General features: G+C 47.9%; 74 protein-coding genes and 1 pseudogene across 75 annotated transcripts; 36 read left to right on the top strand and 39 right to left on the bottom strand.

Annotated features, from left to right (window-relative positions):
* Window positions 1-5272: 5272 nt before the first annotated feature.
* Window positions 5273-5518, top strand: N7498_001669 (uncharacterized protein; the record flags this gene model as incomplete). Its single annotated transcript, XM_058448731.1, has 2 exons — window positions 5273-5401; window positions 5450-5518. The coding sequence occupies 2 exons, from the start codon at window positions 5273-5275 to the stop codon at window positions 5516-5518; spliced, it is 198 nt and encodes a 65-aa protein (XP_058311075.1).
* A 3679-nt stretch (window positions 5519-9197) lies between these two features.
* Window positions 9198-11952, bottom strand: N7498_001668 (uncharacterized protein; the record flags this gene model as incomplete). The annotated part of the gene is made up of 9 exons (XM_058448730.1): window positions 9198-9560; window positions 9624-9863; window positions 10032-10145; window positions 10196-10308; window positions 10462-10630; window positions 10697-10885; window positions 11084-11216; window positions 11264-11390; window positions 11622-11952. The coding sequence occupies 9 exons, from the start codon at window positions 11950-11952 to the stop codon at window positions 9198-9200; spliced, it is 1779 nt and encodes a 592-aa protein (XP_058311074.1).
* A 5490-nt stretch (window positions 11953-17442) lies between these two features.
* On the bottom strand, window positions 17443-18315 carry N7498_001667 (uncharacterized protein; the record flags this gene model as incomplete). The annotated part of the gene is made up of 2 exons (XM_058448729.1): window positions 17443-17571; window positions 17950-18315. Coding segments are annotated over 2 exons (495 nt in total), but the record flags the coding sequence as incomplete, so codon positions are not given.
* Window positions 18316-18645: 330 nt separating this feature from the next.
* Window positions 18646-19166, bottom strand: N7498_001666 (uncharacterized protein; the record flags this gene model as incomplete). The annotated part of the gene is made up of 3 exons (XM_058448728.1): window positions 18646-18848; window positions 18913-18949; window positions 19019-19166. The coding sequence occupies 2 exons, from the start codon at window positions 19164-19166 to the stop codon at window positions 18945-18947; spliced, it is 153 nt and encodes a 50-aa protein (XP_058311072.1). The 3' UTR covers window positions 18646-18848; window positions 18913-18944.
* A 3492-nt stretch (window positions 19167-22658) lies between these two features.
* N7498_001665 (uncharacterized protein) lies at window positions 22659-22976 on the bottom strand (the record flags this gene model as incomplete). Its single annotated transcript, XM_058448727.1, has 1 exon — window positions 22659-22976. One exon carries the CDS (start codon window positions 22974-22976, stop codon window positions 22659-22661), a length of 318 nt encoding a protein of 105 aa, XP_058311071.1.
* Window positions 22977-26631: 3655 nt separating this feature from the next.
* N7498_001664 (uncharacterized protein) lies at window positions 26632-26931 on the bottom strand (the record flags this gene model as incomplete). Its single annotated transcript, XM_058448726.1, has 2 exons — window positions 26632-26871; window positions 26929-26931. The coding sequence occupies 2 exons, from the start codon at window positions 26929-26931 to the stop codon at window positions 26632-26634; spliced, it is 243 nt and encodes an 80-aa protein (XP_058311070.1).
* A 755-nt stretch (window positions 26932-27686) lies between these two features.
* Window positions 27687-29082, top strand: N7498_001663 (BCS1 and AAA domain-containing protein; the record flags this gene model as incomplete). The annotated part of the gene is made up of 4 exons (XM_058448725.1): window positions 27687-27765; window positions 27789-27890; window positions 27953-28442; window positions 28521-29082. 4 exons carry the CDS (start codon window positions 27687-27689, stop codon window positions 29080-29082), a joined length of 1233 nt encoding a protein of 410 aa, XP_058311069.1.
* A 301-nt stretch (window positions 29083-29383) lies between these two features.
* Window positions 29384-29704, bottom strand: N7498_001662 (uncharacterized protein; the record flags this gene model as incomplete). Its single annotated transcript, XM_058448724.1, has 1 exon — window positions 29384-29704. One exon carries the CDS (start codon window positions 29702-29704, stop codon window positions 29384-29386), a length of 321 nt encoding a protein of 106 aa, XP_058311068.1.
* A 1398-nt stretch (window positions 29705-31102) lies between these two features.
* N7498_001661 (uncharacterized protein) lies at window positions 31103-31731 on the bottom strand (the record flags this gene model as incomplete). The annotated part of the gene is made up of 3 exons (XM_058448723.1): window positions 31103-31255; window positions 31303-31617; window positions 31705-31731. The coding sequence occupies 3 exons, from the start codon at window positions 31729-31731 to the stop codon at window positions 31103-31105; spliced, it is 495 nt and encodes a 164-aa protein (XP_058311067.1).
* An 8198-nt stretch (window positions 31732-39929) lies between these two features.
* Window positions 39930-40541, bottom strand: N7498_001660 (uncharacterized protein; the record flags this gene model as incomplete). Its single annotated transcript, XM_058448722.1, has 1 exon — window positions 39930-40541. One exon carries the CDS (start codon window positions 40539-40541, stop codon window positions 39930-39932), a length of 612 nt encoding a protein of 203 aa, XP_058311066.1.
* A 4047-nt stretch (window positions 40542-44588) lies between these two features.
* On the bottom strand, window positions 44589-44836 carry N7498_001659 (uncharacterized protein; the record flags this gene model as incomplete). The annotated part of the gene is made up of 2 exons (XM_058448721.1): window positions 44589-44678; window positions 44729-44836. 2 exons carry the CDS (start codon window positions 44834-44836, stop codon window positions 44589-44591), a joined length of 198 nt encoding a protein of 65 aa, XP_058311065.1.
* A 1598-nt stretch (window positions 44837-46434) lies between these two features.
* On the top strand, window positions 46435-47567 carry N7498_001658 (NADPH oxidase family protein; the record flags this gene model as incomplete). Its single annotated transcript, XM_058448720.1, has 3 exons — window positions 46435-46648; window positions 46700-47426; window positions 47482-47567. The coding sequence occupies exons 2-3, from the start codon at window positions 47123-47125 to the stop codon at window positions 47565-47567; spliced, it is 390 nt and encodes a 129-aa protein (XP_058311064.1). The 5' UTR covers window positions 46435-46648; window positions 46700-47122.
* Window positions 47568-47609: 42 nt separating this feature from the next.
* N7498_001657 (uncharacterized protein) lies at window positions 47610-47938 on the top strand (the record flags this gene model as incomplete). Its single annotated transcript, XM_058448719.1, has 2 exons — window positions 47610-47793; window positions 47838-47938. The coding sequence occupies 2 exons, from the start codon at window positions 47610-47612 to the stop codon at window positions 47936-47938; spliced, it is 285 nt and encodes a 94-aa protein (XP_058311063.1).
* A 706-nt stretch (window positions 47939-48644) lies between these two features.
* On the top strand, window positions 48645-49127 carry N7498_001656 (uncharacterized protein; the record flags this gene model as incomplete). The annotated part of the gene is given in 2 exon segments (XM_058448718.1): window positions 48645-48716; window positions 48735-49127. 2 exon segments carry the CDS (start codon window positions 48645-48647, stop codon window positions 49125-49127), a joined length of 465 nt encoding a protein of 154 aa, XP_058311062.1.
* Window positions 49128-49658: 531 nt separating this feature from the next.
* N7498_001655 (uncharacterized protein) lies at window positions 49659-50024 on the top strand (the record flags this gene model as incomplete). The annotated part of the gene is made up of 2 exons (XM_058448717.1): window positions 49659-49893; window positions 49918-50024. 2 exons carry the CDS (start codon window positions 49659-49661, stop codon window positions 50022-50024), a joined length of 342 nt encoding a protein of 113 aa, XP_058311061.1.
* Window positions 50025-54625: 4601 nt separating this feature from the next.
* Window positions 54626-55168, top strand: N7498_001654 (uncharacterized protein; the record flags this gene model as incomplete). Its single annotated transcript, XM_058448716.1, has 2 exons — window positions 54626-54675; window positions 54766-55168. 2 exons carry the CDS (start codon window positions 54626-54628, stop codon window positions 55166-55168), a joined length of 453 nt encoding a protein of 150 aa, XP_058311060.1.
* A 2529-nt stretch (window positions 55169-57697) lies between these two features.
* N7498_001653 (uncharacterized protein) lies at window positions 57698-58498 on the top strand (the record flags this gene model as incomplete). The annotated part of the gene is made up of 2 exons (XM_058448715.1): window positions 57698-57755; window positions 57808-58498. The coding sequence occupies exons 1-2, from the start codon at window positions 57721-57723 to the stop codon at window positions 58496-58498; spliced, it is 726 nt and encodes a 241-aa protein (XP_058311059.1). The 5' UTR covers window positions 57698-57720.
* Window positions 58499-58892: 394 nt separating this feature from the next.
* N7498_001652 (uncharacterized protein) lies at window positions 58893-59275 on the bottom strand (the record flags this gene model as incomplete). Its single annotated transcript, XM_058448714.1, has 2 exons — window positions 58893-59078; window positions 59141-59275. Coding segments are annotated over 2 exons (321 nt in total), but the record flags the coding sequence as incomplete, so codon positions are not given.
* A 3060-nt stretch (window positions 59276-62335) lies between these two features.
* On the top strand, window positions 62336-62764 carry N7498_001651 (uncharacterized protein; the record flags this gene model as incomplete). The annotated part of the gene is made up of 1 exon (XM_058448713.1): window positions 62336-62764. The coding sequence occupies one exon, from the start codon at window positions 62336-62338 to the stop codon at window positions 62762-62764; it is 429 nt and encodes a 142-aa protein (XP_058311057.1).
* Window positions 62765-64280: 1516 nt separating this feature from the next.
* N7498_001650 (uncharacterized protein) lies at window positions 64281-65173 on the bottom strand (the record flags this gene model as incomplete). The annotated part of the gene is made up of 2 exons (XM_058448712.1): window positions 64281-64681; window positions 64736-65173. The coding sequence occupies 2 exons, from the start codon at window positions 65171-65173 to the stop codon at window positions 64364-64366; spliced, it is 756 nt and encodes a 251-aa protein (XP_058311056.1). The 3' UTR covers window positions 64281-64363.
* A 1192-nt stretch (window positions 65174-66365) lies between these two features.
* N7498_001649 (uncharacterized protein) lies at window positions 66366-68317 on the bottom strand (the record flags this gene model as incomplete). Its single annotated transcript, XM_058448711.1, has 5 exons — window positions 66366-66877; window positions 66964-67322; window positions 67392-67822; window positions 67873-68080; window positions 68139-68317. The coding sequence occupies 5 exons, from the start codon at window positions 68315-68317 to the stop codon at window positions 66366-66368; spliced, it is 1689 nt and encodes a 562-aa protein (XP_058311055.1).
* A 12709-nt stretch (window positions 68318-81026) lies between these two features.
* N7498_001648 (RlpA-like double-psi beta-barrel domain-containing protein) lies at window positions 81027-81564 on the bottom strand (the record flags this gene model as incomplete). The annotated part of the gene is made up of 2 exons (XM_058448710.1): window positions 81027-81467; window positions 81553-81564. 2 exons carry the CDS (start codon window positions 81562-81564, stop codon window positions 81027-81029), a joined length of 453 nt encoding a protein of 150 aa, XP_058311054.1.
* A 216-nt stretch (window positions 81565-81780) lies between these two features.
* On the bottom strand, window positions 81781-82267 carry N7498_001647 (uncharacterized protein; the record flags this gene model as incomplete). Its single annotated transcript, XM_058448709.1, has 2 exons — window positions 81781-82038; window positions 82085-82267. 2 exons carry the CDS (start codon window positions 82265-82267, stop codon window positions 81781-81783), a joined length of 441 nt encoding a protein of 146 aa, XP_058311053.1.
* Window positions 82268-83068: 801 nt separating this feature from the next.
* Window positions 83069-84700, bottom strand: N7498_001646 (RNA-directed DNA polymerase; the record flags this gene model as incomplete). Its single annotated transcript, XM_058448708.1, has 4 exons — window positions 83069-83602; window positions 83762-83789; window positions 83862-84430; window positions 84680-84700. The coding sequence occupies 4 exons, from the start codon at window positions 84698-84700 to the stop codon at window positions 83069-83071; spliced, it is 1152 nt and encodes a 383-aa protein (XP_058311052.1).
* A 747-nt stretch (window positions 84701-85447) lies between these two features.
* Window positions 85448-85951, bottom strand: N7498_001645 (uncharacterized protein; the record flags this gene model as incomplete). The annotated part of the gene is made up of 2 exons (XM_058448707.1): window positions 85774-85951; window positions 85448-85712 (listed from the first exon to the last, which is right to left on the bottom strand). Exons 1-2 carry the CDS (start codon window positions 85869-85871, stop codon window positions 85448-85450), a joined length of 363 nt encoding a protein of 120 aa, XP_058311051.1. The 5' UTR covers window positions 85872-85951.
* A 3917-nt stretch (window positions 85952-89868) lies between these two features.
* Window positions 89869-90054, bottom strand: N7498_001644 (uncharacterized protein; the record flags this gene model as incomplete). Its single annotated transcript, XM_058448706.1, has 1 exon — window positions 89869-90054. The coding sequence occupies one exon, from the start codon at window positions 90052-90054 to the stop codon at window positions 89869-89871; it is 186 nt and encodes a 61-aa protein (XP_058311050.1).
* Window positions 90055-91957: 1903 nt separating this feature from the next.
* Window positions 91958-92754, top strand: N7498_001643 (uncharacterized protein; the record flags this gene model as incomplete). Its single annotated transcript, XM_058448705.1, has 3 exons — window positions 91958-92315; window positions 92403-92600; window positions 92655-92754. Exons 1-3 carry the CDS (start codon window positions 92017-92019, stop codon window positions 92752-92754), a joined length of 597 nt encoding a protein of 198 aa, XP_058311049.1. The 5' UTR covers window positions 91958-92016.
* Window positions 92755-92830: 76 nt separating this feature from the next.
* On the top strand, window positions 92831-95682 carry N7498_001642 (uncharacterized protein; the record flags this gene model as incomplete). The annotated part of the gene is given in 8 exon segments (XM_058448704.1): window positions 92831-92857; window positions 92893-92949; window positions 92977-93500; window positions 93519-93627; window positions 93670-93783; window positions 93799-94014; window positions 94126-94205; window positions 94983-95682. 8 exon segments carry the CDS (start codon window positions 92831-92833, stop codon window positions 95680-95682), a joined length of 1827 nt encoding a protein of 608 aa, XP_058311048.1.
* Window positions 95683-97474: 1792 nt separating this feature from the next.
* N7498_001641 (uncharacterized protein) lies at window positions 97475-98389 on the top strand (the record flags this gene model as incomplete). Its single annotated transcript, XM_058448703.1, is given in 2 exon segments — window positions 97475-98131; window positions 98147-98389. The coding sequence occupies 2 exon segments, from the start codon at window positions 97475-97477 to the stop codon at window positions 98387-98389; spliced, it is 900 nt and encodes a 299-aa protein (XP_058311047.1).
* Window positions 98390-101345: 2956 nt separating this feature from the next.
* N7498_001640 (purine and uridine phosphorylase) lies at window positions 101346-102434 on the top strand (the record flags this gene model as incomplete). The annotated part of the gene is made up of 1 exon (XM_058448702.1): window positions 101346-102434. One exon carries the CDS (start codon window positions 101346-101348, stop codon window positions 102432-102434), a length of 1089 nt encoding a protein of 362 aa, XP_058311046.1.
* A 3250-nt stretch (window positions 102435-105684) lies between these two features.
* N7498_001639 (uncharacterized protein) lies at window positions 105685-106383 on the bottom strand (the record flags this gene model as incomplete). Its single annotated transcript, XM_058448701.1, has 2 exons — window positions 105685-106240; window positions 106289-106383. 2 exons carry the CDS (start codon window positions 106381-106383, stop codon window positions 105685-105687), a joined length of 651 nt encoding a protein of 216 aa, XP_058311045.1.
* Window positions 106384-106628: 245 nt separating this feature from the next.
* N7498_001638 (GAG-pre-integrase domain-containing protein) lies at window positions 106629-109668 on the bottom strand (the record flags this gene model as incomplete). The annotated part of the gene is made up of 6 exons (XM_058448700.1): window positions 106629-106718; window positions 106767-107591; window positions 107745-108402; window positions 108460-108522; window positions 108572-109170; window positions 109432-109668. The coding sequence occupies 6 exons, from the start codon at window positions 109666-109668 to the stop codon at window positions 106629-106631; spliced, it is 2472 nt and encodes an 823-aa protein (XP_058311044.1).
* Window positions 109669-110688: 1020 nt separating this feature from the next.
* On the bottom strand, window positions 110689-111578 carry N7498_001637 (uncharacterized protein; the record flags this gene model as incomplete). The annotated part of the gene is made up of 2 exons (XM_058448699.1): window positions 110689-110864; window positions 111233-111578. The coding sequence occupies 2 exons, from the start codon at window positions 111576-111578 to the stop codon at window positions 110689-110691; spliced, it is 522 nt and encodes a 173-aa protein (XP_058311043.1).
* Window positions 111579-111911: 333 nt separating this feature from the next.
* On the bottom strand, window positions 111912-112955 carry N7498_001636 (uncharacterized protein; the record flags this gene model as incomplete). The annotated part of the gene is made up of 2 exons (XM_058448698.1): window positions 111912-111977; window positions 112809-112955. 2 exons carry the CDS (start codon window positions 112953-112955, stop codon window positions 111912-111914), a joined length of 213 nt encoding a protein of 70 aa, XP_058311042.1.
* A 6133-nt stretch (window positions 112956-119088) lies between these two features.
* On the top strand, window positions 119089-119630 carry N7498_001635 (uncharacterized protein; the record flags this gene model as incomplete). The annotated part of the gene is made up of 2 exons (XM_058448697.1): window positions 119089-119311; window positions 119380-119630. 2 exons carry the CDS (start codon window positions 119089-119091, stop codon window positions 119628-119630), a joined length of 474 nt encoding a protein of 157 aa, XP_058311041.1.
* A 1401-nt stretch (window positions 119631-121031) lies between these two features.
* On the top strand, window positions 121032-121669 carry N7498_001634 (uncharacterized protein; the record flags this gene model as incomplete). Its single annotated transcript, XM_058448696.1, has 2 exons — window positions 121032-121363; window positions 121426-121669. The coding sequence occupies 2 exons, from the start codon at window positions 121032-121034 to the stop codon at window positions 121667-121669; spliced, it is 576 nt and encodes a 191-aa protein (XP_058311040.1).
* Window positions 121670-122817: 1148 nt separating this feature from the next.
* On the top strand, window positions 122818-123450 carry N7498_001633 (uncharacterized protein; the record flags this gene model as incomplete). Its single annotated transcript, XM_058448695.1, has 1 exon — window positions 122818-123450. The coding sequence occupies one exon, from the start codon at window positions 122818-122820 to the stop codon at window positions 123448-123450; it is 633 nt and encodes a 210-aa protein (XP_058311039.1).
* Window positions 123451-123461: 11 nt separating this feature from the next.
* N7498_001632 (uncharacterized protein) lies at window positions 123462-123764 on the top strand (the record flags this gene model as incomplete). The annotated part of the gene is made up of 1 exon (XM_058448694.1): window positions 123462-123764. The coding sequence occupies one exon, from the start codon at window positions 123462-123464 to the stop codon at window positions 123762-123764; it is 303 nt and encodes a 100-aa protein (XP_058311038.1).
* A 2190-nt stretch (window positions 123765-125954) lies between these two features.
* Window positions 125955-127917, top strand: N7498_001631 (HECT-type E3 ubiquitin transferase; the record flags this gene model as incomplete). Its single annotated transcript, XM_058448693.1, has 3 exons — window positions 125955-126716; window positions 127265-127540; window positions 127591-127917. 3 exons carry the CDS (start codon window positions 125955-125957, stop codon window positions 127915-127917), a joined length of 1365 nt encoding a protein of 454 aa, XP_058311037.1.
* Window positions 127918-128078: 161 nt separating this feature from the next.
* N7498_001630 (TauD/TfdA dioxygenase family protein) lies at window positions 128079-129353 on the bottom strand (the record flags this gene model as incomplete). The annotated part of the gene is made up of 3 exons (XM_058448692.1): window positions 128079-128326; window positions 128383-129131; window positions 129187-129353. Coding segments are annotated over 3 exons (1164 nt in total), but the record flags the coding sequence as incomplete, so codon positions are not given.
* A 1338-nt stretch (window positions 129354-130691) lies between these two features.
* N7498_001629 (uncharacterized protein) lies at window positions 130692-132552 on the top strand (the record flags this gene model as incomplete). The annotated part of the gene is made up of 5 exons (XM_058448691.1): window positions 130692-130946; window positions 130996-131324; window positions 131379-132219; window positions 132269-132471; window positions 132528-132552. The coding sequence occupies 5 exons, from the start codon at window positions 130692-130694 to the stop codon at window positions 132550-132552; spliced, it is 1653 nt and encodes a 550-aa protein (XP_058311035.1).
* Window positions 132553-134193: 1641 nt separating this feature from the next.
* Window positions 134194-134418, bottom strand: N7498_001628 (uncharacterized protein; the record flags this gene model as incomplete). The annotated part of the gene is made up of 1 exon (XM_058448690.1): window positions 134194-134418. One exon carries the CDS (start codon window positions 134416-134418, stop codon window positions 134194-134196), a length of 225 nt encoding a protein of 74 aa, XP_058311034.1.
* A 1004-nt stretch (window positions 134419-135422) lies between these two features.
* Window positions 135423-136898, top strand: N7498_001627 (uncharacterized protein; the record flags this gene model as incomplete). Its single annotated transcript, XM_058448689.1, has 1 exon — window positions 135423-136898. One exon carries the CDS (start codon window positions 135423-135425, stop codon window positions 136896-136898), a length of 1476 nt encoding a protein of 491 aa, XP_058311033.1.
* Window positions 136899-139002: 2104 nt separating this feature from the next.
* N7498_001626 (uncharacterized protein) lies at window positions 139003-139782 on the top strand (the record flags this gene model as incomplete). Its single annotated transcript, XM_058448688.1, has 1 exon — window positions 139003-139782. The coding sequence occupies one exon, from the start codon at window positions 139003-139005 to the stop codon at window positions 139780-139782; it is 780 nt and encodes a 259-aa protein (XP_058311032.1).
* A 117-nt stretch (window positions 139783-139899) lies between these two features.
* On the bottom strand, window positions 139900-140124 carry N7498_001625 (uncharacterized protein; the record flags this gene model as incomplete). Its single annotated transcript, XM_058448687.1, has 1 exon — window positions 139900-140124. The coding sequence occupies one exon, from the start codon at window positions 140122-140124 to the stop codon at window positions 139900-139902; it is 225 nt and encodes a 74-aa protein (XP_058311031.1).
* Window positions 140125-141665: 1541 nt separating this feature from the next.
* Window positions 141666-142419, top strand: N7498_001624 (Guanine-nucleotide dissociation stimulator CDC25; the record flags this gene model as incomplete). The annotated part of the gene is made up of 4 exons (XM_058448686.1): window positions 141666-141681; window positions 141736-141902; window positions 141951-142193; window positions 142267-142419. 4 exons carry the CDS (start codon window positions 141666-141668, stop codon window positions 142417-142419), a joined length of 579 nt encoding a protein of 192 aa, XP_058311030.1.
* A 64-nt stretch (window positions 142420-142483) lies between these two features.
* N7498_001623 (uncharacterized protein) lies at window positions 142484-143110 on the top strand (the record flags this gene model as incomplete). The annotated part of the gene is made up of 3 exons (XM_058448685.1): window positions 142484-142492; window positions 142623-142752; window positions 142851-143110. 3 exons carry the CDS (start codon window positions 142484-142486, stop codon window positions 143108-143110), a joined length of 399 nt encoding a protein of 132 aa, XP_058311029.1.
* A 3902-nt stretch (window positions 143111-147012) lies between these two features.
* Window positions 147013-148132, top strand: N7498_001622 (uncharacterized protein; the record flags this gene model as incomplete). Its single annotated transcript, XM_058448684.1, has 5 exons — window positions 147013-147027; window positions 147096-147294; window positions 147325-147476; window positions 147575-147697; window positions 147767-148132. 5 exons carry the CDS (start codon window positions 147013-147015, stop codon window positions 148130-148132), a joined length of 855 nt encoding a protein of 284 aa, XP_058311028.1.
* Window positions 148133-154808: 6676 nt separating this feature from the next.
* Window positions 154809-155147, top strand: N7498_001621 (uncharacterized protein; the record flags this gene model as incomplete). Its single annotated transcript, XM_058448683.1, has 1 exon — window positions 154809-155147. The coding sequence occupies one exon, from the start codon at window positions 154809-154811 to the stop codon at window positions 155145-155147; it is 339 nt and encodes a 112-aa protein (XP_058311027.1).
* A 1753-nt stretch (window positions 155148-156900) lies between these two features.
* On the bottom strand, window positions 156901-157253 carry N7498_001620 (uncharacterized protein; the record flags this gene model as incomplete). Its single annotated transcript, XM_058448682.1, has 2 exons — window positions 156901-157158; window positions 157191-157253. The coding sequence occupies 2 exons, from the start codon at window positions 157251-157253 to the stop codon at window positions 156901-156903; spliced, it is 321 nt and encodes a 106-aa protein (XP_058311026.1).
* A 52-nt stretch (window positions 157254-157305) lies between these two features.
* On the bottom strand, window positions 157306-158213 carry N7498_001619 (uncharacterized protein; the record flags this gene model as incomplete). Its single annotated transcript, XM_058448681.1, has 3 exons — window positions 157306-157487; window positions 157537-157894; window positions 158076-158213. 3 exons carry the CDS (start codon window positions 158211-158213, stop codon window positions 157306-157308), a joined length of 678 nt encoding a protein of 225 aa, XP_058311025.1.
* Window positions 158214-158337: 124 nt separating this feature from the next.
* N7498_001618 (uncharacterized protein) lies at window positions 158338-158799 on the bottom strand (the record flags this gene model as incomplete). The annotated part of the gene is given in 4 exon segments (XM_058448680.1): window positions 158338-158376; window positions 158467-158519; window positions 158536-158583; window positions 158721-158799. 4 exon segments carry the CDS (start codon window positions 158797-158799, stop codon window positions 158338-158340), a joined length of 219 nt encoding a protein of 72 aa, XP_058311024.1.
* A 4045-nt stretch (window positions 158800-162844) lies between these two features.
* On the top strand, window positions 162845-163582 carry N7498_001617 (uncharacterized protein; the record flags this gene model as incomplete). Its single annotated transcript, XM_058448679.1, has 1 exon — window positions 162845-163582. The coding sequence occupies one exon, from the start codon at window positions 162845-162847 to the stop codon at window positions 163580-163582; it is 738 nt and encodes a 245-aa protein (XP_058311023.1).
* A 540-nt stretch (window positions 163583-164122) lies between these two features.
* N7498_001616 (uncharacterized protein) lies at window positions 164123-165487 on the top strand (the record flags this gene model as incomplete). The annotated part of the gene is made up of 1 exon (XM_058448678.1): window positions 164123-165487. One exon carries the CDS (start codon window positions 164123-164125, stop codon window positions 165485-165487), a length of 1365 nt encoding a protein of 454 aa, XP_058311022.1.
* Window positions 165488-168919: 3432 nt separating this feature from the next.
* Window positions 168920-170629, top strand: N7498_001615 (alpha/beta-hydrolase; the record flags this gene model as incomplete). The annotated part of the gene is made up of 2 exons (XM_058448677.1): window positions 168920-169426; window positions 169502-170629. The coding sequence occupies 2 exons, from the start codon at window positions 168920-168922 to the stop codon at window positions 170627-170629; spliced, it is 1635 nt and encodes a 544-aa protein (XP_058311021.1).
* Window positions 170630-170666: 37 nt separating this feature from the next.
* Window positions 170667-171693, bottom strand: N7498_001614 (uncharacterized protein; the record flags this gene model as incomplete). Its single annotated transcript, XM_058448676.1, has 5 exons — window positions 170667-170728; window positions 170777-170811; window positions 171049-171181; window positions 171241-171505; window positions 171607-171693. The coding sequence occupies 5 exons, from the start codon at window positions 171691-171693 to the stop codon at window positions 170667-170669; spliced, it is 582 nt and encodes a 193-aa protein (XP_058311020.1).
* A 1594-nt stretch (window positions 171694-173287) lies between these two features.
* N7498_001613 (SLC26/SulP family anion transporter) lies at window positions 173288-175694 on the bottom strand (the record flags this gene model as incomplete). Its single annotated transcript, XM_058448675.1, has 3 exons — window positions 173288-175168; window positions 175227-175372; window positions 175433-175694. The coding sequence occupies 3 exons, from the start codon at window positions 175692-175694 to the stop codon at window positions 173288-173290; spliced, it is 2289 nt and encodes a 762-aa protein (XP_058311019.1).
* Window positions 175695-177664: 1970 nt separating this feature from the next.
* Window positions 177665-179527, bottom strand: N7498_001612 (permease of the major facilitator superfamily; the record flags this gene model as incomplete). Its single annotated transcript, XM_058448674.1, has 6 exons — window positions 177665-177689; window positions 177736-177819; window positions 177874-177992; window positions 178065-178899; window positions 178948-179276; window positions 179324-179527. 6 exons carry the CDS (start codon window positions 179525-179527, stop codon window positions 177665-177667), a joined length of 1596 nt encoding a protein of 531 aa, XP_058311018.1.
* A 13945-nt stretch (window positions 179528-193472) lies between these two features.
* On the top strand, window positions 193473-197867 carry N7498_001611 (uncharacterized protein; the record flags this gene model as incomplete). Its single annotated transcript, XM_058448673.1, has 2 exons — window positions 193473-193902; window positions 196869-197867. 2 exons carry the CDS (start codon window positions 193473-193475, stop codon window positions 197057-197059), a joined length of 621 nt encoding a protein of 206 aa, XP_058311017.1. The 3' UTR covers window positions 197060-197867.
* A 5779-nt stretch (window positions 197868-203646) lies between these two features.
* Window positions 203647-204271, bottom strand: N7498_001610 (FPP/GGPP synthase family protein; the record flags this gene model as incomplete). The annotated part of the gene is made up of 2 exons (XM_058448672.1): window positions 203647-203696; window positions 203749-204271. The coding sequence occupies 2 exons, from the start codon at window positions 204269-204271 to the stop codon at window positions 203647-203649; spliced, it is 573 nt and encodes a 190-aa protein (XP_058311016.1).
* A 2384-nt stretch (window positions 204272-206655) lies between these two features.
* N7498_001609 (VPS9 domain-containing protein) lies at window positions 206656-207966 on the top strand (the record flags this gene model as incomplete). The annotated part of the gene is made up of 1 exon (XM_058448671.1): window positions 206656-207966. One exon carries the CDS (start codon window positions 206656-206658, stop codon window positions 207964-207966), a length of 1311 nt encoding a protein of 436 aa, XP_058311015.1.
* Window positions 207967-208494: 528 nt separating this feature from the next.
* On the bottom strand, window positions 208495-210075 carry N7498_001608 (uncharacterized protein; the record flags this gene model as incomplete). The annotated part of the gene is made up of 1 exon (XM_058448670.1): window positions 208495-210075. The coding sequence occupies one exon, from the start codon at window positions 210073-210075 to the stop codon at window positions 208495-208497; it is 1581 nt and encodes a 526-aa protein (XP_058311014.1).
* A 728-nt stretch (window positions 210076-210803) lies between these two features.
* Window positions 210804-213231, bottom strand: N7498_001607 (protein kinase family protein; the record flags this gene model as incomplete). The annotated part of the gene is made up of 4 exons (XM_058448669.1): window positions 210804-210994; window positions 211043-212569; window positions 212603-213019; window positions 213096-213231. 4 exons carry the CDS (start codon window positions 213229-213231, stop codon window positions 210804-210806), a joined length of 2271 nt encoding a protein of 756 aa, XP_058311013.1.
* Window positions 213232-213285: 54 nt separating this feature from the next.
* Window positions 213286-214222, top strand: N7498_001606 (uncharacterized protein; the record flags this gene model as incomplete). Its single annotated transcript, XM_058448668.1, has 2 exons — window positions 213286-213308; window positions 213529-214222. The coding sequence occupies 2 exons, from the start codon at window positions 213286-213288 to the stop codon at window positions 214220-214222; spliced, it is 717 nt and encodes a 238-aa protein (XP_058311012.1).
* A 1071-nt stretch (window positions 214223-215293) lies between these two features.
* N7498_001605 (uncharacterized protein) lies at window positions 215294-215594 on the bottom strand (the record flags this gene model as incomplete). The annotated part of the gene is made up of 2 exons (XM_058448667.1): window positions 215294-215475; window positions 215546-215594. The coding sequence occupies 2 exons, from the start codon at window positions 215592-215594 to the stop codon at window positions 215294-215296; spliced, it is 231 nt and encodes a 76-aa protein (XP_058311011.1).
* Window positions 215595-216420: 826 nt separating this feature from the next.
* On the bottom strand, window positions 216421-217709 carry N7498_001604 (uncharacterized protein; the record flags this gene model as incomplete). The annotated part of the gene is made up of 2 exons (XM_058448666.1): window positions 216421-217335; window positions 217374-217709. 2 exons carry the CDS (start codon window positions 217707-217709, stop codon window positions 216421-216423), a joined length of 1251 nt encoding a protein of 416 aa, XP_058311010.1.
* A 799-nt stretch (window positions 217710-218508) lies between these two features.
* On the top strand, window positions 218509-221158 carry N7498_001603 (RING-H2 finger protein; the record flags this gene model as incomplete). Its single annotated transcript, XM_058448665.1, has 4 exons — window positions 218509-220286; window positions 220330-220636; window positions 220699-220974; window positions 221033-221158. 4 exons carry the CDS (start codon window positions 218509-218511, stop codon window positions 221156-221158), a joined length of 2487 nt encoding a protein of 828 aa, XP_058311009.1.
* Window positions 221159-221992: 834 nt separating this feature from the next.
* On the top strand, window positions 221993-222767 carry N7498_001602 (uncharacterized protein; the record flags this gene model as incomplete). The annotated part of the gene is made up of 2 exons (XM_058448664.1): window positions 221993-222403; window positions 222519-222767. The coding sequence occupies 2 exons, from the start codon at window positions 221993-221995 to the stop codon at window positions 222765-222767; spliced, it is 660 nt and encodes a 219-aa protein (XP_058311008.1).
* A 2129-nt stretch (window positions 222768-224896) lies between these two features.
* On the bottom strand, window positions 224897-225130 carry N7498_001601 (uncharacterized protein; the record flags this gene model as incomplete). Its single annotated transcript, XM_058448663.1, has 1 exon — window positions 224897-225130. The coding sequence occupies one exon, from the start codon at window positions 225128-225130 to the stop codon at window positions 224897-224899; it is 234 nt and encodes a 77-aa protein (XP_058311007.1).
* Window positions 225131-225954: 824 nt separating this feature from the next.
* On the top strand, window positions 225955-226346 carry N7498_001600 (uncharacterized protein; the record flags this gene model as incomplete). The annotated part of the gene is given in 2 exon segments (XM_058448662.1): window positions 225955-226069; window positions 226084-226346. 2 exon segments carry the CDS (start codon window positions 225955-225957, stop codon window positions 226344-226346), a joined length of 378 nt encoding a protein of 125 aa, XP_058311006.1.
* A 1097-nt stretch (window positions 226347-227443) lies between these two features.
* N7498_001599 (Zn(II)2Cys6 transcription factor) lies at window positions 227444-229712 on the top strand (the record flags this gene model as incomplete). Its single annotated transcript, XM_058448661.1, has 3 exons — window positions 227444-228496; window positions 228573-229369; window positions 229451-229712. 3 exons carry the CDS (start codon window positions 227444-227446, stop codon window positions 229710-229712), a joined length of 2112 nt encoding a protein of 703 aa, XP_058311005.1.
* Window positions 229713-230649: 937 nt separating this feature from the next.
* On the bottom strand, window positions 230650-234202 carry N7498_001598 (DEAD/DEAH box helicase; the record flags this gene model as incomplete). The annotated part of the gene is made up of 3 exons (XM_058448660.1): window positions 230650-231165; window positions 231228-233813; window positions 233885-234202. 3 exons carry the CDS (start codon window positions 234200-234202, stop codon window positions 230650-230652), a joined length of 3420 nt encoding a protein of 1139 aa, XP_058311004.1.
* Window positions 234203-235012: 810 nt separating this feature from the next.
* N7498_001597 (Trans-aconitate 2-methyltransferase) lies at window positions 235013-235807 on the top strand (the record flags this gene model as incomplete). Its single annotated transcript, XM_058448659.1, has 1 exon — window positions 235013-235807. The coding sequence occupies one exon, from the start codon at window positions 235013-235015 to the stop codon at window positions 235805-235807; it is 795 nt and encodes a 264-aa protein (XP_058311003.1).
* Window positions 235808-236313: 506 nt separating this feature from the next.
* Window positions 236314-238961, bottom strand: N7498_001596 (Ran-binding domain-containing protein; the record flags this gene model as incomplete). The annotated part of the gene is made up of 6 exons (XM_058448658.1): window positions 236314-236379; window positions 236446-236747; window positions 236801-237284; window positions 237344-237532; window positions 238369-238904; window positions 238925-238961. 6 exons carry the CDS (start codon window positions 238959-238961, stop codon window positions 236314-236316), a joined length of 1614 nt encoding a protein of 537 aa, XP_058311002.1.
* Window positions 238962-239988: 1027 nt separating this feature from the next.
* Window positions 239989-241128, bottom strand: N7498_001595 (annotated as a pseudogene). The gene is made up of 4 exons: window positions 241026-241128; window positions 240527-240856; window positions 240308-240457; window positions 239989-240238 (listed from the first exon to the last, which is right to left on the bottom strand). Coding segments are annotated over exons 1-4 (833 nt in total).
* Between the last annotated feature and the right edge of the window lies 1 nt (window position 241129).

Below are 241129 nucleotides of genomic sequence, written 5' to 3'. Positions count from 1 at the left end.
AGCACTCCGAGCGACCCTTTAACCCGAAACGATGCTGGAAACTAGGTCCTAGACAAAATCAGCGTCGACCTTTAGTGGGATCCCACTCCTTTTCAACTTACGTGCCCGTGGGCTCTGCCGTGTCAGTTGCTGAATATTTACTTAACGGAATTTTTATATAGCGCTTAATTCCACTGATAAAAGCAATTTAACGAAAGTGAAATCTCAAATAATTGTTTCAATTGTCTCATTGCTGCTTCGCTCGGAGTCTATTATATCAGTTCAACATAATATTACGACCCTGACTGATCCGAATGGGAACCTACACTACTCGTTAGAGCCGATTCTTTCTCCGGCCAGACCCCCTTTTTGCAGGTACCAGCCCACGAGGAGGCCTAGGGCGCAGCTATAGAAGCCAGTCTTCGCGATCCTTCCAAACGGTATCGCCTAGGTCTACGTAACCAACCGGATTCACCAGTAGCGTAGGAGCGGTCTGTCGCCCCTCCGCGTGACGGGAGTCTTGGTACCGCCAATGTGTCAATCGAAAGGTGACCCGGCCTCCTAAGCCCGATGGTATCGTCCGAGTGCGCTCTAAGGGCCCCGGAGGCTGCCGCGGGTGGAACATAGTCTTTTCTCTCCTCGGGACAGCAGGCAGCGTATAGGAGGGGTGGTCCAAAAGGCGACGTATGTCTAGGGTCTTGCGCTGGCGCTTCCCTCTATAGGATAGTTGGGCCATTTAGGAATGGAGGATCAAGGCGAGATAGATAAGAGCAATCGAGCGGATCATCTAGAGCTATTTATCCGCCAGGCCGTTGCCGCCTAGGTTCTCCTGACCGGCTATAGCTGAGTCCGACGGAAGATGCCCTTAGCTTCGATGGAACGTTCCGGTGGGAGGGCGGTGTAGGTTATATAGATGATGCTTTACGGGGCCTAATGGAGTCGATGTGAGGTACCATCAGGTTTTGAAGTAGAACTCCAGACAGCCTCACATTCTACTACGGTTCGGCCTCTATGTCACCTGCAGCATTTTGTGTTCTCCTGTACAGCGTCGAATGAACAGCAAAATTCCCATTAGGTTCCCCCCGGTCCTGAAAAGTGCTGGACACCCATCCATCAAGGCAAAGAGGCCGGTGGGAGATATACTTATTCAGCAGACACACAAAACTGTGGTAGAGCTAGCGCGACAATAGCCATCGGGTCCTCAATCGGTCGACAACGTTTAACGTTCGAAGCACTACAGTCGCAGTTGTCCCGGCTCTGCGAGTGCCAAAGTAACTTATTACAATGCTTAAGCAATTGCTACGAGCTCCTGTTGAGTAATACGACGTATTGATTAAGTAGGGGTGGACCCCCTTCGTATAGAAACATACTCTACGGGTTAGTGGTTTTCATCACTCACACTATGCCATCAGTCTTGTGTCTAGGTCACTAGGTAGTCATTTTATATAGTACGTAATTCACATCTCTAGAATAAGCGCACGTATTTGTTGGAATAACTCTGTCGAGCAACCAGAAGCGCGCGTAGGTGCGGCAGCAATGTCGCGAGGCTCTAGTAGTGTATATTCGTAAGAGCCCACCGAAGAGATTCCGCACGCGGTTGCCTACTAAACAAGCTACTTAGATGAACAACTAGGTCTGGCCGTTGCCCCTCAACGCGTGCGCTTATAGCCCTCCCTGGAAGACGGCTACGCATAGTCTGTGCTGGAAGGGAAGGAATATCTACTAGCGACTAATCTTGGTAACGGTACAGTCGGTCGCTGCCAAGACATTCAACAATCACTTAGTTCATCGCTTAAAGCGGTGGCCCCTCCAGGACTATAGCCAACAGGTGCAGACACAACATCGAATGTAGAGGTAAGTGCCTATAGTATCTTTCGTTTTGACTGGTAAGGCCATACAACAGCCCTCCTAACACGAGCAGCCCAAATCTCCGAACGCCGGCTTCACATCTTTTATAGAAACGATTCGGCAATTAGAACATGAAAAGCAAGGCCTTACGGTCGAGCTTAAACGCGAGTGGGCCCGCTCGAAGGAGCTGCTGAGTATAGACCGAGAACGGCAGGCAAAGACCTACCGTCTGGAAGAGGAGCTAGCAGAATATAAGTCCTTGACCGAGCAGCTCGAGAAAGAGATAAGCTAGGCGAGGGATGGAATCATTATAGCCGTGAAGGTCTTGCAGAACTCCCAATTGTTAAACGAGGATCAAGTTTTCTTACAAGCGGATAAAGAGGATTCTGGCACGCCGTTATGTAGATAGCAGTCCGATGCCTATACATAGTGGAGCAATTTGTCTCACTAGACGTTTCTAAAAAAGTCCAGAGCTATAGAGCGATCGCTAGTCACAGGAAAAATCAGATGCCCTAGGCGTAAAAGGCACCCGTTGCCCGCGTTTTCTGTAAGGGTACGGGATTCTGTATCCTAGATGGCCTGAACTTTAGCTAATATTTGATTTCTAAGTAATGCCTAATCCTACGGAGATACAAATTCTGGTGCAAGTTTTTAGCCAGCGCGGCTGCCCTGATACCCCGACTCTATCGTATATTGAAGATTGGAGCCTTCATCCTAAAGCACCCAAACCAGTCGGCTTCTCTCTAAATCAGTGGCTGCCGATTGGTCAGCTAAGCCCATAAAGCTATTCAGAACCAGGCTGCTGCTTAGCGCCCATTTATGCAGTTTGCTCGTCCAATTCACATTCTCCTCGGGTTCCTACCTGATTCTTTCATGGACCACCGAGTAGCGGTGTGAAAGAACAGTTTTATATGAATTTCCCTTTAAAAATGGTTCTCGAGAAAAGGGGTATAAATATCCCCTGGGGAACAACTAGAAAAAACCATCGCATTACTTTTTCAATTCTAGATCCATCCTCTTCCGTCTGATATTATACCATCCTAAGTCCCCGGGCAGCCATCGAAGCCGGCCACGACCAGAATCGCTCTAGAAACCTTACCATAAGTCAACTATCCGACCATTTTGAAGTTTCCTTACCTGCCACCATTGGCGAGCCCTAGCTTCGACCTTAATGCGTTGCAATCCGAGCCAGGTACTAATGCCAAAACGAAGTTTCAAGTAACAGTCGCTTAATCGCAAGTATTGAGCTAGTTTTGGCCCAAATCTCCAATTCTCCCCGATTGCCAAGGGGTCTTTTAAAACTGTTGATATATCCCGAATGTGAGGCTCAAGTCTGCACTCGGGGAGGCACCTAGACATTTAGGATACAAAAGCTACTGCCACCGCCGATCGTCTTTTATGACAAACGCGTCTTTGACCTCTACCGAGAGGACCAGGCGTGGCTTTGTTCGACTTTTCATCAGATGAGCATAAGGCACACACTGGACAGGAACGAGCCACACGTTTAATGTTTGTTTCCTTTTCTGTACAAATCCATTGCGATGAAGCCAAAGAAAGTACGGAAACTCTAAGAGGAAACGGTACTAATAAGCCCGTTTTAGTATCTAAGATAGCCTTTGTTTGTTCCATAAAGTTCTAAGTTATTTTGGTGTGAACATCGTCCACGACATTGGCTCGCGACTGTAACCGCTCTTCTCACCTAAGCTATCGAGCAGTTTTCATTCGCGATAGCAAAATAGCTTAGAAACCCTCTTTTGTGCACGTCTTAGGAAATCAGAAACCTTTTTCGCAACTCTTTTAGCTCTATGGTGGCTTTGTGATACCTCGTTAGACTGTGACGTAGAACTAACTCGATGGGAGGACTGACTAGGCGAGCATTGGATTGCGAGTCAAGTAGCTTTACAGGACACATTTCTTCCGGCGAGGGCGCTCGGGATCTTCTCGTACGGTCTTCCTCCGCAATAGGTTCTTCCATGGCGGAGGGAAGTAAACCAACGTATAAGGCAAGGCTCTTCTACTCCAACGACACAGACCGGTCGATGGACAATGCTAACTGCAACTTACGTGTAAGGCTCTGCGCTCGAAGGATTCTAGGACTTACTATATCGGAGTGTCCGATGATAATCGCGCGTATTGGATTTGGATCGAGATTTACGTACGAGGTAAGGCCCCTATTAAAGATGGCAAGCTTTTGTAATCCGTGAGAGTACACCGCAAACAAATTCAAAGTGAGCCTACTAACAGAGTGGTCAGGGGCCTCATACCTTTTCGAATAGTCTACGCTGAGGATTAAGCGGTATTACGCGAATTCTACAGTTTATGATTCCCCAGATAGAATTAAGTGAGATACAATTCGTCATTCTCCCTTCTCATTGTTGACTACTGAGCCCACTCCAGCTACATAGAACTAATCCCGCAACACGCCTCTTCATTGCGACATGATCCGACCTCCCAGCTCAGGGGACCGAGCGGTGTCATTTGCAACAATGCTGCCGCTCCTATCCTCAAGGTTGGGTGGCTTGTCTGCTTCGGCTTGCCTTACCACTAAGTTAATCAATACTTCGACGGATTTAGGCTCCTCGTCACCCAATGCCATTCCATGCTATCTAAGGAGGTAGTCCGTGACGGTCCCAAGCCTTCGATTAACATCGTAGAGAAGTTCGGCCACTTTGACAGTCTCGTCGAGCTCGTTGCTGGTCTACGCTAGCGACTGTCGTACTGCAGCCAGGTCATATTCATATTTTGCAATAATCTTTTCCGCTCGAACACTCCGCGTGTTGAGCGTCGCAATCGTACGGAGTACTTCCTAAGAACGGTCAGACGAGCCCCAAATGCATCGGCGGAGAGGAACATACCGAGGCATCTATGTCGATAAAGCTTGGAGACGGAGTAGGGGGTCGAAAGCCGGCCATGAAATCACCGCAAGATATAAGTGTATTGAGTGTGCTGCTTCTAAAGAACTCCTGTTGATGCAAAATTAGAAGATACTTATAGACAGTTCGGATAGGTGTACTGACTTTCTTGACCATCAAGACATTACTTTTATCCGTCCTTCCCTGAGGGTTGTGATGTGAATACAGAAAATAGTACCACGATGCTATGCCACCAACTTTCATGATTTCCTAGCAGCCAAATGATTGCTTCGTGCTTGATGTTCTGTTTCAATTCAACCATATGAAGTCGGGGATGCGTAACGTGATGCTCAATATGATTATGATAATTGCTTATCATTTAATCGTACCGTCCACCGACACATTTCATCACACTTTCCCCTTAATAGGATTGTGTCGGCGACAATTGCTGACTGACATTATATGACTGCGACGGTACAGTTATAAAACCTAGTACCAGTCATTTGCCTGATGTCTGGGTCTTCCCGTCGGATCCTCGTGTTGTCCATCAACACATCTTGTGACCACAGCCAGCACACTATCCTGTCAAAACCATGCCAAAGATTCTCTCACGGTTGACCAAGTGGTTTGGCTTGGAGGTGGTGCACGTTATCGTTATTCGCTGCTCGCGTCGTGGGGACCTCCGCTTTCTCCAGTCGACCTTTCCTCCAGATCATCCTACGGTAAGTGGGAGCCGCCGACTTTCTTTACCAAGCTAAGCATGGGAATAGGAAGTGACGTTGATGCTCGAAGAAGAGGAGACAAAAGCAATGAAGGAAGCTACTTTCTGTTACAACTAGTCTCAGAGTTGAGACAACTAGGTTCCGGGTCGATGTGGAGGCCGATGAAGTTCGTTTAACATTTCCAGCGCTTTAGGAACTGTAGTATTCTCGCCGTGCCTGTAGATGGAATACTGGGCTAGAATGTTATATATATTTAGCCTGGAAGTGCTTTTGGTCTCTATTAGAACTGGCCTCTGCTAGGACGAGAGATTTGAATTTCGGGCGGGCAAACGCAAGTCTGCTTTGCTTCTCGATTGTACTGTAGTGAGAATGTGGTAGACTCTAGTCTATCCTTTCTTCGAAAGAGGTTGCGACAGGCACCGGTACGTATTGGGCAAAGCGCCTGGAATTTCCTGACTATTTGATCAAGTAGTGATGCGTTGATTAAATGCCTGTCCCCGTTCAACTCGTTAAATGTTTGAGACATAGTAGTGAGGCGGAGTTGTCAATGCTGGGTATAGGAGAATGCGAAATGAACAGGCACTATTGCAATTGATTGCATCTCCCCACGCCGAGACTTTAAATATGCGGTCCTATGATCTACACCCGGGCATTTTGAATGACACTGTCGCATTGTTGATGATATATTTACGGCGAGGAATTGGCAGCGAGGAATTGAGGAATTCGTCATGGTGTAACCGCAATGTTGAACCCTGGGTGTTCAACCTGCATGAAATCGGCGTAGACTAATTGGAAGTACCGAAGTGCTTTTGAGAGCTTCCAATTTTCACAATCAATCCGACGAGATCGGAAAGGCTCTACTTCAAACGTAGAAGCCCATCAAAATCTTGACATGTATTCTAGCTAAACACTTCAGCAGCAGCCGCTCATCGGTGCTTGTTTTCGTCTTATCGGAGCATGTGGGCTACAATGGTCGTTTCGTTTCCTGACGAGTATACCATTTCGTTCTCCGGGCAAATGCGGGTCGGCGTGATCGTTGCTACGAGCGTCCTATCCTGATACAGAGACATTCGAATTGGCTTCCATGTTTTACACAGCGAAACTATCTCAAACCCTAACGCCAAGGCTGTGGTGAAACCACCTAGTTCTGATTTAGCTAGCCTATAGATCGCCCCTGCGGGTCATTTAGAAACCGTAAAATATCTGACAAGATCAATACGCCAAGTTTCCTGTACTCATGTGTCTCATTAATACGCTTCAACCACTTCGCATCTCAGAGTGCCTCCTGAGACGCTAGTCGATCAGCATGTTCTTCGTCAAGCGTTCTCCCTTCCACTGCGACCACGTGCTCAAGTAGCTCCATGGCCAACTTGATCTGCCCGTCATATTGATACATTAAGATGGCTTTTTTCAAGCACAATGCTCAGGCAGTAAATATATGTAGAAGAAGAGACAATAAAACATTGCTTTGCATTGTTGCTACAGTATCGCAATTCATGATGTGTCGGGATTAAAACTAGCGATCTAGTCAACATAATATATAGTCACGAAAAACGATCGTGCTACAGTATGTAACAAAGTCAGCTCTCTTTCTGCAGCAACTTAAAGGTTGAGGAAACTGATCAAGGCACAGTCGGTTACTAACAAGAAATATTCAACAAGCGCTTCAATGACAACCGAGCGTGGAAAAATCTAACTAACCACCATTGACAAGAGAAAAAGGATTTGTGCAAGAGAGACATTTCAGAATAGTAAATACCGGATGGACTATCGCGTGCCTCAACGTGGGGTCATCACTGTCACTTCAACCGTTTAAATATTGAAGGATAAGATGTCATTCCAAGTCAGCTATTTTCATATGTGGGAAAGGCACCAGTTCAGCGCTGTCAAAATTCCGAGAGAAAGAAAATTGCGGCGCCGCAATTTCGTGAGGCGTTACATGGCTCACAGTAGTAATATGTAGCTTAAATAGTGGAGATGATTATATATAAATAAAATGGATCTAGCAAGAGCCAGTGCTAGTATCAAGTCATTCTGGAATATACCATACAAAAACCTCTTTAAGATGTCAAACCTTCCACGTGAGATCCTGAACATAATCATTAACCTTGTGAAGCCCGATCCCTTTCAGGCAAAGGCAATAGCAAACTCAATGCACTTCATTGAAAATAATACATCAAGTCGACTTTGGCGATCGATATTCAAGGATGAGGCATGGTTCAAAGCAGCAACTGACCTTGGCGCTGAGCCAGTTCTGATTGGGGCTGACCTAGATAATGTTGTCGCGAACCGGCCTGGAAAGAAAAAGTCCGCCTATATCATTCTCTATGCAAATGATTTCTCGGGTGACCTATTCCATGATGGAATAGACTTTTTACGCGAAAGCCTACGTACCGATCACCGCTATAACAAGGAGCGCCATGAAGTGATTCTGCCCGCTAAAGGATGGAGAGATTCCACAAGGGAGAAAATCAAACTGCCAAAAATCATTCTCAATGTACGAGATATCATCAAAGGAAATGCATTCTTATATCTTGAAGGGAGAAAATCTCGAAGATTGAATGGTAATGGTCTTCTCCAAACAAAGTTTTGCTTTTTGACGGATTCAAGAATTCAAAGCTTGGACAGCTACGATATTATTGGCATTGGAGGAGCCATATCCAAGAAAGACAGTCTAACACCGGTCTATACAATGAATCTCCGGGGAAAAACCAAGAAATGGCAAGTGTCGATTCTCGAGCCTAAGCATGAATTCCGTCGAGGCCGCCAAAACCTGGTTCCATTGTACGAAGGAGGAAAGTCCTATGTGCCACACAAAATAATCGCATGGGAGTATCGTTGGATTGGATAGATATTTAGAATATTTGACATATATCCTCTCTTCGATAAAATTCTACCCCAGAACCTGTCTAATACAGTAGTAGTAGTACAGTGATTCTCCTTGACCACTACAAACAGAGAGACTCTTTCCAGGCCCCACTGCCAAGACCTGGCGAAGATAATTAATTGGGCTAGCCACCCCGCCACTGTAATATGCTCCGTTTCTAGTAAGGTAGGAGGAACAACGTGGTCGGAAGTGCAAGCCGCCTAGGCCCCGGAGGGGGGAGACAATATTGGCAGAAAGCGTATTTATAAGACACATAAGTACAGGAAACTTGGCGTATTGATCTTGTCAGATATTTTACGGTTTCTAAATGACCCGCAGGGGCGATCTATAGGCTAGCTAAATCAGAACTAGGTGGTTTCACCACAGCCTTGGCGTTAGGGTTTGAGATAGTTTCGCTGTGTAAAACATGGAAGCCAATTTCGAATGTCCCTGTATTTATGAGAACGGAGCGAAGGACTCAGCAACCGTCCGGCGCTGAAATCGTCGTTGAAGGAGATCCTAAATCACCCAGGGCGGACCGCAATGCCAAGAGATCAGTCGCTACATTCACCGCAGGCATATCAATGTCCGCTTATTGGCAAAAGGTCTAGATATTCCGTAGCATCGGCCTCGTACATCCACAAAGCAGCCCTCTCAAGTCAATGTCTATTTTTGATGCTATTCTCAAAACCAGTACCTCTCGACAAATCCATTGTCATCGCTTCACACGACCGCCCACCGCGCCAACCACATTTGAGCATAGCGCCTCAGGATGCCATCTTCGACAAGATTTACGCAACCATCTCGCAGGGTCCGGCTGTCCCTTTCTGCCTGACTAGTCAAGAATCGCTTCCGGCACAGGCGACCGCAGGACACGTTGGCACCAAATAACAGCTCATAATAATAGATCAGCTTGATAGCGGGGTTAGTCTATTCCTCGCCTCGCGCCTCACTCCCACGAAGCAAATTCATCCACTCCTCGAACGGCACGATCTCGAAATCATACCCACTCTGCTTGAGACTGTCCAGCAACGCAGTCCAAGAGAACTCGCAAGGGTTGCACACATTGTAAATCGAATCATCTATCAGGGTCACTATCGAGCGATCGTATGCACAATCCGCTCCATAGTCGCGGCTAGGCATAGAACACGCCCTAGCGATCTCGAGGATGACCGTGGCAAGCGTGTTCACGGGGAGCCACGAATATATATGGGGCAGCTCAGGGAGGGCTTTCAGGGTTATCGCGGAACGGATCATGAGGGGTAGCGCCTCACTCTCCTTCCACCAGCCCGTCTCTAAATGCCTAGAGACTTATCCAATCCGGAGAGAAAAGGCCTTTGCTCCCGACCGACATACGTTGCTCACCATATGCTCCCCCACGAGTTTCGATTGCCCATAGCCTAGCAGCGCGCTGTCTAGGCGCAGAGGCTCCTCGGTGACCTTCACGGAGGACGCCCCCAGAGCCATAGACACGGAGGAGCAAAAGATCATAACCGCAGGCTCGGGCCTCCTCACCGACAGGGAGAATTCGATCAGGTTATAGAGGCCCCGAACGTGCGGTTCGAAGAAGGAGAGAGGCAGGTGGAAGTTGACCGGCTATACGGCGTGAATGATGAGAGAGACCGATTCGTGCATATATCCAAGGATGTCTTCCTCTGTATCCAGGCCAAAGCCCTATTAGTCGAGCGCGCCGTTCAAGGCCACGATCTTGGTGGTTTATTCACGGGAAACATAGAGGCCTCTCTCGGCCAGGCCGCCTAGTACGGCATCGAAGGGCGAGTGCCGTCGCGTTAGATAGAAGATCGTCGTAATCGTTTCGTTATTTAGCAACTCGAACAGAACGTACGCGCCAATCGAGCCAGTCGCTCCTATCAAAAGCTATATACCGTTAGACGTATGCCATGAGACACCCAGTCGGCTTCACATACCACGTTCTTTAACTCGGGCAGGACCTCCCGGTGCGGGAGATGCTTTCCAAACCGCGAGTACTTCTCAATCCATTCCGCCATGACTAATGTACCATTGTCGCGCGCCGCAGAACCTAGGCCCACTTATAAGGAGCAGATGGTTTGGGCGAGCTGTGATATGCTGCCGCTTTCCCACACCACATTATCACTAGGCACTCGATGCCGATCGAACCGGAACTGCTTGATAATCAAACGCCGTAGCTAGATCGATTTAAGACTATCCACACCCTCGACGTATATATTAGTAGCAGCGGAAGAGACGGGGATCCCCAACGCATCCCGACACAGTCGGAGGAGGCAAGTTTCCGTCGCCGCCAGGTCAAGGCGGTAACCGCCATGAGGAACGGCGTCCCTAGCAAAGAGATATTCTATCCGCTCGGCATACGTACGATAGATCTAGGCTCGGATGATAGAACCTTTATCAGTCCGAGGCAGCTCGGCGCTATGTGGGAGGATAGCCACCGTATCACGTGATATCTGAGAAAAGGCCTCTGCCCAAGCATTGGCCTCCACGATGTGAGGCCAGATTGTCTCGAGGAACTCGGCGTCCGGAAGCCGCGGTGCGTTAGGGGCCTCCTTGGCGCGCCAGATCAAGAGGCCCAGGAGGGCCTTACCGATCCCCACGACGACCGCTTCGCCGACCCAGAGATACTAGTTAATATAGCCTTCTGTCGGAAGTGGCCACACTTTTTCGCCGTTGACGAGGGTGATGCGGTCGTCCAACCTAGCGACATACTTCTAGCGGCCTGGGATCGTGGGGTAAGGGCTAAAGACGTCCTAGGAATGGAACGATCTATAGGGCTCATCTAAGTTGGATGTCGTCAAGGCCAAATGACCGGCCAGATAGACGCATTCGTAGAGGCGCTCACTACGAGGCTTCATCCAAACATAGGACCGGAGGTTGGCGAAAAACCTTAAATAGTTCCAGAAGGGGTCGCCCAGGGGCCGTGAGATTGACTCCGCCACTAAGCCCGCCTCGGTCCTAACCGTTAGTTAGCAGGCGATTCGCTCGCATCACCGTTCACTCACAGGCTAAATAAACCTCCTAGATAGACACCCTCGAGAACGAGACGGTCCCCCAGACTGTCAGGGCAAGGTGCGCCTCCGTACGCGACTAGCTTATATACCTTCAATACCGAAATCCCGCCCGGGTGGTCTGCCAGCAACTAGAGCATATATAGCATTGCTGCTACGAGCTCCAGTTGGGCCTCTCTGATCGCGGAGATAACACTCGCCGCTGTGAGTGGTAGCGCAGCATTCCACATATACGCGGTCTTGCGCATATATATAGCCTGCAAAGCGGTGGACAAGCCGTGAAGATAGCACCAAGGCAGAGGACTGAACGTGGTGAGTCCGGGACCTCTGGGGGGATGGGTTATAAGCGCACGATGCGAAAGGAAAATCGGCTTGGGACTACCAGTGGATCCCGAGGAATAGAGAATCAGGGCGATGTCCTCGGGGTTATATTGTCGGGGGAGGGCCACGGGGTGTATCTTAGCCATATTGCTCGCGGAGCACGAGCGTATCGGAGAACATTTTAGGAGCTTCTGCCGCAGGATGTCGCCCACTATTGCGCGGATCGCAGGCGTTCGCCCATATATGATCGTCTCACAGCCGACGGTCTCCAACAGGGCAACGCTCGCCGAACTAGACAGTCTAGACGAGATCATCATAACCGTATAGCCCAGTCGACTCAGAGCCAAGAATGTGACGACCATATCGAGATCTAACCTCGTCAGGAGTGCTACAATTGGACGAGAGTCATAGACCTATATAGCATACCACACTATTAGCATCACCGCGTAAAAGGACGTTTACATACATACCGCTTGCACGCCATCGCTATCTAGTCTCGCAATCGTTTGATTGATTATAGTATCTAAGTCCTATCCGGTGTAAGACCGGTAGGATGCCGGGCCATCTTCGGACTGGGGATACGCGAGGATGGGATGCTAGATAGCGTCTGCTGCACGCAGGCGGATCAAGTCATCAAGGATTTTCAATTCCCCAAACTCTGACGCCAAGAGTGTCGTGTAGGTAGGAAGAGTGGATTGCCCCATAGTATCGCTCTAGCCGTCCATCATGAAGGCCGCGGGACGTTTGTATTTACTATACGGCGAAGAAAGGAGGAGCTTGGCGGAAGAATAAATCCTACTAAGCAACGAAGAGGCTCGTACCCTGCCATACTTATAGCGTGACCCCTATAAACCACCGTCATTGGACTTGGTTGCTAACTAGGTCCTTTTCTCGTGTCCAAGCCTCTTCTGGTGAACTGACCCTGTTGAGCCGTTGCCTCGCTCGCTTGGAATAAAAAACAATGAAGTTATAACTCATATAGTCCAATGTCCAGTTAAACGTAAAGCCAACTCAATGGAATAAGGAATGACCTTTATAATAATAAAAGGTCTATGCATTTCGTCATTTGAGCATATTGATTTTCTGGCCCAGGAAGATTATCACACATCTATTTGATTAGTCCAATTTCTTTAGTCAATTGACTCGTTTCGTCTACTTCACCCTTCCCTGCCATCAATACTCCAAAGAATAAGCTCATGTTATCGTCTTAATTGTGCCGCTGCACAGAGACAGCTTTCGTAGAGGGTTTGCTATATGACCGAAGCTAACTGGGCTCTCACCGGAGTAGAACTTAAGTAATTGCAAGGCCTTTTATCCTATCTTCGCTTCTGTTGTCCCACACTGGACTCAGGCTGCTCTTCAAGAATAATTCCGTACCCATGACTTAAGCTAACTCTTCTATACCGATGGCGAAGCACGTCAGGCAAGATACTACCGATGTTCCATATATATACGTATAGACTACTTGTGACTTTTTCAAAGACGCATGGGTTCTACGAGCCTTGTCTCAGGACAACGGCATATAACCAGCGACCAGCCGTTTTACCTGTATTAGACATTCATACATAGTTGCGAGTTTGGAAATGGCATAAAGTCTTATAAGCACTTAAAGTACAAAAGTCAAATGTAGATCTTAGCTTCCTCGAAACGGTCGTTTGAGTACTAGTCTCCAGCACCACGAAGAGGTGTCTAACTTTTCGCTAGAGGGAGCTAACGTTACAAGGCCACGCGGGGGCACTACAACACCCGGGTTTCTCACGCCCGAGCAGGGGAGATCTGACGTTACAAGGCCACGCGGAGGCACTACAACACCTGGGTTTCTCATGTCCGAGCAGGGGAGATCTAACGTTACAAGGCCACGCGGGGGCACTACAACACCCGGGTTTCTTATGTCCGAGCAGGGGAGGACAGAAAGTGTTCTGAATCCTAGCCTATAAACCACCGCGAAAGGCTGGGCTTTTATGGGAAAAACTAGGGCGGCCGAGAGAGACCATTTACACGGACCCCAACTTCACATTTCCCATTCCAACTCGCCCCATGCTCACCATTCCCTTCAATTCGACCTCGTACAATTCGGCTTCATGACAATAGAAGGCAGCCGGAATGATCAGTTCACGTCGACAAGAATTCAGTTGAAGCCAACAGGAACCTACGGCCCGAAGCCATAAATTCCCCATTGGTTCTCGATAGCAATAGCTACCCACGAGCAAAACACTAAGAAAGTGTATGCTTATTGTATAGCTGCGGAGAGGGACATTAATGAATAAATTGACTCTTTCGCAAACTCGGTGTAACTATCGCGTCGTCTAGATGAATCCAAACTATGTGTTCTTGCGTTTTTGGGGAGCAACTCCAATTGCTCATATTGAATTGCCCATATTGAATTTATTTAGATCCAATTACTCAAATCCAATTGCTCAGATCCAATTACTCAAATCCAATTGCTCAAATCCAATTACTCAAATCCAATTGCTCAGATTCAACTAATTCGTTTCAGAGCTTGCAGATTCTATCATCCGCCTAATATTGATTTTTTCGAAGTGTTGGAGTGTGTTCATTCAGCCAGAAACTGCGCCTTGGCGTGGAAAAGACGGACTTGCCCTTGGAACGACTTATCAGTGGGTAGGCCGGACCCATAAGCATGTAGAAGATGTATTTTCCATCACGGAGTCGACCTAGATCCTACTGGTTGTCCAAGCTACGATCTGCTCAGGGAAGTGCGGATTCTCTGGCCCCCCAAGAACCGAGCAGTCTTGTTCGTTCAGAAAAATGATGTACATCTATTACCTCCAGCACACAGCATGGACTGTGTAATATTGGGACCTGTGAATTACTAGATCCGGTTAGTTTTGCCGTTTCAGGACTAGCGCCCCAATACACCGTCTTGTCACCTCTCCCTCTGTCGCCTCGACATAAAAGACCCAACCTGCCCCCTCGTCCCCGGCTCTCCTTCTTTTCCCTCCCCTTAACTCCTCTATCTTGCACTCATCGCCGCCCCCTTTTTTTGCACTCTGGCCCCCACTGACCGCTGCGCCTTGGCCTTCAGCCCGACCCACTGCCCCTTTCATCTTACTGGAGATGCCGCTCGATCCGACTCGTTCTCGCTCCTTGACCTGGAGTGGCACCCGCACAGGAGCAGAACCACCGGGATAATCCAGCCTATAGGTGGCATCGTGTTACTTTGGGTCGATACCCCTTCTCCTTCTCCAAGGGAGTGACTATACGCCATACTACGAAGCTATCTAAGTCACGTCTGCCAGTGTGCCTTGTTCGTCTCTGATTCCGCCGGCCTCCTTCGCATCTAAAAATTGCCGTCATACTATTGACGCTATATGCCCCGCCCCATCCGCCCCATCTAAGGTTGCACTGCACAGCCCCGGCGTCACAGAATAGCTCTCCGTTACCTAGCCACGAATACCGTGGCGCTCAATTGTCGTTATCGTCGGTCTCTCCGATTCATCCACATCCAGTCGATAAATATTTAAAAGCAGAGCCCGGTGATATAGGCTAATAGCGAAAATACCGCACACCACTAACCTCAATCAATGTTGCATCTTATGGCCAATGCCGGCATTACGCTTAAGATGACGTATTTTGGCCCCCGGCCCGCCGCCTCGCACATTAATCAGTCGGCCGATCGTCGAGCTTATGCGCGTTGAGCGGCATTCGCGCATCCATGTTTCTAGGCAATCGCCCGTGTGGAGCGGTGGCCCAAGTCTGCCTTGGGGTCGCGGATCGAGGGCAAAGGCGTTGGCAACCCTAACTAGTGGCGTCCGTACCACTTCGGACCCAGTGAGCACCGGGATCAAACTAGTCAGCGCATATAAACGACCGGACTGTCTCGGACGCTATATATATCAGCCAGTGAATGCTAAGTCTACGAAAAATAACGAGAAAACTATAGGACACCGTTCTTTCACGATAATCTAATAGCTTCACGGTGGCCGTGTCGAAACCCAGGGATAATCTCCGAATCTAAAGATCTCACTAGGTAATCTCCTCAGACCGTGTGCAAACATCCATTCCCGTCCACCTATACAGTTCCTGCCGTCGTTCGCTTTCTGGAGCCCACTAGCCCCTAATGAATACGTTCTGTCGCCGAAGTCCCGTTGACTTAATGATCGATTGGCCGAGAAGATTGGGTTAGTCGATGTGGAGACCGGGATAAGTCCTCGAGCACGAAGTCATGCGGATTGGAAATAAAGAGGGAACTACTGTCTCTATGTCGGTGCATCCTATATTTTATCTTTGGTCCTAGGCCACAGAACGACTGGCAGGTAGAGCTCTATCGACCTAGCGGGGACAACCAGATGCAGACGATGCGTAGATATATCCCCCAGAAATAGCAATAGGGATTTGCAGTGTGTCTAATAGATCAAAGATCAGTGGCCGAGTCATTCGTGAGGTAGTATTCTAAACGATGCATCGGTCGCGGAATCGATTAGTAGACGGGTCTCATCTAGATGTCATTCTGCCGGAGCTTTTGCCCTTCCCCGAGCGATTCCGCTTCGAACACAAGTTTAGTAGATAATTAAGAGGCAGGAAATTTAATGTTAGTAAAGCAGAGGATCCGCTACCTACGCGGGGAACAAGCCATTACGACCGGGATGTTTACTAGCCTACTCGGAAGGATACTGTCAATCCCCCCCCCCCCCCCCCCCCAGGAATTGGGCGGCTATTCAAATCTATTCAGCGGATCGCGGCTTAGGCAATAATTGGCGTAATCTGAGCCACGGCTCTCGCAATTGCCAAAGCCAAAGCAGGGATTGAGTCGCCCTATATACGATTATATACACTAATCATGAAGTATTAGGTTACTTGCCACACATTGCCGAAGGACCATCCCTTCTGGCCATTTCAAGCGACTGAAGTTGCACAGGAGGGCAGATACCCATCACCTTTCAAGATAGTGGCGATCTACGCCCGCGGTGCTTATCGGACATAGAGGTGATTCGGCCCTTTCCACTAGACCCGTGGCAACAGTCTCTATAAGTTGATTATATCGGCTGGAACTAGTCTAGACGATCCACACGAGACTAGCTTCGCCCGCCTTTGGTAAGTTACTAGTGTCAGCGTCCGTAATGGTCTAGTCGGAACTAGCCTAGTCATCTACGTTAACCAAGTCGACAGTGCCACGTTAAACCGGACTAGTAGCGACGACGTGCTTAACACCCACTACGCCTAGCTTAGGGCAGTGTTAGAGGCAAGCTTGTATATCTAGATGATGCTCCCCCGTATTTAGATTTCTCCGTTAAAAAACGCTTGATTATTGTCGTGAGCAACCCTACTATTTTGCAATCGCTCGCGAAACCACATCTCCAAGGGGGCCAGTCTCTTATCACCTAGGTCACCGATGCAGTTATTCAATTATCTGAAATTAGTGCTAAGGGCTAGGAGGGGACAGTTGGTATTAATTGAACATACATAGTTATACAACATCAATATCCATTCTCGAGGACAACAAGCATAATGGGATAATGTCACGGGCCTGCTCCAAATCTATCCAGAATGTGCTTAAGCCGTTCATCTTGATTGTGTTTTTCCAGTATATCCATCTTCCACGTTCTCCATTCTGTGTCCTGTTTAACGCCAAATGCAGCCCAGATACCCCGGACTAGTAGCAGTGTCTCTTCCCAAGAGAGATCAACGTCAAGACCAAAGAAAAATCTTCGTAGTCTTTCATCCCCGCTCATTATATTAGCTAAACCAGCTGCCCCCTTAGCTTTTAGGAAACGAGCTAATACGCGATCATGAACAGTCAAGGACGACATACCATTATAAATGTCGGCCATTTCTGCTGTCGCCAAAGACGGCCTAAATACTTCATCAGCTAGGACGACTCGAGCCATTTGCTAATCTATGATTCTAATGATGTTCAACTCGTCGTCCACCATCAAGTGATCTCCCTTATCGTCCACGTGCTTGAGGTAGAATTGCTCTGTAGCTTCCACTAAATTGTGTTTTGGGTTCGCTGCCAGAGTCTAGAGCTGAGATTTCAAGTATACAAATACTAAATAGGCATTTGCAGGAAAAGGTGCGAAAAGCTAGCCGTCGGAGATCAGGGCCATGTTTTGCTCCACGAATGAAGTGTAATAGTCTATGGATATATGAAACGGCCCTGAAGGACTCAGAACAAGAAATCGCTCACTAGCAATAGCAGAGACTATTGGCTCGGAAGGCGAAAGGCCCGGGAGGAGAGACCTAGCCTCGGAGAATGGATAACATTTGAGCTCAATCAGAATATCTACTAAGCCGTTCCAAATTCTTTCCTTATCTTTATCGTCTGCAAAGCGCTTCCCGCGTGGGCCTTACAGGTTCTAAGTTTTGCCAGGCAGTTCTTCCATGAGTATATAGCTCACGCCCACTTGGTTTTTGTTGTCGCCAACAATCCTATAATCGAAGGCCCAAGGAGCAGGTACTTTGGTCGTTTCGAGAAATTTGAGAGTTACGTACTCGCTACGAATTAGGTAGTTGACGAGTGATTGGGGGATACTGCTATTTATTCGAGGCACTCGAATAAGCCAAACAGAACTATTCTCGGTGAAGCGAATCCGAGCATAATAGTTAGCATAGCCCATAAGGGATCCGCGTCCCCAAGCTAGTGGGTGCTCAATCTTGTATGTGACACCGCTATTAAGTTCCGATGCACGCTCGCAAACAGCCCTGTCATTGATTTTCGCGCGAATGTTTTCCACTTCATCATACACCTTGGCTTCGAATAAATCATCTAGCAGGGGCTAAGTGTTGTTAGTCCCAATCCAAGCATCTGGTTATTGATGGGACGTACTATATCATCGCACGTATGGAATGGCGGGTAGCGATGGGTGAGGCAGAAATGATGACTGCATCGCTCACAGGGACCAAGCCCCCGGATACTTAGTAGCATATAGCCCGCAAAATCACAAGTAAAAAATCTGTCAAGCATCGAGGTCATACGGAGTTGGGTGGGTGAATTGTACGGTGCGGGGGGCGTAGCTAGCTTTAAATAATTTAGTGAGTGGGTCGTGGGCGGCTAGAACTTCGTACAGCTACCATCGCCCATGACTAATTAGTGCACACAATATATAATTCGATCTCAATGTCTAGAAGCTGCATATAGGAAGAAAAGAGTGTATATATATGGATTCTGTACGAATACATTTCCAAAATCTCTATGCCGTCGATCAATCTTCACGCATTCCCGTGGCGGTATTCGTAGTTTCCTAGAAAAACCTATTGCCTGCACAATCCAATACGAGTCTTCAAGCTTATCGGCCTACTTAAAGTTTTGGGAACTAGTATAGGGTTAGAGACGAGAAAAAAAAAATAACTAGGGCACAAACATATCAGTGAAGACAATTTGTTGCATTTATTGCTAGTCTAAGCATTCGAATTAGTACTTAACACTGCCTCGGAACGTTTTTGAAATCAAGCCCTTTAAGTACTTACGGATTGTATAGAAGCGAGAGCCAGCTAGGGCCCAGTCGCCACATTTCTGGCAGCGGATACTGCGAGAGCTCTCATCGAAAGGCGCTGCAGGACCAGGATGATGAGCGAACTCTAAGCATTCCGGTTGGTCGTACTTAGTGTCGCACATTTTCACGTGGGTGGTAAGGTAGAATATTTTCGGTAACGAAAGAATTTTAAAGATTCGTGGGCAGGAATAGATGATTTCGGTTATGTTAGAAAATATATGTTTTACCCTGGGAATATCCCCTATATTTATACCCTCGTCCGCAGGGTTAGCAAACAACCGCTCGTGCCTCTCACGGGGACGGGCGGCAACCGAGCTTAGGATAGATGAAACTCAAGAGTAAATAACTAATATAAGTACACGTTCCCTATTAGCTACACAGCAAAATTAGTCACACTAGGGATAAGATAGTACAGCGTCTATTGACGTGGAAATCAACCCAACCCCTCTTGGTGACAGACGGCACAATCGCTGTGGCACGGACCACATTTTTTGCTTATAGCATCAAAGCTTCCAAGAACCCCGCAAACCCACAGTATACGGCGAACCTACGGTTTGCGGAGCAGGCACTTACCAATCAATCAATCATTACTGAGGGTCAAAGACCTAGATCATTATTATGAGTTACCCTTTTCCCCACATGATATTATTCGGCCAATGATATGAGGTTTGCAAGCGCCGGTGTGATTCAAGGCGCTTGGGGTCTCTTATGATTAGCACCAGAATTAAAAGCAATGGAAACGTTTCTGCCTTTACCTGCAATTCGTGACTTTCATATAAAAAATCTATCTTTGGTCAAGTTGTGAGGTCGGTCAGGTTCCAGCCTTTGTCGCGGCCTAATTAGTCTTATGTGTGTTATTAGCTTGCAACCCGCAGCAGTGGAAGTGATGTGCTTTATATATTGCTGGCATACGGAGTGGTCTAGGCTCCGGGTTATAGCAAGTTGAGCATGCCGATTTTTTGGCCTTGGTAGACGAATAGCGTGGCTAAGAGAGTAGGTAGAGGCATGGCGAGGAGTTTCCCCACCTGGAGCCAGTATTTAGGGTCTGTGGTAGTGCTGAAACGAGGGATGCTGCGTAGGACTACATACACAGAGCCACTACAGTACTACTTCCGTAGATCACTTTAAGGTGGGCAAGGGCTAGAGCAGAGAGACTTCCTCCAACCTCATATATAGTCGGGCTACGGTTTGAGAGCTCAAAATCTAATAAATTAGGACGTTATTAGCTATAAGGGGCAATTCGGAAATTAGTCTAGCCAAGAGCTAGCGTGACTTTGAACTCCGTACGTTGGACCTGGATGGCCTTGAATCGATGCCTCATAGGCTCTCACGGCTTAAAGGTCAGATAGGCTCTTTATACATACAAGATTTACTGTCCACAGAGTGAGATAGATTTCTTTGTCACCTACATTTCCGTCACAGTTAAAGTGGTGGAGAGAGGCGAAGGGGGAAAGCGGGTGGCTCCGTGTTTCAGGTTGAAACAACGTCGCCTACTTGTAGGAAGAGTCTGTGAATAACCCGCCAAGAGCACCTCCTACGTATGAGCCTTCGGCCCTACGCACTACCCCTTTCATTTCGTCGGAGATGTCGGTCGATCGTTCTCGCCCCCTAGGCTAGAATGGCAATAGCCCAGGAGCATAATCTCTAGGATGATCTAGCCCGCAGTTGCATCGTGTGGTTTCGTGCCGATACTTCTTCTCCTTTCCCAAGGAAGTGACTGTGCATCATGCTACGAAGTCATCTTGGTCTCCCTCTGCTAGTGCGACGCTATCGTCTCTGATTCCGCCGGCCTCCTTTACATCTGCAAAGTGCCGGTATACCCTCGGCGCGGCAAATCCCGCTCCGTCCGCCCCTTCTGAGGTTGTATTGCACAACCCCGGCGTTACAGAATGGTTCTCGGTTGCCTAACCACGAATACCGTGGCGCCCAGTTGTCGTCATCGTCGGTCTCTCTGGTTCCTCTACACCCAGTCGATGAATGTTGCCCAATAGCGAAAATACCGCACACCCCCTAACCTCGGTGGATGCTGCATCTTATGGCCAATGCCAGACTGCGACTGCGAAAACCATAATCCCCCCTATCACCTACCAAATGGCGAACGGGCTAATAACGAGCTGATGACTAGTGTGGGTATATATCGCAAGGATCATCCGCGTAGGTTATTAGGAATTGTTGCAGTGAATTACAGCCCGTGATTATGGGCTGTGAAACTAGCGTGGTCTCGCGCCCTTATAATGCAATGGCCTGGATTGCAGAAGCTAGTCGGAATCGTCTGTAATGGATAGAAGGTGAATCCGTCATCTAGAAAAAATACTGCAATCCCGCTCGGATAGCGAAACTAGAATTCAAATTCTCTTTAAATCCTCTTGCCCTTGGATCGTGCGACAACTTCCACCGTGCGTTAGTAGGCAAGCTGGATTCTAGGTAGGGAATTCATAGAGCGTGTGTTTGGCTGTCAATATATTGTCGATCTGACGCAGGTGACCGCCGGTCTTCGCCTCTTTCCATTCCTTCTCCCATTGAGCGTGGATTCCTTACCTAATATATCCCTCGCTTTCCGAGTCCAGATCTTTCCCTCCAATTCACGTGTCATACATACAAAGCCGGTTCTCTCAACCAAAAAATGTTTCAAGTGCTGGGAAAAGACATTCAGAAAATAGTGCTGGCCGGCCTAATAAAGGCCTAGTTATCACAAGAGCGTTTCGTTTCCTACCGTTCGTGCTCAATTCTCGGCCCTTCTAGTCGAAGACGGCTATAGTTCCTGTTCTGGTTGTTTAGTGCCACCACCGCAGATGTACCACCTTCGCTCTTTGATTCTAAGCCTAAACCGTTACCGCCAAAGCAACACTTACCTTACGATCCCAATTCAAACGTCATGAAGAGGGAAATAATCTAAAGACTGATTGCGTTTACACGTTATGAGGAAAGTCCCTGAGAGTAACTCCCAGTATGATCGATTCGATTGGACTTGGCAGTTCTCGAGGCCAAAATTACTAGACCTAGCCAATATAACAGAGATTTCCTGGGAGCGCGTGATTTCACTAGTTCAAGATTGTCGAGGACAATCTCTCTAAGGTTTCCTGACCTTTCTCGTCCAGATTTAGGTACTGTCTAAGATTACACATATCCGTCCAAAATGCCTTGGCATTTTCGTGCGCCTCGCCATATACATCTAAGCGCTCCCGGAGCAACTTTTTCCATTCCACGTCTATATCTATAAATCTAAATAAGGCCGAAACATACTCATACTAAATAGGGAAGAAGGCAGCGTATTCCCAGTTAAGGATACCGACAACCTTTCCGTCTTAGACCATAATGTTTCCTAGATTGAGATCGCAATGGGTAAGTATATAGGGTTCGCACTTTGGTAGGCGCTTCTTTAAGTTTACTAAAACTTATTGAGGGAGGTGGCGAAGGTTAAGGGCCAGAGCATCCCAAAGCTCTTAGTCAGAGTGAAACGGTCCACGGGGCTCAAGATCGAAAAATAATAAGCCTGGATAGCATAGACTTTGATCGACACACTGAATAGAGGTTGACGTAACGGGTCGAAGCTACTTTCTCACTTTCACGACTTGGTCCGCGATATTTATTTTCTGGGGCTCTGACAAAGAACTCTATGCCTCCTCGAGCGTCTGACCAACGATGCGTTCGTTCAAAACGAAGTATCGCTCATCTCGATCGACCCAGTCAAGCAAAACCTTCGGGATGGGAATGTCGGTATGGGTCGCTAAATATTTCAATGTTTTGACTTCAACTTTTGCTTTGGGACCCTCGTCGGGCCGGTCTTTCAGAATAAGATCTGATCCGATGGACCACACACCCCGTGTAGATGCACCGTAGAAGAGTTTAAGGTGGCTTATATAATGGCACCTTTTTTCTTTGTCAAGTGTCCACCCGCATGCGATATAACTTTTCTTGAGCGGTTCACCCATTGTGGATAGTTTGTAGGAGGTCAATTTATTGCAAGAGACAAGTTTCGACTAACGATTGAAAGTGAAAGTGGAAAAGATTTTTCCAAGCGGAAAAGCCCCTTGCTTATATTTCAAGAGACTGACCGCCATTAACTAGCGTCACCTCCCCCCCGCCCTTCCTTCTCTGGGGCCTATAGCTTTTTTTACCTTGCGAACTGCAGTTGACTCTATATAGTATACATGAGTTTATAGGTATTAATATCAGACAGGCTCTTTTATGCCAGACTCGTTCGGTCGCCAAAGACCCTTGGAAGGCAGGCCATCCAGAATACGAAGGAAGCAGCTAGGAGGTCGAAAGCGCCGCTTGGAGCCTACACAGAAGTTATTTATATATACATATAGAGGAATCAGAGTGGCGTGTGATAAACCTGCAAGAGGTGCATAATATCACAAAAGTTTACGAAGCTTCTATCATCGGATCATACTCTAGATTGAGGCTCATATAGAACTTACCCCGCATCTATCTTCTATAAGTTAGCATCATTGGCACTCAAATTTTTCTCCTATTTCCTCAAGATCACAACCTACCAATCGTCACCAAATCAGAAAGCCACAGAAAGCTATCTTATTTGCCAAGATGAATTATCCACAGTGCGGATACAACCATCTCTAAGCCTTTTCCATTCACGTGTCACTGTGGTGCACAAGTCCCAGGCTCTCAATATCGGGTTTTCTCAATAGAAATTCTCAAAAACTAAACTAACTACTGATATAGACCTCCCATCGTCCCCCTATCAATGTCAATGCCACGAACCTCTCACCCTCCGCTAGATTTCACATGTACGGATATTGGGTCGTTTTAATAAGCTGTGGTGGTGCTGGGGAGTGCAGAATGGGTCAAATTTATTTCAGAATCTAACAGCATAGGTTAGTTATATACAACGAGATATTCAATTTCAGGGCCTAGCAAAAATATAACAGACCCTTTTAATAATGATATTGTTATTCCTGATGCTATTGAGAGCATTCATTTAGCATGATTGGACGAATCAAACTGCATATTTGCTTAAGTATCTCTCTGCATTCGTGCACTTTTTTGTGAGTGGCCGCGCCGCCATATTGGCAAACAAGTGCTGTTGGTTATAAACCACTTCTGTCTCATTTCCGAGTAACCCTTCGTATTGTACAGCTCCTAGAGTTATGATTATCCCACAGCATCTCGGAATTCTATTCTTATTGCGGAGAGTGTTCGTGCGAGAGCAACACATTTATGTTGTTTTGTTGAGTTTAGAGAAGGCAAAATGACACGACCGTCTTCCTTAGGCTTATAAGGGCGATTTGAAGCTATTAAGCACGTCAGCAACTTATAATGATGGCTAAGTTCCAAGGTACGTACCGTCATAATTTGAGTCTGCAAGTTGTAGTGTACGCAGGCAAGTATCGTAAAGCCTAACGAAATAAGAAACATCCATATTGAGCCAATGGACGCTATCCATAAGGCTCGGTGGTGCCTAGCAGCAGCGAGGGACGGGTACTGCCAAAATAATTTGAATATGCTTGATTCCATATGCCATTGTCTCATACATATTACCCAGGCTCTAATAAATTAGGTGTGGACGAAACCGAGCCCAGCAAAAGCGAGAATCATGAATGAAGAAAGCAAAGCTCTGCGATGATCCTATCATTTATTAGTCAAAAATTTATACAGGAAGGCAGCTAGTTGAACGTACCGAAAAATTCATAGAAAATAAGAGAATAGTAATTATTCCTATAAAAAATAAGGCAGATACGATATAGGCTAACCAGTGTTGCAAAGTAGAAACACTTAGATACTAACTGAGGTCAGTGTTGCTCTTCTTCTGTTTTCACTGTTCTCACCTCATTTAAAATAAGCAAAAGAAGCATACTGTTAACTTCCAGCTATAGCTTCCGCTGAGACAGATCTAGAATGTGGTTAGCGAGGAAATTGATCTCAGCGAAGTAAGCAACTTACGGTCTTTTAGGTTTGCTCCCAACAATGCCACCAAAATAGAAGCGATTAATCCCAGGAATACGAAACCACCTATCATAGCTTAACTAGAGATAAGTGGTTCCTTGCTCAGCCTTTACAAGTTCATAGCGTCAATCGACAAGAGCCAGAAGGCAAGACTTGCTCCGGAGAAAATTGATGCTATTGTCGACGCAGTCAGTTGGAATACCACCTCAAGGTCCATTTTTCCAAATATTAATATTTTTATTGAGCTCGATCTACAAGGTCCATACCGCTATTTAAATAGAGAGCCCATGCATTTACTTTCCCTTATTCTCGCTTAATACGACAAGGGGCGCGCGCATCTACAGCTCGTTATTCTTATGAGAGACATCCCTATTACCATTCCGGGTTACGATATTGTGATGGGGACACGTGAAATAATAGCTTGGGGGCGATATTTCCTGGTGATCCGCTACTGAGTTCCTAAAATGTCACCTTACACAACCCCACCTTCATCTCATTGGCGGTACACGTCAGCAAACTTAGGCAGGCATAAACTTAGACATCCTCTAAAACTATGGCCCATAATACTTTTAATCTCCCAACTTTCCAACGTTCAAACTACTGAATCTCGACATCCGTATCACAAATTAGCCATAGCCCCCATCATCAACCAATTGAATTCCGTCGCTAAAGATCTGGATGCCTTGAACTTAGCGATGCGTAACATTTCTTTATCCGGGACCGACCTACAAACATTGGAAACGGTCGCTGCGAACCTCAAAGACATCATTGTGATTATCGAATCAAAGACAGGACTACGGAAGCGCCCATAGACGGAGCAAGGGTAGAAAGACAGTGAGCCTCATAGACTCAAGGCGCAATCTATAATTGCCACAGTGCTCAGTAAAGGACGGCTACACAATCCAGCGGTATTCCGCAGGAACATCAAGTTAATATACTACGGGTCACTGCAACAATCTGAGTTCGATTCCAAGGATACCAAATAGAGGAGAGGTGTGGTCCAGAAGAGATGTTCTAGGATTCAACAACTTAGCCCAGATGGAATTGTCTCGTGGGCTATTGCTTATCCTCCAACCACATAGGGACCGTGCTTTATATCAAATGAGATTTTTGACTGCCTAATAGAGGATATTGAGCCAAGAGACAGGAAGAAGTAGCCTAATGCAGTATGTCAAACACTTTCCAGACTAAAAGATAGGGAAGTTCAGGGATGCTACGGTCTTGAGCAGCTTATATATGGTAAGGAGACCCTTCGAGGAGGCTTTTCTGTAACTAACACTCCGCTAGGCCTAGAGATTCCGTCCGAGCAAGATGAGTGCAGTAATCACCACATACCTATCCAGACGGTTCAAACAGCGCCTCGGAACCCCGACAATAAAAACCGAGGTAAGACATATCGCCTGTGTTGCCGAATATTTTTTGATTCTCTACAGAGATGAAGCACATGTTCACAAACGCCCCAAACACGATGGTGATGCAACTACCGCAACCATTCCGGGCTGCAGTTCAGAACAGTGCGCTATAGAAGTGGGAAAGGTCTCAGGGGTACGGGACAACAGCTTGCGTGGCTACACTTTTCCCGAAGGATGAAACACAGGATGTATCGTTCACTATTTGGGTTGGTCACAATGATAGGTATAGGCTGAATGACATATATGGCGTGAAGCATGCGCTCTCCTCCTAAATTACCCAGCAAACAATTTCAACTCCCCTCACATACGTCGTGTAGCCCTTCGGAACTGCGAAATCTTTGTACTCGGCGACGTTCTCCTCGAGTGTTTTTCGATCCTGCGTGTCTTCGTTGAATACTGATATATATAGTCCTTGAAATTTGATTGTTCTGTCATGTTCCGGGTCCGGAGGAAATCGATGGCTAGCAATGTTCCGTTCCTCGCGTCCGGCGAGGGCTTCGTCACCCTTCTGGAAAACGTATCAGTTAAGAACGAAGAATAAGGATTTAATAGTGAGCCTAACTACCATAGTGCAACTGTAGAATATCGAGCAAATAATCACCGTTGATCAATTTAGCAATGGTCTTATTTTTCCGCCGGTGCGACCTTTCGTTCTGGTATTTGAAGAGAGCGGGGTATAACACCTAGATTGGGCAGCAAGTCAACGGTGGCCAACGCAACGCATCGCGTATTTATACGCCAATAGTTGTTGTTGTAGTATCCCGGAGATACCCAAATTGAGGTATCGATAGCCCAAACGTAGGGTTGGTAGGCTTGATGATTTTCTTGGGAGCAGGTGTTGGTTCGAGATCCTTGCGTGTCAAGTCAGAGGAGACCCCACGTCAGTCGGATTAACTTAGGTGATAGATGCCGAGTTAGTTACACAAAGCCATTACATAATCTTCCACTCACCTAGTAGACTACTAACTTGGCTACCTACCATTTTTATAAGGTCCTAAAGCTATCACTTCCTAAGAACGAGGCTTGCTTTTGTCTATTCAGGTCCAAAAGCGACGCCACTAACTGAGCGATCTCTAATCTATCCAATTGGGGATGGCATTCACTTCATACTATGCACCATGAAGCACACTCCCATACAGCTAAACACCAAATACGTAGAGGGAAGCAATATCTTACTCGAGCAGCGACTATAGACTCAGCATCCAATTAACCAAGCATATAAGGGCCTGCGAATGCCTATGTCCTCAACCCTTGGAAGACGCGTCAATTCTCTCTTCATTATCCTCACAGCTACAAACATCATCTTTCGATTCTCTTATCGTAATGAACGCCATCAGCGGAGGTGGTCCCTACCAGAGCCTTTCCCAGATATCTCTGTTAGATATCTTCTTCCCTGGTCTCAGTATGGCCTCTGCCTCCGCATAGCAGTTGCTTGCCGGGAACCTAGACAGCTACACTCGACTGTTTTGCACTTTGGGAATATTTGTCCTCTTCGCCCGTTATGCAATTCGCTATGTCTAGGAGCTAGTGAAAAGTTACTTTAGTTCGTATGCCTCCCGTTATGATAGGATGAATCTGACACTCTGAAGCCTCGACGATTTATGTCTCATATTACGACGAAGCATACGATATACTAGTTGATTGGATAGCTGATCAACCATTTGTCCACAATGCCCATTCATTGATTGCTCGTGTGAGATCCACACAGCGGACAAACAACCTCTATTCAACAAAGAAAAAGCCTTTGGCTTTTTCTCCTTGGGATGGATCATTTCTTTTTTGGTATAAGGGACATTTGCTCGTTCTTCACTACAATGTCAAAGAGCATCGAGAGGATCTCCGTATCTCCTCCATTGGTCTTAATGCCAACATCCTAAAAAGTTTGATCGAAGAGTGCCGAGAAAAGTATCTCAAGGACACCCAGAGAAAGGTCTCTGTCTTTGAACACCGCGAAGGGGAGTGGAAGAAAGCCAGATTGAGACCAGTTCGACCTATCTCCACAGTAATCATGGACAACGAGGTAAAGGATGACATATTAAGAGATGTGGACGACTTTCTCGACCAAGATATGCAAGACTAGTACGCAGAACGGGGTATTCCGTACAAACGAGGCTACCTTCTTTTTGGGCCCCCTAGAACCAGAAAGTCCAGCTTCAGTCTATCACTCGCGGGGAAGCACGAACTAGATATCTATACGCTTCAATTGTCGAATATTTCAGACAGCAAGCTAATGAGGCTTTTTGCTGAGCTTCCGCCGCGTTGTATTGTTCTCTTAGAGGACGTGGATACCGCTAGGGTGGGGCGCAGGGACAGCGTCGACGCAGACCAAGAAACCGAGTTAAAGTCAGCAGTCACCCTATCCGGGCTTTTGAATGTTCTTGATGGTGTCTCATCTCAAGAAGGCCGGATACTCATCATGACGACCAATCATATTAAGCATCTAGACGAAGCACTTATTCGGCCTGGGCGCTCAGACAAGAAAGTGCATTTCAAGCTTGCCGATCAGAACATCTCAACTCAGCTCTTCCACACGGTCTTCAAGCAGTCGCCGAACCAAAAGCAATGCAGCGAGGAATATAATGACGAGACGATCGAGAGGCTTGCTCGTGATTTTGCCAGTAAGATGCCGGAGCAAGTATTTAGCCCTGCAGAAGTTCTATCGTATCTTTTGGAGCGAAAGAAGTCACCTTTAGATGCTGTTTCTTGCATGGAGAGCTAGGTGACGAAAGCGAAGTATTAAGGGGAGGGGAGGGAAGAAGCAGGTCGGGAACAACTGAAAAGAGAACATCAGAGAAGATTAGTCAAGAAGGTCGTGTTAAGGGAACGTATATTCGACGGCGCCAATTAATTAGTCTTTTCAGAACTTTCATTACACACACATCTTGGGAATACACGACTGCCTCAGATCTCCACGAATTAATTTCATGATCAATAGCAGAGCGTGCGATCGTTCATCTGCAAGGGATCTCGTTTTTACACACGTAAGGGATATGTTTGGTAGTCCATAGGCTTGGGCGGTGTCATGTGCAGACAGTAGTTGAGCTGGCCAGAAGCCTTTGTCGGGGTTTCCCCGCCCCAACACAATCATCACGACGTGTATTGCCAGACGTTGGTTCAAGGGCCCGAGGGCGCTTAAGCCATTTCACTTCCTCTAGGTCAATGACAATTAAACGGCCATCTAGATCATCCCACAACATATTGCGCCACTCGTTATCGCCATAGACAACTCCGTGGGACCGAAGCACGGTCAGAGCTTGGTCGCGCTTCTGATGAAAGAAGGCGGAATTCTCATCATTGATGACATGTTGAAGCCGCGTTCCAGACCAGCTCAGGATCATCATCTTTGCCATTAGTTCTCCATGGTACCAATATGCAACGCATAGAGTAAAGGCCCCAAGACAAACGGGGATTTCTTGTCCCTGCAAGCTCCTGAGGTGGCGATAATTGTCCATTTCCGCTTGAAGGTGATGCTGCTTCTCCAGCGTGGTAGCTTTAATAATCACAGTGTATCCGTGACTTAGAAGGGTCGCTTTCACGAGGTAGCCCGTTCGCCCACAGACGTGCAGTGGTTCAAACCCATAGTTGCGATTATAGGCAAGTTGACGGTGAAGCTAGCGCGTGAACTCCTATAGCCCCAATAAATATCTCTGGCCACCATAGTGTTTCAAGTTGGGGCACTTCTTATCCAGAAAGTCTCGATTGACCATACCACGGATGCAGGAAATGGTGCAGTAAGGACGTGTAGACTGCCTGTCATTTCGTGAAGTTTGTTTAATGTTTCGATCGGCTCGCGTCTTGTCGTTTCCATTACTCGATTAACGGTTTTTACCTCGGCTGCGATTCGATCGACTGCGAGCCGCTGCTACGGTGGACGGCGAATGCATTTCCTCTTCACTGCCGCTGCCTTCATTCGACGAGTGCTTTGGAGTGGACCTTCCCAGTTGACAGCGAGCGCGGGAGCGTATATTGTGTTTCTTTGGGTCTATCTTCCAGTGCGAAGGTCGATAATTCGAGGCTCGTGGGTCTTTACGAATAGTTTCGGGAATTTTCCGCAAGACGTCTAAATATTCAACCTTCCATATCAAGAGCTTTTCGTGTGCTGTATTATGCCACTCTTGAGACGGAGCTTTCACGGCTAGCGCTTAAAGGGTGAACGCAAGTACCTAACCGACGGCGGTTCGGTGTAGGCGCACCTCATCGTCTACCTACACGTCTTGATTTGGGACACACAAGAAGTATTGGATAACTATAGGGTCCTCCGGAATATAGAGAAAAACAAAAGCCTCCCCCGTACATATATACCCGTATTGAATTCCGCTGTCAATCATATATAAGAAGATTTAAGTGACCACGGCGGCAACGAGGCGGGTGGCGTGAAACTCAAACGTATCGCCATCTTGATTAATAACATCGCGAGCCAGATCCATCTAGTGTAGACCCGCCACCAGTTTGGGTACTGTCACCTTGTGCGGCGCTTTGAACTCCACTGTATACACTGGTTTCTGCCGCTCCTCGGCCACAATATACACGCAGAACTAATCGGCGCGACGGTTACGTCTTCGTGCAGTGCCAACTTTCTTCTGTCCCTTTACTGTCCCTCCCCCAGTCCCTCTGCCTTTCCCGTGTCTTATATTCGGTACTCGCTGGGCCGATCGCACGTCCTGGAGATTCATCTGCTCCAAGCTCCCCTCCAGCAAGGTTTCTGCTGGGTTCGCGCGGTCATAGAAGGCGACTCGACCCTAGATGCCAAACTCGTGTCGAAGAGTTTCATCGTCTCGTAACTTCTCAATTACCATCTCGACAAAGTTGTCGACCGTGTCGCGCTCAAAGTTCCGTAGAGACGCTTCCGAATAAATCGGCTTATTCTGGATATTCGTAGCGACATAGTCCAACTAGGTGTCAGAAGGGAAGAGTGGACGCGAGGTAAAGGCGGCTATACGGTTGAGTTTCTTCCAGACTTACTCTTAGAGTCGGGGGAAGTCAAGCCAAGGGACAACACGTTTAGGATAGAGTCGGTTGACAGGGTCAGTCGCGTCGCCTTGGGTCGTGAGAGTCGCATCGGTCTCAACTCGAATCGCTTAAGATAAAGAGTTGTGGCAGCAATCGAGAAGGCGAAACAGTGTGTTCGGCTGCACTCGCAGTTCTGCGTCTCCCTGGCGCCGCTCTGCCTCTTCTCGCGCTCTCCTCTCTTCTTCTCGCGCTTCTTTCTCTTCTTCAAGCTAACGTCGTAGTTCGGCGATTGTTTCTTCCATCCCTCGTTGAAACCAGTGTTAGCTAATAATTGGGACAAGGAAATCTGAAGTTAACGCAGGGGCTACCTGCGCGGGGAACAAGCCATTACGGTCGGGATGTTTACTAGATTACTCATCCCGTGGTGCTAGTCTGCTAAAGCCTCAGGCAGAAATCATCTTTGGCCTTGCTCGAGGATTATTGTCTCACTCGCAAGGTCCCGCTTTCCACCTATCAATCGAAATGCCCGCTGCACAGTGCTCTGTGATCTCACTTGGATAAAGCATATATGAAGCTGGTAGTCAGCAAAATTACTTCGTGTCAGGATTTTAGGTGTAGGCATTCATACATGCAGATTTCCAGAGCTTCCAATTCAACATGGAAGATTCCAGTGGATGTTCCCGTCCCTCACCGCCTTCGTCTAATCTTCCAATTATCTCTCACTTTACCATCACTTCTATATTTACTATGCTTTCCATCTACGTCAGCCTATTAAAGGTTATAAGGCCTACCCCTCACTTCATGACGTCTATATCCTCACTCCATGATATCTCTTACCTTGGGCAAACAGCACACTCTTTTCATGTGAAACTGAATATTTCTGTCTATAAATATGGCTCAGATTCCAGACTGAATAAAACAAGAGCTTTCATCTCAACTTGTCTCCTACTACCCTTTCTCTCTCCTAAAGGGCAGACCAAGGAGATTCTCTCCATTATTTCTCTCTTATATCCATCTCCCAGGGGTGAGTTACTACGCTGCAGTAGTAGCCTACCTCTACGGAAGGGTAGTATTTCTCTCTACAAATATTTGTTCTGTGGACAGCCCTGCCGCATAGGGACCCATAGGCATTTATTTATCTCTTTTATCTTATATACTACCACTTCCGACACTTCGAATTCAGAAGCAATAGGACTTACTCATTTTTCTCCCTATCTACAGGTTAAGTGTATGCCGAAGGCTTTTGCGATTAGAGGTCACGCAGTCCTTCAGATGATCATTCAGGTGATCTCAAAGCAGATAAAGAAACATACCTGCAGTCTGGGTAGTTGAATCCCTCGTCGAGAATAGGCAGTGTGGGTAATAAAATCAGAACTACCTGCGCTAACAGGAACTGCGATGGCCATTTGTTTAGGCAATGCCAGAAAACCCAATGTCACGCGAGGTATTTATAGGCAAAGGGCTTGCGCGATCGTGGTAGTCTTTGATTGAGGCCCTAGGTTTAGGCGGGTGTTGATAGCAAAGCTGATGGGCACGATCAAGCTTCCCAATAGGAAAAATAAAAGAAAGTTGATGGAACGATTCTTCGGATCAAAAAATGACTTTGCTCACTATCAATCGAAACTTGATGGAACACCAAAAGTTAAAGCAGCCGCACTGCATGCCTCATTTTCAATACCCCTGCCTAAATGCTTGAGCGTTCTGCTCTCACGACAAGTTAATGTATAAACAGCTAAGAATGTACAACCCAATTCGTCACTACTGCTAAAGCTTGGAAACCGTCCAGTTTATTATTATCATTCTTGGGTGGCCTCCCTTGTCCGGAATCCTGTATCATGGAGTGGCACAGGATTGAAAGTGGCAGGAGCTATCACGACTCATGAAATACACTTTTTCCAACAAACCGTAAAGGTACGCGATTTGCTCTCTAACAAATCAGTACTAGCGCCTCGCCTCCTCAGAGTGTCACAGGGACACAAAGACAGCAATCATATAGCGACCGTCAAAACGGATGTCACTGGCTAGGCCTAGGCGGGCGGTCAGGTTCGGATAATCAATTTTCCTATGCGCTACTAAAAATTAGGAAAAGAATATAGCGTCTCTTATAAATAACTCTCTCCAACCCAGGACCTATTATCCCCGTTGCAAACGAGGGACGTGACCAAATGAAGTCGACACTATCATTTTTCCGACCTGATTTTACTTGGCCTCAGCGAATGAAGCCTTCAATTTCCAAGATCGCTCCTCCCATCCCCCCTTTGTCCTGGAAAGCTTCGACGAAGAGCATAGGGTCTAGTGCACAAAGCTCTATATTACATATCTGAATGGTACTCTAAATGGTATAGCATAAGCTTTGGTGCCCAGATCATGGAGCTTCCCTTTAGACTTATATTGAAGTGGTCCGATCGAACAAGCATAGAGGAGGTTGCTGCAATGCGAATGGCACGAGCTGCTGGGATGCCTGTTCCCAAAGTACTTTCTTGCGGAGAGCATTCTGGTGGGCCTTTCAATCGCTCTTTTTCAATATTGATAACAAGACTACCTAGTATTCCGCTTGAGAACTCGACTGACTCTCTACGTGTTGAATTGGAAGACCCATAGCTGTTTGAGCTAAAGGAATGCGTTATGTCTATGCGAGAGTGGGAATCGCCCCATTCTAGGCGCATATGCTCTGCCATTGGCACGTCCTTGCGAAGCGCTCGCGTACCAAACCATGCTATGGGCCCCTTTGCCAGCGAAAGCGAATTCCACGACTTTCTACTAAGCCCAGCTTCAGGGCATGGCTTTAATACAACCTCAGAATATATCTAGGCCCTAGCCCAAGCGAACGAAATCCGCAAACATCTACACCGAATTTCTTTCACCCACGGTGACTTCAAGGCTCACAATATCCTCGTTGGAGATGACGGACATTTATCAGGTTTTCTTGACTGGGAATCAGCTAGCTGGTTGCCTGACTACTGGGAATTCACTACAGCAATAAGGTTTAGAGCGAAAAGTTGGTGGTTCCAAGTGGCCTCTTGGATCGGAGGAGATCAGTACAGTCAAGAATTACTATATGACGTTGCGTTGAATTCATTGACCGTTGACTCTTACATAGCCTTCTAGTACTTAGTGTTTCAAGGCATCATTAATTAGAATTAATTACTCCTTCATATCTCGGGTGCTTGACGTATGAGCTCTTGAACCTACAAAAAATTAACAATAAATGAAAGACACAGAAAGTAGGAAGCAAGCTAATCGTTCCACTCCTATCTTGCAAGTCGGATGCCAGCATCGACATATCTCACTCAAAATAAGGACCATCTCAAAAGCAAAGTCTGGATCTAACAATAGGGCGCGGCTGCTGGTTGATAGCAGCGCCTAAACTATATTAATTCCCGAACGATATACACTCTTGCTGTAGTGCGTCGGGATTGCTGCATCGAACAAGGCCGTGTTATATAAGTTTTTGAAGAATTTTCATTAGCTATATTCGGCAGGTTACTCCAGGTATGTTGTTTACATCTCCATCGTAAGACCGCATAAGCTAATCGAGGGTATTGCGTGCCGTTTCTGGAATCGTTGCGACTTAGATGAGAACACACAGAAAGTTCGATTTAAAAACCCCTCCAGTTGGACTATAGTCGGGTATCCATCCACCGCCAATATTTTTTATGTGGTATTTGGAGCCACCCTAAGGGCTAGCGTGGAAGTAATAACCCTAGTGAAAGTCATTCTGCCGTGGCGGATCAGACCGGATCTAGAGAACGATGAATAAAGCGTTTGGGGGCAGCCTAGCTAATGCATCTTCCTGCTGTTTCTTGATGTTGGCCGCTCGTTCTCTAGCAGTGGTCGGTACAGACATTATCTGTAGCTTGAAGATTTCTTAAAGAGCTTGGTATAAATGATAGCGGAGTGAGGCGATGCGAGATATTTGCTTGATCAAACACAAGGCAAAGGAGGCATCGCGGAGCTTAAATAGACGATTCGCTCTTTTGCCCAGGCAAAGCAGGGCAAGCGTTTCCTGAAGTTGACACCTTCAGGCGCTTAAACTAAAACATCCTACGTTTCTCGTGTTCTATATCTAGAATACCACGGAGGACAAGTATTCGATATACACCTAGGCGCCTATTTGCAACGTATTACAGGCTCCTTCCCCGACCCATGACGCTTCTGGAAGAGCTAAATTAGGAAGCTACTTTCTCAGGCGCAGACTTGATTGAATCTTCACCTATCAAGCTCGGGCGAATCGCTCGAAACAGGCTCGGCGTCAGCTGGCGCGTAACCACCTAACCAAAGAGGCGGCGGAGCACTTTGCCGCCGACTAGGGAGCCAATAGCGTACGTACCTACCACTCCCGGAGAACCAGGGGTTAAAAGCGACTAAGAAAAACAAATAATTTCGGATTGACTTATATCCCACCTTTAGGTAATTCGTTGTTGCATAGGTCGTACGATCACGCTTACCATAGAAACGCCTAGAGGAGAAACGATATACGAAACCCATAGGGTGCTAAACGAATATATCTAATCTTGTATAGGTTAGTGAACGTTCCTAGATGGCTACTAAGGATGGAAAATAAACACGCATAAACCTCAACCCCGCCAATCATTGAGTTCGCAAACGCTTTGCGTGACGGAGGCTTTATAGCGGCGGCTTCCGATTCTCCTAATCGTTCCTTCTTCCGCTGCTTCCACCCGCAAAGATAATCTTCCAGTACACAAGGTGTCAGCCTTAGCAAGTCCCTATCTTAGACACGTCTATTCGATCCACCAGCATAGTGACGAAATAACATCACCCCCACCGTAGCCACAAGCCCTAGCAACAAATTCAAACTCATGATCGTTTCTGCAAATTAGAAGGTCTAACCATTCCTTCTTTAGTATACGCTAACACTCTCCATTGCCTGCTTTCTTATCCTCTTCCTTAGGGGCATCGAACATATACCGAAGCACTGCCCGACAGCCCATCTGCGTCCCAGCACATCGCAGGTAGTTTTTGGTATCCAGTGGCCACTCGCTCCGATTGTTACGGCACCACTCGAGATTTTCTGCGGTGAGAACTCTTTTCGCCTCAAGGCACTCCACGGCAACTTGGAAGATTTTCACAAAGCCTTTTCGAAGTGATTTGCTGGTTTCGAGGTTATGTCGCACATCGGGATCGAGGTGCTCGAGCTTGAAAATCGTTAAGCTCTACCCAAAGGCCGCCATCGCCAATATCATTCTATATAAGGTCGTATATAGTCCCGCCCTGAAAGAGCAGGGAGCTCCTCATTCGAGCGGATAGAAGTCCTTCCACGCACTCTCCGCATATACACCCATATCGGAGGCATACTTTTTTCAGCCCCAAAGTATCTTGTCCGTACAGTAGCAAGGAGAGAGAGAACACTACAGTCTCAGGTTTCCTTTAAAGTGATCTTCCAACAGTACTAGATATGGAAGCATCAATCACAAAACGTATCCGTAGATCCCGGGAGCGGCGCAAAGTTCCCAGAAGCAGCGTGGCGTGATCCTAGAAGCAAATGGTCAAGCTCCCCGGAGTGACTACACTCCTAGGAGAGTCTACAGTCGCTCCCGGGAACGGTATGATATATGCCTGGGAGAGGAGGTCCGCTCCTGGGAGCAAAGTCTACATTCCCAGGGGCCCTACAGCCGACATAAAAATAGACTGAGATACATAGCCTAGGCAGGCTTTGTACCCCGCAGAAGAGCTCCGCCTCCCCGATGAACTACGTATAGCTCTCCCGCAGGAGCTTTTCTCTACTAAATCCAAGCCTTTTGATTTCCCAGATAAAAGCCACCATTACATCATCGGCCCGAAGCCACCGGTCAAACCCACTAGAGACAGACCCTCCTCCAAGATATGCGAGAGGCGGAAGTGAGCTAACAAGGAGAAGCCTATATTAGAGACAAGAGGCCAAGAAGGAGACTGCACGAGGGCGGAGGAATACTTTATTCATATAGGTCCATATTAATCAAATTGAATAGGACGACATTAACGCGTGAACATCGGGTCTAGGCAGTTATTCGGGACATCTCATTATCTAAATACTATAGTGATGCTCTTTACCCCCGTAGGGGTTGACGAGATCTCCTTAACCACAATTTCAGGAATCAAATTATAAACCAACGGTGATTTTGCATCGAAACATAGGCTCCTATCTGGCAGGAATCCTCGACATCTCGTTTATATTTACACCTAGACATGGAGACACGGGGAGTCAATCAACGTTGTGGCATTTAACGAAGTAGCTAAGCGTGAGGCGAGAACCTTGAAAGTCATAACAAGTCTTGTGTGGAGACAAGGAAATAAGCAGCACGTAGGATCTATTTGCTCACGTGATGATAGCCCCGTTCTTACTCGCGCACGCCTCTATGCTTTCGCCTCACTTTAATATCATCAAGACTGCTACTTAACGCAGGTGGGTTTGGAGATATCGCAAAGACTACTCTTTTAAGCCATTGAACCAATCGTCCTCAATCGTCCTCAATCGTCCTCAATCGTCCTCAATCGTCCTCAATCGTCCCCAATCGTCCCCAATCGTCCCCAATCGTCCCCAATCGTCCTCAATCGTCCCCAATCGTCCTCAGTCGTCCCCAATCGTCCCCAATCGTCCTCAATCGTCCCCAATCGTCCTCAGTCGTCCCCAATCGTCCTCAGTCGTCCCCAATCCCCAATTATATTAAGTCACCCCTAATAATCCACGCATTAAACTGGCAACTATATAGCAAACACCCCGGATATACACCCTAGGTGCGACTGCGTTGCACATCAGAAGCGCTACCAGTATTGGCCCAGAGAAAATGCAGAGATCAGAATCTCTTCTTGTATGCGAATATGTCCTTATTGTGGGAAGAGGCATTCAAATGCTAGTCGGCTCAGAAAGCATCTGCGTCAGCGCAAATACCAGGAGAGGAATATTTTTATCGCACCAGAGCGTCCTGGAGCTGCCGGCGTCGGGTACTTTTTTTTACCCCTACATCCCTTGGTGAGGAGCTCTGACAGTGTCTAGGAACCCAGACTGTATCGGTAATTATTTGAAAAACTACGGCTCAATTATGTCGACACAGGCTATCTCTAAGGAAGACCCAACATCCATCTTGTATAAGATTCAAGCCGACTTCGGCCCTAAGTTTGGAGTTCTCACGAAATGCCATCTTTCATATTAGAACCGCATGTCAGAGCAAAATCAAGATCTCTGGTTCAGTTATACATCTTCGATTCCTTATCTGCTTAATGGCTCTCGCTGCTGGCGTGGTCGGGCTCCTCTCGCCCGCGAGCTATTTATAGACACAATACGGGGAATATCGACCGAAAATTCAACGACTTAGAGGAGCTCCGAGGCTCGATTCCGGGTCAACTTCCAAGGTGAAGTGGATAAGGCATTTAACCCTTATCTTGTTCTCTCACAGCTTATAGACCCTAACCCAAATAAACCTGCGTTTCTCACTAGTTTACGGCTGCCATCGGTAGACAGTCTCGGGTTTCGCTTACCCTACGACATCTCTAGTGTTGTGGAGCCGTTTGATGAGATAAACAATCAGGTCAATCTAACTCCAAAATACTCCTTCGTAGACTTGCATACTAGTGAGCAATTACCTCCATCAACAACTCCTTTGCTAATTCTTGTAAAGACTATGGCGTGGATGGATTATCAACCGTGATTGGTGATTGCCGAAAAATCTGGCTACTATATCCGCCTACAGATAAGAATTTAAATACTATAAAATCCGTTGACGGCCAGCGTGCAAAGTTACTTCGCTTAGCGCATCAACTGGAAGGCGGCGTTGTTATGGAGACGACATCACAACATACGATATTCATCCCGGCAGGTTGTGCTCATGCCACATTCACCCTTCAAGGTGGTTATTTGATTACCAAGGATTTTACGACTACAAAGTCCCTGAATGCGATTGCAAGCTTCATTGTCTATGGACTCGATGAAAATTTGCCCACAGATGCTCGAGAGGCTTACTTTAATTAGTTTGAACACTATTTAGATGTCACCTTTGCCCAAAAACAGGTGACTACCGCGATCTCCGCATAGTTGAAGGCGGAAACAAAGTTAGCGGTTTAGGCATCTACCCATCGGAGGTGGCGAGTCAACGTTCGGCGCTTATAGGAGCATCACTCTCAAGGCTTTATTGCCAACTGCCCATATAGTCTTCAGGAGGTAACTTCGTCTTTCTTCCAGCACTTCTCTTCCGTCCACATACGTTCATTACTATCGTCTTCTTACCTACGATATCGACGGTGATAACAATCATGATTCGGCGAAGATAAACGCACAAAGTTTCAAACATATTTTGTATTTATCTCTACTTACAAATTCACATATACCATGCCGCGCTAGCAGCCTTCTCACGACGCCATCGCTTCGGGCTCATGATAGAGAATCTTCTTCGTCCACCGAAACCGTTTATTTTCTATGCTCTAGATACGACGCGATATAGGGGTCATACTATAGATTGCGCTATAGCAGATACTGAAGGACACTTCATATAGTGCTCGCTCAATGGCAGTATCCTAGATGGTTATAGTTCGGTTAGTACTCAGCATATATTTATAGGGAACGCTAGGCGGCCACATTTGATCCAGATTCGCTAGTGCAGACGAAGGAATAGCACCATCTATCTAGAGCTCATCGAGTATTTCCTTCCTCGTATATAGCCAACAGTAGACCACAACAAACCGGCCATCATCAAGCAATCGAACGTCAGAAACCTTAGCAGGGGCGGCACTATATCCAGTGTCTACGTTGACAATGTCTCCCCGACGTAGAGTCCACGAACCAAGGGGGGCCATATTGACCTTCTCGAGACACTTCCAGGGTTTGGCGCCATTTATTGGGAGCGGTTGGAAGTTCTCGACCCCCTCTCGCGACACGATGTAGAGTTCCTGGGCTAGGGCAGCCAACCAAGTTCGGCGAATGACAATCCCAAAACGTGTGTGGCACAAAGTCTCCAATAGCACCCATTCACAGCAAACCCGAGCCAGATTCAGCGCTGCCATAGCTTCAACAGTCTTGGTAGTAAGTAAGGATAAAAACAGACTCAGCTTCTTACAAACAACGGCAAAGAATCTCGACACTGGATCCGTATTGGGAGATGCCGGGCTTTTCTCCTCCCTCTCCCAGAAGCTTGGCGGATTGTCGAATATGCACGCGAAGGCTTTACCAAGAGGAGAGTCCATATCGCCAGTTTCGACGAGCTTTGAATGCATATCCTCAAGACAATCTTCAAGCATTTTCTTCACGCCGTCAATGTCCGGGTGTTACTTCGCAAATTCTGGCGTTTTTGAGCTGGCGAAGGTTTCATTCTTGTTGTCAGTGACTTATGAAGAAGTGATATTTTGACGGTCGAGGTCGGTAAGAGGCGCAGAATCAGCATTAGTGACGACAATGTCTTCGTTCTTGTCTATGTCCACGTCCATTTATTCGCCAACTTGATCATCAAAATGTAGCCACTAAGTAAAATCCACATCGTAGGGGAAATTGGCCCCCAGGGGAGATAAAGGAAGCGAGCCTTGCAGCAAACGTTAGTAACATTCAACTTTGATCAATTGTCAATGCGGCGTGTCATCTATAGGAGTCTGCTTATTGGAAAAGGTGAACTTCTGTTACCATCGGATCGTTGCTCATCAATATTTCTCGAACACACATCAGTCAAGTGGGCACCCGTCGAGGCTAGCGGATTTGGCTGAGTTATCCAACTTGAATTGTTCACACTGCAAGAGAGAATAGCTAGAGCATATTCTATAACTTTATCCCTTGCTGGCTAATCGAGGCTCGCAAATGCGGCAAGGTGTATTGCAAAAGACTGCGCGAACTAGGTTTGTCAGTCTCCAATCCAACATGACTAGATAATTGTTGACAAACATTAGGAGAGGCTACCCATCGACGGTATATATGGGCTTGATCAGTATGTAGCTATAAGAGACAGAGCAGTGAGCACTGATCTTCCGCATTTTGAACCTTCTCTCACCAGAATATTTGCGTGCAAGTGAGCTGGAGAGGCAGGCATTGTATTGCGAGACGAGGACGCTTGAAGGAACCGAGTAGAATGGGCGAGAGGCAAGAGGGGCGGCAAGGGTATAAGGAAACGCACGTGATATGCGTTTGGCTTTGCCGGATAGAGCATCACGTGGCTGACTTGTAATGTTTAAACGAAGATATCGACTGAGTTCTCACTGTTCGCTAAACAGTTCCATCCATCACCGCCTGGTTATGAAAACTGTCAACAGCGCATTGCACGGTCCTTTCGAACTCAGGGATCTATAGCTGGTGTAATGTTCAACGCAAATCCAAAAATAACCCATTCTATCGATTCCAGACATTGGTTCCTAGGCTACTGGGAACTGTGCGTCGCTCCTGGGATCTATGGATACGTTTTGTGATTGATGCTTCTATATCTAGTACTGTTGGAAGACTACGTAGCTTGAAACAAGCCCTGGCTATATAATCTAAGTGAGTACGTTGGCGCTGTTTTCACTTTCCATGTACGTTAAGGAGCTTTGCAGAGTCTATGCTCACGTCTTTCTCCCGTTCAGTATGGCTTGCACGCAACGATTCGTGTGCAACTGCCAAAACGGCGTTTGATCGCTAAGGAAAGCGTAGAGTCCAAGGAACAGGGGTGTTGACAGGGAAGGATGCAAATCGGCGAATTGCATAGAGTATAGATCCAGAAAATAAGAAGGGTCTACGGAAACTACAGCGGGCGGCGAAGAAAAATGGCATTTCCACACCAGAAGGGGGTCTAGAGGGCAGTCTGCTGGTAGATACTCCTAGTAAACTACCTGCAGCATCAGTAGCCGAACTCTTTTTTATTGATTCCACTGGCGATCGCGTGTAAATAGTATAAATAATGGTGAAAGTTACGTTGGGCTGAAAATTAACGTTAGGTGAAGCGCACCCACTAGCGGAAGCGGTGTGGGTGAGCGAAGGCACGGATAGCTATTTTGAGGACTAGCTATTTTCAGGACCAACTAGCCACTTCGAGAAATGGTATCGCTGCACCCTCACCATTATTCCGTTTTAAATTCGTCCTCATGCCTGAGGCACCTATGTCCAAGCAAACATCCGAATTCGCAATGAAAAGTTGCATCCGGATCACGTGATGTATATTGAGGCATCCCGTTCAACAGTTGGTTCCTTGTAAACAGATGAAAGCCGAGGGAAGAAACAGAGGGACAAACAAGAGTCCGCAAAAACAAAGGGGCCCAGACCTATTGCTTAAACACTGCCTTCTGAAAGGAGAGGACGAGCCCTCGGAAAATTGCAATCGACTGGCAAAACGTCGTCACATCCTTGCACACCCTCCCGGTGAGTCATAATATCTTAGCGACCAAAGGAGTGTCTAAAAATACCTCGCAAGGAATCCACGTAGTCTTGAGATCGCTGAGATCTTAGGTCCCAAGTCTCAAGACTTTCAGTGGTCTTAAAAACTAGCAAGTGATTTCAAGACTCAAGACCTAGCGAGAGGTTCTAAGGCCTAGCAAGTGGTTTTCAGACCTATAAAGAGGTCAGCAACTAGGGCCGTAGGCTATGTAGGTACCTCTTAAATGAGGCCTCTGCCTCAGGCTTGAAACGATCCAGAGGCGGTTAGCGTTTCTCTTCACGTTTGCTCGGAGTGACGCTTGGCCCAATTAAGACACAACTAACCAGATTTTACCATCGACGCAAGAATAGCAGGCTATGCGAGATTTGTTTCTACAGAAAAGAGTCTAGGCTTAAGAAGTACGATTAGCTGCCGCCGCATTTACGTACAATCCTTCGCTGCTAATGCTAATATCCTGAATAGGGAGGCTTAATCTCGACGCGCATTGAGACAATCAATGCTCTTAGGATTGTAGAGGAACAGCTATGTGTGGTAGCTTGAGCAAGTAATTAAAGCGCTCCATAGCAAGACTTGAGGGAACTTACAGTATGCGGTGGCCAAATACGGAGAAGAGTGAAAAGAGCAGCAGGAGATGGCACGCACAAAGAAACGTTGAGCAACTATAGAACCAGGCTCTTGAGTCTTCGGGATAGTAGAGATTCATGCACCCCGGTCCCGGTACCTTCTCTGCCGAGTGGCATGGCCGAATACTGGTTGCCAGGGAAACATGGCAAGGGGGCTCCGTAGTAACGTCATATTGGAAATCAACTGAGAAGAATTCTGTAGGAGCGGGTGAAAAAATTATCGCTGGTAGACTTGGGGGGTGGCAGGGTATTAGGGAATGCACGGACATCAGAGCAAGTGGAGACAAATAAGCCAATAAAATCCAATAAACGCCATCCTTCCTTTGCTGGTGATCAGTTAGATGATTAGACATGATTTCCTCGAAGTTAAATCGTTTCTCAATTACTGCTTTGAAAAACGAGGCAACAAGATCAACACTATCCGTCAACAACTGTTGACTTTCGTTTTACTCAACGTTTACCGAGTTCGTCGTGTGCAATGGTCAACACACGTCGGATTAATCAATCCACCCGATTTCCACAATAACATTTCTTGAAGGGCATCCGTTTCCTCACCTTTACTAACACGAGCTTGCACACATTGAACAGACTCGAAGGCCATTGAAAATAAGCGGCCCCTCAATTTCTCAACCCTGCTCCATTTAAGTGCGTTTACCAATCCAGTCAGATCAAAACCCAGCTATTTTTCTGGTCGACACGCAATCTGTTGATCGAGTGAGACTTCTCCCAAAGTACTGTATACATACACCAGGAAGACCTCAACGTCTGAGGCTCAGCTTTTTCATCTAGGACCACGGGAGCCTTTAGTCCTCTGAGAACTGTAATCACATTTCCTAGGATGCACAGAGATCTTGCGGGAGAACTCTACAGTGGCGAAATAAACCAAGAACCGCTATAGCATTACTTCCGTAGAATACCGAAAGATGGGTAGAGATTGGAACAGATAGACTCGCTCTAACCTCGCGTATAGAAGTTTAGTCGACTTACAACTTTATGGCGCGTCCTGATAATCTAAGAGGTTATCGTACCCTTTTTAAGCCAACAGGGAGTGACTCGGAAATTAATTAACCGGAAGTTGGCTGACGTGATGTGACTAGCTTCTTCCTACCAAGTGATTACTAACTAGTTAATCGGTCCTGATTCCGGACGTATTAGCTAAGAAATCTACTCGTGATCAGACTAGATGTCTTCATACTGTAACCTAGTAGAAAGGTTGCCTTCCGCCTAATTTTCTGCTGCTACGTTCAATTAAAAGAAACCATGATCAATGGACATCTTCTTATGGTAAATATAGATTTGAACCCGTGTCTGACTGCGGTCCCTATGAGGAGCTTTCATTGAACTGCTTCCAAGGTGCCCATCGTGTCTTCGGTTTTCTGCAAATCAACCTCTGTGATCAACCTTGGTTTTGGGTAGTAGGAGCTCTAGAAAATCAGATTCTGTTCTTCGCATTAAAGCCAACTTTGCAACATACCAACTGTGAAGCAAGGAAAGCCCAAAACCCCGAAGTGTCCGCGGACAAAATATGTATCTGGCCAGTCTCTCGAATGCGAATGCCGAGGCATACATCCGCGTCGCACATTTTGCTGTATTCACATGCCTTTTTCATCAAGCTATGCTTGCGGCGGCATCGTTTCTGGCGCATCGACTTTCTCCTTGCCAAGGTAGTAGACCGAGTAGAACTTAAAACAGCCATTGTTATTGGTTGCCTTGCTCCTTAAGGGTGCTGTAATAAGTGCAACTAGAGGCACATATAGTAATGAGCGCTCTCAAAGGGCATTTACAGAATTTAAGATGGTATAAATATGCAAAAAGGTATTTTCCATTTTTGAACACGCAGAGGGCCACGCTTTTTCTGTTAAAAAAATCATAGTCTTTTAAATGTTGAGCTAAATTTGATTACTGAAACTGTTTGAGTGCTCCAGGATTGTAGTCGCTCCAAATTGTGGTGGGGCAGGCGGTTAAAGTGCAGCGACGCAGTTTCAGATCAATTCCTGCCCAGAATCTGATGATCGGGTCTGTGCAATCCAAAACGGTGACCGCACAATTCTGTTACAGGCCGTCACAACGCCGCACGCTGATTGTTTACCCACAGGTAGATCAACGGCCGAGAGGTGTCGTTTTCCATACACGTGTGTGGATACGTTACTCCTTACCCGCAATGACGTATTTCCGCCCATAGATACAAGGGTTTATAAACAGTTCGCTCACACCTGAGGTAGGGGCGAGAATTGGAGAAACGGATCTTTTTTGGTGCCTACTTCACCATCACCAGAAGGAGGGTGTTTAATCACCATTATTGGCCCATGACTACACTAGTGTAGAAGTCCGTGCATGTTCTGGTACTCTGCGATCCCCCATGAATTCTCTCAATTTTGTTCACAATCTTTGTCAGAATACTGCGAGGTAATATCTTCAATCCGTGCTTAGCTGTACTGTATCGCGTCTCTCAACGGCCTATCTCTATATTTCTCGTGGGCTTCTTTCGCCTGCGCTCGTTGATGTATTAGACCGTGGCGACCAATCGCGAGCTTGGGAAGAGTCGAATTAGCATGACTGGAAGTCATAGCTTGGGACCCATAAATTGGAGGAAAGATAGAGGCCTGCCTTGTAATGGACTCTTTCGGGTGGTATGGTCCTTTGAGTACTGCAACGATGGCAGCTTTGGCCAGCGAGATTGGTGCCTGAGGAATAACCATGGTAGCGCTGACAGCTATATACCTACCTCAAGAAGGTAAGAGTGATACGCAGCTGAGTCATACTCCTGGTGGAGGATCCTTTTGGAAGCCATAATCTATATTATGTCAGCCTACTGATTATCCTAACATGGAGGAAATTCAATATAAAGTAGCATGGTTTTCCTGCAATAGTTGGAGATTTCTGTTACTGTAAACGTCGCTTAACAATGGAATTCACAATATTCTATGCCATTACAGCGGGCTCCTTACTGGCAACGCTTTTTCTCATTCGCATCGCTCCTTCCTTTCTGAACTTATTCGGAGTTCTTTCATTCCTCATAACAAAACACTTAACATATCCATACCTATGGGGTCGCCACAAGCTGGTTGCTCCGTGCACTCGAGCCAATGCCTTATTGTACATTGTCTACGCCGTAACAAACCTGTTTTTTATTGCTTTTGATACCCCATCAACAACAATGGCTAGAAGCCGCGCTGGAACGCTTTCAGTGATCAACATAAGCTTCCTCTTCTTAGCACACCATCTAGGCTTCCTTGCAAATGCTATTGGTGTTTCTTTGAAGACGTGCAAGCAGATCCATCAGGCCGTGGGCTGGATAACCGGCGTTCTTCTTATTTTACACATCATCATGGCCATGATAGATGAACAGAAGGGCTGGAGCCTTCGTAAGAAAGCCAATCTCTTCGCGTTTATTGTTTGTCCTCCTTATCCCCTCTATTGAGCTTTTAAGGCTGATCTTCCTTAGGGTGCTATGATGATGGCCGTGCTTCTATTGTTATCCTTCCCTGTCGCGCGTCGATTCCTCTACGAGCCATTTCTTCGACTACACCAAGCCTTAGCCACAGCTTGCATATATTTTGTGTGGCATCATCTACCATCCGATAATCTACTGCCTCGGCTATATGTTTACATTCCGTTAGGCCTAGTGCTACTTACATTCCTAGTCGAAGTCTATCTTTTTGTCGTTAGGAATGATGTCTTCCCCTCACGTCCTTATTCTCGTGCCTCCATTAGATGTGGCTAGATGCAGGATACATTGATTCAAGATATAACCCCGCTGAAAGTAAGGGTTACACTTCCACGGCCTTTATATATCCAGGCGGGTCAATACATAAACCTCTAGGTACCTACGGCAAGCCTCTTCTCCTGGGTTCAGACACACCCATTCATGGTGACATCTTGGTCACCAGAAAAACAAGATGCCCTAGAGCTTTTTGTTCAACCTCGGAAAGGGCTCACAGAGACCATTTACCACCGTACAGCCCTGGATGGCTATACATCCTTGACAGCATTTATTACCGGGCCGTATAGAGTCAGCAAATCCGTGGACCATTACGAATGTATCCTAGCAATTGCGACCGATTTTGGTATAGCAGGAGTTATCTCTTACCTGAAAAAGCTTCTCTACGGATATAACACTTATACCTCACAAGTGCGTCGGGTACATTTCGTGTGGGAAATCCAAACTTTGGGTAAGTTCAACCTACATATTCACGGCGCAAACCAACGCGATACTGATTCTACCAGATATTGCGGTTGCAGCGCAACCACTTCTAAACAGCTTGCTAAGCGATGATGTCTTAGATGATGGCTATATTAGTTGGGTCTTTTGATTTGAACTCCCTCGTGCTGATTATGTAACAAAGATACTCGAAATGTCCTTTTACGTGTCATCAAACCAGATGATAGAATATAGCAAGCCCTTTAGCCAACATCACCGTGCCACAGTTTTCAATGGAAAACCTCAATATAATGAGATAATTTCAGAAGAGGCTTCCGGGCGTAACATCAAACGACTAGCAAACACGCATGAAGCCCGCGGTGAGGTTTTAGTGATGGGTAAGTTCTTCGTCCTGAATACAGAATAAAAGCTTACTTCCTAGTGTCCGCATCTCATAAGGTACGGGATCTCTCGAGGAAAATAGTTTGTAAACACCTCGAGCAGAGAGTAAGATTGTATGAGACGGAATTTCAACCTTCGTAACCACAGAGGTGGGGAGGGAGGTTGGCGGGTGGGCCCTGCAAATGGTCCGCCATTAAATCAATTCACCGACCTCCAGAGCATGTTGAACGCCGTCACCGTACATGACTTTCAAATCATCAGTGCATTCAGTGGTCCTTGGAATAGCGTGTAACCTATAGATGTGTGGTCAGTTACTGTTTATTCCAGTGCCGTGCCCACCTCACGTTTTCTAACCTATGTACTTCAATTGCCTAATCAGCTTCTGTTTTCAGTCTTGGTTCATGTCACAGTTTCGAAAGCGTGGATTCCATTCTGACCTGAGGAGTTTTATTTAAATATTGTAACCGGTGAAATTTATTTCAACGATGCAAATTTTGGCGGGTTCGAAAAACCGTGGACATGCGAGGAAAACCGTGTCAAATTGATCGTCGTTTTAGTTGCCGTTTTTATTGCGACACCCGAAACGGCGCAGAGTTGTCGCCTTTCAAGATGCTCTTTTTGAGAGCGCTTAAAACCCCTCTGTGCCATTTTTAATTTCATTTTAAAGTCTAACAATCTATGTCTTTTATTTTTGAGCTATCTAGCTTTCAGTGTATGTCCCTCTTCACACTTTAGTTGACTACACCTAAGATAATTCCTTATTTATCTATAAGGTCCCCCCCCTCGAAGCCGCCGGTGCTAGAACTTGACTTTTACCTTTTTATTGTCGCTAGCAAACATACGAATAATGTTATCATTTGACCCAGACGCTATACCCTCCCACGACGCCCTTGGACTCGATATTCCCGAGAACGACCCTGTTGATTAGGATGCTTAGCTCACACCAGAGGCATTCCATAATGAAAAGTGTCCGGCTACCTCACAATGGAGCTTTATTAGTCTCGAAAATTCAAAACTGCCAGAAGTTTCTCCGTCGTCGGATGAGAATTCAAAAGTGACGCAGCCTATAGATAGCAAAAATAATCCTATAATAACAGATCTTCGAACGTCGATTCCAGGCGAACGTGCCTCTGCGACGAGTGAAACCACAGAAAACCTTCCCTTCGTAATTAAAGAAAAAGAACATCTCAAATCCTCAAAGCCTAAGGCTACTCCCGGCTTCGAAAATCACAATCAGAGAAGAGGTCTCACTTCACCAGAATTCAAGTTTCTAGAAGTACAAGATATCAAAAGGGAAGCCCTTCAAAAATACAAGCGAATCAATAACTAGCCTTAGGTAGATAGGTATATTGAGCGCATTTAAGCAACATGTTAGGTTGCAACTGGCGAGACATTGAGCGAAAAACAAGCTCAAAAGGTCAAAAACTGCGGTGATAGTTTAATCGCCAATATACAACCCAAAGGCCCCACTTCCGCGTTGAAGACTCTTTTAGTCAATTGTCACCTACATACGTTACTAAGTGTTGAAGTTAATGGCCCGAATTCGTCTCTAACGGCATACGTGACCTATTTGAGTTATCTAAACTCAATCACCGGTTCGCGTTCGAAGTCAAACGACGTGAATCGTCGCCTTGCCCAGATTTGGATTCACGTTCATTTCGAAAATTATGTCAATGATTTGATGGAAAGTGAAAAAAATGGCCTTCCGCTAAACCGAAAAGGTCGGACAATTTCCACGATAGCTAGAGATTCTATCTTACAGGCTTTTTATGGGGCCCAATACGTGCCCCGAAAAGCAGGCCACGACTTTTTGAGCAATCAATGCCGCTAGGGTGAGCGTTGGTGGAAAGTTGCTGCTTGCATGGGACTTAGCGTAATTTTGCTAGCCAACGATGACTTTGCAAATCAAATGTATGCTTATTCATGCTATAAGCTACGGTATTATTTGCTGACTGTGAATAGAGGTAGAAGTACAGCCTTTCAGAATAAAATAGTAGATATACTAGCCATTTATGTTCTCAATCGTTACCTAGATATAATAACACTTTGCCGATCTCTTGAGCCTATGGTTGCAGGCCTTATGCTTGGAGGTGACAGTGTGTCTTCCCGGGGCTAATTAGACATCTCGCTAGAGGCTCTAGGGGAGGAAAAAGCTCTTATGTCATGCAACCAAGAGAGATGGCTGATTCCGAATCTTGTGTCTCTATCTAGGCTTGCTGCTTCGTAATTGATCTCTATCTAGCGAGTCTAGACTATGTTGAGTCAAATATATTTTTACGATCCTATTGATTTTCCTTTTTTTCTTAGAAAGTAAGGAATTATATCATACAGTATTTTTCTGAACACGATTAATATATTTATTGATACCTATTCCGAGAATGAAATAAACTAAAAATCATAATGAAGTCAATACTCGTAACTTCTTGAAAGGGCTCGTCCCATCTACTTCTCGTAGGAATAGAACATTCTTGCAGAGACTAAAATAGACCGAGCAAGAAGCACCAATTCTCCTACCAATTGACTTTTTTTGCGGACGAGTGGTTGCTGACCAAGGTTAGCCGTCTTTTTATATATTCATTGATCTAGTAACTTGGGTACCTCTTTTAAGAATTCAATGGACTTTGCTATCGACAGGGCGGAAAGAAAGCTAAAAGCATCGGAGTCGACGGGCCAACGTTCCATATCATCTATTCCCACCATTCCATTATCTTTCACGTACTTCTACATAATTTCCATGGTGATAGAAGCGAGTGGTTTAGTGTACATGTTCTATAACTAACCTAGCTGATGTTCTATGCACATCTCCAAGCTAGCTATATAGTGTTAGAAGAATCACGACGAACGAAGAAATTGTCACTCACCGATCTTGATGATGCCATCGAGGCCGAGAAGAATATTTCGGTATATCAGAGACTGATGTTCTAATCCGATATCGTAGAGGTAATATAAGCTATCCAAAATCTGCACTCTTATGAGCCCTGGATAGCTACAGTGTCAAGAGCTCTATACCTACCAAATCATTGAAGCCAATTCCGTCTCCGTAGGATAGAGAGACCGATATCCCACAAGTTGCTCTAAGGTGAGAGGGAGATCGTTGACGAGAGCATACATAAACCCTTTATTGACGAAGCACTCTTAGGCTATCAATACATTATCGTGATCAAGGATATCATACAGTCGTCGCATTTTATCCCCGTCCCCTCTAGTGTACTCCCGAATGGCTACTACCTAGCATAGATAGGAGCGGCGAGCTACGATGAATATATTGCCTACCAGATTACACCTAAGTGTCCGACGGTAAGTATCCCAAGGTGACTCTTCCCTCACGATCAACTAGCGAGATATACTTTCCTCACACACCTAAGGTAAGCCAAAAGATTTTGGGCCTCCAGTCACGATTTTTCGAGTATAGTCTCTCTAGGGAGATAGCGCTCTTTTTTTCAAATTAGAAGTACTGTGCAATTAGGTAGATACTCGTAGCTAGTGTGGTTGTTTGCTCGAAAATACCTCTAGTGATGAACTATTCGCTGATAGTCCTTTGTAGCTCGTGAAGTCGATCTTTGTACAGTGCTTATCTTGTTTTGACATATTTGGATCAAGTTAAAATGCCTAGGAAGATAAAAGGTAGAAAGAGAAAAACAGCACTTAAAGACAAAGGGGTGCTATTTATAATTCGATTATAATTATAGCATAGATTATGTTTTGAGTGACCCTCTTAGCTTGCGGTCGTATTAGTCACTAAGACGATAAGTTAGCAGAGAGTAGGTGGCCCTTTTCTTTCGTTAGGCCAAGACCTTAAATATAAAACCATCCTACTTTACACATACCTAATTCTGCTTCATTAATAACTATGGACGAGTTTACATACCGAGATCCCAAGCTGCACATTCTAACCGAAAGGTGTTGGAAATACTAAGGGACAGCCAAGATTAGCATCAATCAAATCACCCCCCATCCGTCTATCTCGCAATAAATAAATAAGAAGAATGTGGAGAGATTGTGTGAAGTATTCGACAAAGAAGGTTGTCGGAGACTCGATATCTACAACCACGTAAGTGCTATTATATCAATGCAGCATCTCCACGAGGCTCTTCAAGCAGCAGAAGTAAACACCACTAACTTGCTGACTAATCAACCGAGTCGCTTCCCACATCTCCATTTCCTTGCTAGGTCCATAAAGTGCCTTCATAGACAACATCGATTAAAGGCTGCAGAACACTATTTGCCATTGATTAACCAATGGTGGACTGTTGACCTATATTTGGATGGTAAGCCAGAAATCTACTACGTTCATCTCACACAAAGCTCATCTTGACAACCCCAAGACATCAGTCCGAATCTTCAAACTAGTCTCGTTGACGAATATTCCAACGAAAGGGTTCCAAGCGATGGCGAAATTTACGTGAAAGTTCGCCAGTACCGAAATCAAGCAAATACACATTTCGAGAATCGATGGTTAGCGCGGCTATTAGACAACAAAGCAAGGCGCCTTCGCGGACTCGAGTCACATCCGAGCGTTCGAGCTACTTTTGATTCACTACTCACCCTGCCCTCGTTGCTAATACACGGACTGTAAATCGGATCTCTTCCCTAGGCACTAGCTATCTATTGCGACGAGGTAAGATCATCTGACTTTAAAGCAGAAGAGAGGCTAATCCTGTTCGTAGGAAATAGTTCATGCTTTAAGTAGGCTACTGCAATACTGGTCTTCCCTCGTGGGACACGATCGTGATAAAATGCTTAAAATTGACACTCATACCATAGAAACGCTTCAACTCCTAGCACCTAGAGTCTCCTCGGAAGATAGAACCACTATAAAAGGCTTTATATATAGTGGCGTAGTCTTTTCAAATTTCACGAACTCAGAACGGTCCTCGATTTGGAAGCGATTGAAGAGAACCGATAGCATCATTCTATCTCTGCATACGTTCTTTAAAGATCTCTAGTACCTAGAATCATACGCGAACTGCATCAAACGACTTATCACACCTTCTAGATCTTTCCCAACGATCAGAAGCGCGATGCGAGCGGCCTTTGTAACTTTCGATCCTACCCATACACCGTTCTTGATACAAACATCCGAAACTAGGTTTCGGTATTATTCGCACGCGCAGGGAGACCCTGCAGAACTTGGTTATCGACAGCTCTAGCTTTATGCGATGCGTCATTACCCAAATTTGTCCAAAATGCCACAGAAGAAAGACCCTACGGCGAAGCCAACTCGCGAGGTGGTAGAGCCTATGATACTATATGATATGGCTATGCTCGCGAAGAGACTTGGTTTTCAATCACCCCAAATTAAGTAGCTCATCCAGCAGTCGCCAGATCGGACAATCGCGCGAGAGGCTCTTTTGAGAGCGCGTCGACTAGATCGTTATCGGTATAGCGAGGAAGAAGTCGAGCCTCTAATCAATAAAGTCACTGAATGCTTCTTAAGGGCCATCCCACTTGACTATCAGCTTCCAGTGCAAAGCGTTAGTGGAAGGGAAATCAAAAAAGAATACTAGTGTGGACATCCGCAAACCCAAGCACAACTGCGAGATTGTCAGTTCCTTTTTATTGACTAACTGCATAGCGATTCCTTCAAAAGGGAACAGAAGGCTACCTCCACTTTAGTGAGGAGAAGTGTCTATTTTACCTTCTTTGGCAAGGTATCGATGCCCAATATAAATAGCGACACGACAAACGTATCTCCAGAGCGCGATTTACCAATGTCTCCGCTTTTTGTCCCAAATAATCGTTCGCCGCAAGATGAAGGGGTGGAAGAGACTAGGGTTGTGGGCACAAGAGCCGAACAGGAATGTAGCTCAGAGCGGCAACGCTCGAGGGATGCATATCAAGAACGACGCTAGCAGAAGCGAGCGAAGAAGTTACGGGGACGACAGCGACGAGAACAACGATAGCGGCAACGAGAGCAACGAACGTACCAATCCCCGCGTGCCGACTATCCTTCGACATCTTCCAGAAACTCTTCTAGCATAGAAATCGAGCGTAATTATCCAGAAGGGAGCGTCCTAGAGATAGTGGAGCCAAGAGCCAAGAGCGAGTCCAGATCATCTGGAAGTAGGGTTATAATAGGCGGACATAAGGGTGGTCTTCCTGATATGGAACCGATGGGAGCTAATGAACTCGAGCCCGTTTAGCCTATTGGGGAGGAGCAAAGTTTCAGCGACCGTGAAGAATCGGAAGAAAGTCATACCGAGTTCAGAGTTGGGGACGAACAACCACGAGGAAGTAGTGGAGAGAGCACCACTAGAGTGGAGGACTTAGAAGATGCCAATATGGAAGAGCATTTGAGCGAATAAGAGGACGAAATGATGGAAACAGCAGCGCAATCTTCTCCGGCGGAAGTTCAAAAGGCACTAGATATATTAGAAGGACGTGGGCCATCAAAGACCGAATCGGGGCCCTCTAGGGCCATAGACAGAAAAAAGCGTGGCGTTACGAGAGAGGGCCAAGTTTAAACCATACGACCGAACACAGCGGCGCCAGCGAACCACGAAACTGTCCACCCCGCCCTAGGAGACCCTAGAGCAGGATATAAACGAACTTTTACAAATGGCTGCTCGGGAACAGATAGCAAGACCTATTACTTAGATCAATTTCCTCGAGGCACAGCATCGTCCCTTGCCAAGAATAAACGAAGAGCTAAGCTCACGGCTTGTGGCCAGTCAAGTTGGCCTAACTCAGGACCACTAATAGGCCTCGGAAGAAACGTTAGAGCCAGTCGCACCGTAGCCAGGATCTCCGAGCCATAACAGTCAGGACTTTAGAGGCCTCGGGATAGCGAATATCCACTCGGAACTGGATACATTATAGTCAGAGTCTATGCCGCCGGACGCATCCCTGAACGGCCACGGCGTAGCAGACGCGACCCAGTAGGACACCACGGCGGAGCGTCCCTCGTTGTCACCACCACGAGAGTCCTCCACGCAAAATGATGTGCGCGCACGAATAGACATAGCCAGTTCCGAGAAACTGCCCGGGGAACAAGACCACTCTCCAAAACGGGGAGAAGGAGCGAGCGATGTAGCCAAGCGTTCTGCGGTAACAATCATATTCCGTGCACGTGATCAACACGGCGAGTGGAGTCGTTTAGTCGACAAAATAGTGGTCGACCCATCGGACCCGTCTCCTGTGGAGCGCATGGCAGCTAAGCAGGCGCGTGCACAGAAGGCAACATATTATGACCAAAACCTACGGCAGGTGCCCCCCGGGCAGTGCTTCGATGCGGCAATTGAGGATGGCACGAACACGATTTTTATGACGTTGGGCGAGGATCTGGCTGTAAGTGAGGAGGCGGTGGACTCGATCACACGGGCACTCCAAGCCGACCCCGATGATGATCGGCCAACAAAACGCAAGCAGTAGTAATGCATTATCTTGACTGAAGATTTGTGTCCCATCTAGACTGTAGTCAGCAGACTCGTGGCCCGTGTGGTTACCCAGCCATGCAGGCCGCCAGTTGACAGATTGAAGGCCTTTTTAGACCCCGAGCTGTGGACGTACGTCCACAGTGGATCCACGTCCGCAGCCCCCAGACTGTAGCCTCGGATCAACTGTTCTGGATCACGGGGCCCAAGGCCATAGCCTTACCACCACAGCTGTCCAACTAAGGACCCACATCTCCAGACACGAAGCTCCCCTGGACACAATTCCACTGATTCATTACATGACGGGCCTTCAGGCACTGGATATGGGTATCACCTAGCCCCTTGACCACTCAGGCCAGACAGCATTTTCTCTAGGTCTTGAGTGGCCTCACCAAAAGCCTGAGTCTACTAACTTCTATTTTCTTGCCTCCCAATTCTCACCCAGCAGCGTTGTGTAGGCTATGGCTTGAAATCGTCACCCGTCATTGCCCCTTCCATCCACCCACACATTAAGATCGATCGAACATAATCATCAGCACCTCCATTCACCCTATGTGGAAATAGCCAAGCTGGAAAAGGAGCTTTGGTCGTCAGATGCTTTGGTGAAAGGATAGACTAAAAGAAGTGGGCCAGATCATTATGCAGAGCGATTAGGACGCAATCCCCCGACAACTCCAGCGCAACTTGATTGATTGATACGAAGTGCTCGTCGAATTCGCGGGCGGACAAACTTTCCGAAACGATGTTTTGCTGGCAACACCGACATACTGTTTGGAAGAGCCATTGACCCTCTTTGTATCGATTGTGTGATGTGGGTTCCAGAAAAGTGAATTGTGATCTCCGCAGAAACTTGACAAGTACAATGTTGGAGCAAGACTGACATTGTAGGAAGAATCGGAACGGGAGTGGTTGTTTTTGTTGTCTCATCTTCCTGAATTGCCTTGAGGACGCAGGTTTGATGTCCTAGAGATAAAAGAAATTAATGCGACAAAGGGAAGAGCTCAACATGAAATCTGTTCTTTAAGCAGGGGTGCATCTAAAACCTAAGCTGGGTAGTCATTCCATTCCTTGATGGCTTGCATGCACAAAATAGATTGAAGCAATATTCAGGGCAGTGAAACAGGGGGGGGGGGGGGGGGGGGGGGGCAAAAGGGAAATGTTTAATTTCGTGCACAGAGCGTGAGATATGTGATGACTATGCATTTTTGCTTGTTTTCAATCTCCTTGCTGCTACTGGATATTAATTGGTTGCAACGGTGTGGGTAGACAAAGGCATGGACAAGTTCCCCTGCGTATGTCGATCAATCCTCCAAAATTCCGAAATTATGATTTGTTATGGCTTGCTATTCCAGCTTGGAAAGAATAATAGACGCAAACTTCAAGACTTTTAATTTCACTAGTTTACATCCTTCGAGCATCTTGTCAGTAAGAATTTGTGCTGACAATGGAGTGTTGGCGTAGTATATGTCAATGCTTAACCGGGCTGATCTTCCGAGAAAAGAGACCTGCTCCGCAGATTGTGAGTTCTATCTAACCCTCCACGAAGAGCAATATTTACGAATATTTCCCTTTAGGGCTCCCCATTTGACGTGCGAAAAGAAGCCGGATTCATGTCAGTGGGCAGAACAAAGTCAGCGCAACACTTCGATCCTACAGTATATCAAAGAATCTAACGACTTCCGCCATAGTGATCGCCTGCATGAGAATTCGAATATAAACAAGACGGAGATGGAAGTCAGAATCACAACGGAATTTCCATCAACGACTTCTGGATCAGATCTCTCCGTTGGATCTATCGAAATAGACGGCCCCAGACCCACCGAAAGTCCGATGCCTATGCAAATGACACATCTCCCTGGACAAGCAAAGAAAGACCTCAAGAGATACGAGAACCTCTTTGACAAAGCCCGCTGCAAGAAGCGAGCACGCTCATTTCCTGGATGCATTCAAAGTGAGAGCGTTATCATCCTTTCAAGTCCGTGAAACCTGTTCTTGGGATAATAGGTGTACCACAGCACTATAGTTAAAGTGAAATTGATTGGATAAGCAATACTGTATGGAATTGCTTCCTAACTCTCCTTTGGTAGGATATGTCTCTTTGCGCCCGCGGACCACTCAGGCCAGCAAATGCCGCCTAGTTTGGGAGGCCCCAGGTACCCAGTACCCACGCATCCCTTGGGGCTCTTAAAACCTCCATATTGAGATGGGCTTGAAGATCGTCTACGCGATATATTGAAATGAAATACTGTGTTGGGGAGCCTCTCACATCAATATCAATCTCAGTCTCTACTGCTTGCATGGACCCTAGGTGCCCTTTGGCTTGCTAACCGGCATAACGACGGTAGCTGAGCCGGCTGTTCCAGGCGATGATCAACTTGATGGAAATTGGTTCAGTATGCTGAGTCAGCATCCTGAACCAATCACACTGAAGCAACACCAAGATGGGGACACTCCTTTGGTTAGCGACTGATCACTTATTTAAACCCATGCAGCCCACTTCTTCTGACGCTCCGGTATATAATGGTACCTTAAGTTTAAGTGATAAGACTGATGAACCATTTCATTATGATTCAAGTACGGCCAGAGTAAGTACCTTCCCCTTTACTCTGGAGGCGTTCGTTGTCTGAAATCAACCAGAGATTATATCTCCCCCCTGGCATGCCTGGAGGTGGGCCCAAACGGGACAAAATTCACTGCGCCTAGCGGGATAATACAAAGCCTCCGATGCCGTTACAAAGATTCACCCGAAATGATTTACGTTGTTGACGACGATGTTGAGGATATTTTTGGCCATATCCTTCAGTACCTTCACAGTGGAGACTACTCTGTCCTTGTTCCAGCAGCCCATGAACCGAGTCATATTGCATGTGAAGATGTAATCGACGCTGCAACGCGAGATCTGCTTCCCTTGAAAGAAAATTTCTTTACGAGTCATAAAGATGTCCAGGAGAAGCCTGAAAATTCGATAACTGTATCTTTGCCGCGATGTGGAGATGGAGACTACCTGTGCAAACATCCCCAGACACTCCTCATACATGCTCGTTTGTATGTCTTCGCTACTAGACATGGGTTGTATCGACTTCAAAATGTGAGTTTGCAGAAGCTTTACTGGGCTCTCTCAGAAATTCCATTGGATTTAGAAGAACTGGACGCAATCGTCGAGCTTTTACGGATTTCCAATGGAATAGGTGCCATCAATGAGCTCATGATTCATTATGTGTCATTGCACCTGAAAACTCTCATACGTTGTTCTAGTTTTGTTTCGTTCTTGGAGGAAGATCATAATCTCAGTTACCGCCTGTTTGCCCATCTATGTGATTCCTTGTGAGCGTTGATCCTGTTCTTCTTTAGATTCTTCCTTCTCCCGCAAACTAATTTTATTACGTGGCAGTGTAGGAGTTCTCATGATGGGCCACACTGTGAACCAATCATCAACCAGATGGCGAAGGTTTGCCAACATGACAGCGCGATAGAGAATGTCGATCTGAGGGGCGGTACGTTACCGCTAGTATCAGATGTATAAAGCGCCCACTCGGTTTGTCTAGGACTTGTCAGGATGACGATATTATATATGAGACGCTTTTAACAGCGATATGAAGATAGTTGGATCAATGAGCAACGTGCATTTCTCAAGACGGGACGGAAAACTATAATTGAGCTAAACCACTAGTGCATGTTTCCCATGGCCTGCCCCTGGTTGCTATTGCAAAGCCCACGATTAACTAGTATATCACGCGTAATAGCGCCTTCAGAAAGCCGTCTTCTTTTGCAGCTGATCTAGGGAAAATCTTGTTCATTTCCCTTGTATATTTCCTAAGCGCTGCGACACTTGGGAATTGTTCGACCTTTTGACCGGTTCGCCGAGAATCAACTAGGTTAACCAAGTTGACGTGGACACTGCCAAGTGCCTATGAGGTCAGTTTTTGAAGCGCGAAACAATGGGCGGGATGCATATAGCTAGACTTAATACCTTGCGGCACTTAGAAATGCTCTCAATCGAATGACAAATGCCCAGTTCGAAGCACAGTACCTGCCAATTTTCTAACTTTGTGGCGTTGGAACCATAATGGATGTTGAATTCAGAAGCAAAAATAATGACTTTTCCCTTTTAAACTTTTCGAGTCCGTCTTCCAATTCATTTGACGTGCGAGATGATTAAATTCGGAACTCAAAGACGCCATAGGGGTTCTCTTGAAGGTAGGAAAACGGACGAAGTAATCGTTTTTTCCATACTGAGAACAGCGATTTGTATCGTATATTTGAAACTAAGAGAGGTACTGTATAAAATTCAGGGGGAGATTCCGAGAAAATTCAATATAGGCAATTTAAATGACGGTGTACCCAGCTTGCATCATTCGGATGCATGAATGACCAAGAAATTCAAGTCCCAATAAGAGCAGAATATTTCAGCCTCAACAATGCAACCATTGTTCATAGCCGCATTTGCCGGGTGACATAGACCTCCAACAAATTAGGTAAGGATTTATCCATGATCACTCGGAGCTGAAGCGAGACATTGCCCTTTGAATTATCAAACTGGATATAAATTGGAATGGTTTCTAGAATTAATATACGTTCGGACTGCTCAAGAACAGTTTTCACTACTTCGATAGATCCTTGCTCCCTCTTTGCTTTGCTGGGTAGCGCGAAGGCAAATATGTAGCAGCTGGGCGAATTGAATAGTCTGGGAGCCTTACGTTGCATCACATGCTTCATGCAAGTTGATCTGAATCGGGCTAGACTGGGTGGTGATATTCCCTTCTTATACCTAAGGGCTCCCACCCGTCGAAAAGTCTTCCAAACATGCCTTACATCGAAGAACCGAGCCATGCCACGTAAAAACAAGGAATACTATGCGATCTATACCGGGCGTGTCAAGGAGCCGACAATATTTTCATCGTGGTTAGCTCCCTTTCATTGGCAGTACATTGGAGCTTAATCTGATCGACATTGCAGGGGCGATGCCCATCCTCGCATGACCGGGTGTGAATCGATATCTAAATGCTGCTCCACCCTCCAAGAAGCACGCACCTTTATGGAACTTAAGGGTGCAAAGAATGTGAAGGAGGTTATTAAGAGCGGAGCGGGAGAAACGACACCTTTGGGTGCAGACGGATATTATGCGGTTGCGAATGGAAAATAACCCGGTATTTATCCGCGTTATTAGTAGGCATTACCAAAGGTTCCGGATTTGAATGTTCATGGCAGCTTATGAGATTCAGCGGCGAAAACGGTGCTAAGAAAGAAGTCGCGGGAGAGAAGGGTTCATGCCATAAACGATTTAAAACCATCGCTCAAGCCGAAGCTTTCATTGAAGATTGGAAAGAAACATACGCAGAAATCTGGCGCGAAATGATAAAGGAGGCATTGGATCAAGGCTATAGACCTCTCAAAAGTGACGCTTTCAGACCTCACAAGATGAGGTCGATGATTAAGGTACTCTTTTGCAATGCCAGTGAATGCTCTGAAGTTGACGACCTCACTGAGAAGACTAAGAGTCAGCTTTCTTTGCAAGACAACAGAAAAAACGACAAGAAAACCGTTTAAATCAACAAGTCAATACTCCAGAGGTTCATTGGATCAATGTTAAAACTATTCTATTGAGCTTTCTATACGTAGATTTTTTCCAAGTTATTTCTGATTATCAAAGGATCCCATAAGTTGAATAGAATTTGAATGGGGAGTATTGCTCACCACTCGATTGAGATGCTCGTTCGAAGAGCAATCATTTTCGTGTCGACAACAAGGACAGGCAATATGTAGACGGAGATGACCACGTGAGACAGATGATCAACTTGATGTGATTGGTTCAGTATGCTGAGTCAACATCCTGAACCAATCAAATTCCGAACTCATGATTTGTTGTTGGTTTTGCTTTCTCAGATTGGATAGAATAAAATATGCCCTTTTTAAGTACATGTCCTCGGAGCAGCGAGACGCGTCGCGGTGAGGGTGTGTACGTACTTTCCATAGGAGTGAAGAAGCCAGTTGCCTTAAGAGTAACACGATATCATTAGTCATCCATGTCGGGCACCTAATCACAGGCCTGCCTATAAATACAAAATGTACCTAGCACGACCCCTCTGCCAGTTGTCTGACCCCCCTTTGGTCTATCTACTCACCTAATTAGTCCTCTGGGATATGTGGGTACGCTTCCCAGGATGCACATAGATCGTGCGGGGGAACTCTACAGGCGCAAGATGATTTAAGAATCACTATAGCATTACTTCTATAGACTACTAGAAGGCGGGCAAGGGCTGGACCAGATAAACTCCCTCTAACCTCATGACAGTAAGGCCACAGTTTTAATGGGCGTATCTTGGTAAGGGGCGCATCCTGATAATCCAGGAGGTTATAGTGCCCGCCCTTAGCCAAAAGAGACTACTCGGAAATTAGTTAAGCCGACAGTTGGCTGACGTGATGTAATAGCTTCTCTGGCAGCATCGTTCAGAGTGCCACTAGTCCGAATTAGGGCACTGTAGAATGATGTTATTGGGGAGAGGTAACACTGAACTGGATGTGTTCACCAGCTTTGCCATCAACGCCCTCCCAAACCTGGGAACTCAAGGTTAGATATTGTATCCAATTCAGCATCCTCAGTTCTGGGCATTGCAAGAAAAGCCCGTGCACAAAGGACGCTTGCACATATCCTCGATCAGTTAATGAAAGCGATCAAAAAGTCTCGACGGTTATATGATGCACCGTGATTCTGCGATCGGTCTCAGTGCGTAGGCCAAGATGCTGACGATAAAAGGTTGTTTGCGGGTATTGTGTCGAACCAAGCATTCCTGGAGTTCCAAACACGGAAGAACATTATTAAGACAGCCCTAAGATCAAGTGAACCCCCCCCAAAAAGCACAGCAGACAATTCAGTTTTGAGGAAAAGGTCGCAGTTCAAAGGAGCTTCGAAATCAGTGAAAAGATTTATCTTTTCTCCCCTCAGAATTGGATTATGGCCGCCAGTCCTAGTGAAATGAAGATCAGCATTATAACACTGGTTGAAGAGGCGAAGGTGCCTACAAGGTTACAAGTTCAGGTGTATTCCACTAATTGGCAACGCTGCTTGCGTCCACATCACAGAAATTCCAGCAAACTGCTGTTTATAAATATTCGCTAATTGGCACGTAAGGCAAAGATGTAGGACACAACAAGCTTCTGCTACGTCATGGCAGAAAATGACCCTGATGAGAGGTTGGTTTACCTCGCATGCCAGCACATCTTTCGTGGCTCGAACTCCCAGGTACGAAAATTGAAGACAGTCAAAGGATTGATTGAACAGAACAAAATCGCATTGGCAGATATTCTGCGGGAGTACAACGTCGAACGCACCAGCAACGTTGCCAAGAAGCTCTTAGAGAATCGGGTGTTTGACTCTACACTGAAAGCCAAAATTCGCTTCCCAGAGTTGTTCGATGTTTCGCCTACTCAAAGCGCCGAAAGGGAAGCTTCGGAGGCGGAAGCAGCGAGAGATGAGGCAAACACAGTTCAAAAAATCTCCCAGAGAGAGACAACAGGAGAAGATGAAATTATCCCTCGGGCTACTCATCAACGGGAAACAGACGTGGAAACTAAAGGTGAGCTTTCGTTGTCGTGAGTCCTCTGCATCGAGTGCTGACCTAATCCAGTATATTCTGCGAGCCTAAATTCGGAAATAACTCCTGCAGTTCCATCGCTCTACCCAGTGTACATACACTACCGAGGTCAACATGTTGCCCTGACAGCCATTCAAAGACTTTTGGAGGAAGGTTGCTTCGACTTCGCTCAGCAGCACTTTCCCCAAATCTTGAAAGAACACGGCTGGGACTGTACAGAGGCTGTAGAGCTTACCGAATGGACCAAGTTATTTTGTTAGCATTCCACATAGCTGAAGGAAAATTTGTCGAGGCCATTAGATGAGGTCATCAGCCTCCTTCGGGAGCTGAGGCACTCGGCCGTCCACAGACTTCGAAAGACTGCGGCTGGAATTGAGCGACTTGCCGAAAATGCTCAGATTTTTCTTGAAGCTCTGAATGATTCACTCCGATCTAAAAAAGTTATGCTACTCCGAAGAGAGATCCGATCAACAATTGAAGAGCTCAAACGCAGCAAAGATCTCCTAGAAGGCAGGTTGCTCGTGCAACTCAAAGAAATACGCACCAAAAGAATTGAGCTGGATAAATGGGAGAAAAAAGCAAAAGAGACTATAGTGTTCGAGGACCTGCAAAATCTAAGGGATATAGGAGAGGGTCTCGAAAAATTGGTTGAAAAACTTAATTCAAGACAAACAGCAGACTCAAACGAGTCAATAGAATGCAAGGGAAAGGAAAAAATGGTGACTGTATATCAAGAATTACTGGACTCAGAAGAAGAGTTCCTTGAGGCTGTTGTGCAAGGAAATAGCTTTGAAATTGATTGAATAAATGCGCAATTACACACTCGTTCACGGGACTAATATGTTTATTTACTCTGACCATTGGAATTCGGCTAAGAACACTTTTGTTGGAGCGGGGTTAAAAAAGTATCACTGGAAGACTTTGGGGGTGGCAGGGTATTAGGGAATGTACGTATCAGCGCGAACCACCCTTCCTTTGTTGCTACAGTAAGGTGGTGATCAACCACTCAGCCAATAATTCAATATATGACTTCCTCGAACAAGTAAACATTCACCAATAACTTCCTTCACGTTTATCTTGTACAAACCGACCCCTTTGTTTTAATTCTTCGCATGCCTCCTTTGTGCTTAAAGAGAAGTGATTGATAGTAGTTTCGTCCGCAGTCATTTGCATCAAGGGTTTCGGTGGACGTCTATCGCGTGTTGAAAGTGGGCGAAGGGCCATCTACAAAAACAGCCCATTGTTCACGGCCAATTGTTTTGGATATCTGTCGACAAATGTCAAAGAATTGTTTGAGTCGAAGCTTCTCTTTTAACAGTCATTCCAATTCCTCTTTTTTATTGAAGTTGGTTTGTAAGGGTAGCAAAACTGTAGGTGATCATTAAGAGACTGCGGTGACGAATAGGCTCTGAGGTTTACTTCTATAACTAGCTCAAGCACTAAACCCAATGAAGGAGAAACAACTCTTAGAGGAATAGGCTTTTACTATGCCGGTTTGGATGGGATTCCGAACCGATGCCTATAGCTTCTTCCCATGATGATAGTATTTGGCTATCCCGCCGAATGTCATTAAACTGGACCTGTGGCACAATATACATGCTTCATCCTGCAAAAGGGTAGCATTCGACATAACCTGTGAATGGCGCCCGACAGATAGGACATCTTCTCGGCGTTCCAAGATTCCCCGCGCACGACTTGCAAACCATGTGTCCACATAGAATAGTCACCCAGCGATCTGGCTGTATGTAGTAGATCCTGCAGTCTAAAACACGCCTTTCTCTTTGCTGGGAAAGCTCCTCTTGCGTTTTTTGGTGCCCTTCCCTCTCCAGGCAAAGTTCATCTCGAAGCATTTGATTTTTCTCTTGTAACAGCTGGATTTCACGGTCTAGTGCTTTTCGGAGTTCCCCCAAAGCGTCATCCTGGTCAATTATTAGCTAAGAATGAAAAAGGTAGGTCTTGCGAGGAACTGGTACCAAAGCAGACGACTCCTTCGTTTCGGTTCTTCGGCGTTTGCGCGATGGTGTCGTATTCGCCTCCGCATTAACAGATTCAATGATCATGTTTTCAAAGTGTCGGTAAGTGTAATCACGGCGAGGGACCCTCTGAGGTCGTGAGCTACCTGGCTCGAGCCTTGGAAATTCCTCGTCGTCGGCAATAACAATAGTGTTGGAAGGGTTTGCCATCGTGATCTTAGTCGCCACGCTCAGGGGAGGAAGGCACCGGGTACAAGCCGGCTTCGGAGAAGGAAAAGTGAATATCAGAGCATGTAACCGGCTGGGGGAAGAAGGCCCTTTATATACTTGAGAAGCAACGGTGGCGGAGTCAGCCCCGGCAAGTAACTGGACACCAAGCTGCATTGCACGGTTGGACGTCAAGCCGAGATGGGGTGAGAATAGGCTATAGCGTTGCATGCGCTGCTCCGACGAGGCAGACAGTGCATGCCCATATCTATTCTAAGAATAACCCCCCGCGTGACTGCCGTTCAGTGGATCATGGCCTGCTCATCCTTGTCTCTGAGGTTCCTGCACCGGATTCGGACAACTAGCAGGGAAATCTATAAGCTGTTGAGACATTCTGGCTTGCAATCGAATACCAGGGAAGAATCACCGAGCTCGTAATCGCTTTGACCGACGAGGCGTAGGTTTAATAGTAGACGCTTTCATTTTGCCTGGTCGTGGTTTCCCCTTCTGCTCCCCGCTAGGCTGCTCTTCGGGACGCCCGCGTTTTCGAGACGAGTGCGTCGCATGCTGTGGTGGAGACTCTAGCCTAGGAACAGGCTCTAGATTTGCCGGCTTTGCCCCTCCCCTTGTCACTCGCCGTTCAAAAGTCTCCACTAAGTTTGAGTCGGTGCTAGTCATTGGATATCCTCCTGAAGCAGATGTTTCGATGCTTAGAGGGGAGTTTGATGGCTCCATGACTGTGATAGGACCAGATTTCATCAATCGAGGGTCAATATTTGCTATGTCAAAATCGAGAGAGGAAGCGGGTGTTTCGGTGCCTTGCCGAGTCTCTGATTCCGTAGACGCGTCCCTGGAAGGGCCATCGCTAGGGCTAAACTGTGACAATTTGGGGAGATGACACAATTTAATCTTAAGATCGTATTTGTGTTCATCACTGGCGTGAGCCAGAAATGCGGTGATACTGGCAAATCTGGGAAGATTGCGGCAAGCCTCCCAGTTGCAACTGATTCCATCGTACGCATAACACAGATGACAGTCGATGAGATGACGACGAAGAGAGTCTGGACGGTTGGCAGGAAATCTATGCGGAGGAGGGTTTGACGTCGAGCGACGGGATATACCATAGCAAATAATGTAGACATCTGTTGGGCATCTCTGACTGTCTTCTTCAGGAGGTGAGGATTCCTGTGGCTGCCCTGACGGTTCATCACTCTCGTCGTCGAATTTCCAATCAATGCGATTGCCCCGCCTGCTCGGCTCGCAGAGCCCAAGGAGCGCAACCATGTCCTGGGTAACCTGGATGCGACGCGCGAGCAGTTTGTCCTCACCATAATTCTCCGCTTCGGGGCCGTAAAAGTTCTCCACGAGGCGCGCGCGTTCAAAAAAAAAGTATTCCGGGGTGGGCAGTTTATAGTCCTCATCTTCAGAACTGTCCCCCCCCGCATGTTTCAATGTCAGGCTCGCCAAGAAGCTGCTTGATCTGTCGGTCGACCTCGAGTATAGGCGCGTTACGGAAATAGTCCTTTCTGGCTGTTTCTCGAGTATTGGTTGCCAAGGCTTTGCGAAGTTTGGCCATTTCTCTGCTGATAGCTTCGTGCCTTTGATAAAGGCGTGGAAAGGAATCTCGGGCATTCTTTACGGTACCGGCCAAAGATCGCATCTCCGCCATAAGCTCTCTCTTCTCTCGTTTCAAGTCCAGGATTTCCGGATGACGGCAAATAGCACGTTTATGTGTATCGGTAAGCTCGGACGGCGCTAACGGATCCCTCTTTCTGAGCATACTGCTAGCGAAGCGCAATAAACCCTCCTGGGGTGGTCGGAGGAGAACAACATGTTGGAGATCGCGTGCAATGAATTGTGACTGGTAATGTTTTTCGAAAACCGCGTCACCCGACTGACCAAGCACCCTCTGCCGTTCCTGGCTAGTGAAATTCCCTGTCCGCTCCTAGTCAGATCCAATATGACAAGAACCCCGTAGAATGGCAGTAAAGCTTGCAGAATTTTGGCACTGGGTGACTCACGATTGACTTCATTTGCGGCCCAACGACGAAAATTGTAATGTCCGATATCGTCTTCGAATCGAGCATCTCGACCTAATTCCTTAAGTGCCCGTCGACTTGACTCATAAGTCATCGGCAACGACGGATGAAGCTTATAGCCATACGTTGTGCGATCAAGCCGCCGAAGGAGGGGCGTGTTAAGAACCTCGGGCTTCCAGCGGAGCGGAAGTGAGGAACTGCGCTTTGGAACTCGGAGCCGCCAAATGAGCTCCGGTGTTAGTTCGGTATTAACAAACGCTCCATCTCGAAAAGCGAAAGAAATGATTTGAGTGATCGGACAATATGCCAGTTGATAATCACCGTGCATGAAAAATTTGGTTCTGGTAGTAAGTAGTGATTGTTAGTAGTGAATCCGGTACTCGAGCATCTAAAACTATGACCACACTTACCCATCAGCACCTTCCGGCCGACCTTTTAAGTTACGAAACTCTATCACCGCACAGAGAACGTCACGTTTGTTCTGAGGGTCGCGCAGGTAGAAGAGTTCAATGTCGCGGTAGCAGACCGAGTCCGGAAGGTCTGTTACGGGGATGTGCTTCGGAAGATCACTCTGAAAAGTGGGATTTTGTTTGCGCTTGCTCAGAGAGGAGTCGTCAGGTAGAGAGGTGTTCTGTGGAAGCAAGACGCTAGGTCGGGTCCCGGTAATGGCTGACCAGAGTTGGATGGTAGCAAATTGGACAATCATACTTCCATGACGAAAAAACCGCGAATGTACCCAGTGATGCCGATAGATCACACAAAAGACGTCCACATCTAGAGTATTCTTATCCTTCGTTCGTCTGGAAATTTTCCGCTCAGCCGGGAATTTGCCATTGAGAAACTATGGTCCAATTAGCTCAATCCCCTTCAGAACAGAAGAAGCAACCGTACGCGTCGCATCTGTTTATGAACATCGTCATTAACACTGCGGCGGGCGAATAGCTCGAAGTATTGACAAAGGCGGCGCCAGTATTCGTCGTACGATTGAAGTGCTTTCTTTCGTGATGTCTTAAACATCCAGTCGAAAAAGTTCATGTAAATCGCTTGGTCTTCCAGCAGAAGATAGTCCACGTAGTCATGGTTCGATTGAATGCAATATCTATTCCGGGTGTTAGTGCCCAACCCCAAGGCTTTCATTTCATCAAGAGTAAACCCACTTCCGCCAGTACCGTTCGACCACGGCGATTCCTATCAGCGTTCTTGGCTTGAAGTTTGGAGGGAGCCATCCGAGACTGCGGAAATGCTGCAATCTGGCTCGCGTTTCCTCGCAAAGGATTGGATCGGCCCAGAACTGGTGGTGATCAACTTGAGCTGGAGGGGCGGATACAGTTGACATAGGGAGAATTAAGAGACAAAGGTCAAGGGTTGGATTCTGTGATAGGAGTCTTGAGAATCAGGTGTGTAGAGATCGATCGAGGTAGCGGAGGTGGGATGAGAAGGTTATTGAAAGAGGCACCGGGGGGAGGGCAAACGAAGCGTCTTATAGCCGCTCGACCAGGCTGGGCAAAAACGGAGGCGGCCTGGATGTGGATGCAGAGGGGAGCCATTTTCGGCGTCGTTTTGGTCGCCAGTGGAAACAGGGGGAATAACCGTTGAAGTCGAGCGTCAACAAAAGCGCGAGTGTATGATGACTAACAGTCCTGGTTGGGTGCAAAATAGAGGGCAGCGGGCGGTCAGGCGGCGACTCGCCGTCTAAGTTATGGGTGGAAAGGAGGCCGTTTTTGGCGCCAAAGGCTGTCATTTTCGGCGTCGTTTTCACAGGTCCCTATATTCTAGTTGTAAATTCAGCGGACTCGGGCCCCCACTTAGAGCATGAGCCTCTGGGCCAGAACTCGGTCGATTCCAACGGTCATAAAAAGCTAATGGCTGATCAGTACCGTCTATTTGACCTGGCATGGCTTGACTGTTCGAGGAAGGCTCAGTGGGTAAGTCCGAAAATTTCCAGGATTGGGTAGGATTATCAACATCTGTTTAATTCAGTCCCTGAATTCATGCCCTCACGGACTGGACCCCACTATTGCGCGGATTAATAGACCGGCCGCTTCTTTTCACCATAAAGATTAGTTTAGTCCCTGGATTTTCCATGCCCGAAAGCATTTTCGAATAGCAGCTTCCTCAATATCGTTTGCTAGCTGCTACATCTCACTTGAACTCAATCGCATCTTTTCATGCCCAAAAGACATGCCGAGGGACGCCACGCTCTCTCGAACCCAGGCTGGAGCCCCTCCCCTCCGAGCGGCCCCAAGAACACGGGCCGGCGTATCTACTGCCCAAGTAGGTCAGCCTTATCCCACGAGCGCCGGCAATTCACTTCGTCCCTCCAACCAGGGCACCTGGCGGCAACCACTGGTATACTATTGTCACGATGTGGAGATTATCTAGGAGCCTCGCTAATCTTTGGATCTATTACTAGCAGGCACTACTAGAGGGCATCCCAGAAAACGAAGTGTAGGAAAGCGCCAGAGACGATCCCGATCATGCCGATTGCAGAGTTGTCTTCAAGAGGGCCAATAGAGATCGCGCGCAACTGATCGCGCAGCTCAATAGGCAACGTTAGGTAGCCGCCGAGACTGTATAGTAGTTTAGCGTCGAGAGAACCAGGCTTAATGGACAATCACGAAAGCTCAATTTGGACCTATAGGCAGCTAAGGAAGAGGTCCGCTAGCTAAAACAGGAGAATCTAGATCTACAGAAGCGCTTTGACGAGTCAACACCAGACTAGGCGATCTATATGCGACGGGACGAATACGAAAATACTTTAGACGAGTTAAGCAAGCTCTCTTCATCCGTGACAAGGGCAATTGGATCGAAAAAGGACAAGTCCATAAGCGAGGTCGAGAATATTTATATAACCAAAGACATACCCCCTTCCGATGTTCTACAGAGCCCTTAGGTACAGCCCGAGCAGTTCAATATACTCGACAATAACGCCGTTGCGGATAACATAGCATCGATGCTGTCTACATCCGAAGCTCTAGCGCTACTAGACTTTGATACGTACGGAGAAATATCCTAAGGGGTGACATCGTCGAAGCTAGATAGTATTTTGCGAGATCTATGTTAATCTAATCTTCTTTTCTTTTGCATTATACGCTCAGCGGCTATCGGTCCAGTATCGGCAAGGGTATATCTCTCAACATAACCGACGACTACTACTAGATAGAATTAGAGCACATCCCCTTCGACTAGTGAATTGAGATTACCTTGAGCCTCGGCTTCTAGCGAAGACGCTCGGGGAAAAAAAACTTAATTTCCGTAGATAGATCACCATCGTATAAACTTCCTGGTCTAGACTAGCCGGCTTAGTCGTCAAAGCTGCCCACATCAGAATGAACACGGCGTTGATGACTCATATGTCTTAGAACTAGGGCAAAGAAATGATCTCCATAGATGATCGTCGATTGACGGAACAAGCTAGTCATAAAAGCTGTTAATAATAGAGTTTAACCAGTCATATCTCCACCACCGTATGCCCCACTCCGTACAGCGCGCAGCGTCCTGTATATGATTTACCCCTCCCGCATATCAGCCGCAATCTTAAATGGACTGCACACTTATTCACGTTTATACCAAGGCCGAGAAACTGCGCTTAGGAGATAACGACGAGACAATTGTCCCTGGGGATGTGATATAGTATACCGTAGCTCTAATGGGGGCCAAGGAGACCCAGATTTGTGTGGGTCAGCCGAGATTCGAGCTAGCCCGACGAGAGGAACGGATCGATACGCCATGGGATAAAGAAAAATAAGTTACATCTATTTCGAGAACGACGCAGGGGCAGGACGATCAGATTTCGTCAGGCGGTGTTTTTCTATAGCCATGATCTTATGCGCAATGGTGTCTTAGCCACAACATAAACTATAGATTGATCGTCTGAAAGGGGATAAAGCCTTCGATCCTATAGATCGCAAGGTCAGTCTATACCTAATGCGGTAGGAGTCTCTTGCGCACGGTGCTCGTCTAGGACGACCAAGCCAAACCTTCCGAGGCGGATAGTAAGACATTTGAGAGGATCACCCTGTCGTGATCTTTGCCCACCCAAAAACACTAGTACCGAATAAACGAGAAGAGCTATAGATCGAGGCCAGTAGGTCAAAGCCTTGCGGCAGAGGGTGGTCTCCTAATATTGATTACAGTCTGTCATCGTTGGCGCTCTATGCGGGTAACAAGGCCTGAGCTCTAGGCGATGACGGAATGGTTATCGAAAGGATCGTCGAGGCTCGGCGGGTGTTCGAGACTTTCCCCAAGCGGGGCTACAAGGCTAGCATGATTGGGTTACTTAATGGATCTTCGCACAAGTCCAAACCGTGGAGCTTACGGGAACAACGGCTGCTTATAGAAAATGGTAGCGATCCGCCCGATCGACGTTGGTGGGTCGCTTATATACAAGACACCGTTAGTGATCTGTTAGCTCGGGGATCAGCGGCGCTAATTTGAGATTCCTGCGTGTAACGAACCTTCTCAAAGGCAATTTAGTCGAACTTAGGCCAAAGCAGCGATCGGTGACATATACATAGAGCAACGGTGGCGCATAAGTCTTTCCCATCATAAACCCAAGTTGTCCACTTCCCGCGGCCACTTTCCCCCGAATTGGAAACAGGAATTCACCGTCCCAAAAGGCCGAGCTAAGTCTTGTACCTATACATCTCTCGGCATTGAGCAGGACGGGTAGTGGCTTAAACAGGCTTAGAGATAAACGGGGGACGCTACAAGCTCCGAGGATGCCTTGTCATTACTGTGCTTGCAGTGCCTCCCTGCCGGGGAACACAAGTATAGCGACGCTCTGGTTGTCCTCATTCGACTACTATAATTCCAAGGAAATGCGTAGTCGAGGATCGGGACATAGTGAAGAAGCTATACTTCATCTAGCGTGACCGGACATATGCGCGAAATGGCCGGATCTAAATCAAGAAGACGGCTTTCAGGTGGACCCTCATCTCGGATATAGGCGCTAGATATCCGCCCGAGCTCAGACAAGAGCGAGGGCTGCTCCAGATGATTTACCACGGACCCAGGGGACATAGCCCGCCCTGGATCTCCATCATGAAACGAGCTCGCGTGAGGAGATGCTTAGAGAGAGATACCTTATGTGCTGCGACGCCATCCAAGAATATACAAAATGTAGGCTCATCCGGAGAGGGAGATCGAGTCTAGCTAGAGCAAGAGCGGCCTTCTTGATTAGTGCATCAATCAAATATTAAAATACACTTCACGTCTCTCGGCTAGCAAGCCCCTGCCCCCGAGGTGATAACGAGACGTTCGTTGAAGGATCGTCGAGGCCGCTGGTACGTTGGAGGCATGCCTCCTATAGATAGGGCCAATTGGACGGTATGATTGGCTACAATATACTCAAATACTGATGTAGTGGGCCCATAAGGATAGAGCTCGCCCCTGCCAAGACTGACTACACTATTCCCAAATAGGAACAGACTAAACTGTAAATTTGACGACCTAGCTTTGGCGTGGGTATGATCTGGCTATGTGTGATATAAATATAGTAGCTAAGAAATTATTTTATTAAAGCAGAGGGTCTAGATCTCCCTCTTCTCCACGTCGAGTCTCTCCTCGATTCATTTAACTCCTGACCTTATCCTTTTTGGCCTACTGCGGCTAACGCTTAGGCCTACCCGGTTTGGCTTTACATAGATCGTTGATCTTTGCCTCCAATATAGCCACGGTTTTTTGGAGGGCAGAGATCTCATCATATTGCTAGGCCACTGTCTCTATCCCTTGCTACGTATTTTAGTTCCAGTCGTGCTATCGTAGGAACTGTTGCTCTAGACCACTGTCCCATCAAGTTAGCATAACCAATTCAAATCAAGTTGCAGCGATTCATAAAAATCAAACTAGCTAAGGCTATACTCACTCTACACGGTTATATAGGCTAGAAGAAGTGTCAGCTAGGGCTAGGGCTGGGGCTGTTTGGAGGGTCAACCAGAGACATACTGGGTGCAAAGGTCAAGGATATTGTTTCCAGGAGGCTTGAAAGCTCTATCCTAAGCCAATCCGTCGCCGTAGTGGGCTCCCGAGGCGTAATATCCATTCTGTGCTAGCTTATGGCTGGCACCGTCTAGCGGTGGCTGATTCTCATATATATAAGATTGTTCCTCCTCGTAATCACAATCTGGATCCTCTGAAACAGCACGAGATTCGGGAACACTCCAAAGGTCGGAGGCTCGGGATAATCTAGTGTTACGCCTTGTGAACCATTGATTCTCGTAACCCGAGTGCTGGTCAAGAGTATCGTACGATATGATCACTCAAATCGTTCGGCAGATCACGTCGTAGGCTAGGAACTAGGCAAGGGTTTAGTACGTAGAGGAACCGAGACAGAATATATACCCCAAGAAATTGGGGGCCATACCAGGACCCACTAAACACTCGGAGTGCTATTGGTCTAGCCCTTTTTGCACGCCCTCTGGTTTTCCGAGCGGCCTACGCCGAACAACAAACGCAGGGCATAGGGGTCTCGGGTCTTCGATTTACATGCCTGCAAGCCGTGACCTCAGTTAGAACGCAGAGATACCGCGCAAAATTAAGCCCAATCATATCGCTATCAGTGTCGAGCACCTTTGAGACCACGAGGGGATATAGGTAACTACTACAGGAGTATGATTTATGCCCCTCTCTAATCTGCGGGAGATATGTATGCGCTTGATTATCTACTGCTGCTGAACTAGGAACGAGACGGGGGCCGGTGTGGATGTGCAATTTGAGCTAAAATCATGGGCATCTTTTCCACAATCGCGTAAAACAGCGTCTTGAACCACCTAGCGACCCGACGTGGGCATTTTCTGGTGTTCCTCAGCTAATTGACCAATCCGCTAATGATAGAAAAGAGGCAGCAAATCTATTTAATTGCTCGTTGTTGCGATAATACCATTTACTACCATTATAGCTAGACCGTGTAACATAATACTGTACGAAATCCCCACTTAACCACCTCAATTTACTAGGAGCGGGCTGTTGGTGGGTAACTGTCGTGGGCCCATGACACTCCCGAGATGCCCTGCTTTGATCTAGTTCGTAGGCATCGGCTAATATATTGATGGAAGGCAATTTTTGCGTGGATTAAATTCACGATTTGCCCACTTCTTCTAAAAACATCTTTACGCACCGGGTGCAGTTGAATCTCCCACCGATCCATCTTGAGGGTCTATCGTGCACTCCGATTGATTACTGCTTAGGCGAATACAATGTCCCGAGGTCGGTACATACCTTAGACCTCCGAAGAGGAAAAGCGGCTTCCGGCGTGGCTATCACGTCTTCAGCATCTACCTTAGTGGAAGATAAGCTAGGAGTATTTTCGAGAGTTTGGAATCCCACGAACAATTCATTCCTTGCGAGGGAAATTGGACCAGCTACAGAAGGGCCATAAACGCTAGCGTCCCATCTCCTAGAGGGCGTCTGAGTTTCATCATTTAGCAGCACGCCGGGCACGTCGACGGGAGTAGAGGCTTATAGCAATATTCCCAGTGTCTCCTCCACCGCTTATTCTTAAGAAATCCGATCCTCGATTTCGTCGACTACTACAACAGATGCAGCAGCTTAACATTTGTCGAGAGGACGTATCAGCGGATACTCCTCCCGTCGCGGAGAATCACCTATCTCCCCTCCCACAGGCCCGGAGCAAGCCAGGTGAGCCCTAAATATACGAGTATCAATTTGCAGACACACCACTTACGGCTCTTGTGATCAAACAGAGAACTCTCCCACCTACCAACCGTCCGGCCACTCGCCCTACTCGTCGCAAAGTTTCTGGAAGATTTACAATTATATCATTGGAGGAACCGACAGGAAAAGGTGAAGAATGAATTGCAGGAGCACGAAGATGTACAATATGAATACAGTCAAGTAATTGTCTTTCTAGCATTCGTCCTAATAGCAGGCTTCAATATTCCATCTCTATATACAATGGCACATATGCAGTATCTATTTCCAGCGATTTCTATCCGTGCGTACTGCCATTGGTCAACAGAGGCGAGAGCTGCCACGGAGAATAACTTACACTGTTAATGGATAGGTTGGCTTCCGTGGCTCTTTTTGCAAGCAAACTCGGCAGGAGAAGTTTGAGTCTCGCTAGGGACATCCCTGGTAAGGTACGACGATCAGACAAACGCACGCGATTGAGCACAACACTCACTTTGTCGAGCCCCTTGCGGCTTGTTGAGATCCGAGCCTTTCTGTTCCGGCCTGAGGTTGACGTAATGGCTCAGGGTTATAGAGTGTGTTTGACTAATTCAGGAACTGCTAGCAAGGTTTCAAAGTTTGTTACCCACGCACATCATGCAACTAGTTGAATGGGGTAGTGTGGATCCTTTGGGGCGTATAACGGCTCTGTCGGTTGCAAACAGTAACGCCCACGAGATCATGGACCATCTTCAACATTGAAGAGACTGAGGAGCGCCGGATCTAATTGCTTTTCCTTTCTCAAGGATTGTGCCAAAGCAGGCATTATCCTACTTGCCACTCCAGCAGCTCGTATATAATAGGCTATGTTTAGAGCAAGCACCGGATAAATCTTGATTTTTAAACTTTTGCTGGTAGGCTACCTGGGAAAATCACTCTCTTCCTTGCCCTAGACAGAGTCTTCTTATAGCATACGTTCGCACTAGTTCGCTTCCCGCTCGCCAACAGGACAAGCGGCCTTTGCTGATCTCTGGTAAGATGTGCACTCGCTTTCTTCCGCTCGGGTGTTGAGACCACAGTGTCAATAGGAACATTTTCTGTTGTTTCTCCGAAAAGACACACGAGCTCCATGGATTACCGAGGCTCAGTGTGGGTATCCTACAGCCGTTTCAAAGTCTCCAGAACTAGTAACGGAAAGGTCCGGTATAATATTGGTACGGCGAGGTCCAGAACCCCGTCGGGAGACGACCCATAGTTTGGGACGAAAAGCCCCGCAGTAATCTCGAATGCAAAGGCATGGTCGGCTTGCTGGCCAATCGCAGCCCTCTTTGACTACACTCCTTGCATTTGTTGAACTAATGTAGCTCGCAAGAGGATTGTAGGGGATCGCTTGAGACCGGACCTCAATAGTACCCCCAGCGTACTTGGGACGAAGAGCGCTCTCAAAGCGGACCCATCGTGGTTTTTCGTGATCGCCGGCCCAATCATGTTCCGTAAAGGAGTCGATTAACGGTGGCAAAGTCTATCTTATTCTTACAAAGAGGACCTACTGAAAGCATGCATCTTTCACAATTGAATTTCTTCTCTAGCGACGTAAGATCTCAAGCTCATTTCGCTTGCGTGGCGTGAATGGCATTCTCATTTCTCTTCCAACACATGATGTCGTTCAATGGACAGGTATCCTGAAGTTCATGCCGCCAACAAAGGAAACGCGACAGTTCGCACTGTATCATTTCAGTAAAAGAAACGTATTTTCTCAAGGTGTGGCCACTTCTCAATCCCGCGCGTTAAATTGCTACAGTACTACAACGTTAGTCTTTACTAAAAACGGCACCTCAATAAAAAGTATGTGTGAGTGAAGAGCACTAGGAGTTAAGATCCAGAAATGATGATATACTGAAATGATCGCTAACGAAAGGAGTCTAAAGCTTCAGTACCCGGTTCAGCATCGTTTACGAGTAACCGGGCCGGCTAAAGGAACGGCATAGAGGGAGTGGTTTTATTGGGGTTGCCTCACAATGCCTGTAGCCTCACCATGTCCGTAGTTATCCTCACGTGATATCTACACCGACATTTCTGAGGGCCCCTTCCTCCTACGGCTGCCTCACGAGAGTCAGTTGCTGGCCTCTGCGGGTAGCTCATCATCTCTCACGCAGTCAAGTGTCAATTTTGTCCCTACCACCTTGCCTCTGTATATAGAATCCACTACAATACAGACACATTGCCTCCCTACAAGGGAGCGCGGATGGGGCCTATCTGACGCTACGGTCTACGACCGCAGCGACGGGTGACCTGTTACGGCCAAACTAAACTCTTCTTGCTCTCCTTGACTGCGTGAGGTCACCAATAAAGGATTCTTTCATCGAGCTAAGATGCACCAGATCTCGGTAAGACGACTGCTCAGCAATATTACTGGATGACAGGCAACAATTTATTCTCTCTTTGAGGAGCTTAGACATTATAGTACAGGTTTTCTGCCACTCAGCTTAAAGTGGAGCTAAACCAAGCAAAACGGGAAATTATTCCTTTCATAAATGCCCTACAGTGCTCTCGGATATCAAAAGAGAGGAAGAATCATTTTTCATTGCGAGTGTGTGAAAGAGAATCAGAGCCATAATGCAGACAGTTAAAAGACAAACTTTCGGGTGGATGGAAGTGAAAAAAGCAAACTGATTGCATTTTAGAGGTTACATAAATGCACAATGTTGAAAGCATTCATCGTTAACACTCGAGGGCAATTAATCCAAAGTGGTTAGTCGTAATCTTGCGGTTTTATACAACGGAATATCATGAGTAATTTTGACCAAGCAATTTATCCCAGTGATCAATTCATCAATTGATTATTCCAGTTAGGCTCGGGTATGATCTCATCTAATCTGGACGGCACTATTTAGCTGGAGGAATTTCTTGCTATATTTTATTATCGGAAGAATTGACATCTGAACCATCAACCCAATCTTCCCTTTTGGTCTGCTCTTTTGTTAGAGTTCCATTAGAATGCATCTCATACCCTGCGGGTCCTACCAAGCCCATTACCTCGGACAACCAGGCTTGGGAGTACCTCAATACGTCGTTCTTCCTACCTCCTCCGAGATAACACAACAAACAAGCCACAGTCAAATACCGCAAGCTAATGGCGGTGCATGCCGGAGCTTTAGTGATCAAAAGCAACGGCAGGGCCGAAAATTTATGGCCGCGGACTGGACAGTGGAAGAAGACAACACACTCGTGGCACTTCGAAGCAAGGGTCTTGCATGGACAGCCATCAGTAAGAGACTTCCTGGCCGGACATATTTTGCCTGTCGGCTGCGGTTCCAAAACTTTCTATCGCGCCCATACCAGTGGAATGGCGACAGACAGGCCCCTGTAGCGGGACACTATGAGAAGTATTTCCCCCTAGATCAAATTGGATAATCTTCATACTCATTATTGCGTCGCTGAACAGGCAAAGACAACGATTGTGGTCAACGGTGCCTAGGCAGTCTGCTATTCCATGGCAAGCAACAGATACTCTACCATGGCGGAACGTGGAACAACAGGTGGTCGATCAAACTACAGCCTCGAGATCTCCTAGGGCCAGCGCCGAGAGAGATATAATCCGCTGTCAGACTTCACAAACTATGACAACCTTAGGAGTGCCTCTGCCAGGTATTGATGGAGGCCAAGGTCCACCACGAAAGCAAAAAATCAGCCTGCCACCCATCCGAGACATATTCCCCAGCTTAAGTGACTTTCAGTGGCTCAGCCAGCAGCGCCCACAGACAGACCAAGAGCCTAGAGAAGATCACTTGTGAAGTTATTTGAAATATCATTAGATCAGCGCATCAATTATTCTTGTTTCTTTATTGAAAGCTAAGGGGAATGAATGCCAATCGTAGCTTGTATTGCAACCAAGGGGAAGATGAGATACTTCTTGGCATTTGTATCTAAACCAGCTTGCTTGAGATTGCATGCCGGTCCTTGCATAAAATTAACCTTTTTCACTGAATATATGCCTGTGTAATACTTGAAGAATAATTGGACTAAACTGCTACAACAAACGCGACGAATATAACCGTTCTTACAGTATCAATTGAAAGCATTTGTGGCTATTTCCATTGAAAAACCGAAGAGCTCACTCATAAAACATTTTGATTCACTTATTTTCACATCACAGGAATGCAACTGATACAGCATCATTAGGATCCCACCTACATAATATGAGCTTCGTCTCTATGCATGATCTTAAACCTACAAATCGGTAAACAAGTCGAAACTCTTCGAATGATGTAAACTCAATGTTTGTCATCGTTTTTGCTGTTAGAAGGTTTGAACTTCAATTAATTTCAATTTCATGCTGGAAGCACAAGCAATTATTGGCTTAATACTTAAAACGAATGTGTTATATGAGATTAGTTGTCCGCTTCAGATTGATGGATTCGGGACTAATGAGGTGTAATTCGCCGTTGATGCAATTTCTAGATTCTCATCGTCCATGAATCCCAGATTAATGTCTTTTACAAAGAGATATAGGAAATGAGACTAAAAGTATTGGCGTTTGCTAAGCCATAGGTGAGAGCCTTACCACCAACATTTATTTATTTGAGGACAAGACCCACGGAACATTGCCTTTCAGAAACACTTTCATGCTACGGGTTTCCTAATACTTATCGGTGGCTGCTTATGAACAATGAATCCTCGCTTTGTGACCTCTTTATTCATTCGATCTTTCCGCGGTTACCACTGTTCAGCAGAGACATACCGAGCGAACCCATCTCCTGCTGGAAGTGCTCAAGTACTTAAGCCTTCTCTAGTGAGTTTCACCACCAAGAACCTGTAACGCATGGTGCTGACTGTTAAAGCCTTACAACAAACCATGTTTTACCAATGCTTCAGATGAGATGATGTGTTCTCTACTCGAGGGCTATAGTCCTATATTCAAAGCCCACCATCTGGGATGGGAGGTAGAATCTCTTTTGAGCCTTGGCCCCGCACAGCGTATGTGTTATTATGAGGGCAAGTTGTTTGGCGGATACGCTACCTTTTTGATGGACCGTATTCTTGCAGATTGCTGCAAACCACCTACCTGGGTTCTCCCTGATGGCTGCGAGCCAGCCTTTACGGCCAGCCTTAACACGTCATTTTTGCTTCCTGTGCCGCCAACTGTTCCCATATTGCTACGCGCGTGGCCGGATAAAATTGAAGGGCGGAAGATATTTTTGAAGGGTTGTATTCAAATCCCTGGACAAGTGCCTAATGAGTGGTTGGATGCTATTCAGGCTGAAGCCCTGTTTATTCGACCAAAGGCCTAGAGATTGGCATCCAAAATGGACACTCCTCCTTTTTCCCATTTGTGTTCGAATTCGATTTCCGCTTGACATCGGCGGAATACTATATCGTCAAAAGACCTTGTCCAAAAATCACGTCATGAGTAGCTATTGGAGCCTTTTAGAATACGTGACGTATGCATTTATTAGATTTATGTGCCAAATGATGTGAATATGGCTCGGTCTACTGCATTGGTTAATATATGTTGAGATAGTGTAGTTCATAGGGAATCGGACAACTAAAGTGGATTTGATCACAGTACGGTATTGCCCTGCATAGTAATTAAAAGAAATTCAAACTTCGGTTGATTATTTTGGGTTCAATAGGCGCACTGAATCGCTTGTGAAGTGCCACCAAGTTTTTTTGAAAGTGAGATAACGGGCTGGTATAATCTTTAATAATGTATAGGAACCGTAAGAATGCTTCTGCAAAATTTTAGGTCTATTACAGAGTTGTTATAAGATGATCCAGGACTCTTTCAAAAAATAGTATTTGACCAGTGGCCAAACAGAGGGATATGTCCCCCACCCACAAGCGCCGCCAAAGTTGCACCGAGAATGAAGACACCCAACGAAACTGCCCTGAGACAAACTTGCCAAGGATGTGTGGGAGCACTGGATCCCTGAGAAACTGGGTGATTTCCGTGTAACTGACGTACTCGGTATTCCATTTGGTTTCAGATATTGAGGTCGAAGCGCTTGCTTGATATTGGAAGTTGGAGATATTTTGCTCGCAATTCACGCAGATTGACAGTCGACCTCCAAAGTGCATACAACGGGTAATAGACAGTACTCCGTGTAGTCGGTGGACCAATCCGGAGTGACAGCGCAAAGTGTGGCTTTGAGAACGAGGGTAGGGGTAATATATAAAATTATCAATATAAACACAAATCCAAGACAGTTCGGTGCAGTTACCGGTCCCAGTTATAAAGAAATGAAAACAAAGATAGAAAAACAGCGGATGTGAATGCTTATCACCAAAAAGACGTATAATATATCGTGTCGAAGACAGTCCCAAAAATTAAATAATATATTCAAACCAATCCAGCAGAGGGAACAAGATTAACCTACAAGCATACCAATGGTTCGACTTAATTACTTCTCAATAAATCAATGGGCCCCAGAAAGACGGCCTGCTTCTAATTCAGAAAATTTCTGAAATAGGGCCCGAGACAGATCGATTGATTGATCAGTACACCCCATACACTTGTCGACCACCTTTCCAAATTCTGTCTTCCCACTAAACTCTATACGGACAGTCTTTCCACAATAAGAAGCGTCCATAATACCATGAGGCAATGCAAGGACAAGATCTACTTCTCCATCATTTGTTGTGCCACAAGCGCCCGGCGAAGATGAATCTGTTGCAGTATCGAAGTAAGTGAGGTCGCCGGTGCAAGGATTGTTCAGCGAGCATAGAGAATTCCCAGCTGGAGAATGTTTTGAGCCTCCAGTAAGTTTTGAAGTACCTAAAATAGTGCTTTGTTGGGCTGTAAGGTCATCGTTAGATTTGGACGTGCCTGTAAACAAGGCTATTGGCGCGAGGGCAGTCTGCGAGCCAACGGTACACACACACACACACACAATTCATTAACGCCCGGCGGCTGAGCCGAGAGGGCAACTATCACTAATCTACCAGTACATGCATGTTTGGGTATACGCCGTGTCTCCTTGGAGCCCATACAGTATTTCCTTCCGCATTGACTTCTCAGCTTTCACTCTCATAGTTGGTCCCTGTGGTTAGTATTGGTTAGTAGACTGGCTTGAAGGCGCTTCTTCAAGTGTTCAACATCCTATCCTCGGCAGTTGAAGCGCATCTACTGTCTGTCACAAGGTAATGGGGGTAGGTAGGGGGGAAGGTATTTTATGCGCGTTCGTTGGCTAGGTCAAGTGGCCTCAAGTCGGCCCGTAGCGATCGCAAATCGTATTGAGGCTCGCACTGCTTCCAAATTCGGCTTCCACTTTTGATCATCAGAGGGTGACTTCCCTCCCAAGAAGAAGGGCATGTTACATCGGTGAGTGTGAGTGCATTACAGTATTTCCGTCCGGTGCGCGGTCCACTTCCGGCATCGAAACAGAAAGTGGTCCACGGTCTCTCTTGCTTGTCCATATGCACATTGATCTGTCTCGGCGGCATTGATTCGAAAGAGATATCCATTGAGTCTTACTATACCCGTGCGGAGCTGGGCCAGTACGCTCGCCTCTTTCCACGATAATCGGTCATATAGCTGTCGCGTGTGTTTCCCTGGGAGTGCTGTGTCCACTCGTCGGGAGTGTCTCCCTACGTTCTCGGGCAGTTTACTGCTGGGGATTGCTTGGGCACGTGCAATCTTTAGAGTCGTCGATTTCATTCTGGGGACCTGTCCTTGCAGGATGGCATCTTCTTGCGTCGCGGCTCTCGCCTACTCTTTCGCCAGCCCTAGTAGTTTGTTGTCTTCGCTAATGGGGATCCACCGGACGCTGATCTAATTTCCATGCCTCTGCAGTTTGCTCATAAGCTTGTAGATTTGATAGACAAATTCCTGGCCCGACTGTTGTCGCGGGTTCTTCAACGTGAGAGCCGCCGCTTTGTTAGTCGTAATCAGTGTGATCCTATAGTCTTTCAATCCCACGAGTGTCTTGAGTGTATGCGCCATTGCCGCCAGCTCCGCGGAAAATAGATTTTGCTCTGTTCTCGCGCTCAACGTGACGGACAAGGTCTTCAGTCTCACTTTCCGATAGCGGGGTGGTTATTTCTCGACCGCCACTCCAAACCCGACTAGCTCATTCCGCGCCGAGCTACTAAACGCGATTTACATTGATCCGCCTGGTACATTCGATCCCTCGGTAATGGGCTCATCAGTCTACATGCGTGCTTCCTATGGTGCCAGTGTAAACGGGTTGATGGTTTCCAGTGATTCCATGTCGATATTCTTAAGCGCGTCCGCTACTTGATATAGTGGCGAGCGGTGGTATCTCCTAAACTTCCGGATTCGATCTGTGTTTCTGCGAAGAGGATTGGTTTCTGGTAGTGTATAGAGGTCTGCCCACGTCTTCACGGCTCGTCTCCAGAATCGGTGTTATGCCGTAGCAATGTGGGCCTCGGCCTCCGCTACGCTGGTCGCAACTGTGAGGAATGTCCCCACAATTGCTTGAGCTCCTACCCTTTGCACTCAGTTGATCGGTCCGATGTTCTTATTCTTGAATGCGTGCATCCAAATATTAGACGCATAGTCGACCACCGGAGCCACGGTCGCTGTGAAGAGCTGTCGTGCGGTCGCTGGGGAGAGGCCTCGGAGCCGTCGTAGCTCCATCGCGGCCTCTAGGCCCTTAGATGCTGCCCTCGCAATATGCTCCTTGTACTTTAGTCGCGTGTCCATCAGGACCCCTAGGATTTTGACCTTGCTTTTAGGCTCGACCGTCTGTCCCTTGACAGTGAACGGCTCTTGATCCACTTTGCGAGCCTTGGGTGCGAAATGTATAATCGCCGTTTTGTCTGCTTCAAAAGTCGCTCCGCTCCTCCTCTCCCAGTCGAGGGCTTCATTGATAATGGTTGTGATACCTTCCCGATTACTCTGCACGGTTAGCCCTGTAACCCATGCGGTAAAGTCATCCACGAAGGCAATTACTCCTCCTTGGCCGTCGATCGGTCTCTGCACAAGGTCTGCGTTGAAGAAGAGAAAGAGGATTGGAGATAGGGGTGAGCCCTAAGGCAGTCCAGCCTGTGGTAGGTTCTGGATCTTAGATATTTGCCCATTGATCTGGATGGTCGCCGTTCGTCCTGAGCAGAACGCCTCAACCCATCGAAGCAGAATCTCCGGTATACCTCGCGCCTTCATCCTCTAGATCAATCGTTCTTTACAGACCCCATTGTAGGCCCCCTTGACATCGAAGCTGATCAGGCTCAGCACCTATCGTCCTCGCCACGCTGCGTAGATTTGCTCCTGTAGGAGTAAGAGTGCTTACTCCGCGGACCGCTGCTTTCGGGCCCCAAAGTGGCTAGTCGGGAGCAGGCCGTGGGTCTCCACTGCGTGCGAGATCCTTTCTGCCACCACGGACTCCAGGATCTTGCCTAGCGTCGCGAGCAGTGAAATTGGCCTCCATGCCTTGGCAATGGTGTAGTCTTCCTTGTTCGGTTTTCTCAGCGGAATAATCTTTGCGTGTCTCCACTGTTTCAGCACCGTGCCTTCTTCCAGTGACGCCTGGAAGAGATCGAGGACCCAGTGTTTGACTATAGGCCAGGTCATCTTCCACACTATGGCCGGCAGGCCATCCTCACCTGGCGCCTTCCATGACTTCGTTGCGAGCAACTGCCGCTCTACCTCTTCCATAGTGATGGTCGGCATCTCTACCGGCGCTCTTTGTGGCCTGGTTCCCTCATCGTTAATGTTGTCCGGCAGCGGTGGGAAGAATTTAGTCAGTAGTTCTTCCGCCTGTTCCTCATGATCGGTGGTAACCGTTCCATCTGCTTTGAGGAGCTGCGGTACGTTCCCGAAGGCTACGTCTTCCCCTGACTTCAGATACTTAGTAGCTTTCTAGATGTTGTCGTTGTCGGCCAGAAACTCGTTCCAGTGTTTCTTCTTCTGTTTCCGAATCGCGTCATAGTATTGCTTCGCGGTGCTTGCAGCCATATCCTCCAGCTATGGCACCTTTCGCCCTGCCCGTCGCTCCGAGTGGGCGTGGTTTCTCCAATATATATATATTTGACGATGTTGTGTCAAGTCCGCCGTCCACCATCGCTTTGCGTGCGGTGACGGTTTGGCCTTCAGCGTCAACGCACAAACCGCTTCCGACACCGCGCACATAAGCCGATCGGTCTTCTGCTACACGGAGCCTTCCCACAGGGTGTTCTATAAAGTCCTTGCAATGCTAGCATTGATCTCTTTCCACGGTGCATTCTTCAGTAGCAGTCTATCTGTCTACGTTGGAGCTATCCAAGGCGCATCAAAAACGGTCTCAATAGTGCCGTAATCTAAACCGTGCTCCGTTCTATGGACCGCACATTTAATCATCGAGTCCGTTAAGTTTTCCGAGCCGAGAACGAGGTCGATCATCGACTCGCAGTCCCCCGAATATCCTCCGCCGTGCCACGTCTTGGTGCCTCGTTTAAGCAGGCTGCTGAGTCCAAATTCATTCATGAGGTCGATGATTGCATCCGCTTCGCCTTATCTGGCCGAGGACACCTCGTCTCCTCCCTACAGTTGATCATGGCGATTGAAGTCTCCCATAATAATGAGCTCCACCACTGTCCCCGCGTCTCGCCGTACCTTTGTGATTACTTTTCTGAGGTGATCGCACGCATCATTCAACGCAGAGGCATCTCCTCCCTCCACATAAACTGATACTATGAAAATTCGTCGCTCAGGAAGCCGAATGACGGCCGCTATTAGGTCCGCCGAATCAATCCGCACTTGCTCCGCTTCCACATCCTTATTCACCCACAGCATGCTTCGGACCGCCTATCTCGCTTCCCTCCACGTGGAGGGAACCATCTTAGTCCATTTATGATGCCCCATCGGGGTAGTCAAGAGCCGTCCTTAAATCCTCCTCGCCTAGGGTTCCTGGATTGCTAGTGCCACTGCGTCCTGTGTCTCTTCATCGTTCATCAAACTGTCATGCACTGCACCCTGTTTCCTCACATTCAGCTGCATCACTCGGAGCGTTTTATTCATTGCGAGGCGGGTAGAGCTTCCGACAATTCCTGCTGAACGATTCGTGAGGGCCCCCACATAGAACGCACTTCGGAACTGTCTGGTCGCAGCTACTGTGGCGATGGCCTTCTGCGGCGCACTTCGCGCATCTCTAGACATTCCTGCACTGGAAAGCCTTATGGCCAATCTCTTGGCAGTTGTAGCATTGCATTGGCCGCGGCCGATACTCGAAGATGCTGGTTGTCCCGGATTCTCCTCCGACGTGGAAGTACCCATCAGCCAGGAGTCTCCGCGCGTCAGTTGATTTCGTTAGGTACACGACCATCGATCCATAAGGCTTCGTGGCTTCTTTGCTGCTGAGCCATGCGATCTTGGCGACCGTGGTTTCATTCTCTTCGCCCAGGGCTACCGCCGCTCATCACAATGTTCAGCCTGTCAGCTACAGCTTTTCTTACTGGACGCTTCGCGACATTCCTGGTATAAGCTAACACGCAATGATGTTACTAGGCTTCACAGTGGTATATTCTGCCTTGGGGACATGATTTACACTCCTTTTGAAGATGATGGTTCCTACCGACATGAACTGCCTAACCTTTGGGACCGGACTCCCTCGTATGTCCCCAGTCTTGGTCACTACTTGGACCGTGAATGCACGCCATCTGTAATCTGCCCTTCACCCGACTTCAAAAAAAGTAGTCGGTAGCGGTTCATCCCCCTGCACCAATCACAGTTCGACCCACTGAATTTTCTTCCAGAAGTTGACTGGGACGAAGAGACGTGGGATGGACAATCTCCAAACTGTATTCACTACCGGATCGAGTAGAGAATTACGCCGAATAATCGGGTGGTGGCAAAGGATACGGATCAAGACCTGGCTCTGCCTCCCTGTCCCTACTGGCAGCAGATAACAGAGACTGCTGGAAGTGTCACGTCGGAAGCTAGCACGTACAGTACAGTAGAATTCGAAAACTGTTTACGGTTTCTTTCCCAGCGCCCCCCGGATCGCGCTAAACTCGGTTTGATCCGGGCAAGTCTTATGTGCTATGTAGCCCCACATATGACGTAGGCTTGCCTGATTAGTGATGCTTTTTGCCACAAAACAGTACCCTCACCGTGAGTCTTTTCCTTCAGTAACTTGCAATATGATGAGTCCGATGCAGGTACTCTGCACCTTTTCTAGAGATGTCCAGCAAAGTCGCCATTCCACGACTACGTCGTGAAGGTGCTGAAGGTCGCTCGGGCCGCACGTCCCGTGCCTGCAATCCTTGCCGACAACGCAAGATAAAATGCGACGGGAAAAAGCCAATATGCTCTCAATGTGAATCAGAAGGATTGTCGTCTTGTGTTTATTCAGAAGGCAGGATAAAGGCCGAGCGAAAAGCCTTAGCCTCGGCTCGAAAGACGATTGAGCTGTATGAGGACTTGCTCCGTGGCATATCCGCTAGAGCGGGAAACAAGGACAAAAAAAGAATAAGGGAAGCTCTCAAGGTTAGTTTACTACAGTTCAGACATAAGCCGGCGGCTACTAAAAATCATTCCCTCAGGACCCATCCGCTGACAACCGCCACCATGCGACAAGACGGTCGAGCAGTTCCTCTTCCTCGTCCTCGTCCTTGCCCTCATCTGCCGGGTCCCTCGACGCCATCGACACTGTTGACGAAGATCTTGATCGGCATGAGCAGAGTAGGGCCACAGGATACAGGGGCAAAAATTCCGAAGTAGCATGGATGCAAAGATTGGAGGCTGAGTCCAGAAAGTATTCTCACGACGATGGATCTGCAGCGAATATACCTCATCATCAACTCCCAGATGGGGACTCTCTTTCTTCAGTGAACTATCATTTGGATGATTTGAACATCGATGACTCGACAGTACCGGATGTGTTTGTACTTCCAGACAAACCTCTGGCAGACCGATTGGTTCAAGTTTACTTTAATAAGGTGCATCCTTCTTTACCGGTAATCCGGCGGGATCTCTTCTTGGAACAGTACAGACAGGTCTTTTCCGACTCCCAGGCCAATCCTGGCAAACGATGGCTGAGCCTCCTGAACATGATTTTCACAATCAGTTGCAGGCTGCATAGTCTCTATCGTTCTGACCACGCTGGTTATGCCGATGAGAAGATGTTCTTTAGTCGTGCAAGGTGTCTCTCCACTTCAGATGACCTTATTTATAACCATGATAGCCTGCAGAAAGTTCAATTTCTGACTCTCATGGCATTTTATTTTCTCACGGGGTCCCAAATTAGTAGGTATGGTAGCCTAATTCCTCAACAAATTCCTTATATGATCAGGCATGATCTGCGTTACTGACACCCCTGTAGGTCTTGGAAAATGATTGGCATAGCTGCGCGTGCAGGCATTGCATTAGGGCTCAATTTTCGGAGGACGCACAACAAGTTTGACAGGGCATCGCACGAAGCGAGGGTCCGGTTGTGGTGGTCTATCTTCTACTTGGAACACCTTCTCTCGGCCATTACTGGCCGAATTTCTTGCCTAGGGGATGGGTCATGCTCCGCCTCTTTACCTCTGCCGTTCGATGTTACCGCAACGAAGCATCAAAACAACAAATCGTCACATGAGCGGTCGTTTTCAACGTTCGATTTAGGGTGGACCGAGAGATCCAATCAAATTGACGATCGGCCAACGTGGGTGAAGACACTGCCGTTTAGCGAGTCTCTGTATTTCTTCTATCTGGTTGATCTTGCTCTTATTACCCACCGGATCACCGACCAGGTATACAATGCTGACGTTGTCAACCGCGGTTGGGCGCATATTGAAGATCGGATTAAATTTTATAACGGAAAATTAGGGCAATGGCTGGCCAATTTGCCGCATTCTCTGGTGTTCAATCGCCGCCAAGTGGACATGTCACCTTCGCAAATTTCTTTGGCTCTCCATTATTATAGTGCTTGCATTGTTATCAACCGACCTTGTCTTACTCGTCCGGAGACTCACGAGCCAACCGGGATCCGCTTTCCTCGATCCAGGTTCGGCAACGACACTGCCAAGCAATGCTTGCGTGCTTCGTTAGCTCTTTTCGAAATAATACCAGATCAGTTGGATACAAATTGGGCAAACACGGTCGCCCCGTCTTGGGCTCTTCTTCATTTCATGATGCAGGCTACAGTCGTACTGCTTCTCCGTCTCTCCATAGGCTTGGTCTCAGTGAGTACTGGGGAAGGGGGGTTTCTGAGAACAGCGAGAGCGCTGCCGGTACACCTGAGTCACCAAATAATGTTCTCGCTGCTACAAAAAAGGCACTCCGTTGGCTTTATGTACTCGGAGAGAGCGAAGAATCTTCGAGAAGAGGTTTTCAGTTCTGCCATCATTGTTTCTGCCGCATAGCTGAGAAGCAAGGTCTGGATACTTCCGGGCTACCTTACCGGGAAAGATCATCTTCCGAGCAGAACGAATGGCATTTCTGGCAACAACCGGTGAAGGATACAGCGGGTGGTAAAGCAGTTCCATCTGCGCAGCAGCAACACAGTGGAAGCGGTACCTACACCAACGAAAGCCAAAGCAAACTCCAGGATCATAGTTCTGGTCAATTAGAAACAGGCGTGGATGGTTCGTTATTTGATTGTTTGCAAGAAAGGCATACAGTCCCGACCTGGGAGCGTGACTCTGTCTCTTTACTTGATCCTGATTCTTACATGGCTGATTACATTTCACGGCCAGCAGAAGCTACTATAGAGGAGCTTCTGTTGTCTATGGTGGACTCGAATGTCTAGGGAGCTGGGCAGAGGCAAATCTACGAACATTGTGCCCCAGTCTGGCATCAAGACGCGACCGTTGCCGACAAGAGATTGAGACCGCTAGGTCCATTTTTTAACGCCGGAAATAATATACAGTGTGATGTTGTGGTATTTATAAAGAGCCGTGCTCAAATCGATGGGTTACATCGTTTACTTAGAAATACCGGATATCGTCTAGCGGGCGCATCATGCAGTAATGGTTGATAATTGAAATTGAGGTAAAAGACAGATTACCACATGGGCACTCACACTGTTTCTCGGCTCATAACCGAAACGACACTATACTCGATGAAGACGGGCTCCCGTATATAATGTTTTCCTGGGCATATGCGTCTTGAAAATCCAGGACAACAACTTTACTTAAAATACAGTATACCACAGAATTACTTTACACACCTGCCCTCCATACCGACGTCATATCTTCTCAACACAACCGCCTCATCGACGATTTGCATCCACGCGCCGTGTGAATTGTAGTGTGCGAAATGCATTTATAGGAAAAGCATCAAGAACCATCTTACAGTCTTTTCCAGTGGTTCAACTCATCACGCTGCGTAGCCGCCTATCAGCAGTAGTCGAGATCCAAAGCTTGCTGCTTGGCCTCGGCCAGACTGTTCGCGTTTCGTATGGACTTCAGTAGCTCCTGGAGCTCCACCTCATTGCAGTGACGTATCTTTGCAATCAAAGCAAGTACGGCACGACGGCATCGTTGCACTTCGTACTGTTGAGGCTGGAGGTGGTCACCGGCCATCTTGTCCTCGCGGCCCAAAGGCCTTTCATATTCAGTAATGAGGTTAGAATGAGCTCAGCAACGATATGGTGTTGTATAAATCTGCAATACCTGGTGATTGGATAATAAAAAGCTTGTGTGCAGTCGTGCACAATCGTAAGTTTCTTCGCAACGCGAGTGAGACAGCGGAACAGGAAGAAGGTATGTGAGCGTGAGAGAACTTGATCCCTAGAATCTCCGCGTCCCTTTTCAAACCCCCGGCCTAGACTGCGCTTGGCAATATACGTGCCACGAAAGTCACATACGCCATACCATATTACGGCCAAATGGAGTTCCCTATCAAGCTAGCGTTGTTTCGGGTACAAGCTGAGAAACAAAGCGTCAGTCTTCGGGGGGTAAACTGATAAGAAATTCCACTGTAACCGACGGGTCAGACCAGACGATACTACTGTCGTCATTTATGTTAATGATCGTTTCCCAACGATATCTCACCAAGCCATTTGAGAGCATAAGTATTGATCGGGCAATGGTGGAGGAGTACACCCCGCTACGGTGTTCAATAATATCTGTAAGAATGCCCCGAAACGAACGTAGTGAGAGAAAGGGAACTAATCAACGTGGTTGCCCTGAAACGAACGAAGTGAAAGATGCCCTGAAACGAACGAAGTGAGAGAATGCCCTGAAACGAACGAAGTGAGAGAATGCCCTGAAACGAACGAAGTGAGAGAAAGGGATTCTCCGCGGGCGGGGATACCCCTGTTACTGGAAACTTTATTTTTTTCGCTGTTGTTAGCCAGATTACGGCTTCTCATTCGCTACTTCGATCCACTGCCTTTCTCTGATTTGCTACCTTTTCATTCCACGCTCTCTTTTGATTGCTGTTCGAGCAATGTCCGGTTCAGTTTAGTGTTGGCGGGTTTTAACCTTAATCATTGGCTCTTTCTACTATAACCCTAACAGCTGACTCTCTAACCCTGGTATCCGTGCCTTGTGCTTCCTATTCATTCGTTATATCCTCATGCTCATTATGTGCATGGTTTTGCTACGCACTTCTTTAAGAGCTTCATCTGGTTGGTTAGGTGACTCTGACGTGTCCAGATACACCGCTTCGTTTTATATATACTCTTGTGTTTTGGGGTTTACTGTTTTTACCCATCAAAGTCTTCGGGACTGTTTGAAACATTCTATTATCCACTTTGTATTCTTGAAGTGCTTGCCTGCTATGCATATGGATATGACGGAGACATAAACACATTCTTATTTGATATCGATATGTCCTTTTCTGCGATTCAACCCAGGCATGCCCTTCGACTACTTCCGGAATTCTTTCTCCTCACCATCTCGTCCTTCACCATCGGGTTACCGGCCTAGTGCTGTACAGCCCGACTCCCCACCTCTTACATTCCTTCCACCCACTCCGTCGGCCTCACGTCCATGTCCTTTCCCTCCTCCGTCGTACGATTCACCAATTCGTCGCAATCATGTTACTAGCTTTTCCCCGGCTCCGGCGCTACCATCTCAATTGACCCCACCCTATCCTCACTTCCCTCCCCCATCCTATATGACCCCGTCGAGTGTCCATTCCACCTTGGTTGCACCTGGCTTCTCGCAGACGATACTCCCACCCAAAGTCACCTCCGGCGTCCGCGCCGGCCCTTGCAGCCAAGGTGTTTCATCAAGTCCTCGTCTTCTTGCTCCAAGACCAACCCTAGATACGACTACAAGACCCTGTCTGCCCACAGTCTCGGCAGCTAGAGGTCGAGTTGTTCCAACTTCAATTACCGTTGCTATAGATCCGTTGGTTCGGGATAGGATATCTCCAGCCCCACAGTCCCAGTCTATGCCGAGAGCTCCGACCGATGGATTCCCAGGACCGGATTCCTACAGCCATCAATCAATTCCGCACTTACCTAGCTCGCTTCAGTCCGCCGCCCCAGCAAGAGGTCGGGCCCGTCTCAGACGCTTCTACAGCCTAAACGACGCATGCTGGACACCGATACGGACTCTAGCTACATCATCAATAAGGCTCTAAAGTTACTACGTAATGAACTTAAGTCGAGAAGTTCAGCATCTACGACGTTTCCACCGGTGCTCACTGAAGCTCAAATAAGAGCTTCCATTGCCCAATATCAAAGTCACATAGAAGATTCATCAAAGCAAGGCGTCTGCTTATCCTGCGGGAGGTTTGTGCCGATTCTGGAGATTATAGAAATGGAGGACAGTGACCCTTTGCTCCTGCCACTAGCTACCCACCTTGACTATTGCGGCAAACATAGCGACGAGTAGGATATATGTTTAACCTGCCTCAAGTCTCTATCTCAAAATTCGAACCCTCTCGCCGCATCCATCCAAAATACAGTTCCACGTAGCCAGCAGCAGATCCCTAGCCTTTCTTACAGGATTTGGGGCCAGGCAACCCTTACTGACCATTGGCATGACCCATCGTATTTTACTGGCGCATTTCCAACTTTATTTCCCCTCGGCATTAGCGGCCATCTAGACGAGCGTTCATTCGACGTCTCTTTGTCTTCCTTTGCGGAGTGGGCATTAAAGCACCATAGCAGGAGGTATAGTTTACTAAATGCTATTAGTTTATGAACTTCCGTCTCTAACTAGAGCAGGTTTGCGCGCCACAGAATCTTCATATATCTGATATATGACGTGCTTCTGATTCGAAAATCTTCCCTCGCGAATAAATTGGTCCTTCAACGTCGGCACTAATCAACAACCGCTAACGACATTTCTTCTCTTACTAAGGATCGACTTCGTAATGCACTACAAGATCTAGAGATCCATCATGAAATCAAAGACCCAGCAATTTCCCGTCTGCTATATATTATAAAAGCAATTACCATATAGGTCCCCGGCTCTTTCGTTCAAAAATTGAGAATGCGGTCTGAAATCCGAGGTCTCATCGTCCATTTTAGAATGCCTACTTTTTAGGTTACCATCAACCCCTCAGATTTACGGAGTCCACTTATCATCATCCTGGCTAGTGTTGAGTATTCCGACGACATATTGTCGGCCTCGAGCTCCGCTATTCGAGGTGCGACCGCCACATCCAACCCAGTGGCGGTTGCCTCATTTTTCCATAGTGTTTGTACCGCTATTCTAGACGGGTTGTTCGCTAGCGGACGCGATCGCACCGGGATTCTTGGGGATGTTTCAAATCATTATGGCGTGGTTGAGACCAATAGCAGAGGAATGCTACATTTACACGCAATAATGTGGCTCAAAGGCAACCTCTCATTTACCAATCTACGAAGCCGCGTTCTCGCCGACGCTAAATTTACTACGCGTGTGCTCCACTACCTCGAAAGTGTCATCATCCAGAGCATTAATAAGAGTAGCCTCGTTGATCCGGAAGTCAATCTTGTGCCGATAAGCCCTTCTGCTTCCGACCCAGAATCGGATCATGATTTCCACATCAGGCTAGCCGATGATAGCAACCTCGTCGCTCGATCTAAGTAATTGCACTCCAAAAGGCACTTCGCCACCTATTTTAAAAACCGCCCAACAGACCGGTCTAAAAAAATTTGTCGCTTTGGTATGCCCCGTGAAATCGTACCCTCGTCTAAGATCGATGATCTTGGGGTGACTCACCTAGCTCGGAATCATCCCTAGATAAATCCATAGAATCCCGCCATTGCCAGCTATCTCCGTTCAAACCACGATATCTCCTGGCTCCCAACCGTCTCAAAATCGCTGGCCCTAGTCTACTACATCACCAACTACGCCACGAAAGACGACGTTTCTCCATAGCAGCTAATAGCGAAGGGAGCACTCTTGAAGCAAGCAATTAAAAAAGCAAAAGCTACCGACCCACCCACTGCTAATAATCTACGGCTTCGGGAAAGGAACATAGATAATTTCGCGCTCCGTTGCTTTAATAGCCTAGCGCACGACCGGGAAGTAAGTAGTGTTCAGGTCGCTAGTACCTTACTCCATCTCCCTAACTACTACACAGTCGACACCAAATTCGTCCGTGTCAACCTATAGTGGCTAAGGCAGTATATACGTGATATTCAACGTGAGCCTAGTACAAACGTTGATGATTCTCCTAGAACTACTAACGAACCCTATACATTCTAGGCTGGGGACATAGCTCCAGTGAGTTTGTTCGACAACTATAAATGGCGGGGGGTCGACCTTGCTACCTTTTCATTCTTTAAGTACTGCATACTAGTCCAAATAGGAAGGAAGCGGAGAAATCATCACGATCACTTCGACTTTAACCCACGCCACCCGAGATGTGGCGCTTGCGTCTAGCATATCGCTCGCTCACCATCCTAGGTAGCCACCGTCGCATTCAGTGGACAACTCACACAGTATCAAATGGCGGAAGACTCCATCCGCGAAGGGCATCCAAAGACCGATGCCATTACGAATGATCTCGGTGAGATACTTCTCGGTCTTTTTGTTCCCTAGGACAAGCTACGCGAGAGGTTTCTTTATAGACCCCCTGAATCCAATATCTTGTCGCATATCTAGTCGTCGGTCAAGCCCACACTAGTGCCATATATCTAGGAATTTACCACCAATATCGAACTTCTTCGGAAATCGAAAGACGACTGCCAAATCGACGCTAGATTACGGCATTCATTGAACGACCGCGCTGAGCTATACGACCGTCATATTAATAACATAGATCTGGCCGACTATGGGCATATAGACGTACCCGATTGTGATAATATCATGGCCCCCGAAGATGAGCGGCTCACGGCGGAGACTTTGATCGCCGCTTACAATATAGTAACCAAAACCTAGGGCCAAGATTGTTTCATCGCAGCAAAGAGAGCACCGGTCTTAGCCACTTTCTGCCGGGCACACAGTCTCACACAGATAAATCCACTTCCATCCAGTACCCATTCTCTCCGACCTAATCACGCTTTAGATTTAGAAATCGTTGCACCCACAGTCCTACAAGACTAGGAAAAGCAACTTTCCAGCCATAAAAAGCCTTTTCAGGACGGTGACCTTTCCAATATTACCCCACACCTGCCTAACTTTAATCTAGTAGATGAAGATAGTATGCTGCAGCCTATACTGATCAACGCAAGCATGCCTAGTGATTCACTAGTAAGGCTGGATCTCGAAAATCCGACACCGGATTCTCTCCTCAGGCTGATCGTCAAAGATATCCCACTAAATACGAAGCAATTACTCGTAGTGCGAAAGTTATTAACTAAAATTATGTCGTGGACTAAACATCCACACGACTCATCACGGCGCGGACAACTACTTCTATATATTACGGGCGAAGGTGGCACAGGTAAGACGCAGATACCAAAGGCCATCGAAGCCGCCCTGTGTATTATTAGCCGGAAGCACAAAATTATCCTCACAGCCCCTACCGGAGCCGCAGCAGACAATTTAGGAGGGAACACCTATCATACTTCCCTTAGTATCAATCTTTCCTATAAAGCTACTATAAGCACCCGCGTTCGACGGTTATGGGCACGAAAGACAATCCTGGTGATTGACGAAATAAGCATGGTGGATCTAAAAATGTTGAGTGTGATCAACAACCAATGCAAAGTCGCTCGGTCATTGCCGAGATCCTCTCCCGATCTCTTTGGCGGCCTTCTAGTCGTGATTCTTATAGGCGATTTCTTCCAGTTCCCTCCTGTTCGCGGTCCACCATTATAGAAAAGACCAAGGTATAGAGTCGACGATGATGCCGCCGGCCGGCTCATTTGGCGTAGATTTGAACACGTTATCATTCTCGATGAGCAAATGAGACAATCCGAGGATCCATCGTTTCGTAGGTTCTTAACGCGCACGAGGCAGGTAGCATTGACCGAGGACGATGTTGCCCGCCTGAATTCCAAAGCTATTTCCTCACTCACAGATCCAACATCAGAGGATGCCACTATCATTATTAAGTTAAACGCCATACGACACCCAATCAATCGGATCCGTATTAAGAATTTCGCTCGGCGGAGGTCTCAGAGAATTTATGTCTTTCCCGCCATTCACACTTGGACTAAGTCAACTGGCCAAGTGAACCTTCGGCTTCAAGCCCATAACTTGCTGCTCCAGCCAGATCACAGTGCCTAGATTCCATTCCCAGGCCTTCTTCTTTACACAAGGGATATGCCGACCGTTATGCTCACCAATACCTGCACCCCTCTTAGTCAGGTTAACGGTGCCACGGGCACCGCAGTGGGGGTTGTTTTGGATCCAGCTGGAAAGTTTCTATTTAACATGCGAGATCCTAAAACATCACTAATATACTCGCACAGCCGAATTATTTGACCTAGATGACCTTTACACGCTCTGTACAAGACCGCCTGCCTCCGTAATATTCAAACCAGATCGAATTTTGCAAATGCGTTTTGACCATCTTCCACCTTCGACTATGCCAATCTTCCCAATAGAACGTTCCATCGCAGTGAAAGACGTCTCCGTGAGAAGGAAACAGGTCCCGATCTGCCCCGCTTTCTGTCTCACCGATTACAAAGTGCAAGGATCGACTCTCTCTGTCGCGATCCTAGACCTAAAGAATGGCTCATCTCGGCGAGGACATGATTCTCATCGGAAGTACTGCTCCCTTTACGTTCAGCTTTCTAGGCTACGGTCCTTTCAAGGTCTACATTTACTCGAGAAGGTTACTCTTGATGATCTCCGCTTTTCTCCCGACCCCGACCTTATCATGGAGATGGATAGATTGCGTGCTCTAGAAGCGAAGACACTTGCGGCCTAGGCTTGAACTGTCCGGTAAAGCCTCTTTGCCTCAAAAGCTTCATACTTTTATTGCCACACTCTATATACCAAATTCCACTAATTCCACGTCGTTTCAGGGCTTACAGCGTGCCACAGCGCGCGTCTTCCAGTTTACTACCGCGCGCAGGGAAGACCCTTGTATAGACAAAACTTTAATCTATGATGTTGCTGTTAGGCAAATTCTACTTGCTTATTCGCTAGTCCGACCCACTGCTCGCCTCTGATTCGCTAATTCCACCTTTCTTCTCATTCCACGCCCCCTTCTGATTGCTTTTCAGAAATATATCATCTTAGTTTAGCGTTGGCGGTTTTTATCCTCGCTAACTGGCTCTTACATCCATAACCTTAGCAGCTGACTCCTCAGCCCTAGTGTCTGTACTTCATACTTGCTGTTCATTCGTTATAACCTCACTTCCATTACTTGCATTCTTTTGCTACGCACTTCTATGAGCTCTTCTTCTGGTTGGGTATACGCCTCCTAGTCTTCATGATCCCGTTATCTTTCTATCAGTCTCCTCAGGGAGATGTCCAAGCATGAAGTTTGACTACTTTCGGAATTCTTTCCAATTGCCTTTACAAAATTCTCCAAATAATCTTCCCCACGCTCCTGGACCTCCTACTTCTTTACCCTACATATACCTTCCACCTTCCTCACCGGTCCCGCGCCCTTGTGCTTTTCCTCCACCCTTGTACGATTCACCGGGACGTCACGAGCATGCCCCTCAAGCCCCTTGTTTCCCGTCGAATCCGAGCACATGGTTCTGCACCGATAAACACGCTTCCTTCAAGTACTCATTCACTCCGACCTGATCACGCCTTGGATTTAAGATTCGTTCCATCCGCAATCCTTCAAGACTGGGAGAGCCACCTTGCCAACCGTAAGAAACCCGTTCAGGACGGTGAACCGTCCGAACCTGCTACCGCGCCACTGCACGACTTTGATCTAACAGATGGAGACGGCGTGCTGCAACCTGCATTAACCAATGCAGACATTCCTGACGATACACAAGCTCGACCAACGCTCCTTGAAAATCCAACACCGGCTTCTCTGTTGGCGCTGGTTGCCAGACACATCCACCTGAATACGAAGCAATCCCTTGTCGTGCGAAGGTTATTGTCTGAAATTATGACGTGGCCTGATCAGTCATTTGATCCATCAAGGCGCAAGCAACTCCTCTGCATAGCGGGCGAAGGTGGCACTGGTAAGACCCAGATACCTAGAGCTATTGAGGCCGCTCTAGAACTTCTTGGTCGAAAACACGAGGTCATCCTCACTGCCCCCACAGGCGCTGCAGCAGACATTTTAGGAGGCAACACCTATCATACTTCCCTTGGCATCAATCTTTCCCATAAAGCAGCCATCAGCACTCGCGTTAGAAGGCTATAGGCAAAAAAGACTATCTTGGTTATTGACGAAATGAGCATGGTCGATTTGAGAATGCTAAGCGTGATCAACAACCAATGCAAACTCGCTCGCTCACTGCCAAGATCCTCTCCCGACCTCTTTGGCAGCTTTCATATCGTGATTCTTATAGGCGATTTTTTCCAGTTCCCTCCTGTTCGCGGCCCACCACTTTGGAAGAAACCAAGATATAGAGTTGACGACGATGCCGCCGGTAGACTTATCTAGCGTAGATTCCAAAACGTCATCATTCTCAACGAACAAATGAGACAATCAGAAGACCCTTAGTTTCGCGAGTTTTTGACGCGCGCGAGGCAAGCGGCATTGACCGAGGACGACGTTATCCGCCTTAATTCCAAATATATTGCCTCGCTTATAGATCCAACCTCGGAGGATGCCTCTATCATTATCAAATTAAACGCCATACGTCACCCGATTAACCGGATCCATATCGAGAATTTTGCTTGGCGGAGATCTCAGAGAATTTATGTTTTTACCGCAATCCACACTCGGACTAAGTCAACTGGTCCAACGAACCTTCGCCTTCAGGCTCATAACTTGCTACTCCAACCAGATCACAGTGCCCAGATCCCATTTCCAGGGCCTCTTCTTTATACTAGAGACATGCCTTCCGTAATGCTTACTAACGCCTGCACCCCTCTCGGTCAGGTCAACGGTGCCACGGGTACCGCGGTAGGGATTGTTTTAGACGCAGCTGGAAAGTTACCGTTCGACATTTGAGATCCCCAAACCTCACTAATGTAATTGCACAGCCGAACTTTTTGATTTGGATGATCTTTACATTTTTTGCACAAGACCACCTACTTCCGCTATATTCAAACCCGACAGAGCCTTAACAACACATTTTGACCACCTCCCACCTCTAACCATGCCAATCTTCCCAATTGAACGTTCTATCACAGTGAAGGGCTTGTCCGTTAGAAGGAAACAGATCCCGATCTGCCCCGCTTTTTGTCTCACCGATTACAAAGTGCAAGGCTCGACCATCTCTGCCGCGATCCTAGACCTAAAGAACGATACGGCTCGACGAGGACAAGACTCCCATCGAAAATACTGCTCACTCTACGTGCAGCTTTCCAGACTGCGATCTTTCCGAGGTCTCCATTTACTCCAAAAGATTTCTCTTGATAACCTCCGCTTCTCTCCCGATCCTGATCTCATTGTGGAAATGGAAAGGTTACGCCGCTTAGAAGCCGAAACACTTGCAACTTGGGCTTCACCCGTAGACTAGGCTTCCCACACACAGAGATGTGATCACATGATCGGATACATTGCCCGCAACCAAGGCCGCCTGCCCTCGGGATATAGTTGCAACTTGCATCAAAACGATTACACCACTCCGCCTATGCGACCGACTTTTATTCTCTTAGAAGTCTCCCTTGGATTTTCCTTTTTATAAAACGTTAGTCTGAAAAAAACTCGGATACCTGAAATTTAGGTACGTAAGCTTCTTTCCACCTAGAATGTGCACTCTTAATTCCAAAGTTGGTCAGGTTTCCGTCCACCGTTTTTGAGGAGGGTTTGGACTGCTGCAGTTGGATTTGCGATGCGGGTTTGCTGAAATTTTTCTTCATCCCTTTGGGATTTTCTGACGGCCATTCTTGGTTTTGGTTTGTTGCTCAAATATCCCTGTTCCGAATTTTGGAAATTTTTTTTTTTTTTTCAATTTTGATATTGAGGCATCTCCTTTGTAAGAATCCCAAGGTCGCATTGGTTGTTTTGGGAGGAAAAAGGATTGCTGTAAAGGTTGATGCAGAGCTGGAACCTATTACTGCCTCATTATTCAGCTGTTGAGAGCAAATTGCAATCCCAGAAGCGCTTGAGCCCCGAAACTAGCCACAGCCTCTTTTCTTCGATCCTAGGAATCTATAGTTGGCTCCAGAATATAGGTCAAGAGCCCTAGGACCGTGTCGACTGACGGGGCCAGTGATTGCATTCCCAGCTCCGGTTTTGTCATCAACAGGAACGTTAATTGAGGCCCAGGGACCAGTTTCCCCACAACAAGAAGAATATTCTGAGCCAGAACCGGCGCTATGCCAGTCCCGGGGATACCCCACTAGCGTCCTCGGAAGCAGATAGCTGATCCTGGAATCTTGGACGAGGGCTCTAGGAGCGCGACAGTCCCCAGGACCAGTCCATGTGATCCCAACACCGGCTATGTCTTAGATGGGAACAGAAGTCACCGCTCCAGGAGTAGATTGCGATTATATTTCGCTACAGTGATTCCCAAAATCGCCTTGACCAACATACACTGAGAAACTCTTTCCCGGCCCCGCCGCCAAGGCCTTAGCGCAGACCATTTATTAAGCGAGCCGCATTAAACTGAGGGGCGCAATATAAGGCGCTGTGTATGTTACAGTCATACCGGACGTAATATTACATTTCGCGTATGAAAAGAAAGCTCATGGAGTTCCATGGAAACCTTTGGGGGGATCTCTGCAAATCATGTGGGAAAGGCCATCTGGCGCTAAATAATCGATGATCTGCCAGGAGAGAGTCTCCTCTTCCTATCCAGCGGGGGCTTGTCATCACTCCTGAAGATGTCTCTTTGGCTCGGAGAATTTCAACGAGCGATATCATCGGCAAACGACCGTCCTGGCCAGTTGTCGATTGCTTCCAGGCGAACGACACCCTCAATGGCCCCTGACGGCGTTACGCAACTTGGGGTCTGTCATACTCTCGCCTAGAAAAGGAAGATCCAGGCGCAGCGAAAATACTCAAGTTACTAGCCTACTTCGATAACCAGAGATTTGGTAGAAGCTTTTTCATGCCGGACTTACCAATAGTCCTCCCAAGTGGCTTTGTGAAGTGATCACAGATGATGTCGAAATCATTGAAGAGTGATGGCAACTGGCAGCACTCAACAAGGATATTGACGCAAAGCATTACTGGTATGCTTTTGACTGCATTTCTGCGTCTATAATTGATGATAACGTGAATGATTTGGCAAAGCTCTCTTACTCTCCTTTGGCTGCTCATGCGACACGGTCTACTACAACAGCGAGCATGTCAGAGTGACGTCATACATATTATTGCACCTCGTCGACTAGGCCAAGCTTCACTGATTGCATCTCTACTTCGACACTAAGTACTGCTACTTCCTGCAGAGCAGATGTATCAGCGGGTGCTAGCTAGGTTCGAGAGAGTGCTCGGAGTGGACCATATGTCGACCCTCCGCATTGTCAACAATCTCGGGGCTCTATATCGAGCCCAAGGAAAGCTTGACCAGGCAGAGCAGATGTACGAACAAGCGCTAGCTGGGTTCGAGAAAGTGCTTGGAGCGGAACATATGTCGACGCTCAGCATTGTCAACAATCTCGGGGCTCTATATCGAGCCCAAGGAAAGCTTGACCAGGCAGAGCAGATGTACGAACAAGCGCTAGCTGGGTTCGAGAAAGTGCTCGGAGCGGACCATATGTCGACGCTCAGCATTGTCAACAATCTCGGGAATCTATATCGGGACCAAGGAAAGATGGACCAGGCAGCGCGGATGTACGAACAGGCGCTAGTTGGGTTCGAGAAAGTGCTCGGAGCGGATCACACGTCGACCCTCGACACTATCAATAATCTCGGGGTACTATATCAAGACCAAGGGAAGCTAACCCAGGCAGAGCCGATGCACCAGCGGGCGCTAGCTGGGTTCGAGAAAGTGCTCGGAGCGGACCATATGTCGACCCTCCGCATTGTCAACAATCTAGGGCATCTATATCGAGCCCAAGGAAAGCTGGACCAGGCAGCGCGGATGTACGAGCAGGCGCTAGCTGGGTTCGAGAAAGTACTCGGAGCGGACCATATGTCGACGCTCAGCATTGTCAACAATCTGGGTGTTCTATATCGAGCCCAAGGAAAACTGGACCAGGCAGAGCCGATGCACCAGCGGGCGCTAGTTGGGTTCGAGAAAGTGCTCGGAGCGGACCATATGTCGACCTTCCGCATTTTCAATAATCTCGGGAATCTATATCGGGACCAAGGAAAGATGGACCAGGCAGCGCAGATGTACGAGCAGGCGCTAGCTGGGTTCGAGAAAGTGCTCGGAGCGGACCACACGTTGACGCTCAGCATTGTCAACAATCTCGGTGTTCTATATCGAGCCCAAGGAGAGCTGGACCAGGCAGAGCAGATGTACAAGCGGGCACTAGCTGGGTTCGAGAAAGCGCTCGGAGCGGACCATATGTTGACCCTCCGCACTGCCGGAAATCTCGGGAATCTATATCGGGACCAAGGAAAGATGGACCAGGCAGCGCAGATGTAGGCGCTAACTGGGAAGAAGAAGATGAATACTGCTACTTGCCACTTTCAAGGATGATCTCAATTCAGTAGCTCTCACACTGTCCTGCCTGGTGCTGTTTCTCAACTGCTGATGTCAAGAAACAAATTGGCGGGCAACCCTAAGATCCATATTCGTAGATACGGTGCATACAACGCGAGAATACTGATATTGATTGGAAGAAATTGAGATAGCTGCAGAACTGAACACAGCTCTTCCCGCTCGTTGTGTTCAAAATAATGTGCAAAGTCTCCCGGATGTACGCGAAAAGTCGACACGTGCAGCCTGGGAAGGAAAGTTAAAGCCACTAGCCACCTAGCAGATCGTCCAGAAGCTCAGTGCCAGGCCATCCTCTCCATATGATTTGCAGATCCACTATACTTTTTCCATGAAATTCCACGGACCTTTCGTATGTATCATGTAAAATTACGTAGCTAGGTGCTACATAACATACTATACAAAAGCAAATTTTACTGCGCCCCTCAAATTAACGCGGCCCGCTCAATAAAAGATCTGCTCTAAGGCCTTGGCGGTGGGTCCAGAAAAGAGTCATCCAGTGTATATCGGTCAAGCCGATTTCGAGAATGACTGTATACCGAGACGAGATGGCACTCTTTTTCTGGGACGAATTCGGGAAGCATGTGACGATTCAAAGCATCAGCAGAGCGCTTGCTTCGGTGGGGTGGTCGAAGAAGGCTGCTCGACAGATCGCGAAGGAACAAAATGCAGATTTACGGGACTTCTACCTCCACAACCTATCTACCTTTCGACCATACCATTTGGTCTTCGTGGATGAGTCGGGTTGTGATAAAAGGGCTGGGTTTCGACGAACAGGTTGGTCCCCTCTCGGTGTGACACCGGTTCAAATATCCAAGTTCCACCGGGATAGGCGCTATCAGGTTCTACCTGCGTATGCTCAAGATGGGATCGTCCTAAGGCGTATATTTCAAGGGTCTACCGACACGAATGTTTTCGAGGATTTCATCGAACAACTTCTTCAGCACTGCAATAGATGGCCAGAGCCGAAGTCTGTTCTTATCATGGACAACGCTTCTTTCCATCACACGGAGAAGATTCAGCGCATGTGCTCAGATTCCGGCGTAAAGCTGGTATATCTGCCGCCTTATTCGCCGGATTTGAATCCTATCGAGGAGTTCTTCTCCGAGCTTAAGCAGTTCATCAAGCGAAGGTGGAATGAGTATGAGGTGAACCCAAATCAAGGTTTCGATGCCTTTTTCGAGTGGTGCGTTGACGTGATTGGTTCAAGGGTATCAAGTGCGGAGGGTCATTTCCGAAATGCAGGTTTGATGATCGATGAGCTCTAATTCTCTTGCCTAGTCGCGTAGAAGATATATCGCAAATTACATAGACACTCAAAAGAAAAGACAAGAATTACCAAATGCTCGCATTAAAAATCTCTTCCCCTTGTCACACAACAATTATAGTTTTCCGCCCAGTACCTAATATCCTTGACAAAACGCCGAGCAATTCCCCACTTGACACCGCGTGTCTTGAAGTAATTAGGATCTTTATCCTCATCAATCTGCGCTAGGTCCAGTCCATCATCTAGGGCTACATCGCACGCCTTTCTTACCTCGGCTTTTAATGCCTCATCACTCAAAAGTGACTGTTGCCAGGTACTGTATTCTCTCACGGCAACATCGAGAAGGCCTGGGATATGAAGGACAGGAATGTTGATCGAAGCAACAGTGTCCTCTGGAAATGGGGATGCTGACGACCCGGCTGCTTGTGGGGCTTGCGTTGGAAGCACATTTGTGATAGTAATGGGAGGGCAGCTTGCCTCGGCGGCAGGGCGATTATTGGCCCGCGGTCGATCAAGCCGTTGCCTCTCTGCCCTATAGATTTGCTCGCGAATCATACCAGGCACATCTTCATGTGACTGTAAAATCCCGCCGCTCTGCACATATTTAACCAAGCTCTCCAGTTGATCCCGGTAGAGCTTATAGTGCTTTTTCCCATAGGGATCCTGCCAGCAGTGCGGGCCTAGTTCACAGGACCCAGGACAACGCATCAAAGCATATACCTCTTTCCAGGCAGGCGGCTCTCCGGAAGCTGCTTCCTCAGCATAGATCTGTCGATCTCGCTCCTGAAGCATCCGCTGGGTAGCAGACGAAGTGCCTCGTTTATCAGTAGTCCTGCCACTTCCGTTTGAGCTCGAAGAGTTCTCCATGTAATTGAATGAGATGACCAGTCTCAGTTTCTTCCCAGCAAGAAAGAGGTCTCCCCAATCCGAAAGCTGTTTTTCTATAGAGGTCCAATCAATGTCGATTCCATCAAACCTCAGAGTGAGGCCCTTCTGCCGAGTGGCGGATACGACAACAGATGTGTCATCCGATTCAAGTTTTCGATGTGGATACTTTCGTACAACTAGCTCCTTTAGCTTTGGTTGCAAAAAGAGCCTCCAGTGAAATCGAGGGGCTAGAACCAGATCTTGTTCTGTATCTTTCGCCACCGTCCTGTTATTGAGAGAACAGGGGATATGTGATCGACATTGATGCAGCTTATGTTGGACGGGGAGGTGGGTGACCAACAGAAGTTGCCAGGTGTTGGTGCATATTGTGACGTATCACCCCATGGGTCAAGCATGATGCTTTGTTGAACGCCATTATCATCATGGCTAATAAGAGAACTGGGAGTCATTTTCTTGGGCCTACTGTAACGACAGACTAAAGGTGAGTGATTATTAGTTGAGGCTTACACCATCAGGAGCGGTTGAGGGTGTTGTTCGTTTGCAACAACCGCCAAGTGGTCAGAATGGTTGTTGGCCGCTAGGATCACTTGTTGAGGTTCTCTGGGCTAAAGAGACAGCCTCACAGGTGATGACCAGCACACGCCGCACAGCATGAGAAGGAGAACTGAAGTCGCTTGGAAGATCATCAGGTTACCCGGCACTAGGCAGCACTCCCCACATGATTTGCAGATCCACTTTACGATTCCATGGAACTCCACGGACGTTTTACGCGCATGGTGTAATTTTTCGTCAGGGTACATACAGTACACAGCACATTTTATTTCGCCCTCAATTTAACACGGCCAGATCAATAAATGATCCGCGCTAACGCCTTGGCAGTGGGTCCAGGAAAGAGTGTCTCAGTGTATATTGGTCAAGGCGATTTCGAGCACGACTGTAGCAAATGTGCCACATGATGTATAATATACCGCAACTAGCACAGGTATGAAGGTCTAGCCCGTGTCTGTTAGCCTATTTCTTGCATCATAGCTCCGTCTTGATGAAGAAGATGTGATATGCTACTTTCCAATGTATACGTCCGCCTAGGATATTCAAGAACCATTCCGCTTCTCCATGATCAGTGAGCTCCCAGTGTGCCTCGAGGTCTCGTTCTAGCTGCCGAGCCCGCTCTCTCGCAGTCCAATGGCATGCTATCAGGATATCGTGCACATAAAAGAAGACGATGATTTCTTTACCCACGAAGATACATGGGTCCTCAGGAACTGGCTGTAGCCCGAGCTTGCTGAGAACTGCTGCCGCTTCCTGCTGCCACAGGCGCGGCGACATTCTCAGCCCATATAACGCTCGCACTAGCTTCCAGCACATCCCTGGGATGGTAAAGCCCTCTGGCATCCCTGCGTATATCTCCTTGTTCAGCCTGCTGTTCAGGAATGCCGTGACGGCGTCTCGTTGGCGCAGATCGAGGTCAAATGCAGCGACCAAGGCGAAGATCATCCGTGCTGTCCGCGCAGCTAGTGTAGCTGCTCGGTTTTCTTCCAGTGAGATGGTTTTGGAGGTCTCCGCGCACGCAGATTCGGGCCTTGAGCTTCAAAAGGTAGCCATCTTGATCAAATTTATAGGTAAACACCCAAAGGAGTGGGAGGAACGCTTGCCTCTATCCTTCGGCTTTTCCACGACCTCATACGTCTCCTTCTGACGTAGAGAGTCTAACTCCTTCGTCATCGCTGCTAGGAAGCCCTGATGAAACGGGTGATTCACCACGTCCTTCCAGTGCCTAGGTGGTTCAGGCAAATCATCGCGATGGTGTCGCGTGTCTGGTTTTTCTGCGTATAGGCCTGTTGCAAAAGCCTGCAGCATCGCTGGGTATCCTCCTCGTCGATGAGGGTCCCATAGGCCGCATAACCGTCGTCCTGTCGTCTTCCGCTTCCTAGGCCCGCTAACGATGTTCCCAGTGTCCACGGCGCCAATTATCTCTCGGGACGGCGTTGTAAGCTCAGCCTGAAGATGTCGCTCAAGACCGGTTCCGGCTCGTCAATCGGTTCCTCGTTCGACGCGTCCTGTACGTTAGCTGCCTCAGATTCCGTACGAAATGGCTCTGTCCGTACGTCCGATGGCTCAGATTCTGTACGGTCTGGCTCGGATCGTGGGGTATTAGCGTCATCAGCCTCAATATCAGCACCTTCTTCAGCTTCTGGTGGCTGGTCTTGCTGCTCGACGAACTCTAGTTCGGCAGATCCCACCCCCTGACCAGCAGCAGTAGCGTAATCCTCTCGCGGAGGTGTTGGGGGCAGAGGGATATCCTCTAGAAGTGGCTCTCGGGCACGTCCGGGCGATAGCAACGCCCGCTCGGCAGTGGTCTGTTTCTCGACGAAAGTCGTAGGAACTATCGCTTCCTGCGCTCTCTGATGTTCCACGGGTTGTACCGGGCCCTCATCACCCTCTCCGGGGCGTTCTGGGGTCGCTGGCATCGTGCCAGTGCTAATCGAGTCCTCTATCGCCTGCCGCGTCTGTTCCTTGTTCAGGATCTCTGGCTCTGTCACTAGAGGCAGTGGAACTGGCTGAAATGGTTGGTAATCAGGTATATACCGTCGAGATTCATCGAAGATAGCGTCCCTGACGTGCTCGACCTTTCCTCGCTGCGGAAACCAGATTTTCCATATATTCGAGGCCATATAACCAACCAGGAAACCGACCTCTGCACGCAGATGCATCTTGTCCGATTTCGCGAGCTTTTGATTGCGACAGTAGGCGAGGCATCCGTATAGCCTCACCCAGGATAGGTTGACCCTTGGCATCCTGTCTCCTGTGAATTCCCTTCGGACCTCATCCCACGGAACAATCCATCGGCCCTCAGCGTCGATGTAGGTTGGTGTCCGATTCAGCAACCAGCACGCAGCACGCGCGGCCTCCGGCCATAGCTCTTTCGGAAGCTTTCCTTCTAGCATCAGTATACGCAATCGGAGGATGATCACACCCCCTGCTCTCTCGGCGTAGCCGTTCATCTCCAGATGCGCTGGCGGGCTGTGATAAACGACTATTCAACCCCCTGCGAGGTAGCTTTCAGCTAGTTTTCCAGCCGATACCTCGTTATCATAGTGGAATGCTTTGATTGGCAAGTTCCACCAGTTCTTAGCGAGCTGTACAAACTGCTGGATGGCAAGCTGACACTCTGTCTTGTGTGCATGCGTCGCTACCCAGTGGAACCTAATGCCCTCGACATAGAAATGCGATATCCATCGATGGAGGTTATTTGCGAGCGGAATTTGGATTAGGTCGAAGTGGACGCGCCCAAACCGGCCAAAAGACTGTCCGATAGGCCCTCTCGATATCTGCCGGGGTGCTCGACCTAGCTGACACGTTTCGCATAGCTCCGGACCATTCTCTGAAGCGTCCTGGACCTCCGGGTCCTTGATCTTGATGCCCTGGACTAGATTACCAAGCTGCTTGACCACTCGGTCGTTGACGTGCCCGAATCGGCGATGCCATAGCTCTTTCGTGGCTACGGCCTCGATGGGCTGCTCCGAGCGCCGTACGGCATGTGCATGGACCGTGTCAGGTTCGTCGAAGAACCATAGGTTCTCTGGTTCCTTGAGATGTAGGCTAACCACTGGGTTCCCATTTAGGTCCACGATCCAGTCTCTGTCCTGATACCAGGTTCCGCCCTTGCTCTTCAGCTTCGCATACGAGACAAGGTTGATATGGAAGGTTGGCGAATACAGAACATCGCTCAGAGTTATATCTCTTCATTTTCCCGTCAACGGGTCCCGTCTGGTCAGCTTTGCGGTTCCGCGTCCGTACGCAGGTGTCCAGCTATCTCCGGTCGTTAAACGGATATCCTCTTCCGTAAAGGTGATAAACCGGCTTCAGTCATTGCAGATATGGGCGCTCGTGGCCGTGTCGAGTATCCAACGGCCTCGGAACGGCAATTCCGTGCCCTGCGAGTCCGAATAAGTCTGGACCTGCGTGGAAAAGCATCATAACTGCATTTGCAGTTCTCTTTGCGCTGTTGGCCTCCTTAATGGCGTCCTCGACCCACTGCTTCCAGGCTGGGTCTGCTTTGAGGGTCTTCTTGGCCCTCTTAGCGACCTTCTGACTGACCTTCCAACCATCTGGTTGTACTGATTCATTCAGGGTGAAGCAGTCAATGACCTTATGTCCACGGACACCGCAGGGGCATATTTGCCGCTCAAAAGGTTGTGGAGCACTTTCCTGCTTTGCTTGGGGCTTCGGCTCTGCTTTTGCTTTCGGTTTGGCCTCCTGATGATCCTGCCAGGTGGAGAAAACCCCGACGGTCGTCGTTGAGGCAGATTTCGGTGCCATCTCACGATACGTCGCACGGAAAGATTCAACCAGGTCTTTGGTCTCATAGACCTTCTTATCCATGAGGATTTCCTGGAATCTGCCATGCCACCAGAGAGGTAGGACATTCTTGACTGCACGCAAGAAGTCTCTACTGGTGCTCTTGGGATCCTCGAGGTCGAAGCTAATAGCTTGTTCTCTTAGGTTCTCCTATGCCGTCAACCAAGCATCGATATCAGCCCCTTTTGGTGGCTTCTGCGACACAAATGTCTTCCATTTGTACCGGATTTCCTCTTCATAGGCCGACGACCGAGCAAAACAGCGCTGGAGATAGGCCAGGCGCTCATATGGGGTCCTATAACTAAGAAGGGAGAGATGGTGATTGGCATCTAGACGCGTCATGATTTATTCATTTACGTCGACTAGAGCCTTCTTCTGCCTCTCCTACTTATTATATCTGATCCTGAACACGTCGAGACGGTCTCTCCATTTCTTCTTCTCGTTGGAATCGCCATCTTGAGGGTATTCCGGCTCGTGCGGTTCCTTCATCGGTCTCGGGAGGTCGTCGACGGGCGTATCTGGGTCACATAGTTCCCAGACCATCCTTTCGCTCGCATACAGCTCAACGCGTGCAAACCACGTCCTCCATTGGGATGCGTCCTTTAGCTTTTCACCCATTGAGGTGGAGAGTGTGGATGTTGTCTCCATCTCTGTGTTTTGACCGTCTTTACGCCCTCCGGGGTAGTACTCGGCGTCTCGGTGGCTCCCCTGGCTATCTCTGTGTCTACGGCGAATGACGCTGCTCTCTGGACCAAAAGGATAGGCTTATAGGCTGCGAACCGGGCTCATAACTGTCGGAGATCTGACCGCTGGACTAAAAATGTAGCTAAATAAACCAAAAATATATATATTCCGCTACCAAAATTCCCTAGACTCCATCCAAGTACTATGTTTACTGTATAGAGCATAGCCTTAGAGTTTGCTATCTATAAGATCCCCGATTATTGAGATATAAGGTTGTAAAAAACAGCATTTAATATGGTGTTTTGGGGCCGGCTCGCTTGGGTGGCCGGCTCGCTTGTGAATTACGTTAACCTCATGGGCCGACCGATGTTGGCGCCTTAGGATGAGGGCTCCATTTTCCAACAGCTGAGCCGCTCCTAGTGCCCTGCATTGAGGCTTTATCTCAAGAGACTGTGACATTCGACAGACGATCCATCGTCGACAGACTTGAACAGACTGAAAAGGACAAGGACAAGGTGTGTAAAACTTCACTTTCACAATGTCCATAGTCAATGTGATTAGACCTCGGCAAGGACCGCAAGGGACCGGACCAGACCGCGGACCGGACCGCACTATGCAGGGCCCGGTCCTAACTTTTCAAGGACCGGCACGGTCCCAACTTTTTAAGGACCGCACCAATGCGGTCCGGTGCGGTCCTGCGGTCCTGTAAACAGGACAAACATAGAAAACCCCGTGATATGCATATTTTATGTAGAATCTATAGGTATTTTTCAGTATTTTACTTTCATTCTTTATAAGGAATAGTTATAGCTGATGCCTACTGAAAAAATTGAAGAGGATTTTTGCAGAAATCACTTGTGTAGATGATTCATGATTTATGTAATAAACAAGATTTTAACCTCTAATGACCCTTTGTCTCTACTAATTATATACAAAATCCTTATCATATCTCAATCTCTTTGGAATCCGCCCTGATGAACGCCTCTAGATATCAAAATCAGGTAAAGGGATCTCATCATCATCTGGCTCAGTAAGCGGATCATCAACAGCCCTTCTTTTCCCTAGCGCGCGTAAACTAGGTCGCTCAATAGATACTTCAACGGAAGCGTCTATTATAGGATCTTCCTCATCATCGCTGATAGGATCATACTCCTTAGTCTCTTGCTCAGCATCATCCTGCTCCTTCTTTGTATGCCTCTCTTAGGTGGAGAGAAACTCATCCACTAGCGCAAGCTGCTCCGACTGGATATCAAATCTTGTTGTATACATAAACATCATTAGATCTTGAATAGTCTGTGGTCTTAACGATCCCCGGCGATAGTGGCATATATCGCGAGCAGAGTTAAAAAGCCTCTCTACCCCAGAGCCACTAGCTGGAGTTATAAGGATATCTCGGGCAAGGCTTGCGAGGATAGGATACTCTGCCTCATGAGCCTTCCAGAATACTAGTGGTGTTGATTGGACAGTACCTAGAAAAGTATTAGATTAATAAAAGTAACCATATAGGAGGGAGAAATATTAAACTTACTACTTCCAAGATACCTTGTGAGTTTATCTGAAGTGGTCGGTCTTGACTGGAGAGATGTAGTAGGTCTCAGAAGGATATCAATGTCAGAAATATCGTTACTCATTGACTGGATAGTTGATATTGACTGTGCCTCTATATGACGCTGCTGGTAAGGCTGGACATAAGTCTCAAGGGACTGCTTATACCGCGGTGCCCAGTGTGTCTCCCATTCTGGTGTTAAGAAGAATTCAAGCTTATTGCGGGGACCTAAGATAGTTCCAATTGCATAGAGATCATTTGGAATATCATCAGTCTTGCCGTAATATTCCGTAAGCTTATCGCGCCTATACTCTAGCGCCAGCTTCATTACCTTCTTCCACCCGACTTTCTTTCGTGCTAGCTACGCCTTTGCCTTGTCAACGTGGGTAAATAAGGCATTGTAGATCCCAAACACATTATGGATAGTCACATCAGTTATAGCTAATAAAGATGAAGTGAATTTAAAGAAGGGATAGGTAATTGACAGTAGATAGTCAACCTGTCGCCATTCATCTTTATCCATCTTTATATCCGTCAGATTGAACTATGCACAAAATCCATCAAATGTAGTCTGTAGCCAACGTGCGCGCCGAAGCATAAGAAATGTGGAATTCCAGCGTGTTCGGACATCTTGGATTGGCATAAGTTTCGGTTCTTTTGTCTACAGTCCGATAAAGCTCTCGCGGCGCTGGGGGCTTTTATTGATATAGACTGCAATCTTCCGAACCTAGAGGAGAATGAATAGTTAGTATTAGATAGAAAGATAATAGTGGAAAGAGGGAGGTAATATACTTTATTTAGGGTTTGCACAATCTGTCTGTTCTCTTGCCGGGCGCTATATCTCTGATCGGCCTATTCCATCTCTTCCCTATCATTCAATAGGTTCGCATCCATCTGACCAAGGAGCTCCTTGAGACTGAGCTATATAACATGTGCAATACATAGTATACGAATAATCGGTATATGACTAGGCAGCTCAAGAGACGAAACTGCCTCTTCGAGAGTAGTCAGTAATGTATCGTTATTCGATGCATTATCAGTAGTGATCGTAAGCACGCGGTTGGTAATTTGGTGCTTCTCAAGTAACTCAAGTAGTACACTACTTAGATAAGCGCCTATATAGGAGCTACGTAGAGGTTCAAAGCCGAGTAAGATCTCACGGTAGTTCCACTTAAGGTCAATAAAGTAGCCTGTGACTGCCATAAAAGCCTGGCGAAAAGGGGAGGTCCAGCAATCTAATGCTATAGAAAGCTTGGCGCCCTCTAGGAATGTTTGCAGTAGAGAATCCTGACGTTCCCTGACTGTCTCCTGAAGATGCCGACGGATAGTCCTAGCACTAGGAATTTCAGGGATAGTTGGGGCAGACGAAGCTATTTCGATAAGGGCGCGAAATTCAGGGTGCTCAACGAGCTGAAATAGTAGGCGTAAAGCAACAATAAAGATAGTTAACCTATCCATCCAAGCTCCTGGTGAAAAGACCTTTTTGCGAGACGGAAGGTTTGCCTAGAAATAATCATCTTAGTTAGTATAAAATGAGCTATATAGATAATATTCATACCCCATTCGAGATCATCTTTCTGATATCATGTGTTTTAGTCTTTCGCTTTTGACAGGTAGCGGCCTGTAAGAAATGCCTATTCATAGTAGACGTTCCCCGGTGCCGGTCGGCAGGATGAGCAAGGATATGATCACACTGCTTACACATCACCTTAGGGGATCCATCAGAGATCGTAGCAACCTGGTGGAAGTGCTCCTAAGAGCCTGCCTGTCGTTTACCCTCAAAGATATTTCGTTTTGTTGCACTTCCGTACTCAGTTTTTAACCACCAGGCGACAAAATCTTCGTTAAACATCTCTGTCCAAAGGATATACTTCTTCCCGCCACATAGCCCAACACGCTTAAGGGTTTCTGGAATCGGGATAGGTACTACTGGCCGTGTGAAAGTCACACTTGGAGTAGAGGTTAGTGTTTCATGTCCGTCTAGGTTAAACGGCCCATCAGATGTAAGGAAGGAGAGTGTATCCACAGGGTTATCTTCAAAGATAGATAAGGGATAGTTATCGGAGAATTGGGATGCGTGGCTCTGTGACATATTAATAAATAATATAAAAGAGAAGGTAGGTAGTAGGGCTTGAGAGTTATAGGAAAGACATACAATTCTCTTTTTATCTAGACAAAGAAATAATAGGGGTACCAATACTGAAGAAAGTGATAGGTAAATAATTTGAGATAGAACGAACTAAATTATAGACCGTGATTGGCTGATAAAACCTACCCCGCTATGATCCCTGTGGTCTAAGACCGCAAGGACCGCCAGGAGACCGCAAAGACCGTATAAGGACCGCATAGGGACCGCAAAGACCGTCAGAACTTATTAGAACCCACAAGCAACCCAATCCGCACTGACTAGTTTCTTTTCTGACAGCCGTCAGAAATATAGTGGGGATAGTAGTAGACACGACACTTGTAAACGTATATGTCCTCCTACCATAAAATATATATCTTCGCATTCTCACAAGTAAATTCTAAAATACTTACCACAACGATCCGAAATTCAAACTTCATTAGTAATTAACTTAATACGAAGCTTCAAGAAAATAAATACGAGGTGATTTCACCTATTTTGTTAATTGGTAGACCTGATTTATTATTAGTATTCGCGTATATACCAAAACAGTGTTTAATAACAGTAAAAAACGCAGCTGAATAATCGGTTTATACGGCCAGAAAAGGAAGGTCTTGGCATAATTATGAATTTGCGGGGGACCGCACGGGGGACCGCAAAGGACCGCGGGGGACCGTGGTGCGGTCCTGACTACTTTGAAAAAAGACCAAAGACCGCATGGTCCGGTCCCGGTCCTCACTTTTAGGACCGGACCCGGTCCTTGCCAAGGTCTAAATGTGATACGGCCACGCTTCAGTGAGGGCTACGATCCGGGCTAGGTACCTAGCGAGCGACCGTGACTCGCGCAATTGAAGGCGCTTTGGCCAGATCCTAGCCTCACAGCTCAAACCTCAAATGAGCAAATTGGTTTGGACTTCAGGTACACGATCATAGTCGATAGTAAAATGATGGTCGTGACAGCACGGCGTATGCTGATATTTACGGTGATCACGCTACAGCTCGTGTCTGGGTGTTGGAAAGTCAGATGTTGCGTTAACGCTGGGCCGTGAACAGATCACATTGTGAAAACGTGGAAACGCGGAATTTTGGGCAATGTTGATGACGGAGTAGTCTTTGGCTGAGCCTCGATATGCCCGCACAAATTCTCCGTCAATCAACGTTCCTCCAACGACAGCGTTTCCATAGACTTGACACCACTATCCTAGTACGGCCGTAGGAAGTCTTTCTCGTTGACTTACCAGAATTTGCAGTGAATCGTCGCTCAATATGAAGTTAGTTGAGGCAGAGGTTCCAAAATGACTCACTTTGGACAGACATCCTCACCAGTGCCTTTCAACAATTACCACGGATAGACATGGCCAAGTTGGTGCTAAATTAAGCAGGTGGGCGACAAGACAAGCCGAGAAGTCTATAAATACCTCCTGCTACCCAGTCCTCTGTCGTATTAAATCTCTGCCTGGTTTTGTTACACCGGGGAAATTTCTCTCAACCTGAGGGGCCATCAGATGCTATCCCGCTAGCAGACCCATGATAAGTTCTTCCACCTTCGATTTCTCCGAGCCCTTTCCGGTACTGTACTGACGCGAACAGAACACACTCTGAATAGATATACTGATCAACCTCTCCTTGCCCGGCGATTGACGCGTTGTTTTTCTGTTACCCCGTGCCAGCCAATCAAAAAGGCAAAGCTTTTGCCTAGCCTAAGTGGCTTCAACATGTCTTCTATACGAAAAAGCGCCTCTATTCAATTGCCCACCAGGGCTGATCCAACGTCAACCCCCATTAGCTTGATTCCTTGATCTTTAGAATGCAAGAGGCTCTTCGTGCGGCAGGTATGTCCCTTGTTAGCCTGAGCCGATCTGACATCTGAGACTATGCTGAAATACAGTAACAGATGCTGCGACCAGCCCCGTCTGTATACATTGAACCGCGTCAGATGAGCGCTACAAACATTTTCCACTCGCCTAACAGCCAGCCACCATAACATTTAAGTCAGCAACGCCCTCTCAGATTTAGTTGCTAATGATGTCTGGCAGAACGTGCCTCAGAGTGAAACCTCGAGCGTCCGACCATCATGAATGCCCTCGACATGAGTTATAAAACCTTAGAATGACCTTGTATACTGCCGCACTGACGCATCCGTTGGGCCCAAGCAAAATCCGTGGTTCGCTGTCTGGCCCCGAGCAAGAGCGATATCTGAGCGTTGATTCAGAGATTTGCTAGCGACGGTGTGTGCGAGCGGAATGGTCAACAGGTTCGAAGATGAAGTATCGTAAGTGAAACCTCACACCACGCGAAGCAAAGTAGGGTATTTTGAGGAGTCGCTCGTCAAGTGGTGTTGGATTTGCCAATTCTACGGGACATCGTGTGCACACTCTCGGACATTGTACAGCACGCGTCTTGCAAACCCTCACTGCCTTTGCCGCGCACCGCGATCGATATCTTGCCTGGATCAGGTAACTGGCCTCAAGGGATCCTGCCCAATCAGTGTTAGCTGATCACGTCACGCTTAAGGTCCGGCATCCATCATTCACCTTTCAGCTAATACACAGCATGCTTGTGGGTTGTGCTCCGTCGGAGACGAGTTTTCGCTCCCGATGACTTGGCGCCAGTCTTGACCTAGACGTCGTCGGAGACACCACTTGATGTCTCAATCAATTGGCCGTGTTGAGCAGGCACACAGCATCGATACCATGTGACATCTTGCCGTACGACAAGTGGCTCACCGCCAGCGAGCTGAGCGACCTACACAAAACGACCTCTGCTAGGCAGCCTTCTTGCGGCGCGAGTTCTGTCTTCGCTTCTCTGATACACCTTATCACCTATTACCTGTTGGCCATACGGTCCGCTCACTGGTAGTAGAGATTCATAGCATCGGACGGCCCTGCCTGCGCCTTGTGAAAAATCAGCGATCGAAGCAAGCCGAACTCCAAGACTCAATGAAATTCCAGTGCAGAACAGAAAATCCCCCACATCAATGACGACTTTGATGACCATATCAACTCCAAAGCGCCAGATGACACTCGTCCAACCCAAGCGACCGGTGCCCCGAGCGTCCGACGTCTTTAGAAATATCGAGTGGCTCCTGGTCATGCTAGAGCAGCTCAAAGAGGACAGGGAGCATCTTTACACCATGATTCGGAGGTTGTTGGAGTTGACGACGGGGTCAATGGAGGGGACTGGTCTGCCATGTAAAGTCCAAATAAGTTCCGGGAGCTGAGCCGGTCATTGATGCACGGAATTCCGAGATGCCTGCCATGAAGGGCATTGCACGCTGTTCGGGCCTAGTCTGAGTTCCGTTTCCTCTAGATCGGCTCTTCGTTGAATTTTTCAATCCTGCAAAAAACTGCTTGTGGATTTTTTGAATCTTGAATTCGACTTGTCTTCCGATGTCTCTCCTGGCATAATCGAGCTTTCCTCAGAGCGCGTGTCACTATTCTAACACACAATTACATTGCATATAACTGACTCGGAAAACACAGCTGTTAGCTCTTCCATGACGGATGGCACCGCCGGTTCTTGTGACTTTCGGTGGTTTGTCCAGTGAAGTGCCTTATGTGGTGGGCATGGTCCGTACAGCAGATGGCGCTTGTGAGTTAACTACTGCGCTTACATCTAACATGGAAACTAGCCGCGTCTACATTACATCCAGTCCTCCTTGGACCGATATGCTCGAAGCCGCTTTGGTGACTGTGAAGTAGCGATGCAAGTGACTGGCTAGGAAGAACGACTGTAAGAATGTATTCACGGCCAAAGAGATTTTACTTCGAAGCTGGGGAGCCAGTCTGTAGTTCTGGAAAGGCACCTCTTCGAGACAATGCTTGACGCAAATCCAATTGACTTGGTTTCGAAATTGAAGTGTCGCTTAAAGTCTGGCGGCTTGTTCTGGTAGGTTGCATACACATCCTGCAGTGTATCCTATATCACCGAATAGTTCACCATCACCCCCTCCAGTGATGACCTCGGTTACGCATGAGGTTGAACTTTCTCAGTTCTACCAAGTTTCACCATAGTATATGATTCGTTTGTTCGAGGGCACCGTCAACCAACCACGCTCCTATACTAGATAGCTCACCAGTCTTGACCAAGTGGTTTTTGAAATAATTGTTAAAACCTTTGGAAATGCCATCGTTGAATCACTCAACCATTCGTTCACTGTTCGTTCACTGTTCTTTATAGCATTCTAAGTCCTCTAGTATATGCAAGCGAATCAAGCAAGATGTCAACAACCAGTGCATCTCACCAAGTTCATGCGGGTGAAGTGGTAGGAAGAGAATCTCTTTGTTCCGCCGCCAGACCGCTCACTTTGACCGCTCGGTCAATCATCAACCTCGTCACCATCAACATCAAACTCAACAAGCGTCAACACAACAAAAACCAGCATCAACAAGCGACACGTCAAGCTCATCAAATGTCAACATCAACGACGGTCAAAATAAAGTCAACACTCATATCAACGTCAATTTTAAATTCTCTTCAAGAATCTCTCTCTAAGCTCACCAAAAAAGCCCATCCGTGACAGCCCGGTAAGATCGATTTTCTACTACTTGTTCTACTTTTACCGCGTCGCAAGAACGACTGCCGTCATGGCTAAAAGACGAGGATCTCCGTCGGAATAGCAGAAGCCGTCTGAGCTCACATTATTGACGGAATTATTGTATGTCATGGACATGGTTCTATTGTGAACTACGGTTTCAATGCGGATTACTGTATCTAGCTACACTTCAATCATCCAGTCCTCCAATCCCCCCTGGGAAGTAATGACTTCTCGTTGTACAAGTGTTAACAGTACAGGTCTTGGCTTCTTCGAGTAGTCCTGGACACTCGAATACTAAACTCTAGCACCACGACGAGGTGCCTGCACGTTGCTAGAGTGGCCTTATTGACGCAGCTTCTTCCCTGCGAAACACAGTTGCTATCGCAGAGCCTATCCTGCGAAGCACAGTTGATCACGCAGAGCTTATCCTGCGAAGCACATTTTTACAGTCACAGGGCTCATCGGCTGTAAGGGAGCACATTTTTACAATCACAGGGCTTATTGGCTGTGAAGGAGCGCAAGTCTTATATCACTAGGCTCAGAGCAGCGACAGCCATAGCCACGGAGACTCTCAAGCCTGCAGACAAGAGAGGGACACTGATGGATCAGTGTGAGGACTGAAGTCCTGACTTTTCCTGGGCTAGAAAACTGGCTCCTTTTATGTCAATTCGGCTCTATCTCTTCAATAGAGACCTTTTGCGCACATATCGGTGACAGTCACCGGGTCGTTGAAGGTTGTTGAAGTGATTCAACGGACGTTAAAATAGTATTCTTGAGAGATTGTGGCCGAGAGAGGCACGCTTCAATTGTACCGGTGGTCGGCCCTCTTCGCTAAGAAGCACCGCCCCTCCATTCCATGGGAGTCAACTGTCTAGAATTCCTATGTTCTCCGCGGTGAGTATTTCCAGCAATATTTTGCGAAAGCACCAACAAGAAGACAAGGGATCCATGGTTCTGCAAACCTTCCGCAATTATATCACGTAGGGTGATTGAATCGCGCCAAGTTTCATCCTTGTACGAAGATTCTCTACCCGCCTACTCTCTGAGAAAGCAAATGATTAATTACTCTTTCAGGTCTTCTCATAGAAGTAAGATTTGGAATGTCGAACCGCGTTACTGAGATCCCTGTCCTTCGGCCTGGCAAGTATACTGCCTGGCTCGCCAAATTTCTCGAAGATGAAGCCAGGGAAAAAGAAAGTTCTCGCCATGAAGGTGCGATATGCCAATCCGAATCGCCTCTATCAACGCAAACGGAGCGTGAAGGCGCACCATCTGGCATGGATGAGCAACCTAGAAGCCGTCACGGCAGCAAAGCTCTACGAAAATTCGACCGAGAAACGGAACTGGTCGATTCTTCGCCATGCAGACAGTATCAGCCTACAAAATGTGCGAAAAGCCGGTCAGAAAATACCTCCAACACTATGTAATTCCATGTTCACTTTTAACCAACTATGTTCAGACCTTTAGAGCGAGAGAAGCAAGGATCCTTCAAAAATCTATCCGAAAGAGAAGAGCAGATAGAACGATACAGAAAGTCAGAAAACAAGGCTACTAAACGACAACTCAAAAAAGGACTGGCTGGTGATATCGAGATTCTGAAAAGCGAGATGGAGGATCTCAAAAAGAAGGTTAACACTCTACAGCCACTCCTGTCTGAGCGACACAAGAGAAAACGAGTCTTTCCAAGACGATCTCAGCTAGACCAGAAAAGCCTGTAGAGGATATTTGATGGAATAAAATGTGTTAATTAATGTTGATCATTAGTGTTCCCACGCCAGTCCCCAGTACAGTATTTAAGCAGCTCAAATGACATAAAACTGCTGCTCTCCTGTGACTTTTCACAACAGGTTCATGCTATAAACACTAAAATCGCAGCTTCCTGGTGGCGCAGACACGATGTACATATTCCCAAATCCAAGAGGACAATTGGCTTTCGTCAGGCACATGATAGACGGGCGCGGGCGTCGCACAGTCTATGGAAAAAGTCAGCATGCACAGAGAGAGGTATGACTGTAGAAGGTGGTTCCATACCTGATGTCGACCGACGTGTTTGAGCTGATTTGCTGCTGTCTGTATGGCGAGGATCAACCGTTAGGACTGTTTGAAACCATTTGTCGATGTTGCGTCGGACCTGAGTTTTCTTTGAAAGCTTCAACAGTGAACTCCTGCCAACCTCTGAGCGGCGAATAGCTCCTGATCGTTTTCGGGGGGCAGTGTCTTTGGGAGATCTGGTACAGTACCAATGTGGCCTTGCTTCCGCAAAATATGGTACTTTTTTCCTCGTAGAGATTCAACGCTTCGATCCAACCCGTATTGTTCATAATATGCATCTGGTAGGGCCTTCCACAGCAGGACCCGATTGCTATCCAGCCAGAGTGGGAAGATTATTTTCTTCCCACTCTGGCCAGTCCATGGTGTTACGCGGGGACATGGTGTTTGTTTGAAGTAGTGACAGTAAGGAGGCTGGATAAGACGATGACACGCCAGTGAACTTCACTTGGATGGGTACGGTGAGGTTTAAACTCTCTCCTGGTCTCAATTAAAAGCTGAAGGTGATACTGCTCCCTCGCAAGATATTTCCCAAAGCTCAATTATGACCCATGGATCAGTCTGGTGAGCCATTTTGGTAGCCTGGATGCTCAGATATCGGCTCCTTATTTCAATTTCCAATAATTTCAACTAAGCCCTGGTGTTGATGATCAACGGGCTATCACTTTGTTGGCGTACTCCTGAAAATTTGGTTGTTGAGATCTAACGATTTTCAATGAACACAACAATGAGTTTCTGACCAGCCTCAACGTGTGGTGTATAATGTAGCATCAACACAATTCGGATAAAGCCTTCTCCCTGCGTTGAAAATTCTACTTGGACTCACTACAGAGCGTCAACGGTTCAAGATTCCAATGTCTCTCGTAAGTGATTGGCCAATAAATGAAGCGGCAAATGCGGAAAGTAGGGGTGGAAGATAGTGGACCTTGTTACCTTTTGTTGCGAACAAGCGGATCACTCTGCTCCGGTCGTACAAACCAGATTCTATAAAGACTGTAAGGTATCACCCATAAATCGCAGTATAGTTAGGGAAACTCGTCGAAGGATCTCAGCATTACTCAGGCGCAAGTATGGGTGCTATTCGAAAATTTCCCCACCCCGATCGACGACAAAGCTTTCGAAGTCGACTGCAGCGTGCGTTATCCTTGTCATCCTCCGAGTCCGAAGGTCACCGAAGCCCGTCAAGATCAGCTGCAGATGATACCACAGAAGAAGAAGAGTACCATCAGGAAGAGAACGACTTCCCCAGTCACCAGCGAGGGGACAGCCCGGTGGGTAGTATCGAGGAAGATGCGCCACACGACTGGAATACGGGGCGAGATCTACAAAAGGAGCTGGAGATACCGCGACAGAGTGATGTCTCTGGGAACTGCAACATGATCGCCTTCCAATGCATCGCAGAGTGAGTGTCAAAGTCTTCCCCACCCCGGTGAAGCTTGTGCTCTGCCTGCTTACGATTATCAGACTCGACACCCGAATGAAGTCAGTCATGCTGCCTTCGGAAGCCAAATATATCGCTAATATCATTTTCAGGTCTCTGCAGAATTCACTGAGCAACCAAACCAACTGGAATGAAACTATCCGCAGTGATCTGGAAGAGATTCGAAGTCGGTTGGCGGTTGTGGAGGCAGCTATAGAGATGACGGCCAAAGAGGAGAAGAACACTACGGTAGAGGGTAAAACGACCGGACGAAGGCGTCGTTCCTAGAAATTATTCAGCTAGAACGCGATTACCTTTGATATCTTAATATAAGATTCCTGTGTCAACTTTTGTTCGCTCAAGCAACCCGTCATTGTACGTTGTGGCTTAATTTGGGTAGACTTGTACTCTCTAGCTGCTAAAACACCGAAATCGGTCTCCGGTGTTAAAATTGACTCTTGCCTTAACCGGCTAGAACTCGCGAGCCGACACCATACGACGTGCCATTTAAGCTTTTCAGCGCCGACCGTTCATTCTATTTTGACCCACCCGCTGCTCTTTCTCTCGCTTCTTCCCAACCCCTATTTCGGTCTGTCGATTGCCGAGTCTGAGACCAACCAAAGGGAAATTATTCGGAGAGTTTTAAGCGGTGAATCGAGGCAGATGACCGCAGCAAGCAGTGACAAGGCAGAAAATGATCCGAAATACGTTCCTTGGCAGTCGACGCTTGTGGCAGGGCATTGTAAATCGTATAATCCGTGGGCACCCTTCCAATTGACTTTTGCTAAGTTTGGTTCGGTCACTGACAGACCGCGACTAGTACGGGTTTATACTATGGCCGATCGATCGTCTGTTACCTGCCAAGCAACAAGAGGATTCTGGTCGAGCGAAACGTGGAGCAAACTGTAAATTTCAGTGGAATTGCCGGAGCAGGACAGCGTCTAAATCAGGCTATTGAGTGATACGTGAACAAGTCTGTCATTATCAAACAAATTTAATCCCGATGATTGTGCCCGGAGCATGCCGTCTACCACTTCATAAGATCCCTTGTTGTAGAAAAAAGAACGCCGCGTGGTGGTTGTCAGTGGGAGCGAACGACGATCATGACCCACCTGGTTGTGGGCTCTGCTGCTAACCGAATACAGCGGCCATGGAACCAAGGCACTCACTGCTGCGCAGGCCGAAAGTCTACTCACCGAGAAAGTTTCGTCAAATTCTTTTCTCCCAGAGCCGTGTAAGAATTGATGCCAGAATGTGTCTTCAATTTGTTAGTGTTACAGTATCATAGGATGGTACCTAAACAGACTACTGGAACAAAACAAGAGTGACTGTATTCCGGTCCAGTGACTGTACCAACAACAGGATTGATTACTGTATCTGTTGAGATATTGTGTGAGTGTGAGCGCGCCACGTGGTGACGGAATCGATTTTGAATAATGGCGGGACAGACCGCGATGCGAACCCCTGAACCGCCCGACCGTGACGACGAACGCGAAGGCTCACCGCCACGATTGTCGAGGCCGAGACGCACTACCCGACCACCCAGTAATCATGCTCAGGATCAAGAGATCGACAAACAGCAGAGAACGACACGGTCTCAACTGAGAAAGAAAACCCAAGACAAGCCAGTAACCCAACGTGACGCGGTCACTTCGGACCACTCCGCGACGGAGAGCGAGGACCTTATCGCCGCCACACTCGTGAAGGAGCTCATTAAACTCAGGCAAGAGATCAGGCGACGCGATGAATTGCACAAGAAAGAGCTTCAGAAGGTTAAAGAAGAATTTAGCGTTGCCCTTGCCGAAGTCCGACACGAGCTACAGACCCTGACAGATAGACCTTCCACACCGCCATCCCACGCCGAGGCATGCGCTCAGAACAGCCACGATGAGATCCTCCGCGAGATTCAATCCCTACGCGATGCCATCAGCCCTTCCGTTGCCACTGGCTCCCGTCCTATGCAGATGTCGCCCGTACTCCTCCACTCAGTCGCCCGAGCAACATACGGACGCTCTCGACGTCGAATACAACACCGACCACTTTCACCGACACGTTGTATTACACAATAGATACCTCGAAGATGGCAGAAAATGAAAGCGAGAGGATTTCCGCAAGCCCAATCCGGACGGCGGTTGAGACAGAGATTCGGACGACGGAAGGCCACACGCACTGGCGCTGTCGCGCTGTCACCGTGGACCCGAAGAACATCAACCGAATCAGAATAGCGTGCCGCGACGAAGATGAACACCAGCTGGTCAAGAAAGTGGCGTCCATGGTCGTTTACCTGACTAAAGGCACTGACGCACGGAGGCTCCTGGCTGACGGGTTCTTTCACGCTGGAGGAGAATCTGGCGTGACAAGTACCTTCGAGTATCGACCTTGACCGATGCAATGTTACAATTGCCAGGAAATTGGACACAAGGCATTCCAGTGCAAGAACACCCAGAAATGGGCCAAGTGCGCCGCGGAGGGCCACCGCCACAGTAGCTGCGACCAAACGGTTCCGAAGTGCGTTCCATGCGGGGGCCCTCATGAATCGTTCAGCAGAAATTGTCGGAAACTCTACCCATCACGACATGAATAAAAGCGTCCGAATCATTCAACTGAATGTGAGGAACCGGTAACATGTATCTGGAACAGACGAGCTACAATCCTTTCTCAATGCCTCGACAACTTCCCATTGGCTTGACATTTGCGCACACTCCATACTTCGTAGTGTTCGTAGATTTGGTCTCAGGACGGTCACCTGACCATGTTTGGTAGATAACCTAGATAGATCTCCTCGCCTCCATCACACCTTAGCTCCTTGTCTCCCAATATTCTGTGTGACCCTAGATCCAGGATACTAAGACTCGGACTAAGGAAGCGTTCAGGTGAACCTCTGTGGGAAAAGAAGCGGTGGTTGCGGAGAAATGTAAACACTCGGTTAGTACTTTCATTTTGCCGTAAGATATACGATTAGTATCGGCATGATCTAGCTTTCGCAGGCCAATTTTTTCGGGACAAGAGAATACAGTAATCCGCGCTTAGATAACTCTGATTTTGAAAGTTGGCGAAAGGTAACTCGGCAGTTGACGTAAACGGGAAGACACTTTGAATTCATGGGCCGGACCATCCAACAGAAACACGACTGCACGTGCCATGAATAAGGAAAAGACAAGCTACTTCCTTTCCTCGAATGCCTGGATGACTTCCCGCTGATTTAACTTTTTTGGGGGACCAAATGCAGGATCCTGGCCTGAGCTAACTTCAGCAGGTGCCCTTGATCCGTCGTTCGCGACCTGGTCGCCTGTAGACAGCCCCACTTATCGCCGAAGTCCCGGTCTGACAGTTTGTCCGTTCCGAAATCGAGTCCAAACCCTTTCACAACATCAATGGTGGAATAAAGAGCCGACAAAAAACACCGCGCCGATATCTCTTTGTTGAACGCTCCATGGTCGGATAATCTCAACGAAATACAAAGAACTGTTCGAGAGAGAAATGAAGCTGCGGAGACAGGCTGAGGAAGAGAGGCAGCAGGCTGAAGATCAAAGTGGAACAACAAACTTGAACTGACTTATCTGCCAATCTTGTTCATTTCAGCAGGTGGTCTGGTGGTGAAAATTGTTGAAAGGCGGCCACTTATAGAAGGTTTTGCTCTGAAATGACTAGTATGCCTTCAAAGTTATCGAGCAAAATGTAATAATAAATAAAGACAGAGACTTAGAAGTAAAGCCACGCTCCAATTCCCTATGCTAACAAAAGGGTGTGGGCAAGAAAAAGGGTTTGAACAGCCAATAAATTGAAGCCGAATATACTGGAAGTAAAACCGGGCCACTGAGAACAGGTATAAGCTAAGAGGAACGATGTTGATCGGCGAATTCCAAAGAAATCTTTGATTCACATTCAATTTTCTTTTGGACCACCCTATCTAAAAAGTTCCCGCGGATGCTTAAGCGCCCGCGCAGCTTCTAACTTTGAATTTTCCTGCACGATGAATTTTTCGGCAAGTGTCTGCAGAGTAAGGCATGTCTGTAATGAGGGATTCGTATTTCCAGGCCCGTTTGAATAAACCAACCACACCCTATGGTCGTATGTGTAGAGATATTCATTAAAGAAGAGTATATTGTACTTGGATATTGGTGAATACTTCTCTTAGTTTCCGCTCAGCTTCAAAAAATATCACGATTCGGACGCTGTGGCCGTCACTCGTGTGGCAAGCATACTGATTTTGGTCCTGATACTGAGACTGAGCTTTTATTCATACCAGAATTTGGGAAGACCTCATCAACTAAAGTTTTCCTGCTCCACAAGATTACTCAACAGCTTTAGCACTTGTTACCATCACTGCAGGACAGGTCACACTTGTAAGTTTCAATTCAATTATCAGCCCTATAAACATCCAGACCCATTAACAAAACATTCAGAATCTGCTGCAAGTAGTCCAGATTCTGCGGCTCTCCATTCGACTACCCCTCCTCAGGCAGGGATACCCCACCCCGCGTGTAGCTTCACACCTTCACATTTCGCGAGCTCCACCATCCCCCTCCGAGAATTCAGAGTTCTTCGGCTTCTCAAATCTACGAGAGAGGAGATGTCCAGAGGACCAGCTGCTGAGGATGCAGATGTATCCCTTTACCTGCATGCCGAGCTGCTCCCCAACATCCGCCAAATTACCCTTTACATCTCACTTCCTCAGACTCCAGCTTTAACTGGGATCCAGCCGGAGATTCAGCTCTCAGGGTCGCGAAAAGCAGTCACCGTAACTTTACATAAGCCATTTGACCATGTGTCTGAGACGATCAAGCTGCCGACGCGCGTCAGTGACGCGACTTGGCGAACGCTGAATGCCAAAACAGCCCCATCGGCACCTTCGAAGCCGGGGCAGTCTACCGCATCCGGCCATGACTATTCATTCAGAATGCAGATTGATCCAAGTGAACAGGCCTCAGCGCCTCGTGATGAACTAACTGATGACCACGTGCCTTGGACAGCAGCAGACATGTCTTCTTCAACATGCATTCGATGCCGTGCGTGCGGCACCGCCTTCCTAAATGAGTCCATTCTCCAGGAATCCTCGGTAAACGAGGGATTGGACACCCACCAAGGGTGGGTCTGGAAGGACCTTCCAAGTGGGAACTGGGCCGAGATGATGGACTTCTGGCACTGCCACAAGCCCGATCCCCACGAGGACGATACGAAAGATGAAGCTACCATAGCTCTCAGGATTGAGGAGCAAAATGCTCAAGTCAAAGGCTACGGAGCGTCAAGTCGAGTAGAAGCGATACCAGGAAATGTCCTCATTGACGTGGCCACCTTCTTACTCGCAGAGTCCGACTGTGCGGGATTGAAAAAGGTGAGATTTCGCAATCGCTATTGCTCTTCATCACGTTTCCCAAACTATCGCGCATATTTGAATTCCATTTTGCATTTTCGCCCCTTTACCTGGGCAATTTAAAAGGAGACCATTTCTTTTCAATGGGGTGGCCTTCGATACTATTGCCCTAGATCGATATCAGTGCTCCTTTGTGGTTTGAGCTTGGCAATAAGAGGTTCGATTCAGGTCAGAAGGTCTCGAGGGGCAGTTATCCTCTCTCGTCAGATGAATTTGGCCCTCCGTTGCTTGATGGTGTGGGTTGTTCCGATTGCTATCTCGCTCGAGCTTTGTTCAACGCATCCTCTTCGATTTCGACGACAGTCTTGGGTTCGCCCTTCCCAATGCAGTGGGACTGCTGTGATCAGAAGAGGTACATCACGAGTCAAGCAATTGCCCAGGCATTTGGTATTCGCACACTGATGTATCATATTGAATTTTAAACCAACTTTTGCCTCCTCCCAATTGACTTGAATCCAAATCTCAACACATCGTATTCTTGATTTCAGTGCGCTAACCTCCAACTCCAGTCCAGTGAAGAGGAATCAAAATCGGCTTCCATAATATCTGGGCAAAGAACCCTAGAGTGTGAAAAGTGCAATTCAATCATCGGAATGGAAGACCCTTCAGCAAACGGATGGCGACTCCTTAAAGCAAATGTATCTCTGAACACGGGGAAAGACAGTGAGGAATCATGGACAACCCACTCAATAGAGGTGATCGTTGCAGCACAATTGCTGGAACTGATAGAGCGAGAGAGCGCCCGTCGCTTTGTCGTTCATTGCGGAAAAACGAGTGGACTACTAGTAAGCTTATCCTGTCAGTCCAACCTCTTCGTCTGCTAATCTCTTTCTAGCTTTGGGTCTTCAATCCACATCTACGATACTCCAATTCCAGCTCTGGTCACAGCGTGAATGACCAGCAGGCAATGAAAGTTTTCTACCAGGAGAAGGAGGACGTTGATAAGCTGCTTGCTCCTGAGATCGGACAACCCAGCCCCCTCTCAGTCGAGGAGCTGGAATTACCTTCGATGATTTTCCAAGCGCTGTCCGATACGCTTCATCGGAGTAGCCAGATGCTACCCATCTCGGCACGAAAGTTCAATGAGTGGCAGGTTGGACTGCTGAGTCGGTTTAGTCGTGAAAAGGCAACTTCAACATTGCAGCAAGCACATACACCTTGACATGACCGGCCGTTCTTCGTGCATTAACTGGCACAACTCGCAACTTTCAATACTCAACCCATGGCTAGACCGATCTTGAGAAATGAAATGGTATTCTTGATTCAATTCATGGTCCTTAAAATCCAAACTCATCCATACATTACGAATGTTCCAGCACCCGTCTACCCCTCGAACGGGGTCTCAAACGGAGGCTCAGCCTGAGGCGTAATTCTCGCAATGTGGCGTCTTTGTCCATCCTCCCAATCAAATACCGCAGAGTGACAAGCTAGACGATTATCCCAAACAACCACGGTACCAGCCTTCCAGCGGATACGTGCCTGAAGATCCTGCGACAAGGCGATATGATCAAACAAGAACTTGAGCAGAAAGTCCGACTCCTCTTTCTTGTATCCGACGATGTAGCGGGTGACTATCAGACGTTAGTATCGCTGTACAGGTACCAATAGGAGGATGTTGAGATCTTACATTGCGGGTTCACATAGAGAGCCTTCTCGCCCGTCACGGGGTGAGTGCGGACAATGGGATGCTCGGACGTGATGGGATCACGACGCGCAATGCCACCGCCGTTCAAACTCGCATTGACCTGCTCGAAACCGGAGTGCACAGCCTTCAGCCCGTGCAGGCGTTTGCGGAATTCGGGGGATAGGCGCTTGTATGCCTGTACCATGTCACCGAACAGCGTGTCTCCGCCGGTGGACGGCCCGTCGAGAGCATACAGGAAGGTCGTGCCAGGAGGCTGCTTCTCGAAAGTGACATCTGAGTGCCAAGTAATGGTGTTTGTGCGCTGTTCGAGGAACTTCGCGCCAGTGCGGTCGTCTGCGCCGCGGAACACGAGGTGGATCTCGGGGAAGCCTTTCGGGGCGCCGGACGTCTGATGGATGTGGTGACGGCCGAAGTAGCCGGCATAGTCGACGGCTTCTTGGATGGGGAGGGAAGCGAAGTCTTGGTCACGGAAGGCTGTGGATGTTAGCATGTAGTTATTGTTTGGAATGGATGTGATTGACGAACCGACGACTCGTCGTTGAGCAACATAGAGAGCGAGTTGGTCCTTCCCAGCGTTGGAAAGCTTGCTCAATTGTACGCCGTGGACCTCGGAGCCGATGAAGGGGGTAATTTCATCTACTTCGGCCTGGCCTTTGGAGAATAGGTCAGGAAAGTTGGGATCGGCATCTTTGCCGTGATCGTAGTGCTCGAAATGTTCTAGAGGAGGGTATCTAGTGACACCGTTAGACCTGCTTTCTACAGAATACATCGACCCTAGTGGCTTACCTCTGAGTCTCATTGTCCCAGACTGGAAGATAGTTAGGGTATGTAGCAGGTGCAATTTTATCTGTGCCTTTCAATTCGGCCTCCTTTTCATACTTGTATCCGATCAAGTTCTCCTTGTTCTGCCCGGAGTCGGTCTTCAGGGGCACCATGAAAGTTGGGGCGCGGAGACTAACAGTCTCGGTAGTAGAGGGGGGCCATAGTGCGTTTGTATTATGAATATCAATGATTCAAACGCTGTCTAAGGACTCTGGGTATGTCCGTTGTGCTTGATTAGGCCCTAAATGAAGCGACCAGCACGACTATATACACGTCTCGGCACTCTCATCCCGGACGAAGGAAATTAATTGCGCAATGACTGCGGGGATGCTGTCTCGCCCGGTTTACAATTGCGTGTGAAAGTCTGAATGTTGGTGATCAGTGCGAATTGCCGCATGTAGTATTTCGTTGCTGCGGGGTCGTTGGAATGTGTAGCGCTTGACGTATGTCTTCGTTATGGTTGAGTGAAATGGCGTGCTGCCATCGTGTGGGTCTACTGATGACAGTCACTATTTGCTCGTGCGTTATCTGATTACATGCACTTAAAACTGCAGTAGTAAGTGGTGATCTGGCGTTCAGCTTCGTTTGGCCCCTCAACGTTGGTGTCAATTTGCCTGTGATGGCGTGATAAACAACTTGCTTTGCGCAACCCCGGTCTTGTTCATCGCGAGATCTTTCGAACTCAACAATATTGAGAGGTTAATGGGCTTATTGACAGACAAAATACTCTTAGTAGAGGGTTAAATATGTCCTGTTCTGTAATAGATTTTGAGGTTCTTTGACTTGGGAGTCTCAAGCTCTGTGTAGCTATCCTGGCCAATGAGCGATAGTATAACTCAGGAAAGTCAACCCCCTAAATAACGGGAGATAGGGAGGGTTGATTGTAGCTCTGGTATACACCCCGAAATTCAGTGCCACCTCGATATTCATGCGAGCTGGGGAAACTGCCACTCGTCCAGCCTAACGTCACTTTATCCCGTTTTGCGTGATCTGGCCGAGCCGGACCTCCACTGGCAAGATCCACCCGCATTAGGCATTTTACGCTGGTAGAATTTCGCTTTCCTTGGAATCAGCACCCACCCATTCGCTGAAGCCGCGGCATTAGTCCGAGCTGGTCTGTGAGTGTCCGCGAGTTCTTGCCAGTGGGACTCCACTTCCATGTTTCCACGCGGAACCAAGAAACAACGCCAATGGAAACAACGATTACGTAGCTGCCAATTGGCATTCAATCACTTCCCCTTTGCGCCAGGGGCTATGACCCCGTGCTTAGTTTTAGCCGATTCGCATCAGATCCGACCAACGTGGGTAATCGCGCAGAGAGCGGCCGACCAGGTGAATCGGCCACATTATGGCGTGATAGAAGGCCGTGATGACTTCTTTAGAGCCTTTTCTTACCTTTATAGCTGGCATCTCTCGTGTCATTCTAGCCGTTATTTGCTGTTCTAGATCTCTCTCGCACTCGCGCCAAAATGACGAGTGAGAAGATGAAAAATGTCGGCCATGGTGCCAAGGACTATGATGCAAAGGTTGCGCCTCACGCTGTCTCATCCAGCGAATCTTCGTCTTTTGAAGAGCTTCGAGGACAAGTAAAGAAAGTTGAGTGTGCATTTGACACGACTGAGGACCCGCGGTACTACAAACCAATCCCGGAATATGAGGGTATTCATCGCTGGGACCCCGACTTTGAGTGGACGGAGGAGGAGGAGAAGGCTGTTATAAGAAAGGTATGTAGCGGGTATTCTATACTCATTTCATAGAATTAAATCGAAGCAGATTGACTGGCGCGTCTGTACATTTGCTTGTGTCACTTTCTTTGCACTGCAGCTGGACCGAGGAAATGTTGTGCAGGCCACTTCTGACAATATGCTGGAGGATTTGGGCATGACCACCAATGATTACAACACAGGTCAAACTATCTTCTTTTTGACGTTCCTATTCGCGGAGCTTCCATCCCAACTCTTGTCCAAGTGGTTTGGACCTGATCGATGGATCCCTGTTCAGATGGTCTCGTGGAGTTTAATCGCCGCTTGTCAAGCATTCGTGAAGAATCGCGGAACTTATTTTACTACAAGAGCTCTGTTGGGTCTGCTCGAAGGTGGATTGTGTGTTCCCTCAGATCACTATTTACACTTTCGTTCGAAACTAACCCGGTATAGCATCCCCGACACAATCCTCTTTCTCTCATTCTGGTATAAATCAAAAGAGCTTCCTATCCGCCTGGGCTACTTCTGGGTCGCCTTTGAAGCAACCGCCATTGTCAGCGCATTTTTAGCCTTTGGCTTCCTTCACATCCACAACTCCGATGGCACTGGAGGCTGGCGATACTTGTTCGCCTTCGAGGGACTGATTACGGGTGTCATCGGCATCATTGCTGCATTTTGGATGCCACCATCACCAACCCAGACAGCTGGCCGGTTCCGGGGTAAAAATGGCTGGTTCGACGAGCGCGAAGAGAAGATCATGGTCAACCGCGTACTCCGCGACGATCCCAGTAAAGGTGGCATGCATAACCGCCAGCCAGTCACCCCCAAGCTACTCTGGGAAGCACTGAAGGACTACGATATGTGGGTGATCTATATTCTTGGGTTGTCATGGCTGATCCCCACCATACCCGCCACGAGTTATCTCAGCCTGGAGTTGAAGTCGCTCGGCTTCAGCACCTTTCATACCAACCTGCTCAGTATTCCCGCATACGTGGTCTTCATTTTGAATCTGCTGTTATGGACGTGGATCTCTGAACGGTTCAATATCCGCTTCATGCTTGGCGTTGCCGCTGAGGCATGGGCTCTTATACTTCTGATCGCCCTTGAATGCCTTCCGGCTGATGCTAGTGCATGGGCACGCTGGGTTCTACTGATTTTACTCATTGGAATGCCCTACGTTCACGCGATTCTGGTGGCTATCACATCCCGAAATGCAGGCACTGTTCGGACGCGCACTGTTGCGACAGCCTTGTACAACATGATGGTGCAAGTGAGCAACATCATTGGAAACAACGTAGGTCAATACCCTTTTTGTATGACACTCAACTAATGAATGTGCTTAGGTATATCGAACCCCCGATAAGCCTTTGTATCGCACCGGGAACAAGGTGCTGATTGGGCTTGCCGTATGGAGTATGTTTATGTTTGTTGTGTGCAAGTACTACTATGTATGGAGGAACAAGCAGAACGCTGCGGTTTGGGACAATATGAACAGCGAGGAGCGCGAGCGATATGTCGCCGAGAACAAGGATCTTGGTAACAAGAGGTAGGCCTCGACTCTGCTATTTTGAACATTCTACAGCGACTAACTTGTCTTCGCAGAGTTGATTTCCGATTCTTACATTAGAGCATTGCTAAACTCAGCCAGCACGTTCCAGTTTAAGAAATGGTATCGATTGCCACCTACATAGATTCCGTCTAAAGTTCAGAACAATCGACCGTATACCCATCGGTGGGTATCACCAAGGATCAGACAGAGCACGGACACGGGGAGGTTGTGCGGATACTGCTTGAGGCGGTGCGACGACAAGGAAGCTAAAGGCTCGGATGGCCAGACGCCGGTGCACCAGGCCATCGAGCACAGGAAAGAGGCGGTCACCCAGTTACTTAGATAACACCTTAACCAGCCAGCGTATGTTGAATCGTCACAGGCGTATCTGCGCGGCGTCTATGTTTAGGAATATGCGACGTATTATGGCAGTGGAGAGGGATCTGATCCTGATCGGAACTGACCTCGGAAAATAGATTAACCGTGGAAATGACTTGACAATCTACTACTCTTGGGTGGTCCATCTCCAGAACCAGCCCGGGCCTTCACGTCTATCGAGAGTAGACCCCGTGCTCTGAAAACTATGACCGTAAGTCTCGCCGTTGCCCTCTGCTAGTACCTGGCAGGTGCTAATATGCCGGTTTCCAATCTACTCCAGCCTAACCACTGGTCAGGGATTTAACGCCTATCGGGATATTCATTGTGCAGCACTTTGCTATGAATGCAATTTGTCATGTACTATCGGAATATCTATAATCCTGATACCGACGCCCTAGATGGTGGGTGGACCAAAAAATGTCGTAAAATTGTTGCCACGGCCCTTCCCGCCGTACCGAAACCAAAAGATAACGGTCTGCTGGCCCGAAACACCATTCACCGGGAGAGTAATGAAGGTGACTTGGTCACCAGCTTATTGCCACGCCCGCCTCATCTTGCTTACCTTAAACCATCACGGGCTGGTGCTAGGTACGTTACGGGCGCAAAATGGAAGGTTAGGATTGGCTTTAATAGATTGTGACCCGCTTTCTTGGTCGCGACACCTCGCGGTCTCTTATCTCCGGCTAACATCACATAATCATAGAGCTTGGCTAGGAGCTTTTTCTGGTCGCTACTATTCTGTATATTGGTCACAATGCACATAAGGCCCGAGTTTATTCATTCAAAACCGAGACCTTAATTATAGGGCGCGTATTAGAAGCTGATTCTAGACTCTATTCATGTCTAAAACTATTAGTCCATCGATGGAGAGTGCTCGTCTATTTAAGGAGTAGGGGTGGGCTAATGATTATGGTCGGATCTTTAATCCCGCCGTTCTCGCTAGGCCTCACGATCACGTGAATTTCCTAACGCACTGACATACCCACTCAAAATTCCTTTTGGTTGCTCTTGATTTCTTTTATTCCACCCATGCACCTAGTGCTTTCACAACGTACGGATTCAGGAGCAATGCGAGCACTGTTGCTCATCAATCAAAAACCCAAGAAAATAAAAAGTGTGTAATTTTGGCTTTCTGGATGTAACGGCTACAGTACATCGCTGGCGACAGTATCCTTATACCCATCGAGCAATCAACCAGCATGCTTTCGGGCATGTTCCCCACTGAGGCTACTTGCTCTGTTCTCTTCACACTCGGATGACAGAGCCAAGCAACACATAATGTTTGATCCACTCTTTGGGGAGGGATTGGGCCGCAAAGCCTAAAGACATCGCCTTTGGTTTCTATTTCTTCCCTCCCTTGCTGTTCGCATATAGGTCAATGATCTCCGTTTTGTCTTTGCCGCGCCTCTCCCTCGAGTCATTGCCGGCTGCTGTCCTTATCTCTGTATTGGCCTTCTCCTTCCTTTCTGCCGCCTTCTTTTCCCGCTCCTCCTTGGAGCTGTTGCCTTGTTTGGTCATCTGGTCTCTTTGGCCAGGCGTAAAGAACGTTTTTGGCTTGTCCGGCATGGTAATAACGGGATTGTGAGCCGGCTAAGCTCTTAGTTATTTCTAGTCAAAGCTTGTATCATTGATAGAAGACGTACCGATGAGTAAATTAATGAGGTAGCTATAGATGGATCAAGACTGGATGCTTTTAGAAAAGCGTGGTTTGGAAGAATCACCGTAAGGAAAGAGAGAAGAGTTGATATTTAATCTCTGCAAAAATCGAAATTGGCAGATGATGCGGTAGTATTTATGGTCACAAAAAAAAACAGAAATTAGAGGTAGATACTGTAGAGGTAATGATACTGGACAGAAGCGATGCGCCGTCTACTAGGGCGATTCGCCCAATTAACGCCAACTATTGGTCTCAGTAGTAAACACTATTTAGAGGGCGAATCGCCGCCAATGTTGGAATGTAGGAGCGATTGGGCACCATGCACATACTATTAAGCCATCAAGACCCGGAATGGCTGACAGCACCTACATGGGCGCCAAGGGAAGTATACTAACCCAATTTAGGATAGGACGATGTTTGCTCTGAAACCCCTGACCAGAAGCCTTCTTCTTTTGGTCCCAATAGTAACACAAGTCTTACCGGCGCGTAGTCAAACACGCGTGATCCGAAATAGTGGCCTGTTATTGGTCAGTTTGGGAATATACCTGTAGAGCTAGGCTTCTATAAACTAATCAAAAGCCTGGATCCTCCAGGCAGTCAATTAGATCTCACCAGTTTCCACCGGTATCCGAGTAATTTTGGTCTATGATTAGAGGGCGAATCGCCGCCAACATTACAAGTTGCGTGATCGACGCCTTTTTGCCCCTCATATTGGTACCATGACATCATCGTCAATTTCAAAAAGACATTCGCTCGGGTCTACATTGTTCCGATCTTATTTCTTGCTACCTAATCAGCTGTTTCCCCCTCTTTTCTTGGTACCTTATCAACGTCGTTACTTCATCCAGATATTCATCGCGACACTCTGCTTGTTTCTTTGACATTCCTAAACTCATTCTATCACCCTCGTAAGATGGAATCACGTTTGTCCTTCGATGATGTTGCCTGGGAAAAAAGCGACGACATCGAAGAGTCCTGGCTAGATTTTCTCCTCGATGAAGACATCTACAATGAGATTGGACTTTTTCTCGCCGAGCATTGTTCCCCTCGTCAATGGGCCGATTTCAAATTATTCAAGACAGGCGGTTTCAATGCTAGCTTCCTTATGACGTTCACCGATACCGATGCTAGCGGCGCTATTTTAAGATTCCCAATACCTGGTGTTCATATGTTCCCCGAGGAGAAAGTGCGTAATGAGGTCTCTATTATGCAATTCATCACGGAAAGAACTTCACAGACAATGTCGATTACAGTTCCTTTAATCTTCCGCTGGGGAGAGAGGAACGAGAGCCCCTCAAAATTGGGTCCCTTCATAATCATGGCCTATATTGACCACGAGAGAAGCATGTCTGATCTTCTCGAGACGCCGGGACGCCAACCAAAACAGCGTCCAGAACTAAATCCAGATATTAGCACAACAAAGCTAAAAGCTCTCTATAGAGAACTAGCCAATATTGTCTTTTCTCTATCCACACTATCTGCGAACCAGATTGGGTCTCTAAAACAGACCGGCAAATCAGCGTGGGAAGTGGGATATCGACCACTCTCCATTTCTATGAACGAAATTGTGCGCCTAGGGACGCTACCTCGTTGGAAAATCCCCACCGCGATATACGATAGAGCGTCTTCATACTTTGAAGCCCTAGCAGAGCTACATATTTCACACCTCCAACACCAAAGGAACAATGCTATAGACTCGGCCGACGACTGCCGGCGCAAGTTTGTTGCTAGATTCTTATTTCGGAAACTTGTTCGAGATCGGGAGCTTAGGGACAAATGGATATCTTATGAGCATGGCCCATTTCCAGTTTGGTGCGACGACTTTCGACCACAGAATGTTATGGTCGATAAAGCTGAAAGAGTCGTTGGGGTGGTGGATTGGGAGTTTACGTATACCGCCCCAATTGAATTTACTCATGCTCCACCCTGGTGGCTTCTTCTCGAAAAGCCGGAATATTGGACCAAAGGCCTTGATGACTGGTGTGCACATTATGAGAGACGGCTTCAGATCTTTCTTCAGGCAATGATGGATTGCGAAGAAGACGCGTACCAGACTCGGAACGAACCACTCGAAGAAAGCCAGCGACTCTCTAGTTGGATGCGACATAGCTGGGAGAGCGGAGACTTTTGGATCATGTATGCTGCAAGGAACAATTTTGCCTTTGACGCCATCTATTGGAATAAGATCGATCAGCGATTCTTCGGGTCCAATAAATCTGACGACAATATATACGATGTTTGGAAGAAAAGACTTCGTCTCTTGGAACCTGAAGAAAAGGAAATCATGGATAAATATGTGGATTTGAAGCTTCAGGAGAATGAGACAAGGCTTCTCTCTTGGGACCCAGATCCGTATACCCTAGAATATATGGCCAAGATGGAAGCTTGATCGCTCTTGTTAAATGATTAAGGAAATAAATATCCTGGTGTGCCACGTGCATTTAAATAAAGTGGATGCTCTTGTATCCAATACTTCGCATTCAATCCAATTATTCTCGCTTACTGAGACTGGTCACCTGCTTTGACAGAAACAGCCGTGCCTTCAGATCGAACTCGCCGGCCATTTTTCTTTTTCATTTACAGATTTTCTTGAACGGCTAGTTTCGAAGCCCTGGCCCAGTAATCCCTACGAGCTATAACCAACCCTTTTCTGGTTCCGCTGCCTACTCTCTTAGGGTATGGACATCTAGTCACAAACCTCCCTCATTACTAGCTGCTGGTCATTATGCCTTTCGCGATGATTGTAAAACTTCACGACGATCTCTGAACAACCCCCAAGCGACCTTGTTAGCCTGCCTGCAGGCAAGCCTCCATTCCCCTCATACACTATCTTCCTGCAGCCATTCGCATTCATATCGACGTCGCTCCGCTACCTCTGCCAAGCGTCCTCGTCATCTCTAGCCCTGTTGGCTTCATGATCGATAAACATGGAAGATAAATTGGGACGACTGAGAAGCCATATTTTACTCCTGCAACGACAGCATCATGCGGACGGGAGATGAGAATGGAGGGAGTGCTTCTCTTTGGCAATAGAAAGACTGACAGAGAGAGCTTAGTTGGCCCGCTAGTGCACATGCAATTTTAGCGACCGTGCTTTGCGGCGTGGCTACTGGATGAAGTGGACGAGTAGGCTAGGCTTAAGCTAGATACCAATTGCCCCGATATAGACTTGTATCGAACGTGAGAACGATGCTCGACATCCTATCAGCGAAGAATTTTGTGTCCAACTGAATCAAGACCTTGACCATAATTGCACCCTTTTTAGTGATTGCGGGATATTTTGCCAATTCCGTCTCAAGGCCACAGCGTGCGAAGCGCGTGTTGCCTGTGAAATTCCCGTTGTGGTTAGTTTTTCCGCTTCTAGTTGGCCACCTGACAGAAATGATGCCGACCTCGCCCTGCTTGATCTCGCCTCTTTCACTTTTCCATCCTCCCTCTATTTACCAGTCTCACAAGAATGGAAGTGTCGGGAAAATATTTATCCGTCCGAAGATCGTTGGTCGTCCGCCTTAAGTCTGACTCATCTTCTCCGCCCGATGTCAGGGGCACAATCCTGAAGTGTTAGATGACAGATGCTGGTTGAGCAGCAATATTCCGGCCTTTTTGATTATCATGATTCGGACACGTCGCCTTCTCCGAGAAGAAATCACATATTCTCTTGCCAAAGAGCGGGAGGTAAACATACTTCATCAACTGGGATATTTCAACCAACAGTGTCGCTTTTTCTCCTATCTCTATGCTAGACACGAGTGGATGAAAGCTGTTGTGGTTCATCACCTGAACTTGAGCTCGACCAGTGTGTGTCATGTTGCAAAGATTGAAGACTGGTTCCGCGGCAGCTTTAATGTCTGTGTTCCCATTACTATTATTGATTGGGAACGCCAGCGGCAACCTGGAAACCGTGTCATACTCCGATTTCCGCTTCCATATCGAGTCGGGGAGGATTTCAGACCCGGGAACGGGGACGAAAAGATCCAATGTGAAGCTGGCTCCTACGCATGGCTCCAACAAAATTGTCCGGATGTTCCAATTCCACGACTGTATGGCTTTGCCTTATCAACAGGCGAAACTGTAGGAACCTGAAAAACACATTCGTTATAGGAAAATGGTAACTAACTCTCGGAATATAGTTCACACGGGTTGACCACCTGCCTTTTCTGAGTCGTTGCTTTGAGTCCCTACGTCGTTGGCTACGTTATTTATTTCGCTTCCCGATACCTTCAAACTATATTCGTCATCAAAATCAATCAACGACGCTTCCTGACCGAGTTAGCAAAGCGGGATACTTGTTGATAGAGTGCATTGAGGAAACCCAGGGGACGATGCTCTCGAACACCTGGTCTGAAAAACAATATGATGTCGAATTGCGGCACACTTTCTTCCGAGACTTATCTCGGATCTTACTCAGTATCAGCAGAACGCCATTGCCCCGCATTGGCTCATTCATCATCAACAAAAAAGGGTTTTTAACCCTAAGTAATCGTCCGCTTTCAATGGAGCTCCAGGAATTGGAAAACGAGAAAATTCCGACCGACTTACCCCGCGACTATACCTACTCGACTGTTGAGTCCTACGTGACGGATATCTTGGGGGTTCATGACAACCGCCTACGAAATCAGCCCAATGCGGTGAATAATATACAAGATTGTGGCTACCAAATGTCAGCACTGGCGATAATGCGGACAACAATTCCGTTGTTTTTCTCCCGAAATTTGCGACGTGGGCCCTTTGTTTTCATGTTGACTGATCTCCACCAAAGCAACATCTTCGTTGATGATAAATGGCGTATCACTTGCCTGGTCGATCTTGAATGGGCCTGCTCACGCCCTGTTCAAATGGCCGAGCCTCCTTACTGGTTGTCTAATAAAGGTGTGGACGAGATTCATGTCGAGGAATATGACAAACGTCGGCGAGAATTGATGACTATAATGAAGGCCGAGGAAGCAGCAAACTTCAGCGAATTCCTTCCGAAGGATGCAGGGAGCACGCCGTTCCGCCTGTCCGAGACTATGGAACAGGCATGGGCGACTGGGACCTTTTGGTATTCCCTGGCACTCTCCAGCCCCACCGGTCTATTCAGATTATTTTACGAGCATATTCAGCCCCTGTTGTCCGAGCATGGCTCAGATGATATCGGTGAAACCATGCCCTTTTACTGGGGTAACAACGTGGGAAAATTTGTGGCGACCAAGCTTGCTGATAAAAGGAAATATGACAAAGAACTTCTGCTAGCCTTCTCAGAGAGCAGTGTTGATGGTGAACAATGCCTCTGATTATGCTTGATTTGATAGACTGATAAATAAACTATTCAGTTCATCCTAGTAATAATTGCGCAGTAGATGTCGGTTCTCCACGCTTTTTATGTCCTTGCGCTGACGTGTGACAATGATTTATTGTCCAGATTTGCTTGGAGGCCCACCTCCGTCCTCCTCTTTAAGATGCTTTTCCAACGCTGCGTCTAGTGCACTGAACGCCTTCTGGGCATGGTTTTCTTCTCTCTTGCGTTGCGCCGCTCTGCCTGAGGAACTGATCTGCTGGAGAGACTTAACGTCCGCCTTTACCCCAACAATAGCCTCCTCAATTTTCGGGTGGTCAGCCTCGCGTTTGTCGGACATGGTAAAAACTAAAGGAATCACTGTCAGTATAATTTTGATTACCAATCACTTTACTGTCAACTTACCAGAACCACTCTGGGGAGGGAAGAGACGAGTAATCTTGGCGCTTTGAACTTCTGAAGTGCTAGGTTGCCTCCCAAAATGAGACCTAGGCTGCCTGTATTTGCGTTGTGCTCTGGCTCTGGCCATGCCCAAGTGATCCTGACATTCACCTGGAGCGCCCCGTTAGTGGAAGCTAAATATGGCAACAAGCATGGGAGAGGCAGCAAATAATTTGCCACCCTCTATGCAACCTTTGCGTTTGAGTCACATCATGCTGCCCGCTCATTGGAGTATGATTGGGGCTCCCTTCAAGCCAGGGATGTCCAGGAGAGAACGGTTTTGAGCTGTCTTTCCCAGGAGCCTCTGTCCATCTCCGCTCAATTCAAACCTATCAGTCTTGGGTCTTCTCCAGCTCTGAGTTGGATTGTGGAAACCAGGGCTGTTAGACCTCTTCTAAAAAAACTCGAATGTCTGATAAGTGGGTAAAAATGCCATTGAGTAAAGATTCCGCCGTGATAGGGGAGTTCTTGCGAGTCGACATGGTGGTGGAAAAGCGGAAAGATTCGGGTGTGTTATAAATAAATGCAATGGTCACAAGTACTAGTCCTAAATGGAAAGATTCAGAATGCATCTGCACCTACCTATGGTCTAGACAGGATGCGCATTCTTAGAACGTGAACAATAGGTCTAGCGTAGTCGCATAAGCTGGGCGGTCATTGGCGAATACATAACATCACATACATGACTGCGCGAAGCTCCCATGAGCGTATTGCAATCTTCCCTGATAATATTTATTTATCCCCTCGACCTCTCTATTCCACTCTCTCTTATCACTACTCAGTTTTTTTTCACGTACTGAAGCAGCGGCTAAAAAGTCAAGAACTTCGCGACCGAACTCTGAAGCTTAGATATCTGCCAACAATGGCTCTCTGGGAACTACCTGTTAGCTTCCTAGCTGGGTGCATAAGGATCCACGAGGTCAGTAAATCGAACTTCAATCGACTTGTGGTTAATACTCAACAAGTCCAATGAAGTGGAGGTCATACGTGTGAGCGGAGTTGAATACGGCGAAACGGAAATCTGTTCGACATGCGAAAATACGAGCCGAAGTCCGCCATGGAATTACGACCACGAGCGAGTGGTTTGAATATTCCCAGTTGACCCAGCTACCAGGAGGAGAGGGTGCTATTAAGGAGTTTTACCCGCATTTCCTGTAACATGTAACATTAATGGCGAATAATATCTTGGGAACGGCATTCCCCTGAACTCTGTCGTACGGATGACAATAAATCATGGAAGACTCAGCAACGCCCTGCTTCTGTAGACTTACGCACATGTATTCTGAATCATACTATATATGGAAAATACGGGAAAATCACTATTCGAGAGAAGGCTATAAAGCTCATACACCCCCGCAACGTCCTCAGTCTCTTAATCTAAGTCTATTGAGGCATTCATTATGCCGGTGTTTCAATCCAGTACGGAGATACCTCCATTTCATGTCCCTTATCGCTGGTGGGAGGAGGATGTCAGGCTCATGCTCGCAGCCTACAATATCCATGATATCAGTCAATCGATACGTTACGAACTTTGCGACCAAGAGCTTCTACGAAACGCGCACCTCTCACACGAACCTCTCACGCGACATGGATATAATTAATGACTGCGTCAAGAGCTTATCGGAAATCCATAAGATACGACATCTCGGGAATCTGCCCGTCTGGCAAAAGGTGGAAGTGATCATACAGCGATCAAGCAAACCTCCTTTCTAGCCGGCTTCCTAGCGTTGGTTCTCACAGCCTTCAGGCCATAATCTGACTGCTAGAGAACTTGCCGCAGAAATTGAAGTTGGGAGTCATTTTTGCTTTAACCGCATTGCGTTTAAAGACATAGTTCATGCCTCGCTTAGGTATCCTGCACCTTCAGTAGAGTGGTTTCTACAACAACATCGAGCACTCTACTCCCTTCTTAAAGAGTACCTAAGTGTTAACAAAAACAAAACTCCTCTATATATAGAGGTGGAAGAGGTGGAAGAGGTTCGTAAGCAAGATTTAAGGCTTCGGAAACTACTCTTAGGACTTTGTTGACATATTCAGATAGGACCTTCGAAGACAGAGTCTATTTGCGCATCGAGCCTTGGTCCAGTGTCTACTTGAGGTCGGATACAGCGTAAATCCCGTATCTACATCAACTAGTTTAAGTTTTAAATATATCGCGGGACCTATCCAACGCCTCTTTAAGGATTACAATTAGAGCCTGACCACGACCTTTACGCGTTTGAGCGTGCTAGCTGTTCGTTTTTATCAACAATACAACAATGCAAGGGGTATAAACTAGCAGCTTCTTTTCGATACCACAGTCCTATTCTTAGAACATTACTTTATCTTTATTTCCGCTAAGGATCACGCTCACACTCTAACAAGAATGGATTCAATTGAGTTCGCGACCCTATCGAGATAGATCGTCGTTGGTTGGAAAGTTTCAGTGAAGAGGCTCCTTGCAAAGTGGAATACCCTAAGTATCTCTATATAGGAGTGTTGCTCTGGCTTACCCGATCTAAACCTATATGTTCGGGAATGCGCTCTGGTAAGTTCTGACTCTTAGCTCACTCAACATAAGGCTCTAACCGCTTTGGTAGGTTCTCCGTATCACTAGAAATTATCACTCTATAACGGCTATCCTAGATGGACTTCGTGCATATAGTCTATCCGCCGGGCGACCTAGTCATCTACTTCTATCTAGTCTTTATTCTATCATAGATCCTATAGATAACTACGCTCAATATCTTGGGCGGTATTATAGTATAAACGGCGGTATACTATTTCTAGTCGCTCACGTTCGTGAGTACGAGCTGCATAGCGAGGCTGCGCTCCAATCATTCCTCTATTTTATAAAAAGCACGCTACCGGTTGATAAGTGTCAGCGACGTTATATTATTAGTTAGATCTGGCGAGTAAGTAAAGAGTCGGTATATTTTATCTCGTTTGCAGAGATATAGGATGCTATACACCTACTACTATTCACCTCTTCGTCGAATATGCTTGTGGATGGTTGCCTAAGCCAATTTAATTTTATACTCTAGGGACTACACCAATCTATTTAATCAATCATCCAGTAGACATGCCACCATTGTTTCCTTTTGCGCCAGAACAAACCTAGCTAGTGAAGCAAGCTGGCTTGGGTTACGACTAAGAGGAACTAATTCACGAGGCCGTATGGCCTCTGATTGGCGAGGCATTTTAGGAAAGTTTTTTTTGCCAAGAAAGAGTATTTTCTTTCAGTCAACCGGATAATAGAGTAGATCAGGCATGCCATCTATATCTAGAGTTCTTGAAGTCTATACTTCCTCAACCTACTATATGCCCTTCAAGCGGAGGCGTAATCAGACCACTGCTCGCAAAGCCCCCTCAGTCTTTGGGAAATTCTCGCCCGCAAAGAATAACAGCACCGCCTCTGCCGCAGCCTTAGAGTCATTATCATCGTCTTTGCCAGGGACAAGGGAGCGCGAGATCCGCTCTACATAAGACTTGACTAGCGGCGCTGGCCAGTTAGCCCGTCGGCCAACCTCCTCATATAGCTTGCTATTGACGAATGTATCGAACTCGAAATGGCCCTAGTAAGTAAGGACGCGCCCAGGGCTATAGAGACCCTAGATCGGGCATTGCGCACTGCTACCGATTTTAATCCATGGTGCCGGCAGAGGTACTTCGCAATTTGTTCCTGCAGCGGCTAGTGCCTCGGGTTTAGGCACCACCTGGTCGCAGTGGATAAGCTAGATGCGGAATGTGTTCTGCGACGATGACGCGCGCGTAAGAGGGGGAAAGTGCATCGTGAATGACGGGTCTAGGGTGATCGGTTCAATGCCTATTTCGTACCTAGACTGCGCGTACTCTACGTGGAACGTAGAGGATGGGGCTGCTAAATTAATTGAGAGTAAGGCCTGGGCGATGATCTAGTGGCCGAAGCAAGATCCGAAGACCTTAACGTGCGGGAAATTCGTATGCACCGTCTGGATGAAAAGCTTTAGGTCATGAATCTAGGGCTGATCTTCGTACACTAAGGCCACTATCGAGCCGGTGATCACTATCGCGTCGATCACGCCCAAGAAGCCTAAGGGCCCGCCCGTGTGCGGTTTGTTGGGTGATCGTGGACTGGCTCGCAAAGACTCGAGAGGTGGTAATGACCTTCCCATAGCATCAAAGGCCGTGACGTGGACGGCAAGCGGCCCATTCCTTAGCTGGCAGTCTGGGTCCTTGTTTAAACGCTCGGCAGCACTCTGGAGAAGAGCACGAAATTGCGAACTATAAAGACCGCGTATTTTATAGACGGGCAGACAGGGCGTATCAGCGTCTAGGACGGCAATATGGACCGTGTTTGGCGCCATAGATTACTTAGAGCGCTGCGACAACCTAAGACTCTAAGAGGAAGATAGTGAATAAAAAAGAGAGAGAAAAATGGCCAGCTGCTAAAAGACGGAATCGAACGCTACGGATAAGTTAAATGGCAAAGAAGAAACTGCATCTTTTATGCCAACGATAGACCGTAGGGCCGGATCTAAATGCCCGATAAGGATTTTTCGTTGATAATGCAGTGGATTTTCTAGATAGCCGGCCTTGGGTTCTATTAACACATTTCGATGTGCTGTGTATGCTTTGGTTCCCCAATAGTCGTTTCTATGTTGCCCTAATGGACCGGGATAGTTTTCCCTAATGCCGTATATTTCTAGCTTTGGTTGGACAAGAGAGCACATAATCATTTTTTGTTCCTGTGTATTCAATAGTGTCTTGGCCAGTTATATGGCTTTGAGTTCGTATTTAGGGTTCGCTGGCGCTGTCCCGTTCCGATTTGGGCCAATATCTGGCTTCGGTGGGTCTTCCCCACTTAGTTGCATAAAATTAGAATAGGTGACCATAATTAGGCTACTCGGTCTTTAATCACTTCATGGAAACCCCCCTAACCTCTTTTCGCTTATCTCAGCACCCACCTATTGGACTTTGTGGCCTAATCTAGTCAAATTCTGGCTTCAGCCAGAGCGACGTACCTTGCATACCCGTTGAGTCTGGACGACATTCCACGTCTCGCGGGGATCCAATGGACGGAGCCGAGCCTGCTAATCAACCTCCCTCCCTGCGCGTCCCTATGACGATTTATGTTCTGAAGACTCAGAACGAAGAGTCGCCCCACCAGACCTTTGGGAAGGCTAAGTCTCCTGGCACGTTTCTAAAGAAGCTTTCGCCAGTCTTACGATCGCGAATCAATACTGTACGCTGGGCGGCAGATTCTGAAACTGAAACACTTTACAAGGCGACCAGCCCAGAGCCTCTATGAAAGCCACGAAAAGTGCTATATTTATCACGCGGAAGATAAAGGGGAGCCCTGTAACTCTACAGTACGGAGGATGTGAGTTTTTGGCTTACTTGATATCTATCGAACCGTGGATTGTGAGATCAGTGCGTGAAAGCAGAGTTGATGAAATAAGATCTTAGTAAAATTCTAAGCTCCAAATTAAGATCATAGTTCATCTATAATCGAGACGGTCAGCCATCTGAAATTAGCGAGAGTAACGAGCTGGAACTATGACACGGTTCAAAATGCGTCGAGATGAATTTCGCCTGCGCTCCTCGCATACAATGATTATAGGCATTACTAAAATAATTATCCTAGTAAAGGATCACTCGCAAAAAACACTGGGCTTAAGAAGTATCTAGGCTTCTTAAGGTAACCCATAAAACTATAAATCTCGAGGATGCTCCTTTATGGGCCTCATTAACTTCAATTCTAATTATCCTGAATCATAAAGCCAAATTTTACCCATAATGTACTACGTACCTATTCTACGTACTTTCCCCTACCAATGTTGCATTTGGAATCTCCATCATCTTTAATAATGATGGCCAAATGTCTGGTGCAATCTACGAGTAACTATAGCTATATAGGCCACTTAGCCCCCTTCGCAGAACTAACTGGGAAGGTCGACTGCTCAACTAATTATCATACCACAGTCGTTGAGACTATTGTGACTGACAAGCTCCCAAGTTTCCTTGATAGTAGCACAAGTAGCGCGTTAAAAATCGATATATATGGCACGGAGGATAGTCATTAGGTTGCCTAGGTGACTGTCAACAGAGGTAGCATTGCCACCTATAGGATCCTTAGTGGCTGTAAGAATCGAATACACCACACGTTGTTATAGATGTGAGTAGGGTCCCAATCCACTAGACGTCTCTTCGGTGCTGGCCAGATAGTCTACCACTAGACCACCAGCCTCCTTAGAAGTGATTTAATAGATAAAACTACTCGCTGCTTGCTTTGGTGCGTTGGATTTCTCCGTATTAAATTCCATATATTAAGCATTGGGTCACGAAAATTCAGTCATTAGGCCAGCGGCATCAATTCCCATCTTTAGAATAGCATAGAGGCCCCGCGCTCCTTTATGGTGCGAAGCGGTAATAACCCGACCGAGGGGTCGATCGCGTCTTAGTCCGCAAGAACATAGGCGGAGGAATGGATAGGTACATAGGACCCACCAGACCCACCCACGGGTGGAGTATTAGGTACTCGTAGTAGCACATTTAGATAAGATCGGCATATACAGCAATACCCGAGACCTGCTCAGTGGAAGGTTGGTTATCCTAAAAGGACGTATATGTTTTCCAGATTAACATTATTGGGCAATAAGTAGTAGAAAATTAATATTCGCGTGACCCGGCGGGTACAATATCTACTTTCAACACATATCCACGTGTAGCGGATAACTAACATATAACTAGACCGGCTGTTCCACTATATTACTACACCTTTTATAAATCAATTTCGCACCTGTCAGTAAAGTGACTGCATTTCAAAATGCCATCAACATCGGTAGGTACATTCTCAAGACCCTAGTCCCTTGCCGCTATACCGTCCCATGCTAAAGCCAATAATAGTAGGATTTTGATCCTTCAATTCACCTAGCCTATCAGAAGCCAAAGAAAATCCACACGCTTTCTGATATTAAGTTGGAGAATTCTCCAATTTCAGAGATTGCCTCAACTAACCCATTTCCCTTCCTTTCCGCCGAAGGTATGCGGGCCTTCCGACGCGAGCTCTTCTCTAAGGATATATTAGATAATTACAGCTACAAGACTCGTCCTGGGTCAGTATAAATACGTGGCATAGCCCCGCGTTTCGCGCCGTTCACCTACCAGTTCTGGACTTCACCTAAAGCTCTAGAAATTGTAAGCAATCTGGCCGGCGTGGATCTCATACCGGTTCTGGACCAGGAGATCTGTCATACCAATATGCAGCTAGGACCGGAAGGGCTTGAAGGTGTTAGACATACACCTATTGATCCTCCAAGCGCCCCCCTAGATACAAAGAAAGGTTAAATGGGGATAACGGAGAGAAGCCTTCGGCTGTCGTCCCATAGCACAGAGACTCATATCCGTTTATTTGTGTTGTGATGTTGTCAGACACGAGTACGATGACGGACGGTGAAACGGAGATGCAAAAGGGCGACGGATCGACCGTCAAAGTTAGATCCCCGGAAACAGTATGCGGTCCCTTGTTTTCCCAACTTCCAATATATACTTAATAACTAGATGCTAATGGCCTGTCACAGGGCGGAGCGGTTATTCTACAGGGGCGATATATAAGCCATATCGCTATCCCCGCAGGAAACATGCCCGAGCGCATCACTCTTGTGACGTCGTTCCGGCCCCGGTCTCCCCTTCTGGTCGATGATTCGAGCCTTATAAATGTTCGGACTAAGTCCCTTCTACCGGAACTCTATTACCAATGGTCGCATTATCGACTACGTCTCCTAAGTGAACGGTTCAAGCACGAGGCGAAGTCCTTAGAGGATTCTTACAGTCGTGCCGTTCAGAAGTGCGATCTAGAGGGTAGACTAGGTCATTGCACTATCGAAACGATTGACGTCGAAGCGCTAACGTGCTGGATGAAAGAGCAGATGCGCTATATACGCTAGACACTCTTTGAGATGCGACCTATTACAGCTAAGGACAACATCAACAAGAACTATATCCCCGAAGTGGAGTGAAATTTGGAGCGAAATCTATCACTTAGCCATCGATATAGACTTCTGTCTTATGCCTTATCTAAATAATATATTCACTGCCAATCATACCACTGTATTCCTCCTTATGCTGTCGGTGGTAATCGTTCATCCCAGCCATTCAATCCTTTTCTTGCCCTCTTCATTCTCAAGAAGAGGTCCCTTACGTAGGACTACGTCGTTAGTATCTAAGGCCGGTACGTAAATAAACACCGGTTTACCCACCGCGCATATGTCCGAGCGCATCACTATAATCACTTCTTTCCCTCCCAAAATCTCCTAGTTCTCGACGAAACCACTAATGCGGGCGTTAGAAATAAGCCATATCTATAGGAGATAAGCTACCAGTAGACCACGAATAAGCTAGAAGTCTTACTAGAGCGTGCGCTAATCGATGTCCGCTGATCGAGGTCTAGTAGCTAATATAGAGACACGAAAAGAATGCGAGAGAGACAAAGACAGTATAAAAGAAATTTGTTGTGTGGAAACAATAAACGTGAAGGCAGTTGAAGTCTGGGCGGAGGAGCAGATAAAGTATCTCTAGGAGATATAGTATGAAATGAAGCCTCTAGCGCTTCAAGGGAAAGGTAGGGTATTTTCGTGAAGCAGGGATTATCCAAACAAAAATACGTCGTCTTTAGTTCTTGTTTTCTCATTTATGTGCCTTCCATCTTTCCGAATCCACTTAGACTTAAGAACCTCCTACATCCTCGCGAAATATTTTATGTGGAACCGCTTTTCCAGCGCTTGCAGCCGATGCAATATGTACTCCCTTTCGGTAATGTGATCGTTTGTGAGTTCCCTGGAAACTATGGAAATCGGCTAGAGGAGCGCATTCTCGAAGACAGAACCTTCACGAAGTTGAGAGATTTAATAGATTGCTTGGGAGGAGAGGTAAGCGATGTCAAATATATGCCTCGTATCTACATCTTGGCTACACCTTTAGCGAGTGGCTTGGATAAGATAAACTCTCGCTGAGGTGCGGTAAAGTTGTGATATTAGGCATTGTTCTAGTTCAGGAGTGGATGGTTTCGCAGGGTGATCGTAAATTTCATTTAAGGCTGCCATTGCAAAGGTCAGTCCGGTAGAAGAGTTTGGAGCTAAGCCCGGGCTTGTTGTCAGAGAAAAGCTTAGAAGCCAATCAACCCACCCATCCCATACCATAATTTTAGCGTTAGTAATCACCTCATCGCCTGCACTAATCTAGGCAATAAGATAAGGATAATGGAAACGTCCGCCTTGATGTGTCTCTTCGGGCCAGGTGAGTGGTAAAGAAACACATTCAGTCACCAAATCATCACTCCTGAACAGATTGCGTTGTCCAACTTGTAGATAAAAGCCAGAAAGTGTCGGCATTCCCCTTGCCGTGGACTAGACAAGGTCATTATACAAAAAGAGAGTATGCAGGAACCGAAACGCTATGTGTTGATGGGACTGCTATGCAGTCAGATTCGACATTATGTTAGTTCTGGGGCATAATGGATGATCAAAAATCCCTGCCAAAAACTTCAGATGAGGCATCTAATTTGCCTTTCCGTCGCCGACAAGTTTCTCATATAGAAGCATAAGGTTGCAGCTTGCGAGAGAAAAGAGGATATCATTCTCGGCCATATTACTCATCAAAAACTAGCTTGTCTCCTCGAGCCTCTTAGAGGCCATTAGGCTAGACTAGGTCAATAGCCTTCGACAGCCTCTCAGTGCACGGTGCCTTAGATTAAGAGTAGTTTTTTCCATGATCCAACTACGCTCGTTCCAGGACTAAGCACCACTCAGCGCCAGGAGAGCATCAAGAACCATACCACTTTTCATAGCCAAAGGCAATAAAATCGAGAGGAAAGGATTCGCGGGTTCCGAGCAGGTCGGGTAGGTGCGTGCGAAGCGCTAGATATAGTGATCCAATAGCATAGACTCGTTGGCTATAAGTTTTGTGGGTAATAAATTCACACACGTAAAGTTCTACCTTGGGATTGTGGGTATGAGCTGCGAAATGGCAGTTGGTGCGTCACAGATAAGACTTCCGTTTGGCAGCAGTTGAGAACCTCCCCGGCAGTAGATCTCGGAAGTATCTAGTATCGGTTCGTTGCTAACCCTAATGATGAACGGAGCACTAGAGAATTGCTTCTTTATAGCTTTAAATGGTCCTCTTCTCCTCATCCCCTCCCTCCTCGCGTCATCTTCCTACACTAGTCTTGTGCCTATGTCACATTCTAGTCCAAGTCGGACACAGCTCTAGCATGGAAAAGCGCCGCCGTCGCATTTCTTTTTCCTGTAGGCGGATTAATCTTAACCTATATATACTTTGAAAGGCGATTGAGGACTATAAGTAACTTACCGTTTGCGGCACGTCTAGCATCCGGATCTCGTTCGGTGGTCACGCGGTGCTGACAAGCCGTTACTAGGGACCGAGATCCCTTTATAAACATAATTACTTATATTTTGTGGCTAGGCCGGCCAGTATTCAATTTCAATTGCAGTAATTGAACGGTGATTGATGAAAAGCTTAGAGTAGACAAATTAGGCGGGGAGAGTAAGGGTAGCGTGGGTGGGTATCTCCGAATAGGTTTATGGGAGGCAAACGCGGCGTTAACTTCGGAATATGCTTATTCCGACCGCTGGAGGGGCCTATGGAAGAATAGGTATATCACCTACGCCAAACGGTGTTTAAGATATTTGATCGCATTAAAGACAAATGGCAATGTTGGGCAGCAGGAAGTAGAGATATGTAACCTTACTACTTAGATATCTTCTCTCCTCTACTTAGGGTGAACTTATCCTCCAGTTTCCCAGAGGCAGTGTCGTAAATATAGTTGGTAGTATTGTGATCTATCAAACATACCGTAATATATTCCTCTCTACGGAATTATGTCGGTTCCAAGGAAATCAGTACGCATTAGTACTAGAATGAGCTAATGAGGTTCTTGCACGGTACTTAAGATGTGTTTTTCTATATAATTCTAAGAGCAAAATAAAGAGGCTCTATGCTAATTCAGCAGTTGATGCCTTAGTAATCAGGAAGCAGTGGGTATTGAATGAAACAAAGGACGCTAGTAAGGTTCCTCTCCACTTTAACCGACAAATTACCAAGATTGATTAGGAATCAATCTAGATGCTATATATAAACCCTTAAGTTTTCTGTCTAAAGAAAACAAGTAATCTTCCTCTGAATCACAATAGATAGTCGTTGAGAGTCGATATTTTGTCTCCCTTATATAGACGCCGCTGGTGGATCTTCATTATCTATGTAAACTTCAACAGATGATCGCCAGTCCTGGGAGGCATCGTAGGTCATGATAGAGACTTTGAGCCTTTGTCCCGGTTTCCAGTGGATATTGTTCTGGCCAACCATGGTATAAAACGGAAGAGCAAGGCCGTGTTCCTAAGTGCATATAGCCTATGCCTTAATAATCATGCTCCTCCGTCTTCCACACCACATACCCTCTTGGTCCACGCAGCGCGCCCACTGACAAATCCACGCGCGCTTAGCCTCCTCACGTAAAAATATGCTCACTACAGCCAAGGGAAGTATGACACCAACGTCACCTCGGAACGAGGCAATACTGCGCTTCTCCGGAGGTCCTAGGTCTGCAATAAACCGACAGATATCCCATAATGCTTCACGGCAAAACTAGTAGGTAGAGTCACCTAGTACCGAGCAAGTAGGGTCGAGGATATATATGACAAAAAGCTTTGTTGAGAGATAATGGATGAAGAGGGTCGTCTAGAGTGGGGTTCTGGGATGCGTAGTAAGTGAAGAAGGGTTACCGAGTCGCTATAGGGGAAAAGGTAGGTTGTAATGCCACTCCTTGAGTTGCTCCAGGATATCCGCCATACAAGCCCGAACAGCCGATGTAGTTAAACCGCCACGCATCCAATCTGCGTAAGGAATCGCAAACCGAGCTATAATCACATAGAGACGATGGAAGGCCAGGACGGCAGCATCCTCTATGTCGTCCTCAGGGTACGGTTAATTTAAAAACAGCATTTGTTCATACAGTTGAGAACCTAAAAGCGGGGGATGCAGCGTCCATAGTATATTAGGTACCTCAAGCCTGGCTGTGGCTAAGATCAAGCGTCTCCGAAAGCGGGAGTCGAATGCTCGGGCACCATCAAGACTAGTAATTAAATACGTGAGAATTTGAAGATACACATTCCACTTATGCTAGTCGCGGGCCAAAATCTAGACGGAGCCCTCGTCAGCATTAGATAAGATCTACGAAGTTTAACACACTTACTTCAAACCATATGAGCATGAATAACGAAGCAAGAATCGAGTCTAACTACCGTGAATTCCGCTCATTCTCTATTATGCTAAGGGCTTGTCTAAGATCGCACAGCGCATAATCGTAGTGTAGGGCTACACGAGATGTAATTTTGTACTCCAGATAAGTCCGATACATAAGAGTTACCGCAATCATTGAGTGCCGTAAATATTTCTGGCCTCCGCCATTAGAAATCAATGGCGCTATATCTTCGCGCCAGAGATTGTGAGACTCAGATAGCGCAAGCGTTTGGGCTACCGACTCGATGAACTCTTTCAGTACGGGCATATCACCTAGGCTTGAAGCCATCAAGTCCAGTGAGAAGAATGAACTGAGCTATATTGTCGGGGAGACCGGTTTTCTGCGCTAGGGTTGAAGTTGGCGCTAACATTAATTTCTGTTCTTTCTGGAGCTACCGGTGACGGTGCAGTCCCGGAAGGCAAGTCGCTATACTCTATATCCTTCGCATTCTTCACTATAGAACGCGCATTTCTGACACGATGGCAGTGACTCGTCGCACTTATTAAGATTATATTAGCCAGTCACTAGACAAGACACTAACGAGTGTCCAGCAAACCTTCCGATGCCACCTTTTACACGTCCAGCATCCTGGTCGACTCCTATTTGGGTTGAGAGGCATATAGGCAATTAATTGAAATCTAATCGTGTTGAGTGTGTTGATTGAAGTTGGCGGCGCGCTCGACTAGGAATAGGCCTCTTTATCCGACGACGCTTAAACTTTGCGAGGATTAATTTCCTTGTCCGGGCCACATAGACTCTGTGATGTCGCTTGACGGGCAATTCGACTTTCACGCGGGGGAACGTACTCGGGCGATCGTAGCGAGGGGTGTAGAAGAGGTGTGGAACTACGGGGTTCTACCACTTAGTAATGGGTTTCGAGTTTACCCTACGGTCTCTATATCCCGGATTTTTATACCCAAAATCGTTAACGACTGGTGCCACTTTTAGCTATCTATAAGCTTTAATTAGTTAAATCTATACTGCCTTATCAGAAAATCCAATATATCTAGGATACAGCAAAGTTTCCTATATTCCAACCATGGATTCAACTATAAATTCAACGCTTTTCAGTCTAGCGCTATCGCCTAATCGGGAAAAAATTTGGCTTTTCTCCTCCTCCTATACTAAGGTTAGACCGGTCTATCCTCCGCAAATCGTAGATTTAAACTTGGTTCCTTCCACAATTGGCAATCAGTAAGTCGTCTACTCTACACGTTAGACAAGCCTCTTACTCTAACTAGAGGCAACTCTTCCCCTCGACGATACTATAGAGAAGCCCGTTCCAGCCAAGGAGGAGGACTCTCCCATTTCCTCCTTCAACAGCCACGATGCAATCTCGGCCACGCAGTAAGATAATAGAGTAGAGAAGGGCTCGCTAGAGCGTATAGATACTGTCCAAGACCTGTAGCTTAATAGTCTAGATCCTATCTACGCTGCAAAGGTGCATTGCCTGAACCAGGCTTTAAGAGACATTAGTATGGGACGCTACTAGTGGTGCCTGTGGTTCCTGACTGGATTCGGGTGGATGGTGGACAATATAAGTATATTAGTGCCCAATTTATATCGCTATAGCTGATTTTTTTTGCTAGATGTGGGAGCAGTGTATTACTGTTATTCTCCTAGTAATCATCCTGGAATTCAACCCTAAATACTCTGCTATGCTAGGTATAGGCCAGCAAATTGGTCTTATTATAGGTCTGACTATGATACCCGACATTTTCCTTGATTGACTAATCGCTGAACTTATAAAGGTGCTACCGTATGGGGTCTAAGTTCGGACACCATCGGACGGAGAATTACGTTTAATATAACCCTTGCAATTGCGTCCATCTTTGGTACGGCATCAGCAGGAGCTCTAAATTTCATCGCAATAGACGCGCTTATAGGTGTTGCTGGTATTGGCATCGGTGGCAACCGTATTTGTTCCAGTCTGGCTTGCTTATCTATGCGCTAATAAATTCTTTAGTCCCTGTTAACAGCTCTATCTTCATCGAATTCTGCCCTGCTTCCCATCAATGGCTGCTCACCGTTATGTCTATATAGTAAGTGTACGGCGTGCCCTGCTTGACTATTCTCACTTATGGTTTCGGTGTAGGTGGTGCTTCGGACAAGTTTTCGCCTCCCTAATTGGATGGCCGTTGATTGTGAACTTCTCTTGCCCTACATCAACGGAACCGGGACACTATCCTCGGTCAGAGAATATAGGTTGGCGCTATACAATCATCGTGTACGCATAGACTCTATGCCGTCGACCCCTATTTTATGAACTATACTCAATTCTCCCCAGATTAGGCTTTGTCACGATCGCTATGTTCATTGTCCGAACTTTCGTCTTCAAGCTTTACGAGTCACCCAAATTTTACCTAGCCCACGGTCAGGACGAGAAAGCGCTAGATGTTGTCTTCTCCCTGGCAAAATATAACGGCGTCCCAGCTCCCGGCATTTCTCTGGAGAAACTCCAGCGCATCGAAAACGAAACCCTAGGGCGCCTCGGCCTGCAAGGGTCACCTAAAGTGGACCAGACTCGTCGGCTAAGTAGAAGACAACTGATAGCACACAACCTTCGGGAACTCAGAGGCAACTATCTCAAGGCGCTTTTCAACAATCGGAAGATAACCTACTCGACCACAGTCATCGTTCTTATCTAGGGACTGATCGGAATTGGCTATAATCTCTTTAACGTCTTTCTGCCGGTCTATCTCGAAACGCACGGCACGGGCAGCTCGGGCGGGAATAACTCGCTAAGTATAACCTACAAACACTACGCGATCACTTCTGTCTGTGGGATCCCCGGCTCAATCATCGGTGGCTGGCTCGTTGAGCAGAAATGGGTCGGTCGAAAGGGCACCCTGGTTGGGTCCACCTTGATAACCAGCATCTTCTTATTTTGCTATACCTAGGCCACCACTACTTCCGGCGTCCTAGGCTTTTTATGTGGTATCTCCGTCACTTAGAAGTATGCTTGCTGTCAAACCCTAACCCCATCCCCCAAACCACAATTTAACCTTTCTAATTGGACACATAGCTTGATGTACGGTGTGCTTTACGCCTACACTCTAGAGGTATTCCCGGCTCCTCATCGAGGGACCGGTATCGGCATTGCAAGCGCTTTTTGCCGCATCTATAATATAATGGTCCCGATTATTGCTTGTAAGTCCTGATTCCGTCTCAACAGCCGTAAAACACTTGCTTATATTACTTTCCCAGCATTCATAGACCTAAGGTCTAGCGCGCCTATGTGGGTTAGCGGTGCTATGTTGCTCTCTGCCAGCATGTTGGCCATAACCCTGCTATATGAACCCAACGGCAAGAACAGTGTGTGACGGATGGTCTGGCTCTTAATATATTAGCAGTCTGGTTATAGTTGTTGATACATGCGTGTAGGATGTCCTTGCTTAGAGCGCTGCTGGACTTTTTAGGGAATCAATACGATATGCCATAGTTAGCAACCACACTAATTAAGCTTACCTACATACAGCGTACAAGCCCTATGGAGTCTGGCCAGGAAGCTGGATGAACACTGTTCACTTTGAGTATTTCTGATCCTAATATACTAATCCATGGCCGTCTTCCATATACTGTATAAGTCAATAAGATATAAAACCCCAACCCTCAGTCTATAGCTCCATCCCATGAGTCAATATAGCCTGGGCAAACCATATCTAAAAGACGCCATTCACTTGCAGAGGGCCGAACTGAGGTTAAGACAAACGGATAAATATATTATATCGATAATGAACATTGGATATTCCCTAGAGTTCGGCGCCAACAACGAGGATGAGGAACTTGGATTACTCCCACCGGCATCGACTTAGGCCATAGGTCCGAAGTTTACGGCTGTAGCCGTGGTGGCCTCTGCACTTTTAGCTAGGAGGTCGTTAAGGGCAAGCCTTGTACTCGGCAAGTCAGGTTTGAAGTTGTTGCATGACCTTGCTAATAGACACCGCATGATCGATTAGCCGGTCGCCTGGCTTAAGGGGCTGCATTAAGTGTCGCACGGCAAGGGTATTAACCGTCAATTACAACGGAAGTCAGTAATATGGTCTCCTTCAGCATAATAGAAATAGATATGAACCTCGATATGCGTAGCTAAACGCTCAATAAAACTAAGGACTATTGAATCAGCGAGGTACATACATTCTGAACCATGCGCTATATAGAAAAGGCAAGAAATTCACTTCTTGAGACTCTGCTATAAAGCCCGATCGCCCCTAAAAAAGTTCTGTCTCCCTAATGAAATGTCTACTGAGGCATTCATATATATCCGTGTTCCAATCTGGCGTGGAGGTAACTTCGTTTCATTTCCCGTATCGCTAGTGGGAAGACGAGGCCCTACTTATGCTAGCGGCCTATTATGTCCAAAGAATCAGACACCTAATCCGCTACAACTTAGCTTCGTGACTAGGGCCATTGTCTTTGCAGAGACTCTAATACTGCTAGAGCTCTCCGGCCGTTAGGGTGCCGCAGGTCAACTTTCCTTAGAAGCAATTCGGCTAGGATATCTCTCTGTGGCATAACCCTTCGTCGATAGCAGAGAAGAGTTTGTTCATATACGCCTCCTTGGTTCTCATCAGGATCTATTAGCCTATTAGGTTGGGACATCTGTACTTTCTTTAGCTCTTTTCTATAAAGCCGGTGCCTCTCAGCATAGATTTGTCGCTGTTAATGTTGCAGTTCATGCTTTAGACCACTATCTTCCGTGGAAAGCAGCTGCGAGCTAAGCGACCCCATGGCCTAGTCGAGGTCTTGAACATCTTTCCTGTCTTGGAATTCAAATTCGGCCTTCGCAGGAAGAGACTGCCAGAGCTATGGATTATGATGCATTCCCATTCCGCGACGATTTTGGATATGGTCGTTGCGGCTTTCAATTCCGAGGTAATTGGCTAGTCCCTCTACCTCGCTAAGAGGGTGCGCGTAATGTTTGCTGTGTGTATCACGACTCACATAACTCGCAAATTTCATCCTAGCAGTCTTAGAGTAGTTTTTGTCTACTTATCGTTAGTTTACGGTACCTAGGTCTCCGCGAAAATATCTTACCTACTTGCATTAGCGCCCATCGCCGGCAGCTACGGATGGTCACATTACGAGTGTATCCGCTGCGGTGGCCAAGGCTAGCGAACTCTTTCCTAAATACATCTGCTCCTCGAGATCTTCCAGTGCTCTTCGTGACCTGAAGCTCACTTAATGGACGGAATAAAGGAACATCTCGGATAGAATCCTCAAAGTGAATTACCTCTAGGATATTGTTTTCTAAGGGATCAATATTATAGGCTTCCGCTGCATCAAGGATCTTATGTGCAGAGGAGTAATCTCGGAAGGCATAATCGGCGGATGCCAGTGGTAGAAAGAACGTGAAAATATTAAAAAAAAAAAGTGGCACATCTTCTTTATAAACCTCGTAAAATGCATAGATCGGAAGTTAATATTGGTTTTTTCTCCAGTGTCCTTTAATAAAGTCGCGCTAATAGGCGAGTACAAGCATAGGTAATCCCTCCACGCTTTCTATAGTGAGGCTAAAATGCTAGAGAAAATTCAGCATATTAATTGTCCTACGTAATAAAAGCTTTCATGCGAACCTTATAACAGGCTGCCATCACACGAGCTTCTAGGTCCTCGTCAGACTCCTTTGCCGTTTTCTCTCTAGCGCTAGCTCGTCGCGCGGTTGATTCATGGACCTCTCCTGTCCTAGCGGACGTGAAACAGTATAGTAGCATCGTTGCGCTGAAATGTACTCGCGGTCAATCTGCAGGCCGCCCCCAGTACTCGTGAAAGTCTCTGCACCATAGCTACGTCATGAACACTAGAAGGTGATTTGGCGACAATCCGTCCTTGTCCATCTCAATAATAGGCAGTTTGAGTTTTCACTTCAGGTCTTGCCTAAGCCACTAGATATTGTAGTTAGGACTATTCTCAAAAGAGCTTACTGTTGATATATTATTTCCGCATCTCTCTTATCGTTGTAGACACCTCCTCCAGGAAGTTGTGCTGTCGATAAAATGCCATACCCGCTTCAAAATCCCCTAGAAAACCGTCAACCGTTAGAAGTGTCGGCTTGCTCGTGATTCATTCCGCGTGCAGCAAACTCTATAAAGGCTTGTAGGTTTGAATGTCTGGAGGGTTCAATGCTTTTGGGTGTAATGAAACAAATCTGAATGAAGAGATCATGAAATAGTTTATCTAGATTTATAAGATAGGAAACAAGGGTAGAGGCGTTCGCTCACTTATCAAAGATGCAGAGTGCACGTTTATAAACGTCCTTGGTCCTCGGGAGGACGGCATGGAGGATTTCCGAGTTGTCATGTTCACTAAAATCTACGACAAATAAAAAGTTCGCCGTTTTGTCTTTTACTTTCCCCATTCGAGGCGTGAAGAGTGATTATATTCTGGGGCGAAGACAGGAAGATAAACGGCTGAGAACCTTCATTATTCCTATCCGACGGCTCCGTTTAACCTATCCACCGTCGGTCTGAATTTAGGGGTCGCGAAAATCTTTCCCTATGCCAGAATGCGCAAATGTGCTTTTTGTCTGCGCGCCCTACATCTTCAGGCAGGCTTCAGGTGAAGAATATTCAGGTAGGTGAAATGCCGCCTGAAGCCCACCGAAGGCGGCGGGTCGCCCACGACCAATCCGTGGGCGCTAGGTGAGCTCGGCCACACTTTCTGCTGTTGTTTTTTTTTTTTTTTTTTTCGTCGGGGAAACTACCCCTTGCTCCCTAACCATTTCAGCCCCTTCAGACCTCTGAATGAACACCCTGAAGCCCCGGAGCCGATGACGTGGCCACTCGGCTAAACCTGCCTCGCTTCGTGCCTGTCATGTGATACCACTTCACTTTTCACATTTGGGGTCCTCAAACAACCTGGTTTGCTTATGCTGCGGACGCGATACGTTGTGGCCATCAACACTGTTTGATCCGGTATTGAAAACTTTCTCTTGAGTGACGCAGTCCAAAATCTGTCGGCGAAGGAGCCGCAGAAGCGACTAAGACAAGCTGAGAATAATGGCACCCCTTGAAACAGTGCCCTGGACCAGCGGCTAAATATAGCGGGCGCGAAGCACCGTGGTGATCTCCTATCATGGGCCTATCATATAGATCCACTACTGATCACGTCTTCCATCACCAATAGTCAAGACTTAGTATTTGACGGGCTTCGTTAAGGCTTTGCCACGGGCAACCCATCCATCCATCCTTTCCAGAGACCGGGAACAAAGCCTTTGTTGATGGAGAGGTGTTTTTACGGTGTGTTTAGGCGGTGTGCCTAAGCGGTGTGGTTAAACGGTGTTTCAACGGGAGAGATGTTTAAACCGAAAGGCGTTTAAACGGAGGTGGTGTTTAAACGGTGGTGGTGTTTAAAGGGAGTGGTTTTATTGGGGTTGCCTCACAATCCTGTAGCCTCACCATGTCTGTAGCCTCACGTGATACATACACCGACATTTCTGAGGGCCTCTTCCTCCTACAACTGCCTCACGAGAGTCAGTTGCTTGCCTCTGCGGGTAGCTCGTCATCTCTCACGCAGTCAAGTGTCATTTTGTCCCTCCCACCTTCCCTCTGTATATAGAATCCACTACAATACAGACACATTGCCTCCCTACAAGGGAGCGCGGACGGGGCCTATCTGACGCTACGGTCTACGACCGCAGCGACAGGTGACCCGTTGCGGCCAAACTACACTCTTCCTGCTCCTCTTGACTGCGTGAGGTCACCAATAAACGGTGTGTTTAAGCGGTGTGGTTAAACGGTGCAGTTAAACGTCCTGGTAAACGGAGAGTTGGTTCACGAGACGAGCCGAAGTCCACGATAGATCTAGCCTGTTCCCTTCTAGACATCCGGCCGTCCTGGACATCCCAAAACATCATATTAAATGCGATTTTCAGGTCACACTATATCAACCACCAGGTGCTTATTTGCGTTAAAAGTTGAGCATACTCGTGTCCTAGGCACGAAGAACAACATATCTAGATGTCAGGATTTTAGGTGTCTGCATTTATAACTGCAGATTTCCAGAGCTTCCAATTCAACATGGAAGTTCCCGTTGATGTTTCCGTTCTGCCATTTCTCACCGCCTTTTTCTGATCTTCCAATTATCTCTCGTTTATCTCTCACTTTGCTCTCACTTCGGCCTTTACTATGCTTTCCCTTTACATCAGCCTAGGTCATGAGACCTAGTCATAAGACAAGGTCATAAGGTCTACCCCTCACTTCATGACGTCTATAACCTTAAGCAATCAGGCCATTCATTTCATGTGAAACTGAATATTTTTGTCTATAAATATGGCTCAAAACCCAGACTGAATTGAAAAAGAGCTTTCATCTCAATTCTCCTCTCACTACCCTTCCTCTCTATTAGGGCAGGCCAGAGAGACCCTTTATCTCTACCTTTATTTTTATCTTCATCCATCTTCCTGGGGTAAGCTACTACGCTGCAGTAGTAGCTGACCTCTACGGGAGGTAGTATTTCTCTCTGCAAATATTTGTCCTGAGGACTGCCCTGCCGCATAGGGACCCCTAGGCATTTATTTATCTCTCTTATCGTCTATACTACCAATCCCGATACTAGAGAATAGTGGATTAAAATCTATTGATTCACACGTTACCATAAATTACCAGGTAGTTTTGACATTTGAGTTATAAATATATATATTTCAATAGCCACTTAAACTGAGCCTTTAAAATTCCCTCCGTAGGTTATAAATACTGTTTAAATTGCACAAACTTAATATCATATTCAAACTGAATACGGTTGTTGGGATCTGAAGTGGTAATTTATCGCTTTTACAGTGGTGTAACAAAAGTATTTGACCTCGAGTACTTTAGGATCCACTTTTAGCCTGACCGCTTTATTATACCGCCTACTTTATTAGTACACCACACCTCGCGTTTCAACGCGCTTGCTAACATATACGCTACAGTTAACGCGTTATAGCAGTCTTTCTTACCTTATTATGCCTCCTATACGTGGGAAGAGAGGCCCAGAGCTTGACTGCCTTACTAGGGCCAAGATCTGCGAATTACACGCTACAAATGGCTGGGGTGCAACAACCATTAAGAAGATGCGCTTTCCCGATATTCCACGCTCAACAATTCAATATACCCTTACCCAAGAGGCAAAGCGTCAAAAACAAGAAAGCCTTCCACGCTTAGGCGCTCCAAGGAAGCTTACTGAAGAGGATCGTGACTATATCTACGACACTATACAAGAAAAGCCATCGATATTGATTAAAGATCTACTTAGAGAGGTCGATTTTAAGGTCTATCGCCAGTCAATTTGGCGTCTAACCCACGAAATGGGTCTTCGAAAATGGAGGAAAATGCAGCGTCCGGCACTTACGCCTGAACATGCTACGAAACGGCTTCAATGGGCACTCGAATACCAACACTTCACTCCTGAAGACTGGGCCCGCGTCTACTGGTCAGACGAATGTACAGTTGAACGTGGAATAGGCCAGCGGCAAGAATGGACGTTTACACGTCCAAAAGACCAGCTTTTTCAGCATTCAAAAGAAGGCTCTCAGGTTCAGATGGTTCCGGCGCGAGGGAAGCAAATTAAGCAGATGTTTTGGGCTGCTTTCTCTGGCTTACCGCGTCGATCAGGCCTAATTCCATTATTCGGAGATCCTACGTCTAGAAGAGGTGGTGTTTCTTCACGTACGATTGAAGAGCTCTATCGGCGTATCTTACCTACGCTACTTAATAGTATTGATAATAATGCTATTTTTCAGCAAGATAACGCGCCCGTTCATACTGCATATATTGTACGGGAAGCTCTTAATGAGCTTAACTGCGAGATTATGGAATGGCCTCCTTATTCACCTGATTTAAACCCGATCGAGAACCTCTGGGCGCTGCTAAAAGCCGAAATTCTTAAGCGTTATCCTGAGCTAATGCGCCTACCGAACAACGAATCTACGTTAGATCTATTGCTAAAAGCTGCACAGGAAGCCTGGGAAGGCCTAGATATTGAATTATTCAAGCATCTATCAGAAACTATGCCTCACAGGGTAGCTGATGTTATTAAGTATGAGGGGTGGCATACTAGCTATTAGACTGAATTGAATTTCAGAGGTTTCTGCCTGGCAGTATTAGAAAAGTGGGTCCTAGGCCGAAGTACTCGAGGTCAAATACTTACGTTACACCACTGTAATATGGTGTTTTGGACCGTCCAGGGTGGTCCAGATCGGCCGGGAATTACGTTAGTGAAGATGGTCACGACGGTCAGCCCGTTGCTTACGTAAGACGTACTAGAGCTGTTTAGGAAGGCGGTCAAAATGTCGTTCATAAATTGCCATTCCCGATAATCGACAGAACCTTCCAAGTCGTGTTTTCGCCGATGCCCCGAACGCGCATCAATGACTGCCAACCAGTGTACCAATAACCCTAGCTTCAACGAGGTCTCAGCCGGGGCCTTCTCGGAATGGCCCGAGAACCTCCCGGGGCTGGTCTGTAAGACGCCGCCTTCCGGCATCTACAGCGCTCCCAGATTCGCGCAGTGCTGCTCTGGCCCGGTGTACAACATTACTTCACCGACGAGCCCCGGCAATCCAGCTTACCCCGTCACTTGTGCCATGCTCTGCCAGATCGACCCTGTTCTCGACAAAGCCAATGACAAATACCCGTACTATTGGAGCGACCACTTCATGTGTCTGACTAATGGCGGCACCGAACCCTCAAATTGGGACGTTGTCTGCGACAATCTCACCGCGAAAGGGGAGGCGGCGCCCACTTCATTCAGCCACACCCCGATGGGGAGCTGGATGACCAAGAGCTACGCTCTCGATAGTTTGGGTTTCCCTGAACCTTCGACGATGCCTGTCCTCTCCAATGTCGCGTCGGACACTGCTATGACCAGCCTCGACAGCTCTGCTACTCTGGCCTCCACTAGAGGGCTCTTGGGGATGATGTTGGCTTCGACGTTGGTATCCCCGTCAATAAGCTCCCCTGCATCATCGTCGATGGACAGAACAGCGGCAGTGACGACGTCTACGACTCCGACCAGCACGTCGAGTGGTAACGCGCTCAGCTTGAAGAAGGTCGCTACAACTCTGCTCGTTGTTTCTGGGTTCTGTGTTGGATGGGGATCTCTTTGAAAGTTAAATGGACACTGGCGAAAGAGGACTTGATGGAACCTTACCTGACGTTGGAAATGACGGTGAAGGGAAAGACTTATGAGCACCATATGCAGCGGGTGTCGGATGCCCTGAACTTCGCAAGGAACTGCGGTGTATTCGTACACACTATTCACCTCATCGGTCTATCGGTCTCCACGCGCAATCCATGGAGAACTTAAAATTCGCAGCTCGGTTGTCACAAAACACAATTTTAGTACAGTATGCTTGAACAATATCATTTGCTAAGTAGCCCTGGCACGCGCCGATCTATTCAATACACAGTGTTGTGATATGAGGCTGGTGCAGATCAGGAACCAAGCCGAACCATCGGGATTAATCCCGAGGTATCTATACGAAGAACCAAGTTGATTTCCAATCAACTTGTTCTTCTCCTTGTACAGTCAACTTCTGGTTATTGCATAGCCCTCCATCCTAGCAAAAACGTATGTTATAAGTGAATAATGTAAAAAATGAATGATATGCGCTCTGAGATCTTGAGGTCTCATCATTCGCTTCGGAATGCCTGCGTCTTGGATTACCATCAACCCCTCCGATTTACGAAGCCCACTTGTAATTATCTTGGCCGGGGTCGAGTATTCCGGGGGCATCCTATCTGCTTCGAATTCAGCTATCCGAGGTGCGACCGCCACGTCGAACCCTGTAGCGGTGGCCTCATTTTTCCATCACGTTTGCACCGCTGTCTTAGAAGGGCTGTTCGCCAGCGGATCCGACCACATTGGAATCCTCGGAGATATTTCGAATCATTACGGCGTCGTGGAAACCAACGGCAGAGGAATGTTACATTTGCATGCAATGGTGTGGCTGAAAGGCAATCTTGCATTCGCGGATCTACGAAGCCACGTTCTCGCCGACATCGACTTTGCTACCCGCGTTCTCTGTTACCTCGAAAGTGTCATCATCCAATGCGTAGACGAGAGTATTCCCCTTGATCCAGAAGCCAATCTTCCGCCAACCTGCCCCTTTGCTTCTGATCCGGAGTCGGATCACGATTTCCACCTCAGACTAGCCAATGACAGCAACGTAGTCGCTTGGTCCAAACAACAACACTCCAAAAACCAATTCGCTACGTGTTTCAAATACCGCCCGACAAACCAGTCCAAAAATACTTGTCGTTTTGGCATGCCCCGTGAAATTGTTTCCTGCTCTAAGATTGACGACCTTGGTGTCATCCATCTAGTTCGGAATCACCCCTGTGTTAACCCGTGGAATCCCTCTATTGCCAGCTGTCTTCGTTCGAACCATGATATCTCTTGGATCCCAACCGTCTCAAAATCGTTGGCTCTGGTCTACTACATCACCAAATACGCCACTAAAGATGATGTATCTCCGTGGCAGATAATAGCAAAGGGGGCTCTCTTAAAACAAGCCATTGAAAAGGCAAAAATTGCCGATCCCCCAACGGCTACTGATCTGCGGCTTCGGGAAAGAGGCATAGATAACTTTGCGCTTCGCTGCTTCAACAGCCTCGCACACGACCGAGAGGTGAGTGGCGTCCAGGTCGCCAGCACTCTGCTCCATCTTCCAAGCTACTACACTGTTAGCTCTAAATTCGTACGTGTGAATCTGTGGTGGCTAAGACATTATGTGCGCGCTCTTCGACATTCGACCACCGCAGACCCTGCTGGTCCGGCTGCCATTGCAGACGAGCCTTGTACGTTCCAACCTAGTGACACGGTGCCAGTGAGCCTGTTTGACAACTATAAATGGCGCGGAATCGCCCTTGACTCTTTTTCATTCTTCGAATACTGCATGCTAGTGCAAACAAGGAACAAAGAAAGGAATCGCTCCCACCACTTTGAATTCGGTGCGTCCCATCCTAGAAGTGACGTGTGTGTCCAGCGTGTCGCCCGCTCACAGTCCTAGGTAGCCACCGTCATATTTAATGGACAACTCACTCAATATCAAGCGGCGGAAGATTCCATTCGTGGAGGTCATCCGATAAGTGCTGCCATCATGAACGATCTCGCGGAGGTATTTCTTGGCTTGTTTATTCCCTAGGAGGAATTACGCGATATCTTTCTTCGTCAACTAGATGAGTCGATTATCTTCTCACATATATGGTCATCAGTCGAACCAACTCTTACTCCTCATATTAAACAATTTGCTGCCAATATCGAGCTTCCCCGGAATTCGAAGAAAGACTGCCAGGTCGACGCTAGATTGCGGCGATCTACACATCACAATACCGAGCTTTTGGACCGCCATGTCGATCATCTAGATCATGCCGCTTTTGGTTCCGATGACGAGCAGAATGAAGGTGGTTTCATCGCACCTGAAGATGAGAGGTTCACACCGGAGACTTTGGTAGTCGCCTATTACACTATTAACAAAACCTGGGGCCGAGATTGTTTCATGGCTGCAAAACGAACCCCAATATTGGCCACTCTCTGTCGAGCACACAATCCTCCATAGACAAACCCGATCCCGATGAGAATGCACACCTCGCAAGCTGGTCATTCTCTGGATTTAAAAGTTCTCGCGCCCATAGTCCTGGAGGGTTGGGAGAATCGCCTCACTGGTCATAAGAAACCCTTTTAGGATGACAGTCCATCTCAATCTGTAGCCGCGTAACTAGACTGCGGCAAAGACCGCAAATTTGGCCCCCAAATTCACCCGCGGTTAGTTGTGGTTAACCGCAAAAGCAAAAAATAGATTACAATGGTAATGTATTTTATCTAAGTATTAGAGTGTAAATCCCCTTACAATCGTTAGTAATATTAGGTTTGCTATTGAAAATTCTATTTTGAATAACTAGTTAAAGTGTTTTTCTATTAAATTAATATCATAGCATAAGCTCTCATAAAGTAACTTCAGTTCTTAAGATTAATTGTGAAGATATATATTTACGCTTAAGGTGGCTTCACCACCTTTAACTAGAGAACATCAAAAATAAATTACCACCAAAAAGTTGATTATTATGCTTAGATATTCAAAATATAAATATAAATAGCCTATTCTTATATACAAAATTATATTGAAACAAGAAATACCCTAGGAGTGAAGAGAAAAAATAATTATAACGGCTCTAATACTAGTAATTTATGTATTGTCTTATGTAATAACCGCAGTTGCGGTCTTGGTTAGCAAATGAAGACCAAGACCAAGACCATGCCGCAGTCTACGTGTAACTATAAGACTTTGACCTAGCTAATGGAGATGGCATCCTGCAACCTGTATTGACCAATGAAAGTATGTCAGGCGATACGCTAACACGATATGCTCAACTCGAAGACAATCCAACGCCGGACTCGCTTATCACATTGGTTAGTCAAGATATTCCGTTGAATACGAAGTAAATGCTTGTAGTGCGGAAGTTACTAGCTGAAATTTTGACCTAGGCTGATCATCCGTACTACTCGTCACGCCGCAAGCAACCCCTTCTCTGCATTACCGGCGAAGGTGGCACTGGTAAACCCCAGATACCTAGAGCCATCGTAGCCGCTCTGTATATTCTTGGTCGGAAACATGAGATCATCCTCACCGCTCCTATAGGTGCCGCAGCGGAAAATTTGGCGGGCAATATATATCATACTTCTCTTGGCATCAATCTCTCCTATAAAGCAGCCGTCAGCCCCCGCATTAGAAAACTATGGGCACGAAAGACTATCTTAGTGATCGACGAAATGAGCATGGTTGATTTGAAAATGTTAAGCGTCATTAACAATCAATTCAAAATCGCTCGGTCACTGCCTAGGTCTTCTCCCGACCTTTTTGGCGGCCTTCCGATTGTGATTCTTATGGGCAATTTCTTGGAAAAATCCTAGATATAGTAACGAAGATAATGCCGCCGGGCGGCTAATCTAACATCGATTTCAAAGCGTCGTCATTCTCAATGAACAGATAAGACAGTCGGAAGATCCTTCATTTCGTGAATTCTTGATGCGCACGAGGCATGCAGCATTGACCGAAGACGATGTTACCTGACTGAATGACAGATCCATCCACTCACTTACAGATTTAATTTTAGAGGATGCTACTGTCATAGTTAAGTTGAACGCAATTCGACATCTAATGAATCGTATCCGTATCGAGAGATTTTCTCAAAGAAGATCCTAGAGAATCTATGTTTTCGCCGCTACTCACTCTAGAACCAAATCAACTGGTCCCACGAACCTTCGACTCCGAGCTCATGATTTACTGCTCCAGCCAGACCAAAGTGCTTAGATTCTATTCCCGGGTCTTCTTTTTTACACTAGAGATATGCCGACCGTGATACTGACCAACGCCTATACGCCTCTCGGTCAGGTCAATGGTGCCATAGGTACCGCAGTAGGCGTTGTTTTGGACCCAGCTGGAAAGTTCCAGTTTGAATTTAAAAGACTTAATTAACCCGTTTTAACAGTTGAACTCTTTGATGGAGATGATCTCTACACGCTCTGCACTAAGCCACCTGCTTCAGTTCTATTCAAACCAGATAGACCACTGTCAACCAATTTTGACCAACTCCCACCTTCCACAATGCCAATATTTCCGATAGAACGTTCCATCACCGTGAAAGGCTTATCTGTGAGACGGAAACAGATACCAATCTGCCCAGCATTTTGCCTCACCGATTACAAAGTGCAAGGCTCAACGCATTCTGCCGCGATTCTAGACCTGAAAAATGATACAACCCGACGTGGCCAAGATTCTCATCGAAAGTATTGCTCCCTTAATGTTCAGCTGTCCAGACTGCGGACTTTTCAGGGTCTCCATTTACTCCAAAAAATCACGATAGATGACCTCCGCTTTTCTCTCGACCCGGACCTCATCGTGGAGATGGAAAGATTGCGCGATCTAGAAGGGAAAACCCTTGCGACCTGGGCACTTCCAACCTGATCTGTCTTCTTCTTGGTCTTCACCGTCATGGACAATTGCCCCGACTTTCGACGTTTTTGGCCACAGTTGCCACGTCGCTTCAGGGCTTACCGCGTGCAGCAGCACGCGACCCCCAGTGGTTTTATGGCTGCCTGTAGGATACATAGTTATACCTATTTCTTTCCCGGAAAATAATTCTGAGATGCGCTAACCCCACTTTAGGCTACCGTTTTCTAAATCTGGCAGAATGCTAGCTGTAATGGCAGTACCCAACTGTAACAATGAAATGAGTAATCGTTATAATACCGTAATGCCCCATGGAATCTCGTAGAATCGATTAGCAGTTCTGGCAATCTGGCATGATCGCCTGCCTGATTTGTCTGTTTCCACGTGTCAGCAGACCTCTCTCACCCTTCTCGTGTGTAGTCAGTCCCCCGCGCATGTTAGCAAAGGACGAGTTCTCAAAGCAGCATCGAACATATTAGATCCGCATCCGCCATGGTTTCTCACACTGGAGAGTTCCCTTCGTGGCAATTGCCCCGTGTTCAGTCGCCCGGCTATGGTGCTTCACCTACATTCAACGTCGTCTTCCTCTGTTTACTGGAAGAGAGCCAGAGACGGGAGATACTCGACGAGCTGTGCGCTGTTGACGAGACATGGACGGAGGACCGACCAGCTCCTGATTGTCACAGGCTGGTGCGACGCCTCACTGAAGTAGCCTGGCTTCGCGACTCCGAGCCGTCGCCAGCGTCGATACCGTCCACCATATTCCAGATCTATAGGATGACGAGCCACTGGCTTTCGTTGATATTTGTAGACAGACAATCCGTCACGGATGGCACCGCCATTGTCCTCAGGGGTGAACACCAGGGTGGAGAGGCTGCGCGGGTGCCGATGAACAGAGCTGTTCTGGCTCTGGAATCCGAAAAATCACTGGCTCAAGTCTTGCCAGATTTTGAGAGCGTTAAAATTGTGCTTGGGGGGTCCCCTTCAAACACCGTGGAGGTGAGTGAACTTTGGAGAAATCCTATATTGCCACCTGATCGATCCGTGCTGACACCAACTTATCATATCTAATAGGGGCAGGGCGACAAGGCTGGGACGAGCTGCTGGCTCCCCCCTCATTTACCCTCCGATCTGAAACCCGAGCCGTCAAGCTTAGACCTGATCTCCCTCGTTCACCTGACCGACGAGAAGAGGGGTGAAATCAAGGCTGCAATTGGCAGCTCCGATGGCATTTCTAATGTCGTCATTTACAACTGGCCCGCGGACCGTGAGCCTTGCTCCAGAGCGGAGTTGTATCGGATTTTCCAAGCCATAAAGCCCCCTTACCAGGAAGCCGTGGATGAGATGTTTTCCATGTTCATCGACCAAGACGAGACGCGTGATGGAGAGTACTGCATCATTCTTGCACAAAAGACTTTCTCGGGCCGTAGGCCAATTCTCCTACACACTCTGTGCGACATAGGAGATGCTCTGGGCTTCTGGCATGCTATCTGGAATCCCTTCGAGCACGGTAGGCGCGGCACTCGGCTCAACAATGCCAGGGTTAACACGACACTTTTCGATGGTCCTCTGCAGGCGAGAAAATGGCCATTCGAAGTTGTGCCATGTCCAGACCATTTCAATTTCTTCACTGCCCATACCGACTACTGCTGCTTTGTCCTCTCCCAGATGACGGAAACGCAGTTCCGGCACGTCCGCCAAGAGCTCTTCAGCGAGGTCGAGGATACAATGCAGTTTATAGACGTAGCCAACCTCGTCGGGACGCCAGATATTCCGGGTCTGATGGCGTACTTTGAATCTGACCAGTATGTGAAATCGGGCCAGGATGAACTGCCCCAGTTTTTCCTCGCGATCGATGACAGGACTCTCACCGGAGTGGCAGACGGAGAAACCATGGATCTGGTCGTCGTCGCAGACCGGCTGGCTCTCCGTGCAGACATATGTGACGATAATGGCTATTGCTATGGTTCTTGGTCGCCCGGTTACGCCTACAGCCGACTAGACGCCGAAATGGCTGTGAACCTCTGCACCAACCTGTCAGTTTGCAACATGGACTTTGTCGAATGCTGCGAAGACCCCGAATTCTCCTGCTGGAGCGTGTTTCAACGATGGAAGGATGCGAACGAAGGCGTATTCAGACGGACGCTCGGCAGAGTAGACGTAGAAGGCATGTGCCGTGATCTAGGGGAACTGTCTGCTTAAGTACCTTCGCCGTTTGTCTGATAGAGGCCTGTAACCATCACATGATCAACTTCGGAAACATCTCGATCATCACCCGGGTGTCGAGATCGAAGTCAGAATCTACATTTTCGTCAGCATGTATTGGTAATAAACTCCACGCGTACTTACCCTCCTGGACCGGACCGTCCATGTTCATGCTTATCCTAATTTTACTGATATAGGCGTCTTGGAGAACAGACAGATGTTTGTAGACTGGAGATGCAAATGTGGTTGGAGCTAAGAATTGTGCAGGGGCCGGCATGGCTCAAATTTATTGACAGAAAGAAGTAAGACCGAAAAAGACTAGGCTTTTATTCGAGAGTCAAGGAAGGAAATGGATAAGTGTTGGTGCGAAAACACCGTTTCGTCACCGGGGTCAACCGTGTTTCACCACATCTTACCACCCATCAACATTGGCCGAGACGTTAAGAGCCCATAGTCGCAGGAAACGAAAACCATGCGTAAGTACCCAGAACGTCTCCTGCGCTTGATCCCAAGCTACTCCGAGCCTTGGGACCTGCTGACGAGAAAGGTCTAGCCACGGTTCGCTTTCAGGACTGAAGCGACCCCGGTATAAAGGTCACAAAGCTCACGTTCTCGGCCCCACAGCATCAATAATTGTTCATTGCAGCGCTGCACGAGAGAATCGTTCTCGACTTCTAGCCACTCATTTGCTTCTCGAAGTTTCTGCTGTTCTTCATCCAGATGGATCTGCTCGGCTGATTTCATAACGTAGCAGTCCCACAGGCAGATGATGTACAGGCCGAGAAGGTTGAGGGTGGGAATGGCAATGACAGCTGCGTTGCGAAGAATCTGTATGAACTGTGTTGTAAGGAGACCAGTCGGGTTAACGGGAGTCTGAATGAGACTACTTAGTTTCGTTTGTCAAGTGTCGGGAAGAGACTGACCTTTGGATGATTACTGTGAGATCTGTCTCTGGCTTTTGATCTTGCACATACACATCGTTGTCTGGCTGTTCGGATAGCCGGCGGTGCCTCTTGACTAGCCGGCCTGCTGGAGAAAGAAAGAGAAGTAGGGTGATCCATGTGGCTTGGTTTCTTGCGTGAATTGGAGATTTCCGCGCAGGAGAAGATTTAGAGACTAGCAAAGCCTCACAAATGCTCTTATGTTTAATCTCATTGATCCAACCGTCACTGAAGCGTCCCATGTTTTTCAGCAGGTCATGTTGGTTGCTGACCGTTGACGCTGCTCACCTGTTCGTTCATCCTGACGATACGAACGCTGCCAAAAAGCGACAAGTTGCGGCCATTCGGAACATCAAGAACGAGTATGACTTTCTGGTGACGAGCTATCTATCATGTCATCGATTCTATTAATGATTCTTTTTATGATATCTATGTTGAGTTTCAATTTGTGGACCGACCTCAGGAATCTGGACGAAGCGTTAGTCGCGACTAAACTTGGCCGACTCCACCACTTCAGCGTTCCGAGTCGCCCACCTAATGTTGGCCATAAAAACAAGCACCAATCCTTCGCCGCGATGACTGCGCTGGCACCCTGATCCTGATACGTGACGAGTGTCGAGATCATCGATCTTGCTCTGAATCGCCCCCCGCACAGAGTCGGGGGTTCATATAAGGTCAGAAATCTGCTTCTAACCCAGAGTGGTATTCACCCCAATCCACGTGGTATGAACCCGGACAGCGTTAGGGTTACAACTGCATTCCAAAACGTAGCAGAGAGCAAGAACATCCTGGCCGTGCATTTGATTCAAAATGAAGACGACTTCGGTTAAGGCTCACGGATAACATGTATTTTCTTGTCTCGAACAATAGTGAACGCCTGAATATGATGTTTCTGGAAAAGCTGTGAATTCGAAAATGTGAGGGGTTGGAAAGCTTCGCACATTTTTTCGAAAGTAAGTGATATTAACAGAAGTTGCACCTTAGCCTATTGAAAGAAAGTGCCGTACAATTGAGAAGACGCTTCTTTTATTGTACATAAAGTGCAGCTGTTCCAGACAATAGTCACATGAATCAAATCATAACTGAGAGTATCACCGACTGCGTAGGAGAAAATTCTTCATGAGAAGTAACACCACGAGGAACGCCCAAAATCGCGCAGCATAGGGAATCGCCCTACTGGCAGATCCCTCCATTGTCATATTAGACGCGAAGGGTGTTGGAACACCAGCTACACTGACAGAAGATGCAGTAGTGACGACAGGTGCGCCAAGAGACGGAAGGGGAAATGTTGGAATGATCAATGACAAAGGTAAAGCTGCAGTGTTCCAATCTAGCTCTCCATTTGCGTCAGATTTTCCAGCCGGGCCAATCTCCTCCCCAGGACATGCAATGGAAGCTTTCCCGATCATTTCATTGTTGCATGGAAACATCCTAATACTAAATGACGTTAGTGCATAAGCGGAAACATCCTGTTGTAGCATGTGTATGGTTGTTGTATTGTTATGGGGTTCTGTGGGTCACGACCCAGTGTTATAGATACAGGTCTAACCCTAATGCATGAGTAGTGCGTATCAGGGTGACAGGACAATACCATCAGTACAGGGGATCCAACACCTCCCCACCCTCGTGTGACGACACCTGTGGAGGCACCTCGGGAAAATCATCACCCGAATCTTCATTCCATATATCAATTTACACAACTATACTCAATACATTAAACGGCTGCTTTCTCCTCATCGCCAGCGTCCAGGATTGCATCAATGCTGCACAAAGCACTCGTCAAATCAGCATGGAAGAAAGGCCGACTGGATTTTAGCCCGCCATTTTGTACGCCACGGATCTGAGGATCACTCGTCTTTTGCTCTGAGTAAAAAGATTCATCTTGTGCTCTCTTTGTGCCAGTCTCAATGTCATCAGGGGAAGACGACCCCACGCTCGACTCATTGCCAATATTTTCCACTGGTATTGACGGAGAAGGGCCCAGCTTTTGTGGATACCCGAATCCAACAGAGGCAAGAGCGCGCTTAGTCCATCGACTTTTGACATTCGCAAAATGCCATTGTACCGTCGATGGAGCCGTATACCGGTCTAATTGATTTCGTACATCCACAAGGTTCTGTATGCAAGTCACGTCAACTTGATTGACGGCTGCGAAATCCAGAACAATGGCGTGGAGGGGAGGCAAATGGGACAAATCAGGCTCTTTTTGACCTCTCCGTGGGCCCGGATCATTCCATGGACGATCGCCACGAGTGGCGTACACATTGGTGCGAGTTGAACGGGTATGGCGGAAAATCGCTTTCACCAGATCGTCCGTGTAATGGTTCGCATTGGGGTAATTGAAACCTTCATCGAAGCGGTAGACAAATACACCCGGACGGGGCTGTTGTAAAACAAGAGCCGTGTCAGAGCCGTGTGAATGATCCAAAGGAAAGTATAACTCGCGTGGGCCTCCAGAGTGAGATATTGTCGTGTAGCCCAGAAAGTGACCACGGGCTTTAGCGTGCCGGAACAGTAGCACGGCAATTGACAGGCAAATCGTCACGTAGATGCCATTGGGAATGCTATTGAATATCGTCACGAGCAGACCAATAGCGAATATCACGAAGTCCAGGGGCGAAACGATCCAAAATCGATAAGGAGTATTCGGCGCCGTAATGAGATCGCCCACAGCATGAATGATCACTCCCGATAAAGATGATTTAGGAATATAAAAGAATACCGCTGTTAAGGCATATAGCGCGACGAGCACAATAACCGCCGTTATCACGCCAGCGAAAGGAGTCCTCACGCCAGATTTTGACTTGATGGCCGTACGGGAGAAAGAGCCTGTAGCCGGATAGGCTCCAACAAAAGGCCCTAAAAGGTTGGTAACGCCAATAGCGATTAGCTCTTGAGATGGATCGATTGTATAGTGATTCACACGGCCAAAAGACTTGGAAATGGCAATATGCTCAATCAACAACACAATAACACAAGCAGGTAGCTTCGGGGCGAAGGTCTTTATAAGATCACCAGTGATCTTAGGCGCACCGGCATGCTGGAAGCCACGAGGGACATGACCCACGATAGTGAATGCCGGATTGTCACGCCGATGCAGATTGACGGCTGCGCTAATCATGGTATAAAAGAGAAGGACGAACGCGGTGCGTAACGTCGACAAGAAAAAGAAAAGCTTAGCCCGATGAGGATACTTCCGCGCTGCATAGTTACAGGCAGTGCGGATAGCGTATAGCAGAGCAAGTGCCGTAAGACCCATTGCGGCATCATAACCCCGGGCTGTCGGCAAATACTTCAGGGTATCAATGATCACCCTGTAGGCTGCGGCTCGGGTATTGAAGTCGGCTTGTTCACCCAGTAGGTGTTTGACCTGACCCGAGCAGATGCTGACAGCTGACCCAGTCATAAACGCGACGATTGAGGGTAAAGGAATGAAGTCGACGACGAAGCCTAAGCGGGCTAGTCCCATGAAAGTCACGATAGCGCCACATATGATAGCGATGGCCAGGGCAATCTCCACCCCATGAATCTCCGGGTGGTCAGCTTGGACCTCGATAATGATCGTGCCCACAAGAGTCGACATCACGGCCACTGGCTAAGAGACAGGAGCGTTAGTTTTGCCTCCGAGACATAACTGAAATGATGAGGCTTACGCCAATGGTAATATCTTTTGATGTCGCAAAAAACCAATAAACAAAAACTCCCATGAACGATGTGTAGAGACCATATTGGACAGGTAAATCGGCGAGCTTGGCATATCCCATGCTCTGAGGGATAACCACAGCGCCGACGGTGGTACCTATTTGGCTATTAGCTACTATTCGGTAAGTCCATCTAGTGGATGTGGGGGAGTGTATACCGGAGATCAAGTCACCAATAAGCCACTGCCAGTTATAGCAAGGAATCCAGTTTAGAAACGGAAATAAGCTGAGAAAGTAGAGGCCAACGCCACGCCACGACGGCCATAAATTCTGTAGCCACTCCTGCACTGTAGGGTCTCGTTCATGATAGATGCAAGCACCAGGTTGGCTTTGAACTTGTTCCTCAAGCGCGTTTGGCGGCGAATCTTCGAATCCGAAAGCTTTCTTAAGTTTTCGACGCGTGGTAGGAAGGGGAGCCATCGTACCGATTGGTGATATGGGTGACAGTCCGTGGTGGTAAGAGAAGGGAAAATAACTAAAGTATCTTATGTCCTTATGGACGAAACGGCTTATAAAAACTTGATATTGACATCCACGATGCTTGATAGGCAATATCCTGCACAGTGGAGCATTGGGAGCACGCAATTGTGTGGCTTATTGAAACGATACGCTTGTTCCTACATTCAGAATATAGTCGGTTGGATTGAGTTAACCAATCAAACATTCCCATTCAGCGAGTGTTGGTTCCTGTTTCATTCCTTAGGTTCAGATTGCACCATATTTGTGGGAAACGCCGTGATTCATTTAATTTATCACTAGCAAAGCAGTTGCCGCGGAAGCCGCATCCCCTTCTCTCTTTTTTCTGTGTATGGGCGGTGGGGTGGGGCGCTCCGCAAATTACTTTATTAACTCTGATTGCGCCATCTTTGTGGGGCCTGTCGTGATTAAACCTAATTCAGCACTAGCAGAGCTAGAACCGCATCCGCTTCTTTTCGCTCAACGCCGTCTGTGCTTAGGAGCAGCATGCCTAAAGTCTACCAGCCACTGGCTAGTCGGAACTGGTGGACACGTCTCTACTTCTACAAGGTTTGTAGGGATAGATGTCAAATGGGAAAGTGTGAGCGGCTACCTAGGTATTCACGCAGAGGCGTTTAGAAATGTGAAGGCTTTTCCGATGGTATCCACATGTAAATGAGAAAGGTCAAGAAGCTTTTGAAGAGAGACGACTACAACCTGTCAAAAGCTAGGCAATAAGATCAAATCTTGTAATAGAACCACATGCCCACTATCGTCTATAATTTCTAGTAACTCTGTTGGAGAAAAAAAAGGTAACCTGGATCCACGCGGCGGCAAACACGGTGGAGCCCGTTCCAAGATTTGAACCAAATAACAGGGGATCCGTGAACCAACAGACCGTCAGTATATAGCCAAGGTTCGTGGCTGTGGTGCGGGGACTGAAGGGAAGCTGTCATTATCGTTTTTGGGTACCTGCTTGGCTAGCAAAATTTGATGGTTCTGTGTTGATGGGTTGTGGGTAAATGACGTACATAATTAACAGACAACAAACGGCTTTTGAATAGGGGATACCTCTTTCTTACCGGCAAAAGACTGACGCTAGGTATCTAATACAATTACATTGACAAGGCTGTGAGTTCAAACGTAAGTTTAAGGACGATTGATGAACAAGGCACCTCATCTGCTACCCAGCGGATACTTAAAGAGTGAGACCAAGAGATTTAGGTCGAGGAAGCAGCTTTTGGAGAGCCTTCTGCCTGGAAAGAAGTATACGTTAATATACACTATGGGGTATTGGTACCCGTTAACCGCCAGATAGTCTTTCCCTGTCCCCATATCTCATCATGTGATACCAATCTGGGAGAGGAGGAATCGGTTCGCGATCGTATTGCTTCGCCGTGCTCTCTCCATGTAAATAATATATGGTGACGTCATTACTTTTGCACACTGTCTTGTTAATCGCAGTCAAGGGTGACGGGGGGCGATGAGACTGGTTACGTATCGATCGTGAAGGAACTCAGTTGGAGATAAATCCCCCAAGCAAAATGAAATCACTCGCTTGTTTGTCTTATCGTCCTCAAGAGGCAGGGACGCGAGTGGCACTGGTGAATCATAATACATCGCGTCACACCAGAAACCTCATGACCGAAACAATCAATGTCCGTTTCGAGTGGTACTTGGGACACTCCGTAAAGAAAGAAGAGCGCTGGTCTTTTCAGCAATATAGCAATATGTCTAATGTAGCCCCTATCGGCAAGCGAGCATGGCGTGTTGGAGCAGCCCAAATGATCCCGGCGCTGTAAGTAACATTGAGTTCATTCCATCCGCCATAATAACCTTCTGTTCTATAGAAAAGGTCTTCAATAATCACGGGCCGGACAGATGGCCTATATACAAAGGCTCTAAGCAACCCCAAGTATTCTCACTCGTTAATATCAGCTTGCAAATCTAAAGTCCAGCCTGGGAGATGTTAGCACAGGCCCTTAACCTGTTATCGAAGCCATACCTCTTGTTTCCAGCCGCCTGGTTGGCGACCAGATATGTTTGGCGCTCTTCGCTAGTCATCCTATCCCATTTGGCCGTTCGAGTCCTTTTCGACACTTAGCTAGAGATCACGAGGCAGAAGGGGAAACATAAAGCACACCTATTCTTCCACGCATAGTACACTTTGGCGCATACAAAGACTAAAAAGGTATAAATCGATATCCCGATCAGTGCTTTGTTGCCGGTGCGATAATATGGCTTGTCTTTCTCGCGATAGATCTTCCCGCATTAAGTAAGCGATGCACATAACTATTGAGTTCATGCGCAATGAGGTACGGCAGCTTTACTTACATTACTTGCGATAATCGAACTGGCCTGCACAGTCATGTTATACATGGCCGAAGCGACAGTCCGCGTCCGAACAGATCCCGCATTCCGCGAGGTCATGGCCACGATCACGGCATGAATGTACGGGCTGCCAATGAGAAGCACGAGCACGGCATATCTGGCCCAGGCATTGGTTTCCTTTGGAAGTAGCTCCAATGTAAGTACTAGAGCCAAATTCCAGATTTCTGCAAACGCCCCGAGTAGTAAGCGCTGGTTTATTTTCTCAGACACCCAAGAGAAGAAGTAACAATTGACAATGAACAGTACGTAGGCTGGGATAGTCAGCAAGTTTGCCTGGAAGGTTCCGAACCCCATAGACTTCAGCTCCAGGGTGATGTAGCTGCTGGCTGGGTGAGGCGGGATCAACCAGGTCAGGCCCAACAGGTAAATGGGCCACATATCGTAGTCAAAGAGTGAGTCCCACAGCAACTTCGGGGTCACTGCTTGCCGGTTATGCATGCCTCCTTTGCTGGGGTCATCATGTAGAACGCGATTTACCATGATCTTCTCTTCGTGTTCCGAGAACCACCCATGTTTGCCACGAAAGAAGCCAGCCGTTTGCGTGGGCGACGGAGGCATATAAAACGCAGCGAATATACCAATAAGACCAGTTAACAGGCCCTCCAGAGCGAAGAGGTAGCGCCAGCTTCCGTCGCCGTTTTTGATGTGCAAGAACCCAAAAGCCAAAAAGGCCCCGACGATGGCGGTGAGTTCGTAGGTCATCCAAAAGAATCCCAGTCGAAGGGGGAGCTCTTTCGATTTATACCAGTACGACAGAAAAAGGATTGTGTCGGCAATGCTAGAAAAGTCAGAATTCATCTCGTTAGGCCCGACAGACACTACTTACAAGCCACCCTCGATCAACCCCAGTAGGGCACGGCATGCGAAGAACGAGGCCCGTCCTTTAAGAAACGCTTGGCAGGAAGCCACCACACTCCATATCACCATCTGGGCGGGGATCCAGCGGTCAGACCCGAACTTCTTAGAGATCAACTGTGAGGGTAGCTCTGCAAAGAGAAAGGTCAAGTAGAAAATACTTTGGCCTGTGTTATAGTCGTTGGTATTCATTTTGAGATCGTCCAGCATATTATCTGACAGGGCCTGAACGATGTTCCCTCGGTCCAACTGCAGTGCAAAGAAGGTCACGCAGGCAAAGGTGTGGATGCGAAGGTCGAGCTACCATGGTCAGAACCGGGTCATACAGAGAATGGACATGCAAGCACCTTTCGAACAATCCTCCTCTCCTCGTGTTCGTCCCACACAAAGTCCGGGTCCCAGCGGTGCAGTCCCTCATATTCATCAATGGGCTTATAGAATTCCGGACCCTCTGTCTGGTCGAATGCGGGATCGTCGGCAACTTGAGGTCGCTCTGGTGGGGGAGAAGGGTGAAGAGAATTCGACGTCGCCATGCACTCCTTGAAGTCCATACTGTCATAGGAACTCGGTGGTGGGGGGAATTGTTTCGCAGCTGCCATAATATATATACGTGCATGTTCCTTGGCGGCAAGTATTGGTTAATCTGTTGAACTTGGTGAGAAGATGGTGCAAGCTATGGCACGAAGCTAGTGGATATGGTGTAATATCACAACAGCAGCCCTGGTTCCAAAAGCAGAAGGTGGTTATCAACATCCTTAACCGCAAAAAGGTGTGTTTGTCTCACCTGTTACTATTGATTTTCTCAAAACGGTTGACAGCTATCGCTGTCCTTGGATCGATAGCTTACACCTCCTCCTCCTCACGAGAAACCTCATTTAAGGCAGTCCAGGTTATCCATACCACAACTAGACAGATCGGATGGAGATAGAAACCGACAGGTAAACATTTCTGGAAGTGGTTGAAATTCCAAAATAATGTCAAAAAAACTATCCTCTCATTGCATGATTCCAATCAGTGCCCAGATTTTGTGTCCTCTAGATGAAGATCCAATCTGGGCGCAGATGATGCAATTTGCACCAGAAAAGTGAGAATACACATCGAAGATACCGGATAGTGCCTAATTATCGCCCATCTCTTTGGACAACGTTTGAGCACGTCAAATATAAGAAATATTAGGCAAAGTGTGGTCCATTGAACCTGGCGCCGAAAATAACCTCTTCTGAGGACATGAGTCACTCGACTAGCGACCAGATGGCTTATTAGCAAAGCAGTTACCGCTGGAACCGCGTGTACGTTTTCTTTTCTTTTTCTTTCTTTCTTCCTTTCTTTTTTGGGGGGGCCATCCATGCCCTGGTGCATATGCCCGAGTCGCAGATTACTTGATAGACTCGGATTGCGCCATCTTTGTGGGGCCCGTCGTGATTAACTTAATTCAGCCCCAGCAGAACTGGAACTGCATCCGCTTCTTTTAAACGCCGTCCGTGCGCCCAAAGTCTACCAGCCACTGGCTAGTCAGAACAGGTGGACATGTCTCTGCATCTACGGAGTACTCCTACAGGATTTGTAGAATTAGATGTCAAATGGAAGAGCGTGAGCGACTATGTATTCACGCCGAGGCAATTAGAGGTTCGAAGGCCTTTTAGATGGTATCCGCATTTAGACGAGAAAGGTCGAGAAGTTTTCGAAGTGGGACGACTGCGGCCTGTCGAAGGCTGGGCAGTAACGATGGAATTTTGTGATAGAACCACATGGCCACTATCGACTACCATTTCTAGTAACTCTGTTGGAGAAATTGTTAACCTGGATCCACGCTATGGAAACCCGGTGGAGTCCATTCCAAGTTTCGAACCAGATATGTAATCAGGAATGCATCGACCAACAGACCGTCAGTAGTCAAGCAATCAATACCTTAGAATTTTCTATCACCATGGATGCGAAATACCCTTCCGACTCTGCGCCGGCATCCGCTCAACAAAAACATGCCGTGGATGATGAATTAGAGCGCATGTAGGGTAGAGAAAGCTTGGGTATGCACAATGTATGCCTATTATTATTTCTCTGGGTATTTGATTCAGAATGCTTACCTCGCGCGATATAGGCTCACGCTTTCTATGCTCATTCATATCTTTCGTTGGGTATTTCTTCGCCTGTCACAATTTCTGTGATGCGGCCACTTGTGAGTCTCACATTTCACGTCTTCTGGCCTTTGGCACCCTTTGCTGCATGATATCGATGTTTTGGAAGACCTTTCGAGAAGTTCGTGCATTTTGTGGGTACTTATGTGAGGGAGCGAGGAATATGGCGAGGGGAGGAAACATTAAACCCTTCTAGCTAAAGGAGGCAAAAGGGCAGAATGGAGCCAAACTCACAGGCGAGACCTATATTCATTCTCCAGGTAGACCGTCTCCCTTCATCTTCGGCCTGTTTGCGTCTTTCCTTTGCCTGAGGGAAGAAGCCAAGGAGTAAGGCGGGAGCCAACATATGTCATGTCTCTGACTTCTCAGGAACGCCAGGAAGCAGCAGCATGGCTTGCATCAAATCTGGGAAAAGTCTAGAGGCAAGATGGCAGACTGGAAGGGATGGTCAGTGGTGAAGCACTCCGGGAGCGCTCATAGTTGCTCAAAGGGACGGCTCTGGGTGGCAAGGTGACTAATCCACCCTGTACTCCGGAAGCCGATCGCTTCCGAAGTGTTACCCCAGGAGAACCGGTTTGTACGAGTATTCAGATCAAAGAACAACACTCCGAAGAACGAAAAGATCCATCACATTCAAGGTTCCAATTCCAAAAGCAAACCAAAAGAGATAGAATCGCTCTGAGGGTATCTATCGCTGTGCACATCATAACCAGATATCGCCTTCTTCGCCATTCATCCATTGCGCCCACACTGCCTCATAGGCATCTTCCAGGTCACGTACACCGAGAAACGAGGTACGGCATGATTACCGAATCAATGGCATGCGTCATTGGCTGTCATCGTCCTCATTTTACTTTCGGCACTGATCATAGACACCTGTGGGCTTTTGTTCGTCTCGCATTGTGGGTCTAGGACCTGGGTCAACGCGCCCTCACTTGCACGAGTCACGGTCGCGCGCCTTGGATCCACTGTAAACTCCATTGAATTTCGGCCGTTTGTACCATTCTTCCATGATGTCTTTTCAGTAGATCAGCAAAATTACTGTAATTACAGGTTCTGGCGTGTGAGGAGAGAATCAAGACGAATGTGCAAGGCATTAGTAGGATCATGGCTGGACGCGCCTATCTGCAGCTCGTAGTCGTGCATCCAAATGCCGGCGCGGAAGTCTTCGCATCCGGCAGCAACGGACCGCGCAAGGGCGTTTCGTCGGGGTCCAAGTGGGGAAAGGTGCAGGCATTTTGCCAGTCGGGGGCACTAAGACGCGACACGGTTTCAGGGCGCGAGAGGGGAGGAGTGGGTGGAAAGGGGAGAAGTTGCAGACGATGAGGTCAGCCGGGGGTCGATTCTCATAAATTGGGGAAAAAGAAATGGACGGGCCGTCGAAACGGATTTGTTTTGACCCGCGGAGGGGTACGGGTAAGTTGGGTTGCTTCTGTTCTGTCTGGAATGTCCTCGTAAGAGACAAGACTGCGCGAAGGCATTGAAACGCAGCACTACCAGGTCAAGGTCAGATAACGCGGCTTATTAAAATTGAATACTGATTTCGACTCACAAACATGCCAGAATAAAGCAAGGAGCACGAATTAATGTCGCCTTCCAGCGCTTCTGAACCGATAACATCCATTCGGTAACGAACGAGCCCAACCCCGGAATACACTCGGTGGGATGAGAGCGAAGCGGATGATCATCCAGTAGCCAGGGGTCGTACTCGTATCGGACATTAGACTCGATGTCCAGTTCCCCCTTGGGAAGAAACGTCTCCGGTGCTCCCATCAGGTTGCAGGGGAGCTCGAGACGGTGACTGGTGCCAGAACGTGATGTATAATCGGTGAAGGGTACACCCGATCGCAGAGGAACGTATGCGGCTGGTCGGCAGGGTAGCCATGGTATATAAGCTTGACAGTGCAATCACGACAAGACTAAGGTCGAGAGCGGTCATGTCGCGCAATTATGGCCAGCTGACGAGAAGCACGCAATCTTGGCTGGTGAAAACTCGAGTTCTGATGGTCGCAATGAAGCCTGCGATCGTAGGGAGACTATGCTCGCAATGCCCGTAATCCACCGAAACTTTGAGAAATGTAACTGTATTCAGTTGCAAGGACCAGTGCTAATAGTGTTTTTACCTTGGGATAAGGGATGCGAAATATATGCGGCCAGTAAATTTATTGTCAGCGTAAGGCTCGGATATATCTTAAGAAATATATATTCTTGCATAGAAGAGTCAATGCACCTTCCTACGAAACTCACTTACAGAACTTGACTATATCAATTACGTAGTTTACAATCCCATTATAACACTAAAATATGCAGTTGAGATATCTAATTATATAGATAAATTTAGAAAACAAGTTCCTTCGTAAAATAATAAAGAATTTGCTATCTGAATAAATGATTGTATGGTCTTCAGCGGTTACTTTGCGGTTATTTGCGGGTGTTGTGTGGTTACCTCGCGGTTTTTGGTGGTCTTTAGTGGTTAATGGTAAGGTAACCATAGATAACCGCACTACCATACGTGTATACCCAATCAACACGTAGTATTTTAGGTAATCTATAATTCCTTTTGCTACAGCGTCCAACCCCAGTCGCGACTTGATTGCTCGCTTCCCCTAGATGCCATTCTCTGTAAGTTCTCAGTTCCGACACACTCTCTTTACATTTACTCCACAAGACGTTGCCTAAAATGGCTTTTTCCTAAGCATCTTACTTCACGGACCAATTCTCTGAAACTGACTTCCTTCAGTCAGACGACCTACCTATCCTCACAAGTACCCGCGGAACGATCACCTCGATCGCTCAGTCTAAGAATCACCCACCTTCGCATCCTACATTAGCACCAGCATCACTTCAACGTGTCGGACCTCGACTGCAGCAGTTCTGGGTGATCTATGATACTGAGCCTGATATGGATCACTCTCGCTCGAAGTTTGTGGAATGGTGGCTATTAACTGATTTTGGATCAAAGAAAGATACACAAGACTCAATTAACTGGAGCGGTAAGAAGAAGTCTAGTATTTGGGATAACTTTAGTCAATTCGCCCATCAGAAGACTGGAGAGCCTAGGATCATATGTCAGCGATGTAATACGCTTCTTGTTCATCCCCATTTCCGTCGTGGAGGGACTTCTCCGATGAGAACACATCTTAAAGGTAGTACTTGCCACGCAGGTCTACCAAAGCGAGGTATTGATAAGCTTATACAAAACTCAGCAAGCCAAAGCACTCTATATCGGCCTTCTTTCTTAGCTAACCACTTTATAATAAAGCCACAAGCTGTATCAAACCGAGGATTTTCTCAAGACGTTCTTTCCCAGAAACTTCTCCAGCTGATATCTATCGCCCGACTCCCATTTCGTATCCTCGAACGTCCTGAGCTACAAGAACTATGCGATGTGATACAACTAGCCGATTCCAAGATCAAACTACCTTCGCCTAGGTCTATACGACGCCAGCTAGACGAGGATATCACACAAGGACAAAGACGCGTACTCGATAGGCTCCCCGAGGGAAACCAGATTTCAATTGCACTTAATTGCTGGATATCTCCCTTTAGCCAGGCCTTCATGGCTATCACTAGTTACTTTCTTGACCAGGACTGGGAGTATCGTGAGGTGCTTCTTGGGTTCGAGCCTCTCCACGGTTCACATACTGGAAGTAACCTTAGTATAACTGTTATTGAAATCCTTCAGAAGCATAGTATAGCCGACTGGGTATTATCCATCACTACCGATAATGCGACGAATAATAATACTATGATGTTGAGTATCCAAGACGAAATTCGGGCGCAAGGTATTGGTAATGCAAATATTTTTCGGGTTCCATGTCTCGCTCACGTTATTCAGCTTAGTCTGAATCAGCTTCTTGGCAAGATGAAGGCGGCTCCAGTGAATAATGAGGCCGAAGTGGACTGGTCGGATGAGCGCGCCCACTCGCTGCATTCAAGGCGCTCGAAAAGGAAGATTGTTGATACGCTAAACAAGGTATAAGCTCTAGTATAGGATATTTATCCCGCTATTAATCAACTAATTCTTATTCTAGGTCTGGAACCTCGCTATATTTGTCAATGCAAGTCCACAACGCCGCGAGGCCTTTTTAAGCCTTCAGACCGAAGAGCCTCGTCTGATTCCTATCCAAGACGTCCGCACTCGGTGGAATTCGACTTTTTTGATGCTAGGTCGTGCGAAACGATTGCAATCGACCTTCAATCTATATTGTACAACGCATGAATACCGCCAGTTCCAACTAGACAAAGAAGAATGGCGCCAGATCGAGTATCTACTTTGCATTATAGAGCCATTCTTTAAATTTACGACAGCCCTCTCGAAGTCGAAAGATATCACAGTTCACCTTATTTTTGGAGTGTACAATAAGCTCTTCACTCACCTCGAGGCTTCTGAGAAACAACTTGTTCGTAAGAAGCTTCCCTGGAAGCAGACCATGCTTCAGGCTCTCCAAGCCGCAAGGAAAAAGCTCTCTGAGTACTATACTGCAACTGACGATGAGGCTTATGGTGACATTTACGCGATTGCAACTATCCTTGCACCATTAAAGAAGCTCCGCTTCTTCACTACTCGGGATTGGCGTGGCGAAATTGACTACGTTTAGCGATATCGTAACTGTTTGGAGAAGGAGTTCTGGCGCTACAAGCAGTGATTTTCAGAAAGCAACGGGCCTATCGTATCTAAGGAATTGATAGATCCGCTTAGCGTAGATGATTCAATTAAGATGCTCGTCGACTCGCAGATATCTGTACAACCCGATGAACTTTTGGATGATGACGATGAGCTCGCACGCTATCTTGCAAAAGGTATATTTATCAGTTTACGTTACTTCGGTTTTGAACCAGCGATGCTAATTAAATAGGGCTTGTACAACTACACCCTAGAACTTTCTGGAAAGAACATCAGCATAAGTTTCCAGTGCTTGCAACACTTGCCTGTGACATTCTCTCTATTCCTACAAGTGGTGCGGGCGTTGAACGTCTCTTCAATTGTGCTCGTGACATCTGTCATTATCGACGAGGGAAACTCAAGCCTGACACAATTAAGCAGCTAATGCTCCATATGTGCGCGTCAAAGTTTGAGATCAAGCAAAGGGAGATAGACTTCACAAAAGAGCTTATTTCGGCTAGAGAGGCTGCAATCATAGACCAGGAAAGAGGTTCTATACCGGCCCTCCCTCTTCTTGATCCAATCAGTGATGACGAGGAAGATGAGTTAGTAACCGAGCCATTATCTAAACAGCCAGCTATCCACAGTGAACAGGAAAGATATAAAAGGCCACGGGGCATAAGCCTACATTCCCAGGATTATGAAGATGATGACCAATATCTTCAAGAGATTCCAGTTGGGGAAAGTAGCATGCAGCGAACTGGGAGAATACGAAAGAAGCCAAAAATGCCAGAAGGATTTGAGATTGATACTCTATAGATATCAAATGAATTATTTAGTTATACTGAATTCTTAAAATTAGGCAGTGAAACTTTTACCAAATTAGTACTGTAAAATACAAAGAAAAACTGCATAAAAATTGCGTACTCCAGAAAGTCACGATGCGTGGCGTTTTATAATATCTATAAAACCGCTGGTTAACCAAGACCGCAATGCGGTTTTGAGTTAAAGACCAACACTAACCGCAAGCGGTTTTCGGTCTTGAACTTAAGACCAAACCCGCAAATTTGCGGTCTTGGTCTTGGTTAACCATGGTCTTTGCGGTTCTTGCCGCAGTCTACTCACCACTTTACCATCACCTCCAGCAGTATATAAAGATAGTAGTGGCGTTCACCAGAAAGTCTGCACCCTCAGATCATGGAGTGGGATGAAAGTGTCTTCTTCGATTCTGGCTGCCACATTATTGTCCGTCGTGGAACTGTGCTGAAACCCTTGGGGCATCGTGACTACTTGATCGGTCAGGGAGAAAATTATCTACTATAATTTCGTAGTTGCCAAGGAACTCTTCAAGCAGGGTAGGAACAGTAGGAATTCGCTGGTTCGGAAAGCGGTCTATGAAATATGGAGTACAGTATGTGTGGAGTTTCCCTGTCAATGCGTACTCCAAAGTGGAGCTAGGAGTAAATGTGGGCCAATCAACTCCTTTCAACGGGCAACGAAGCAAAAGCCGGTAGGTTCCGGGCAACCAGGGTAGGGATTCCCAGGTGTCAAAATATAACATATCACCGTTATTGCTAGATTTCGTAGATGAGCAGAAAAACCTCGGTGGCCATTTCGATTGAGTGGACTTAATGGCCTCTTCACGAGGGTCATTGTGGTACCGTCCAACATGAGAATGTTGGTCCAACTCTCCATGAATTAGTTGATACATTAATGACTCAGGCAATTAATCCATACGGATTTGGAGCGTCCCGACAGATAGCACCAGTATATTGAAGTCAACGCCATGATCGCCGGTTTGAAGCAAGGCCAGACTCATAAAGCAAAGATCGCGCATCGTGTGGCACGACGTGGAGAAGTTCCAAGTAGACTACGCCAAAGCCCACCAGGCCCATGGGCCGGGGTAGATAGCCTATGGGGGCCTATTGGGCCTAAGTGGGCTACATACCATGCAAACAAATGGTATGCATTATTTATACAATATGAGTCTGTATTTTTGGGTATTTGACTTACAATTAGCCCCTCTTTGTACGTCTGTTTTTTTTGATATACGTTCAAAGAGTTTTTAAAGCTACGGCACTAGAATTCTGACGGCCGTTAGAATTTTAGGGGTATTTAGCTATGGGTTTGGCTTTTTTGACGGCTGTCAGAAATTAAGGTTCAATTCGCTATAGTCTTGATCACTAATAATATGACCATTGGTCGTCCTCCTGTCGAGGACGCTTACGAGATCTCTCAGATATACGCCGCGCCTGAGTGCTTTCCATTTCAGGAAGGTTATTATCATCACCCTCATTATTATTTGGCTAAGGTTCATCCTCGCTCTCCTCCTTAGCTTCCTAGGACCCTTCTTCGTCTAAACTAATTGTATCAAGCCCGAACTGGTCAGGTGTATCCTCCCTTTGCTCTTCTTTTGAGAGATCAATCTCCTCCGCAGTAAAAAACTCCTTTAAGAGGGCATTCTCCTCTTCCTGAAGATCAAACTTTGTTGAGCAATGAAACATCATTAGCTCTTCAATTGTCTCCGTCCTTAAGCGGCCTCGTCGATAGTGGTATATATCCCGTGCGGTATTAAATAGACGTTCAACACCAGCACCTGTGGCGGGAACTGCAAGGATATCCCGCGTAAGTGCACTTATCGCTGGGAACCGATGCTGGTTCTCTTTCCAGAAAGAAAGAGGCTGCGCTTCGATAGTATCTATAAAAGGTAAGTAAGTGTGCAGTAAGGAGTTAGGTAAAATAAAAGACATACCACTATCAAGGTACTAAGCCATTTCGTCCCTTGGCGGAGCTTTATAGCCCTTGCGTCCACTAAGCATCTGATTAAGCCGTGATCCCTTCTTTGCTGCTGTTTGAGGCGTAGGTTGATCTTGCTACGACTTAAGACGTTCCTAGTAAGGAAGAAGGTACTCCTTAAAGCTCTTTCGGTACCTCTCGCGCCACTGTTCATCCCAATCTGCGGTCATAAAGAATTAGAACTTATTAATAGGTGCTAGGATTGTTCCAATCGCATAGAGATCACCCCAAATATAGTCAGTCTAGCTATAATATTTGCTTAGCTTTTGTTTCCCAGCCTCAAGTGCTATAAGCATATTCTGCTTCCAAGGCACTTTCTTCCGTCGAAGCTGGTTAACTAAGGACTCGAGATGCTTAAATAGCTCATTATAGATCAGAAAGACAAGGTGTGTAGTTGCGTCAGTGGTCTTTGAAAGCTTAAGGGTAAAGTCAAAGAATGGTTGCGTGATCCATAAAAGGTAATCAATTTGACGCCATTCGTCCGCATCAAGTATCATATCTAGCCGATCAAACGCACGACAGAAGTCGGTTAATGCTAGTCGAAGACGCTTTGCGCGTCGAAGCATTAGAAACGTAGAGTTCCATCGCGTCTTGACGTCCTGAAGTAGTAGTAGCTTACTTTCTTCAGTCTGGAGGTCGCGAAACGCCTCACGGCGCTAGGAGCTATAATTGATATAGATAGCAAGGTCGCGAACCTACTATAAAGTAAGTTAAAAGCTAGAAGTAAGAGAAAGGAAGAAATACCTTGCTTAAAGTGTACGATATCTATCGCTTCCTCGCGCTTGCGGTTGCATTCGCCCAAGCCTTCTGGGACCGCTCAGTTGTCCAGTGTAGCTTAGTTGTATCATTCTCTGGGGCTGCATTCATCCTATCAAGTAGCTGATTTAAGCTTAATTGAATAATATAGGCAAGGCATAGGACTCGAATAAGATCCACAGAATCCGGTAATGACTGCTGTAACGCAGTAAAGAGAGTCTCGTTGTTCGATGCGTTATCAGCGGTAACTGCAAAGACTCTATCCTGGATCTAATGCTCCTTTAACACATCTAAAAGTAGTGCACAAAGGTTTTCTCCCGAATGGACTCCGGGGGCTGGCTTAAAGCCTAGTAGAACCTCACGATATTGCCAGTCCTCGTCAATAAAATAGCCAGTAATAGCCATAAATGATTGCTTAAATGAGGATGTCCAACAGTCAAGGGCTATTGAGATCTTCGAATGCTCTGGAAGCCTACGTATGATACTCTGGTGCCATTCTTTGACTATTGTCCTAAGACGACCACGGATAGCCTTTGCTTTAGGCACTTCAGGCATTAAAGGGGCAGACTATGTCATTTGTAATAACCGGTGGAACTCAGGGTGCTCAATGAGGCGAAATGGGAGCCAAGCGACAGTGACAAAGGTAAGGATTTGCTCTTCCCACGCGTCTTGCGTAAACGCTTTCTTTGTTGCTGGGTTTTCTCTCTATTAAATAATTAGTATTATATTCGTCGGATAGTAGAAGACTTACTACTTCTTGAAGAAACTTAGTAATCGTTTTTGTGGTACCGATTGCCCTTTGACATGCGATTGTGTCAAGATGTATTCGATGCGTCGAAGTTCCATATCGCGAGGTACTAGCAGGAACAAGCGAAGATGGATGCTCAAGAGTTGTCCCACAGCGCTTACACATAAGCATTGGTGTGCCCTTAAGGGCGTCTGCCACCTACTCAAAATAGTTCCAAATTGAAGACTGACGCCTACCATCCCAGCTGATTTTGCTTGTCCTACCCCCGTCGGTTTGAACCCACCACTCTGCCCATTCGGAATGCATTGTAGGGTCGTAGAGAACGTATCCCTTTATACGAGTAGGTCCAACACGCTTAAATATAGAGGGAGGGTGTAGTGGCGGTAGTGAGAAGGCTATCTCGTGATCGAAATCAAGTACTGGTTGGCTCCCTCGCGAGAGAAATGGGATACTTTCTGTATCATCTAAGTTAGATGACGGAAAGATATCAGAGTGCTGGCTTTGGGACATTATAGCAAAAGATAAGCTCCGTAAGAGAAAAATAAGAGAAAAGTGAGAAAGAGGTGGGAAGAGAATAGAAACATACTAAGTGCTCTATGTTAGTGTTAAGGATAGACTTGTCAACTTCTCACTAAGTCAGACCCTAGACACTAGAAATAGCTATGATTGGTAGACTCTGATGACCTAATATAAGCCCGCCCCCCAAAAGCCCACCAAAACCCACCAAAGCCCATCAAAAGCCCATCAAAGCCCATCAAAAGCCCACCAAAGCCCACCAAAACCCACTGAAAGCCCATACCCAGCCCATTTGGATTAAATTTTCCCTCAAAAATTTACAACTAAGTTCAGTATCTCTACCTTTAATCCGAATTTATAGCCTACGCTTTGCCTATAATAATGTTAAATACTAATTAATGATAAAAGGATCCTAATAGATTTAATTCATCTACCTAAATAATAAATATAACGAGTTGTTAAGGCTAAAAAAAATAAAGTGAGTTCCCTTCTAAAACTCACACTACCTTCATCAAGGAAAAATATATATTTCCACTTCCACGTCACTAGATAGGACGCATTATAATAAAAAACTCCCTTTTTACTACAACAGCTTTATATTAGTACGGTTAGAACTGGTAATTAATAAATTGTCCCTTAAACTATTAACAGATACACTTAAATTTCCTTTTGTTTCAGTAGTAAATAAATAAAATTAAAGGGTAAGTTAATTGGTGACCAGAACATATGTAAATAACAGAAGTTAAATACGATTAATCAGCTAAGTTATACATGCCAAGACCATGATTTTATGCAAAAATGGGCCTAAATGGGCCTAAATGGGCCGAAACCTTCGGCCCATCGTGGGCCGTGGGTTGGGTTGGGCTTTCAGTTTAGGGCCCATGTATGGGCTTTGGCGCAGTCTAGTTCCAAGCAAGGCTGGAAAGACTGTTTCAATCCAATATGCAAGAGGTCTTCAAACATCAGCGACGGTAGTCTTGAGATACTTCTAGACAGTAAGATAATCGCATTGCACGCGTACTACTGTACGCGAGGAAAATCTTGCCGGATTAAAAAGGGCTCTCTACGGACGTACATCGAAATGTGCTATAAGTCAGGCATTGTAGTAGGTCTGTGGCTATAGGGATGAAGATCTGAAGCGGGCGATTTAGGGCCCAGTACCTATGCCTCTGGACGTACATCCATGTTGGACGTACGTCCACAGCCTTCGGTCTTGCCCAGCTTTCAAACAGTCAACTGGTGTCTGAGACAACCGAGCGGCCCGAGTGGCCTTCAAATCTTTAGTCTTATGTCTGCGGCTGATCTATTGGAAGGTAGGCATTCAACTTAATTCCTTCGTCTCATTGGCCGGTCCTCATGGTCGTGGCTCGTTCAGTCAGCGGTGAGGGCTGCCAGAAATATGGCCTGCTTCTTAGTCAATTCCAACGCCCTCACCTTCTTGAACCGTGTTTTTCGGCAGCAGGGCAGGTTGTTTACGCTCTGTAATCTGTAGAAAGGTGGTCCTGATACAGGAGATGGGAGTTGTTCACTCCGCATCTTCTGGGGGTTCTCTGGTTCGAATCCCAGTGCCTGGAACTCTATAAAACTATCACGTCTCTGTTGGGAGACACTATCTCACAGGGTGAATGGAGTATCCCAAACCTTGCTCACAGGCCAAAGTGGAAATAAACACAGGCCACAGCGAGGCTCAAAGTTTGGTTAAGAAGTGGTATCATAGAAGACAATTGTGTATTTATCATTGAGGTAGCCTGCGTATCGCTTTCAAATTTGCGAGAGGTCGGGGTAAATGAAGTCATACATACATATATATATACTGTACCTCGTCGTTGAATGTCATAGATACTGCCTTTATGCCACTCTCAATTGCGGCATAAAAGCATAGCGCAGGGGTGATTCGCGGGAGGTTTTTGTCAGAAAGTTGCCTTATGTTCACGCGCGTATTTTACTCGTCGCCCGTTCCACGTGGGTGATAGTCGGATCGACCACCATTTAATGGACCATGCGATTCCATTCGCCACGAGCGCGGAATACGATGACCTCGGTGTGAGCCATTGACACCATAGCTCATTCACTCTGATATGCCTCAGAAGTCTCCATAACACCCGCTCACGGTGATGAGTGTGACCTCTCTTGTGCTACACCCTCTTGCTCTATATAGGCTGCCATGACGTTGCTTCGTGGCAGTGTATCCCCGCACCGGTTCTGGAGATGGCCCTTGCGGTGAAGACTGAGGTAGAATCACTCCATAGCGTCTAATTTGCTGACCAGCCGTATGTGGAGTCGACGGTGAAATGGGATCAACAGCTAAGGATAAGTGATTTAAAGACCTTGGACACCCGGGGAGCTTAGGATCTTTATGGATAGAGTAGATGACAGACACTCGGAGATATTATTACTCCTCGGTGCGTTCAAAAGAAATGCAATCCATGTATATGTATCTAGCGTCTCCCTGTTTCCTGAGCCACCTCAATATCTCTTACATGGGTGGTGCAAGATCCTCTGGTTGGTTCCTGGGGCCAGCAGGCTTACAAGGTAGACGTGTAACTTCAGTACGGGAAAATCCCTAAGATTAATTTAGAATCATCCGCGGCCGTAGTCCCTCAATAGGGTCCGCCTTCAATTCAGCGAAAATTCTTTCTAAAATGAAGCACCAAAAAGAAGACGCTGGAGCGCTGGTCAGGTTCGCGTAAATCAGCACATATTGCGTCATCGGCTTGCCTTTTCGTCAGGGGAAAAGGACTAACTAGCTATTTTAGGATTAACTAGCCATTTTAGCATACCGTGATAACAAAATGATTCCAGAACTATTTTTAGAAAGCGGTCGTAGGAAATCAGCCCCAATTTTGGAACTCAAACCAACATGGTTCAAAATTAGGGAGGATCTCCCCTATATATTTCGCTTTTGGGTGTGCAAGAAGTCAACACCATATTTTTTCAACATGGCATTCATTTCCAGGACTACGATCAAGAGAGACCTGAGATTCAATGAGAGTGACCTTTTCGATGATGACGACATTATGGTGCGCAAGGAAGAATTCCGTTGTTTTACAGAATACTTTGAACAATGGCAGGCTGAGTCTGGTGATCTCAACCGTATTGTCGAAGTCACAAGGAGACTGAACAATCTCGGACATGAGAAAGTTGGGTCGATTGCTTTGGAAATGACTTACTTGTTCCAGTTCCACTGCTACCAGCAGTATAGAAGTGGCAACGAGATACTATATGAGAAACATGCTCGACTCTACGACATCATTCTAGAGCAATTATATGCAAACGAATGGTTTACCCTAGATGAGAAAACTCGATCACAGAGACGTTACAGGATCGCCAACCAAATTAAGATTGGACGGCGATGGTCGATATGCGTCAGTAGATTATCCCATAGAGCAATACTCATCGGGAGTAAGAAGCTGTCCACTCTGATGTAAGTGCTAGATGCTCCTTTCTACATATTCAAAGCAGATTTGATGTCTAAGCTTTCGCAGCCATAGGCGTGACTTCGTGCTGAAGGAGCTGAGGGGTCTCTTTCTCCATATCGAAAAACAATTTGTCCATTCTTTTGAGCTTTTTAGGCGAGGTGACAGTATAGGAAGTAAGTTTTTCGCAGTTGGCTCCCATTTGCCGGGATGTCCCTGTGATTTGGAGAAGCTAGGAATTTTACTCCAAGAAGTAGTGCGAGTGAAGCAAGGGGCTGTTCAAAAAAAAGAAGTAAGCCTGTGCTAGAGATCTGATTCTATATTTAGCATTTTCTTTTATTGATGACGTCAGGCGGTGATGTTCACATTAGATTTTAACCCTTCTGCTAGAGCGAAATATCATGCGTATCTCAAGACTACGATCTTTAAGAGTTTAAGGCCTCCCACTCGTAGTTGCTGAGATTTGAAACCCATTTGTTAATCGTACGACCTCTCGCTAATCGTACGACCTCTCGCTAATCGTATGACCTCGTGCTAGTCGGCTTTTTCTCTCGATTTACATTGTTAGACTATGGTTGTTAATGTTTTATGATCAGCATAGACATGTTCATTCTGTAATTACCAGGAAATTCATTAATAAAATTCATGAATCAATGTAGGTATGTTACTGTCTATGAGTGGATTGTACATATCTATCTCCCACTCATTCTCACTATGCGATCGTTTTGCCAATCGATTGCAATTTTCCGAGGGTCCGTCCTCTCTTTTCAGAGGCAGTGTTTAAGCAATAGGTTTGGGCCACTTTGTTTTTGCGGACCCTGGTGTGCCCCTATGTTTCTTCCCTCGGCTTTCTTCTGTTTACAGGGAACTAACGATCAGACATTGGTGCCCCAGGAATTTAAAACGGAATAATATCGAAGGTGCCGCGATACAATTCCTAGTTAATCCTAAAATAGCTAGTTATTCCTAAAATAGCTTGGCGTGTAGTCTAAGGCACTTAATTCACTATCAAAGTCCGCGTTACTGTACGGAACATAAACTCTCCCCAAAGAGATTATTACACGGCGGACCGCGCATTTTCCAAGTCAAGAATAACGTCGAGGTCTTCAACCCTGCCACCCACCGGGTCGACTCCATTCCCGCCCCTTCCCCGGAGGAGAATTAGACATAGACATATATGGCCCGAAACAGGGGGTTTCAACAGAGAGGAGCCATGTCGCCCCAAGAGACCTTTGAAGAGGGTTGACGAAATGGAAAACATTTTCTATGTCTATCGTGGGACTAAGTAGAGCTTCTCGTAGACAAGTTGGCAAGAAGCCGATGACAGTAAGGTATTTCTAGGTAGAGTGTCTCGAAAATCGGCCGTGCTTGGGATGGTGCAATCAGAAACTTTCTTCCGGGAGGTATTGGCTCCTGAGAGAATCCTCTTGAGAGAAAATTAGTACTGTGAGACCTAATCGAAGAGCACGGACCAATTAAGAGCAGAGATGTCATATAAAACCTATTTCGGTACCACTCCCCTCTTATAATCATCATTTTAGATCTCCCTTCGTCTTGACAGTTGCACCTTATGTGATGAAACGCCGACCAAATACCTACACATTCTATACCAACGTCTATGGCAATCACTTCGTCGCCAATCACCTACCCTAGTATAAGGTGCCTGAGCGTGAGTTGCCCCGGCAGGTTGTAGCCTGCTTAGTTGAACCTAGATGGCAACCCCAAGCTCAAATTAGTGCTACTTAATTTGCATGCGGGCAGCAAACATAGGCATTTGCTGATTGATGTCTCTTCCCTATATCTTGATGTTATTATGATATAGCGTCACAAGCGCGCGTGTATTATTGAGCACGGGAAGCGTCGCTTTGAAATGCCTCTACAAACGCATAGGGATTCACGATGGCATGGAGTTTTCCGAGTGAGGTTGGCAATATATGAACACTCCAAAAGAAAAAGGAAATGAAACTCAAAATAAAACTTCAGATAGATTGAAGGTAACTATTTTCATAAGTCGCAGATTCAACATACCCTGGAAGTAATCGCATTTGACGTAAGACTAGGTAAAATCGCCATCCAGCAAGTCATCAAGGAACCAATCGATAGAATAGGTTATTTTGGATTTATATTGAACATTGTATGAGCTAGAAATCCCTAAGTTCGAAAGGACCGTGCAATACGCTGTTGACAGTTTTTATAACCAGGCGGTGATGGATGGAATTCTTTGGTAAACAGGGAGAACTCAGTCGATATCTTCGTTTAAACGTTGCAAGTCAAAAGAGGTAGGTAGGGCTTTAACAAACATCGGCTCCACCTAGGCAAAAGCCAAACGTATGTCACGTGCATTCCCTTATACTTTTGCCGCCCCTCTTGCTTCTCGCTCATTCCACCTAGTTCCTTCATCTATCCTCGTCTCGCAACACAATGCCTACCTATCCGGCTCACTTATATATAGATATTCTAGTGAGAGAAGGTTCCAACTACGGAAGATCAATGCTCACTGCTCTATCTCTAATAGCTACATGCTGATCAAGCCTATATATACCGTCGATGGACAACCTCTCCTAATGTTTGTCAATAATTGTCTAGTTATGTTAGATCGGAGACTGACAAACCCAGTTCGCGCAGTCTTTTGCAATACACCTTGCCGCATTTGCGAGCCTCGATTAGCCAGCAAGGGATAAAGTTATAGAATATGCTCCTGCTATTCTCTCTTGCAGTATAAACAATTCAAGTTTGATAACTCAGCCAAATCCGCTGGCCTCGACGGGTGCCCACTCGACTAATATATATTCGAGAATTGTTGATGAGCAACGATCCGATGGTAACAGAAGTTCACCTTTTCCAACAAGCAGACTCCTATAGATAACACGCCGCATTGATAATTGATCAAAGTTGAATGTTACTAACGTTTGCTGCAAGGCTCGCTTCCTTTATCTCCCCCAGGGGCCAATTTCCCCTACGATGTGGATTTTACTCAGTGGCTGCATTTTGATGATCAAATTAGCGAACAAATGGACGTGGACGTGGACAAGAACGAAGACAATGCCATCACTAGTGCTAATTCTGCGCCTCTCACCGACCCCGACCGTCAAAATTCCCCTTCGTCATAAGTCACTGACAACAAGAATGAAACCTTCGCTAGCTCGAAAACGCCAGAATTTGCAAAGCAACACCCTAATATTGATGGCGTAAAGAAAATGCTTGAAGATTGTCTTGAGGATATGCATTCAAAGCTCGTCGAAACTGGCGATATGGACTATCCTCTTGGTAAAGCCTTCGCGTGTATATTCGATAATCCGCTAAGCTTCTAGGAGAGGGAGGAGAAAAGCCCAGCATCTCCTAATACGGATCCAGTGTCGAGATTCTTTGCCGTTGTTTGTAAGAAGCTAAGTCTGTTTTCATCCTTACTTACTACTAAGACCGTTGAAGCTACGGTAGCGTTGAATCTAGCTTGGGTTTACTGCGAATAGGTGCTACTGGAGACTTTGTGCCACATACGTTTTAGGATTATTATTCGCCGAACTTAGTTGGCTGCCCTAGCCTAGGCACTCTACGTCGTGTCGCGAGAGGGGGTCGAGAACTTCCAACCGCTCCCAATCAATGGCGCCAAGCCCTAGAAGTGCCTCGAGAAGGTCAAAATGGCCCCCCTTGATTCGTAGACTCTACGTCGGGGTGACATTGTTAGCGTAGACACCGGAAATAGTGCCGCCCCTACTAAGGTTTCTGACATTCGATGGCTCGATGATAGCCAATTTATTGTGGTCTACTATTGGCTATATACGAGGGAGGAAATACTCGATGAGCTCTAGATAGATAGGGCTATTCCTTTGTCTACCCTTAGGAATCTAGATCAAATGTGGCCGGCTAGCGTTCCCTCTAAATATATGCTAAGCACTAACCGAACTATAACTATCTAGGATACTGCCATTAAGCGAGCACTAAAAGAAGTTTCCTTTAGTCTCTGCTACAGCGCAATCTATAGCACGACCCCTACCTCGCGTCGTATCTAGAGCATAGAAAATAAACGTTTTCGGTGGATGAAGAAGATTCTCCATCACGAGCCCGAAGCGATGGCGTCGTAAAAAGGCTACTAGCGCGGCATAATATATATGAATTTATAAGTAGAGATATATATAGGATATGTTTAAAACTTTGTGCGTTTATCTTCGCCGAATCATGATTGTTATCACCGTCGATATCGTAGGTGAGAAGACGATAGTAATGAACTTATGTGGACGGAAGAGAAGTGCTAGAAGAAAGACGAAGTTACCTCCTAAAGACCACACGGGCAGTTAGCGACAAAGCCTTGAGCGTGATGCTCCCACAAGCGCCGAACGTTAACTCGCCACCTCCGATAGGTAGATGCCTAAACCGCCAACTTTGTTTCCGCCTTCAACTATGCGGAGACCGCGGTAGTCACCTACTTTTAGGCAAAGGTGACATCTAAATAGCGTTCAAACCAATCAAAGCAAGCTTCTCGAGCCTCTATAGGCAAACTTTCATCGAGTCCATAGACAATGAAGCTTGCAATCGCATTCAGGGACTTTGCAGTTGTAAAATCCTTAGTAACCAAATAGCTACCTTGAAGAGTGAATGTGGCATAAGGACAACTAGCCGGGATAAATATCGTATGCGATGATATCGTCTCTATAACGACGCCACCTTCTAGTTGATGCGCTAAGCGATTTAACTTTGCACGCTGGCCGTCAACGGTCTTTATAGCATTCAAATTCTTATCCGTGGGCGGATATAGGAGCCAAATTTTTCGGCAATCACCAATCACAGTTAATAATCTATCTATACTATAGTCTTCACGAGGATTAGCAAAGGAGTTGTTCATGGGAGATAATTACTCACCAGTATGCAAGTCTACGAAGGAGTATTTTGGAGTCAAATTAACCTAATTATTCGTCTCGTCAAATAGCTCTACAACAGTAGAGATATCGTAGGGTAAGCGAAACCCAAGGCTGTCTACCGTTGACAGCCGTAAACCAGTGAGAAATGTAGGTTTATTTAGGTCGGGGTCTATAAGCTGTGAGAGAACAAGGTAAGGGTTAAATACCTCGTCCACTTCACCTTGGAAGTTGACCCGGAATCGAGCCTTAGAGCTCCTCTGAGTCGTTGAATTTTCAGTCGATATTTCCCATATCGTGTCCATAAATAGCTCGCGGGCGAGAGGAGCCCAACTACGCCAGCAACGAGAGCCATTAAGTAGATAAGGAATTAACGACGTACATTTGAACCATAGATCTTGATCTTGCTCTAACATACGGTTCTAGTATGAAAGATAGCATTTCGTGAGAACTCCAAACTCAGGGCCGAAGTCAGCTTGAATCTTATATAAGATAGACGTCGGGTCCTCCTTAGAGATAGCCTGGGAGGTCTATGTCGACGTAATCGAGCTACAATATTTTAAATCATTACCGATACAGTATAGGTCCCTAGACACTGTCAGAGCTCCTTACCAAGGGATACAGGGGTAGGAAAAAGTACCCGACGCCAGCAGCTCTAGGACGCTCTGGTGCGATAAAAATATTCCTCTCCTGGTATTTACGCTGACGCAGATGCTTTCGGAGCCGACTAGCGTTTAAATGCCTCTTCCCATAATAAGGACATATTCGCATATAAGAGGAGATTCTGATCTCTGCATTTTCTCTAGGCCAATCCTGGTAACGTTTCTTATATGCAACGCAGTCGCACCCAGGGTGTATATCTAGCGTATTTGCCATATAGTTTCCAGTTGAGGCTGATTTGTAGAATATTAGGGATGACTTATGACGATTGCGGACGATTGCGGGCGATTGCGGACGATTAGGGACGATTGAGGACGATTGAGGACGATTGAGGACGATTGAGGACGATTGAGGACGATTGAGGACGATTGAGGACGATTAAGGACGATTGGGTCAATGGCTTGAAAGAGTAGTCTTTGCGATATGCCCAAACCCACATACGTTAAGTAGTAGTGTTGATGATATTAAAGTGAGGCGAAGATAACGAAAGCACGGAAGCGTTATATTAGGTTCACCGACTGTGCGCGAGTTAGAACGGATCTATTATCACGTGACCAGATAGATCCCATTCCTACTACCGAGTCTTATCTCCTTGTCTCCACACAGACTCTTGTTGACTTTCAAGGTTCTCGCCTTATGCTTAGCTGCTTTGTCAAATGCCAAAACTTTGGTTGATCCCCTATGTCTCCATATCTAGGTGTAAGTCTTAGTGAGACTGTCTCACTGAGATATCGAGGATGCCTACCAGATAGGAGCCTAATTTTCGATGCAAAATCACCGTTGGTTGATAATTTGATTCCTGAAATTGTGGTTAAGGAGGTCTCGTCAACCCCCACGGGGGTAAAGAGCATCACTATAATATTTAGATAATGAGATGTCCCGAATAACTGGCTAGACCCGGTACTCACGCGTTAGTGTCGTCCTATTCAAATTGATTAATGTGGACCCATAGGAACAAAGTATTCCTCGGCCCTCGTCATTCTCCTCGTCGTCCTTCGTGCAGTCTCCTTCTTGACCTATTGTTCCCAACACATGCTTCTCCTGGTCAACTCACTTCCACCTAATATATAGTTTCTCTCGTCCAACTACCTCAGTGAGATATAGCATATCCCACCTTCCACCAAGTCCACCCCGAGCTCGCGGACAGGGGACCCATAAGCGAGCCCGTCTTTCACGACACTAATAACTCCCCTCTCTACGAACATCCAAAATATGCGACGCGTTCATCGCGCACGACCAGTGTTGGCGGTAAACCTAAGGGGAAAATTTTGACGCCAGCTGGCAACGCAAGACGAATCCAATCCGTTGGTGAATGGCCCTTTTGACTTTGAAGACGATCTCAACGAGGCATGAATGTGCTAGGTATAGAAGCATCTTATCACAAAACGATCCGTAGATCCCGGGAGCAGCGCACAATTCCTAGGAAGGAATAGCATGACGTGATCCTGGGAGCAAATGGTCAAGCTCCTCGGAGTGACTACACTCCCAGGAGCGCCTATAGTCGCTCCCGGGAACGACGAGATACATTCCTAGGAGAGAGAACCTGCTCCTGGGTGCAGTGTTCATTGCCGCAACCTCCCAGTCAACTCAGAATACAGCCTTTGGGGCTTCGGGCTTAACTCACTGATAGTTGAGCGCATACGGTTGCGAGTCTCAATGTTCGGAATAGACTGTGTTGGACTTAACGTAATTCCCAAGCGAGCCGCCCACCCAACTAGTTTTCACGCGTCCACACGCGTCCTTCTATTTTCTACCAACCACCATGCCTCCAAAACGTGCTCAATCAAGCCGAAATTCTATCGAGCAAGAGGGCCGCCTCGAATTAGCTATACAGGCTATAAAAAACAAAGAAATCACCTCTATCCGTGAGGTAGCACGTCGTTTTAATGTGCCTCGTACTACCCTCCGCGACCGCATTACCGGCCACCAATTTCGCCCTCAAACACGCGCCAATAGCCATAAATTGACCCAAATTGAAGAGGAATCGCTTAAAAAGTGGATATTGTCAATGGATACGCGTGGAGCAGCCCCTAGGCCCTCTATGGTGCGAGAAATGGCGAATCTTTTGCTTGCAAAGCGTGGTTCAACCCCAATCCAGACGGTCAGCAAAAATTGGGTCACAAACTATGTCAAAAGACAGACAGAGCTAAAGACTCGTTTTTCACGTCGATATAACTATCAGCGAGCAAAACAAGAGGATCCAAAGGTTATTCAAGAGTGGTTTGATCGCGTACAAACTACGGTTCAGCAATACGGTATCCTACCGGAGGATATCTATAACTTTGACGAGACTGGTTTCGCTATAGGCCTTACAGCGACCGCAAAGGTTATTACCCGAGCAGAATACTACGGTCGGCGATCAGTTTTACAGCTAGGAAATCGCGAGTGGGTGACTACAATCGAGTCAATTAGCGCTTCTGGGTGGGCGCTTCCGCCTACGATTATCTTCAAAGGCAAACTACATAATCTAGCTTGGACCAATGACCTTCCGAGGGATTGGCGCTTTGAAGTTAGTCAAAATGGATGGACGACAGACGAGATTGGCCTTCGATGGCTTCAAAAGCTATTTATACCATCAACGAATAGCCGTACGCATAGCCGATATCGATTATTAGTCCTTGATGGGCACGGTAGCTATCTCACGCCCTATTTCGACTAAATTTGCTTAGAAAACGAGATAATTCCTATCTGTATACTAGCGCATAGCTCACATCTCTTACAGCCACTTAATATTAGTTGTTTTGCGGTTTTAAAGCGCTCGTACGGAACCTTGGTTGATCAAAAAATGTGGCTTAGCATCAACCATATCGACAAGTTCGATTTCCTCACAGCATACCCACAGGCTCGCATCGACGCTTTTAAAGCAGATACAATTACAAATAGCTTTGCGGCAGGTGGTTTAGTGCCGTTCGACCTAGAACGAGTGCTTTCAAAACTCAATATCTAGCTTCGAACGCCTACACCCTCAGGAAGCCGCCTAAGTAGCCGATCTAGCGTTTTTACCCCAAAAACACCCGCGACTATCGCTGAACTACTTAAACAAGGAGCGTCAATCTAGGCTTCTTGAAACGACGCTCAAATAGCCCACCAACACCCTCAAAAACCGCGTTAAACCAGCTTATTAAGGGCTGTCAGATCGCTATGCAAAACGGCATATTACTTGAGCAAGAAGTTAAGGAATTACGCGCTGCTAACGCAGTGCAGAGGTAAAAGCGCGCACGTATTAATAGGTATATAGCCTATGAAGCTGGTATCTCAGTGTAAGAAGCTCAGGAGCATTTATAAGCCCATGAGGCTATTATACAGCCTACGGCACCGTCTCTAGCAGCACCCAGCCAGCCTATTCAGCAGGCGGTAGCACCAGCGCGACGACGTCAATACACCTATTCTATATGCGGTGAGAAGGGGCATAAGTCCCCTACATGCCCAGTTAGGTAGAATAATTAATATAAAGGCGTTTTGGTTGAAGAAAATAGATGAAAAGTAAAAAGTAGATGGTTAGGTGGGCGGCTCGCTTGGGTGGGCGGCTCGCTTGGGAATTACGTTATGAAGCGATTGTGTGTCGGGTTGCAGTCGCTAGTAAGGTTATCCCTGGCGCCATCAACAAGCCCCGGACGACCAGCCTTCCATGATGAGTTTATGGAGGACTCAATGTGGCACCTGGAGTGATCCCGTCAACACGCGATTGGACTCAGTCTATCTACTGTAAATATTCAATGAGTAAAGTCACCGTGTATTGAAGACGTGGACGTGGACGTGGACGTCGAATTGATTGCTACCCTTCAAGCACTACTGTCACTATGACGGCGCATATTCGTAAAGAGCATATGATGGCGCTAATATAAGTGACCCCATAGTAATGCTAAATTGCTAGGATATAATGGGGTGGGACAGTGAAATGCGGACTTTGAAAGTATAGGACACAATATGTTTCATATTGCTGTGTTGTAGTACTACCCTATCCCAATCCTCGAACTTGTTGATGTTACAATCTGCGCACGATCATATTACTAACTTATCTAACAATTCATGAATATGTCTGCTTTTGCTCCGACCATCAATCTCATCTGCTGCACATCTTGCCTGCGTGATTAAGGCGTTGATGCGCTGGCTGGTATACTGAAAACTTCCGGTGCCCTCCATATATTTGACGGCATATCGCTTGACCTCCAGATCAGTAGTTTTTAATCTGAGGATGTGATGGAGTTGCAGATTGGTTGGGTCATGCCGAATGCTATGGATGACAGGAAAGGAGAATTTCCCTTCTGTCAAATCCTCACACATACCCTTGCTATCACTATACTCTTCGGAGTTGAGATTCTGATAATCATCTCTGATCTGGAAAAGCAGCCCCAATTTATCAGCTAACGGCACACACCCTTGTGGCACAGTCTTTGGTGACTCGGCTTGCATCAGCTTAACCGCGAGCCGGAACAAGCCGCCAGTTTTCTTTCCTACCATGTCCAGGTATTCCCTCTCCGTTGGACAGACCAATGAGTCTCTCCAATAGAGGTCCATGCCCTGGCCACGGTGCAGTTGCAGTAGCTCGTAAACGATGATACGTGTAGCATCCGGACTCTTCAGAGTCTGAGCCTTTTCAAGTGCGCGGAAATACATGTAATTAGCGCTGTTGATGGTCTGTGGCACGCCAAAGATATTATGCGCAACCGGGAAGCCTCGTCGCAAAAGTGACGAATCTTCCACATCATCAACCAGCAAGGATGCCGTATGTAGCATACCGATCACATCAGCAATGACTTGCAGGCTATCTGAGGGAACTTCCAACCAGGCATTGAAAGCATTGATCATCTGTGCGCGTATATTTTTGCCAGGCAGTCCATACACGTAGTTGAATGGGCCTGTAATCACTTTATCATACTCGTCCAAACTGGTTGCTTTTTTTACCGGGGAATAGCTGTCCGTATGTGGAGAGTAGCGAGAAGCTGGGTCAGCTAAATCGGTGTAACCATCCAGATTCCGATCTTTGTTGTGGTTAGAGACCGGTGCCGCCAAACATCGGGATAAATGTTGACAAGATGAACAGGTGGAGTCTGGGCGGGACAAGGTGCGAAGTGGAGGATCTCCTTGTGTTTGTACAGCGATGGCATGGCTAGCCGCTGGAGAGTCGGGAATTGATGTCGGTTCAAGATGAGTGTCCGTCATTGTTACCTGCCAGAATGTAAGACTCAGTAGGTGAGAAGACAGTGGAGCATTGAACCGTTCCACGAACCCTTCGCTTCAGATGGTGCACTTACAGCGTAAGAAATATAGATTCTAAGTTTCGGGGTAGCAAAGCATTGGTGTACTGATGAATAAACTCCACAGAGGAAGATATGGATAAACAGAAGGAAAACCAGATCGTTATGAAGGGTCATGTCAAGTTCTGGTTGGCCGTCAATATCCTAACGGACTTCCGGCCGGACACGCTGCTTGAAGGCAATTAATGTCGGTTATAGCGGCTCACATAAATAATAATATATCTTTACGTTGACGTCTTTCGAGCGATTGCACACTACCTACCACAAGGGTCGACTACATAAGGCTACCTAATTTGCGGTGGCAACTTCTACTACTACATACCCCACTAGCCGCTACTATCAGCGAACCCTAAAGATATCACCTATCTACGTTTCTAATGCTGCCGTCTCTATATACTCCTGTCCCGCTTCAGCGGCAGCGAGCCCTCAAGACATCACTGGTCCACGTTTTCCATATAGTCCCGTCCCGCATACGTCCGTCCGGCTTCCGAGGCACAGCGAACCTCAAGCCGTCTCTAGTCCACATGTTGCATATGCTCCCATCTTGTAATCAGGGCGGGGAATAAGGAGAATCCATTATCGGCAACCTTCATTGGCTGACTCGTGTGGCGAATTTTGGCAGTTAGCAATGTAAGAAGTTGCGACGCAGCCAGTTCTCCAACAAGCTGGACAGAGAGAGACACGAAGATGGCTGAGTTTGTCTTCCGCCCTGAGCCAGAAATTGATATCCGCGGAGGCTGCGCTCACACGACTGAACATTGATGTGTTTCCAGACCAAAGCTGAGATGGTTGCGGCTACGTGACATCCTTGCGCAATTTCGGCATCGATCTTGTTTAGATACTACCCGATGGCGTGTCAGATTTGCTGATCACCCCCGGAGTACCTGCTTCTCGATCAAGATCATACAGTAGCTCCCCTACTCATATTTTTATGGTAGGCTGCTATTGGCCCGCTCATTGGTGGCGTCTGAAAACAAGGAAAATCGAAGCGAGGCAACGAACACTTCAAGTCTTGAGAGATCAGCACTTAATGGGGGGTATGTGCTCACCAACATACGGCCACCCGAAGTGGAGCTTCCCAATGAAACCCAATGGACGTGGCGTGAGGTGGTTGGCTACCATAGAGAAGCCACCACACAGGCTGCGCGAGGCTTATCTTCATCCCACCATCTTGCAAGAGTCAATAGGCGTTACCCCTAGACAGAGACAACCTATCTAGCTTTAACGTAGTTCAGGTACTTGTGCTATACGATTACTGTGTCTGCTAATAATGACAATCTCTTAAGGAAAATAGGCGGGGCCACTGTTATCCCTGCGGTAGGTGAGCTTTAGCTGAACAAGAAAACACCATGTATCAGTACGGACCTCTTGCACCTATTAACGGATGGTTACGGCGCCATTGGTTCACGTGTACCTCATTTTCGCGGCCATTATTAGACGGCCGACTCATATCTACGGTAGATCCTTGCCGTTAGCACCCGTTTGGTTTCTTGGCTGCAGGTCATTGCATCACATGTTGGCATCTGACGAAAGATTTAAGTTCGGTGATATGCGCCGGGTTGCGTTGGAGCCTTCAAAGGAATAACCGATAGCAAGTAGCATTTGTTTATAAGGCAGCAAGTAATCCTCCATCAGGAAGTCTCTAATATTACAGCACTTGCTTCTTCGTCCTATTCTTTATACCTCAAAGGGTCTAACTTGCCACAACAGACACAACCAGAGGCCTATTGTTCACGGGAAACGCAGAAATAAGGAAGGCCGTACCGTACACTTCTGAGTACCTGTAGTGAAAGCAAGTGAGCATGAAGGGCGAGTGGCCGACAGAGTTTTCGCGTGATAAATTCATGCAGGGGCAATCAACCGCCCCAGGTTTGGAGGGTCCCGCTGGGATCGATGTCCCCGAGCATCGCACACTGCCCATACAGACTTGTCCGCATGGGTCGCCCGCGCACTACGTCAGCGGGGAGTTTAGGGTTTGCAGCTGCCCACAAAGCCATCGTTGATGCCCTAACAAAGCTGCTCCCTTCTTCATCTTCGGCAGATGAAATTTTGCCCACATTGATCTACTCACTTGTCACTTGTCCGCCCGAGGGCATCAATATCACAAGCAATTTGCTTTTCATCCAACGTTTCAGATCATCCAACAAGGTCGACGGGGAGACAGCGTACTGTCTGACCAATCTTGAAGCTGCGATCAGCTTCTTGGAGAATGTTGAGTTGTCTAGCTTGCGAGCGGATGAACTACAGGAAGGTCCTCTCAAGACCCCTAGCGAGACCACCCCGTCTTCTGAGCGAGTCGACCCCTTTCGACCGTCTAAAGAGACTACAACGTCGTCTGTAACAACAGTATCGGCGTCGCCTGAAATTGCAAAGCCCGAGGCAAAAGAACCGGTGTCATCAACATTACCTCGGCCTCGCCCTTCTCCAGCGCCGCAGCAGCGGCGGCTGAGCAACCTTTTTCAACCGCCCGCCAAAGTCCTCGAGGCTGCCAACGATGCTGTTCGCAATACAGCAGACCAGAGTCTGAAGAACATCGGTGCTTCGTTAGACAATAGTTTCAACTTTCTTTTCGGTCGTCTCAAGGAGCTGCAGAGCCAAGGGCCCCAAGGAAATGGACCGGTATTGCCCAAGACACTGGCCGAAGCTCGCCGTCTCGTTGCCGCACCACCGGCCAACAGACCAACCATTATGCAAGATGATATGCTTTCAATTAATTCCATTCCTTCGGATGACGGTGCACAAACACGCAGCGGCCAACGGGCAACCGGACTCACCAGCGGTGGCCGCACGCCTCGCGACCGAAGCACGGATAGCGCAAGGACCCAGGCGAGCAGCAAACGGTCCATCACCGCGTCACTTCGTGATGAATACGCTCAGAGCCCGTCGACCATTACCAGTCCCAATCCCTTGGAATCAATGCGAAGCTTTGGCAACACGCTCAATCCACTCAATCACATCCCGGGAATGATTAAGAACTTCGGCCGCAACGCACCAGACACTCCTAGTGCCAGATCAACATCTCCTGCAGCAATGGACCGTCTCAAGGTGTCACCTGGCTCGGTAGACGGCAGCAGTGGCACACCGAGCCCACTCCCTACCTCTTCAGGAAATGTTGATCCTCCCATCCAACGATTTCTTGAAACCCAAGATGTGCGTGATCTTCGCATTGGAGATGTAGCAATATTGCTTGAAGATTACAAACGTTTGGCCCTTGCGCTGTCCAAATCCGGTGCAGGATCTCGCTGAACCTGTTGCAGAGTTATCTCACTGTATCTACCAGTGTTTGTGATCATTTTACTCCGATCTCCATTGGGAAGTTCTGGTTTGATTTGTTCTTGTCGTCTAGAGGCTTGTTTCTTCATTTTTCCTGACCGAAGATATTTGTCTGGGAAGTTCTTGCATCGCAGGTCCTGGCGTTTTAAAGCATTTGAGGGTGCATTTCATACAGTTAACTGAATGAAGGCCGAAGAGACCATAGCTTGGTAGAACAAGCTGTGTGGATGTCAATATTATATTTTGTAGTCAAACTGTTTGCAAGACATGAGAAAGTCGTCTCCGGCATCCATCGATCTACATAAATGAAACAGCACAACCATAAAATGAGGACATCGAGAGGTACAGGATGGGGTATTGAGCATGAACGAAAATTGATCCTCTCGATTCGTGACCAGAGGACAAAATCGAAAACCACGGATATCGTAGGGTATGCGTATCAGTAAAGAAATGTAAAATATGACCTGGCAACTTGGTAATCAAAAGAAAAGGATTGTATGCTCATCCATTTCGTCCGCGCAGGACCTCCACGCCTCCTGTTCTCATTTCATCTAGTTTTGCCGACAGTTCGACATTCTGCGCTTCGACCCCATCGTGGCGACGCTTAACTTCGTTCTCGAAAATAGCAGCAGTGCGACGACGAGCACGACGCAGATTCTTCATCTCGGTGAGGAGATGGGTGAATCGGTCAATGATCTGGTCTCCACAGTCTTCCCATTCGTCGACAGACATGCGAGCCAGGTATGTCTGACGGTCTTGCTCGGGAAGTATCATTAGATTCGAGACAGCATTATCCGGAGACTGTGTGAATGGGGCCACCGAGGGCTGTGGCGGCAATGAAGGTGATCTAGCAGGAGGGGGAGGAGGAGTCGGAGTTTTGTCGAAAGGTTCAGCTTGCAATTCAGCAAAGGACTTTTGGTACAGCAGGTGTGGAGGGTAGTCGGCTTCAATGGGTCGTTTTTTGGTGTTAATCACCGTGTTGCGGCGGGCACGCGTGGTGGATTGTGAGAGAAATGGGTCTTGCATCAGTTCATCGTCGCCATTGCGATCGAGATCCGCCAGGTTTGTGACATCGAAGATATTGGAGGATTGACCACTTTCACGGCGGCTATCGACTCGTATCGTTTCATCAATGCCAGCTTCGCTTTCGTCCTCATCATCGCTATGCTCGGCGGGATGGAAAGCCGTCATGCTGAGAGTTCGCCCAGCTTGTAGTGGCGGCTCGGAACTATGACGAGTTGGTGAGATATCCAGCTGATCCAGCAGTGATGGCTTGGGTGGACTGAAGCGCGTTCTTGGTGTTCCAGACGTGGCTGGTGGCAGGATGATCTTCCTAGGCCCGGTGGGAGGCAGCATATGGCCCAGTTTCCGTGGCTGAGGTTCCGGGATTGGATTCACAGGAGGCGATGAACGAGATTCTGCCTGTGGCCGATCCACGGATTTTGAAACTCTTTTACTCGCAGACCAAAAGTTCTCGAGGCGTTTGCTGAGCGGCTCTTCCGCTGAACGATGCTTGTGAGACAAGAACCAGCTGCTGGGTTCTTTGGGCTCTTCGGTTTTCTCGTCGTCCGCCCCAGCAGACGACGTTACTTGGCTCGAGGTATCATGCGCATCGTCGGAGTCAAATCCTGCCTTCTTCATGACTTTGTCACCCAGGCTGCCACCATACCAAGATGCTCGGGCATGACGAGTAGGCCGAGGCAGGTAAGATGGCCGAGGGGATGTTTCATTAAAAGGAACGTTTTCGTTAGGTGCTGTCGGAGAGTGACCATCGTCATAGCCGAAAACACTGGTTGCTGCGATGGTCGAATCATCGATGGCTTCCACGTCGGTGTCAAATACGTCCCGCGGGTGTCCATTTTCAGGGAGTGTACGGGAATGTTGGTCTGGAGGGAGAGGCGCCCCCTGAAAACCTAGCCCCAGCGGGACAGAATTTCCGTTCATGTTCGATCTGTCCAGATGCGCGATGGGCATTTCAATTTTTGCTTGCGCGGCCCGCAATTGGCGCTGCGACGGGCCTAAGTCGGGGGGGACACGGGGCTGCCCGGCCTCCTTGGAGTGGACGTAATCGCCCACTCCCATGATGGATAGATGTGCTGGCTGAGCAGCTACTATGGAGTTGCTGGCAGAATATTGGAAGTGGATATCTTTCCCGACAATTGTCGAGATGGAGGTGAGTAGATGTCGGTCGGATCGCCCGACGCGAGATGGCCGCGTGGTCACGTGCACTACGCGCTGCAGATTGCCTATCTTGGAAGCCCCCGGGGCCGTGATGATTATTGCCTGCATCCAACCTTGGTATGTACTCCTATATAGGAGTACCCAGTATGGCGGGACCTCCTTGGTGACAGTGCAGTATCAATGCCACGCGGGCCCGCGGAGTTGACTTACAAGACTTTATCTTCCTCATCTCTTTCCCATCAACAACTCAACGGAGGCGCGGCCACTCTTCATCCATGCCATAAGAACACCTTGTCCCCGAATCAATGACAGGCACCTCTCATCGATGGTTGCGACAATCTTTTCCGGGGATGGATACTCCTCCACGAAACCCCCGTTGGGCGTCAAGTGCTTCAGCTTTCTCCGGGAAAAACGGATCATGAGAGGTGATATAAATGAATTTATCGACCTCATTGCGGGGTATAAGTCAAGGATTTCAGTCATTCTAGGCACAATTACCATGTTCATCCTAATTTTGTGTCTACCTACTTAGCCTGGGCCTGGCAGGCATCAATAACTAACTATTCCTTCTTTTCTTCAAGCTTCTGTACACCGTTTGGACATTGATAATGTAAACAGTAGGAGAAACACTATTCGTTGATTACCCTCGAGTCTTTCTGCGCTCCCTGTAGAACATTCTTCATCAAGTGATACAAATCTGGCGCTGGTTTCTTCCACCTCTCTCCATTCGGGAATACCTCCCTCCTCAACCTGTTAACCCATGGGATCAACGGCTGATAGTATTGCGTGAAATTATCCTCAGCCGTCCTCAGAAAATAGTCTTCATCAGAAATCACGCCCTGCTTAGATCAAATCAGTTTATTGTCACTTTCATAATTCCAACTGTCGAACTCGGTGACTCCGATGGGCTTTCCTGGCCTGCTGTAGTGAATGCATATCCAGAACAGCACCCAGAAGAATGACTCGAGGTCATGCATAAAGGAATGCTGCTCATTGCCTAGCAGTGCCCCGATGGCCATGAATGCCCTCGTGCCGGTCTTCCCCTTGGCACCAGAGGCGCTTTCTCGTTGCTCTCGGACAGCAAGGTCAAGATCAATCAAAAACGCCGTGAAAGAACTGTTATCTTTGTCCTCATTGATCATGAGATTGTTGATAGAGATGTCTCGATGCAGGAAGCCAGCCTTGTGCAGCGAATGGTGACCTTCAATGCAGTCCTCCAGTGCAGCAAGCAGAGCCTCGCGGGAGCTGGCCTTGTAAATCGGCTTTCCGTAGTCACGAAGAATTATGCGTCGGTGTATCCGGTTTGGTATCCGATTTGGCTGTGCTTCAAAGCTGGGCTTGGCTGGAGATGATTGGCGGGATCGCTTGTTTGATGGCAGAGTGGCATTGGTTTCACTAGACGGCCGCTTCAAGCCAGCGCTGCTACTTCGCCCCTGGCGAGAAAGATGCGATGTGCTTGATGCCAACAGGGGACGACCTGTTCGGTAATTCGTAGCCTGGGTAACATCCAACCCCTTTCGGACATTGTTTTGAATATCGTCATCAATACCCTGGACGCAAACAGTCTCATGGTGGTAATATCGGGCAACATTAACCACGCCTTTCTCTGTTGCTTCTTGAAGAAGTATACCTTCTTCGTCTCGGTCGGTATACTGCCATGAGTCTTTAATAACAAAGGTTGCCTGAGGGTCCTCCTTGCGGTGGGCTTTCCAACACGTCGTTGCACGACCGGCGATACAAGGTGCATGTTTCATGACCTCATCAATAATAAGGCGCTCTATCCGGCCATTTCGCTCGATCTCAATATATCGTTCCTTGCCAGATACGATAATTGTGGGGTCGAATCCAAGTCCATCCTCATTCATCCAAAGGAATCCGAGCACCATACTCACAAATTGTAGCCCGCCTTCTTTTTTGTTGATATCAAATTGTTCGGAGGCAATCCCACCCAGCCGATCAAACTCCCACATCCTTATTCGAGACCCGCAGAGAGTAAAGCCCAAGACAAAGCGACGAGTTTCTTGTACAGCAAGCACTTCTCTTGCATATGTTGCAAGGTCCATCCAGGCCATCGATGCTTTGTCAGCCTCCGGGTTACTTTTCAGCTCCCCAGGTACGAGGATATGTGACCAGCAATATCTAACGTCTTCCTCTATCGCTGTATAAGTTATGTCGTGGTTGACAAAGCCAATGCCCATACTGCGTTTGCCTGTAGAGGCCCGTAATGGCGTTTTAGGCTGCGCAAGCAACTTTCGCCCACTGTAGTTGCTTGCAAATGTTTCTAGCTTCGGGATGAGTTCGCTGAACCAAGTCAGGACGTCACTTTCCTTCGCGCCTGCGGGCCATCCACTCCATCCTTCGCTGCCAAATAGTGGACTATCACCTTCAGTGCATTCTCAAAAGACAGTGGCAGCCGTTGTCTGAAGACCAGGAACGCTACTCAAGAAGGTATCACAGAGATTAGGTAGCCCGACGTATAAGCTCCCAAGCTCCAACTTCAGGATTGGATCCACATTCTGGCGAAATTCCGATGAGTTCACAATGCCGCTCGTGCTCTGACTCCACGGTGTTTCTTGGAGTGAAGGTATCGGTCGAGGAGGCGGGGTGGATTCGGCAGCAGCAATGGACACCAGGTCCCATATCAGTGTATCTTGTAGTTTATCGGCAAGAGCAGCTCGGAGGAGGGCTTTGATACGGTCAAAGTCGAAGTTGTCAGATGTAACAGCAGAAAGAAGTTTCAGGATATCAGTTTCGAGAGTACCACGGCCTTTTCTGGAAGGTAAGAGGCTGACAGCAGGGAGATTTTGCAAAGCAACCAGAAAATTGAGGGACAGGCGTCGAAGATCTACAGCAGCCAGAGAACGCAGTCAGGGAATGTTGCAACGGCGAGAAGGGCTGCTGATGTACAGTAGCCAGCTTACCTTTTGACTGGCAAGGTGTGTAAGGGGTACTCAGGATCCTTCCGCCTTTAACTGTCGAATTGAACGAGGTACGGATGGCACCTAGTCCGTTTCCAATAGGATATTCCTCAATGACCTTTAACCTTGATTGATCCATCTCTCGCAGTTCTCATCTCGTCGCGTAGCGGCCGGTGGCTAGGCTTGCATAAGGATGTTCGCGCCCGTAACCAGGAGGTAAGTTACCTACCTAGGTACATCCTAACAGTTAACTAGTTAGTTAACTAGTGAATCAATGATAGATCATGACATCAGAACCTCCAACAACACTAACTATCGAGCTAAGCACCCACTTTCCAGTTTCCTCTGCCCTTCACAAACGTGCAGCAAGTTGGAAAACTAACTCGCATATCGGCCTCATCCTTCGATTTATGCCCAATATGGGACTTTTTTCCAGTACTCTCAAGAAGGAGAGAAAACTAGAGAAGCAAGGCGAGATATGGGAACTACAAGAGTATCGCCGCTACAAGACCTATCAGTTTTACGAAGACTCCAGCACGTACCATGGAAGATGTCCCGAGTTCCTCCAAACAGAACTTCGGCTCCGCGAAATCGCACAGAGAGAGATATTCTTGGAGGAAGAGATCGAGCGAACTGGAGTGGCCGAGAGCAAACTAGAAGCAACACAAGAAGAGATACAAAATCTCAAACAGGAATACTTTCTTGCCGAACAGAAGAACAATCGATGGCGCGCAGACATTGCCTGCGGGTCGATGCGAAGAGGACTTGACCTGTGGCGATCCCACCCGCAGTGGTATCTCCATAAAACACTCTCCGACGATTGTGCTGACCGAGGTGGGTGCTGCGGCCGTGCGTGTGGATGCTGTCGGGATCGCAAGCTCAGGCCGGAACGCCAGTCGGGAGCTGGCCATTGTACGGTTGAATGTGGATGTTGCCAGCAGTTTCGCGGCTTCGCGCTGACTGATGAAGCGAAAGAAACTATGAAGAAGCTATATCCACTCGATCCGAAAAAAAACTTCTCATACTGCCTAAAGATATATCGTGCCTCCATCTTTGGTCTCGATGGTGACTCCACGAAGAGTCCATTTGATCTAATCGACAAACCACCGGGGTATGAGCAGGATAACTAGCTCTTCTGGGAGTTGGGAGGGGGCTGAGGCTATACCTAGGTATCTGCCGACATAGTAACCGAAGACTTGAAGCACAATAGGATTACTCCCGTTGCTGGATTCCTTAGCTAGAACTCAGAAATATGCTGAAGTCATAGATGAGAGGACATCATGGGAAAGAACAAGGGAACTGAATACGCTAGACTTCTGTTTTGTTCATTCTTTGTCCAATGCTATTCACAGCAGGACATCCATAGATCAGTGTCTCTCATTATGCTGCCGGCCGTCAAGACCGCCCCAGCAGTGGCTCGCTGTACTTAAGATAGGATCGATCCCCGTTTCTGACAGTGATGAGAACATAGATATTCAAGCCCCTACACAGCCAATCTTCGACATCAGCAACCTCGTAAAGATCAGTTGACCAAAACGCTGAAGAATAAGTGACAACCACGGTGTTAGAAGCCCTCAGACAGATATTACCATTTACAAACGCCGTGATGCAATTATCCCACCCTATAATGTTCGATCCGACCGGCTTGATCTCCAATCGAATCACCATATCACAGGCGGCCAGCCTTTTTTATTCCACTTAACGCGACTCTACACCTATTCGACAGCCGCCTACACCCCCGATCCCAGTAACACGCTAACCAGCAGCATATAACTGTCTTAGACACTGCTTCCTATCTCGCCTTTAAAGACCTTCTAGACAAAGCCCTCCTTAATCCAGACCACTTCGACACAATCCTCGCGATCTTATTTATTAGCTAACACTAGGATCAGGACCCCTGCTATATTGGTATTCTAGAGAACCGATTCTAGGACCTACTAACACTCGTCTAGGCGTCTAAACTCAGCCCTATCTACATTAATCCCTATATTCTGTTCGGAGAAGTATTCATTTATACTCATCTAACTACTACTATACATAGAGCCAGATACAAAACTAGGTCGTCAGCTAAGGGCGGAAGGGAGCTATATAATATCAGGGTCCTAGCCTATATCGGCGCTATCGACGATGAAGATAATTATATAGCAGCTACTATAGTAGCTCTGCCAGAGGCCATATATAGAGATCTGCCCACTGATATCCTAGATCTTCAGATTCATATTGGGTAAGGAGATAGTCGCGATATTCTGGCCGATGGTAGGGACAGTCTTTCCAGGATTCGGCGCGGGGGTTCTCTCCGGTCGAGACTGATAGAAGGCCTTAATCTGCGATAGGAGTGTGGTCTTGCCGGCATTGTCCAAGCCTAGCAGGGGCACCAAGTATTCTAGAATTCCGATCGGAGATGAGCGGTCGCGCAAGTCGGGGAAGCCGAGGGCGCAGGAGATGCGACTTACCCTCTTTGCTCGTCGCGTATATATATAGCGACTTGGCCAGGTGATACATAATCGCGCAGGAGCTCAAGCTAGCGCGATCAACATCAACTCGACGGGTTCCGCAAGGACCAAACGTCCATGGATGGCGATGCTGAAGGAAGCTGGAATGCGCCAGCCCCGTTCCCGACTTGGCAAGTAGGGCTTAGGGCTACGCCGGGCCACGTTGGGATTGGGACAAGGTACCTTTTCCACGGGCACCTGGCCCACTCCCTAACTCCATTCCCAAATAGGCTAGTCAGGTGCCCCCTGACCCCACCCCGAGGTGCCCCAAATGCACTTACACTCTTTACACTGTGGTGCACCCACACGCGCAGCGGGTGGGTGCTCCCCGAATAGGACTAGTCGGAAATGGGCACGGTTAAGGGGGCCTCTCTTTCCCTTCTCACTCTTCTCCCTCACCCTTCTCTCCTCCGGGAGCTTGTGCTACGCCATTTTTTGGCCTTAAAATCTAGCCAACGTGGTCTAGATCTTTGCCCCATCGTTGCTAATCTAGAAGGACCAAGTCGCTGCGGGCACTTAACCTAGGAATGCTAGCAGTACTGACTTGATAAGTCGATTCTAATTCGCCAAGCTGTTGCTGGTATTCGCAACATATACTACACCCGAGAGCGGATGGCATCGATGAATAGATTTAATTGGAATACACTAGGAATAAGTTAGACTCAGCATGGCTTAGATGCAAATATTATTTGTGGTCTTTGTAGGAGCAGCCGCTGCTTCTTTTAGATTCAAATGAGTATTTTGGGGTATCAAAACTTCCAGGCAGTAGATCGATATACAGTCAAACATTCAAATCCAGGCAACGAACGAGCGGGGTTCTTTCGAGGTCCCATCATTCAAGGAGAGCCATCGTCGATATGAAGGTGCTCCATATTATACGCAACACTCCTTCCGCGTCGCGTCGCCCTCTCTAAGAAGTCCTTCGATTTTTGGACTTCCACTTGCCTCTTTTCCATCGCAAGCCTTTGTTCGCGTCTCTTTTCGGATGATCCTGTCAGGTCGTCCGTCGGCATTATATCGACCTCCATGTTCTCCTCTTCGTCCTCAACAAGATCTGGAGGCGTGACCAAAGACGCGACTAGCAAATCACCAATCCACAAGGATACCATACCTCGAAGCTCTAGCAATTCGGACGAGTCCATATATGGCGGTGATCCGAGAAGCATATCCATACGTGTCGCGATTTGTTGCGCTTGCTCCAATTCCTGAGTCCTGATAGCTGCAATGCGCGCTTGTCTCTTGTTCGACTGGCGGGTCTCGAAATCGACTGAGGAATCTTCCTCAACGGACATGTCATCAGAGGAGTCGTCGTCATCCATGACATTCTTTCTCGCCGAGTTACTTTCCTCCTGGGTGACATAAATCCACAGCCCAAACATTGCCGGATAGAAGTGAAGGGCAGAGATAGCATGCGGGGCACTTTTAGAATAGGGATGATTCAGGATCAGCCTTTCATAGTAAGACTGTGCCTCCGCAAAGCCCTTCTTGGTGAAGGGCAGAGGTGTGCTACCTGATCGGTCACGAGCATTCCCCGCTGGCTCCGGTTGGCCTCGCCGTAGTAGGATCTCAGCACCGATACCCCATCTGCCTTCACTACGCACATCCACCGGAAGTCCTCTGAACTCTTCTCGCAAGATAAGCCCCCATGCTCTTCCAGCGCGTACATAATCTCTTTCGAGCAGACATCGGTGTAGAATGGCGGTTAATACCGATAGGTGCTGAAGTCGAAGGTTGCCTTGGTGCGCCGGGGACTGCGGAGGGTAAACCGGGGACGACAATGATGATAAACCGGCAAAAAGCTGGCTCGGCAAGTTCTCATGACGATGATGATCCTCCTTTGCGGGCCCGTGGGGAAAGTCCCCCCGGGCAGCTCCTGATCGAAAGAGAGGCCGGCAATTCGGTACTGGTGTGACTCGTTGGGCGTCAAAATCAGAGACTGGCCACCAGGAACTGATTCCGTCCCTGAGGCAGCATCAGTCGTATCTGCCAAGTCCCCCTCCTCGTCGCTCCACTCGTCGCTCTTCTTGCGTTTCCGGTGGTCATATTGGGCGACGCGAGTGCTTGTTGGCTGTAACCAGGAGGGCAGTGGCAAAGAAAAGAAGGAAGCCGATGGGGCAGGCGCCATATACTCAACAAGACACGGGTTCCATTCAGGGCTGTTTCGGCAGTTCACAAACTCGACAGCCTGCAGCCTATAGGGGCGGTGGGTTTGTGCTGAGAAATAATAATGATGGTAAGGCCTAGAAGTTTCACCATCCCGTTGACTAAGACCCAAGAACCGCACCTCGGGAAGCAAAGGAGGCAAACATCACTTATCGCTATCACCCTCTCCATTCCCCCCCCATACGTCGCCTTCTCTCCTTTCCTCCTATCCGCCTCGCCTCATTTCCAATCTTTTTCCTTCTCTTTTGCTTGTAACGCTTGCATCCCCCACATTCCACGCCCTCCTTGGGCATCGTCATTAGCGGGTCCCTGATCGCCATCTCCGGGCTCGGCGGGTATCGAGCCTCGAGTGTGGCCTGCACCTGGTGCTTGTCAGAGTGTTCGAGAACACGGATCTGTGTGCTTCGTATTGGATGGTGGGCATTGTCTCAAACATCTGGTGCCTCGTTACAGAATTTCTATTGATGCCTTGCCGAATTCCGTCCCTTTGTCTCGACAGTCACTCACAACCTCTAAGCTCCGGTATCGCTTCGCACATCAACTGGGGTCTGCGTCATTGTGAATTTGCCGATAAGAACGACTTGGAATACTAGACTGATATTGCTCAGAAGCCGCCATCAGGTTCGCTCCTTCAATCATTCTCATCCATCGGACAAAGCTCAGGTGCTAACACGGTCGCTGTCAGCTCGTCGTAATATCCTATGGCAGTGGACGGTTTCTAACACCCTTCTTTCCTGTTTCCATTTCCATAACTTGCTACTATGGGCCAGTCTTCCTCGACAGCGCGACATTCCCCCGACGCTAGTTACACGGACTATCCACCACCATCCTCGATATCGCGCGATACTGGTACAAGGAATGAAGACATGAACAACAGGCAGGCATTTGAGCAAAACGCAGAGGCTGGCACCTCGTCCGGAGTGGAAACACACTTACAAAGTGGCCCCGGCTCATCGTCTGATCAATCGCATGAGCCCCTGGAGACATGGCACCAACCCACACGACCCTCCGGGGGGTTATCGCACCCCATGCGCAGCATCGAAGAAGAAGAAGGTACCGACCAGGAATCAGCAGAGCGAGATTACCGCTCAGCAGCTATTGCTCGCATGGCGGCCAGAAGGCAGTCCACCATGTCAAGGCTGGGTTCTAGAATTCTCCCCAATTCAGTCATCCGCGGTCTTCTCAACAGTCAGGAGGAGACTCCGGCAGAAGGGCATGCGCATAGACATGGCCTGGTGTCAAGGACACCGCCACGGTCGGAGACCGCCCATAGTACTGGCCGTTTCAGCCCTTTTAGTGCACTCGGATCAAGGGGAGTTACCCGTCGGCGCTCCGCTCGGGGGCCATATTTCATTCCACCGCGTACGGACTCATCGCCGATACCCGAAACGACAACGAACCCAACCTTCCTCGATAATTCCAGTGAGCGAATAACTGAGACGAACCGGGCCTCCTGGCGTCGAAGTGCTCGTCTGCACCGCATGCGTCATTCGCTATCGACGCCAATTTCTCATATGTTCGGCCAGCCACAGTCTAATGTTTCTCCGCATGAAATTCCACCGCACTCATCCCCGAGGCCATCGCTGAGCGATGGTCTTCCGAGTGCCATGGACACCCGCCTGGACTTCGATGAACCCTTACATGAGCTCGATTCTGTGGAGCCAAGCGTGCATAATGACGGACCTCTATCTTCGAATCAGCCTAACCCACACTTGATGCGTCGACTTCCGGGCCTCATGAGAGCGCGCTCTTCACGGGCATTGCGACGAGAAGAGCAGACCCCTCTTTCTCGTGTGCTCCAGCTAGCGGCAGCCGCGATAGCAGCTCAGCTTTCAGGGACCACGGGCCCTGCTCTACCGAATATTCAGGCGCTGGGAAATGACGGATTGGAGGGTTCCTTGGAAAACTTCATTCAGAGTCTGCAGAGTGCTACATCGGCCCAAGCCCAACCACCGACAGCAGGTGAAGGACCTAGCATTCCTGAAAATGAAGGACCGTCGCCCCCGGTCAACTTCTTGCGTGTCTTCCGGTTTGCTAATTCGGACTCACCTGCTGGTGGCAATCCATTGGGGCGAAGCATGAGTAGCTCTGAGAATCAGGGCGCTCAATCCGATGGAATGTCGGTTGATGAGCCTCCAGAGGGAGCTGAGGGGCGGACAGTCACCTTGGTCGTAGTTGGAGTCCGGTCAGTGCCGGCTGGCAATGGAGGCAATGGAGAACAAGGGCCTCCGGCCCCTGGAGGCCCAGGCCTTGATGCTCTTCTCGGACTACCATTCCTCCCATCAAACGCCATTCCCCGACCGTCAGAGGCAGCCGGGGATCCTATCCAGGGCCGTACAAGACTTCCCATCCCTCGCCCGACGGGTTCTCCCGGGCTCCCCGCCTATGGGATCCCTGAGACTTTACGCCAACCAGGCCTGAATCCCTCTCGCAGACTCTCTGATGCAGGTCCACGTACCACATACCCAACCTTCCCCCTTCTGCCCTTTCCGAAAGCCCCCGGGCCCCCGCCCCCCGCCTTCTACCCCTGCGGAACAAGGTATGTCGGCTGTGACTTCTGAAAACTCCACTCCGAGTCGCAGACCATCGTCTGCCTCGGCCATGTCACCGGCTGCCTTGCCACAGCTACACGAAGATCGGACTATGCAACCAACGGTGGAACCTGTGTTAGAAACGCCCTGGCCACCCATGTCCGCTCGGCAGCGTCGACGAAGCGACTCTGAATTCGCTCGTCATCGAGCCCTGGGCTCGGGGTCCGTCCGCCGTAATGGCGTAGTTGAACCTGACCAACCCCCTCCAAATGGAGGTCGAAGTTGGCTGATCTATGTCGTTGGGACCAACTTGTCGGAGAATCACCCGGCTCTCACGACTCCAAGTCTGTTCACTGATGTATGTCCACCCCCACCCCAATTCTTCCGGCTCTGCGGGAATTACTCTAACTTTTTACGTAGAATCCTACATACGAGGACATGATCTTGCTCTCATCTTTGCTAGGACCTGCCAAGCCTCCTGTTGCCTCTCAGGCCGACGTCAACTCTGCAGGTGGCCTGTTTAGGCTTGTTGAGTACGGCGGCTCTTTGGTTGCAGAAGCTGTAAATGGCGAAGTTGCCATCCAGATCCAGGACGGCGATCGCTGTCGAATTTGCCTGAGCGATTACGAAGTGGCTGAGGAAGTTCGAGAGCTCGCTAAATGCAAGCATGTCTTCCACAAAGATTGCATTGATCAGGTTCGTTCTCCCCACTTCACCTTAACATTCGAAAAGTGAGACTAACCAGAAATTCTAGTGGTTAACCACTGGGCGGAATTCTTGTCCCTTGTGCAGAGGCCAGGGCGTGCGTGAAACATCCAACACAGATGGTTCAGCGTCCGATCCTGCCCCCTCCTCTGCCCCTGAAGGCATGGCGATCTGATCGATCTTATCCACAGTGTATTGGTATGCTTCATTTCGCATTGCCAATAGCCCATTCGAGGCCCGTGGGTCTTGGTTCCCCTTCCTCATTGAACGTTAGCATTCCAGCGTCTGCTTAGAGCCTTAACGACTTTTATTTCATGGATATCCCTTTGGCATTCTGTCTCTGTTGTGTCAGTTTCCGGCGCTTTTTCATGTCTGCATTTATCATCCCCTTCGCCCTGGAGCTCTGGAGGCGGCGTGAGTTCTCGGACGACGACACATACTCTTGGTTTTATCTCTCCACTTCATTTCTTTGTATTCTTCTGTTGGGTTCTTGTCGAGTCTGCTTGGACACGGATCATATGCCTTGTGGTTCTACCTGCGAGAGGTTAAATGGTTGTAAAGTGATAGTCCTTGATTCGCCAGTCTACTCTGTAAATTCCAGCATCATTCCAACTTCGAGGACCCCGAATGAGAAGGGAAATCCCAATGTAATCCAACGTTGACTATCAGTAGTGTTCTTCTGTATACTCCAACTCCAAATTGCGTCTGCCCCGCCGGCCCCGCGGACGATCACGTGCCGGAAAACTTCGTGGAAGCTCTGCTCCGTCGACTGATGTCAGTTCTCTAGCTTGTACAGGTATGACTTTCCCGGTCTGCACTGTGTGCGAGACCAATTGATGCACGCGGTAGACAAAATCTCACAACCCACCTACAAGAGTCCTAGCAATTGCGCCGCGTCAGCCCGAGACCTCCCAGCCCACTCTACCGGCGTCTATTCTCTACAAGAAAAAAAGAGAAGACGAAACAGCCCACCTGATGAGAAATTAGACACAGCACCGTCTACGCCACAATGTCCATCCCAATCCGCGCTACCGTCCTCATCTCCGGCAACGGCTCGAACCTCCAAGCGGTCATCGACAAAGTCGCAGCCGGGCAGCTAAACACCACGCTCGTGCGAGTCCTCTCTAACCGCAAAGATGCCTTCGGTCTCGAGCGCGCCCGCAAAGCCAACATCCCGACGCAGTACCACAACCTGGTCAAGTACAAGAAGCAGCACCCAGCCACGCCGGAGGGTGTGCAGGCCGCGCGCGAGGAATACGACGCCGAGCTGGCGCGGCTGATCCTGGCCGACTCGCCGGAGCTGGTGATTTGTTTGGGATTCATGCATGTGCTGTCGCCGCGGTTCCTGGAGCCGCTGGAGAGGGCCAAGGTGCGCATTATCAACTTGCACCCGGCGCTGCCGGGGGCGTTCAATGGCGTGGTGAGTCCAAACTGTTCCGTCCTGTCCTGTCCTTGTCTTGTCCGGCACCGGGGGTTTCCTGCTTGTTGGATTAGTTCAGGGGAAAGTTGCGTGTGCTGACTGTGGTGCTGTGCAGAATGCGATTGAGCGAGCTCATGCCGCGTGGATGGAGGGCAAGATTGACAAGACCGGCGTCATGATTCATGACGTGATCTCAGAGGTCGATATGGGGAAGCCCATCCTGGTGCGGGAAATTCCGTTCCGGAAGGGACTGGACGAGGACATCGAGGTCTTTGAGAAGCGTGTTCACGAGACGGAATGGGGCATCGTCATTGAGGGTGTGGATCTGGTGCTCAAGGAGCTGGCGGCGCGAAAAAGCGCCTGAAGCCTCACGTCCGCCCGTTCCGACTGGAAATGGATGACGGAGACTCCGACTTGCCAGACTGTTGACGATTTTACGACCATATATAAATACCACGTATGAATCTTGGAAAAAACGAAAGACCGAGAGAGTCGCCCAAGTCTGCGCATTTCCCGCATCTCTATACCAAGCCTCGCGTGCCACTGGGACGCACCACTTGGCGAGATCAAGATTGCCGTGGAGGGCCGTGGTCCCAGCCAAGAGTAGTAAATGGGTTATGTCGTTATGTCGACAGGGGAAACTTTCTCGTTCCGGTTCTGGTGAAAATGGCGAGATGAAGCAAAACGCGACTATCAATCCACAATATGCACGATGTCAATCCGCAATCAAACCAGGCCCTCTTGGGCAAGGTCCAGAGCTAGGGCCCATGGAGAACAGATGACGGCATCACAGCGAGGCCACCTGCATTTCGGATCAGACCGGGCCCAGCGCAACACTACACGCCAATCCCAATCCCGACAAGCAGGGGACGAAGGAGCTCCTAAGTCCAAGGATCATCCAGACGGCTAACGGCGCCGCCGGGAATACGAGGGCCTCGTCCATCGTCATGCATCGGCCCCAGCAAGTTCCTTAGTCAAAGTAAAAAACGAGGATCGCAGCGAGTCTGGCAGGGATGTGAATGTGCATCCACCTTACCGGTCGAGCTTCTATCACATGCTTCATGCAGTGCATGATCGCCCTAGCGCTGCTCTAAGGAAAGTCCATCGTTGCATACGTAGACTCTCAGCCCAGAGGCAAATCATCCGGGGCCACGCGACACTCAGGACCCTCAATGCTGCAGTGCAACCCCAGGGATGAACAGCTATCAGCTATCAGGCCCTCTCTCTGCACTGCCGGCGCCAACGGGAACGGGACAGATCCTCCCTTTGCCCTGGCCCACTTGAACCTGAGCCTCGACGGAAGTACGGAATACAGAGCAGCGTATATATGCGTATCTCCGCTGTGCGGGTACGTTGTCCTTTGTACCGGCTACGCTGTGCATATCCTTTGTTCTCGACCTAACTGATGGCCCAGCGTGTGGCCAGGCAATCCCGGTGCACGATGTGGGCAGCACTTGTTGGCATGGGCGCTGGGGGCCGCAGGCTAAACCCGCCGGCGTCAACTCAATTGAAGACAGTCGTATCCGATGGCTCCTGGGATCGGCCGATCTCTTGCACGCCTTCGGAGTATGATATTTCCTCGAGAGCGCGGTCAGGGTTTCGTTTCTTGGCTATATGGGCCCTGGAATAACGTGTTCACCGAAGTGAGTGTGAAGTTAGTTTAGAGAGATTGGTATCGGGTCCGGACTCGGATATTTAGTTCACTCGGGCTCGTTAATATTACCCGTGGCCTTGCGTTGCTGTTATCTTTTATCGACATATACGAGCTTCCCAATGTCTGTGCGCTTTGGTGGTTTCTGAACATATGGTAGACGACATCTTCTAGGCCTGCGTCTGGTTGAGAACGCCCGGTCCTATCGAAGTATCAAAGTACGTAAATGAGAGAATCTGTCGCTACAACGGTCAGTCTAGCGGCCGCAATTTCCCGTTTTCCATGGTGGGGAGAGCAGGGACAGGAACACGAGCCTTTCCTAGATCATCCCACGCCGTTGATGTTCGGTGTGCAAGCTACCTAGGCAGGATAGTGTCACTGCTGGTTGATATTGCAGTCATTTGATGCCACGGTCCTCTTCCAACGTTGCATTCAGCCTAGTGATAAATCCTCCCTCGCATGCTCTGCACCAATTAATTCGGGCTCGGTGCTTCCCTCGCTCTGCTCCATCTTCATCTCGGATTTGGATCACTCGAGTGCAATACGAGATTGGCCTCCCTCTCAATCTGGTCGCATCAAATACTACAATCGTGGTTTTCATGTGGACAGGATGAACGTCTGAAACTCGATGGGGGCATTCCCCTCACAATTATTAATCGCTGACCTTGTCAACGCTCCGAGAGAAAGTGCAAAGTGTAAAAAGTGGAGTGGTATAGACCGTTGGAAAGTGCAGTGGTTCGAAACACCCAATGGGTTTCTGACATGAAGGAGCCGATAGATCGACCCGTCGGACACGTTGATCGGCCCCGTCGGCAAATCAGAAATTCTTCCTTGCCGTTGTTTCACGGGAGAGAATCACGTCCGGGGGCAGTAGAACTGAGAAGACTCCAGCGTTGCAAAACTGCCCGAGATGATACGAGTTTGGGACCACGCACTTTGCCCCAGCCCATGAAGCTGGTCTGTACTGCGGCCGTTTCGCTCATGGACAATGATTCATGAGGCTCCCCTCGCTCAACCGTCACCCGTCTCGGCATAGCTGGGTAGGGGAGATCACGTTCTTCGTCCACGGCAACCATGGGGGAGAGGGAAGATCAGAGCGGCGATGTTACCCAGGAGCCCAGGAGAGCGCCGTGCTGGAGCAGCAGCAGCACCGAATAGCACCGAACCAGCGCGCGCCTGGCAGATGGACGACGCATGGACGCAGCACGACTAGTGGAACCCCCGCCAATTCCACTATCAGGGCGTCGAGCTAAGCAACATCGGTGCTAGCCCCTAATGCACTCCTGGTCCTTCTGGTGCTTTGCCCTCGATGGATGGATGAATGGGCGAATGGCGGCACTAAATCGCTGGTGCCCAGCCGGCTCACCTTGCACTTCCATCCACATGGCGAATGGCGCTGCGTCGTGGTCGATCCCACATTCCCCTCCCTTCTAGCGTCTTTTCGATCTGCTGGCCCACCTTTGCGTTCTGTCAAACCCTCGTCGATCAGGCACAATGCCGATTTGCTCTGCACGGGGGCGAATCCGGTGTCTTTTCCACCGCAGAAATGTTCCCAAATGTTCTCTCGCGGGAGGTGGCGGTGGAGGATGACGGGGAATGTAGGAAGGGCCGAAGGCAGACGGCAGACGAGAAGAGCAGTCACGAAACAGCAGACATGCGCCTTTCAGCTGCGTCTGCACGCGCCTTCCTCCAGCTCCTCCTCGCCCCTTCCCTTTCGTCTTGCCTCCTTCCTCCTGTGAGGTGATAGGTGAGGTCTCTTCCGAGGTCTCTCCGTTTCTTTCCATCGGACTCCCGCGACTCATCCCGCGCTAGACCACGCCATCCCCCGTGTTCTTGACCTGCATTGGGTCCACGCTGTTCCAATCATGAATCATGGCGGCACCTTTCCGGCTCCACCGCCATGAACGGAACGTTTTCGGCCTTTTTCTTTCCCCTCGAGCTGTCGCCGGCCAATCCAAATTGCCGCCTTGGAAGGAGTGGTGATGAGGGTTATGGTGACTACGACTCTGACTTAGGTACGTGTTCGCAGGTAGCTCACGAGGTCCCTGGCCCCGTATCGACAACTGTCGGGACTATGATAGTCCCTACCAAATGATGACCCATGCAGACCCAGAAGTTGACCTTCCTGTCTCGGGTGACATTCTTCCGAAGCTATCCAAAGGCAGTTATCGCCGAGGAAAATCAGTTCAGAGCCCCATGTTTGGCTCTCCATCTCAAGGAGACGGTCCCACCGGTATCCAAGGAATCACGGCCAAGAGAGGAGACAATCAGATACTTGCCAGTGGCATCTAATTATTATATTCTGGAAGAGTCATGCAATCCAGAGCCTTGTGGGATGCTAGGATGCGCTGCGCTGGTCATGGTGTAATGACATGGAACAGATCCATCGACAGCCTGCACAGGGTAGGGTAGTCTGTCTTCTACTATGGAATGCAGCACCAAGAATGATTCAAAATGTGAGCTGTGCGCCGTAGCGCTGGGAATAATCTTCTCTCGAAGCCCTGACAAGCCGGCACTTGAACTACTACTGAACGTGAGCCCTAGAGGGAGCGAGTCATCGACGGTGATATCACGCTTGACTGGAGGCGATCTTCCGAGGGAGTTCACCGAAACCAGAGGCTTGGGGACGATCAATGCTCGTCCTTGACTCTTGGGCTAGGACACGAGCCCCGCGTCGATGCACGATGCACGATGCACGATAAAAATAAAGCGATCCCCAAGGCGAGTGGGGATGGGAAGGGGGCCATTGCTTAGTAGGAGTGCGACCTTCCCAGGATCTGTGATGCCACCTGGTGGATAATTTTCCGCGCGGCGACTGTTGGGCTCTCTCATTTGCTCTCATCTGCTCCGTCTGGCCCAAGTGGTTCTCTCTCGATCCCAGTTGTTCCCCCTCCCTGGAGTTGAGATGCAGTCCCAGTAAGAATTCCCAGGAATTTCAGCGGCTCCGCCTTTCAGCGCCACCGGAGGCCATCCGAGATCAGCCCATCAAAGGAGGGCGTGAGTCCCAGAACAAAAGTCTCGTTGTCCTCAGAGAGGCATTCGATATGGCGATCGGGATTGCGGAGAATGGCGGGCGAGAGGAGGATCCGGACAGATCAAGAAAGCAAAAAGGCAACGAGCGTGCTATTTTTTTTTTTAATCTCCGCACATCCTGGTTCCAATAGTCCGGGTCAATCTCACCCCACTTACACCTCGACCTTCCGGAATACTTCTCCCTTCCTCGGCCCTCCATGCTGGCTCCTACTGGCTTTCTTGGACTCGCTGTGTTCTTCTTCTGAGCGACGCCGGTGATCATGCAAGGCCGCGAAGCTTCATGCTAATTCACATGCGGGGGACATTCGCGCGGAGGTGAACGAACTATCGCCTCCCAGCCCTCAAAGAAATCCGCCATGGAGCAGTCGTATCAGCAGTCCCAGGCCGCCCTGACGGGCTTCCTCGATTCAATGCAGCAGGACTCGGGCGTGTCCGCCTACTCTCTCTTCGGTCCTACACAGTATCCCGAAAGCGTGGCGTTTTGGCATGATCCCTCCGTCGCGCCGGCCATCCCCATACCCGCTCCGCCCTACCCGCCCAAGCAGCCGACTCTCCTCCAACCCATCCCGGATCAGAAGAAACACAAGCGCACCCGCAGCGGTTGCTTCACCTGTCGCTCTCGCCGCATCAAATGCGATGAATCCCGCCCCGTCTGCGAGCGCTGCCGGAAAGGTGGCCGCGATTGCGTCTATCCGCCCCCCAATGCGACCTCATCCAAGGCGGGCGCCCGGGCCTCGGTCAAATCGCGTGGTGCGTATCCGCCGTCGCAAGGGAGTGACTCCTCCGGCAAGGTCGAGACCGGAGACCGCAGCCCGCTTGAGCCGATCATCGATGAGGAAGAGTTCGACAGCGCCAGCGGGCTGGGATCGCGACCATCGCCCACGAGTGGCACGGGTAGCTCCCGCCCCGACCTGTACAGGACGCAGAGCGGGCAGTCGCTGCAGAAACGCAGCTTGAAGTCCGTCTCGGAGTCCGGCTCTTTCAACCTGGAGCCAAGCAGCTCACCCTCGACCGAGTCGTCGCGCTTCGAGTCAGTGAGTGTGCGGTCGGCCAGTATCGGGCATTCGACCGTAGAATTGCTCAACTCGGCTCGCCTGCCAGAGGATGTACGCTTTTACCTCAATTTTCATCAGGAATTCATTTCTCATGAGCATTTCTTCTTGAGGCGTAACAGCGCTCGCTTCATCCAACACAGCATCATTGAACTTGCCTTGCAGTATGAGCCATTACTCTACGCGCTCGTGGGCTTTGCGGCGTATCTTCACACCTTGCAGACCCCTGGTGGGAAGCTGTATACTTTCCTCAAATACTATAATAAAGCGTTGACTCTTTTACGGAAATCCCTCGGTTCGGGAGAAGAGCATAGCGAGGCAACGTTATGCACAGTCCTCGTTCTGACCACCTTCGAGGTATCGTTCTATTCCATTCGCCTTTTCGCGACTCTCTGATCGATTTTGGGCACGCTCTGACCGTCTTTCCCTACAGGAATACATCGGAGATTGGGTCAACCTGATCGACCACCATCAAGCAGCACACGCGTTGATGCGGGAATTGCTTACCCCTGAATCATCCAACCTAGTCGATTTACATACCCACATTTTCCTCTGGTACGCACGATTTGACGTGGTGGCCGGCATTTTGGCAGGTACCGAGGCGGTCCTCAGCCGAGACTGGTACATGGTCAAGGAACAATACGACTTGGAGCAGGCAGCCCTTTACCCGGATGACGCGTGCAAGCAATTTTCATTGGTAGCATCCATCAATCGTCGCTTTGGTCTGGATATGGCCTCACTCTACGCAAAATTATCGCAGGGCTTGATCCCACTTGATGAGTTTGTCACCCGAAATGAGCAGCTAGGCCAGACGCTCGAGCGCGCAAAGGACATCATGCGCACCTTCGATGACTCTGAATACATCGTGCGCTCTTATCCGAACAAGCAACCCTTGACAGAAGACGACGTCGTGGACCCTTACGTACCTGGCCGGATACACCAGGGTGAAATGTGGGATGCTAATTTCATCTGGATCGATCTTCTATCCACCGAGACCATGCACAAGTATCAAACGATGCTCGTGTTGAAGCAACCGATGCTGGAAGACCTGGGCAAGCTCGCCTACCAACAGTGTCAGCTTGTCGAAACCATTGAACGCTGGCCGGACAGGGGAACTGGGTTTTATGTTGGGTTCAAAAATTGCATTGGTATCACCAGCATGTTCTTGCCCAAGAATGACAAATACTGCATGTGGTCGAGGCGCAAGATTGCCATGATGGAACAGAATGGGTGAGCCGTACCGCAGCAAACCTGATATCTCTTGGATATTAGCTAGGAAAGAGAAAATGCTAACCTCTTTCTCCATCTCAGATATATCATCAATCCCCGATTCCGCACCGCTCTCGCCGCCATCTGGAAAATCCCCGAAGTCGTGCATTGGTGGCTTCCGAACGATGAAGGCTACTCAGATCTCCTCCGCGAGATTCGCGCGATGACCGAAGAACGCACGAACCAGCCCCGCGACGATTTCCGTGAGAATGTGCGCGACATGAAAGGGATGTTCTGGAAACTGAACCTCGACGACCCCGAAGACGAGCAAAGCCCTTCAAGCAGCCACAACAGTTTCCAGTGAAGGATCATAAGATATACAACCTCGCTATTTCTGCTCGGGTGACCGTGGCCTGACCCGATTGCATACTTCCAGTCGTGGATGACCTGTCCGTCTTAGGCATTGACGCCTGGCCGCGTCATAATCCGCGAGCCTGGTCCAACAATCTTGCCTGATATGCACACAGTTGGCGGCAGTTCAAGCTTACGCCACAATCCAACATCACTGTGCCCTACCTAGGGGAGTCAGTCTACGCAAGTTGACAGGTCATCCTTCGCTTCATCCGTGCGGCTATGAGTAACTATTTTTACTACTCAAGCTACACCCACCTCTATCCATGTCTATGGTCATCCACTCACCGCTGCGACCGGACGACGTCAAACTGTCGAATCAAGAAGAATATAACTAAGCGCAGCATCACCGGCGCACCTGGGAGACTGCCTTGTGTCCTCGGTCTTCATTCCCTACCGGTTTCTATCACGCACTCCTGATCGTCCCCGTGTTGATCGCTCCATCTCCCACCGTCTCCCTATCCACCCACCGATATACACCCGCCAATCCCCTCAATATCCCAATCTTTTTTCTACCTTTGATTCCTTCCCTGGATTTCTATGACCTTCTTTCAGCCACGACTTGATGTGTAAATTTCTTAGACCTATACCCAGTTGCTACGCAGTTGCACAGACATCTACGGCTACGCCGTTGAACATGGACAGAAACTATTGAATATCAGTTTCTTCTGGCTCTTTTCATTTCATTATCTAGGTAGATTCCGTGGTGTCATTATATGCGCTTTCATCTCGACATTTAGCTAGAGCGTCATCATGGATGCATATAGAGACCACCAGGCCACGGAAAGATACGCAAGGCCAGCGAGTGCAGAGTACAAGGGTACCAACGGTATCAAGTTCCTGGAGCCGTTGACCAGCCCGGCTGTTCACGGTGCCATGTACGTACAAAACTACAAGTCCCCCTCTATCGGCCGACTCTGCTCCCCATCTGGACTACACCCCGCTTTCCACGGGACTTCCTCGGCCCTGACGACCGTCTCCAGGCCGCCAGCTAGCTCACCCGCACCGCCAACGCCGAAACCCTCTCCTTCGACATCCTCGCCCCACGGCAGGCCGTCCACGTCCACGTCCCACGCAAGCAGACACCGCAGGATGACGCCGGCGCCGGCCTTGCTCATGACGACGTTCATCTCCTTGCACCGCTCGTCGCACACACACTCCACGCATCCCTGCGGCGAGAGACACGCGCAAGCCTCGATGCGCGCCACCGCGCGGCAGAGCAGCAGGCCGACGAACTCGAATGCCTTGGCCGCGATGCCGGAGCCGCAGGAGCCGCCCTTGGCGTCGTAGAAGGTCAGACGAGCGGGGCGCTGGCGCGACGGCGGCTGCAGGATCTTCTGGAGATCCGCGTCGGACAGGGAATCGGTGGCGCGGCGGAGGGGCCGGCCGAGTTCCTTCTTGGCGACCTTGCACTCGGTTCGGACGTCGCCGGGGGAGGAGATGACGAAGGATGGAAGGAGGAGAGGACGGCGTGCTCGGCGGCGTGGATGGCAGCGGCGATGTTGAGCCGGTGCGATTGCAGGATCTCGATGGCGCGGCTGGGCACGTCGAGCCACATGCCCTTGGTCAGGAGGTCGATGGGCGGGTTATCGACGGCGACGGCGTCGAGCACGCGGCCACGCTTGTCGATCTTGAAGAAGCCGTATACGACGGCGTGGATCTGGACGGAGCCGAAGAAGGCGCGGGAAGCGTTCGGGTCGGAGCCGACGGACCGCATGGTTTCCGTTTCGATCGGGTCGATGTCTGTGAAATCGCGCTGCATCGTGCTCCAGTCGACGTGGACGCGGACGACGCGCGCAAAGTGGCGTTCTGGGTTGAGTTCTTGTACGAGATACGTCTGGCCCTGGTGAAGGAAGATGCCACCCTCGTATATGGTGAAGAATGCGCGCGATGCTTCGACTTCTTCGAGGACGACGTTGCGGTTGTTCGTCGTGTCGATGACTGCAAAGTGCTGGTCCTCGGTATCGCGGATTGAGATGCAACGGGACGGCTGTGGTCGGAACCGCTCGTGGCAGTGATAGAACCCCATGCTATCCTTGACCAGGCGTGTTGCCGTAAGCGCGAAGATTTGCTCGCCAAAGTAGATGCTGTCTTCGTCTGGGCGGATAGGCATCTCGAATGCCGCGCACTGGACGTGGCCTTCCAGAATAAGCTCATTGGCTAGGTCAATCTGCAGCTCACAATTCGGCCGCGTGAAGATCTCGTCTGGGTTCTGCATGTAGTGCTGGTCGGTGGGATACCGGTCTCCGACAAGCACAGACAGCGAGTCTTTGTTGCGCCGTCCGGCTCGGCCACTTTGCTGACGCAAATTGGATATCGAGTAGGGAAAGCCTAGGGTGATCACTGCATCGAGAGATCCAATATCAACGCCCAGTTCCAGGGCATTTGTTGCAACAATTCCCATTAGTTTGCCTTCGAACATTTCTTTCTCGATTCGTCGTCGGTCTTGAGGGCTGTATCCGCCACGGTAACCCATAACCATCTTGCCGATCTCTGGCCTCTCAAGTGCTTGGAATTCGTTCCGAACTGCTTGTAGGAGAATCTCACAGAGCTTTCTGATCCGGCAGAAAGCAATCACTCTCACTCCTCGAAGAACCAATTGGCAAAACAGACGCGCAGTCTCAGCAACGCTATCACCGCGTCCTGAGGTTGGGTCGGCTGGGTCCTTGAATGGGGTATTCCAGCAAATGAACTCTTTGCGGCCCGACGGAGACCCGTCAAAATCAATCAACCTGACGTCTTGCACGCCGAAGATAGATTTCATGTGTTCCTCGGGGTTTGCAACAGTAGCAGAGCATGAGATAAACTTGACGTGTCGGTTTCCCACCGCAGCACAGATTCGCCGGAGTCGTCTCATGACCAAGGCAACGTGAGATCCGAACAATCCGTTATAGACATGAAGTTCATCAACAACCACGAACTTCAGATTTTTCAGGTAAGTACGCCAGGCATTTTCTTGTGGTAAGATAGTTATGTGTAGCATGTCAGGATTCGTGAAGATGATCCGCGCCTCGTCACGAATGAGGTTTCGGCTCGCAAATGGTGTGTCTCCGTCAAAGGTTTCCACCATCGTATGCTGGAGTCCGTTCATATACTGAAGGAGATCCATCATACTTCGCCGTTGGTCTTGTGCCAACGCTTTGGTCGGGAATATGTACATGCCCCTGCTATCAGGTTCTTTTTCCAGCTCATGGAGCATGGGGATCTGGTAGATGAGGGACTTGCCCGAGCTTGTCGAAGTAGACACGATCACATTATGTCCCTCGTATAAGTGATTGATCGCTTCGGCCTGGTGAGAATAGAGCTGGGTGATGCTTTTGGTATTGTACAAGGCATTTACCAGGTCCTGCGACAGCTGGAACGTCAGGTCACCGTAGACAGGAGTCTGAGCATCAAACACTCGATGACCCTCCGGGACAATCTGGGCATGATACCACTCCATCTCCCGAATTTCCGCAATTATCTCAGCGATTGACTTGCGCTCTTTGGGAATCGTGGCCGGGGCCTTTGCTACCGCCGGGCTGGTCACTCCATTTCCAGGTGGCGTCGGTAGGAATGTGTCTTTCTCTTGTTCCAAAATCTCGACTGGGTCGGTACCTTGGTCTTCACACTGTATGAGGAAGGCATGAATGGCATCTGTGAATTTATTGTTGCGCTTCTCGATCAGACCCAGCATTTGCTTCTGACTGTAGACCGGCATTTTCAGGTCTTCATCCTTCATCCGTCGCACCGGTTTAGATGGCTCGCCAGTTTTCGGATGCGGCACCTCCCGCTTGAGATCACCGTCGACAAATTCGAATAGAAGGACATCTCGTCGTAATCCCGAATGGTCTCCGCCATCCTCTGAGCTGGGCATTCGAAGATCCTCCTCTGTCCACAGACCACGTCGATTCCGACCATGGTCTGTCAAGTCCTTTTCTCCGGCTGTCATCACCTCCAAGCGCGCTTCGTCCACGTATTCAAATCGCACCGCCCGCGGGACTAGCACCTTCACTCTCGCGACATCCTCGACAGTGAGATCTTGTCCCTTCCCAAGCTGGGCCTGCACAGCTTGCTTGATATTGTCAAATGTAGTAGCGAAATGTTTGCGCGTGCAACAAAAAGTGTACACGAGATTCAAAGCACGGTGGGTCTGCGACAGGCGCTTGAAGGCGTCGGGCCATGGCGCGGATGGGGTCCTCTTTTTGCGGCTTTGGGATGCGGAGTTGAAGCAGTCGATTTCTTCCTTCCATTCGCCTTGTTCTTCTTGGGCTGTGATGTCTCTGGCTCCTGGTCATGAGGCGTATCATGTGAGGAACGGGCTCCTGCAGATTCGACAGCGACGTCTGGAGGCGGCGCGTTCGAGGATAGGGTCGCGGCCGGGTCAAGGGACCGAGAGTCTTCATCAGGGATATTTTTTCGTTTCAGTGGATTCTGTGCTTTTTCCAATGAGGATTCTGTCATTTTGACGCTCCATCGCGGTCTTTTGCGCGGCGAATGTCTACAGCGAGGAACCAAGCGACTCGGCGAAGCAGGAAAACGCGAGGTCACGTGCATAATATAACCCAAACTGGTAGGTGATCGAGATCTGTAGTCCAAAGCGAGTGGAAATGGATTTATCACTAATCGAAGGGAATCCAGTCATATCAAACTTGCTAGATTAATTACTACGAGCGCATATTTGCTAGAGAGCGAAAAGGACAAATCTATGCACCACTTGACCTGATCTACTCCTCCCTAGATGAGACTGAGATAGATGAAGAGAAACTGAGAACAATTCAACAATACAACGGAGTGGGCATGTCATTGTTCCATTCAAATTGGAATTGGTTCTGCGTCGTCATTCTGTTAAGTAACTACCTCCGATGGTGTAAACCGTTAACGCCTTGCTTATGCCCGCCACTCCCGATCATCGGCGGTTTTGCGCCGATCGCTCATGTCCATTGGAGAAGCATTCAATTGAGTATAGCTTGTCGGATTGGCCAGTTGTGAGGATTTCCAAGTGGATGAATCAATCCAAAGAAATGCCGACTTAGGCGTCCTGCTGAACGACTCAGTTCGGCCCTTGCGACCCCCACGAGCGCGCTCAGCCTTCTCACCCACATCACCCCTCAAGCGGCCCTATATATTCGACATATCCTCGACTCCTCTTCCATCAGACCATGAGATAAGAGGCTACTTCCTCTCAAGATGTCCTGCACTATTCAATCCTCGGCCAGAAGATTGTTCCTCTCGCAAAGAGCTTTCCCCGCATGCTCCATCGCCCCTAGAGCAATGTCCACCGAAGCGAAGCACCTCCACGACTGGAGCGCAACGCAGTATCTCAAGTTCAAGGATGAGCGCACCCAGCCAGCACGCGATCTTCTATCGCGAGTTCCCCTTCAGGCCCCCAAACGCGTGGTAGACCTGGGCTGTGGCCCGGGGAATTCAACCGCCGTCCTAGAGTCGCGCTATCCCAACGCTGAGCTGAAGGGGATCGACTCGTCCCCAGACATGATCCAGAAGGCAAGATCGACCCTTCCACACCTCGAGTTTACTGTGGAAGATTTGAATACCTACTCGCCATCATCACCCGTTGATCTGTTCTACTCCAACGCCGTCTTCCAGTGGCTCGGAAAGGAACGGCGGATTGAAGTCATCAAGCGATTGATGGGAACGCAGCCGTCTGGCGGCGCGTTTGCCCTCCAAGTCCCCGATAATCTCGACGAGCCGTCCCATGCTCTGATGCGTGAGACTGCACAGTCCGGCCCCTGGGCGACAACTCTGGAGACTGTTGGGCGTGAGACCTTCCAGTCGCCACAGGACATCTACGATCAGCTCAAGCCTCTTTGTTCAGAGGTCAATATCTTTCATACGAGCTACTATCACTCCCTTGAAAATCACGAAGCCATCATCGAATGGGTCAAGGGGACAGGGTTGCGGCCTTATTTGGATCCCTTGCAGCCGCAGGAGAAGACTGGGTTCCTGGGTGACTATCTGAAGCGCTTGAAAGAAGCCTATCCTTCGTCGGTTGACGGAAGAGTCTTGCTGCGCTATCCGCGACTCTTTGTGGTTGCCATTAAGAATTGATCTCAAGCCTAGGCTAGGGACGTTGCTCAATGTACTATTTCAGTCGTCTGGCATATTTTCAGTTACGATAAACAAGGCGTATAGTGAATTTTTAAAGTGGCTGGGCCAAATGCAACAGTCAACACTGTCAGTCCACTCACAAATACGCAAACTGTAAATGCGAATTTCGGAATGCACGTTGGAGATGAAGGGGATCCGGGGTAACCGGGGAAGGGACTCCGCCGTATAAGCAACCATCGCAGCGACAATCGGATGAAAGCAGGATGCAGATCCAATTGGGAACCTCGGGATGGAATACAGCATACGTACCAGACGAGAGTACGATCTTCTACTTGCAGTTCCTGCGCCAAAACCCTGATAAGTACTTGAACATGTGAATTCATGATCGCTAATAATCAAACATGGCTTCGCAGAACGTGACCACAAAACTCCAGATCTCCAGATGTACTCGACCTCTTGTACTCTTCCCGGTTCTTTAGCCCACATCGTCTTCTGTATCCTCGACTTCAAGCCTTCTCCAATAGATCTCCAATGACCTCGTAGAGCTCTTTCGCGTAAGCTTCATTGCCAGTCTAGGGGACAAAGTTAGCACGTCCATTCTGCAGAATTCATGGGAAGACAAGAGCGTCATGACTGACTCGTAGCAATAAAGGAACAGTCTTCCCATCCTCCATACTGGCCAACAGAATCTGCTTGCTTTCTGGGGCATTGTTGTGGGCATCACCGTAGTTCATGCCCTTGAAAATCGGGCTGTTCAGCATCACTCGCAAAGCACCATCGGCACGCATGATCATGCGACCAGTAGTCTTGCCACTAGCGTTCTCACGGACGTTGACCTTGAAGGTACCGATCCCACGCTCCTTCCACTCTTTGTTCGAGAAATGGAAAAGCTTAGCTTTGCAGGTGAAAATGGTAGACTCTTGTTCCTCGCCGGTTTCGACTATGGCAAGTTAGTACAGCAATCAGGCGGAGGCAAGAGCCCAGGTCACTTACTTGTCTGCTCGTAGAAACGTTCATCGGTCTTCTCTGCCTCGAACGTGCTCGTCTCCTCTTCGTCGTTGTCGCTGCCCTCTTCATCGGATTCTTCAGCGCCGATGGCCTTGGGCTTGGACTCGCCGAGAGTGGCTGGGGCATTAGAAGACGCAAAGCTGCTCAAGCCGCCAGCTTTCCCAGCAGCACCAAAACCACCACCAACTCCCGCGAATCCACTTCCAAGAGCACCGAATCCAGATGTTCCAGAGGCAGATGCGAAGCCTGACGATCCAGCACCGGCTGGCTTGAAGACAGAGGAAGTCGATGATCCAAGGGCACTGAATGGAGAGGTTTCGGAACCGGCAAAAGCAGACAAGCTAGACGATGCAAATGCCGAGGGTTGTGTGGTCTTCTGTGTGGATTCTTCAGTAGAGGCTGCTGGCTTTGCAAATGCAGCAAAAGGAGAGGCAGCGGCCGCCTTGCCAAATGCACTTGTGGCAAATCCCTAGAGAAGTGGTTAGAAGACAATAAAAGATAAAGTCATGGATAGATGAGTAAACGAACATTGTCAGTCTTCGTATCAGGCTCCTGTGAGTTGTCACGATGTCTCTTCTTCTCCGGTTCACCCTTGGCTGCGGAAGTTTCATCAGAGGGCTCAGTTTGAATAGGCTCTTGGGCCGCTTCGCCCAAAGCCTCCGACTTTTTCGAGCTCTCATCTTCGAGTTGCTCCCGGCTTCGCTTCTTCTTGGGGACCTTGGCTGATTCATCGTCCATGGCGTCAGACTGTTTGGGAGGAGGGGCGGAAGAGGGTTCAATCGAAGATTGTTCGGTGTCCTGTGATTGGGTGTTGGTATAATCATTCTTCTTATTGTCACTATCCGGCTCCTCGGCACTCTGGTCCTTGGGGCTGGGAAGATCTCCTGTGTCGGAATTCACATCTTGACCATCCTCAGAAGCGGAATACTCTTCCTCGGAACCAGAAGGGGTGAATATTGCCTCTATCTTGAAAATGAGGTTTTCTTCGTCCTCAAAGGGGTTGAGGAGTTTCTTTCTCCTATTCTTTTTTCTAGGTGTGATGGAGGCACCCGCTTCTGAGGAGGGTAATGAGGATTTATCCAGATGTTCGGCGGTCTCCGGGGAGGTCGCCAGTCCAGAGGTTTCGGATTCAGACACAGATTCAGGATCACTCACATTCTGAGCCGCAGAGCCATTGGCTGCATTGCTGGCCTGGTCAAAGTCCGACGGTACAGAGAGGTCCTGGGAATGGGTGTTGGTGTCATCTTCATCTTCATCGTGATTGTGTTTGTTGCTGGAAATGCCTGGTCCCTCGGTGCTGATGCCCTTCAGACTAACAGCGGATCCAGGGTCCGATTTCACGTTCTGATCCTTGGACTTCTCGGACTCTTTGGACTTCTCCAACTCACGGGACTTTGCAGCCACAGCACGTGCTAGGGACTCCAGCGCCTCATAATACTCATAGTCCTCGAGATCCAATAAATTTTCTGGAAGGGTCGACTCCGAGTCGGAATTCTTCTGGGCAGTATCCAGGGGGTGGCCACTTCGGGTTCCTGGGGTTCAGTTGCACTCACATTTTGTGATAGGGAACCGGAAATTCCATCCTTGTCCTTGACCGACTCGGTCTTCTTGGCCTCCTCCGGTGTGCATTCCCGCGATCGCTTCCGACTGTGGTCGCCGTTCTCGTTGGGGTCACCGTGGTCATCGCGCGACTCTTCGAAGGAGCGCTTTCGCCCGTTCATGGTCTGATCTCCGGCGGGCGTCGAATCGATTGAGGTTTCTTTGAGCTGTTTTCGAACGGGTCGCTCACCCCCATCGTTGTCCGAGGGCGGGGAGTGAGCTCCGCCGCTCACTGCGACAAGAAGAATGACAGTCAGCTCATGAACGAAAAGCCAAGAACCGCAGAAACAGAAGGCAGGATGAGGATGAATAGAATTGAATTGCGGATGGAAGCTGGGGGAGGTATAGATAAAACCCCGGTGACAGGAAGCGGTCGCCCAGCTGAGCGACCCGACCTGCCGACTCGGCCAAGCTGCTGTGCTCATTGCTCCGGGGTTTGCATGCGACACCGGAGTTTCCGCCACCGCAAGGACTCTTGAGCAGTGTGCCCCTGGAATAGGAGGAACTTACTTCCCGCCGCAGCCACCGGCTCGTCCGAGGACGCCATGGCACAGTCCTCGTGGCTCGAGGACGAACTTGTCGGAAGAGGTGGGTATGCCAGATACCCACTTAGAGGGGAGGTGTGAGACGAGAGACTGGAACGGTCAGATGAACTCGGTAAATAGGTGATTCAGCGCAGCCGAATCAGAGACGAGGTGGTTGTTGGGGTTGGGAGAGAAGAGGAAGAGGTTGGACAAGAAGAAGAGGAAGTGCGAATATAAGGGTCGTTGTTGTCGTGGACACCGCTCCGCCCCGCAGTGAATTGCGGCTTCAAAGTTGTCCGTCGGCACTGATTGGCTGCTTGCGTCGAGGACTGGCAGTCCAAGATTGGCTATGCGAAGAGTGAATTCCCAAAGGTTTATTCACTGCGCTTTGTACACACGTGCGAAAAGGTTTGGTCTTTCTACTACTGCATTGTGAGCCGCTATCATTGCGGATTTTGGCTACTACATATAGAGAAACCTCCCAACAGCCCTCGGGATTCGGTGGAAAGCTGCAGCACTTTCAATTTCATGTTGGTGCCTAAATTGAGTGGCCTGTCATGGCATATTTCTATTCTTATATACTCAACGGTATATTAGCCTAATAAGCCCGAAGCATTGCTTATCGGCCTATCGGAGCGGTCGCCAATGAACGTTGTAGTACTCAAGACCAATTGAGGTGTCTGATGTACAGAGTTGTAGACTGATGGGTGACTTGAGCTCCCAATGGCTGGCGAAGCAGGTCGTGCTTTGTTCTAGGTACGAATAAAAAGATGACTGCTCGATACCTTGGTATCATCTTGTTAGTGAATTTGAGTAGACGCTATTGCATCTGCCGTGGCTTCTCATCTAAGTCCAAGGTCGTTGCGGAGTTCAAAGAAACACGTTCAGATTTCGGCTGTGAAAGGTTGCTACTTAGACATAAGGTATGTATACATGTGCGCTGCAGGTTCATACGGGGGTTTCTTCAGGCGGTCCACGCGAGTCTGAAGCCCAACATGACTGGCCAAGGAATATCCTTGACCCATAAGAAAGCAAGACACCACTTGCAATCTAGCTGACGAAACAAAGACATCCAATCGCAATATAGAAAACAAAGAGCGGGTAGACCGCAATGCCCACGCGGTTCCGGAGAACTCCCGAACCACCCAAGATGCTGACTCCCGCAGCCAAGGACCATGCCACGAGGACAAGGTAAACGGGTATTCTGGCGACTGTAGGGAGACCAATGGCGCTAAGGAGAGCCGCAATAACCAGAGGGAAGAGCGTGTATCCGATGATGCAGACTGACTGGAAGAAGGAGCTGGAGAGTGAGTCGCAGTGTTAGTCAATTGCAATGAACCCCAGACAAGACAAACAGGCCCATACTCACATCTTGCCCCCCAGAAGTTTAATCTGGAGAGTAACGGCCGCTTCTCCAATCCAGACAATACAGAAGACTCCCGAGAACACCAGCGACGACTGGTCTCCCTTTGCGACGGACAGGAACAAGCTCAGAACCAAGCAGAAGATCAACGGGCCCCTACAAGCAAGAATTGTTAGTCCACTAGCCCAGTAGTTGATGGAGGAGGGGATCGTTTTGATTACGTACCACAAGTCCCAGTCGCGCAAGCCTTCACTCATACCACCCTGGAGGACCACGTCGGCATCCGGCCAGCGTCCCACGAGCCCGCGCAGGTTACGACCAAATCCAGAGACCTCGCCTCTCTCAGCAGCATCATTAATACCACCACCACCTCGCTGCATCATTCCTCCGAGCAGGTACTTGGGCCAAAGCACCTGGCGCATCTTTTCCCAGACGGCGACCAGGTCGCGCGACAGCGTGGCCCAAACGCTCTCGTCGATGGTATTCTGGTCGCGCGGCGGTCTTCGCCCGGAATGGAGGAGGTCAAGTAGTTCCCATAGCCGGATGCCCGGCCACCTCGTGAGCCGGAGTCAGATTCAATGTTGCCTCGGAGAGGGGCTGTGTCGGAGGTTTCGTGTAGGGGGTCGTCGGCCTCGATAGCTGAAGGGACACACAGGTTGTTAGTAAGACAAGTCCAGCCAGGGCGAGTGAGTGATTGGAGAAACAAAAGATTAGAGGATAGTACTCACCATCATCAGCCTCAATCAGATCATCATCCAGGAACGATTCATCGTCGTGCAGGTCGCGATGGGAATGGCCCGGCTGCACGCTAGCCATGATGTCTTGGCG

This window comes from Penicillium cinerascens, assembly GCF_028974065.1.
Source record: "Penicillium cinerascens strain IBT 15544 chromosome Unknown contig_1_segment0_segment0, whole genome shotgun sequence".
NCBI classification, from domain to species: domain Eukaryota; kingdom Fungi; phylum Ascomycota; class Eurotiomycetes; order Eurotiales; family Aspergillaceae; genus Penicillium; species Penicillium cinerascens.
The sequence above is the reverse complement of the archived record's forward strand: the minus strand, read 5'-3'. Positions and strand labels throughout refer to the sequence as shown.